The sequence below is a fragment of the Saccopteryx bilineata genome, chromosome 5 (assembly GCF_036850765.1).
Source record: "Saccopteryx bilineata isolate mSacBil1 chromosome 5, mSacBil1_pri_phased_curated, whole genome shotgun sequence".
Lineage (NCBI taxonomy): Eukaryota > Metazoa > Chordata > Mammalia > Chiroptera > Emballonuridae > Saccopteryx > Saccopteryx bilineata.
Window position 1 is genome coordinate 61,570,786 of NC_089494.1, and position 258,261 is coordinate 61,829,046.

The 258,261-nt window shown below is 42.9% G+C and overlaps 2 protein-coding genes, 1 non-coding gene and 1 pseudogene across 7 annotated transcripts; all 4 read left to right on the plus strand.

Annotated features, from left to right (window-relative positions):
• The first annotated feature begins 3,637 nt into the window (after positions 1–3,637).
• On the plus strand, positions 3,638–23,266 carry CHRNA1 (cholinergic receptor nicotinic alpha 1 subunit). The gene is made up of 9 exons (XM_066232783.1): positions 3,638–3,741; positions 10,767–10,912; positions 11,034–11,078; positions 12,507–12,616; positions 15,218–15,413; positions 15,878–16,115; positions 19,442–19,665; positions 20,732–20,971; positions 21,303–23,266. Exons 1-9 carry the CDS (start codon positions 3,699–3,701, stop codon positions 21,432–21,434), a joined length of 1,374 nt encoding a protein of 457 aa, XP_066088880.1. The 5' UTR covers positions 3,638–3,698; the 3' UTR covers positions 21,435–23,266.
• Positions 23,267–54,254: 30,988 nt separating this feature from the next.
• On the plus strand, positions 54,255–187,046 carry WIPF1 (WAS/WASL interacting protein family member 1). 5 transcript variants are annotated; one of them, XM_066279667.1, is made up of 9 exons: positions 54,256–54,394; positions 79,784–79,894; positions 154,479–154,567; positions 158,654–158,783; positions 163,699–163,890; positions 169,178–169,948; positions 175,929–176,141; positions 179,014–179,127; positions 184,006–187,046. In XM_066279667.1, the coding sequence occupies exons 3-9, from the start codon at positions 154,517–154,519 to the stop codon at positions 184,059–184,061; spliced, it is 1,527 nt and encodes a 508-aa protein (XP_066135764.1). In that variant the 5' UTR covers positions 54,256–54,394; positions 79,784–79,894; positions 154,479–154,516; the 3' UTR covers positions 184,062–187,046. The 5 variants fall into 5 exon arrangements, with proteins under 5 accessions (XP_066135763.1, XP_066135764.1, XP_066135762.1 ...); XM_066279664.1 differs by lacking the exons at positions 54,256–54,394; positions 79,784–79,894 and adding exons at positions 99,668–99,763; positions 141,046–141,300; XM_066279666.1 differs by lacking the exon at positions 79,784–79,894 and having other exon boundaries at positions 54,255–54,394.
• On the plus strand, positions 121,143–121,672 carry LOC136338189 (eukaryotic translation initiation factor 1 pseudogene; annotated as a pseudogene).
• On the plus strand, positions 138,220–138,295 carry TRNAP-AGG (transfer RNA proline (anticodon AGG)). The gene has a single exon. It is a non-coding gene; the product is annotated as a tRNA-Pro (tRNA).
• Positions 187,047–258,261: the final 71,215 nt, after the last annotated feature.

The window sequence follows — 258,261 nt, forward strand, 5'->3', positions numbered from 1 at the left end:
TCCTCCTACAATGGCTGAGGGCTATTTCTGGGGGCATGAACTCTCTTGCACTTCCTGCTTGTCCCAAGTGCTCCTGTAGCAGAATGAAAATAAATCCCTCGGGCAGAGTTGCAGATGGGGACAGCAGGCAGAGCTGTCCAAGCAGGGGTGAGAGCCCTTGGGACTAGGGAACCCTGAGGGTCAGCCCCGATTCCTGGATTAGGGCCTGAGTTTGCCCTTTGGGATGCTGTCCCTTGTGGCTATGTCCTCTGGGAAGTTCTTATCCACTCGCCTCCAAGGCCACGCCTCAAGTGACAATAAGGAGAGTACCCTCTTGGGAGTCTGTGCCGGTGCTGTGGCCCGATTTTCTGCCGATGCATGTTCGGGGCCATCTAAGAACTGTTTTAAGGTGTGGACAACCGAAGTTTCTGTAGTCTGGGTTCATGAAATCTTTGGCAATACAATTCCTTCAAATACTTAGTAAGTTTCTAAAACATTTGTTTTCACTCATTTCCATTTGTCAGTAATGCACACATAGGGTTCTTTCCTGGTTATAATTCTCAAGCTGGATTAACTTCTTGTTGTAACCTTACACCTGTCCTTCAATTTAGTGGCAACCATCTTGAAACACCATCTGGAAAAAAGACAGGCTTGAGTGTGAAGAAATAACCTTAAACTGATTTTGGGGGCAATGGTGAAACTATCTGTTTAATGAGAATTCTTTTTTTTTAATTCATTTTTATTGGAGAGAGAGAGAGGAAAGAGAGAGAGAACAGGGGGAGATGCAAAAAGCATGAACTCCCATATGTACCTTCCAGGGTTTCAAACCAGCAACCTCAGCATTCCAGGTTGACACTTAATCCACTGCGCCACCACAAGTCAGGCTTAATGAGAATTGTTAGGAGCTTTTGCTCAAAGCCGTTTTGTGTGTTATAACTTATCCTTTGGGGTTCAAAACAGAAGGCTTCAGATTTCAAGACTCATACTCTTTCATTTCTGCTCCTGAATCAGTCAGTTCTTTCCCGAGTTCCACTCTTCCTTGTACTGACTCACTAAGCAAAGCCAATAAGAATCGACATGCCCTCTCTCTGGCCAGGTAGCTCAGTTGGTTAGAGCAGTGGTCTCCAACCCCCGGGCCGTGGACCAGTACCGGTCCGTGGGCCATTTGGTACGGGTCCACAGAGAAAAAATAAATATCTTACATTATTTCCATTTTTATTTTATTTAAGTCTGAACGATGTTTTATTTTTTTTAAATGACCTGACCGGATTCCCTCTGTTACATCCATCTAAAACTCACTCTTGACGCTTGTCTTGTAAGTTCAACAATTATATTTAAAAATACCACAGTTTTTACGCTGGTCGCATAATTTTATTTTGTGCATTTATCCATCCCACCCTAAAGGCTGGTCTGTGGAAATATTTTCTGACATTAAACCGGTCCGTGGCCCAAAAAAGGTTGGGGACCACTGGGTTAGAGCATTGTCCCTATACTCCAAGGTGGTGGGTTTAATCCCCAGTCAGGGAAGATACGAAAAATCAATCAATGAATGCATAAATAAGTGGAACAACAAATCGATGTTTCTCTCTCTTTCCTCCCTTCCTCTTTCTCTAAAATCAATTAAAAATTTTTTTGTACAAAGAATTGACATGCACTAACGTTGGATTTCCAACCTCTTCCCTGGATCCAGAGGCTCAGTAACACTTTGCTCACAAAGCAATTGAGGAGCAATTTTATTCAGTAATTTACTATTATATAACATGGGTCTTCATCTTTTCAGCCTCCAATACCAATTTTCTTGCTTTCTTCTGCAGTGCTACATATTTTGGGGTTTATTCTTACCCACAGGACCCCAATGCAAGGGAGTACGTTTTGTATTAATAAGGATATAACATTAGCTGCCAAACAAATAAACCCAAGAATGTCCATGGCTTAACATGATAAAAGTTTTGTTCCCATTCATGAAAGAGAGCTGGGTGGTGGCCAGGAAGGACAATGGGGTGCCCTCCTCCATGAAGTCATTCAAGATTCAGGATGTCAAAAGTGAAATCCCCTTCAACACAGGGTTTCCAAGGTGGCCCTGGGGGTCCCGTCCATTCCTGGAGGTCAGGAGATGAGAAGGGCATGAACAGCTCTGGTGGAGGTTTGTGAGTCTCATAAAATGTCTTCTGCCATTTCATTTTCTAGAGTTCAGTTACATGAGTCCACCGGGAGGCATGGGGCAAGGTGCGCTGGGTGGGGGCGGCACAGCTCCTGGTTAGGCAACCACAACGCTATGCCATGTTGAAGGAAGAGAACCTATTTCCTTAGGGGACAGTTAGCTGATCTCCCACAATTTTATTTTATTTCATTTTTTATTGTTAGATTTTAGAGAGAGGAAGGGAGTGGGAGAAAAAGAGAGGAAAGCATTCATTTGTTGTTCCACTTAGCTGTGTATTCACTGGTTACTTCCCGTATGTGCCATGATCAGGGATCAAACCCGCAACCTCATCGTTTTGGGATGACACTCTAACCAACTGAGCTAACTGGCCAGGGCCAATCTCCCACGATTTTAAACAGAAAAAAATATAAATGTCAACTTTCAGCTCTTTCCTCTGCCCTCTAAAGACCTTTCTCTAATTATCCGGTCTCACTGAGATGGGGGATTTGTCAGAATACTGTCCTTGGGCTTGCGGTGAGGGGTCTTCTCACCTGACTCAGTCTGGGAAGGAAGGAAAGAAGGAACACGCAGAGTATCTTTACAGAACAGCTTCCTCCCTGTTTTGATAAAAATACCTTTCAGGCTGAGCAATTACTATCTGCTGACTTAGTTTTTCTTTTCTTTTTTTTAAACAAAGGAATGGAAAGACGGAACCACTGTGCTCTTTGCTCCCCTGAGCGGCCGTGGCAGAGCACTGGGTGGAAGGGAGCAGGAAACTGGAACAACTGCTTCAGCAGCGGGACACTTTGCCATTAATTACTGTTCACTTGAATAACATGATGTGGGAGGTGGGCCGTTTGCTCCCGCTAATGGCCCACTGTGGGATAGTGATTGCCTGATACAGAGAGAGGGGCTGTAACAGCCACTCCGGAAGCCAGTAAATCCAATTTTATGGAAGAAGTCTTCTTTGTGAAAAACCAAATCCAATCAAACCTGAAACTCTCCACAGCAGATTCAGTACCAACTATGTACTCTTCTCAAATTCATTTTGTCACCAAGCCCCAGGCACTTTGAGCCTAGAGTGAACCAGAGCAAATGAATTTTCCTGTGTGCAGAAGTGGACGTCTGTGATTTAGGATGATTAGTGTCTCACACAGACAGCCGACTATCTACTCAAACCAAATAACCCGAATCAAATGAATCCACAGAGATGAGGTTCTGGTTTTCACAAAAAGGAAAGGGTTTCTCACTGTTCAAAATAAGTGTTTGTCTATTGTAAGGTTTATATCCATATATATATCTGTGATCCAACACAATGCAGTTCACACTCAACTTGTCAAGGGTATAGCAATTGTGTAAAGTGAGGCACTCTAATAGTGTAAGGCCCTCAGCGACTCTCTGGGCTCCAGGGCTCGGGGCAGCCCAGCTGTCACTGCCACAAACAGGTGGTGTAAAACAATAGCTCCGCTGAGCCGACTCACTGTCCAAACCCTCCAGCAGCCAAGTGTCCAGCCAGAGCGCCGGCAAGCAGCACAGGTCACCAGTCTCTGCCACCAGCCCACGCCAGGGCCCACAGCCCATGGAGTCCCGGCCGCTCCTCCTGCTCCTGGGCCTCTGCTCAAGTAAGTGCTGGTGCTGGGGGGCTTTCCTTGGAGGCTGAGATGATAGAAGCCCCCACATCAGAGGCTTGCTTCTTGGATGGGAATGCAGAATGGCAGGCTTCTGCAGCACAAGCCTCCTGTTAGTTTCTCGCCAGTGTTGGCTTGATTGGGTTTGGGGACAAAAATTCTAGTTTGTATAATCCAATTAAAATAGGAGAGGCTTGGTCAAAGGCTACCAAGTAGACATGCAGGTCTCTCCCTCCATCAGTGCCTGGTGTCCGACTGGTCCACAGGATCAGATGCAGCGCCACACCTGCCTTCCCAGACCTGTTTTCAGTTTTTTGGGTTTTTTTTAATTTTTTTTAAAAATTTTATTTATTCATTTTAGAGAGGAGAGAGAGAGGGAGAGAGAGAGACAGAGAGGAGAGAGAGAAGGGGGGAGGAGCTGGAAGCATCAACTCCCATATGTGCCTTGACCAGGCAAGCCCAGGGTTTCGAATCGGCGACCTCAGCATTTCCAGGTCGACGTTTTATCCACTGCGCCACCACAGGTCAGGCCTGTTTTCAGTTTTGAACAACTACAGGGACTTAGAGCGATGACTTACATTTGCAAACAATACAGTTAACAAGTCCTCTTACTGCTCCTGAGAATTCTGATAATAAAGAGGATTGATTGACAGCTCCATATGCTAGAGAGAGAAACCTATTCTTAATTATAATTAAATTCTCTCCATGAGATGAAATATTTTGTAACTTTTAAATTCTGAAGTTAAAAAAAAAAAGGTTCATATGTAGGCACTCTTGCCCACTCTTTAAAAAAAAATACATTCCTACATGTAAGTTTGGGTTTGAATTGAAACCATAAAACCTTGCACAGTCCTTAACCCGTATTCAGCTCTGGAATGTGTCACAACACAGCAGCTGAAATGCAATCCCCAATCCCAAACTTCCGGTAGAGGAAAACAGGAGATGCTTGCTGATTGCTTCATATAAAAGTTTACTGGTGATGTCATCCCAACAGAGAAACAAGGCAGCTGACATTCTGTGATTTCTCTTCTCTGATATTTCCCTGACAGACACAGGCCTTCTGGGCAGAAGGGTAAAGAGCTTTATTATTAATGTTTTTCAATACCAGAGTTGAGGGAAATAGCCTAAACTCTAATAAATTAAGATAAATTATATCCTGTGGGATTTGGACTTGCTCCAACCCAAGCTGGCCTTGTAATGGTGATGGTGGTGGTGGTGGTGGTGGTGGTGGTGGTGTGTGTGTGCGCGCGCGCGTGCCCGCGCATGCACAAACTACACTCAGTGAAAATTCTTAAGTGATATGCTTATGTGTAAAAATCCTTAGGAGATCTCTTAGGACACTAAAACTCTCAAAATCGCATGTTTAGCTACTTTAAAAAGTATGTGACATGTATTTAGATCAATCCTAGAATTTGTGGTTATCAATTCACATGGGTGAATTCACAGCTGGATGAGGCATTCCAACATCTCCAATTTTGAATTATAGAGAAACTATAGTTTGAATTATAGGTTGAAAGACATGAGCTGACCTTCCCAAGGTCACTTAAATTATAAATCTTGGAATGTGATCATTTGGAGGCTCTGCTTGTTATGTGCACAGTCAGAAAACAGACTGAAATTACCAAAGGTGGCAAATTAACATAACCAAATTGAGATAAGCATTACCCAAGGTGACTAGTATCAGTATAGAATTTCTTCTGCTCAACTCTGTGGGCACAAAATACAAATTGGATCAGTATGATACAAAAAAGAAAACCACTTTGGAATTGTGGTTGGGCTCCCCTACTTAAAATCAGTCCTTTATGGGCAAAATTCTCATTTGTATCAGGGATACATTTTCCTGTGTTAGCTTAGCACACAACAATCTCTGTTCTATTTATATAGTATTTTTTTTATTACAATCTTTCCTTTCTTCTGCCTCAGGAATCCTAAGTACTTTATGCCACCTCTCTTATACCATATCACTTTCCAACTTGTTCACAGTTATTTATGTAAGTGACAAATGTCAATCTCCAGGAGGGAAGGAAGTCAGGATTATGTCAGATTCACTTCTGAATGTCTCACATCTCTTAAAACAATGCTTTGCACACAATAAATATTTGATGAACAAATTAAGGTGATCACCATCTGAATAAGGATGCTTTTGCTGAAAAAGGAGACTTCAACATTATGCATTTGTTTGTCTGTATGATTGTTAAGTTACACCCTGCCTTTTAAGGAAAGGATTTACTGTGATTCATTGACTCCATGAGGAATTGGTCCAATTCTCTGGACCATGCTGGAGTTAGGAACAGAATCATAGAATTCTGACCTCAAATCTGTAAGTTTTTTATCACTCTACCCTGTTTTGAGGAGGCAAAAAAGGACAGAATACTAATGAACCCAATTAAAAAATGCAGACCTCCTTGGAAATTCCTGAGAAATTCATTAAGGAAGGAGCGAGGCGCCTTGTCACCGGCCTGGGTGGGGGAGGCGCCTTGTCACCGGCCTGGGTGGGGGAGGCTCCTTGACACCGGCCTGGGTGGGGGAGGCGCCTTGTCACCGACCTGGGTGGGGGAGGCTCCTTGACACCGGCCTGGGTGGGGGAGGCGCCTTGTCACCGGCCTGGGTGCGGGAGGCGCCTTGTCACCGGCCTGGGTGGGGGAGGCGCCTTGTCACCCGCCTGGGTGGGGGAGGCGCCTTGTCACCGGCCTCACTGGCCTGGGTGGGGGAGGCGCCTTGTCACCGACCTGGGTGGGGGAGGCTCCTTGACACCAGCCTGGGTGCGGGAGGCGCCTTGTCACCGGCCTGGGTGCAGGAGGCGCCTTGTCACCGGCCTGGGTGGGGGAGGCGGGAACGAGCGTCACGGCTGTGCTGACCGTTCCGGCCTCCCCGCCTGCCCCTGTCCTGGTGGATCACAGGGTTGGCCTGCATAGTTTTCCTGCTACATAATGTGAACCATCTGCTCAATCTGTTGCTTTCTAGCATGATCTTCCTGTCAAACTAGAATAAAGCATCAATGGAAAATAAGCAGCCCAGGGCAATAGCTTCAAATTCAGTGGCCAAGGCACTCAGTGACCCATGCCAGTCCCTACCCGCTTGGGCTGAGTAGGGCCGGGGACAGACGGGCATGGAGGACAGAGGATGGCTCTGTCCCAGGGGCTCAAAGGGGTGACTGCACACACTGGGTCTTTGGACAACATGCTCCCTTAAAGAGTCCTCGAATGCAGGCAGGTGGGTTTGGGGAGATGCCATGTGAAAGCTCTGCATGAACCCTTTTGGGTTCGGAAAACTTGAAAAGCCAGGCAGGGCCAAGGGTTCCCCACATAGAGTTCAGGGAGGTCATAATGAAGAGTTAGGCTATACTGAAAGTTTCAACAATTCAAATGGAAACGACTCGTGTACCTTTAGGGAGGTGGTGAAGAGGCGGTCCGAGTGGCAGACTGCCTCATTCACGATCCACCTCGGACTAGCTGGGAGCCATGACTACTTGGCTCAACTGTCTGAACCTCAATTTTCTCATTTGTAAAACAGTGGTAAAGACTTCTCTTGTAGGGTGTTTCAAAGATGAAATAAATTAATACAAATACAGGGCCTTTACTAATGCTATAAGGCTAATTAAAGCATAGTTTTGGGGGAGTGTAAAAATGTTTCAACATATTGTACAACATTTGTTATTTTAACCTGATCTAAAGTTTTTTTTTTTTAATTTATTTTATTATTTTTTTTACAAGAGAGAGAGAGACATAGAGAGGGACAGACAGAGGGACAGACAGACAGGAAGGGAGAGAGATGAGAAGCATCAATTATTTGTTGTGGCACCTTAGCTGTTCATTGACTGCTTTCTCATATATGCCTTGACGGGTGGGGGGGGGGCTACAGCAGAGCAAGTGACCCCTTGCTCAAGCCAACGACCTTGAGCTCAAGCCAGCGACCATGGGTCATGTCTATGATCCCATGCTCAAGGCAGCGACCCCATACTCAAGCTGGATGAGCCCACGCTCAAGTCAGCAACCTCGGGTTTCAAACCTGGGTCCTCTGCGTCCCAGGCCAATGCTCCATCCATTGCACCATCGCCTGGTCAGGCCAAGCTGATCTGAACGAGAAATAGTGGCTAAGAGAAGGGGCTATGGGTTTGAATCCCTATTCTACCACTTATGAAATCTAAAGTCACTTAACCTCACTATGCCTCAATTTCCTCATCTGTAACGTGAGGACAAAAATATACCTACCACTCCCTATTGTGAGGATAGAAAAGGTTAGTATATATAAAGCATGTAAAAGAGTGGCACATAATTTGGGTATGTCAATTATTTTTACTAATAAAAATAGAAAAAAAGTAATTATTTTTTATTTTATAAATATTTTGTGGACAAACTCTTCCAAACTTAAGATCCATGGAGAAAAATAATAAGCCCAATGGTGGTGGTGCAGTGTATAGAGCATTGACCTGGGATACTGAGGACCCAGGTTTGAAACCCGGAGGTTGCTGGCTTGAGTGTGGGGTCACTGGCTTGAGCATGGTTTCTGGCTTGAGCCCAAAGGTTGCTGGCTTGAAGCCCAAGATCACTGACTTGAAGTTCAAGGTCACTGGCCTGAGCAAGGTGTCACTGGCTTGGCTGGAGCCCCCTGGTCAAGGCACATATGAGAAGCAATCAATGAACAACTAAAAGTGCTGCAACTATGAGTTGATGCTTCTCATCTCTTTTCCTCTCTCTCTCTCTCTCTCAGAAAAAAAGAAAGAGAGAGGGGAGAGAGAGAGAAAAAAGAAAGAAGGGAAGGAAGGAAAGGGGAGAAAGAAAGAAAAGAAAGAAAGAAAAAAGAAAGAAAGAAAGAAAGCTCTGCTGCTACCAGAGCCACTCTAGCGCCTGGGGCAGAGGCCAAGGAGCCATCCCCAGCACCCGGGTCATCTTTGCTCCAATGGAGCCTTTGCTGCAGGAGGGGAAGAGAGAGACAGAGAGGAAGGAGGGGGGTGGGGGTGGAGAAGCAAATGGGCGCTTCTCCTGTGTGCCCTGGACGGGAATCGAACCTGGGTCCCCCGCACGCCAGGCCGACGCTCCTCCGCTGAGCCAACTGGCCAGGGCCAAGACCCTATCTCTTAATAAGGTCATATTTTGAGGTAATAGGGGTTAGGACTTCAATGTATGGATTTTGGGGAGACAGAAAGAAAAAAGAAAGAAAAGAAAGAAAGAAAGGGAAAGGAAAGGAAAGAAAAGGAAAGGAAAGAAAAGAAAAGAAAAAAAAGAAAAGAAAAGAAAGAAAATAACCTGTCTGAGAGGTAGTAGGTTAATATTACTGGAAAAAAGAGAGAGCAATTTCTTCATTCAAATTTTCACATCATCTTGGCCCAGGGAGAAGGTATGCAGTTTCAGTAATAACCCATGGAAAGGGGAGATTTGGTTACATGAATCAGGGCAAATAGATCGTGTGTCTGCTTCCTCTCCCAGCCCTGAACAGGCAATCCTCAATCCACACAAGGCTCAAGTTATAAAGATCCTTCAGAGGCGCTTGCTGGAATCAGGAACACTTTTTCTCACAGGAATAATGTTATGCGGTTTCCAAGACAGCCCACTACATGCTCATGACACTAAATTGGTGCAGGAGCACAGGGTAGAGTTGCGGGGCTCTAATCCCAGCCTGCCCTAGCTGCATGACCTTGCCCAAGGTGTCCACACTCTCAGGATCTCAGGAGAAAATGCCAGCCTGCCTGTCTGCCCCACTGGAGGCTGGTGAGGACCACATAACACTGGTCATAGAAGGGCTGTGAGCCCCAAGAGTATTGACATTGCTCTTCATCCTGAAAGAAAACTCACTGAAGATTCCTTTGAGTCACTCATGCTCCAAATAGGAGCCCCAAACCTAGGATAGCAAAGCACATAGTTATTACTTTGTTTGAACAACTTGCTGGCGACATGTATCCACCAGCAGTGATTTTTTTTTTTAAGTATGATAAAATGTACATTGCATAAAAGTATCATTTTAAAGTGAACTATTTAGTGGTATTAAGTACACTTAAAATGTTATGCAACCATTACCACTCTCTAGTTTCAGAACTCTTTTATCACTCCCAAAGGAACCTTCACACCCATTAGCAGTCACTCCCCACCCCCTCTCCCTGCAGTCTCTGGTAACCACTAATCTGTTCTCTATCTCTATGGGTTAACCTACTCTGGACATTTCATATAAATGGAATCATATAGTATGTGCCCTTTTGTGTCTGGTTTCTTTCATGTAACACAATGTTTTCAAGGTTAATTCATGTTGTAGCATGTATCAGCACTCCATTCCTTTTTCTGGCTGAATAATATTCCACTGCATGGTTGTACCACAATTTGTTCATCCATTCACCTGTTGATGGGCATTTGGGTTGTTTCCGTCTTTTAGCTATTGTATATAGCGCTGCTGTGAACATTCAGGCACATGCTTTTGTGTAAACAATTTTCTTGGGATACCCAGATGTGGAATTGGTAGGTCGTACAGTAACTCTGTGTGCAACTTGCATGAGGAACCACCAAAAATATTTTCCATGGTGACTGCACCCTTTTACCATCAGCAACATATAAAGAGTTCTTTTTCTCCACAGCGTCGTCCATATTTGTCACTTTCAATTTTGTTACTTATGGACATCCTAATGGGTGTGAAGCAGAATTAATTTTGGGCTGTTCTTAGCATTTGAGGCCAACCAATCTGAGATTTCTTACACCATGACCAGACTCTGAGATACTGCAACTGGATTTTGTGGGGATGTTTATTCTTGTGTATACATATTCCTAGCGAGCTTGACTCAGCCAGAAGCCATATTAAAGAGTCATCTGTCTGAAGTACAAGTGTCACGGTCATCTAGCATGCCCCACTGAGAAGGGACCACACCAGCAGCTGTGGCTGGGAAGGACTTCAGGCAACACTAGCTGCATATGGGAGCCCTTCAACAAGGGGTCCTGCATGCCTTCCGTTAGCTGTTCATGCCTCAGTTACTCGCGTTAGTGTCCGTGGAGGTGGGGATCAGAATCTGACCGCGTGCATGTCCTTTGCTGTCTCAGCTGGCCTCGTCCTGGCCTCTGAACATGAGACCCGTCTGGTGGCAAAGCTGTTTGAACACTACAACAGCGTGGTGAGGCCAGTGGAGGACCACCGCCAGGCCGTGGAGGTCACCGTGGGCCTGCAGCTGATACAGCTCATCAACGTGGTGAGGCCAGAGCGCCCCGGTTCCCCACAGCCCCCACAGCCCCCACAGCCCCCACCCTGCAGCACCCGCCCCTCCGCTCCCCTCTCCGCCCCCTAAAGGTGGGGTCTGATCTTTTTTTCAGGATGAAGTAAATCAGATCGTCACAACCAACGTTAGATTAAAACAGGTAATTTAGCTAGATAATTGCATTTATGTTGTTTGCATTCACCCTGAAATTTAACCTGGGCCTGGAGTAAATCAATTTGGGAAAAAGGGATATATGCCAAAATGTTAAAGTAAATAGTTTGGGGTAATGGGATTATGGGTCATATTTATTGGCGTGTGTTTGTCTTTTACTTTGTGCTTTTTCTGTGTGTATCAGTTTGCTTGGGCTGCCATAACAAAGCCACAACCTGGGGGGCTCAAACAACAGAGATGTATTGTCTCACCATTTCTGAGGCCTCAGGCCTCTCTCCCTTGCTTCTATTTGGCCATGTTCATGTCCACATGGCATCTTCCTGGACATGCATCTGTCTTTAAATGTCCCCTCCTTAAAAAGACGCCTCTCATTTGGGGTTAGGGACTACTTTAATGACCTCATTTCTACTTCCTTACCTTTGTAAAGACCCTATCTCTCTTTTTTTTTTTTTTGTATTTTTTTCTGAAGCTGGAAACGGGGAGAGACAGTCAGACAGACTCCCGCATGCGCCCGACCGGGATCCACCCGGCACGCCCACCAGGGGCGACGCTCTGCCCACCAGGGGGCGATGCTCTGCCCCTCCGGGGCATCGCTCTGCCGCGACCAGAGCCACTCTAGCGCCTGGGGCAGAGGCCAAGGAGCCATCCCCAGCACCCGGGTCATCTTTGCTCCAATGGAGCCTTTGCTGCAGGAGGGGAAGAGAGAGACAGAGAGGAAGGAGGGGGGTGGGGGTGGAGAAGCAAATGGGCGCTTCTCCTGTGTGCCCTGGACGGGAATCGAACCTGGGTCCCCCGCACGCCAGGCCGACGCTCTACCGCTGAGCCAACCGGCCAGGGCCAAGACCCTATCTCTTAATAAGGTCATATTTTGAGGTAATAGGGGTTAGGACTTCAATGTATGGATTTTGGGGAGACAGCATTCAATCCATAACATTGTATTATCCAAATTTGCTGCATTGGGCATACATTCCTTTCATAATGCAGGAAAAGAACATAATACTTTTTAAAAATGGTGCTGCCTACTTGAGGAAAATGTTCCCAATAGGGCTATTCTCCTTTCCTGGGTGGGCAGTGTGGCGTGAGAGATTTGCCACCACCCAGTGGCATGGCTTGGAGGTACCTTTGTTTTCCCATCTGAAAAATGGGGTCAATGATCACTCTTACTTTACAGGACTATTGTGAGAACTAAATGATCAGTATCAGTAAAATGCTTAGCACAGTGCCTGCATGAAACCAATCAATTGTTTGCTGGTATTGTTAACTAAAGTGAAAGCTGAATTCGGAATCAAACCTTTCTTACTACCACACAATTTCTGTCGCCCTCTGAATTATCATACCCATCAGAGTTCTAGATAACCCTCGCTTGTTTAAAAAACTGTCTTTAGCTTTCTAATCAGCTAAATGTCTTCATTTCTAGCAATGGGTGGATTACAATCTAAAATGGAATCCAGAAGACTATGGCGGTGTGAAAAAAATTCACATTCCCTCTGAAAAGATCTGGCGCCCGGACTTAGTTCTCTATAACAAGTAAGCAAACAGGCTGGAGAGCAGACGTTCCTGGGGAGGGGGAGCCCCAGTGCCCTCACACGAGGGCCACCCCGCTCAGGATGCTTCAGAAACCAAGAGCTAAGTCGACGTGCTAGGGTGCCAGATGGTGTCTCATGTTATGAAGAGAAACAATGATCAGAGCCAAATTAAATCAAGGCTGTGGGTGGGGGACATTTAATCCCTGAGAGCTCCTGAAGGGAGTATGGCAACTATCCAAAGAACCCAACCCTCCTGTAGTTGAGTTCCTTAGAATTAAATGCCCTTCATACCAATAGGTCTGAATCTCCCTGGGCTGTTACTTGTCACACCCTCGTGGCACCCCAAGATGCTACGCTGACAACAGCCCAGGACGCCTGTGTAGCCCACCCATGGGCTCCATGACAGACTGCATGTCATGAAATTATAATGTGATTCAAGACGCTCTGCTTTAATGACATGTTCATTATCACACATCCTTCACTTGTCAGGGAATGTGCATTTCAAAGCACATCCTTGCCAGGCAGGAGCGTTCAGAATTGGCCTGGAGGAGTCGGGCCTGATACTACAGGGCACAGGTCTGCAGCCAGAGGGCGCTGCATGCTAGTGGGTTACCAGGGGGGGTAGCCACGGCCAGTGAGTGGAAATGACACCCTTAGGGCTGACCATCCCTGCTTTGAAAACCTACTCACATATTGTCCAATATACCTGGAATTCCAGCTTGAGCCAAATTAGCCAATCATTTGTGAAAAACCTTTCAGACAGTTACACTAGTAGGACAAAGTGTCTTGTGTTAGTTAAGTTTCTCTGTCAGTAAGAATGTGAGGGAAAAGAAAACTAGATAGAAGGAGACGGAAGACAATCTGACTTTGGGTGATGGGTATGCAACAGAATTGAATGACAAGATAACCTGGACATGTTTTCTTTGAATATATGTACCCTGATTTATTCATGTCACCCTATTAAAATTAATAAAAATTTATTTATAAAAAAAAAGAGAGGAAAAAAAAAGAATGTGAGGGAAGCAATGAACTCCCCCGGCCCTTCTGACAGCTTGTTCAGGAACAGGCTGTGGGGACAGAGCCCCATGTGGCCTGTGTATAGGGAGAGACGGGACAGAGCCCCATGTGGCCCGTGTGTAGGGAGAGACGGGACAGAGCCCCATGCGGCCCGTGTGTAGGGAGAGACGGGACAGAGCCCCATGCGGCCCGTGTGTAGGGAGAGACCCGGATGATCCTGAAGCCCTCTGTTCTTTGGAAAGTCCCAATAAACACAGTTTTCTGGATAGAGCCCACCTCCATCCAAGGAAAATGCAATGAGAAGAAAATCTCTTGGCACCAATATATGCTGTATGTCCCTGAAAGCCAACCGAGGCAGACCCACCCAGCTGTTCGACACCTCTGGCGAGGGCCTGGGGCATGGGCTGCTTGCAGGGCGAGTGGACTGCTCACTGAATTAACCCTGCAAACATGGCCTCTTATTAATTTTAATATCTACCATGTTGAATATTTTTTAACAAGAAATTTTCAAACCACATTTGAAAATTTGGAAATATCACATGAAAATCTGGGTTTTTAGCCTCTCTAGAAAACTCTATCCAACATTCAAATATATAGAAACTTTGGATTTAAAAATGTAGATCTTTAGCTTCTAAGGAAAAATTCAAATATCTGCCAACATTGAGCCTTTGCTCGCACCAGGACACCCTGAGCAGAGCTAAGTGGCACCTTCTTCAGAGAACAGAGGGGCTGTCTCTTCACCACAGCCAGTCTCTTACCTCCTCCCTGCCTTCCAGCCGTGGGGGCATCTGAGTGTTTAATTCCACCCACTGAGTTCTAAATAGATTTTTCTGTCTTTTCTTTTTTTTAAATCAGGGAGAGGAGGGAAGGCAGAGAGACAGACTCTGCATGCACCCCAAACAGGATCCACACAGCAAGCCCACTAGGGGGTGATGCTCTGCCTATCTGGGGCATTGATCCGTTGCTTAGCAACTGAGCTGTTATTAGCATCTGAGGATGCATGGAGCCATCCTCAGCGCCTGGGGCCAACTCACTCCAATCGAGCCATGGCTGCAGAAGAGAAAAAGAGAGAGAAGCAAGAGGAGGAGGGGTGGAGAAGCAGATGGGCGCTTCTCTTATGTGCCCTGACCAGCAATTAAACCTGGGATATCCACATGACAGGCTGATGCTTTACCAGTGAGCAAACCAGCCAGGGCCCTAAATAGTTCTTAAAATATAATGGACACCTTCCTTAGCCTGCTTGTCATAGTAATGAGCCACTGGACATGTTTCTGTTTAAAATCCCAGTTAACTTTCAAAGTACACATAGAGGAGATAGAAATTATTACAAATACTACTAAGTCCTGGGAAGAAAAAAAATCTGGGACGCAGTGAATCAGTGTTACCCGTGATTTCCTCCCCAGGTAATCTGATTCAGTGCTTAGCTGGTGCTCAGGAATCCGTCTTTTAATATGCACTCCAGTGGTTCTTATTATCAGACAAGCCTAGGAAACACTGATGTAGATAAGCCACACTGCCTGAAAAAAAGCTTTTATAATTAGCACCTAAATAATTACTGGCTATCTTCTCTTTTGTCCCATTGTAGCGCAGATGGTGACTTTGCCATCGTCAAGTTCACCAAAGTGCTCCTGGACCACACTGGCCACATCACATGGACGCCTCCGGCCATCTTTAAAAGCTACTGTGAGATCATCGTCACCCACTTTCCCTTTGATGAACAGAACTGCAGTATGAAGCTGGGCACCTGGACCTACGATGGCACCGTGGTGGCCATTTACCCGGTAGGTGGTGACCACTTGTAATGAGGTTGGAGTCAGAAAGGCAGGATTCGGGTCTTCAACTCTGCCCCTTCATAGTCACAGGCTCTCTGCACCACTTAGAACTTTGGAGATTATCTGGTTTGATGATTCTCAATTTGTTTGTAAGGTTTGTGATGTACTCACATGAGAATAACCTGGGAGCTTAAAAATCCAGGCTGGGGCAGGGCAAGGGCACCGCTTTGTTTTAAAGCCCCGAGGTGGCTTGTATATATATATATATATATATATGCAGCATGAAGACTCCCCATAGTTCAAATCCCCTTATTTTATAGGAAAGGCACCTGAGACAAAAAAGTTGAAGTGACCCAGGGTGCCCCCTGGGTATGTAATAGCACTAGCATCTATTTGTCACAGATGATTCTGGAACCCTGCCCCTCCTCAGGGTGGCGTGGCTGGGTTTTCAAAGTTTCCTTTCATCTTCGCAGGAAAGCGACCAGCCGGACCTGAGCAACTTCATGGAGAGCGGGGAGTGGGTGATCAAGGAGGCCCGGGGCTGGAAGCACTGGGTGTTCTACGCCTGCTGCCCCTCCACCCCCTACCTGGACATCACCTACCACTTCGTCATGCAGCGCCTGCCCCTCTACTTCATCGTCAATGTCATCATTCCCTGCCTGCTCTTCTCCTTCTTAACTGGCCTGGTGTTCTACCTGCCCACGGACTCAGGTGGGTGCCGCTGCCACGGCTGCGACTGCTGACACTGACAGATCTCGTGTTGCTATTTTGGGAAAAGCCAGAAATAATTATAGGCTAATAAACAGACAGAGCCGAATCATCATCACTGGGAGGACACACTTACTGAGGAGCCACGTACAGTGGTGAAAGGCACTGCGGATGGAGCTCACAGCTGGAGCAGACCACGGGGCCGGGAGAGTTAGATGTGGCCCCGAAGAGGCACAGACATAGCTCAGTCTAGTTAAAGTGAAACGCCCACCGACCGTTTGTTGAGCACCCGCCGTGTGCCCCAAGGTGCGCTGGGTAAGGCGTGGAGCACAGACACTCCTCACGCCACTTCCACTGTGCAGTCACTTGCTCTGCTGACCGATCCAGGTCTTGCCTCTTCTGCTCACTGCTGGCCACTTGAGAGCAGCTTTTGCGTGTCTGTGTTCCAGATGGCAGCGTTCTTGTGCACAAGTCCATACTTCCCAAGGGGCAATGCTTTCTCACATATCAGCCCAAACAACTTACCTCCCACTGAGTCTTCACATCTGTGACATAATTTCACAGAACAATAATCTACAGAAATCAGGAAAGGGCATACACATGCCTGCCAGCGAGCGGGTCATGACTCAGAAACGATCGATGGCTGACAAGCAGGGGAAAAGGAACGATGGCACAGGCAGTCCTCAAACTTATGACAGGTCACAATTTTATCAAAATAACAATATCAATAAATAAAAACTCACAAAAGCTTATATCCATTTTCTGACAAGGAAAAAAATTATGCATTCACTCATTCCACATAGAGGACTTGTTGCACAACTGTTATGCGGCAGGGATACAGTGTAAAATAAGGCAGAATTCGCCCTGCAGAATGTATGTTCCAGTAATTGTACTTGTTCTTAAAAAAATGATCACAAATGTTTTTTCAACTTTCTAATCAAATGAAGCTTCTTGCCTGACCAGGTGGTGGCGCAATGGATAGAGCGTCGGACTGGGATGCAGAAGGACCTAGGTTCGAGACCCCGAGGTCGCCAGCTTGAGCGTGGGCTCATCTGGCTTGAGCAAAGAGCTCACCAGCTTAGACCCAAGGTCGCTGGCTCCAGCAGGGGGTTACTCGGTCTGCTGAAGGCCCGCGGTCAAGGCGCATGTGAGAAAGCAATCAATGAACAACTAAGAAGTCACAACGCTCAACGAGAAACTGATGATTGATGCTTCTCATCTCTCTCCGTTCCTGTCTGCCTGTCCCTGTCTATCTCTGCTTCTGTTAAAAAAAAAAAATGAAGCTTCTTAAAGCAGAGAGAGAAAACAGCAGTCAGGCCAATATAGAGACTAAGCACAGTTTCTATACACATTAAGTGATTTATGCTTGGAAAGTATTTAGAACAGTGACACTGCTTGATGAATGTTAGCTATTATTATTATCACCGTTATGCATCAAGAAATGTGATGTAACTTGATCAATATTTCATATTTATAATTCTGTCTTCTTTTTCATTTTTAAAGGCTTTTCTCCTCACTGAGTAGAATTCAACCTACAAGGTAGAATTGGTCATTTCTTTCTTTCTTTATTTTTGTGACAGAGACAAAGAGTAAGTCAGAGAGAGGGACAGATAGGAACAGACAGACAGACAGGAAAGGAGAGAGATGAGAAGCATCAATTCTTTGTTGCGGCACCTTAGCTGTTCATTGATTGCTTTTTGATGTGTGCCTTGATTAGGGAGCTACAGCAATGCGAGTGACCCCTTGCTCAAGCCAGCGACCTTGGGCTTCAAGCCAGGGACCATGGGGTCAAACCAGCGACCATGGGGTCATGTCTATGATCCCATGCTCAAGCTGGCAATCCTGGGCTCAAGCTGGTGAGCCCCCACTCAAGCTGGATGAGCCCGCACTCAAGCTGGTGACCTCGGGGGTTTCGAACCTGGGCCCTCCACATCCCAGTTCGATGCTCTATCCTCTGCCACTGCCACCACCTCATCAGGCAGAACTGATCATTTCTTGTCTGCACCTGCTCTGTATCCTGTATATACTCGTGGCATCTGGAAGCATGCAGTACAGGGAGAAGTTCCATACTGGAAAGCAGGATAATACAAGGGTTTCCCAGGACACAAGCAGCAAGACCAGCCCAAGGGAGGTCCCTCCCAGTGGCTCTCTACTGCATCTAAGGTGGTCAGTCCCCACAAAAACATCCCGATGCCACTCAGCCCCTGCCCCTCGTTTGCCACACTTGTCTAACCAAAACTCTTAACATGGCCCCTTAATATGAAAAACAGCCTGACCTGTGGTGGCGCAGTGGATAAAGCATCGACCTGGAAATGCTGAGGTCGCTGGTTTGAAACCCTGGGCTTGCCTGGTCAAGGCACATATGGGAGTTGATGCTTCCAGCTCCTCCTCCCCTTCTCTCTCTCTCTCTCTCTCTCTGTCTCTCCCTCTCCTCTCTAAAAATGAATAAATAAATAAATAAAAATTAAAAAAAAAAAAAAAAAAGAAAAACAAACAAAAATCACCCTCTTTAGATGAAAGGAAGTGGTGTGAAATCATTGATTTTGTTTTCTCAGTTTGGGTCTTACTGCTTACTCCCATGATGAGAAAGTTATACATGCACTTCTGAACTGCCTGCCCATCTGCAGGGTAACAAGTGGGCCAGACTGCAGCTCAGTTCTGGGAGGTTTATTATATCATTCTGCTGCAGACGGAGAAACTTAGTTCCCTGAGCTCCACCAAGAAATGGAGTTCTGGGGCATGAGATGAAGTGGTTATTTCCTACTTGGCAGCATCTCATGAAAATACCTGCTCCCTGTCATCGTGAGCAGAGTTAAAGTGGAAGGGGCTCATAAGAAAGTCTGCCCCCAAACTTCTCCCAGAACGACGCTTTGAGAAATGCCTGTCACACTCGTCACAGTCTGGGGTTTTGGTGGTGCCTGAGTCTGCAAGAGCAGCCATCACCAAGGACATAGTCTGGGTAGCTTCAAAAACAGGAATTTATTATCTCCCAGTTCTGGAGGCTGGAAGTCCAAGATCAAGGTATCCGCAGGGCTGTTTTTCTCTGGGGCCTCTCTCCTTGGCTTACAGATGGTAGTGTTCTCCTTGTGTCCCCTCTGTGTGTCTCTGTGTTCTAATCTCCTCTTCCTACAAGGACACCAGTCATACTGGATGAGGGCCCACACTGAGACCTCATTTTACTTTAATTACCTCTTTACAGGCTCTCTCTCCAAATAGTCACTGAGGTACTGGGGCTTGGGACTACAACATATATATAAATGTGAGAGCCGTGGAGCAACAGTTCAGGCCGTAACAGGAAGGTGGTTGTGTTTCCTCCTCACTCTGTCCAGGAGAGAAGATGACTCTGAGCATCTCTGTCTTACTGTCTCTAACTGTGTTCCTCCTGGTCATTGTGGAGCTGATCCCGTCCACCTCCAGCGCGGTGCCTCTGATCGGCAAGTACATGCTCTTCACCATGGTGTTTGTCATCGCATCCATCATTATCACTGTCATCGTGATCAACACCCACCACCGCTCGCCCAGCACCCACGTTATGCCAGAGTGGGTTCGGAAGGTGAGTGAGCGAGGCCCCTGCAGACCCTGCGCAGGGGGGCCGTCCCTCGGGGACATCTGCAGGGCGCCTCCTCCTTGCAGCGGAATTCCAGCGGACCCTTGTGGGTGCTCAGAATGGAAAGTCCTTTCAGCCGTAAGGGATTGTTTTTGGGGAGGAACTTTCTTGGGCCTCTTTTTAGAGAAAAATAATTCGTGTAGCTTCCTCAGAGAGAGAAGAAAAAAGCCCACCCCTAATTCAAGCTTTAAAACAAAATCTCTTTGATTAGAGAAGATAAATCAGTCTCTTTTACTCAAACACTCTGGAATTCTTGGGATTTTTGTTTGTACGTCTCCCAGTTTGTGAACAGGTTGCTTATTCTTTGCTGGTAGAATCATCTATGGAGGACAAGGGCAGAAATGGGGGGAGGCTTGATGAGAGATTGTCAAAAAGTAAGTTTTAACGAGGAACCTGGATTCAAGCATTTACAGTTTTGAAATTGAAAATGTATTAACATTTCAAATGTCACTTAAATAAAATAAAATAAAACTTCACAAAGACATGAACAGCCAGGGTCTTTTTTGTAAAATTCAAAAGATGTTCATGAATTAACAGAGAATTGCTGCTCACATGTATTTTGGGAGGAGAAACAGTCCCTGTTTCAATCAAGACTGTTCAGTGACTCCTGGCAATACCATGTTACACACAAATACCAGCTGTTTTGTGTGGCCAGAACCTTATATAACTTGTAGCCCAAGGGACCCTTTCTTTAGCCATATGATCATGAGAACACATGGCCTTGAATAGAAGCAAGTACCACCTGAAGTTCGAAAGCTGCGCACAGGCTCCCTCCAGTGGCGAAACAGTCATATGACAATCATCACTGTTAACCATTGTATTATAATTTGACAGGCTACGGGACATGTGTGAGAGTCTGAGAAAATCTGGTCCTTTTGTTTGAAGGACCAAGACGCTGAGGCCCAGAGAAGCTGAATGACTTACCTAAAGTTACACTGCTAGTTCATAGTTGGAGTCTGAGGCTTGCTCTGCTGTCAATTATTCTCATATATGGATTTCTTTTCTATGTTAGATTTTCATCGACACCATCCCAAATGTCATGTTCTTCTCCACAATGAAAAGACCATCCAGAGAAAAACAAGAAAAAAAGATTTTTACAGAAGACATGGATATTTCTGACATTTCTGGGAAGCCAGGGCCCCCACCCATGGGCTTCCACTCTCCCCTGATCAAACACCCCGAGGTGAAGAGCGCCATTGAGGGCGTCAAATACATCGCAGAGACCATGAAGTCAGACCAGGAGTCCAATAACGTAAGCTTCGTGACTTGAAACCCACACATCTGGTGTTAATAATCAGATGCTCGAGTGCAGATGGCTGGGTTTGGCTTGATGGGCTGTTTGGGGCTTCAGGGGCAGCTACTGACCTAAGGTTAGCCTTGGTGACCGCCTCCAGGCCACCTCAGTAAGTCATCATTGTGAATAATCTGTTCAAAAACTAAAGATCAGAGGGCCAGCCAGAGGCTGTTGAGGGATCCGAGATCTACAAATTCAATAAGCTGTTGTTGAACCAAAGAGGCATAGTGTGAACACTGTGAGCCTAACGACCACCGTAAGGAAGTCCTAACACTTTCCTCTCTCCCAGGCGGCCGAGGAATGGAAGTATGTTGCAATGGTGATGGACCACATTCTCCTTGGAGTCTTCATGCTCGTCTGTATCATCGGAACCCTGGCCGTGTTTGCAGGTCGGCTCATTGAATTAAACCAGCAAGGATGAGCAGAAAGCTGAGCCTCGCCTCGCTCCGCCCCAGCACCAGGCAGAGCAGAGGAAGGTGGGGCAAACGGGAAGACCTGTCCACTCGGATATAAGCTCACTAATCGAACATTTATTATTAAAGATAATGATTTACATTTACGTAAGGTTATGGCCTCAAAGTGTTTTCACACTGCTTCTCCCTTCAATCTCAGTAGGCCTGGAGAGGGGACTCTTTTCAGTAAATAAGACAGGATTGCTACAAGAAGTATTCATTTCCAATGGCGCCTGGAGGAGTTTTGCCCAGAATAGCTGAGGTTTTCTGTTGGTTTCTTCTTCTTCTTTTTCCTCCTTCTTCCTTCTTTCTTCTTCCTCTCTTCTCCTCCTCCTCCCCCTTCTTCTTTTCTTTGAGCAAAGAATGTATCCTTCGTTTAAAAGCCAGTTTTGTGCCTACTGGGAAAGCCCCCTCTCTCAGTCCCCAAAAGCTAAAGCATTTAATTTGGGAGAAAGGAAGCAGTAGAAAGGCAATAGGTGACTTCTAGAAGGCCACTAAGATGCAGCTTGCATCAAACCCTGTGTCTTACAGTGGAGATCTAGAACGGAGGTGAGGGAAGTGTTTCCCAGGCTAACGCCCCACCTGGGTGTGATGCTCAGGGTTTGAGGCAAAACAGGTCCTAACCTGCATGGAGGGGAAGGGCCAGGCACCGAGGGAATCTTCTCACATACGTGATTTACTTCATCCTCCTCACTCTTATACAAATGAGAAAACTGAACTTGAGGGAGGTTAAGTTCATGGCCTGAACAATTAAAGACAAAAACTGTGATTCGAACCCAGAACAAATCTGAGTTCCAAGCAGCTCCAGGCTGGGTCAGTATATCTATCTGCTCCCTGCTCTCCTGCTCTCCTGGCCACGCTGGGCTCAGTCAAGGCCACTCTGTACTTCAGGTCAGCACCGTAGGGGCTTCAGTATTAGCGCCAACCACCTTCCCCTTTGAACCTTTGAACCCTTCTCAGTGAAACTTCCTGACTTTTGTTCCTAGTCCTTATCCCACGAAGGATAGATATTCTTTTTCTCCAGAGCGACCTTCTAGCCACAGTGTAATTCACCCAGAACTAGAAAATGGGCTGCCTTGGGCTCAGACAGCCAGAACACACGTGCCCCACAGCAGTACCGGGAGACCGGGAGCTGCACTGCCAGGGGCGGGCCTGACCGAACCAGGAGGTCTCAGTCTACTTCTCCGTGGGGTCCCTAACATACCCGTGACAGGACTCCATGCCTTCATTTTAGGGTAAAGAGAAAACAGGCGCCTTAAAAAACTAAACCTAAAATTATCATATGATCCCCAATTCTACTCCCCGAAGAACTAGAGCAGGGACTTGAACAGATACTGGAACATCAGAGCTCGCGGCAGCATTATTCACAACAGCCAGAAGGTGAGAGCCACCCCAGTGTCCATCAGTGGACAAGCAAAATATAGTATACGCAAACAATGGGCTACGTTACAGCCTTGGAGAAAAATGAAGTTCTGATATATGTTATAATATGGGTCAGCCTTGAAAATATACTAAATGAAATAAGCCAGACACAAAAGGACAAATACTGTCTGATTCCACTTTCGTGAGGTACCTATAATAGGCACATTTATTGAGATAGAGAGTAGAATAGTGACTCCCAGGGTTCAAAGGGGTGAGTTGCTGCATACTGGGTACAGTCCGTTTGGGGTGATGAAAAAGTTCTGGAAATGGATGGTGGTGAGGATTGCTTAACCTCGTGAATGTACTCAGTGCCACTGAATTATATACGGAAAGATGTTTAAAGAAGTAACCTTTGTGTTATGACTATTTTACTGCAATAAAAAAGTGCCGTTTTTTGTTTGTTTGTTTTTAAATCACAAACTGCTCCTTGCTGATCCTCAACAATCATCCCCGGTGACGACTGGTTGGAAATGGGGCACTGACAGAGAAAGTAGTTACTTCTTGGAGGAACGGTCCTCTCTCCCCCTCTACAAACATCTGTAAGGGGTCTAGCTGCTCCTAAACCAAGCCCTAACATATTTTCCCGTGGCAAGTCAGCTTGGAAGACTCGAGCACAGAAATTGTCCTACTTCAAATATAAACCACGTTTGGGCACGTGGCTCACCCACCACGCAGGGAGCCCACCACGAAGAGAGAGCGGTGAGCAGGGTGAGGGGCCGCTGTCTCTTCCCAGCCTTGGGGCATCTCTACCCCAAATCTTTCTTCTCTATCAGCCAGTGGAGCCCCTGCTAAAGTGCTCTTCATAGAAGTTCTTTTTTTTTTAACCAGAAAAATAAACCTCTTTAACAATCTTTTTTTTTTTTAACGTCAACTTAATACAGTGTTTTAAGCCTCTGTTTCCATTCTCCTGTCTACAGCCTTCTGCTATACACCACTAACCAATTTTTAGTATTTTCTTATGTACCTGTCTGATTACAACTCCCAGCTTAGAATCTTCCCAAAGGACAGAGATTGTATTTTATGTTTATAGTCTCAGGTATTAGGTAGATGCTTGAAGATGTGTTGAATAAATGAAGAGAAAAGTGAATGAATTTAAGCAGTGTAAATTGCCTTGAGAGTCCCCTCATTCTCTCATTAACATCCTACCTTGGTATAATTGGTCAAAGCAAATGTCTATGGCTTCAGTGTGTCAATATGAATTTTTGTTTTGTTTTTTAAGTAAGAAGAAGGTGGCCCTGGCCGGTTGGCTCAGTGGTAGAGCGTCGGCCTGGCGTGCAGAAGTCCCGGGTTTGATTCCCGGCCAGGGCACACAGGAGAAGCGCCCATCTGCTTCTCCACCCCTCCCCCTCTCCTTCCTCTCTGTCTCTCTCTTCCCCTGCCGCAGCCGAGGCTCCATTGGAGCAAAGATGGCCCGGGCGCTGGGGATGGCTCCTTGGCCTCTGCCCCAGGCGCTAGAGTGGCTCTGGTCGCGACAGAGTGACGCCCCGGTGGGGCAGAGCATCGCCCCCTGGTGGGCAGAGCATCGCCCCCTGGTGGGCGTGCCAGGTGGATCCCGGTCGGGCGCATGCGGGAGTCTGACTGTCTCTCCCCGTTTCCAGCTTCGGGAAAAATACAAAAAAAAAAAAAAAAAGAAGAAGAAGAAGGGAGAGAGAGAGAGAGACAGATTCCTGCATGCGCCCCGACCAGGATCTACCCAGCAACCATCACCTGGTGTTGATGCTCTGCCCATTAGGGCTGCTTGCAACCAAGCTATTTTTAGCCCCTGAGGTGGAGGCTTGCTGGAGCCATCCTTAGCACTTGGGGCCAACATACCCGAATCATTTGAGCCATGGCTGCGGGAAGGGAAGAGGGGGGGGGGGAGGGGAAGAGAAACAGATGGTTGCCTCTCATGAGTGCCCTGAACAGGAATTGAACCCAGGACTTCCACAAGCTGGGTTGATGCTCTACCGCTGAGCCAAAGGGCCAAGGCAATATGAGTTTCTTATACATTTGTGCTCTTCATGTGATCAACATAGGCTTTACAACTCGAGACTATGCATAATTCTAGGAAAAGCAAGTCTGTGAGCACTTCTTACATATCTCTAAAGACAGCTCTTCCTGCTGCAACTGACCTGCATTGCTAACCCTTCTCCATCTGTAAAGGACCCTCTGAAAGGGCTTTGCCTCCAGGAAACACTCCCCAGCACTGGCTGCCCACGGCCTGCTCTTTTTTATTGTCCTTACTGCATGCATTGGACCTGAGGAGCTCCTACGACGCCTGCTTCACTACTTACTTTATGGATGTCAACCTACTGTCTTCAATGAGATCGTCCCTACTGGAAAGAGGAAGTTGGGGTCTTGCTACTTGGACTTCTTGTGGGACCTTGGGCGAGTTACTTCACCCTTCGGAGTCCCAGAACAGAAACGTGCAGACAATGATGTCTTCTCCAGGGCCCTGGGGAAGTGGCCGACACCCTGCAGATGTTGCCGAAATAAAACCCTCAAGGGCAGAGATTATATCCCGAACCCAGGAGAGGGCTGAGTGCCTACTGTGTCCACAAATAATTTGTTGAAGTTTTCTTCGTATTTTTTTCTTGAGATAGTCACATACCATAAAATTCATCCCTTGGAACTGTACGATTCAGTGGTTGTTACCGTAGTCATGAGGCAGTGTAACCATCAGCACTGTATAACTCCAGTACATTTCTATCAACCCATCTCAGTTATATTTCCTTAAAGGTTTATTTAGTTTTTAATGAATCAAAGTACATTATGACTGTATCACACAATATAACTGTTCTACTTTAGAATCACTAATAGTATTGACTATGTGTCTGACACCATTTTGAGTACTTTATAAATAATTAATCCAGTATGGTAAGTTTCATCAGCATCATCGCCCTGTTACTGAGGAAGAAAGTGAGATGTGAAAAGGACAGGAATCTTGCGCAAGACCACACAGCTACAAGTGGCAGAGATGGGATTTGAATCCAAGACTCCCTCAGTCTGTGTTCCTCACCACTCCTCCTTCTTGACCAGAGCGTTAGGGTTTCATCACCAACCAACCCCAAACAAGCAAACATATAACCCTTAAGCATTAAGAGCATGTTTTCTCCCCTCACCCCCTGTTTATTGGTCACCTGTGGCTATTATTTTTTCTAAACATGAAAGAATTGTCCACTGCTGGCCCTAGGTTAGGCTCTGTAGGTGACTGGTCTTCGTCCTCCAAAGGTGAGTTGTACAAAACAACAATAGAGGCAAAAAGTGATGCCCAAACACGGGCATTCAGACTGGGAGAGTCTGGCCGCTGGTGATGGCAGAGAGCTGGGACTTAGTGTTACAAAGTAGAACCATGTATAATGAAATAGTTCTGGGAAGACCAAAGGGACTGTTTTCTCTCTTTAAGGTAAAATTCAGATTAACATAGGTTGAATATGGTCATGAACTGGGCAAATGTTCTTTCGCTTTAAGCTCTTATTCTCAGAGAGCTGAAAGCGCATTGAGCACTGCTTACTTATTAATAACATCACCTCCAAGTGGTGGGATTCAAATAATCTAACAACTGTTCTCTGCCCTAACAACTGCTATATGTATAAATAAATGATATACCGAAAGATAGTTTATTATTTCATGTATTTAATACTTAAGTAAGAACAATAAAAGAGGTACACAAAACTAGATTATAAGAGTTTTAAAATGTTAATGAAAAAATATTAAATAACACCTGGCAAAAACCAATACAAGTTGTCACCACCTGGTTGTTTGGCACTTTTTCTCTTTATGTTATATGTTTGTTTACTGAAGTAACAAACATGAGGGAATTGAAATATAGTATTTCATCAAAGGTATAAGGAATTTTATGAAATGAATAAGTAAATATTACAAGCATAGTTCTGTCATTTTTTTTCCACCTGTGGATGGAATGAACATTACTATGGACGCTTAGATACACTGTTGCTTATATGAACATTAAAAAAGAGTAAGGAATGTAAATTTGTGATTTCCACACTGGGCAGCTGCCCAGGCGCCCACCTTAGAGAGAACCCTGATTACAAGTGCCATTTTAACAACCGGTTCACCAAATTCAGCAAAAAAATTAGGTATCGGTTCTGCCGAACTGGTGCAAACTGTCTGAATCCCACCACTGCCACCTCCCACATTTAACTTATCTGTCATGTATCGGGGGCTGCTTTTAGACAATAACAGTACACACTTTATTTAATGGAAGTGGTGTGGGGATTTGATTTTGGTAACTCCGGGTTTTATTTTTAAGTACAGTTGCTGGTGAGCTGGCTATGGGAAAAATCTGAGGCGAATCCTTCAGTAAAGCAGGATATCCCTTAAAATCGTACAATTACTGCTTAACTTTTCCCCTAAAACTTAAAGAAATACTATTTCAGTTAAATAAACTGGGCAGCAGCTCCTTCTTGTGCTGAAAAGTAAGTATTGCAGCTACTTAGTTAAAAGGTGGAAAAGCATCCCTAAACTTGCTTTAACTAAGAGATTTCGCCAAATGCGTTCAGTTTAAGAGAAGCACTGCGCTTAGTAATTTTAACTGGCACCTACACTATCATTAATATTTATTTAATTAATTCCTCAGACAATTATTGAGCACTGACTGGGTGACATATTTGTCCCCTAATTGCTTACATGGTCTGGTCCATCTAAAGGCCAACTTTCTCAGAATGTTTTTCCTGATGCCCTGTCAGCTGCGACCTCTGCCTCCCTGAACTGTCTCCTTTTTCCCTCCCCCAACCCTAGACACTGAGTCATCTCCACCTTCCTGATCATCCGTCACTGTCTTGTCTTATCGCCCCGACTGGATTGTAACTTCTGCGAGGGCCACAGCCACAGCTGAGCCACATTTAGTGTTCCCACAGCTCATTTGTCCAGTTGATATCCAAATGAACATTTGTTCAACTTAATTTATTTAAGCCAAAACAGAAAGCAACAGAACTAAAGACAGGTTCTTTTTTTTTTTTAATAAATTTTTATTAATGTCCATTAACATTAATAAATCAGGGTATATATATTCAAAGAAAACATGTCCAGGTTATCTTGTCATTCAATTATGTTGCATACTCATCGCCAAGTCAGATTGCCCTCCGTCACCTTCTATCTAGTTTTCTTTGTACCCCTCCCCCTCTCCCTTTCCCTCCTTCCCTCCTGCGTCCTCCCTACCCCCACCCCTGGTAACCACCACACTCTTGTCCATGTCTCTTAGTCTCGTTTTTATGTCCCACCAATGTATGGAATCATGTAGTTCTTGGTTTTTTCTGATTTACTTATTTCACTCTGTATAATATTATCAAGATCCCACCATTTTGTTGTAAATGATCCGATGTCATCATTTCTTATGGCTGAGTAGTATTCCATAGTGTATATGTGCCACATCTTCTTTATCCAGTCTTCTATTGAAGGGCTTTTTGGTTGTTTCCATGTCTTGGCCACTGTGAACAATGCTGCAATGAACATGGGGCTACATGTGTCTTTACGTATCAATGTTTCTGAGTTTTTGAGGTATATATATTCCAGCTGCTTTGTACGCACATCTCTCAAAAACGGAGTGTGCAGCCGTAGTTGTGCTGCTGCCAAAATGCATGTTGAAATTTTCTCACCAATTTCTGTGGTGTAATAAAGCCACCAGTGGAAGATATGGTTTCTGCCCCCCTAGATTCCACCGTGTCAGGTCGCCGACGCTCCGTCGCCTTCCGCGGGATGTGAGATGCCGCTGGCCCGCATGGGTGCTCCCCGTGGCTCCCTGTCCGGGGTCTGAACGTGACCCCTCTCTGGCTGAGCTGCCTCTGGCGGCCAAGGTTCTAAACCAGTACTTCTCAGATCTTGGGATTTCATGATAAATATTTTTAAAGACATTTTTCAGAGGTTTGCCAATATCTTATTTTGCTAACTGTGCACAGGTTTTTAAAAAATTATTATTTATTATGACCTTTATGAAAAAACATGACATTTTTACACCAACAAGTAGAAAGAAAGGTCATAATCTCAGAATAAAGGTTTTTCTTTCTCTTTAAAAAAATTATTTTTTGAATTTAAAAAATTTATTTTTAATTTATTGTTTAACCATGTTACTATGACAAGTGATAAGGCCCTGGCTGGTTGGCTCAGTGGTAGAGCATCGGCCTGGCGTGCAAGAATCCCGGGTTCGATTCCCGGCCAGGGCACACAGGAGAAGCACCCATCTGCTTCTCCACCCCTCCCCCTCTCCTTCCTCTCTGTCTCTCTCTTCCCCTCCCACAGCCAAGGCTCCATTGGAGCAAAGTTGGCCCGGGCGGTGAGGATGGCTCCATGACCTCTGCCTCAGGCGCTAGAATGGCTCTGGTTGCAGCAGAGCGACGCCCCAGATGGGCAGAGCATTGCCCCCTAGTGGGCATGCCGGGTGGATCCCAGTCGGGCGCATGTGGGAGTCTGTCTGACTGCCTCCCTGTTTCCAACTTCAGAAAAATACAAAAAAAAAAAAGGACAAGTGATAAGAATTTGTTGAATAAGGACATTGAGAATTCAGATTTCTGCCCACAGCATGGGCTTCACCATTGTAGCCTGTCCCCACTAATACAGATGAGAATGAGCTCTATCTATTTCTCAGTGATTTCATAAAAGGCTCTGCTGTTCTGTATGTAAACTTGTCTGCCCTTTGAGCTCCGCATTGCTTTATATTGATCATCAATAGATTACATCTGTTCTGGAGGCCAGAGGTTTGATATCAAGGTGTCAGCAGGGCCATGCGCTCTCTGCAAACTCTGGGGAGGAATCCTTCCTTGGTTTTGCTAATTTCTGGTGTTTGCTGACAATCTTTTCAAGAATGTTTTTCTATTGAATACATTTAACTCAAGTTTTAGAACACACTCTTGGATCAAGAAATTGGAGACAGAAAGTGGAGAATGGACACAAAGGCTCACACCTGACAGCTGGCCCTGCCCACGGATTTCCTCTGTTGGAGTCAAGAGATTCTTTTCATCTGATAATTCCCTCCCTCGGGTTTGCCTTGTAGTCTGTGATCATGACAAAGAAACCCCATCCCCAGGGAACAGAAGCTAGCGTGGAAACCAGCTGATGCCCAAACCCAAGGGAGGGTGGGGGACGGGTGTCGGGTATGTGCCCTCATATCTCCCCTCCCCTTCCTCAGTTCCCTGGATGAAGTTGTTCGGGCAGTAAGGGGGTCTGTGAGGTGGCCTTGCGGGGGCTGGGGCGGCAGGGGAGAAAGGGAAAGAGAGACAAAGGAGTGGGCCTCATTTGCTGGGAGAGGGTTTCTCTTCTCTCCTAACCACAGGTAAAAAGCACAGAGTAAGAGTGGGTGGTGGTCTCCTGCCTTGCTTTTACAAAAGCCTTTCAAGTAGCCTGTTCTACCTGACCATCTCCACACGAGGAAGCCGTCTGATTCCAGAAGGGGCTGAGGCTGGCTCTCTGTCCCTCCCTCTCTGGCTTCATTAAAGAGGGGAAAGGCTCTCAGTTTTTCCTTCGGGCACTGAAAAAAGCTGGACTTTTAGCCTTCCAATCTCCTCTTCCTCTTTCCCTCTAGGGGGACCTTGCTTATCCTTAATCTCTTCGGTAAATCTTCAGGCCCTGAAAGAGTCTAAGGGCTGTCCATTTGTTCCTCCGCAGATCTCTTAGTCACCTTCCCTCTGGTTTCCGGGCTCGCCATTCCCTTCCACCGTCCTCCCTCACCCTGTTGCTCCTCTTCCTCACCCTCTCCTAAGGCCAACTTCAAAATAACCCTGATGACTAATGGGGGAAAAAAAAATCCCAATGCAACTGTTTGTTTATAGGTGGCAATCCTTTTTCTCTTTTTTGGTAGTTTTCTGAAATGAGAGGTGGGGAGGCAGACAGATAGACTCCCGCATGCACCTGACCGGGATCCACCTGGCATGCCCACCAGGGGGGCGATGCTCTGCCCATCTGGGGCATTGCCCCATTACAACCGGAACCATTCTAGCACCTGAAGCAGAGGCCATAGAGCCATCCTCAGCGCCTGGGCCAACTTTGCTCCAATGGAACCTTGGCTGTGGGAGGGGAAGAGAGAGACAGAGAGGAAGGAGAGGGGGAGGGGTGGAGAAGCAGATGGGCGCTTCTCCTGTGTGCCCTGCCAGGAAATCAAGCCTGGGACTTCTAAATGCCAGACCGACACTCTACCGTTGAGCCAACGGGACAGGGCTGGTGGCAATTTCTTTTGAGGCACTAGTTGTAACAGAGTTTCCCCTTCATAATTTAACTTCCTGTGACCCAGTGTTCTTAAACAAGAGTTGCCAGATAAAGTATATCTAGTTAAATCTGAATCTCAGATAAACAAGTAACTTTATTTATTTATTTATTTATTTATTTTTCTTGAAGCTGGAAACCGGGAGAGACAGACAGACTCCCGCATGCACCCGACCGGGATCCACCCGGCACGCCCACCAGGGGCGACGCTCTGCCCACCAGGGGGCGATGCTCTGCCCCTCCGGAGCGTCACTCTGCCGCAACCAGAGCCACTCTAGCGCCTGGGGCAGAGGCCAAGGAGCCATCCCCAGCGCCCGGGTCATCTTTGCTCCAATGGAGCCTTTGCTGCGGGAGGAGAAGAGAGAGAGAGGAAGGAGGGGGGTGGGGGTGGAGAAGCAAATGGGCGCTTCTCCTATGTGCCCTGGCCGGGAATCAAACCCGGGTCCCCCACACGCCAGGCCGACGCTCTACCGCTGAGCCAACCGGCCAGGGCACAACAAGTAACTTTTTTAGTATGAGTACATTCCATGCACTATTTCAGGCAACCTTCCTTGCTAAAACTGGCAATCTTGTGTTAAGCAGATGTAACAATAAAAATGATGCTATCACTCATAGAGCACCTAGCACATGCCCTTTAATTAGGGAGACTATATGTGTGGCTTTGTCTGGGCTGCGTGGTCGTGCTGGAGGTCCTGATGGGATGACGGACAGCACCCCGTTCACGCTCCCCAGAGTCTCACTCTGTGTGGCTCTGTCTGGGCTGCGTGGTCGTGCTGGAGGTCCTGATGGGATGACGGACAGCACCCCGTTCACGCTCCCCAGAGTCTCACTCTGTGTGGCTCTGTCTGGGCTGCGTGGTCGTGCTGGAGGTCCTGATGGAGTGAGGGACAGCACCCCGTTCACGCTCCCCAGAGTCTCACTGTGTGTGGCTTTGTCTGGGCTGCGTGGTCATGCTGGAGGTCCTGATGGAGTGAGGGACAGCACCCCGTTCACGCTCCCCAGAGTCTCACTGTGTGTGGCTTTGTCTGGGCTGCGTGGTCGTGCTGGAGGTCCTGATGGGGTGAGGGACAGCACCCCGTTCACGCTCCCCAGAGTCTCACTCTGTGTGGCTTTGTCTGGGCTGCGTGGTCATGCTGGAGGTCCTGATGGGATGACGGACAGCACCCCGTTCACGCTCTCCAGAGTCTCACTCTGTGTGGCTTTGTCTGGGCTGCGTGGTCGTGCTGGAGGTCCTGATGGGATGACGGACAGCACCCCGTTCACGCTCTCCAGAGTCTCACTCTGTGTGGCTTTGTCTGGGCTGCGTGGTCATGCTGGAGGTCCTGATGGGATGACGGACAGCACCCCGTTCACGCTCTCCAGAGTCTCACTCTGTGTGGCTTTGTCTGGGCTGCGTGGTCGTGCTGGAGGTCCTGATGGAGTGACGGACAGCACCCTGTTCACGCTCTCCAGAGTCTCACTCTGTGTGGCTTTGTCTGGGCTGCGTGGTCATGCTGGAGGTCCTGATGGGATGACGGACAGCACCCCGTTCACGCTCTCCAGAGTCTCACTCTGGGCACTTACACATCTTCCATTTTAACTTTAATCCCCATGATAATCCTATGCAGGAGGCTTTATTATCTTCATTTTGCAGACAAGGGAATCGATTTTCAGGAGAAATAAATTATTAGCGTCAAGTCATACAGGAAGCCAGGAAGCAGCAGTGTCAGGAGCTGGGCGCAGGGCTGGTGGCTCCCAGCTCTCCCCGGCCTGGCCGCTGCCCCTCTGAGGGAGGCTGTGGACATGGTACAAACAGAAGTCTCCGACCTCCACAGGGAGTGACCCCCTTGAGTAGTCATGCTCCCTTCCTTCTGGACTTGGAATCAACACTGTGGACAGAGTCTTCTCTGAGCAGTGGGATCCCCTACCCCAATTTAATTGAAGTGAAATGTTCTCTGCCAACCTCACAGAAAGAACTGAACTGGGCTTTGCAGAGACGGTTCACACCTTGAAAGAACGTGCTTCTTGTAGTGCCACCAGCCACCAAGAGGAGCTGTGAGAACAGGGTGTGGGAGGCAACAACAAGATGAGAATACCAGAGTTGTCTTTCCTGCGATGCTAGCAGCAGGTTAGCAGGCCCAGCACAGACAGGACAGGCCAGGGCTTCCCTCTAGTCATCATGTTTGTAACTACAGTATTTGTCCTTTCTTTAGCCACACAGTTTACCAGGAATAGGTGCTCATGTGGCAGGCAAAATACTAGGCACTCCACAGATTTGCTGTGAGCACCACGGGGCTTAGGGTAACCGGGCTTGGGTCACCGGGGGAGGGGTCAAGCTGGCTTATTCACCTGGCCCAGCCAGCCCTCTCACCCCTCTTTGTGGGTTCTAGCCCAGGGAGTTCCTGCACCTGTTGGTTGGGCAGTAAGAGGCATTGAGCTCCTCCTGTATGGCAGGGACAAATTTGAACCCACTAACAAGTGCCCACAAGATGCCAAAGCTGCTAGTCCATGGGTCACATTTTGGGTAGTGAAGCGTTATGCCTCTGGATAGTTTGTTTGACTGCTTTTTTTTTAATCCTCTGTTATTCCAAATGGCCAAGGGTGTCGGCAGTCATCACTTCAGCTCATTTTTATTAAGTGCTTATCTTAGATCAGGCCCTGTATCAAGCGCCTTTCCTGGATTATCTCATTAAGTGAAGTAGGAGACAATTAATGTTCTCAGTTTTCACATAAGGAAACTGAGGCCTGGAGAGTTTAAAGAACTTGTTCAAGGGCACAAAGCCAGCAAGTGGCACCGTGCCTGTGGAGGGGGAAGGAAGAGTGTTGTAACTCATTTTGAATGTGGAGAACACCAAGGTGGAGTGTGTTCAATGCTTTAAAGCAAAGCCTGGAGACCATCTGGTTCTCATAATACAAAATCCCGTGCCTCTTCCATCTCCCCCTCCCTAACCATGAGAAAACAATTCCAGTAAGAGAGTTCTTCCTTCAGATAAATCTGAAGGCATCCTTAACCAATCCAGCATTGTCCCCCAGGGACTTGAACTAACTTTTCTAGCTCAGCTGTCTCCCCTCGAAAAGTCCATTGCACTGGTTAGAGTCCCCAGAGGCCTGCAGTGTCTCAGGCAAGCAATCACAAGCCTCCAGAGCTCCTGAAAGGCCCTCTACTGCAGACCAAAGTGCATCTTCCCAGAGTTGCTTATCACGAACTCGATCAGCCACGTTGATGCCAGGTGCGTCAAGCCCAAGACCTTCTGTGAACTTTCAGTGACGCTAAGCGAAAACCCTTGGGTGCAGTCGTTTTCCTGTCCTGCTCTCCCCTCCTCCCTCAGATCCTCTCTCCCGTCCTCTCAGGTATGGTGCTGCTCCCTTCTTTACTGTGCAGTCCTCTCTGCTTTTCTCAAACCTGCTTTCCAGAAGAGATTCTTGGCATTCTAGACCAGTGTTTTTCAACTGCTGGTCCATGGACAGGTCTGCCAGAAACCTCATGCCAATCTGCGAAATTAACCACCCTTTATGTTGCACGAAAATTAAAGACCCAATGACCTCAGTCAAATTTGCTTATGTTCAAGGTGATTTCTGCCTTAGCTGTCCCCCAATAATTCTCCTACTTTCACTGGTCCCCAAGTGTAAAAAGGTTGAAAACTACTGTTCTAAACTGATGACTGATGTTTGAACAATTGCATCAATTGAGCCAGACGATAGAAATGGGAATAAAGAACTCCATGGAGAGTCAAAGGATCCCCTCCCTCGGGGAATTTACAGCTTAGTGAGATACAGAAGAATTTCATCAGAGATGACTTCAGAGGTAAGCGCCACAAGGGTTTACACTATAGGGTCCAGAGAACTTATCAGATAGATGCTATCAAGGGTGAATACTGAAGATGAATCAGAGGCATTAGATGAAAAGGCATTCCAAGCAGAAGGAACAGCATGAGCAAACTAAGTCTCAGACATTTTTCATAGCAATATTTTTCTGCTCTATCTCCTTGGGCAAGGGAGACAAAAGAAAAAATAAACAAATGGGATCACATTAAACTGAAAGTTTTTGCACAGCAAAGGAAACCAGGAACAAAATAAAAAAACAACCCACTGAATGGGAGAAAATATTTGCCAATACATCTAGTAAGAAATTACTATTCAAAATCTATAAAGAACTTATAAAACTCAACACCAAAACAAACACACACACAACAAAACAATCCAATTAATAAACGGGCAAAGGAGCTGAATACATACTTCTCCAAAGAGGACATACAGATGTCCAACAGACATGAAAAGATGCTCAACACCACTAGTTATCAGAGAAATGCAAATTAAAACCACAATGAGATATCACCTCACACCAGTCACAATGACCATGGTCAAAAAATCAACAAACAATAACTGTTGGTGAGAGTGTGGAGAACAGGGACTCCTTGTATTCTCTTGGTGGGAAGGCAGATTGGTAGAGCCACTGTGGAAAGCAGTATGGAGTTACCTCAAAAAATTAAAAATTGAACTGCCTTATGACCCAGTGATTTCACTTCTGTGTATTTACCTGAAGAAACTCAGGACACTAATTTGAAAGAACATATGCACCCCTACATTCATTGCAGCATTATTTATAATAGCCAAGATTTGAAAGCAGCCCGAGCGCCCATCAGTAGATGAGTGGGTAAAAAACTGTGGGACATATTTACACAATGGAATACTATGTGGCCACAAAAAAGAAGGAAATCCTGCCTTTTGTTAGAGCATGGCTGGACCTGGAGAGCAATATGCTAAGTGAGATAAGCCAGTCAGAGAAAGACAAGTGCATATGATTTTATTCATATGGAGAATCTAATGAACACAATGAACTAACAAGCAAAATAGAGCCAGACTCATAGAGAGCAGGCTGACAGCTGTCCGGGGGCGGGGGTGGGGGCGCTGATTCTGAATGAGGAAGGTACAGGAATTGAGCAAAAAGGAACTAAAAAAAGTCCATTGAGTCCGTTCCTTCAGTGTCAACCCATGGGGGTTTGTTACTTCCTATGACTCTTGATGCGAAGCTGGAGATTACGAGTGTTGACAGGCCCCATAACACCACCAGAACGGACTTTTCTGACGAAATCTATCCATTTTAGAGCTTTGCTGGCCTCCCCATGCCCACCATTACTTACCTCGTTCATGTAACAGCCTGTTTACGCTGGCCTCATCTTCCCTCCTGCCAGAGAACCTGGCCCTTCCAGTGCTCCATGCCTGCCCCCCAGGCTTACGTGTCACTTGGTCAGCTCAGGAGTAGGCCCTTCTGTTATGCTCTCCACATACACCAAGTCCCTCCACTCCTAATCATGCCTGCTGCTATCTTCCTCGGCTTCCGCCCCCAGGAAGGCAACTTGGTAACCCATCCCCAGCACTGCCCTCTAAAGTCCACTTCTTCACGGGAAAGTGTTAGTCCAGAAAGTTCCAAACACACCGCTCACAAAAATTAGGGGATATTTTATCGTTCATATTCATTTTGAAATGTCCCCTAATTTTTTTTTCTTTCTTTTTTCCTTTTTTTGTATTTTTCTGAAGCTGGAAACGGGTAGAGACAGTCAGACTCCCGAATGCGCCGGACCGGGATCCACCAGGCACGCCCACCAGGGGTGAAGCTCTGCCCACCAGGGGGCGATGCTCTGTCCCTCCAGGGCGTCGCCCTGCCGCGACCAGAGCCACTCTAGCGCCTGGGGCAGAGGCCAAGGAGCCATCCCCAGAGCCCGGGCCATCTTTGCTCCAATGGAGCCTTGGCTGCGGGAGGGGAAGAGAGAGACAGAGAGGAAGGAGGGGGGGGGGTGGAGCAGCAAATGGGCGCTTCTCCTATGTGCCCTGGCCGGGAATCGAACCCGGGTCCCCCGCACGCCAGGCCGACGCTCTACCGCTGAGCCAACCGGCCAGGGCTGTCCCCTAATTTTTATGAGCAGTATATTTCGAATGTGCATAGTATCAATAAAAATGTTTGAGGATACACCCCCCAATAGATTGATAATTGATTTACTGCAATAATCCATATGAACACTAAACGTACACAAATATAAATTAAAGCAAATGTAAAGAGTTTTATTTATTAATGGTACAAAAAAACTTTACTCTCACTTTAAAAATGCAATAAAAGTACTCTTTCTAAGAACATTATAGTGGATATGCTCAATTAAATTTTTTAATTAGGACACTGCTCAGCACAGTTATCACAGAAAAGAGCAAATTTAGAACAGTTGCCTTTTTAAAAAAAGAATTATATACATTTAAAGTTGTTTAAAAACTTTATTAACATCTTTATGTACTTTAACACAGATAATCTTCACAAATTATAGATTTTCATAGCCACTCCCACCTAATAGTCTACTGTTTATTTTATTATTTCAACTTTGCTGTTTCATATTTTAATGTATCGTTTACTTTTGTAATTTTTAAAACTTGATTGCAGAAGGTTGAATTTGTCACTTTTCTGGAACCCAGACACATTATCATTCTTCAAAATAGTAGGGATATTTTAGCAAGTGCCCTCATCACCTTTTATGAGCTGTCTTTCAGATCAATTATATTTAACAGCATCTTCATAAAGTATTTAAAAAAATAAAGATACATTGGCCATAGTAACTGCACTATGTAAATCCAGCCTTCCCTGCCCCCTCCAGTCTACACTTCAGCAGGCAAAGCCTGGAAACAACTGTTCAAACAGCCCCGGACTTCCACAGGGACTTCCTGTGGCTGCAGAGCCTGGGAAGGGAAAGGCCCACCCTGAGTCCTCGGCTCACCCCGCTTCCTGGTTATGGTGCTAAGGCTTCTCTCTTCCAGCTGCACGACCTTGTCTCACTGAAGTGAGGCTCCTAGACCTTGAAATGGGAGGAGAATGACATTTGGAAAACTGTGTGCCTTTGGAAGCCCCTAAGGTCTAACTAAGCAGGTTCCCTGCGCTGGCACCTGAGCAACAAGGCCAAGGTGAACCACCAGTCAGAGTCGTCAGACTGAGCAAGCAGCACAAGCGCCTTCTGTGTCATGAAGCCCATTCTCCAGAGAAGTCCAACCTGCAGCCCACGTTGGCTTCCTGAGGATTCCTCTGGACCCACCTGCCAGCTGCGATCTAAATACTGTGCCTCCGTCACGTCACGGGCCCAACAGGAAGCCCCTCCAGAGGCACCATAAACTACTCAAATTGTGCTCGCGACACCAATCCCCCCAACCCCTATGCTGGAAATTCAGAATTAAATGCCTTTCAGTTCCTTTCATGTGAAGACCATGGTGCCATGTCCCCAGGAAATGTCCCATGAGTGACTAGCTGTGCCTGCCCACGACAGATATTTCTCATTCACTGCTTCAGTCCCGGGGGCTGCCCATACCACAGGCAGCACGTGGGTTTCCTTGCTCTTTGGCTCCCGACTGGGCTCCCACGATGAGTGGCACTGCAGGAGAGGAGAGTCAGGGTGTTGGTTCCGCTAGGCTTCCCCGCTGGGCACTGTTCTGTTGGCAGCAGCGAAAATGGCACCAGGTGTTAGACTTTCATACTGAAGTTCTGAATAAGAAAGAATTCAGAGCCAAGACTCACTCAGACTATAAGAAAATGGGGCAAAAGAAGGGCTCCTGGAGCTAAGGAGATAGGCAAAGGTAGCACACCCGGAGGGAAGAGATGGGGGGGGGGGAGGGTAAGGCCGGGGAGGGAAGAGGCACAGGTCCCTGGGCCCTGGGCCTAAGGGCTTTTAGGGGCAGGGACTTGAGGAGAGGTCGCAGGGGAGGATCTCAAAGACTACTCATCAGCTTTCCAGGTTGTCCTTTCAAGGTCTTGGTTTCCACCCACTGGTCACTGGTCAGTGCCTCTGGTCCTGTCAGCCATGGGTGGCCTTGCTCGTCTGGTTTTACTGCTTTTCTGCCCCTGGAGCTGAAACAGCTGAGGCCTGGATGTTACCCCTAGGGGTTAGTGCTTAAGGAAGTGGTCATGCAAGGACCCACATGGGAGTCCATAAGGCCACTCTCTGGCCCCTTGTTCCTCCTCTAAAGGGGTCTACCACATGACCAGTGACACGCCAGGGGCGAGGTCAGGGGAGGGTCCGAGCTGCATTGTGGCCAGCGATATGAAAGGCCAGGGGGTCTAAACCACATGGCCAGAGGTATGTTAGGGGAGGAAAGGTCAACCTGGGGACAAGGTCCTCTTTTCCCAGTTTTGCCCGTTGCTGGGCACCCGGGGCTTTCTGCCCTTGCTGACCCTCTCTCTGTACCTGGCCTGTCATCCTTGCTCTACTCGGGTCTAACTTCTGAAGCTAACTGCTGCCAGCAACTCCTCCCCTAGAAGTGAAGCTTCCCTCTCCCAGTTCCGGGTGCCGTTCCCGCCCGTTCAGACCCAGTCGTGCCATGTCCAGAGTTCCCACCCACAGAACCGTGAAATAACGATGCTGATGAGTTTGATGATAAACTGAGGGTGCTCTGTTTCTCCCATCGTTCAGTTGTGTCCTAGCAGGGGTAGTGGTGGCTCTCTGCTGGGCCAGTCCTAGCAGGGGCAGTGGTGGCTCTCTGCTGTGCCAGCCCCAGAGCAGGGTCCTAGCAGGGGCAGTGGTGGCTCTCTGCTGTGCCAGCCCCAGAGCAGGGTCCTAGCAGGGGCAGTGGTGGAGTCTCTGCTGTGCCAGCCCCAGAGCAGGTCACCGTCCCTGTTCCTTTTTCGAAATATCTTTGCAACCTACTCCTTTATTAAACTGTCCTGTATTACATCCTTTGAGGTTTTTTTTTAATTTAGAAATTAAATTTAATGGGGTGACATTGATCAATAAAAGTATTCAGGTTTCTGGTGAACATCTCTATAGCATTTGAACTATTGATTGTATTGTGTGCCCATCACCCAAAGTCAAATCATTTTTCATCACCATATATTTGTCCCTCTTTACTTCCCCCCTTTCCTTTTAAAATTTTATTTATTGATTTTAGAGAGAGACTAGAGGGAGAGAAAGGCAGGGGGAAAGAGTGGGAAGCATCAGCTCTTAGTAGATGCTTGACAGCTGGAGACATCAGTTTATTGCCACGTGGTATTTCCATAGGACAGCCCACAACATGACAATTGTTTCCCTTTCAAGTGAGCAAGATGCAAGCCACAGTGTTTTTGTAACCTAACCTTGAAATGACTTCCCATCTCTTTGCTGTATTCTAGTCATTAGAAGCAAGTGTTTTCTCATATGTGTCTTGACCAGGCAAACTGGGGAGTTCAAACCGGCAACCTCAGTGTTCCAGGTCAACACTTGATTCACTGTGCCACCACAGGCCAGGCAATACTTGTTTCCTGATCAGAACTGCCTGCCATATTGTCCAAATATATAGTAGCTCTGGTGTAAAACCCATTCTTTGGTTCTTGATGTGATACTGAGTCAAACAGGAAAATGGGTGTGATGATAACAACAACAGTAATAAAAACTTTTCATGAGCGCTTACTAAAAATCAAACACTATGTATATATCTTTTCAATTAAAAACATTCTGTTGATTTGAGAGAGAGAGAAAGAGAAAGAGAGGAAGGGAGAGAAGCATCAACTTGTCGTTCCACTTAGTTGCTCCATTTAGTTGTGCACTCATTGACTGCTTCTCATATGTGCCCCACCAGAAATTGAACTCATGACCTCGGTGCACTGGGATGATACTGTATCCACTGGGCCATCTGGCCAGGGCCCACATAGAGTATTTTACATGCATTAACTCACTTTAACCCCTCAACACCTTCATCAGGAGTGTGGCAGGCAGCCTTTAAGATGATCGTTGCTTCCTGCTATTCACACCCTATGTAACACCCTCACCCGAAGTGTGGGCTGAATTTAGAGACTTGCTTCTAATGACTAGAAGACAGCAAAGAGATGGGAAGTCATTTCAAGGTTAGGTTACAAAAACACTGTGGCTTCCATCTTGCTCACTTGAAAGGGAAACAATTGTCATGTTGTGGGCTGTCCTATGGAAATACCACGTGGCAATAAACTGATGTCTCCAGCTGTCAGGCAAAGCAGACCCAAGGACTGCGAACAGCCATGTGAGTTAACTCAAAAGCAAATCCTCCTCCAGCCAACCGATGACTGCAGCCCTGGCTCGCACTGTGACTGCAGCCTTGAGAGACACTGAGCCAAAAACACCCACCTAAGCTATACCCAGATTCCTAACCCATAGAAATGATGGCATAATAAGTGTATGCTTTAAGTTACTAAGTTTTGGAGTAATTTGTTACACAGCAACTGATAACCAATACAAAGAAATGTCCTTATTATCCTCCTCATTTTATTTTTACTTTTTTGTTGAATTTATTGGGGTGACATTGGTTAATAAAATTACATAGGCTTCAGGTGTACAATTCTATGATACGTCATCCGTGGACTGTATTGTGTGTTCCCCACCCCAAGTCAAGTCTCCTTCCATCACCATTTATTCCCCTAGGGCCCCTTCTGTCACCCCCCCATTCTCCCTCGTGATCACCGCACTGTTGTCTGTGTCTATGAGGCTTTGTTTGTTTGTTTGTTTTTATTTTGTTTTTGTTTAATCCTTTCACCTTTCCACCCAGCTCTGCATCTGCATTCTAGAGATACAGACACTAAGGCTTAGCCACCTTCCCTAAATTATGTAGTTGGGAAATCAAAGAGCCAAGACTGGTAGCCAGACAACCAGACTGAGAGTCCGTTACATTTACAGTCTCCTGGTGAAACAGTCTATAATGGGAATTTAATTGCAAAAATTAGCAATTTTCTTTCTAATATATTGTCATCAGGTATGTAAATTGGTATTCCCATTTTGAAGAGCAATTTGGCAATATCTATCAAAGGGTGTGACCCTTCTACCCTACAATTCTACTAGGATGCTAACTTACTAACACACATACATTGGTGCACGAGCATTTACAAACATAAATGTTTACTGTGCATTTTTAAAAGGCAAATAGCTGGAAATAATAAAAATGTCCACGAACAGGAGATTTGTTTGAATTATAACACATCACACAATGAAAGACTATGTAGTTATTAGGTAGAATGACATAGTTTTATATTTAGAGAAATGAAAAGATATACCTTAATATCTAAGGTAGGATTATAAGATGGGCCCCACATTCCTGCTCCCCCAAGGTACACATACTTTCTCCCAATTGTTCAGTTCTGTCCTAATAGATGCCACTGTGAAGGAATTTTGCAGATGTAATTAAGGTGCCAAATCAGCTGAGTTTAAGGTAGAGAGATTATCTTCAATGGCCCGAACAGAATCAGCTGAGTCCTTAGAGGGGACTGACAGAAGACACTGGGAGTGTGAGTGGGGCTCGCGGTGAGGGGATTCTCCACGAATTACTCTGAAGATGGAGGAGGCCAGGAGGCAAGGAATACGGTGGCCTCTGGGAGCTGAGAGCAGCCCCCAGCTGACAGCCAGCAAGGAAATACCCCAGTCCTATTACCATAAGGCACTTAATTCTGCAATGACCTGAAAGAACTAGGAGGTGGATTTTTCCCCAGAGCCTCCAGAGAATTCAGCTTGGTGGAAACTCAGATTTTCAGGCTTTGAACAGAGAACTCAATCATGCCATGTCCAGACTTCTCACCTATAGAACCATGGAATAATAAATGATGTTGATGAATTAAACTGATAAATTTATGGTACTTTGTTTCAAGGCACCCCCCACCCACCCCAGAAAAAAAAATTAATGCAACAGATCATTTAGTAAGGAAAAAGGGTAAATTACAGATGTATAGAAGTATGATCTCATTCACTTGGCTTTCTGTAAATATTTGTTGAATTTTTAAAAAAACGAGGATACATAGCCTGGCCAGTGGTGGTACAGTAGATAGAAGGTCAACTTGGGACACTAGGGCCCAGGTTTGAAACCTGCCTGCATAAGTGCAGGTTCACCAGGTTGAGAGCAGGGTTGCCGGCTTGAGCATGGGATCATAGACATAATCCCATGGTCGCTGACTTGAGCCCAAAGGTCGTGGGCTTGAAGCCCAAGGACACTGGCATGAGCAAGGGGCCAGTGACTTGGCTTGAACCCCGTGGTCAAGGAATGTATGAGAAGCAATCAATGAACAACTAAAGTGAAGCAACTACGAGTTGATGCTTTTCATCTCTCTCACTTCCTGTCTCGATAAACAAACAAACAAACAAATAAAAATAAAAATGAGGATACATAGAAAACACATGGAGAATAATATATACCTTTCTATAACAGTAGTTATCTCTGGTGATGGGATTCTGGAGACCTTAGCTTTATACATAATATTTATACTTATGAATACTTGAGTTGTTTAGAATAAGAACATTTTTAATAAGTAAAGTAGATAATGAAGATTGAAACTATTTAATAAATTTGCTATCTCAAACTAAGGTTTAGATTTCATCATATGCAACTCTTACTGTCTTAAGTTCTTCTTTCTTTCCTTTTTTTAATAAGGTGTTATACAAATTAGTAAAACATTCAGTTGTCAAGAACTTAGTCCTTTAGTTCTAAAGACTGGTAAATCTATCAAATATGTGGACCACCCATTGGGTACAAAGCAGCTGGCCAGACCCCCTCGTCCCCACCCATACCCTGATTCTCTGAGTCATGCTCTGGCCAAGCATGGTGCCCTTTCCCTCACATATCATTCCATTTCCTCCCTCACTGATTTGGAAGAGAGGACCCAACTAACTCAAGCCTTTAGCCAGATCTACCTAACCCCTAATAGTTCTCTACCTAGATAAATACATTTTCTTCTTTTGCTATTTGGCATCAAGGAATCTGGATGCTAGTCAATTCAGGTCATTCAACCAGCAGAAGCTCAGTGGTGGAATAAACAGGAAGTGAAGTTAAGAGACAGTATGCATAGTATATAGTTAGAGCAAGGGTATTAGAGTCAAAATAACCTGGATTCTGAAGTTCACAAACTGAGTGAACTTGGGAAGATTACCTAAGTGCTTCAAGTCACAGTTTCCTCATCTGTAAAATGGACACAAATATCTATTTCACAAAGTTGCTGTAAGAATTAAATGAGATGCTATATGCAAAAGGGCCTAGCTTAGCGCTTAGCATCCATTCACTAAGTGGTAATGAGTGCTAAGAATGTGCCAGGTGCTGGGACGCTGTGGTGGACCAGTCAGGCAGTTATGTTTGCATGCCCTTCCCCACAAATTGGAGCTACTGTCTATGGGGCAAGACAGGCATTTAACGAGTAATTGCAAAAAAAACAAGCAGTTACTAAAAGAGGGCTAGTTTAGAGGTCAAGGCAAGCCCCAAAATGGTAGCTATGAAATAAGCAAATATATATTTAATAATATTGTACTATGATAAGTTTGATTTAATTTGTGATATCCTTCTATCTCCCTCCCTACTCTGGCATTCCCAAGATAACATTTCTAGCCTATCTTTGTCTTCAGTTTGCATTCAAGAAGCCATTTGTCTCAATTCATCCATATCACAGTGTACAGGACTGCAAAGCTTTAGCATAATACCTTTGCCTGCTACTCAGTTCATTCAGGATCTTCATTTTAAGGTTTAATTTGGTATAATAATTAAGGTATAACAGATACCTAACCCAAAGAAAGTAGGTATATGTTTTGGAATTTTTGGCTTTGATCTTTTTTTTTTTTTTTTTTTTTTTGACAGAGCGAGAAACAGAGGGACAGATAGGGACAGACAGGAAGGAGACAGATGAGAAGCATCAATTCTTTGTTGCAACATCTTAGTTGTTCATTAATTGCTTTCTCATATGCGCCTTGACCAGGGGGCTATAGCAGAGCGAGTGACCTCTTGCTTAAGCCAGCGACCTTAGGCTCAAGCCAGTGACCCCCTGCTCAAGCTAGTGAGCCCAGACTCAAGCTGGATGAGCCTGCACTCAAGCCAGCAACCTTGGGGTTTTGAACCTGGGTCCTCCACATCCTAGTCTGACGCCCTATCCACTGTGCCACTGCCTGGTCAGGCTTGATCTTTTTTTTAATAAAAGAAATTTAAACCTTTTCAGCTTAATATTATTTCAAAATTACAATTAAGTTGTAAAAAAATTCTGATGTACCCTTTAATCAACTTTCCCAAATGTTAATATCATAGATTACCAGAGCCCACTACTGACACTAGAAAACTACCACTGATAAAATCCATTCAGGGTTTGACCTTACTGGACAGAAGTGTTGGGTCTGAAAGGAGAGAGCAAGGGGCAGTCTGGACAACCGATGACCGGCCTTATGGGTGATTTAAAACAGTGGGCTATATAGAATATCATTTTTTAAAAAGAATAATCTGCACAGTAGTATGAGAACGGAGTAAAAAGGTAAATACATATAGAACCTTCCAAAGATGGTACACCTTCCTGGCCAGAGTCCCTGGAGCCAGGGCCAGCACCCGCAGAGCCTCTTCTGCAATCACTGCTTCTGTGAACTGCAGCCTTCCCAACCATCAGGCCCTCTTGAGGCCAGTCCTCCCTCCCTTTGGACTGAGGTTAAAAAATTGAGGTCAGTGCCTTTATTTGGGATTGGAAGGGATTTCCCCTCAAGGAGGGTGACTGCCCCAGGGATGATGTCCCAGTGCTGGGAGGTGGCTGCTGCGACAGGAGTTTGCCACTGCTAAACCTCCTTCCCTGGTGAAGGTTTCTTGGGAGGTGAGCGACTCAGAGCTTGCTACTGCATGAGAATCTTTTTTTTCTCAAGAGGGACTTTTCATGGCTTTCTTGCTTGTAAGAAGCACTCTGGAGGGTGAACAGCTCAGAGAAAAATTTTCCCTTTAAGGTAATTACTCATTTTGTTGGGTGCATTTTTTCCTTTTGTTTCCTTGCCTCATCCCTGTCTGTTGTACTGTTGTTATAAGAAAGAGATTTCATAGGAGAGGACACAGGCATAAGTCCATAGTATAAACCTGTTATTCTGGCCAGCCCCTGCAAACTGACATGCTGTGGATCTCATCAGATGGGCTCCACGTAAACAAACTTCACTGTGAATTACAGACACATGAGGTCAAAGCCAACGCTAAGGGAAGCTTGGAAGCCAATGCCACAAATTGATGGGCATAAATCCAATATTTAAGAGTCATTAGGACACTTGTCACCTCAAGCAAAGGCTCCCATGACACAATAAGTTGATCTTGGAACAGGTTAGACTGACATCAGAAACCACAAGAAAAATGACAATCTCAAGATAAATTCCATTTATCTTGGATAATTTCTATGCAATGAAAATTTCAAAAAGTGCACACACTCCGCAACTCCACGGTACATCCCTCTTAGGTCTTAGGATGGCTCCCCAAAAACTAAGGCTTAGTTCACTAAAGCTGTTAATGTGCATATAACAACCCCCCCCAAAACATGGAATTTTACTTTTATCCTAAAAATTCCCTTTTGACCCCTGCCATCCAGAAAGTGTATGTACCAGTGTGCATTTTGCAATTAAGCTACTGTGGCTTTAGATTAATATCCTTTTTGACTTTTTGTCCAGCCATGAAAGTTTTCAGAAAATTTGTCTTTAACAGGGGATCTTCACCCTCAGTTCCCTCAAAATGCCTTCCTTTGAAACTTAGCAAGTTATATATACAAACATTTTGGTTTGGCCCTGGCCAGCTGGCTCAGTGGTAGAGCATCAGCCCAGTGTGTGAATGTCCCGGGTTTGATTCCCAGTCAGAGCACCCAGGAGAAGCGCCTATCTGCTTCTCCACCCCTCCCCTTCTTGCTTCTCTCTCTCTCTCTCTCTCTCTCTCTCTCTCTCTCTCTCTCTCTCTCTCTTTCTCTCCTGCAGCCACGGCTGGACTGGAGTGAGTTAGCCTCTGGCACTGAGGATGGCTCCAAGGCTTCCACCTTTGGTGCTAAGAAGAGCTCTGTAGCTGAGCAACTGAGCAACGCTCCCGATGGGCATAGCTCTGCCCCCTAGTGGGCTTGAGAAGTGGATCTTGGTCTGATTGCATGTGGGAGTTGGTCTCTGCCTCCCCTCCTCTCATTGAATTAAAAAAATTTTTTTTGGTCTCCTTTTGTGCCTTTTTAATAAAATGGACCAACTTAGGAAAAATAATTTAGGAAATCCTTTGTTTAAAGTCTACCTCAATGGCCTTCCCCAAGAAATAGTTTCAAATAACTAGGGGGGAAAATGGAATACACTCTTTGACTGATGTGTAGAAGCTTCTAAAATACAAAATCACTTCAAAACCAGTTCTGAAAGGATCCTAAAAGAAACTTTGGCCAATGAAGCTGGTAACTTTAACTTAGGCACTTAAAAGCAAGAATCTGCTATAGAAGACTAATGAAAAATTGAAGATACAAGAGGAACCTAAAACAAAAGACTGTAAGACCAATTGGTTTTTTATACTTTCTCTGCCAGGAACAGCTATTGCCCTTGCTTGTGTTCTAACGGCTTGAGGTAGCTTTCTGCTTGCTTTGGGACGTGCAGGCTGTCAGTTCTTTCTTTTAGCTATAAAAGGGATGACGCTGGAAGGTTGTAACCTTTGCACATTCTCAGGTCCACGGAATTGTATCCTACTGTCAAAACATGTACTGTTTGTCCCACTTGAGAACTGATAAGACCATTCAAAGAATTTAATAATTCCATGATCAGAAATTTGGTAGAATTAAAAGTCTGATAGAAAATATTTTTAAGATTTCCTCAGCAACTCTCCAGAATGTCCTGTGGAATATCAGGAATGTAAACATAGTTTACAACTGCTTGTGACCGAGCAAACCAAAGGGAAACAGCATTCGGAGACAACAGTTAGAGGCACAAGCAGCTGTAAAGGTTCCCTTTGCCTAAACAGCCCCCTTCCCTACCACCCTCTCTCTTCCCCGACTGCCCCTCCTAAAATGTTCTTTGTCAAAGACAAATACAAACTTTAAACCTTCTCTAAAAATAGTAAAAGCCTTAGCCATCTAAACGATTAAATTTAACTTATAATGATTATTATAAATGAGTGGGTTTTACATTATTGTATCTGTCTCATGGCTAAAATTTTAAAAAGGAACCATCAGGCCTCTGGTTATGTCTGTCTATATATGTGTATGTATCTCTACCTCCAGAGGATATTACTAAAATTGGTTTGTAAAGGGCTCTATTTAATTGGCTATTAGAAATTAAGCACTTGTATTAATTAAGAAATATAACAGAAACTAACCCAAATGTTTTCATTCTGAGAAAATATTTGATATTAAAGCTTATTTAAACATAAGTATGCTACTTTTAAGCCCTGGCCGGTTGGCTCAGTGGTAGAATATAGACCCAGTGTGTGGATGTTCCAGGTTTAATTCCCAGCCAGGGCACACAAGAGAAGCGACTATCTGCTTCTCCATCCCTCCCCCTTCTCTCTCTTTCTCTCTCTCATTTCCTGTCCTGGTGCCATGGCTCAACTGGTCCAAGTGCATCAGCCCTGGGTGCTGAGGATGGCTCCATGGAGCCTCTGCCTCAGGCACTAAAACTAGTTCAGCTGGGAGAATGGTCCCAGATGGACTGAGCTTCGGCACCAGATGGGGGTTGCTGGGTGCATCCGGTAGGGGCACATGCAGGAGTTTGTCTCTCTATCTCCCCTCCTCTTACTTGGAAAAGAAGAAAAAAAAAGAGAGAGAGAGAGAGAGCATATGAAGTATGTTTCTAGTAAAAGAGCCTCTATTTCTCTCTTTCTAGAGGTTGTGAAATGTATTCATGGCTTTGCCAATCTATAGAATGCTGATATAACTACTCATAATCACTTTGTTTTTAGTTTTCATTATAAATTAAGGTTTTTAAGTGTTAATAGTTCTAAATAAGATAAAAGAAAAAATGTTTTATGTAATAGAAAGAATAAGGTATAGTGATACTTTTTTTTGAGGGAATTTAAAAGAAACTTGTTTTCCTAAAATAAGTTGATTTTCAAATGTGTAAGGGAATAAGACAAACTAAATTGAACAAGGAAAGTTGCAGAAGGCTGGTGGAAAGGGATCTTGAAAAAGAAAATTTTATGTGTAATCAAGTTGAATAAGAATAAATGAACTTAGTATAAACTTTAATATCACTACTTTTGTGAAACTAAACTTTTTTAATCTGCTAAAAAGTCAAAGTTTTCCATGCCTGACCTGTGGTGGCGCAGTGGATAAAGGGTCAACCTGGAACGCTGAGGTTGCCAGCTAGAAGCCTCATGCTTGCCTGTTCAAGGCACATATGGGAGTTGATGCTTCCTGCTCCTCCCCCCTTCTCTCTCTCTCTCTCCTCTCTCTAAACTTAATAAATTTTTAAAAATCTAAAAATTAATTAAGTAAAAGTCAAAGTTTTCCTGTACTATTGATATGCTCTTAATAAGGAATTATAAAGAAAGCAAAGATTTTGTCTTTTGTTGAAATGATTTTCTAAGCTCTTAATCATCAGGGTTTTGATTACTTAGGTAAACTGAGTCTTCTGAATATTAAAGAAGCTAAATTTTGCTTACAACTGCTTAACTTTCTGTATTTGCCTGCCGAGTCTCTGTCACCATGGTATAATGCAGTGGTAGTCAACCTGGTCCCTACCGCCCACTAGTGGGCGTTCCAGCTTTCATGGTGGGCAGTAGCAGAGCAACCAAAGTATAAATAAAAAGATAGATTTAACTATAGTAAGTTGTTTTATAAAGATTTATTCTGCCAGACTTAGCGAAAATTCGACATAAAGTACTTGGTAAGTAATTATTATTATATGCTTTAACTTGCTGTAACTCTGCTTTATAAATTTTATAAAGTAAAGTTACTTCCCTACTTTATAAATCACCACTACTGTGGAACTGGTGGGCAGTTAGAAAATTTTACTACTAACAGAGATACAAAAGTGGGCGGTAGGTATAAAAAGGTTGACTACCCTGGTATAATGGATAACTAAATTTTGTTTCACAGTGACCTATGATCCTATTTGACCAAGTGTTTTAAAATCTTTCATATATATTTTTTACAAACTTCCCAAAATTGAAAAATTAAATAGGGTTTTTTCCTTAACCTGAAAATAACTTTGGGATGTTAAAGGATTCCTGAAAGAGTTCATATGATCTCTCTCTCTCTCTCTTTAATAAAAGGAGAAATTAAACAAATAAGTCCTATTTGATATGCTAAAATTACACATAAGCATTGTCAAATCAGAAATAATAATATGTTGTATTTACATGCATATATATTAAAATAAATGTTCTAAAAATTATATAAAATTTCTAAGAATTGAAAATGTCCTGATACGATGTTTTCATTTGTAATTCTAGTTGTTACCTTAAAATATTGTGTGTTGCAGAGAAAAACAAATTTCTTTGTCAACTGTATATAATCAGACCTTCAACCAAGTCATTTTAAGTCTTTGTCATTTACAGAGAGTAATGGTCTTATTCAGATATTTCTACCAATATCTTTCATCTTCAGATGAATTTATAGAGAGGACTCTGACAGTTACTCTACAATATAGGTTTCTGATAAACTTTCAGACCCTACCATTAAACTGGGTAAGGATTTCCAGAACTCTAAGGAAAAACTAGATTCATACAACTGCTAACAAAAAGATCAGGATCAATAAGAATTAACATAGAACTAGATGAACTGATAAAAATGATTATAATTTTTATGACTTATGGCCCTGGCCAGTAGCTCAGTTGGTTAAGAGCATTGTCCCAAAACAGCAAGGTTGCGGGTTTGATCCCTGGTCAGGGCACACATGGGAAGCAACCAAAAATTGCACAAGTGAGTAGAACAACAAACACTTCCCCCTCCTCTCTCTCTGTCTTTCTAACAATCAATGAAAATTAAGCCCTGTCTGGATGCTCACTTGGAGCGTCATCTCCGAACACCGAACATGGAGGTCACTGGCTAGATTCCCTGGTCAGGGCACATACAGGAGCTGCTCGATGTTCCTGTCTTTCTCTCCCTGCCTCTTTCTCTCTCTCTCTCTTTCTCTTTCTCTCTCTCTCTCTCTCAAAAAAAAGACTTTTTATTTGAAATATCACTGATTTTTTTTTTTGTATTTTTCTGAAGCTGGAAACAGGGAGAGACAGTCAGACAGACTCCCCCATGCGCCAGACCGAGATCCACCCAGCATGCCCACCAGGGGCGAAGCTCTGCCCACCAGGGGGCGATGCTCTGCCCCTCCGGGGCGTCGCTCTGCCGCAACCAGAGCCACTCTAGCGCCTGGGGCAGAGGCCAAGGAGCCATCCCCAGCACCCGGGCCATCTTTTGCTCCAATGGAGCCTCGGCTGCCGGAGGGGAAGAGAGAGACAGAGAGGAAGGAGAGGGGGAGGGGTGGAGAAGCAGATGGGTGCCTCTCCTGTGTGCCCTGGCCGGGAATCGAACCCGGGTCCCCCGCATGCCAGGCCGACGCTCTACCGCTGAGCCAACTGGCCAGGGCCTCACTGATTATTTTTATCTTCGGTTTCCAGATATAAGAAGATGTTTTTTGTTCTAAGCTACCTATGAACTATAGCAATTTGGTAAATTACATTTTGTAAGCAGAGTGAAACATTTACTTTTTCTCCCTACCTGATCCCTCCAAAATTTGGGAACTCTTAGTGAGTTATTGCTATTTTTTTTGGCTGTGTAATTATTTACTCAGGTTTAATAAGAATCTGTTCTCCTTGTAGCAGAACATAATCGGAAACATTGGTGATATTACCAAGGCTTTGGCGGGACTGCCCTGTTTGATCAAGACATGTATAGACTCTGATATGATCAGACAGCTTGGAGGAACAATGATTGACTTATGGAAGCCTCCTAGGGAAACTGGACTGAAACCTTGCTTACAGGGTTCCCAGCAGCTTTACCAGCTGCCCTTTCCCCTGAAATCCTATGAAATGAATGTAATGATCTGATATAAACTTCAGAGAAATCATCACAATAGCTTATGCTTAGATAGTCTTTGTGTCTGACACTGTATAAGCCATTTGGAAAGTTGACCTGAACAACTGATGACATCATGAGAGACATATCAAACTTCAACCCTGACATCTATAATTCTTAAGATCTGCCCCCTTTCACTTTCTGAAATAATTACAGGTTAACCTATGCATTTAGTTTTACCTACTTTTATTATCCACTTAAATAAAGGAGATGAAGAAATTAAACACCACAATTATAACCAGATGAATACATATACTAGAAAAGGTATCTTCAGAAGTATTCTTTAACCTAACCAAGATGGAAAGGACTATATCAGGTACTCTTAACTAATCCATGGGCTGCCATATTTAAAGATGTTAACTTTTGGATTCATGTTTCCCATTTAAAGAAAGTTCCTGCACCCAACCTGGACTGCTCAACCAACAGAGGATTTGAAATTAAAAACTACTAGGAAGTGAATCAGATAACATCTATTGTGGACAGCTAACCCAAAATTCTGGACCAGGCTTCTATAATCCAAACCGTTCTTTTCCTTTTTTTCTTTTTATTATTTTAGTTTCTTTTTATCTCTCATATGAGAGCCTAAGCACTCACTATAATAGTTATTGCTTCCTTTTCCCCGTAAATTTTTATCTGGAAAGATAACTCACCAATGGGCACCATTTTTAAACCTACTTCATAGGTCAAAACATGCAACTCGTTGCACATATACAGTAGTTAAGGGTGTTCCTGGTGATGTCAACCCCAGTAAAGGTCAGAGTTGAAAGCATACTTTTTCCTTGGACAGAGGTTGCAGTGAATGAATACATGTTATGGAATTTACCAAAACCTTAAAAGAAACTGTTCGATCTGTCACCAAAGCAATCGCCACCCAAGAAAAAAATCTTTAGCTTCCCTGGGCAAATTATATTAGACAACAGAATAAATAACTCAGCCATATCCGAGCTGAAGAAGGTGGGCTTTGCTCTATTGTTACTATCTCTTGTTGTGCTTGGATAAAACACCTCTGGTGAAGTACAGATGGAACTAGATAAACTCTGGCACAAAACAGATGATTAAATACAGTACCCACTGACACCCTTAGTTCTTTGATATTTTCAGTTGGCTACCCTCAGGTATTGCCTCCTGGTTCAGATCTATCTTCCAAATTGGACTTACTATTTTGTTTGTAATTATAGAAATTTTTTGCTGTTATAAAACTTTGTTTTGCATAGCTTGATGTAATAAAGACACCACTCAGCGGTTGTTCAACTTACTAAGTCCTATGGGACCTCATATGAGAAACTTCAAAAAACTAGAGATGTCTGCCCTTAAAGGAGCATGATGGTAAAACCTTCTTCTGTTCTGGCATTCTAGTTGCTCAAATGTGACCTAAGGCTCCTAAGGAAAGATCTTTCCCTTTTATGCAAGTAATGACATAACAGGAATAAGCTCTCCCAGCAATGGAGGACCAGCCATGCTTTCCATAACTGACCAGTGTTGCTTTCCAATGGTTGTTCAGAGATGTTTTCAAGGAAAGCTCTTGGTCAAATGGGAGAAATGTGGAAAATAATATAAATGGATCCACTCAAAGTGCAGTTGGAGCTGCTACCCTGGGGGGAACTGCCTTACACGTACATGTGTTATGCTTCAAACCTTTGGAATGTTTAAATTGGGCAAAATAACCCTTAGGTCAAACCAACATTGTGTTCCAAACAACTGTTTGCAAAGCTAACAGGAAAGCAGACTGAAAATTAAAGACACTCTTTAGAATTAGCACCACCATGTATAACTAAAGAATAACTCAGCCTATTTCATCTATTGAAATTCTTTCATTGACTAATATATTAACACCAATAGAAGTTCCTTCCTTCTATTCTTATTTCTACCTGAATCAGTACTTCCCAAATAGCCATTCTTTTGGATTTCAACTAATGTTGCCTCTTACTTTGGTCTTTTATTTTTAAGCTAATGGTGGGTTCCACTCTATTTTAAAATTCACTTTTTAAAGTCAATTTTAGTTTAAGGTATCTCATATTTGGGCCCTCTCTTTTGAGAAAAGGAGATGGGGGAAAAAACTTTCCCTGCGGGTGAGGGGAAGGGCGCCCCAGCATCGAGAAGCTGGAGAGGATACAATTTTTTGGGGGAAAGGGCCCTTGGTTGGACACCCCTTCTATATAGTTTCCACTCCCCTACAAAACGCCGCCGTGTCCCCTCACTGCGCAGTGGAGAAGGATGTAATGACACGGAAGCCCCCCGCCTCTTACTCACCTCGCGCCCGCCACGCTCCTCTGGGGGGACCCGAAGCTGTGGGACGCTGAGCTTCCAAACCGCGCTGGGCTGGCGCTGCGCCCTGAGGAGAGGGCCGAGGGCCAGCGGCGGCCTCGCGGCGCGTCCACATGTGGCGGGGCCGCAGGGCGGGGGTGGGTGGGGGGACCCGGAGCCGAGGGGGCAGGGTTTCCATCTCCGTGAAGTTCCCGGATGGTCGCAGCCTCCCGGCGCTGAGCGCTTTTCCTGCCGGGCGGCTCAGCCCTACAGACCTGGGAGAAGTTTCCCAGGGAAAAAATGCCTGGCGCATCGCGGGGCCCTGGAGCCGCCCGGAGTCGCTGCGCGGTAAGGGACGTGCCGCCGCCGCTTAAGGCGCTACCAGGTGCCGGGGGCTCGAGGCGGCGACCCTGGAGACCCCCGCGGCTGCCCGGGACGCCAGGAAGGAACCGGGCTCGGAACGCGGCTTGGCACTGAGGGGGCGCGGGGCGGCGGCGGCAGCCGGGACGTCTGGGCTGCCCGGGCTGCGTCCGTGCGGGCGGTGGGCGCAGGCGCGCGGCCTCGGGAGGGGCACGTCTCCGGGCCCCGCGGCCCGCGCGTCCTGCCCGTCCCGCGGATGGGGAGGGAAGGAAGGGACGGTGGAGAGCGGGGCTCCGGACGCGGGCGCCTCCCGGGATGGGCGCGCTCCCGGACCTCGTCGACCCTGGGGCGGCCCGGGGGGCTCGGGACGCGTTCGCGCCGTGCTTAACTGTGGCAGGGAGTTCGAGGGAATACGCTAGGGCCGCATCTACACCCCCAGCTCGGGCCGATGGGGACTTTCGGGCATCCAGTTCATGCCATGGAATCGCCTTGCCTTTTTCGCTGGAAAATCTTGTCCATCCCGCAACGCGGTTTCCCCAGCTAGCCTCCCGCGGTGTCCCCAAACTGATGCTCACTGCGGGCGGTGTAGACCCGCACTTTAGGGTCGTGTTGACCCCAGAGGCACTTCCAGTCCCGGTCAGCCCTTTTCACCCAGGCCTCTCCCGAACTTTCCGGACAGCTTTACTTCACTCGCATTCTTAATACTTTATTCTGCCCCCCCCCCCCATTTTTTTAAAGAACAGTTGAAAGTTGCAAGTGTAAGAGAAACCAGCTCCCCCGTTCGGGGGGTTGGTGCAGATCTTCAGCTGGTGGTTAGTCTGTGAACTGTTTGAGATTAACAAAGGGCGTGTCTGTGTCAGGAACCCAACCTGGCTGGATCTTCTGGTCCCGCGTAATCCCGGAGGAATAGTCCCTCTTGGGCCGGGCCCCTGGATTGATCTCAGTTCTCTGGAAAGCCTCTCAAGTTGTCAGAAGTGATTTGGGTGGACTCGATTCCTTTTTCTGAAAATTGTGTGACACTATTGTCCCCTGGACAGTCACTGGATCCCACCCCAAATCGCTGACCGCGTGTAACCCCAGACTCCAGGCAATGCAGCTGGAGCCCCTGGACAGAGGCCCGCTCTGGGTAGGTTTTCTTTTGACAGTTTCCAAACGCAATTTCAAACAACAGGATGGCTTCGTTTTGAGTCATTAGCATATTTTTTTCTTTTCAAAAATGCCTTTTTCTACAACTGGTAAATTTCAAGAAATTTTCTATTTCAGTTTTTATAAATCATATTTTTACTTCATGAGGTGAAAGAACCCCACATAAGTATTTTTCATCTTAAATCCTCTTTTCAGTGCTCAGAACATGGCCTTCTACCCTGGCTGTCTATCTTTACCTGCCTCTCATCCCCACAAGGTTGAGTTTCTCAGGGTCCAAATCCCCTGCCGCCTTTAGGAGCCCATTCATTACCTGTTGAATGGAAGTGTGCAGGCTAGACTCTGCAGATGTTATTAAAACATTTTAATGACATCATCTTTTTCCACGGGACCTACCCAACCTCTGCCATCATTTTGGCTCCCAGAGAATCACATAAACTCTTTTAGTTTTGTGTGTGTGTGTGTGTGTGTGTGTGTGTGTGTGTGTGATGGAGAGCAGAGAGATTTGTCAGCAAGGTATGATCGAATTATTGGACATTTAGAGACAGTGAGATACATCTAAATGAAGAGATGCCTGCCTTCTTTCATTTGCTTGTTCATTTCACAAAGTGTCTACTGTGTGTCCAACCACTTTCTAGTTCCCTTGGTGATCTCATGCACCTGAAACTTCATTTATTCAAGAAATGGCAATTCAGAAAAATACAAAAAAAAAAAAAAGAAATGGCATTGATGATCTTTGCTTTTTCTCCATCATAAGATATAGAATCAAGTGGGGGGGGAAATGGGAGGTGAAACCCTCATAAGCAGCACAGCGCAAGGCATTCGGGGGCTACTGGACACCATGCAGTGTGTAGCACCGAGACACAGAGGGATAAAGAGCTGAAGTGGCGGCATGAAGGGCTGCGAAGAGAAGGCTGTCCGCCCTTACCTTTACATTTACTGTTTCAGGCACTCGAGCCAGGGATGAGCCCCCTTTTGTGGGGAAGTATTCATTACTAGGCCTGAGTCACTGCCTTTGATTTTTTGGGTTGTAATTTTAAGAACATATATGGTTTCTACAACGCACATCAGGAGGACAAAACCAAACAAAGTGACTTTTATCTGCTGTTATAATGCATTTACTTTTAAGCACCTGATGTTTGGTTTCTCTCAGAGCCATAGTTTGAAGCCTGCCCTCCAATGAGATCTACCAAATTCCTAATAATTTCTATGCACAGGTCCTTCTGCCACCATGTCCAACAATTTACAATGAAGCCGTGGTGCTGAAAGGTTTGGAAGGCTTATTCCTTGTGAATAGCCAGTACACACTATGTGAATCAGGTCTCAGTTAGAATCAAGCCAGATAGATACTCGGCCAGCATTAAGAGTCCCTGCTAGGGGTCACTGCTGTGTCCCGTGGTAGGGGTAGAGAGGGAGACCTAGCTCAGAAAGAGATAGTGTTTGCCCCTGAATTCAACCAGAATACCTTCTGGTTGAAATGAGACATGGTTTTAAACAGCAGGAATACAAGGCAGAATGTAGTAAATAAGGCTGAGAAAACAAACGGTACAGCTCAAATACAGGGAATTTAGAGGATAGTGAAATTACTTCCATCTGGAGGGTGTCAGTTCTTCACTCATTTGTTGGTCCATTTAACAAGTATTTATTAAGTGTCTACTATGTGCCAGGCGGAGGGAGATTAATAGGCACGTGCACACCATGTTTCACCTTCACTGCTCCAATTGAGGGACAGTTCAGGTCCTGCCTCCCTGTGACTAGTGGACACTTCTTCGCTCAGCCTCATTATATTGCCCAGCCCAACATTTGTCAAAATAATTAACTCTGTCTCTTGTATATTTGGGATAATAAAAACTCTAGGCTCACCAAAGCCCCCAGAATAGACTCAGTTGAGTAATGTTATCCTGCTCAACACGTTTTAAATAGTATTGAAGTATGCTGGTCCTTAGCCCTGGGTGTGACTAGCAGTTTGTGAAGGTTTGATTCTGTTAGTCTGGGGTGAGGCCCAGGAATGGAGGTTTTGAAAGTCTGCCGGTGGTGCTGATGTGCAGCCATGGGCAGAGCTCCCTAAGCATGGGCCAGGAATTCAGACTGATCTTGCTTCTAGTCCCAACTCTGTCATTCACAACTTCTGTGACCTCTGTTTCTTTACCTTTAAAATCTACCTTGTTATGAGCGTGGGATGAAGTCGTGGATGTGGGTCACTCAGCAGATTATCCAGGACAGTGCTGCTGTTCAGTATTTGTGGGTTGTTGTTATTATCATCCGGGTTACTTGGTGCAGAACACTGCTGATATTCCTTTTCCTTATGGAGATACAAAAAGAGCCTAAATACAGGAACTGCTTTTTATACGAATTAACACTTTTAACAATCCCTTAGCTATCTGTAGCCTATTGAAAGTTTCAAACCAATCACCTCATGTATTCTCTTAACATCTAAGAAGCAGGAATCTCACAGAACAATCTCAGTTTTGGAGGCTCCCACCCTGTGGTATCTGCTTTCCCAGTGGAGCCTACTCTGCTGAGATTATAAGGACAGATAAAGAGCTGGAAACCAAAGACGTGCTACTTTCCTGGCCCTTAGACACCAGGAAGTGCCGGGCTAACACGTTGTGACAGTCACGCGCTGGCTCCATCATCAGTACGGAGTGACCAGTGGGATTGCCTACCCCAGACCAAACTGCTTGGTCACAGATATAGCCCCTGAGCCCATGGGTGGATGTACCACGGATTTTGTGTTCCGTTGTGGCCAGGGGTCAGGAAACGTTGATTCCTAGGAAGCGTGCCCATTATTAATCTCCATATCAGTTGTAAAGTGACTTTTCTAATACTCAATAAAAAGAACATAGCAAAAATAAATAGGACACTCAATTGCCTACACTTTCATTAGTTTAGAAGCTTCAGGAAACATGGTTCATATTGCAAGAACATATTGCTATGATGTTATACAAATATAACATTTTAGCATTGCTTACTATGGATGTATTTTTTTTCCCATCTAATACACCATCTTTCCAGTGTAACTCAATTTCTTCTTTTTAATTTCCTTTTATCTTTTAGTTATATTAATTTAAGTGAATTGTATTTTCAAAGATTTCTATAATTTGACTAAAACTTTAAAAAATCTTCCTTTCGTTTCTTTCCATCCACTCTCTTTTCCATCTGTTTTTCCTTGAACATTACTACTTACCATTTGTCATTTGATTGAGTCATTTATAGTCACACAGCCCTGTGAGGTCAGTTCTGCTGATATATGTAGAACCTGAGGCTGAGAGAAGTTAGGTCACTCATCCAAGGTCACACAGCTAGTGACAGAGCTGGCATTCAACCCTGGGGCCACTGCCCGATTCCGCACGTTGCACTAACACTTTCTTTCACGTTCAGTGGCATTGTGTGATATTCTTCATGCAGCGGGCTCTTTTCTTCCCATCTGTATGCCTTTGCGTGGCCATTTCTTCTCCCCGTGCTGCCACTTCTTTTCATTTATGTTGAATCCTATAGATTCTTCAAATTGGCCACAAATACTTGTTGAGAAGAAAAATAGGAGACTTTGCAAATACTTTCTAAAAGGAGGATATAGCTAAAATAAACAAGAGACACAATCACCTACAAATTTCACTAGTTTAGCGGCTCTGATCAACATGGTTCACACTGTAAGAGCATGCTTCCTAAAAAGAGCCAACCTGACCTGTGCTGGCACAGTGGATAAAGCATCTACCCTGGAACACTGAGGTCACTGTTTGAAACCTGGAAACCCCGAGCTCATTGGCTCTGAGCATGGACCATTATCGGCATGGGGTCACTGACTTGAGTGGGGGAATCATTCACATGATCCCAAAGCTTACGAGCTTGAGCCCAAAGGTTGCTGATATGAAATACCCAAGGTCGCTGGTTTAAGCAAGGGGTCACTGGCTCAGCACATATGAAAAGCAATCAATATACAACTAAAGTGATGCAACTACAAGTTGATGCTTCTCATCTTCTCTCTCCCTTTCTCTCTCTCTCTCTCTCTCTCTCTCTCTCAGAAAAGGAAAGAAAGAAGGGAGAAAAGAAGAGAGCCAAATGCTCTTTTCTCTATGAGCGTATTTCTCTTCTAGTAAATTCCCATAGCTCTTTGTTTGGAATTTACTTTATCCTATATAATTGAAATCACTTATATGTATCTCTTCTCCCTCATTAGTTTATAAACGATCTCAAAAAATCATTTTTATATTCCCTCAAAAACAGTAGATTTTTGTATAGTGGGGTCTCAGTTAATGTTTGTTGAGGGGCAGTTTACTTCTGCCACTCCGAGGCAAGATCTGAGGTGAGTGAATTTCCCCTGAAGGCAAAGTAGATCTTGATGCGTCACATCTGGTTTCTGAAGATTCTAGAAAACAACTTTCATCCTAAGAATAGTAGTCCTTCACCATGACTTATATGTAATATTTGACATTACCTTTTATTCATATGTATAATTAGCTTTAAATGCTGTTTACTTTTGGCCTGATCTTTGATAAAGTGTTGACCCAGAATGCTGAGATTACCGGTTCAAAACCCCCAGGCTTGCCTGGTCAAGGCACATATGGGACTTAATGTTCCCTGCTCCTTCGCCTGCCTTTCTCTCTCTCCTCCTCTCTAAAGTGAATAAAAAAAATTTTTTTAAATGCTCTTTACTTTTATATCTTCCAAATTGAACAATAATATTAATCTTAATTAAAATCAGATTTTGAGTTTTGGAAGAGTAGGAATTATTGTAAGACCTAGGAAGTGGCATTTCTTGTCTAATACCTGTATCTAGATCATTTCCACATAAATGATGGTTGCCCATCCATGGAGTTTCCATCTTTTTTTTGACTAAGAGGCAATACACAACCAGAGAAAGAAGTTTAAGCCAAATCGAAAATCGAAGGACATTAGCTTCTGCCCAGACTGCCACAGACTCTTTTGTATTGGGGGTGGGGGACTAATTAGTTCTCTCAGTTAAGAGGTATCTGCAAGAAAAAGGAAATGGTGAATAAAATGGAAAATTCAGAGCCAAATAGTTTCCTGGGACAGTGGAGTCCTTTACAACTTAAAATAAGAGTTTATTTTAATATACTTCCTATTTTTCTTACATAGGCAATATGAACTCCATTTAAATATATATCTATATATGTTTAAATTATTTAAATACATATTATAATATTTAAATATATATTCTTTTTTTCTTATAAACAATACTTGATTACTTTAAATATATATAATGCATACACCTTACCTCATTATAACATACTGCTATTGATTCTTAACAGCTATATAGCAATCTGCTGTAGGGATGGATATATGTGATTGGTGTATTCTTGGTTGTCCACAGTCACCCGTGAGAATTTGCACGCCAGTTCAGAGTGACTGTCAGCTCACCTGTTAGCTCTTGCCGATGATGCCCACACAATCAGTCCACTGAGACAACTCAAACAACCAACCAATTCAGTGACAGAATAAATGTCGTCATTTATTGGCAACCACAGACGAAATGGGCAACTGGTTGAATTTCATGCTTTTCAACCACATGTGTCTCCTCAGCCCATTCCTGAAACCTCTCAAGCATTTTTCTATAGATGCATGCAGGAGATTTTATCTACTAACTGAAGAATTTAGCCCTGGGAGGAGCCAAGAGAGAAATCTGGCCACATTGCACAGTGATGTGAAGTATTCAACATGTTATCAAATAATATTTCAGGAAACCCCGAGGCTCCCCCTACCCACACCCCCAGCAGAATAGATTTTGAAAGTAGAGAACCTTCAGACCTTGGAGAAGATCTTGAGGAAGCATGTACCATAGCTGTTTGTTTTTTTTCCTGAAAATGTAAACAGTGAGATCAGTGTCTTAACCACAATAGTCTTGTGTTATGAGGATGGATATTTAAATAATGGAGACAGTCAGATCTGCCTGAGATATAAGAGGAAAAAATGGGCTGTTAACAGGCCCATGTCCAGTAAGCAGCACATGTGAGTGCGGGGGCGGGACTTCCAGGAAGGACCACGGTGTTTGAGAAAGGGGGGTGGGGAAGAAGACTAGAAGGAGGCCAATCCAGTTTTATCTTTCTCAGATCTCAGAGAGCCGGCTGAGGGACAAGTTTTCATAGGGTATTCAAGTTTCTAATTTGTTTTTTGAGGGTCTAGAAAAAGGTGGAATAATTGAAAGCCTTTTAAAACCTTTTAAAAAGTAGTAAAGCAATGTATTTTAGCAGTGCCTGTTTTTACCTATCAGAGTCAGAATTTGATTGCCATGCATGGTTTAAGGAATAACCCAAAGTGTCAATTTAAATAATCTTAGGTTTTGTGGGCGAAATTCCACACTTTTCTTTTCCCTAATGTTTTAGCATTGTTGAAAAAAAAAACCGCACACATTTTGTTTGAGACAAATTCAAAAACTAGATTGTTGTTACACTTATTTGAATGCTGTTGGAAATAGGTTGGATAGAAAAAAAAAGAAAAAAAAATGGGGCTTACGGTATTTGATATTTTACAAGATGTTAGAGCTAGACCTTATGTATTCTCCCTGCCCTTTTATTGTCCCTTTTTGACAAGAAAATGGGAGAAGTAAAAATTTTCTCAATTGGTTAAAGGAGTTTGCGGGGAGGGGGTTAGGGTATTATTTTCACCAGAAAATCCCTTTCTGTACAGACTTTTTGTATGCATCATCTCTACTCTGCTGTGATGAAACCACGTCTCTCGGAGATAGGAAGAGGTTTTCGTTGACCAACAGGCCAGGTGCTCAGTCTTTGTAATTCAGTCTTTCCTTCCTTGTTTTTGATGAAAATATGACCCTTTTAAAAAATTAAATTCTAGTTTTATTTTGTTCAGATCACAGAAGTATTACATGCTTATATAAATGAGACAAAAAAGAAAGTATATAAAGAAAAAGTTAATATTTTCTCTCCTATCTTTCTCAAATTCTAACCCCCTTGAGGTAATCAATATTATCAGGATACTTTCTTTTTGCTTATATAACTCTGTACAAATATATATGCACATATATAGTTTTTCTATTAAAAGTAGAAACATATACACATTAGGTGAAAAGATTTTTTATTGAGATATAATTGTAACATTGTGTAAATTTAAGGTGTATAATGTGTTGATTTGATATGCTTCCTTATTGCAGTATGATTACTACCATAGCATAAGCTAGCAGTCTTTATGTCATATAATTACACTTCTTTGTTGTGGTGAGAACATTTAAGATACAGTCTCTTAGCAACTTTCAAGTATCTAACATAATATAGTATTATTAACTGTAATCACAATGCTGTGCATTAGATCCTTAGAACTTACTTACATTTTAAATGCAGTTCTGTTCACTTCAACCAACATCTCCCCAGTTCCCCCACCCCCTAGCCCCTGGAAATCACCATTCTACCCTCTTTTTCTATGAGTTGAGCTTTTTTAGATTCCATGTATAAGAAAGATCATACAGTATTTGTCTTTTTCTGTCACATTTATTTCAATCAGCTTAATGCCCTCAAGATCCATCTATGTTGTCACAAATGACAGGCTTTTCTTTTTTTCTCTTGGCTGAATACTATTTGATTGCGTATATATACACCATGTTTTCTTTATCCACTCATTGTTGATAGACACTTGCGTTGCTTTCACGTCTTCGCTATTGTGAGTGATGCTACAGTAAACATTGGGGTGCAGATACCTTTTTGATATCCACAGATTTTTTTTTTTTTTTTTCATTTTTCTGAAGCTGGAAACGGGGAGAGACAGTCAGACAGACTCCCGCATGCGCCCGACCGGGATCCACCCGGCACGCCCACCAGGGGCGATGCTCTGCCCAGCAGGGGGCGATGCTCTGCCCATCCTGGGCGTCGCCATGTTGCGACCAGAGCCACTCTAGCGCCTGAGGCAGAGGCCACAGAGCCATCCCCAGCGCCCGGGCCATCTTTGCTCCAATGGAGCCTTGGCTGCGGGAGGGGAAGAGAGAGACAGAGAGGAAAGCGCGGCGGAGGGGTGGAGAAGCAAATGGGTGCTTCTCCTGTGTGCCCTGGCCGGGAATCGAACCCGGGTCCTCCGCACGCTAGGCCGACGCTCTACCGCTGAGCCAACCGGCCAGGGCATCACAGATTTTTTTTAACACGACAAAACCTTATAAACATCCTCTCCAAATTAAAAAACAACAACTTGTTTATATCATGGGTGCTTAATAACCAGATTGTTTCAAATTTTGTGCTACTACAACCGTTCTTTTCTGAATATCCTTGTGTATGAATTTGACTATGCTAAACATGACAGACGTTTTCATTTCTGTCAGAGTTCCCAAAGTGATATGACTTTCCAAAAGCTGTAGTAAGTCTTAGTTCAACTAACACGATTTGAAAATATGTTTCCTCACATTCTTGCCAGCATAATTCATTTTAGAAGTATAAACTTTCTAATCTCTTTTTCCTGTTTTGTTTCAAATTATTTCTTTAGGGAGCACTTGCACTATCTTTACCATTTTTTTAAAAAATCCATTCATTTGAATTATTCATGCCCTGTCTTTTCCTTAATTTTCTAATGTGCACATGATTTGTGTCATAGAGCTGGAGAAGAAAATTTGAGCCTAAGCTTGCTGAGCTTAATCTTCTGTATTGAAATGAAACAAAACACTTGATTTCTATTTATGATGAAGTAAATACAGACCTTTCAATCTTAATTTTTTTCCTTCTAAAAGTATATTATTTAAGAAATGGTCTCAGGAAATATAAATGTTTTAATGGGAAAAACAGAAACTTACAACATACAAGGATGGGACATTTTAAAGGAGTTTTTAAGCTTGCAAAGCTAGCTGGGTGTCCCTCTTGAATCCAAAAGTCTGAAGACAAAGGTTCTTTGAGAGCATTAGTTCTAAGTTATGCTGAGTTACATCAAGAGGAAAAAGTGAATCACAGCAGATAGGAATTTAAACCTGGAGCATGTTGAAAGCCCCTACCCTTGCTGCTTCTGCTTGTTTTTCTGGGAGGTGAGACTAGATTCCATTTCTCCTGTCCTTGTAGTGGCTGAGTTCATTACAGAATTATTTGTATATAACTCCAGCGGTACACTGGCTAATCAGAAACAGCTGTATGACTGGATTCATTTATATGAACAGAATAACTAAATCAATCAGCAAAATTTTTGTGTTTGGGTAGGTCGGGCCAACATTGTGTAGCCCAGAATAATAACAGTGCTTTGTAACTAACCTGACACAGATGGCAAAAGATGTGCCTGGGCAGCAGAGGTTGGAATTGAAAATTAAGAAACCCTGTGAGTCCTTGATGGCTGCCACAATAAAGTGCAACTCGATTTTTAATGTTAGTGTTTGAAAGGCTGGGAAGCTTCAATAAAGGGCCATCCTGTTAAAAAAAAAAAACACACACAAGAGAGTTTTACCATCTACTCTGAGTGAGGCTGAATTGTCCAGATCAGCATCCCCTGGAAAATACATATGAACATTCTGCCAGACTCCACAGGCTGAAACAAGCAAGAGCCCCGTGCTGGGAAAATGTCACAGACAAGACAGGAGGACTGACATGTGTGACTAGGAGGAGCCACACTAAATTAGGGAGAAGACACAAGTTCCCAAGTGAAATTGAGGCTGACATCCTGACATTAATGTACCAAGAGGAATTCCTCAGAATGTATGTTCTCGTGCAAAATCCAGAAGCCCACGAGCGTGAGGTGAGTTCACAGAATGCAGCCCTGTTCTTATAGTCAGTTAGATATGAGGTTAGATGAGAACAGGAAAGTCTTCAGACCCCAAGACTCCATGTATGGCACAGTCTTGAACTCTCTACCACTTAAAAATACAGGTCATTCTCAAGGCCAGAAACCCACTGGCCCCAATTAGCCAGAGTCCTAAGATTGGATTGGGCTCCGGGTTGCTGGTTGGCTTGATGTGGAGCTAACCTTGGTGGGTTTTATCCCGTGAGTGGTAGTGAGGGAACATGGTGCCAGGGGAACTGGCACCTTTCCTCTGGCTACATACCAGAGTTTTGGCATTGGAATTTGCAAGCACATCGTCTTGGGACCCCCATGTGCTGATGCCTGAGTGCATATGACCCCTCTGCCCTACCTTCGCTTGTACTTTGGCCCTGGTTTGGGATGTCCATCAATCTTCAGAGATAGTGTAGACTTAAAAATTCAGTCACTTCCAGGTTAAGACCTGATATCAACTAGCTCATTTACTTAATTGCTTTTGCACTGACTCTGCTAAAGGTAAAGGGGTAAAGCAGAAAGGGCGGTACACCAGGAGTTCCACATTTGTATTCTAATCCCAGCTTTGTTGCCTATGGTCACATGACCTTGACAACAATAAAAAGTGGGCAAAAATAGAGCAATCTGTAAGGATGGGCAGAAGATTGAAGCCATCGATGCCTATAATGGACAGATGTAATAAGGCCCTGTCTAGATAATCTAACGTTAACGTTTTAACTTATCAATCAGAAAATTGACAAATCTGACCAAGTATTTTTGCCCCTTTTTGAGTATTTGTTAAATAAGGGAGAGAAGTATATGTCTATCACGTTTCTCATTTAGCTAAAACAGTGTATGCGTGTTAGGTGTACTATATAAATATGACATTACATTTCAGCAAACTCATCAATGTTTCATTTATATTTGAATCTCACTGTATACTTGCTGAAGAAAGAACATTAACTATACATCACCCTGAGGTTTTCTTTGTGATGTTATTGGTGGAAGTAGGATGTAAGCCAGATGAATCCAGGTCTGTCTGTAGACTTTGTTTTATTTATATGCAGTGAAAATCACACTGCTTCACTATATGCACACACACTCCCATTATATTCACCCTTATTGTGTATTAGTGCACACATTGTCACAACCTGAAATCATGTCCTCACCATTTGCCACCCACAGGAGCATGTGTACACACACGTGCACACGTACATCATTGGCTAACCCCTTTAAAGAGAGCGCTTTAACCAGATATAACCAGGAAGTACCGGCTCCAAACTCTGTCCCTGTATTGGAAAAACTCATGTATTGCTGTAGTTTTCTATTCATCAGCCCTGGCGGTTTCTTAGAAGGCGGAGGTCGTTGCTCACTACAGTGCTCTGTGTATAGACTTAGACACAACGCCACATGCAGGTGGCTGTAGGCGCATGCTTCGGAGGGTGTTTACAGTGGTGATGGTGATTCCTGGGAGTGGATAAAAATACCAGTGGGGCTTTCCCTTGGGAGCTCTACCATGAGTGTTGGTTGGTGGTTGGGACCGGTGCTGGCTGAGGCTCTTGTTTGTATGTCTGGCTCCTGGTCTGAGGGACAATACGTTGCTGTTTTGGCTCAGAGGCAGACCGTTTTGGATGGCCTCCAAGAAACCGTGCATTGCTCTTGCTTCTCAAGATTGGTGTTAACATGTGCCCTCATGGACTTACTACTTTACAGAAAAGTTAAACACACTTGTCTGCCTGGTGCCCAAGAGAGCCCAACCACCGTTTGTAGATAAGGAGAAAATGCTTCCTGAGTTCCAACCCAGATGCCCAAGAGAGGATGGAGCCCTAGTAGAGACTTCCCTGGTACTGCCCTTCAGCTCTGGCCCCAGCAACATGGAGGGGGAGAGGAAAGGGAGGAGGTTCCTGGTGGTGGAGAGAGAGCGGGGTCAGCAGTGACAGCAGGGAAATGAACCGTGGTCCTGAGCTATAGGGAGAAGTCCTGCAATGGGATGGGAGGCCGGGGGTGAAGGGACCGGGGTAGGAGCTGCCTGACCTAAGGGAGTTGCTGGGTGGGGCCCCTGGCAGTGCCCTTAGAAAGAACTCATTAGGAAACAGAAAGAAGACACTGTCTCTTCCCATGCTTCCACACAGGAGTCAGGAATGAAGTAGTCTTCTTCATTTCCGGTAATCATTTTTGGACAAGTAATAATATTATCATCTAACATAGATATTGCTTACTATGTCCCAGGCGGTGTTCTAAATGCTCTAAATTAAATCACTGGATCCGTATACCAACTCTATGAAGCAAGCTTTATTATCTTCATTTTAGAGATGTGGAGTTTATTTTAGTCACGTTGCCGAAGTTCACACAGCGAACTTGACAGAGTTGAGACTGAGTCCCAGCCAGGTGGCTTCAGAGCCCACTCTGAACTGTGACAACCCCCTTTCTTCTTCTCCAGTACAGGACATCCAATTATAAAGAACCTAGGTTGGCCTGACCTGTGGTGGTGCAGTGGATCAAGCATCGACCTGGAACGCTGAGGTTGCTGGTTCAAAACTCTGGGCTTGCCCGGTCAAGGCACATATGGGAGGGAGTTGATGCTTTCTAATCCTCCCCCCTTCTCTCTCTCTCTCTCCTCTAAAGTGAATAAAAAATAAAAATAATTAAAAAAAAAAAAAGAACCTAGGTTGCCCAGCCTTCTTCAACAGACAGCTGACCACTGATACAGTGCTCTGGGGAGTAACCCAGGCTTTTTGTTCCTCTGTTCGTGTGTGAGTCTGGGTTAAGGTCACCAACCCACTGCAAAAGGACAGCCAGAAACAATCAAGACCAACTGCTGGTCCATCAGCGAAAGGGCCTGCTCTTAGTATCTGAATAACCCACTTTAACACCTGACATCTATCACCGACACACGTTCTACATGAGCCCCTCAGACTTCAGCGGTCTCTAATAAGGAAGACAATTTTCCTACCTAAGATTGGTGCCAGTGACTAGTATCACATTATGTTCTCAAGAATAAAATGAATAACATAAGTTACGTTCAGTGGAGAAAGACTGTACTACTCAACTATAAAATGTAGAACCTTGCATAAACTCCCAGAATGTTAGAGTTGGGGAGCAAAGTGAAATGGGGATAATATTGCCTGACCTCCATCTCACAGGTGAAGAAACAGAATCTCAGAGAAGTTAGGTGACTTTCCCAAGGTCACTGGCTACTTGTTAACACAGTTGAGAGCCCAGGTCTGCTGAATTCCAGTCCAGTTCTCTTTTTCCCTGCTTGAGATTGCATAAAATATTCTATAAATGCTTTTCTTATTAAATTACAGGTGAAACATAGAATGGTCCGTTTCTGTACTGGGCAGGACCAGGTGTACATTGCCTTCGAGATGTCGAGGTGCAGCTGGACACTTTCTTTTAGCACAGCATGCAGTGAGCACAGGTGAGCCCAGGAGAGGAGCAGGCTGGGCAGTGCTCTGCCCCCGTGGGGTTCACAGTGCTGAGCCTCTGCTTTCTTGACAGTCCTGAGTAGGATAGCAGGTGTCTGTGCCCAGTGCCCTCTGCTTAAGTCACTTGTTTTGGAGGTGAAAGAATCAAACTAACTCAGTATCTAGAAGAGTTTAGTGAGGGGATGAGGAAGAAGAGGGAAACAGTCACTTTCTTTACATAAAGAAAAATGTTTCTCAAAACCCTGCTGCTGAGAGTGATTGTCAGGCAGCCAGACCTCAGCCGAGCTCTGACCATATTGGCGCCCAGGAGGCCTGCCAGCAAGGCCTCTTGCTGGACTGCAGGATGGAGAAGGGGCAGCTCTTCCCGGACGGGACCCAGGCAGCCTACGGAGGCCTCCCAGGGAGATTTTCCTCCCCAGCCACCGGGAACTGTGGCTGCCATGATGGGGTCAGCACAGGACTTGTGGGGTCAAACACAGCCCCGTCCACTGACAAGGCAACTATAGATAACCTTGTGCCTGCAGAACAATGATCTGGGGAGCTCCACAAGCAAGAATGGAGGAGAATTCAGCTTTTTATCAGGTGAAGACAGAAAGTGAGGGCTGGAAGGGCATCCACGGCCGTTTCCCCACCCGTGGGCGATCCTGCCTCGCAGTGGGCTCACGGGGCACTGGGGCTGGTTCAGCCCTGGTCTTGTGTGAGCCCACCCACAGCAAGAGCATTCTGGGGGGAACTGAAACTGTAAGGGGAAGAGGGAACTTGAGGGCCGCTAACCACAATGGCTGCAGAGACCTTGACCACTAGTCCCAGAGAGCACCCTCCTTTTTGGGTCATCAAGGGTTGGGTGCTTTACTCCTTCCTGCCCTTCAGACCTCCGGTACTGGTGTTTTCTCCTCTGGCAGTTTATCTGGCCATCTTTTCAAGCCCGGGGACGGACAGAATAAAAAAGCTGCTGGGAGAGCAGAAGAGAACAAAACCTACTCCGTTTTTAAGGCCCACCTGATCTGGGAAGGTTTTCAGCGGGAGTGCACAGTTCACAAACCCCACAGGACTTTCCAACCTCAAATCATTGTTCTTGGTGAGAGGGCAGCAGAATTTCTTTTTCTGATGTGACCTGGAATCCTTCTGACTTAAAGCAAAAAACCGGAGGCAGAGCTAACATTTAAATTTAGAAGTTTCTGATTCCCACGTCCGTGGTCTCCCTGCTCTGTGCTAGATGAGAATGACAGTTTTGGTGGAAATTTTGAACATGTTGTTCCAGGGTCAGCCAGCCTCCTGCGATGCCTGCTTGGCATGTGTAGGCTTCTGATTCGTGGCTATTCCTCCCCGTCCTTAAACCTGGATGGTACAGAAAGTAGCTTTGGCTCTCCCTCTGAGTGGTCAAGGAGCACAGAGGCTCCTGCTGTGGGTGACGGGCTGGTGCAGATGGGCCCGCCTTCTCCTAAACTTACTGTCTCAACTGCAGTGTACACTTAGGAGCCCTCATGAAACCAGCATGGAGGAACTAGAGGCAGGGTGTGCTGTAACTAACCCTGTTGCATAAGTCAACACCGTGAGTTCCTCCTTTTCTTCCCCTGTGAGGTACATTAGGAGGACCCAAGGCTGAAGAACTATATAGAGGAACCTTGCACTCAGATTCTGGGGTCTGGGAAAACAGAGGATGGTGGGTCACTTCAATTCCTTCCAGAGTCAAAATATTTTTAAGAGAGAAAATTTAAATTTAAGAGGCTACAAGTGGTTTTGAGTTTTAAAACAAAACAATGCTCAGAGTAGAGCCCCTTTCCTACGCTTGAATGACAGATGTGGTGGGGGGATGGCATCTGGGCAGTATTTGAAAATGAATCTCTGTGAAAAGTGAGTACACCTTACAGAGAAGCATTTTCTAAACCAGTGTTTTGAAACCTTTTGAGCATGACCCACAGAAATACATTTCTCCTTGAGATCCAGTACAGATAAATAGGTACATAACCAGAAATGAAAGTTTTATAAAATAATTTCCAATTGTTTTATAATTGCAATTTATTTTTTATTATATCAATATATTTATTTAGTGAGAGACAGACAGACAGACGGGAAGGGAGAGAGATGAGAGGCATCAACTGATAGTTGTAGCACTTTAATTGTTTTGATTGCTTTCTCATTAGTGCCTTGATGGGGGGGGGGTGTTCTAGCCAAGCCAGTGACCCCTCTTGCTTAAGCCAGCGACCAAGGGATCATGTCAGTGATTCCACACCCAAGCTGGCAACCTCAGGCCAAAAAACCAGAGGCAACCTCGGGGTTTTGAACCTGGGACCTCAGCATCCCAGGTTGATGCTCTGTCCATTGCTCCACCATTGGTCAGGCATTTTTATTATATATTTTTTAAAGGAGCTAGTTGCAACCTACTAAATTGATTTGACTGTCAGAGAATAGGCAGCAACTTGCAGTTTGAAAACTACTGACTAACATAGAAAGGTGTCAGGCATGTAGAAACTAGTTTCATTGTAGTTCTGTCCGATTTTGGCCAAAGGAGATCCAGTAACATGAACCCCTAGAAGAGATTTTCTTCACTCATCCATTCACTAAAAGTTGGTGGGGCAGTGATGGTGATGGAGGACTCAGGAGAGGGGAAGTGGTCATGGCTGGTGGAGGAAGTAGGAGGCTGCGTTTTAATTCTGCTCCTATAGAAAACATTTGAGTGTCCATGATGCATTGTCCAGGCACCAATAAGACGCAGACCCTGCTCTTAGTGCAAGGGCGCTCATAGTCAAATGAATGTGCAATAATTACATCAAATATGGTTTATAGTGAAATGGAAATAGAAGCATAAACAGAATGATACAGAGAACCTGAGGTCATCTGAGTTCCTGAAAAGGAGACACCGTGTTTCAGCGTTATGTTCAGTGTTACATCCCTAGTTTTCTGACTCATATAATAAGTGTTCAATATGTATTTATTGAAAGACCATGTTAATTGATTAATACTTAAACTACACTAGTAAGAATCCTAATTACCTATGGTAATATTAATAAAACATTTTTTTTGTATTTTTCTGAAGCTGGAAACGGGGAGAGACAGTCAGACAGACTCCCGCATGCGCCCAACCGGGATCCACCCGGCACGCCCACCAGGGGTGATGCTCTGCCCACCAGGGGGTGATGCTCTGCCCCTCCGGGGCGTCGCTCTGCCTCGACCAGAGCCACTCTAGCTCCTGGGGCAGAGGCCAAGGAGCCATCCCCAGCGCCCAGGCCATCTTTGCTCCAATGGAGCCTTGGCTGCGGGAGGGGAAGAGAGACAGAGAGGAAGGAGGGGGGAGGTGGAGAAGCAAATGGGCGCTTCTCCTGTGTGCCCTGGCTGAGAATCGAACCCGGGCCCCCCGCACGCCAGGCCAATGCTCTACCGCTGAGCCAACCGGCCAGGGCAATAAAACATTTTTTGAAGGATACTTTAACATACTTGATATAGATATAGCATAAGAAATAACAATACAGATAAGAAAGACCAAAAAAAAGCTTTGGGTTATATAGTGGAACTGCTAGCCCCCATCTGCGTTTCAGGTCCCCTGCAAAGCAACCTCTGAAAGGTTGAGGTTTGTCAGGTTTGACCTGTAAGTGAGCCTTGGGACAATTTGCTCTGGCTCTTTGCTTGGAGATGAGAAATCCAATTGGTGTGGGGTGAGCAGGCCCTGGCTGAGCAGGGAACATTAGCGTGTGTTCTGACTTTCCACCCCCGCGCGTCTGAAACTACACTCAGTTTATTCACTGGGTCAGGCAGTTCAACATGATGTGATTCAGGCCTAAATCACCTGAGTTTTGGGGTCGGGTGATTTCTCTAGTGAGGAGGATGCTTGCCGATCACTCTGCTGAATTCTAAATGGAGCCTTTGTTTCAAGTTCTGGGCCAACCATGCAATAACGGGGCCTTAAGGCTAAGAAGTGAAGCGATCTGGAGACCTGGCGTGGGTCCCCGTGTAGAGTGAAAGGAGCCCCCTGCACTCCTGAGCTGTGTTCCTGTCAGCGTCTTGTCCTGTGCTGGCCTTCCGTCCTAGGCCTGTTGGTCCGGAGCCCAACTTGCCACGCGGCTGCTAAACGACATTAGTCGCAAGTCCCTCTTTCAAGCAGTGGGTGGAGGCGGGAGCGGGAGTGGGGGAAGCAGGCATTTGTAAAGAGGAGAGGGGAAGACAGTCTGTAACTTGAGAAAAAATGGGATGGCCTCCTTCCAAATGAGAAAGTCACATTACTTGAAGAATTTGCACTAAGGATACACCCCTAAAAGTGGTGTGCTGTGTGTTTTAGACATTCATTCAGGTTGTACATGACCTGACCCCCAGAGAAAATAGCTAGGGACAACTGAGAACTGAGGATAATCTACGTTTTTCAAAAGATCCCCTGGGATCCAGTCACAACGAACAGGTAGCCCTTGGGCTCTGAGGCCTGAGCATGGGCGTTGGGATCTGGGCTGTGTGAGGGGCTTTGCTGGATGGTAGGCCCAGCTAGCAGACTCTGTGTGGTTTTCACCTATTTCGGATCAAGAACACTCTGGGATAAGGCCACACCTAAATGTCAAAGAGCATTCAAAATAAGAAAGGGAGGCAGGGAGCCCCAGGTTCTCGCTTCAGCTTTGTCACTGTGGGACCCTGGGTCTCCATTCCTCGTCTATAAATGGGGGGGGGGGTGCCCTGTCTGATCTCCCTCCGCTCAAACACCCTCTGGCTGCCTTCAGCCTGTGAAACATTTTCTGGCAGGAAAGAGGCTGCCCAGAGCTTCTTTCTCAGGCAGCCAATGAGCACATTCTTTCCCGTGCCCACATATGGAAGCAATTTCTATATTATCCAAGGCACTTGTGCTGCTGAGCGCCACCAAACAGAGGAGCTCAGTGGCGGAAAGTGGAGAAAGACGGAAAGCGGCATGTGTTTTCTTACCCCCGTGCACTTTCATACCCAGAGTGCCCCAGGTGGTTCGCCTTTCCAGGCTGTCTCCGGGGCGTGCGAGCGGGTTAGGGTATATTCCACAGGTGAAGTCCCGATAAAAACAAAATGAAGGCTAAGGCTCACTGCCTCTCCTCTGAGGCCAGAGGCAACCTTGCTTTTCCCTGGAAGTGTTAAGGCTGGGGGCTGGGGAGGAACATGAATTCCTGAGTTTTGTTCCCACATTTATTGTAATCTTTCTCTCTGTTCTGTTAAAATGAGGCCCCTTAGTAGCTGCTGTCAGTTCAAAGTTGAGTTGGGAAACATTAGCCAAGTGCTTTGAAGAGGAAAATATTTTATTAGTTCCTTCTCTGCCAAGGTAGTCCTTTACTTGCGTGCCTCTTCAGAACTCCTGGGAGTTTTGGTAGCGGCTGAGCCATGAATCGTAAACCGTGCACACTGGAGGCGCTCACTCCGAAGTTCAGATCAGGAGAGGGGCTTTCTCTAGAGCACAGCCTTATTCACAAAGCCTCACCTGTGGCCTTGGTTGTGGTCAGTGGTCCTACGGACCTAATTTCCTTCATCCTCCTCTTCACTTCTGACCTTAATTCTTGGGAAAGCAGGTTCCTGGAAAGGGCCTGTTTATAGAGAAATGCTTTAAGTTCCCCTTTTAGCCCGTCTCTGACTTCTCTACTGCCTAATTCTCCACTGACATTAACATTTAAAAATTAATTTGTAAAGCAGAAATGAAATCTGCTTTTCAGTGTTCTCATAGATCTGGGGTATTCCTTCCAAATACTTTCTGGAAAAAAAAAACCCTCTCAAAATCAAGACAGTAATGATAAATGCCCAAAGACGTTTAGCAGGAACCACATTCTTTCTCTGTTTTGTTGCTGGGTTTCCAGTGCAGAGCCTTCTGGTCAAGGAGGCCCTCTTATTCTCTTCAGAGCGAACATGCTTACAGCTTTGGCTTGCTTCATCTGGGTTGCTGCCATCGAGGGCTAGAAATCAAATGACATAAAGATAGAAACACTTATCGGAGCCTCACGTATCTGGCCGCCCTATTTCAGAACACTCAGCTTAGCTCCGTTTGGCTGTGAATGTGGTTGTAATTCCATGCATAGATTTTCCTCCTCTGGTTTCTGGCCTATTTTAAAGCAGATCAATGTTGACACTCTATAGAACCATAATCAGGAATGTTTATTTTAAGTCCCATCTCTGTAGTGCTCTGTTAGATTCTCTTCAACGCCCGTCAAAGAAAGTTCTACTGACCCACGTCCTGTCTGTCTGCTGGATGCTAACAGTCTGCCACTCCAGTCCCAGAGAAGAGAATGCAGGCCTGCTCCTGCCGCGAGTGTACGCAGTAGTCATGTGGGGCCCGGTTAGGTGCTAGGGAGGGTGATGCTCTGCTGAGATGAAGGCCATTCCCTGCATTGGTACCTTCCCTCCAGGGCAGGCAGCATACTTTGCCTCTGGTTGCTAATGCAGTTTCAGCCACACTCACCCAGACCCCGGCTCCCGCTGACCACTCAGGCTGCACCCACCTCTCCAGCACGGTCACCACCAACCCTCCTCACTCCTCTGCAGCCTGCTCTGGCTTCATCTATTTGCTCAGCAAGCATTTAAGTGCTCACTATTGAGAGATGCATGTGTTCTAGAAGGGAGAAGCAGCTAGTAAACAAGCAAACAAATAAGTTAGATGAGTTAATTCATTATTGATAAATACTTAAATTGATTACCTAGATGATTCATTAGTTAGTAGTGATGAGAGCTAAGAAAAGGGATGAGGGGATGAGGGGATGAGAGTGATGGGGAAGCTACATGAGCTACAGCTGTCAAAGAAAGCGTGCATCAGGCAGGCAAAGGGAACATCCATTGCAAAGGCCCTGAGGTGAGAGCAACCTGGACAAGTCCAGGAAAAGAAAGACGGAGATGTGGCTGTGGTGGAGGGACGATGTCAGAGATCTGGGCCAGGGCCCCGTGCTCTATAAGAACTTTAATGGGGTTATCATATGATGTGTGCTATAATAAAATCACTCTTGCTTCCATCCACCTCTGCCCAGCTCTGAGCGCATGGCCTTCCTCCCTAACTCACATCTGCTGGGCCCATCATGTTGCCCCAGCTCTGCCTGCCGCACCCTGGCCTTCCCATTCCAGCTGCCCAAGTTGAGGTCCGTCACTCCCTCAGCCCCAAAACCAATTGATCAGCCAGGCCCAGGGGTTCGAAGGATGGGTGAGTCAGAATGAGTCTGTCCCAAGCTGCCTGCAGCACTGGACAAAGAAGACAGTGAGGTGCCTCCTAGGCTAGAGGAGTCCAGGCCGGCCCCTCGCACTCCTGGCTGCAGGCCTCACCTCTGTTCGGTGCTCTCAGGTCCTGAGCTTCAGAGATCGGCAACATCATCACGGGAGCAGTGCTCACCAGGCACTTGCTCTATGCATTTATTCCTCTATGAGATTGGCACTGTTGTTATTTCTGTCTTACAGTGTAGGAAACTGAGGCACAGAGAGGTTAAGTAACTTGTCCGGAGCCCCCAGCGAGAATGTGGTTGAACCAGGATTCAAAGCAGGCAGTTATAGCCCCGTGCTCTCACTCACTATGTTCCACTGTGACATCTTCCCCACCTCTTAGCAGTCCCGAACAAGGCTTTTTCCAGATTGTCCAGCCCAGAGCACAGCCCTCATCAGGGTCCGGATGCTCCCCGGACACACCCTGCCTCAAGCAGTGAGCAGACCCAGTACGTTCACCAAGTTGGGGTGGTATCTCCCACATCAGCTAAGCAAGGGCTGGCTGTCCTCTTCAGGACAGTCCCCACCATCCTTTTCTAGACCGTATGAGGAAAGCTCTACTCTGGGAACACCCACTGCCTGCCAAATAACAGTAATAATAGTAGGAGCAGATGCTCCTTGAGCACTTCCTACGTACCTGGATCTCTGTTTATCCCTTTTATTTTCCCAGCGAAGGAACAGAAGCACAAACAGGTTAGGTAGGCAGCCTGCTTAAGGCCACAGAGCTTATAACTGGGGAACCAGGATTTGAACCGAGGCAGGCTGGCTCCAGAAACCATTAGAGTGCACGTCTTTATGCTGAGGAAGAATTCCACCCCTGTGCTTTCCACGTGGTGGTTCATGATCTAATCCTTGTAGCCACAAGATGATCTGATTTTATTAACACAGGACAAACCTGTAAATATTTGGAGACAGTTATCACATCTCTGTTGGTTCCAAACCATGACACAAGCTCTCGGGAGCAGCTTTATCCCAGGTCTCCCAGTTCCTCCCAGAAAAGCACAGAGGGCTTTAAAATTTTCCATCCAAATCCAGACGCTTGTGAGAGGCAAAGGCACTATTAATAATTATGCTGGGACAACAGGCATGAACAGGGACTGTCCTGGGCAAACTGGGAGGTGGTTCGCCCTACCCCGAGGCCATGGTAGAAATGCCACTGCTCAGAATGCCTTCTGAAGACTGCGCTCAGGTGGATTCTGGGGAAGTGGAGATAACTCTACACAAATTCTTGATTGGATGGGGATTTGGTTGCTGGAGTCCGCAGTGGAAATATGCTGGATGTGTAGCGAAGTCCCACAATTGCTAATGTGATTTTGCATGAGGCACCTCCCCTCTCGGTTCTCAGTTTTCTCATTGTGAATTAGAGGTTGATCATCTGGAAGTCCCTTCCCCTTCTAGAAAGTCTGATCCTGTGTTCCCCTTTCTGACACATGGCTACCCCCTCACTCCCAAGCCATGAACATGGATTGGAGTTTTTAACCCATTTTCTGTGTTTAGCAGTTCTGCCAGCATTATATCCCAAACCCTGGGGGTCAATCTTCAGAGAGCCAACGAGGTCCCCTCATCTAGCCTGCTTTTGGGGCGCCTGTGACCTTGTGCTGAGCACAAAGTATGGTCTTTAAATAATGCATTTCCTCTGAGACAGCCACGGATTTTGCCGATATAAACACAGGAAACAGAAAACAGCCTCCTTTGAAAATATCTGTTGACTTATTGAAAAATTTCTTTTAAAAAACTTACCTTTTAGGGTTCTTAAAACCCGCATCTGTGAATCCGTATCTGTGAAAGTGTTTTTACACAGTTTATCTCATTAAATCATCAACGTGACCGTGTAAGGTAGGTATTTCTTTGGTTTCCAGATACTGAAACAGACTCAAGGAGACAAAATGACCTGTGAGAAGACACACAGCTAGTTCATGCGGGATTGTAGCTCAGATTCAGTCTGCAGGGTCCTTATCCAGTAGCCTTCGTGCTGTACCAGTAGCTTTCGGTTTGTCTGTGTTTGTTTGTTTAAGCAGAGAACTCATTTTCTCAAGCAGAAGTAAAGCTTTTCTGGGTGAAGTAGGATGTATCTGCCTTATCTAGGGTTCTGTAAAAACTTGTGGCTTTTAATGAACTTCACTGTGCTTCTAAGTCACTTGGTCAGACCACCATGGGGCTCGTGTCAGCTGCATGAATGTGGTCTTTTCTAGGAGCATTGTCCCCTAACTGCTGAGGCTCAGTGATGGCCCCCTGTACCCTGTTTTCCCACCTTGCCCAATTCCACCTGCACAGTAGGTCTCCTTTCTGGATGTTACTTTCCTGCCTTCATCTCTCACCCACCCACTCAATAAACTCTTATTAAATACTTACCAAATAACCTGATGTGAAAAGACCCAGCCTCCTGCCTGGCACATGAGGAGCACGAATCCCCATCCCTTTACAAACCACAGGTCCCTTTCTTTCCTCGTGTCTGAGATGATTGGCTTCACAAGAAAATCCCACAGGTTGCTTCTATGGCAAAAACCTCTTGCTATATAAAAGGGTTTCTCCCTTTTCTCTTCCCTGGAAGGTAAAAATGGGGCGCTTGGCTCATTTTCACTGCCTGTGTGTTCTGACCTCTCCCCATAGTCAAAACAAAGTCTGTGCCCCCACTCTATAGAAGAAGAAAGTTAGAGAACAAGTTCCCATTCTCTCTGTGGTTGCTGTGTCCCAGGGAGCAGCTGAGTGACATCCATTCAAAGAGCACCCTTATCTAGGGAAGGAACAAATGAATGGGCAATATTTCCCATTTTTTTAGGTTTAAAGTTTGCTCTTTCTCAGCAGTTTAAAAAGAGTTCATGCTCAGTTTCACCAACCAACAGAACATTGACATTTATGCTTAAGATTCTGTTTCTTTTGCTTAGTGTCTGGAGCTCTGCAAACACTGGGAACTGATTCTTCTCTTTCTAAACATGTAACATTCACACTGCCAGTTTTTTCCTAAATCCACTCTGTGCTTTCATTTCCATCACATAAGATTTAGTCATTGAAGGTAGTTTTAGAAGACATTATATATTTCCAAAATACATTGATTGATAATTTTACCTATAAGAGATCATTCAGAAAATTTAAAGTGGTTCTGGTCAGTTGGCCCAGTGGTAGAGCGTTGGCCCAGTGTGTAGATGTCCCAGTTTGATTCCCAGTCAGGGCACACAGAGAAGCGACCATTTGCTTCTCCACTCCACCCTCTCTCTCTTTTCTCTCTGTGTTCCCCTCCCACAGCCATGGCTCGATTGGTTCGAGCACATTGGCCCTGGCACAGAGGATGGCTCTGTGGAGCCTCCACCTCAGTTGCTAAAAATAGCTTGATTGCGAGCATGACCCCAGATCGGCAGCGCATCAATCCCAGATGGGGGTTGCTGGGTGGATCCTGGTAGGGATGCATGAGGGAATCTGTCTATCTCCTCTCCTCTCACTTGGAAAAAAAAAAGATTAAAAAAAAAAAGAAAGAAAGAAAATCCAAAGCATTAGTTCAATATAAACTGTTAGGAAATATTCTTGGCATTCTGGGGTTTCTGTTATTTTTTATTTTTACAAAAGACAGATACTTTGCTTAGACCATAGTTCTTACAGAATGATTCTTTTCCGTTCTGAATGAGCAGCAATTATTGAATGTAGCAACCCAAAGTTCCACCAAGCCACTTTAAATTTAGCAGCCTTTCTCCTCATTCTACAAATGTGGATGGGTTTCTAAAATAGTCTAGCCATATCCTGGATCATGTAAACGTGTGTATCAGCTGTCTCTATAGAACATTGATATTGTGTGTGTGTGTGTGTGTGTGTGTGTGTGTGACAGAGAGAGAGAGAGAGAGAGAGAGAGAGAGAGATTGGATGATGCCTGGGCTAAAGCATGGGTAGCTGTTCATTTCTACTAGTCATATTTGTCTACTAGTCAAACTTGGCCATTCTGTTCCTAAAATGATTTTTCACGCAGAACTGAACATTCGATCCCCAGTCCGACTAAGCCAGAAGCCCCCGCAGTGTTCCTCTCCCTGAGCACAGCAGCCCCCGTGCCCTCATCTGCAGCTGTGGATCTACACTGCTGGTGAGTAAGAGGAAACGGAACATCAGGATGGCTTGGCCAGGGACTAGTTTCCATTCATGTGGTAATGTTCACATAGCAGCCTTGGTTAGACTTTTTAACTTTAATGTCAGACCAGGAATCCTTTAAAAAAAAATAGGAAAATCTTTTCACTGGAAAATGTCTTAGAACCAAAGGAAATGGCAGAGGAATGTTGTGCTGTGTTGTAAATAGAAGCTGGTGGGATGAGTTCCTCTATATCCCTTTAATTCTGTTGCAGTTTTCTTGAATCTGCCTGTTAGAAACATGGACTTTTCTTTGCATGAAACTTATCTTGTGAAATCATTTCTTATTCCCTTTTATTCATATATTTAGTTTATTAGTTGTGAGGCAAAGGGCCGCCATCGTTGTGGCCATGCACATGCAGGTTCTCGTTGAATTCGGGCAGACAGTAAAGAAACAGCGGAGCCAAAAATGGTGGGCCATTCCTTATTAAAGTCTGCACCCGCTGACGAGCAAACACACAGGGAAAACACTTCCCTTTTCACTCACTCAGAGCTCCCAAAGCCCTGACACATTCTCCGGTTCCACAACCAGGAGAATCTTCTCTGGATCCTCCTAGAATCAAAGGCCCGCACAAGCCTCAGTTGGGCTCCCGAAGCCCCTCAGCTCTGGTTCCCCATCTGCACACCTTCTCTCTCTCTGCAAAAACTGGCTTCTTCTTCAGCACTCTGCATTCTCTCTGCTCTCTCTGAAAACATGGCTTCTTTCTGCCTCTTCTTTTTCTCTCTCTTTTCAAAACTTTCTGGCATGAAAACCTCTCCTCCAGCAAACGTTAGCAAAACAATGGCCCTTCCTGAGCAGGAAGGTAATTTGCAATTTCACAGACCATATATACCTTTTCTAACAATAAAAGTGAGCAAACTAAAAAAATAAAAATTGTACAAACTCACTTGCCCAACATTAGTTAAATGTTGCTATGTAAGAAATGAACCCAAAATTTAGTGGCTTAAGACAACAACCATTTAATTGCTTGTGAGTCTGCAGTCTGGACTGGGCTCAGCTGTGCTGCTCATCTTGCTTTAACCAGACTAGGGTTGCATTCAGATGGAAGGTTAGCTGGAACAGGACAGAGGTGGGAATCAGGGATGGCTGGCCTTCTCCTTTTCTCCGTGTAATGTCAGGACCTCTCATTCTCCTAGTGGCCTCTCCATGTGGTCTTTCCATAAGGTGTCTTCAGCATGGTCACTGGGCTTTCTACATGGTGGTTAGGATCACATAAGCAGAAGCTGCCAGGCCTTCTGAAGGCTCAGGCACAGAACTAGCAGGTGTTACTTCTGCAGCTTTCTTTTCATTAGAACAAGTCATAGGTATATCCCAATTCAAGGGAAGGGTATGACTACCAAGAGGCATGCTTCATCAGAGGCCACCAATGAAACAAACTTCCACACAGTCATTTTCTAATCAAAAGATATTAGTGAGTGCATGTGATGCACCAGGCACTGAGCATGCAATGGTGAACATGCGACGTATGGTCCCTGACCTTATGGAGTTTATAGTCTGAGGGAGCACAGGAAGTCAGGAATCAGAAAGTTACTATGCAGGGTGATGAGTGTGAGGTGAGAGGAATGCTAGTGCCCCGAGAGCACGCCTGGAGTTAATGAAAGGACACATGAACTCCTGTGGGAACGGACGAAAAGGGCAGCTAGCAAAAGAACAGCATGCTTTCAGGCCAAGAGCCAGGAAAAAGCATGGCCCTTCTATGGAACGGGAAGAAGTTCTGTATGGCTAGAGTGTAGAGAGTAGAGCTGTGTGAGTATGTTTGGTGTGGGAGAGGAGGGGTCACACCTAAGGTTTGCAATATAGAGGGCTGGGGAGTTAGGCAGGAGCCTCATCACATTCTGAGGGCCTGGTAAGCCACATTGAGAAGAGTAGACTTGCTCTCACTCATAATGGGAAGAGATTTTAAGCAGATCTGCCCTTCAGAGAGAGCACAGCTACAGCAGACTGGGACTGGAGGGGCCTGTGCCTGGCGATCCCCGGGAAACTGTTTAGGGGCCAGGCAAGGAGGAGTGGTGGATGGCCAAGGGTTAGGACGCATGGGATGGATTCCAAAGGTACTGTGAGGTGGATGCTACAAGTCTTGGTGATTGATTGATTGATTAGTTGGTTATGTGTGTGAGAGAGAGGGAAGAGGCAAGGTTGACACTTAGGTTCTTGGCTTGGGCAGCTGGCGATGGTCTCATACACTGCAGTAGAAACCCTGGTAGAGGGGCAGGCTTCAGTCCCATCAGAGTGGGCTGGGAGTACCAAGCAGAGCCAACTGGAGTGCACCGAGTTTGAGTCCTTTGTGTTTCAGTCCTCTGCAAACGTTTTTCTGACTATTATGTTGTGAGATCCTTAGATGCTTTTTAGCTTCTGCTTAACTTGCATACATTTCTCATACTCTTTGTTCCTTTCTGCTCTCCCCTGTCCTTCCATGGAGAAGAGTAGAGTGACTGGGTATGAAGCAGGAGTGTCCAGGGATGTCATCTTCTTGGGCCTTTCACTTTGAGGGCAGTGGGTTGGAGACACTGGTTATGGAGAATTACAGGATTTGGGTTGATGGCTTGCAGAGAGCACCTCAGGTAACAGGCTTGAGAAGTGCAAAGGCAGGGGGATTTGGAAAAAAATTGGACAAAGAAGGAAAAAATACTAAGTTAGTTAGAATAAAGTTAAGAAGTAACTAAAGAATAAAGGCAAGGAAAAAACAATTCATCCATCTGCAGAGGAAAAAAGAACAGAATAGAAAAAGGAAAGAGAGCCTGACCAGGCAGTGGTGCAGTGTGTAAAGTGTCAGACTGGGACGCAGAGGACCCAGGTTCAAAACCCCGAGGTCACCAGCTTGAGCGAGGGCTCACCAACTTGAGTGCGGGATTGCTGGCTTGAGCATGGGATCATAGACATGACCCCATGGTCGCTGGCTTGAGCCCAAGATTGCTGGCTTGAGCAAGGGGTCACTTGCTCTGCTGTAGCCCCTCAGTAAATGCACATATGAGAAAGCAATCAATGAACAACTAAGGTGCTGCAATAAAGAATTGATGCTTCTCGCCTGACCAGGTGGTGGCACAGTGGATAGAGTGTCAGACTGGGATGTGGAGGACCCAGGTTTGAGACCCCGAGGTTGCCAGCTTGAGTGTGGGCTCATCTGGTTTGAGCAAAGCTCACCAGTTTGGACCCAAGGTCGCTGGCTCGAGCAAGGGGTTACTCGGTCTGCTGTAGCCCCAAGTCAAGGCACATATGAGAAAGCAATCAATGAACAACTAAGGTGTCACAACAAAAAACTAACAATTGATGCTTCTCATCTCTCTCCCTTCCTATCTGTTTGTCCCTATCTGTCCTTCTCTCTGTCTCTCTCTCTGTCTCTGTCACAAAAAAATAAATAAATAAAGCAATGACTCCACAGGCTATGACCTTAATCATGGAAGATTCTAGAATCTTGTTATTCCATGCCTCCTTTTGTGTGTTTGCATTCATAAAATAAACCTTCCCTCTACCCCCAAAAGCCTCAGTGGGCCTTTAGATAAGCTTTCTTGTTATATAATAAAGGAAATGAGCAGTTTATACATTAAGGTAACCTCTAGTCTTTTTGTCAAAGAAAAGTAACCCTAAGAAAAGAAAGGGACATACAAACCATTAAAGTGAATTAAAAAAAAATTGTCTATTTCCAAGTGATCTAACAGAGACTATCCATGACCTAAGAGAATGGAGAGAGAGAGCAAGTCCCTGTGATCAATTTTTAATAAACATAAATGGTATAATAAATTATACATGGAGGAATAGTATAGAACATTAAACAACAAAGGATGAATAATTTAAATGATTAAAAATTGCTTTTGTCGTATGTTTGATGCATGAGAACGCCATTTGAATTTTCTCTTCAAGGCAATAGAGGAGGATTTTTAAAGAGGATTTTTCAAGACAGGTTTTTAAAGGGAAAATCATAATGTGGTCTGCCAAGAGAAGTTGTTGAGCACAGAAATTCTGACTTCCATAATGCCATAGCTTACACCTCTCTGATAACTGCATGCAGAGTGCCTTGCTGGTGGATGTCACTGTATTCTAACAGGAGATCAATGCTGGAAGCACTGCCCATCTTCTAGAAAGCTGAGACTCGAGATTCCTTTTCAAGTGTCCAGAGAAACTTTGTCAGGTCACAGGGCTACAGTGGCCACTGTTTCTTATCTAGCCTTAAACTTCTGGGATTCCTGGGTAAAAGATACTGTCCATACATATTCCCTGCCTTGGGTAAACTCCCATTTCTATCCCCAAACTAGAGCAGCTGGATAGATTATAACCAAAGAAATGTAGACACTACCACTTCTTGGGTGCCACTCACCCGTGGTTTAGGGGAGCTACATTCATCAGAAACACCGTATTATTACATGCAGTGGCTAAGACCACAAGTATTGAGGTCAGACCTATCTAGGTGAGAACCCACTCTACCACTCACTAGTTTTGTCACCATTGTTATTAATTGGCCTCCCTGAAGCTCAATTTCCTTATTTGTAAAATGGGTTCAGTAATACCTCAAAGGAGTACTGAGCATTAAATAAGATACACACGTCAATAGCTTAGCTCAGTGTCTGAACATAGTAAATGCTCAATAAATGTTTATTAATAACTATGGAATTATATATTGAGTATTTATTTCTCTGTCTCAGAGCAGTACAAAATGGACCTATAGAACCAGGCAAAAAACCCATAAACCTAGGAAATACCTGCCACTGATCTAAATGAAAGATCATTAACTGTGGTTTAAGAGCCAATTCTGGAAAATGCAGTCTTTTTCAAATAATTGAGTTCAAATACCTAAGGCAAAGGTTTAAGGTGCTCCAGTTAAACATGGTCTCCAATATTTTCATTGGCTTACCCTGGCCTGCTTTTACTTCTCTATCTGCCCAGTTCTGATGGGAGTCTGAGCCTGCCATCTCAAGCTGAATAGTTAGTTCTATAGCATTCAAATATTTCCCTCTAAGTCTCCTAGCTCCTGAACTGTTTTCACTTAACTTGGGGCACCTGATAGGCTTAAAGGAGATGGGGGAAAATTATTTTTTTTCCCCCAACTGAATAATTTTGATAAAATTAAAGGCCAAACCTAGATCTTCTGTCAGTTGTTTATTTTTGTCCTTGTTTCAAATTAATTATCTAACGCCCGTGTTGACATTATATCAGAACTATAAACTCTCACAATTCAGAATCCGATTATCTAGAAATATAATTGCAGCCAGTTATGATTGTTATTCTGTAAACACACATACATATCAATAAGAGAGCAAATTCAACTTGGTGTCCCAGACCACAGGAAACCGAAGACTTGCTGTGAGTGCTGGAAAAACATGGCTGCAAATCTGTTGACACTTCTGCTAATAAGAGGTGGGACTGTGTCCCTTTTCTCTGAATCTGGTGGTGAGGAGGGGATTGCCACTACTTTGACTAGGAGAGTATGACAGAAGCGGCCCCATGTGACTGCCAAGGCTGGGTCACAAAAGGCTATGCTTCTGCCCTGTTCATTAGGAGCACTTGCTTTCGGAGACGTGAGGCACCAGGAAGCCCAGCTTGGGGCTGCAGAGGCCACGCTAAGTGCTCTGTGGGCGGTCTTGGCTACTGTCCTAGCCCTCCCAGCCTTGCCTGAGACAGGACTGAAGAAAGCATCTTGGAAGTGGGTCCTCCAGCCCTAGTGTGCTAGCTCCCAGGTTAGCAATGATCTCAGCTAAGACCGCAGACACAGTGAAACAGAGAAGAGATGTCTCCACTGTAACATTTTAAAACTCCTGACCCACATAATCCATGAGGAAAGTGAAATCGTTGCTTTACACAGCTCAATTTTGGGGTTCTTGTTTATGTAAGCAATAGACAACTGGAGCACTCGCCCAGCAAGGTTGCCTGGCTTTTTATCTTGGGTAGGGACTGTATAACCCATGTTTATAAGATCTTGACTATAAGAATCACCTGGTCGCATCAACATATGTCACATTACTGCTAGGTTTTTTTTCCATATAAGACAAACATGGGAGATTAGAGAACCAGTTAACAGATATTTATTGAACTGAGACCCATGGTGAAAGGCAGCAAACCAAATTCTTCTGCAATCTTAGAGTTTGCTTGGAAGTGTGTGTTACTGTTATTTTTCATATTGCAGTAACTGTGTCACCACCTCTAAAGTAGGAATAATAGTTTTCTCAATTATTATGAATTAATGCATTAAAAAGCACATAGGTGTTTTTTTAAATACTTCTGATACATGTAACACTTAATGTAATAATTGTTTTAGATTACTAGATAATGCTAATAGTTCATGCTATTAAGAGCATTAACAAAACAATATGAACATATACAAGAACATTAGGCTGTTAGCGCCTGAAATAGTACTTTCCATTTGGAAAATGAAAGTCTTTTTATGAACAGATAATTCAGTCTGAATTTTGAAAATCAGGGTGTGGCAGACCACAGGGCAGATCTCTTCTGGGAGGCTGTGTGGAAAAATCGTTATTCTTTTCAATGCTGCCTTTATCCATCCAGCAACGCTGAATGCCAGCACCCTGTCAGTCAAAAGTCATGTTCCTGGGTCAGGGGAGCGAATCCACAGCACATGTGACACCGATCAATTAGGCCATCTCTGTACCCAGAAGTTTGCCATGGTGTTGGTTTCATCCAAGTTGTATGGTAATGACACCTGAGTTCTGGTGGCATTTCTCACTGCCCACCCTTCAGAAGAGAGCCCAGGGGCATGTTGACCAGAACAAAGATCCCTTGCACAGATAGGTATGACTGACTGAGGATAGATTGGGTGCTTTCTATCTTGTTAAAAATATTGTCAGGAAGTGTGCTATTTATGTTTACTCCTAAACGGAAAACTGAAAAGCTAAAGAGAGTTTATACTTTTTGAGAACAGTTGGGATGGCATTGTGTTTCAGTGAGAGTAGGAAGTCCAGGAAACACCTCAGTGTACAAAGATTATAAGAGGAGAGACAAAGGGAGTTTTATATTCAGTTTTGACCTTACAATCTATAAATTACTAGACAGGTTAATTTAGAATCCAAATCAGCATTTTTTTTTATTTTGAAGCTCTTATATTTTATGCTTACACAGAGCAGACCATTTATAAAACTGGTGAACTGGGCTGTGGATTTGAGAATGAGGGATTCTTCTGGTCTTTGTTGTTGGGAGGCAGTAAACTTTCATTCATTCAGCAGACACCTGCAAGGTGCCAAGGCCCTTTCACCCTCCCAGAAGGAGATAGGCCTGTGGAGGCCGGGTGGAGTAGACCACTGGTGCAATGGAGTGAGGGGGCGTGGCTCTACCTGGCAGGGTCCGGAAGGAAAAGACTGACCCTTGAAACAAGGCCCAGATGGCACTGCAGGAGACAAACCACTTCTCTCAGAGGTGCTGATTGTCTAAAGTGTCAATTTTTTACTTTAGAGATGTACTGAGATGGAAAGAAATTTGTTTTCTATGCATTTTTAAAGGGATGATAAAGCAGCTATGGTGTGGGCGGGGTTGTTCTAGTAGCATATTCTCATGTGTGAAGATACTCATCTCTGGGTGTGCCTACCCACTCTACTTTTCCTTTAAAAGGGCCAATAATTCTCCAAACTTCCTGTTTCCTTTAGAGAGACACAAAGCTGTCATGGGTGCTGGACGATAATAGGGTTCTGTTCCCCCCCCCAAATCTGCCTCAAATCTTTACTTCATCAACTTAGTAGAAGGAGAACACAGGGAAGGGACTGCCCAGAGGGGAATGGTGGTTTATAGCTGAGCCTTAAAGTCACTGCAACAGCACAATTTCTGAGCTGCTGTTCTCAGGACAGGAGGAACCAAGTCGAGATAAAGACTGATCTGGCCCAGTGCAGTTGTAAAGTTAGGGCCCATAGTGTGGCCAAGGTAGAAATTGCATCCATTCAGAATTACTCTTGATCGCTATTTTCTTGATTGATCTCCAGATGAAGTGCTGGCTGCCATTTATGGGCCCTGGCATTTGAAAAAATATGTGATTTTAAAGACTGAAATCACAGCTGGTGTGGTATGCTGGTGAGATTTCTCTGTCATCTCAGGATACTCTGAGGGCACACTCATTGTGCAGAATGGTGGGTGAAATTGCTGTCACTTTAAATTATTTTCTATCCCTCTTTCTTCTTCAAGCATAAAGAGTTGGATTTCTATAAGTAAAATAAGCCTGTTACGCAACTGAATAGATGGGAAATGGAATCTCAGAGTGTGTCAGTCCACAGTGTACACAGTTTGGTTGGGGGCTCCTGGATTTTTTTTTAACAATTTGGATAGTACAAGGCAGTTCATTGTTAACAACAAACCAGGATGGTTGTAGTGTTGCTTTGCTTTGTTTGATTTTGGTTTTATAACTTTATACTGTTTTCTTTAATCAAGCTATATGAATTTTTAAGCTGAATTTATTCATTTAGTTATACATTTAGTATCTTACTACTTGTCACAACTTACCTTCCCCTGTATATTCCTTATTGCTTAGGAAAGCTTCACACCTATAAAATCTAGTTACTAAAAAATTCATCATGCTTTGATGAATATTGTAGTTCATGATGGTAATTTTCTAAAAGGGGGGAATATAATTCATTAAAAACAAAAACTACAGCCCTGGCCAGTTGGCTCAGCGGTAGAGCGTCGGCCTGGCGTGCGGGGGACCCGGGTTCGATTCCCAGCCAGGGCACGTAGGAGAGGTGCCCATTTGCTTCTCCACCCCCCCCTCCTTCCTCTCTGTCTCTCTCTTCCCCTCCTGCAGCCGAGGCTCCATTGGAGCAAAGATGGCCCGGGCGCTGGGGATGGCTCCTTGGCCTCTGCCCCAGGCGCTAGAGTGGCTCTGGTTGCGGCAGAGTGACGCCCCGGAGGGGCAGAGCATCGCCCCCTGGTGGGCAGAGCATCGCCCCTGGTGGGCGTGCCGGGTGGATCCAGGTCCGGCGCATGCGGGAGTCTGTCTGACTGTCTCTCCCCGTTTCCAGCTTCAGAAAAAATACAAAAAAAAACCAAAACAAAACAAACAAACAAAAAAAAACACAAAAAACAAACCACTACAATCAGCTCATTATAATATTTCATTAACTCTTATTCTACCTCTACTTTTATCACAACCATTAATGAGCCACAGTGCCTCAAGGTTAAAATGAAGTTGATATAAAATTTTCAGGAAGCATTATTTCAATAAACACACTTATGTTACTAGGTACAGGCATGTTTGATTATTTTTGTACATAAATTTGTCCTTGAAAGTTAATTAGTGGAGATTATGTTGCTTTCAATGCTGTAAGTATGTCACTGAAAGATATGCAACAGTAATTTAGTAAATAGCTCCTAGTCTTATTCTAGGTAGCTCCCAGAGCACCAAATTTATTTCTAGACGTTGCTTGAAGGCAAAGAAAATAATGGATGCTAATATACAAAATGTAGTGTTCCCATTCAGAAGGACTGTGTGTAATTAATACAGTCGAGAAATATTTATCTTTTGAAAGTTTACCTCATTTACAGAATTATATAATTCAACCTGACTATAGTAACTTCAAAATCCAAATTATCATCCAGAAGATATGTGATAAACACATCTGGTTCAGTTCGATATTGCTTAGCTAGACACGATCCACACTCTAATTGTAACCTGAATTAATCCTGAGCCCCCCACATGGTCCAGATTCTGCTTGAAGTCTCATTCAAAGAAAACATTAGAAAGTCAAAAAGCCTTGAAGAACAACGTATCTCTTTAATCCAACTTTTTCTAAAAGCATTCATACCATATAAACAGCTTCTCCAAAATTCTATATAGACATCTATTCCTCTACCTACACTCATGGCCACTGCTAAACTCCTCTTTGTCTTTCTCATTCACAGAGTTTTTCACTGGCCATGAAGCATTCCTCATTCAAAAAAAATAATGAAGGTATAATTCACATTCCATTTTCCTCTTTATTTTTGATCAGTCACAAATACATCCAACTCTTCCAAATTTAGAAGCATAAATTCTATCTCACCTCCAGGTTCAAAGTACCCATTTGGATTTCCTGTTCTACTTCCGGGATTGACTGTGCCTCTCTAGGATGACTGGAAGACTTGCAGCTCCACTTACTCTGATTCTTGAATATCCTTTATTTCCTGCTGGCACAACACCCACAGAAATAAAGCTTGTTGCTTGACTGTGACTTCTTGCAAGAAATTCTAATAATAGAACTCCTCATAATAGTATTTCCACCTACCGGTAGTAGCAATAGCCACCATTTATGCACTGCCTTGGCGAAGCTCTTTGAATGCACCATCACAAAGTTAGGCCCATGTTACAAATGAGAAAACTGGGACACAAAAGAATAAAGCAATTTACTGCAAATAGTAAGTAATGGATTTAAGATTTGAACCCAAATTGTTTGATGTCAGAAACCTTCCTTTTAGGAGTGACATGGCTTGTTTACCAATTCTACCCTATTCTGTGTGTTCTTAACTATGGAAGGTAGGGATGCATCTGAGTAGAAAGGCTGTGCAAATATAGGCAGTTAACTAGGTGTTTTCTTGGTTTCATGTTATATATGTGTATATATATGTGTGTGAGGAAAACATAAACCCTGAATCAGAGCCACAGATCTGCATGTTCTCTCTTGGCACCCTTGGTACACTTTTGAATTATTTACATTGACTTATGTTCTTCTGTTCTCTATCCAACCTAACAGAAAGGAGCAATAAATGTGTGAGAGCATCTTGGTTCCTAGTACTGACTACCACCTCTGGAGTTCTGTATTCATGAGGCATCTTAAAACTCAAATTGGGTGAATGGCAAAGCTTTCTTTGTGTCCCTAGCCAGTCTTTTTTTGTGAACAAGGAAATTTTCCATATCCTTTCAGTGTTTTGATCAACAACAAAGATGAGTGAGGGACCTAATTATTTGGAATTCAACTGCATAATATTGAGAAGGGCCAGTTTGGTTGGCATCAGGCCCTGTAGTATGTCAAAGAAGAATGACTCTGCTAGGACTCTGGCTTTGAAGATGGCTGGCCAGAAGGCTTGATAATTCTGGCTTAGATGACATTACAGTGGCCTAAACAAATGTATCAGAATGCAGTGCATCAGCGAGGGAACTTTCTTGACCTTTCATCCTCCCTTTAGCTGCTTCAAGGGCTCAAAAAGTGGTGCATGATGTCTTTTTGCATGATTGCTAATGAGGAGATGCTTTGACATGACATAATGCTCCAGAAATCCCCCAGGATCAGTATAGAAACAATCACTCTGGGGTCTGACTGCACTGTTTGACCTACATTGTGAAGCATTGACTGCCAAGGGTGGGCCTCACTAGAGTTTCTCTCTGTACAACGTGCATATGATGTGCATGGGTTTAAGTTTCTTTGGGAGACAGAACAACAAGGAGACAGTTTTGCTGTACACTGGAAATGACACCAGACTTTTAGTCAGAAGCTTGAGGTTTAAATCCCCATTCTATTACTTTTTTACTTTAAACAATCTCTTCAACTCTTGGAACCTAGGTAATTCTTCCCTTTTATATTTGGAGAATAATTAAAAATAATATTTAACTCATGCTTGACCAGGCAGTGGTGCAGTGGATAGAGCATCGGACTGGGACACAGAGGACCCAGGTTCAAAACCCTAAGGTCTCAGGTTTACGTGCGGGCTCATCCAGCTTGAGCCATGGGCTCATCTGGCTTGAGTGCAAGGTCACTGGCTTGAGCATGGGATCAAAGACATGACCCCATGGTCGCTAGCTTGAGCCCAAAGGTTGCTGGCTTGAAGCTCAAGGTCGCTGGCTTGAGCCCAAGATTGCTGGCTCGAGCCCAAGATTGCTGGCTTGAGCAAGGGGTCACTCGCTCTGCTGCAGCCCCCCCTCCCCAGTCAAGGCACAAATGAGAAAGCAACCAGTGGACAACTAAGGTGCTGCAACGAAGAATTGATGCTTCTCATCTCTCTCCCTTCCTGTCTGTCTGTCCCTATTTGTCCCTGTCTCTGTCTCTGTCACTCACATACAATAATAATAATATTTAACTGATAAAATGTTTATGTGACTACATTAATTTTTTTAAATGTTATGTTAGAACAGAAAGAATCCTGTAAGATAGTGTATCAATTCTCTTTTTGTGATCCAAACCAGGATCTTAGTCCAGTAAATTGAAAGTAACTGGCAGATTTTCAAACAGTTGCTATACTTTTATCCTTATTATCTCCTTTCCACTATCCTGGGATGCTCTGTGAAAAATTAAATATGGAATTTTAATGTAAATCTTCATTCAAGTACATACACAAATGCAAACACACACCAATAATACCTGCATATGTATTTTATGGCCAGAATTTCTCCCATCGCTATGCACTTATATCAAAGCTTTAGAGAACTGGACGTTATCTCATTTTTCAGGCAAAAAAAAAAATGTGGATTCTTGTTGATTCCTGTGCTTTCAACTAGACATTAGGAAGCTCAGCATTCTAGCCTCTGAGCAAGTCTAGCAACATTATTTTCTCATTTGAATTCCTCAACTTTTAGAGTATATGTTTATATTCTAATGATGTTACAGTTAAGCTCTTACCTAATTCTAGAATAGACTCCTCACAGCTGATGAGGATTTCTAGTGACTGGAAGTCAGATAGCAGGAAACCCACCTGCCAGCCTCCCTTCTGCAGATACTTCTAAAGATCTCCCGAGTACCTTCATGTCTCAGAGTCCAACATCTGCAAAAGCATCCCCAGGATGTTCCTAGCTATCGCCCAGCCACTGGGTTCTTGGCTGTCCCTTACCTATACCTACCCACATGATTTGTGAGAGCTTTAGTCCTCCTCATAGGAAAGGGGGGGGGGGTGAATAGAGACTTGGCAGCATATTCTTTTAGAAGGGTTTCTGATGCCTGTGTAATGTCATCCCCTCACACACAATTTATTATTGATTTATTATTGTTATTAACATGAATCTACCATTAAATTTCCCAAAACAATGGACTGATCTTACCAATTATCAGGGTTTTACTATGTAGTTCTCTGATATTAATCAAGAAAGGTCATGTGTATGTGGTATTATAAAAAAAAGTATAGGTAGTATTTCTAAACCATTAAATATTAAGACATGCACATAGCTGGGGTAGAGGGTACTACAATAATAAAAGCGTGGTCAATCAGTAAAAGTCAAGAAAAGGGGAAAAACAAGAAGCAAACAATATAATGGAATATTATTCCTATTATAAATTAGCAGGAATAAGATAAACATATAACAATGAATGTGACTAGGTTAAATTCCTCTAATAAAATCATTGACTCTCAGATTGATTAAAAAGATAAGCTATCTTCAGGAGTCATATGTGTACCAAAATTACACGAGAAGAAAAGGGATAGCTTGGTAAGTGCAAACTATCAAAACAAAAATAGGGATAATAATATTAATATTAAAAAGCATAGGATTAATTGTAAAAAGAAATATTAAATAAGACATAAGAGAAAAAGGTCAGACAAGAAGATTCAATAATCATGAACTTTCATGCACTGAACATCTTAGCTAGATTAGATAAAGCAAAATTTGTTAAAAACACAAGTAAAATAATACAAATAAAACATAAATAAGTAATTTAAAAACAAAGTTTTCTATAATCATAGTGGAAGATTTCAACAAAATGTTTTCAGAATTTGATCAAGTAGACAAAAATAAGTAGGAAGAGAAGATTTGAGTAACATCATTTTTGTTATTAACCTAACCTAAGAAATAGGAAGTACACCCAATTTTTTAAAAGGCCATGGAGCATTTACCAAATTGGTGAACACTAGACCACAAAGAAACTTTACAATTAACTAAAAAGTAGACATACTGGATACATATGATAATAACATGGCATTGATAATTAAGAGAAGATGGCCCCTACCCAAGCACTTAGAAACTAAATATGATCATTTTAAGTAATTCTTGGGTCAAACAGGAAATCACTATGGAAACTTTAGACTATTTAAAAATTAACAATGAGAATACACTGCATTGGAATGTGTGGGGTAGGACTAAAAATGTACTTAGATAAAAAGTTTAAGGCTTTTATTTAAAAGGACTGAAAATAAAATCAGTCTGTAATTTAAGAAGCTAATAAATGAAAACCAAAATAAAACAAGACAAAGTAGAGGTAGGGACATAATAAAGGTAAATTATTTACTTTTATTAGGTAAATTACAATGTTTTTCTAATAAATGAGGAAAAACAGATAGGCATAAGACAAAAGTGCCGGGTTTATGAGAGAACTGCTGGGAAGAGTTAATGGGATAAAACAAACTATCCCTGCCTTTAATTGCCGCTTAGGTTTGGGTGAGGTGAAAAGCATGTGTAGAAAATAATTAGAAAGCAGGACTATGTTCATTAAAGTGGCTGTTTATGAGTTATAAATGGTAAACCTATCGACCACAAAAAAAGTAGCATTAGCCTGACCAGACAGTGGCGCAGTGGATACAGCGTCGGACTGGGATGTTGAGGACCCAGGTTCGAGACCCTGAGGTCACCAGTTGAGCACGGGCTCATCTGGTTTGAGCAAAAGCTCACCAGCTTGGGCCCAAGGTTGCTGGCTCGAGCAAGGGGTTACTCGGTCTGCTGAAGGCCCACGGTCAAGGCACATATGAGAAAGCAATCAATGAACAGCTAAGGCAGGGGTCCCCAAACTACGGCCCATGGGCCGCATGCGGCCCCCTGAGGCCATTTATCCAGCCCCTGCCGCACTTCTGGAAGGGGCACCTCTTTCACTGGTGGTCAGCGAATGCATCCTGTGCTCCTGGAGTACTGTAGATGGCGGCGTTGCTCACGTACAGTACTACTTCCGTTGACGCGGGAAGCATGCCTCTTGGCTCCGGAAGCACGTCATATCACTTGTTACGGCTAGCAGTGACAAATATGAAACCAGACACTGACAATCTCATTAGCCAAAAACAGGCCCATAGTTCCTATTGAAATACTGGTCAGTTTGTTGATTTAAATTTATTTGTTCTTTATTTTAAATATTGTATTTGTTCCTGTTTTGTTTTTTTACTTTAAAATAAGATATGTGCAGTGTGCATAGGGATTTGTTCATAGTTTTTTTAATAGTCCGGCCCTCCAACGGTCTGAGGGACAGTGAACTGGCCCCCTGTGTAAAAAGTTTGGGGAACCCTGAACTAAGGTGTTGCAATGAGCAACGAAAAACTAATGATTGATGCTTCTCATCTCTCCATTCCTGTCTGTCTGTCCCTGTCTATCCCTCTCTCTGACTCTCTCTGTCTCTGTAAAAAAAAAAAAAAAAGTAGCATTAGTTTCTGCTCCTCTGGTGTGGGGCAGAGCTGTGCTTCGTGTTGGCTTCAAACTTGTCAAGGGGCCCTGGAGAGGCTATTTAGCCTCTCTAATTTGGTTACCTTTTCTGTGCAGTGGTGATCACAGTACCTACCTCGCGGGATTACAGTGAGAATTAAAAGTATGTATGTAAAGCATTTAGCTCACTGCTTGACATGTAGTAAGGGCCTGGTCAAAGTCAGTGCAGTGTCTCCTTCCAATCTCTTCTGATGTTGGTGAGATGCTTAGGCTGCTATCAGTAGCTTAGCACATTTTACACAGAAGTGAGACAGAAAATATTGTTGAGAGATTCCAAGTTCTGCCTACCTGGATGAAAAGTTTGGGCATTATGTCTGTGACTGTGGAATATACCTGTGGTGACTGGCTGAACAAGACTGTATTGAAAGAAAATTTCAATAAAACATGATGCCGCCCAAGCAGCAGTGGTTCATGAGCTGGAGAGAAGACCCTGGCCACAGAGAAAGGCGTGGCTGGTTCTGCCAATCTGCAGGCAGTTGATGTCCCTAAGTAGGAAAGGCAGAATTGAGGAGACCTTCCTGATCTGTAAAAGCTTTTACTCTTCGTTAGCAGGAGTGAAAGATCGTTCTCGCAACTTCTGTGTCAGCGTTAGGCTCCTCGGGCATGATGATGGATTCATGAGATCTTAAAAGGTAAACATAAAAGAAGTCAGATACTGAACACAGAAAAAAATGAAGAGAATTTTAACACCCCATCTTTTATCTATATTTAGGGCTTGAAGATTTGTGGTAAAGATAGAATATGTCTAGGAATAGTTTAAAATTATAGGTTTCAATGTCTGTAGATGCTACCATCAAACCACTTTAGTCAAAATATGTGTTCAGTGAAAGTAGTTGATTTATGTCACTGGTCCAGTCAAGAACTAATTGACTACTTTCTCCATTCCCAAGACACCATCAACTATAAGGTGTGCCATCACATTAATGACATATAGAACGGTGAAAAAAAGACATGATTTTAAATGTACACTTTGAATCCAGGAATGTTAAAATATGAAGGGAAAAAACACAACCAAAAATACTACACATGTTTGAATTAAGGAAATGCAGTAGTTTGGTATTTTCTTTCTGGTAGAAGCTAGCACTAATTTTATGAGAGCAATATTTTTATCTTTAATCAGTACATTGGCAGAACTAATGAAAATTAAAGGCAATGAACAATTTCTCAGGCTCATAGATTTATTTTCTTTCATTCCCTTGTGAAGACAGAAAAATCCTGGGATGTTGGGGTGGTACTATGCACTATGGGCCTGGAGCATCTTGTGGTGTCAGAAAATAAGGAAGTGCCCCAAAACAAAACAAAACAAAAAACCAAAAAACAAAGTTGATAGAAATATGTCAAAGAAGCCCAGGAACCAACTGAGAGAGCTCCCAATGGCCAAAGGTGAAACAATTTGAACAATAAAATAAATATAGTGTTGAATTATTACCCAAAGTATAAAAGAAATATCTAAGAGGCCATACTGATATAAATAAAAGATTGAATAAATTAATAAGTAGGTGAAAAGACAGGTCTTCCAGAAGATTTCCAAATAATTTGCATGGATACTCTGCCCTCCAGGTTTTCCTTCTAAAGTGCACAGTGTAGAAGGGGGTGGAAGACAACTTTCCGAGGAGAAACCTGACATGCACTGACTCAGGTGACCAAGGCCAACACCCACAGTATTCACTCACGTTGGCACTGCGCATGCTTGATATGATGTCATTAAAATGGCGCTTTACCTCCAGAGTCTTACTGCAGATCACCCATAACTCCAGTCTTATCAGAAGACAAATCCTAATGTGGGACATTCTGCAAAATGCCTGACCAGTACTCAAACTGTCAAGGTGATCAAAAAGAAAGTCTCTGGAGTGCAGAGGTTGCCAGTTTGATTCCTTGGTCAGGGCACATACAGGAGCAGCTTGATGTTCCCTGTCTCTCTCTCTCTCTCTCCCTGCCTCTCTCTCTCTCAAAATAAAAAAAGGAAATTCTAAGAAAACTATCACAATCAAAAGAAACCTAAGGAAAAATGATGACTAAATGTAATCTGATGTCCTGGATGGGATCCTAGAATAGAAAAAAGACATTAGGGGAAAATCTAAACCATGAGCTTTTAGTTCATAATAATGTATCAATATTGGTTTATTAATTGTTACCCAAATATCATTCTAAAGAAATAAAGTTTATTAAATTTTTAAGGCTCTGGCTGGTTGGCTCAGTGGTAGAGTTTCGGCCCTGCATGTGGATGTCCCGTTTTGATTCAAGGCACACAGGAGAAATGCCCATCTGCTTCTCCCCCGCTCCCCCCCTCACTTCTCTCTCTCTCTCTCTCTCTCTCTCTCCTGTAGCCATGGCTCAATTGGAGCAAGTTGGTCCCGGGCGCTGAGGATGACTCCATGGCTTCTGCCTCAGGCACTAAAAAGAGCTTGGTTGAGCAACACTTCAGATGGGCAGAGCATCGCCCCCTAGTGGGCTTGCCAGGGGGATCCCAGTCGAGGCACATGTGGGAGTCTGTCTCTGCCTCCCCTCCTCTCACTGAATTAAAAAACTTTTTTTTTTAAATGCCTAATGGGGGAAAAAATTCATGGATGCCAGGTTAGGGATTTCAAAGGAAAATTATAAAGCATTTTTTAAAAAAACCTTTAAAAATTCCACATAAGCCTTGGTTGGATAGCTCGATTGGTTAGAGCATTGTCCTGAAGTGTGGAGGTTGCTGGTTTGATCTCGGTCAGGGCACACACAGGAACAGATTGATGTTCCACTCTCTCTCACTCTCTCCTTCCTCTCTCTCTAAAAATCAATAAAATAAATATTTAAAAAAGAAATTCCACACAGAGCATGGGTAAGTAGAACATATGTAACTGCTTGATTGAAAAATGGAACTGGCAGTTGAACCCAGTACGTGACACTACTAAATGCATTCAAATGGAGTCGTTATTATTTATCATCTATGTAGTATTTTGTTTTTTCAAAATGGTAAAGTTTTACCGCTTAGTATCAAGTGTAATATCAAGTGTAGTATCAAGATGGCAAAGTTTTACAATTACTCCTATTTTAAAGCTAAGGCTGTGCTTATATATGTGTTTTAACTCAACTGGTTAATCTAACTGTACCCTTGAATCAGAAAACCAGCCATCAGTTGTCAGAAAGGTAAAGCAGTAATATATGGTTTCAAAGCCAGAAATGCAAATCATGGGTGTGACTTCAGGGTTCTACTGTTGTCCAAAGTTCTGACTCTCAGGACTCATTTTCTTAGTCTATGTTCTCACATGGAAAACTTCATTGGGGAATTATAGGGCGATATTTTCAAGGCTTGGAACATTGAGCTTATGTATAGTTACCATTCTAAAAACAAACAGAAAAAGCCCTTTAAAAGCATTTTTTTAAAAAAAATTATACCAGGGTGGCCAAATAGAAGCAATTGTGAGGATCCTGCACTGAGTCAAGTTGTACAGATTGCAGGATGTCCCTTTCTGTCCCAAGCACCATTTTACTCCCACACACCAGCTCCGGCACCCACCGTTCCGGTATGTTTGGGCCTCCAGAGAGCTAGAGGAATTTTGCCAGGGAAGAGGAAGGCACTGACCACAAGAACAAGAAAGCTAGAAATGGCGCCCCTGGACCTCTTGCTTGGTCCCCCCTCAGCTTTTCTCCAGTCTCCGCCTTGTTGGAGACACCGACAGGCACAGCCAGGCACTTCCCCCAGGTGCTCCCCACAGGCCAGCATCCGGACCCCCGCGGCCAGGGCTCACACGCCACTAGGAACCACCACCATCCCACAGGAATGAGATGTCCATGTCAGCTCTTTAAGGGGAAACCAAAAGGCTGGCATATTTTGGAGACCAGCAGAAGGGAAATGTCTGCCAGTTGTTTAGCCCCGGGAGACAGAATGTGTTGTGACTTTGCTGAGCCAAGAATTAGGGCACACTGTCTGAGAGCCAGACTGAATAGACTGGATGTGAACTTGAGACTGTCCCTGGAAATTCAGGGTGTTGCTGCAGAATCCAGAAATGTGAGCTGAGCCCTGGGTGTGCTCCTCTGTGGTGACGCTCTCCAGAGAGCGGCCTGGGGACATCCGGGGCGCAGTGCCACGGCCACCCTTCCTCAGCGGTCTGCGGGCGGCAGCACCAGGCCTGGCCTAATGACAGGAGAGCACCCAGCCCTGCTAAGACGGTCCGCCCCTTCCCAGCTGCCTTCCCAGCCTCAAGAAGGGGTACCCTGGAGCTCAAGAATCTCTCTCTTTCCCCCCTCACCCTCCTTGCGGTGTCAGAAGTGCCAGGAGACCAGACATTACCCTCCCTGCCTCTCTCCCAGGCTCAGCTCCTTAGGGATGCCTAACATCACCTCTGGGTGGACAACCATTTCTTTAGACATGGTTTACCCCAGTGTGAAGCAAGCGGTGAGAGGATCTTATCACATGGCTCTGACCACTGGGAGAGGCGAGTCAAAGAAGGTGCAGTGAGGAAGTACACTGTCACATGCACCACTTACAGGAAACAGGCTAGAAGATAGCAGGGGAACTAACTGGAGAACTTGGTCGTTTTCAGCGGATTAGAACAAAGCAGGTTAGTGCTTCTCCCCCCTCCCCTCAAAATCTTTCATAGCCACTCTATAAAATACCTAACTGGTTCTCTTTCCTTAAACTGTCTTTGACTATTTTTGTAATATGAGGTAATTGTTCTGGCTTTGAATGTAAGAGCCAGGGCATAGCTGGTAACCACACGTTGTTAGAGGAACACACATCCAGCCATTTTTGTGAAAATGAAATTAGACTCTCTTGCTTCCCTGTTTAGAACTTCTATGTCTTTAAAACAAGCCTTCCGATGTGCATTAAATAACATTTCGTCGAATTCAACTAAGCCTCTCCTTGTGTTCACCTATTAGCATAAATCTGAAATTGGACAAGTCAGCTTGTGTTTGCAGGTAGACACAGGGTGTTCAAAGAGCAATGGAAAATACAGGAATATTGTGGGTAAAAACGTGCTGCAAGGCTGTCTGCAAAGGTTTGTTGTTTTTAGATACTTTTCATCTGGTTAAAAAAAAATCTTTTGGCTTATTTCCTGTAAAAATAACTTCTCATATTTTTATAAATTTTTAAGTTCCCCTTTTGACTTTTTCTGCCCTCTTTCTTCCTTTTTTTTTTTTCCTTTCCTTCTTTCACTGACATAAAGTGGGGTAGAGAAGAGGTAGGGGCAGCTGGAATGTGAGATGACGAAGTCCCTTGGAGTTTGAGAAGGAGCACAGGCTGTGCGGGCCCTCAGGAGCCCTGGGGTCTGGCCCTCACTAGAGCTGTGTCTTCAGCACGGGCTTCCTATATAAAAGGAGATTAAAGAGTCTGGAGAACCGGAGACACAGTTAAAAGGTTGGAAATTAGAGTCCAGAAACAGCTGAAGGACCCAGAATTATTCTTCCTGTGGCCATGAGGAACCATTTAATACAAGAATGTCAAGTCAATAAAAGGTCCCTGCTGCTTTCAGAGTTCTATGAAGTAGGAAAATGTCAAACCTGAGTTAGAAGAAGGAAGTTACTACATTCTTGAACTGGTATTAAAGACCAGGACAAGTTAGCCAGAGAGTTTGCCGAGTTCTTTTCTGGGCATTTTTGAAACATAGTCAGTTTCTTTCTTCTATGCCTTTGTGAATGTGTTGATCGAGGCGGGAGAGTGATGAAGAGAAGAGACAAGGGCGGGTAGCTTCTTGTTTCATCTCTTCACTCAGTGTCTGTACTTCACGGTGTCTGTGCTGAAAAACAAAACAACTAGGGGTGAGGAGTGAGCGGACGCACATGTTGTTTATACTCTAGTCATGAAAATAACCAGGTCAGTGATGAAAGAAAAATCATTGTTTATTTCGCCCTCAGATTGCCACATTTTTTATTTTTTTACTACCACGTTGTGCAAGAAAATGGTCCGGAAGCTGACAGAATACGGGAGGATTCTAAGCTGGGGAACTCAGCCCCAGTGGCTTCAGAAATCCTGCCCTGGCTGTGACAGAGGCAGCCCATGGTCCCCTGGCGGGTAGAAGGGTGGAGGGGAGGTTGGAATTTGGGGTGTTTGGAGCCCTTTGCACAAAGACCTGCCTGGGGGAAGCACAGGGGAACTGCAGTGGCAGGTCTCTTGCGCAGGGCACCGGAATGCCCCTGAGCGCCCCAAGGGCGCACAACTCCCAGTGGCTGGTCATCCCTGGAAAGACCTCCTCTTTTGGTTTTCTTTCGCTTTCTGCATTGGTCCTAAAGCTTTGTTATTAGGGGACTTGTATTTTGCTCATCTTCTGCCTAGAGTCCAAAAGGACTTTCTATTTTGTTAAAATACTTTCCAGATGGACCTGACTTTTTTGGTAATGCATCCTTCCAAAAACTGTTTGCCTTTCTTCTGGGAGCATCTGTTTTCTCCTGCCATTTCTCACCCCCTTCCCTAGCTCCCCCCTTCTCTATGTTCCTTTGTGTTTGAGATGCAAGAAAAAAGTTTCGTAGAGTGTCATTATTATGCATGCCTCTGATTCCCAAACCTGGAGGTGCTTCTGGAAAAAAAAAAGAAAAGAGAAAAACAGGGAATGGCAGAGGTGGTAGATTATGTTGGATGATGGAGAGGAGCTGGAATATTAATCTGGCCTGTAATTTTTAGACAGGAATTACTTTCAAATTGAACACTGAGTTCAGTTTTAAAGTAGAAAGTAGAAAGAGATAAACAGTCACCTTTTAGCTGGAAACAAATGGTGAATTTTATGGGGAGGGATTGCGTGGGCATGTTACTGAATTCTCTAAGCAGAAAGAAGGGGGCTGACTTCACAAATCCCTCTTCTCCTGGACCTGATATATAGGCAGGCCTCTTCTCCCCAGAGCCCCAGAGTCAGCATCCACCAGTGTTCAGGTGGCCTGGGTTTCTGAGAGCTGGAATGGTGATATATACAAAACATTCATGCTAGGAGGGGAAAAGAAAGTTCAACTCTGATGAGTGCAACCTTTACAATCAAATTCATCTTAGGTCATCTTTTTGAGTTGGCATCAGCAAGTCCGGAGGCCTAGCTCCGTGGGCTTCTCAGAAGTTCATGGGCATGTGGAAGGTATTACTGTTGTCCTCACCATTATACTGGGAAATTCTGGGAGTCAGTTTGATTTTTTTAAGTTGTGATAAAATACACATAACATAAAATTTTATCTTAACCATTAAGTGTGTAGTTCAGTAGGGTTAAATATATTTATATTTACATTGTTGTACAACCAATCTCCAAAACTTCTTTATCTTGCAAAATGGAAACTCTATAGCCATTCAACAACCCTCCCATTCCACCTCCACCAGCCATGCTCTACTTTTTATTTATGAATTTAACTACTCTAAGTACCTCATATTAGTGGAATCATACAGGGTGGGCAAAAGTAGATTTACAGTTGTGGTCACACAAAACACAGAGGTTATTCTTGTGTCATTATTTATTAATTATTGTATTTTTTATACAAAATAACCGTAAATCTACTTTTTCATCTGAATGACTATAAACTTACTTTTACATCCCCAGCAACAGGGTACAAGGGTTCCAGTTTCTCCACATCCTGCCAACACTGGTTAGTTGTTTGTTTTTTCATAGCAGCCATCCTAATGGTTATAAGATGGTATCTCATTTTGGTTTGCATTTCCCTAACAATTGGTGATGTTGGGTACCTTTTTATATGCTTGTTGACCATTTGTATATCTTCTTTGGAGAAATGTCTGTTCAAGTCTCCTGCCTGTTTTTTAATGAAGCTATTTTTTTTTTGTTGTTGTTGAGTTGCAGGAGTTCTTTATTCTAGATATTGGGAAATGGTAAACTTTTTAAAAGTATTGTATGTTCAGGTTCTAATGTTCATTTCACATCATCTGCTATGAGCCAGTCACCTCTGTGATTTACAGCCTTGGCGAAGAATATGAGTTTCAATATGATTTTTTTTTAACAATATATTTTTATCTTGACTTGGAAATGCTACACAAAACCTCAGTCATTTTCAGCTTATAAGCAGTTCAGTTTTCAAGTGCCTACAATGGTGAAGGGAAGGAAAAGAAAGGGAAGAGGCTAGCTCAGGGTAATGCTTTTTATTCCTTCTACAATTTATATTATACTTTTCTGGTTGCGTAAACTTCAGGAAAAAGCCTTACCCTAGACTCTGTTGGTTAAAGCCAGACTCCATGCAAGAATAAACATACTTTCTGAGAATCATCCAGTAATTATGTCTTCTCATACCACCCTCCCTCCAAACCCACAGACTTGAAGAAGGTAACTCAGATCATAAGATCATTATCATTTTCCTTTGTGAATGCCTCAAATAAAATATTATATAAATATTTTGCTTCTGAGTAGTAAGAGGCAGAGAACTCGGGCTGTTGTCCCAGGAAGAGAAGCAAGGACAGTGTGACTGCTCTGGAGGTGTGGGCATGGTCCTTGTTTAGATCAGCCATGGTCGGGGGAAGAAGTGATGGAAGTTTAACACAGTGCAGTGTGGTTCTCCTGTTGCTGGAGGTGCTGTCTTCCGAATAAAACATTGTTAATGCTCATTTATACTCATTAATGCTCTGTTACACTTCCAGGGAAGGTATGGCCTTATGCCTTGTGGTTTCTCACTCTGCTATTTCAATTTCCCTCCATTTCTTCAGAAATTTGTTTGTTTGTTGTTTTCAAAAAAAAAATGTTATTTCTAAAAAATAAAAGCTTCTTTGTGTCCCCCACACACACATACACACACAAAAGGGAGCCTCCGAAAATGACAAGAACAGTTGCATTTATTTGCTCGTTTGTTTTTTTCAGGAAAGGACAGAGAAAAGCTTTCCTTAAAAAGAATAAACTGGGAAAAGACAAGTACTTAAAGTGGAACCCTGTTATGGTGCAACAAACTGAATTTAAGAGGCATTGGCTTATGTGACATCCCATGGTAGTCCCACCAGGAAGTAGTCATACACCATGAACATTGTAATTTCTCAATACTAATTAGAAATTATATATTGAGACTGTCTGACTAACTAGCTACTTACCAGGGTGTCTGTTTTGATACTTTACGATGAATTTGGCTTCTTTTCTACTTTTGTTTGTATCTGGATTTTAATGTCATAATTAAAGTTCACTAGTATTGGTTTATAGTCCTGTGTAGCTTAAAAAACAAGTATTTTTTCCATATTAGGATACATGGCTGCACACACACACATGCATGCATGCACACACACACACACATATATATATACACACACACACATCTTTTAATAGGGGAAAATTCTTTAAAGCATATATCTCCTCAGTTGAAGCTCTGATATCTTAGAACCTACCATTATTTGAAATATGCTGCTAACTTCAGACTAGAAGGTATTATATCTATTATACATATAGATTCATTTGGAGGGTTTGTCTCTGAATTGCTATTCTTTTAGTAAATCATTGATTTATTAAATGATGATTTGGAGTATCTTGTTGGTTTCCAGGACAGCTATGGAAAGATTTGGTCTTTTTTTTTGTTTTTGTTTTTTTGTATTTTTTTTTTCTGAAGCTGGAAACGGGGAGAGACAGTCAGACAGACTCCTGCATGCGCCCGATCGGGATCCACCCGGCACGCCCACCAGGGGCGATGCTCTGCCTACCAGGGGGCGATGCTCTGCCCCTCCAGGGCGTTGCTCTGCCGCGACCAGAGCCACTCAAGAGCCTGGGGCAGAGGCCAAGGAGCCATCCCCAGCGCCCGGGCCATCTTTGCTCCAATGGAGCCTTGGCTGCGGGAGGGGAAGAGAGAGACAGAGAGGAAGGAGGGGGGGTGGAGAAGCAAATGGGCGCTTCTCCTATGTGCCCTGGCCGGGAATCGAACCCGGGTCCTCTGCACACCAGGCCGACGCTCTACCGCTGAGCCAACCGGCCAGGGCCAGATTTGGTCTTTTTTAAAGGCTTTAGAGACCAGTAGAAACATCCTGACTCCTAAAAACTGGGTGTGGGACCAAGAGAGGGGCTCCCAGCATCTCAGCAGCTTGCTACACAGAAGGCTGCATGGAGACAACTGTGAAAGGGTTAACACTCCAACTTCGCCTTCTTGCCGCCCTGCGCCTTAGCAAAGTCCAGTTCCAGAAGTCATTTAACTGTGTGAACATTCTTGATTAACTGCCACCAGGGCTTTGCCTGAAACCTCTTTCAAAGGAAACAACATGTGCCTTCACTTTTTCTCTCCTTCCCTCTGTCTCTTCTTTCTCTTCTTTCTATTTCGTGCCCATCACCTCATGAAAATGTGGACCAGAACTCACCCACATGGACAGCGTGCTTCCTCTGCCAACTTTGTCTCGAAACTTTTTATTCTTCTTCTCCTGAGCATTAAATAACCTTCCTTGCAAAACAGGGACAAATCAAGGCCAATGAGCATAATCGCCAGTATAAAAATGTTTGAGAGGTTTTGTATAGGAAAAATAATTTGAGGGGGGAAGCCGATGTTGTAAGATAGATCCTGATGAGGTAGATATTCTACTTTTTAAAACTTCTTTTATGGATTCATAAGGCGGTAGCAGAAGAAAAAAGGGATTGAAAATGCCAGAGGATAATTTGATGTAAAAGACAAAAATGTTAGGTTATTCAAAAACTATTTTTTTCTCCTACTTTGCTGCCAGGAACATCTGGCTTTGGGAAAAAATTCAGGAAAAAGACTCTCAGATGCTGTTGTCATTATTTAAAACTTAAAGAGGTAGATAAAAAATAGAGTGCTAGATTTTTAGAAATAGAAGGGACCCTTCAAGGGCTCAATCCCCTTGTTTTTAGACTTGGAAACTGAGGCTCAGAAAGGTTAGGGGATTTTTATCTTGATCAAAATAACTAATTAGTGAGAGTAGTGGGTATAGACCAGGGCTTCTAACTCCAGCACAGGTCACCAGCTACAACGTTGAGGGGCCCCAAGGAATTGGATATAGTTTCCCCTCACGTGTCTACAGCAGCTAGATCCATGCCTAATGGGAGTGGACCAAGAGACTAAGGAGTTTATGAACTCTGAAACTTCAGCTAAGTGACCTTCACTCAATTCCCAGAAGACAGCACAGCAATGTGGATATAATACAGGGGTGGCAAAAGTAGGCTTACAGTTGTTATTTGGAAAACAATACAATATTAATAAATGATAAAGAATAAACTCTGTTTGGCATACTCACAACTGTAAACCTACTTTTGCCCCACCCCCGTATTAAAAGTAGACAACCAATCCATCCTGCCTGGAGAAAGTTTATGAGCAGTGAATGGTGACAGCCACATGGAGCAAAGAAGAGGTCAGCTCGGAGAGGAAAACTTCCCAGTGCCTGCCCAAGATTGGCCCGAAAGAGGGACTGTGAATTTTGTGGACATGGATATGGATTGAGAGGGGTTGTCCATTGTAAAGTGTGGAGAAGATCAGGGATTATCATGGTCGAGATTAAATAGTCCTCAAGTGGCCTATCCACCCATAGCTATTATTCCAAGATCCATGAACCACTTTCTGAACACCAAATCATCTTCCTGGTTATCATTATCTCAGAAGAGTATATTCTGGACAATGAACATGTTCACTAGAAAGAAATGACATTGGCCCTGGTCACTGGCTCAATTATAGAGCATTGACCCAGAGTGTAGATGTCCTGGATTTGATTACCAGTCAGGGCACACAGGAGAAGGAACCATATGCTTCTCTACCTCTCTGCCTCCCCTTCTCTCTCACTCTCTCTCTTCCTCTACCACAGCCATGGCTCGATTGGTTTTAGCACATTAGCTGGGGCATTGAAGGTGCTTCTGTGGAGCTTCCGCCTCAGGCACTAAAAATAGCTCAGTTGCAAGCATGGCCCCTGAAGGGCAGAGCATTAGCCATGGATGGTGCTTGCCAGGTGGATCCCAGACCAGGGGTATGTGAGAGTTTGTTTATCTCCCCTCCTCTCACTTGGAAAAATAAAAAAAAAATTTTTAAAGAAAGAAATGACATCATTTGTGAATTTTCATGTGCCCAGCAGCCTCTTGTGAATTTGTAATGTGGTTCCGTCATTCTGAGTCTGATCCCTCTGACTCTCAGATAAAAGGGAGATTTTAGGGGCTCTATGACAAAGTCCCCCTGCTGGAAGTGAGATGATCTATTCCTCCCCGGTAATGCCACTCTTAGGGGGTCTTTTCTGGACAAACAGCGGCCTCTCCTCAATGTCAGTCCTACCTCTTTGTCACTCCTCTTCATAATACCACAGCATTATAAAAAGAAAAAATGACAGAGTATATGGGTCCTACTACTGAACATTATAAAGAAATTTTTGGACAATGGATGTTTTATATAAGGGTTTTTTTTAATTTTCCCTTAATTCAGAAATATTTATTGAGTACCTTCCATGTGGATCTTACATTTTAGTTGGAGGACCTGGACAATAGCTATAAGCTAAATAAAATAGTATGTCATGTAGTATATTACAAGGTGAGAAAGTAGGAACTGTTAAAAGAAGCCCAGCCAGGTAAGGAGGAGCAGGAGTACAGTAGTGGGTGTACAGAATCAAGTTGGGTTGGCCCTGGCCGGTTGGCTCAGCGGTAGAGCGTCGGCCTGGCGTGCGGGGGACCCGGGTTCGATTCCCGGCCAGGGCACATAGGAGAAGCGCCCATTTGCTTCTCCACCCCCCCTCCTTCCTCTCTGTCTCTCTCTTCCCCTCCCGCAGCCAAGGCTCCATTGGAGCAAAGATGGCCCGGGCACTGGGGATGGCTCCTTGGCCTCTGCCCCAGGCGCTAGAGTGGCTCTGGTCGCGACAGAGCGAAGCCCCGGATGGGCAGAGCATCGCCCCCTGGTGGGCAGAGCATCGCCCCTGGTGGGCGTGCTGGGTGGATCCCGGTCGGGCGCATGCGGGAGTCTGTCTGACTGTCTCTCCCCGTTTCTAGCTTCAGAAAAATACAAATAAATAAATAAATAAATAAATAAGTCGGGTTGTCTGGGTGACCCTCATGGAGAGGGTGGCATTTGAGTGAAGGCTTGGAAAAGTTGAGAGAATTCTTCCCGCAGATGCCCGGGGGAAACACAAGAGCCTTGAGCAGGAGCATGCCTGGCACAATCAAGGATTAACAAGGAGCCAGCGTGAGCAGGACAGACAACGGGAGGAGGCAAGATCCTGGGGGCCTCATAGGCCACTGTAGGACTCTGGCTTTCACTCAGAGTGAGAGGGAGCTTTGGGAGAACAGTGAGCAAAGGAGAGAGGATGACCTGGCTTTCCATTTTAAAGGATTCGCCTGACCGGGTGGAGGCGCAGTGAATAGAGCATCGGACTGGGATGCCGAGGACCCAGGTTCGAGACCCCGAGGTCACCAGCTTGAACATGGGCAAAAGCTCACTAACTTGGACCCAAGGTCACTGGCTTGAGCAAGGGGTTACTCGGTCTGCTGAAGGCCCACGGTCAAGGCACATATGAGAAAACAATCAATGAACAACTAAGGCGTCGCAATGTGCAACGAAAAACTAATGATTGATGCTTCTCATCTCTCCGTTCCTGTCTGTCTGTCCCTGTCTATCTCTCTCTTTGACTCTCTCTGTCCCTTAAAAAAAATTTTTTTTTAAAGGATTCATCTGGCTATTGTGTTGAGAATAAACAGTATGAGAGAAAGAGGAGAGACTAGTTAGGAGGCTACTGCAGTCCTCTGATGAGACAGGTGGCAGCACTAGAGGTGGGGAGGGGTAAACAGTCTGGTTATTTTGAAGGTAAATCAACAAAATTAATTGTTGGCTTAAATGATGATAAATGGAAGAGGGGATTCAAGGAAGATTTCAAGGATTTTGGCCTAGGCAAAGGAAAAATGGAAATGCCATCAAACTGAGATGGGGAGGGCTATAAGTAGAGCGAGTAGGCGAGATATGTGGAGTTTAGTTTGGGTGATATTGAGTCTGAGGTGTCTGTGACATCATGTGAAAATATTGAGTAGGCAGTTGCATATACATGTCTAAACATAGGAGTTAGACTCCTAGAAATTAGTCTTTGTTAATGATCCTTTATTATTATTATTATTATTATTATTATTAAGTAAGAGGCGGGAGGCAGGGAGGCAGAGACAGACTCTTGCATGCGCCCCAACCGAGGTCCAACTGGCAAGCCCCCTACAGGGCGATTCTCTGCCCATCTGGGGCCACTGCTCCGTTTAGCAACAGAGCTATTTCAGTGCTTGAGGCAAGGCCATGGAGCCATCTTTAGTGCCCGGGGCCAAGTTGCTGGAACCATTGGAGCCTTGTCTGTAGGAGGGGTGGGAGGAGAAAGAGAGTAAGGGAGGGGAGGGTGAAGGTAAGGGGTGGAGAAGCAGATGGCTGCTTCTCTGTGTATGTACCCTGACCAAGAATCAAACCCAGGACTTCCACACGCCTGGCCGACACTCTACCGCTGAGCCAGCCGGCCAGGGCCTAATGATCTTAATAGTTTAAAATTATTCCTGAATACATCTGTAGCTTGTAAAACTCCTACAAAAAATGTGGAATGGGACTCTGCATAGGGACTTTTTAACTGATTGATTTCTGGGACTGAAATCAGAAAGACAGTGTTCACTTGGGTAAACAAGAGTAGAAGGGTTAGGGCTTCTGTGTCAGGCCTTGCCTTTCTCTGCTTAAGCCCCAGTGACTCCATGATTCTTATTGTAAGAAAGAAAACTATGTTTAGCAAAGTGGGTAAAAGTAAGGTTTATTTTTTTGAAATGCTCAATATCTAACAAATCAAGCTTATTTATGCATACATGTCAGGGCAGTTGAAAAAAATATTATGAAGTTTTCATCTTTTCATGTGTATGTAAATATTATCATAATAATTGAAGTTGGATTTATTGTCATTGAAACAGATTTTAGCTAGTTATAAAAATATTAATGAGCCTGACCGGCTGTCGTGCAGTGGATAGAGCATCGGACTGGGATGCGGAGGACCCAGGTTTGAGACCCCGAGGTCGCCAGCTTGAGCACAGGCTCATCTGGTTTGAGCAAAGCTCACTAGCTTGGACCCAAGGTCGCTGGCTTGAGCAAGGGGTTTCTCAGTCTGCTGTAGCCCCACGGTCAAGGCACATATGAGAAAGCAATCAAGGAACAACTAAAGTGCCACAATGAAAAACTGATGATTGATGCTTCTCATCTCTCTCCATTCCTGTCTGTCTGTCCCTATCTATCCCTCTCTCTCTCTGACTCTCTCTCTGTCTCTGTAAAGGAAAAAAAAATTAATGAATTAATCTATGCTGGCTACTTTCTCAGGGAAAAGAAGGTATGTAATCATTCAAGAGGAAGGACTCTAAGTTCTTATGGATTGGCTCTAAGTCTGTGCAAAACATAACTTTTGATCTCTAAGTTCACTTTTTGTCTACTTTTAAATTAGCATAAGTAAACAAAAGGGATCTATTTTTAGAATACCCAAATTGGGACACTGGAATAACACCGGCAGTTCCTGCTCCAAACAGAGACTAAAAGTTTTCATTCTCAATCTTACGTTCAGTTTATAAGAACAGCATCTAGGCACGTGCCTAGAGAAAGTGAAAGGGTCATTATAAGCTGAACTCCACTAATCCTGATTTATTAGTGCCAAACACTTGCCTTTTGCAGCTGTGGAAACAGTTTTCAAAGTTGATTTCTTTCTGAGTTCACTAGCAGTACTACATGGTGTTGTTTTTTTTTAATAGAATCTTTCACCGTAAATGCCCACACATGATGGATTCTGGGGGTATGTGAGAAGTTCCTGTGCTCATCCACAAAGCATTAAACTGATTTTTAGATAGTGCAAATCAAGATATGCTGAGTCTTTTTTTTTTAATTTAGAAAATTAATTTTTTTTTTTTTTGTATTTCTCTGAAGCTGGAAAGGGGGAGGCAGACAGACTCCTGCATGTGCCCAACCGGGATCCACCTGGCACGCCCACCAGGGGGCAATGCTCTGCCCATCTTGGGGCATCACTCTGCCGCAATCAGAGCCATTCTAGCGCCTGAGGCAGAGGCCACAGAGCCATCCTCAGCGCCCGGGCAAACGCTGCTCCAATGGAGCCTTGGCTGCGAGAGAGGAAGAGAGAGACAGAGAGGAAGGAGAGGGGGCGGGGTGGAGAAGCAGATGAGCGCTTCTTCTGTGTGCCCAGGCTGGGAATCGAACCCAGGACTCCCGCACGCCAGGCCGACGCTCTACCACTGAGCAAACCGGCCAGGGCCTAGAAAATTAAATTTAACAGGGTGACATTAATCAATAAGAGTACATACATTTCAGGTAAACATTTCTATAGCATTTGTACTGTTGATCATCATCCAAAGTCAAATCATTTTCTGTCACCATATATATGCCTCTGTTTACCCCCTCCCTCACTGCCCGTCCCCCTGGTAACCACTTCACTTTTATCTATGCCCATGAGTCTCAGTTCTATATCCCATCTACATGTGAAATCATACAGTTCTTAGCTTTTTCTGATTCACTTATTTCACTCAGTATAATGTCTCAAGGTCCATCCATATTGTCGTAAATGTCAATGTGTCATCATTTCTTATGGCTGAGTAGTATTCCACTGTATATATGTATCACATCTTCTTTATCCAGTCCTCTATTGTAGGACACTTTGGTTGTTTCCATGTCTTAGCCACTATGAATAATGCTGTAATGAACATGGGGGTGCATGTGTCTTTATATACCAATGTTTTTGAGTTTGGGGGGTAGATACCCAGTAGAGGGATTGCTGGGTCATATGGTAGTTCTATTCTTAATTTTTTGAGGAACCACTATACTTTCTTGCATATGGTTGTACTAATGTGCATTCCCACCAGCAGTGAATGAGGGTTCCTTTTTCTCTACAGTTTCTCCAACACTTTTTATTACCTGTCATGTTGGTAATAGCCAATCTAACAGGTGTGAGGTGGTATCTCATTGTAGTTTTGATTTGCATTTCTTGAATAGCTAGTGAAGATGAGCATCTTTTTATATATCTGTTGGCCATTTGCATGTCTTCTTGGGAGAAGTATCTATTCAGGTCCTCTCCCCATTTTTTAATTGAATTGTTTGCTTGTTTATTGCTGAGCTTTGTGAGTTCCTTATATATTTTGGATATTAACCCCTTATTGGAGCTGTTGTTTGCAAATATCATCTCCAATTTATCTGGTTGCCTATTTGTTGTTGTTGTTGTTATATTTTTTTGTCAGTTTCTTTTGCTGTGCAGAAGCTTTTTAGTTTGATATAGTCCCATTCTTTATTTTTGCCTTTACTTCCCTTGCCTTTGGAGTCAAATTCACAAATTATTCTCTACAGCCAAGGTCCATGAGTTTAGTACCTATGTTTTCTTCTATGTAATTTATTGTTTCAGATCTTATCTTAGGTTTTTGATCCATTTTGAATTAATTTTTTTGCAGGGGGACAAACTGTAGTCAAATTTCATTCTTTTGCAGGTGGCTTTCCAATTTTCTCAGCACCATTTATTGAAGAGGCTTTCTTTTCTCCATTGTGTGTTTTTGGCTCCTTTGTTGAAGATTGTATGTCCATATATATGTGGCTTTATTTCTGGGCTCTCGATTCTGTTCCATTGGTCTGTATGTCTGTTTTTCTGCCAATACCATGCTGCTTTGATTATTGTGGCTCTATAGTATAATTTGATGTCAGGTAGTGTGATACCTCTGTTTTTCTTCTTTTTCCTCAGGATTGCTTTGGCTATTTGGGGTTTTTATGGTTCCATACAAAACTGGTGATTTTTTGTTCTATTTCTTTAAAAAATGACATTGGGATTTTGACGGGAATTGCATTAAACCTGTATATTGCTTTGGGTAATATGGCTATTTTAACTATGTTGATTACTCCAATACATGAACATGTAATACTTTTCCATTTCTTTTCTCTTTTTAAATTTCTTTAAATAATGCTTTGTGTAGGTATTTTTGTTGTTGTTGTTGCAATTGTAAAAGAAATTGTTTTTCTTAGTTCATTTTCTAAAGTTTTTTCTTTGGCGTAAAGGACTTTTGCATATTGATTTTGTATCCTGTGGCTTTACTGTATTGGTTTATTGTTTCTAATAGTTTTTTGATGGAGTCTTTGGCATTTTCTATATACAGAATCATGTCATCAGCAAAAAGTGATACCTTTACTTCTTCTTTCCTGATATGGATGCCTTTTATTTCTTTCTCTTGCCTTATCACTCTGGCTAAAACTTCCAGGACTATGTTGAGTAAGAGTGGAAAGAGTGGGCATCTCTCCTTGTTCCTGATTTTTGAGGAAAAGCCTTCATTTTTTTCATCATTTAGTATGATATTAGTTGATAGTTTGTCATAAATAGCCTTCATTATGTTAAGGTACTTTCCTTCTATTCCGATTTTATTGAGTGTTTTAAACATAAAGGGATGATGTACCTTATTGAATGCCTTTTCTGCATCTATTGATAGGATCACATAATTTTTGTTCTTTGTTTCCTTGATGTGGTTTATTACATTGATCGATTTATGAATGTTGAACCATCATTGTGCTCCTGGAATAAATATCACTTGATCAAGGTGTATTATTTTTTTAATGTGTTATTGTAGTCAATTTGCTAGTATTTTGTTTAGGATTTTTGCATCTGTATTCATTAACGATATTGGTCTGTAGTTTTCTTTTTTTGTGTTGTCTTTACTAGGTTTTGGTATGAGGGTTATGTTGGCTTCATAAAATGTGTTAGGCATTATTGCTTCTTCTATATTTTGGAAGACCTTGAGAAGGATGTTTAGTAGAATTCAGTAGTGTAGCCATTTGGTCCTGGACTTTTATTTTGGGGGAGGTTTTTGATAGTTGTTTCTATTTCCTCCTTGCTTATAGGTCTATTTAGGTTTCCATTTCTTTGTGACTCAGTCTAGGAAGATTGTATAGTTCTAGGAATTTACCCATTTCCTATAGGTTGTTGAATTTGTTGACATATAATCTTTCATAGTACTCTACCATGATCCTTTGTATATCTATGATTATCTGTGGTAATTTCTCCTTTTTCATTTTGGATTTTGTTTATATGAGTACTTTCTCTTTTTTCCTTAGTAAGTCTAGCCAGTCAATTTATTAATTTTATTAATCTTTTCAAATCTTTTTTATATTAATTTTTTCAATAGTTTTTTTTTGTTCTCTATTTCATTTAGTTCTACTCTAATTTTTATAGTTTCCTTTCTTCTGTCAACTTTGAATTGCTTTTGTTCTTCTTTTTCTAGTTCCTTAAGATATGATGTCAGGTTGTATACTTGGGATCTCTCTTATTTCTTGATATAATCCTATAATGATATAAATTTCCTTGTTAGTACTGCTTTTGCTGCATCCCAGAAATTTTGATATGTTGTATTGTCATTTTCATTTGTGTGTGTATATCTTCTGAATTCTGCTTTTATTTCTTCTTTGATCCAGTCATTTTATAGAAGTATGTTATGTAATTTCCACATTTTTGTGGGTTTCTTTACTTTTTTTGCAGTTGAATTTTAATTTTAAAGTTGTATAGTCAGAGAATATGCTGGATATAATTTCAATCTTCCTAAATTTGTTGATGTTAGTTTTGTGGCCCCACATATGGTCTGTTCTTGAGAAAGTTTCATGTACACTGGAGAAGAATGTATAATCTGATGTTTTGGGATGAATGTCCTCTAAATTTCTATTACATCAATTTGGTTTAGTGTGTCATTTAAGGCTGATAGTTCTTTATAATTTTTAATTTAGATGATCTACCTAAAGTTATCATTGGTGTGCTGAAATTCCCAAATATGATTGTGTTTTTGTCTGCTTCTATTTTTAGATCAGTTGGTAGATATCTTATATATTTTGCTGCTCTGTTTTTGTTGCATATATATTAAGAAGTGTTATGTCTTCTTGATACAATGTCCCCCTTTGTCATTGTGAAATGTCCATCTTTGTTTCTTGAAGTCAGCATTATCAGATATGTGTATGGCTACATCTGTTTTTCTTTTTCTTTTTCTTTGGATATTATTTGCTTGGAGAATTGTTTTCCAGATTTTCACTTTGAGTCTACTTTTGTTCTTCAGCTTAGATGTGTCTCTTGAAGGCAGCATATGGTTGGGTTTTGCTTTTTGATCCAATCTGCTACTCTGTGCCTCTTTATTGGTGAGTTCAGTTCATTTACATTTAGGGTAATTATTGACAGTTGAGGAGTTTTTATAGTCATTTTACATTTTGTTTTCTGGTAGCTCTGTGTTGGGTTTGGTTCTTCTCTTTTGTGTTTTTGTCAGTTGTTTTATGGTATTCCATACTTCTTTCCCGTTTCTTCTTTTTTTAAGCAATGTATTTCTGTAGTGGCTTTTCTGTGGGTGGTTACCATTAGGTTATTTAAAGAAAAATGTTCATATGTACAAGAGTCCTTTGTCATATGAGTACTTCTGCTCTCCATCCTCCTTTGCTACTGCAGATCTTTATCCTCCCCTCTTTTATGTTAATGTCACAGATTATCCTTGTTTTTATTGTGATCTTGTTGGGGATTTTACCTGTAGTTTAGATTTGTTTTGTTCTTTGTGTCTAGTCAAATAACCCCCTTGAGTATTTCTTGCATTGGGGGTTTTCTGGTGATAAATTTTCTCAGTTTCTTTATGTCTGCAAAAGTTTTCATTTTTCCTTCACATTTAAAGGATAACTTTAATGGATATAGCATTTTTGGCTGGTATTTCCTCTCTTTCAGTACTTTGAATGTTTGGGTCCACACTCTTTGGCTTGTAGAGTTTCTGCTGAGAAATCTGATGATAACCTAATGGGCTTTTCTTTGTATGTTATGTTCTTCTTTTCCCTAGCTGCCTTGAGGATTCTTTCTTTGTCATCAATTTTTGACAATTTTATTACAGTGTGCCTTGGATTAAGTCTGTTTTGGTTGAGATAACTCGGCATTCTGTTTGCTTCTTGGATTTGAGGCTCTAACTCTTTCCATAGGCTTGGAAAAGTCTCATCAATTATTTGTTTGGATAGGCTTTTCATTCCCTTCTCTCTCTCTTCTTCTTCTGATATACTCATTGTTATATTGCTCTTTCTGATGGAGTCAGCCAATTCTTGTAGAGCTCTTGTTTTTTTGTTTGTTTTTTTTAATTCATGAGTCTCTTTCCTCTTATTCCTGTAGTGTCTCTAGTTGCCTGTCTTTGATGTCACTGATTTTTTTCTTTATCTGGCTTGTTCTATTAGCTAAACTTGTTACCTCAGTTTTCAATTCATGTATTGAGTTCTTCATCTGTGTTTTTAAAGTTTTAATCTCCTTAGTGAGCTCATTGGTGTTTTCCCACATCTCATTGAGTATTTTTTATCTGTTTTTATCTGACCCTCTTTCTATCTCTCTCTTTGTCTCTGTCACACATACATAAAAATAAATAAATAAATGCTAAATAATTTTACTCTAAAACAAAATATTCTTGGAAGAAATGAAAGACCTAATTAAACAAAACAATGCCTAATAAGCCTTGATTAATATAAAAATGTGGGAGTCTATCTCTCTTCCTTCTCATGTCTCACTTTAGAAAAAAAAAGTTATTTTAACATCTTGACTCAATTTGAATTTTAAAATCTGCTTGTGAATTTCTGCAAAACTAACCAGTTAGTGTTTCAATGGTGATTACATTGAGTAGCTCATTGGGATATATATATATATATAATATATATATATATATATATATATATATATATATATATAAATTTCCACATCTCATTGAATATTTTCAGAACTTCAATTTTCAGTTATCTATCATTAAACTCCAAGGTTTCCAAGTGATTGAGATTTTTTTCTTGAGATTTTTCATTTTCTTTCTGAACTACATCTTTTTCTTGTGTAGCCATGGTATTTGATTTTTCTTCCTTGATGGCATTTGAGCGTAATGGTATTGTTAATAACTCTAACCAAAAAAAAAGCTGAAAAAAAGAAAAAGTAAAAGTAAAAAATAAGTAAAAAATTTAAAAATAATGACAAAAAATAACCACAGGAAACAAAAATCAAAAACAAAAAAAAAATCAAGAACAAACAAAACACCCAGAAAAGAATAAGAAATAAGATATATAAAAATTAAAGAAAATAAAATTCAAAAGAGAAAAAAGATTTAAAAGTAAAAAAAGAAAAATAAATTTCAGTTTTGAGAAGTTACTGTTTTCTTTAAGTAGATGTCACTATATTACAAGTGTTAGCTCTATAAAATTCCTGGGCTGTTCTCTGGTGAGATATTGCTGTGGCAATGATGTAGGGTGTGCTGCAGCCATGTTGGTGGGTGGGGCTTATTGTGAGGGCTTCCCAGCTTTTGCTTTCCAGCTTTACAGCTCTAACAATAGCAATCTCAGGCCTCCAGGTGCTCCTCCCTACCTCTCAATTGACCAGAGGACCAGACATGAGGCACCTAGGTTCTTCAGGGAAGAGAGTGGCTTTGGAGAGCTAGCTGTGAGATTTGTCTCTACCACTTTTGTACTGGTGAGGGAGGCAGGATCTGGAAGGTTAGGGGGCCACACTTTAGTTTTTTCTCCTCCCAAGTGTGGGCTTTAGTCTATTTGATGTGTGGATCTTTCAGGTATGCCTATGAGCCCAGCTGAGGTTCCTTCGCTGTGTTATAGTTGTTTAATTTGTTGAAATTTCAATGGGAAAGATCAGGAGTATTTTTCACACTGCCATTACTCTGGTGTCATCCTGAAAATCATGCTGAGTCTTTTAACACTGAGTTTTTAACCTGAACCATGTGAACTGGATGGGAAAATAATACATATTGATTTTCACTAATATCTAACTGAAAATTTGCATTTCCTTCAATTATGAATGTAGCCAACAAACTTCAGTAATATTAGCAGCACTCGTGACATCATCACCAACAGAAGTCATAGACAGTTTGATCATCCAAATTTGTATTTCCATTTGCTTTCTGAATACACCTGACACCTTGCCAGATCTCAAGTTCAGTGTGTCCAAATCCCTGTCCACTAAAACTGGACCTCCTCCTTCCTTCCTCATACCATTAATGCAACCCATGTCTAACCAATCTCTATGCTTATATCTTCCTATTAGATATTGCTCAAAGTTATCTTCTTTTTTATATTTCCTCAGACTCTTCCCTAATTTAGACCTTCAAAGCCTGCGGGCTAAACTGATACTGATAAGTCTCTTGCCTTCAAAGTCTTTAGTCATTCTCCATGCTGCCATCAGAGTGAGCTTGATAAAGAACAGATTGGACCATGGCACCACTGCTTGAACATCGTGTGGGGCCCAACATCTCCAGGCAAGAGCCTAAAATCCTGAATGCTGCTGACCTTAGAATATCTTTTTAGCCTTATCTTCCAGCAACTCTCATCTCTCAGCAACACTCCTCTCCCAGCAGTGCTCCTCTCCCTAGATCACCATGTTTCAGCCACATCTGATGGCAGCCTTGCTTTCTCACTGCCTGGGAAGCTCTTCTCCCTCTTCTGCCCAGTAGACTGTTTTCAAGCTCAGGCACAGCTCATATGTCAGCTACTCTGTGATGCCTTCCATCTCCATTGCTCTTCCAGTCCCACAGCACCTTGTGTACCTATCACTACCCAGTTGCAATATGCTTATTTGCTCCCACATCTTCCTGCCCACTGTCCCCAAGAATGAGTGCTGTGTTTTGAAAAATGGTACCATTCCCCTTACTTCCCCAGAGCTTAGCTCAGTGCCTGGTCACGGTATATTCTCAGTAAATGTTGGCAGGATGAGAGGATAATAGATTGATGTTGGATAATTTAACAGTTCCAGGGAAAAAAATCATAGTATTATAGATTTAAGCAGGGATCTTAAGAATAATACTTAAATGTGAGTTTTGCTTTTGTTTATAAAACATTTTATTCTGACTTTGTGTCATGAAGATACAATCAAATTTACAACAGCAATGGTTTCTTTTTCAAATATATTCTTATGTTCTTTTTTTCTTTATACTTTAACTCTGGTGAGAATAGTTTGTTCTTTCCATGAGGTTGTCAGCCTATTCTAAAATGACTCACAGGCCTAACCAGGCGGTGGCACAGTGGATAGAGCATCGAACTGGGATGCAGAGGACCCAGGTTCGAGACCCCGAGGTCGCCAGCTTGAGCGTGGGCTCATCTGGTTTGAGCAAAAGCTCACCAGCTTGAACCCAAGGTTGCTGGCTCGAGCAAGGGGTTACTCGGTCTGCTGAAGGCCCGCGGTCAAGGCACATATGAGAGAGCAATCAATGAACAACTAAAGTGTTGCAACACGCAACCAAAAACTAATGTTTGATGCTTCTCATCTCTCCATTCCTGTCTGTCTGTCCTTGTCTATCCCTCTCTCTCTGACTCTCTCTCTGTCTCTGTAAAAAAAAAAAATTAAAATGACTCATAGGGCAAGACAACTAGATTCTAGTTCTAACTCAAATACATTACCCAGGTCATTTCACCTCTTTGAGCTTTGGTTACTGAAACAGTTTGCTTAGTGGTCTCTAAAGGCAATTTCCATTACCAAAATTCTAAAGCATTTTTAGGTTTCAAGGGCTTGAAGTTAGGGACTGCTGATGATAGTCTTGTTTCACTATTGTTTGTAAGTGGTCCTTGTGAAATTTTACTTAGGACCATGAGCTGAAATATATTCACTGCTCTAACCCACTGAAGAAACCAAACTAAGATAAAGATTTTCTAAAACTGTAATATTCAGTGTTGACAACAATGTGATGAATAGGGCATTCTTTTATGGTGCCGGGAGGAGTATAAAAGCCTTCCCAGTGGGTCATTTACACTATGGATTAATTGTTCAAACTCTCTGATCCAATACTTCTGTTTCTATAATTTATTCTATAGCATAATTCTAACTGAGCGCAAGAATTGATGTATAAAGATATTGATATTAGGATATTTAACAAGAAAGTAAGAGAAAATAAAGGACCAGCAATAAGGGAATGTTACATTAATTTTGGTGTAGAAAATGGTGTTTTCAAGGAATATTTAGTGGCATGAAAGGATAACAAAAACTGGGTTCAAAACTGCATGTATTGTAATACTAATTTTAAAACAGTTTACATATATAAAGACTAGAAAGAAATATTCCACAAAGTTAATGTGTATTTCTACCCATAAAATTATAGTTTATCTTCTTTAAACTTGTGTTCACCATTTTCCACAATAGACTTAGGTTATTGTCATAACTTGGGAAAACCAACCATTTAAAATATACTTATACCTGTCAGAATGGCTGTTATCTAAAAGATAACAAGTATTGGCAAGGATGTAGGAAAAAGAGCACCTTCGTGCACTGTTGGTGGAATTGGAAATTGGTGTAACCACTATGGAAGACACTATGGTGGTTCCTCAAGAATTTTAAAATAGAGGTACTATATGACCCAGCAATTTCACTTCTGGTTATTTACAAAAGGAAGGAAGGGAGGGAGGGAGTGAGGGAGGGAGGGAGGGAAGGAGGAAGGGAGGAAGGGAGGAAAGGTGGAAGGGAGGGGGAAAGGAGAGAGGAAGGGAGAGAGAGAGAGAAAGAGAGAGAGAGGAGAAAGAGAGGAAAGAAAGAAGGGAGGGAGGGAAGGGAGAAAGAAATACTAATTAGAAAAGATACATATGCCCCCTATGTTTACTGCAGAACCATTTACAATAGCCAAGATACAGAAGCAACTGAGGTGTCCATCCACAGATGAACTGACAAAGAATATGTGGTCACAGATATACAATGGAATTATTACTCAGCCATAAAAAGGAATATTAAATCTTGCCAATTGTAACAACACAGATGGATCTAGAGGGTATTTAGCTGAATGAAATAAGTCAGACAGAGATAGAAATACTATAAGATTTTATTTATATGTTGAATCTGAAAAATGAAACAAATGAATAAACAAAACCAAGCAGACTGGTAGACACAGAGAACTACGGTAACTGATGGTTGCCAGCAGAGAAGGGATAGGGGCAGAGTGAAAGAGATGAAGGGGATTAAAAAGTACAAACTTCTCCGCCCCAGTCACTGAGCCGCCGCCGAGGACTCAGCAACCTCCCCCTCTAGCCCCCCTCGCTTCCCGACGCTCCGTCCCCCCTGCCCGCCTTCTCCCGCCGAAGCCTTCCGCAGGCCGTTTCCACCGAGGAAAAGGAATCGTATCGTATGTCCGCTATCCAGAACCTTCACTCTTTCGACCCCTTTGCTGATGCAAGTAAGGGTGATGATCTGCTTCCTGCTGGCACTGAGGATTATATCCATATAAGAATTCAACAGAGAAACAGCAGGAAGACCCTTACTACTGTCCAAGGGATCGCTGATGATTACGATAAAAAGAAACTAGTGAAGGCGTTTAAGAAGAAATTTACCTGCAATGGTACTGTAATTGAGCATCCAGAATATGGAGAAGTAATTCAGCTACAGGGTGACCAGCGCAAGAACATATGCCAGTTCCTGGTAGAGATTGGACTGGCTAAGGACGACCAGCTGAAGGTTCATGGGTTTTAAGTGCTTTTGGCTCACTGAAGCTTAAGTGAGGATTTCCTTGCAATGAGTAGCATTTCCCTTCTGTCCCTTGTCACAAGTTTAAAAACCTCACAGCTTATGAGATGTAACCATTTGGGGTCTGCTTTTAACTTGGACTAGTGTAACTCCTTCATGCAATAAACTGAAAAGAAATAAAAAAAAAAAAGGTACAAACTTCTAGTTATAAAATAAATAAGCCACACAGATGTGTAATTTAAAGCATAGGAAATATAATCACTCATATAATAACATTGTAAGGTAATACAATAGTTACTAGACTTAGAATGGTGATCACTTCGTAAGGTATATAAATGTGAAATCACTGTGTTGTATATCTGAAACTATTATAATATTCTATGTCAGCTATACTTTAATCATAAAAATAGATAAATAAATAAATAAAGTGTATTAAAGGCCTGTCAAATGCAAAGAAGTATGTTGGGTGCTGTAGGGGTGGGTGATAAGAAGATGTGACCCCTGCTGTCCGGGAGCACTCATCTTGCGAGTGCTGCAGACATATATATATATATGTATATAAGTACCTGTTTGGGGGCGAGGGTGATCGTGCCGTGGACAAGTTGCCAGCAGGAAACTACTGTAGAACAGAGGAACAGGCTGTGTTCATACTTCTGAAAGGCCCTGCCAGAACTTAGAACTGCTCTTCCGTGTCTGTGAGGGACCCTGCGGCAGCACCTGACAGCGCCTACTCCTTCAGAGCTGTTCGCAGCCAGCTTGAGCATGACTCGTTGCCATCCCCGTGGCTCTGACCCAGAATCGTAGGAAGGACGATCTTAGAGGAAGCCATCTTCACCCAGTCTGTTTTTGTTATGGTGATTTTTTAAAAATGTGCTTTTTAGACATTTTATCAATGAGCTCTGGATACAATATATTATTATGCAAACATAGGATACAATATAGCCTACAAGATAGGCTATAACATATATCATGCATAAGGTCATGGCAGAGTGACCTAACTAGAAGGTTCCTGAGAGCTAGAACTGGCTAATTCTTCGTTAGCTTTCAAAGCTCATAGCAGTTCCTGGTACAGAGTAAGCATTAAATAGTTCTTGAATTAATAAATATATACTAAGTTACTAAGATTTATAATGAGCAGAACAAAGAAAAATGCTAATTTGTGAGGCCATAGGGGAGCAAGAAATGGACTCTCTGTCAGGCCCCCTTAATAAAGAAGCTTTATTATGAGGATGGATGGTAAAAGAGACAGAAAGCCAGGACTGTCCCCACAGGGAGGCACATACTATTTGGAAGTATAGACTCTGGAGCAAAGCCATGTGACTTCAGATTGTGTCTCTGCCACTTCTGAGCTGTGCAACCTCGGCCAAGCTACTTAACTTCTCTGTGCTTCTTGCTGCCACCACCACCACCATTATCTACCTCAGAGTTATTGTGAAAATGGAATTAATACATACTTTTAAAAGTACCTGGAATGCTTTCTAGCACCTAGTAAGGATGCAATAAATGTAAGCTATTACTTATTATTGTTGTTAATGTTAATATTAATACTATTAGAATTATTCAAAACTAGAATTCAGTTTAGGTATCTGGAAAACCATGATTTGCCCTCAGTCCTAGGAGATGGGCCAGCTCCTCTCTTTGCTCACCAATTAACTGGCTTAGTTGTCCCTGTCTGTCTCTTGTCATTTCTCTGGTACGACTAAGGGGCTGCTCATCTCAATTCCCAGTTCATTCTTCTGAGACAAGGAGGAGCCTGGCCGCCTGTTAGAGCAGAGCTCTTCATACCCGGTCAGCCTGCCGTGTACTCTCTGGCCTGAAACCTGGCCACCCTTAGGTGGGGGACCTACCCTCGTCCAGTTGGCCATGCCAGGGTGCGTCCAGCGGCAGTTGATTTCAGAAGGGAACATAGGCACTGAGGGAGCTCTTGTAATTATGAGATTTTAAATTATTCGGAAAGGAGGACTCATAGGATGAAAAAAGAGTAAAAACAAAAACTTAACACTGTTGGGCCCTGGCCAGTTGGCTCAGTGGTAGAGCGTCAGCCTGGCAGGTGGACGTCCCAGGTTCGATTCCCAGTTAGGGCACACAGGAGAAGTGCCCATCTGCTTTTCCGCCCTCCCCCTTTCTCCTTTCTCTCTATCTTTCTCTTCCCCTCCCACAGCCAAGGCTCCATTGGATAAAAGTTGGCCCGGGCGCTGAGGATGGCTCCATGGCCCCCGCCTCAGCACTAGAATGACTCCGATTGCAGCGGAGCCATGGCCCAGATGGGCAGAGCACCCCCCGCCCCACCCAGTAGTCTTGCCAGGTGAATCCTGGTTGGGCGCATGCAGGAGCCTGTCTCCTTGCCTCCTGGCTTCTCACTTAAGAAAAATACAAAACAAAAAAGCAAAAACTTAACACTATTTAAGAAACGAGATGATTTTTGGCATTTACCACCTAGCAGACTTATTCATTTCCTAAGGCCCATGAGTTGCTGGTAAGGTCCACAAAGGAAATTATGTGACTAAGAACTGTGGCAATGAAACAAAACCTCAAAGGCCTATTTTGAGCCTCTGCCTTTCTAGGCCATGCCCTTTCCACCTCTACATCAGTTCACTTTGCAGATGTTCTGTTTCTGGTATCTTACTCAATTCTTTTATCCCGTGGACCAGCTGAGAAAATGTAATGTAATGTATACGCTACACACAGCAGTGCCAATGGCTTTCTAGCTCTTTTCCATAGCGAAATGACTGATACCGTTGGGAAAGCTCTTTTAAAGCTATTGGCATCACATGGTGCACATACCCCTTTCGCTGTCACTGCCATAGACCCGCATCTTTTCACTGTTCCCTGTGTTTTCACTGTGATCAGAACAATATGTCACTCCCAGGAAGTTGACCATTGCCACTTTAAGACCACCTGAGCCCTGGAGTCAATTGTGAAAGAAATGACTGCGGTTCCTATAGCTTAGCATGAAGCAGACAGCAGGAAATGGGTAGATGACCCTGAGGGGGTCAGTGCTAAGACCATAGTTCTTTCTGGGCCATCGCTTTTTCCCAGATGCCTGGGATTTGGTGTTTCTTCTGGCCAGAGAATAGCACCGGAAACATTGAACAGAAAGCATTCTACCCCCACTCCCCCCCAAAAAAGGCATTCTATTCCTTATTACTCAATGTGTTTTTTGCAGAGCAGCCCAGAAGGTTATGTTGGGTTTTACGGGCTGCAGAGGATTGCTGATTGGTGTAGCATCTAGAAAGACAGACTGCAAAAACTGAGAGCTTGGAGATGCCCTTTGGGTCGGCTACTTAGCTGAAACAAAACTCTCTGCTTCCTGTGCCCAGTGTGAATATCATGCCCAGCACTTGCGGAAAGGAAAGAAGCATTTAAAACATTTTCATTTTCCCCAAATGTGATCTGAGTACTAAATGTTTAGAAGTAAAAGAAATCTCACCACCCAGTAGAAGGTCAGTGTCACACGTTTCTGATATTAAAGACTTGTCACTCTTTCCTGTTTTCCTCTCACAAAAAGAAAGAAAGAAAGAAAGAAAGAAGAAAAGAAAAGAAAAAAGAAAAGAAAAAGGCCTTCAGCTGTGAAGTGAATTTCCCCAAACGATCAAAACCAAAGGGCTTTTTGAGCCTCCTTAACCCTATTCGCAATAAAGACGTCAAAATAGCAATACAAACCTGGACTGAAAAAATAATTCAAAGACTTTAGCTGGCACATCAAATGATCTCAAATAAAAGCTATTTGAAAATAAAAATAAGGACCTTTTAAAGATGTGGGTAGTAATCTCCACCTGTTCTCTCAGAAAAGCAGCTGCATTTTCAGAAAACTCCAAATGGTTTTCAAAGCCAAATATAACATGATCTTTGTTGCTGATGTGTTCATTTAATTTGAAGAATATTTTTAAATGCTCAATGGTTGAAAATTCAATATTGGTAATTTTAAAAACCATAAATGCATGTCAGCCCAAGGTTGACAAATGAAACAACTGTTTTAAATGGCCTGCTCCTCTCTTAATTCTGTAAAGACTGCACTGTAGAAGGGAGGACCCAGGGAAAGGCTTCAGCAATGGAGAGACCATGTGTGAGAGACTCAAGGTTAGCTTCTGATCTAGTAGCGGTGGCTTCAAGGAAGGGCGTCAGGCTGGCCATTTCGGCTGTGGTCCAGGGTTCACCGGTCTCACGGAGAGCTGTGACGTCCGCTTCCATACATGTGCGTCTCTGTCTGAAGCCGTGTGGGGTGGGGTCTTCTCTTCTTCCTGATCCCAGCATGGATAACACTGCCCTTGTATCCCCTTTGGCACAGAATAAAGTCACTGGCTTGTTGCTGTCTTTCGGTTTCCTACATGGGTGTAGCTATGGCCAAGGTAAACTGACATCTTGGGTTTATTTGGAGTTAAATTAGCTGAGCTGTTTGTTTCCTCTGAGCTATATACAGATGCTTTTTGAACTATCTTTGTGTTTGAGGGATTTTTTTTTCGTAGTATCAGCATACCACTTCCTCCAAGTCATTACTTTGAACAGTTTTGCAGAGGGAGATATTCCTGCTGGCCACCAGCCTAGCCAAGCAAAGTGATGATTGAGGGATGGCAGGAAACTTTTACTAGTGTATTTCATGTCTGCTCATGACTTCATAAAATGATTTCTCATCCCCTAATTTTGGCAGATGGGGTGGGATGTCATCTGAGCTTAGCAGTAGAAAACTGCGTTTTGTTAATATCAGACATTGGCTCCCTCATTTGAATGATACTCAAAGTTTAGGCTAAAATACTGTCCTCAGATGACCCTGTGCCTGCTCAGTCTCTCTCTCTCTTTCTCTCTCTGAGAATTCTATGGGACTCTTTTGAATGTGGATTTCTACTTAAATTTTCTGGTCCTGTTAAGTGTTAGAAACTCAAGTTTAAGTAAAGCCATTCTTAACTTTCCTTTTATTATACTTTATTTTTAACAATGAACTTTGAATAGTTTTAAATATTTATATACAAATATATATATAGTGCTTTTACTAACACATTTTATAAATATTATTCTTCTTTCTATAAATTCACAATTTTTGTTATGAAAGTAGTAATATTTTATATTAAATTCTAAACCTTTAAGTACTTTTATATATATATGCTAAAGAAAATAAAAACTAGAGCTTAAAATACATAACCATAATAAGTTTATAGTGATTTTTATACTCCCAGATTTATGCATAAAAAAACAGATTTAGATTTTATCACATTATGATTTTATGTTTTTTAAAAATGTAGTTGCTGTGTTTTGGTGGAGAAAGTGTGAGAGGGTGGGAGTTACACTTAAAGAAATTCACCACTGAGTCAATCTGGCTGTTTCATGAACTTTATTTTTGTAAAAGCCCAAATCTTAGCAAAGCAATAACAGGTACCTGATACTTCCCTGAATAATGTATTTCACCCTCTTTAAAACTTTTCTAAAGCTGCATGTTAAGACTGATGACATGCACATCACAGATAGTAATCTTTAAGGAACTCAGAGTAGAATGGACTGTGTCCCTGTCGTTCTCCAGTAACACTTCTGCGAGTTGCTTCTGCCTGTAAAGATTTTGAGATACCTCATCTTGGTGTTTCTCAGCATTTTTGAGAAACTGTCATCTATATTTTCAAGGTACAAGAGGGGAAAAGCAAGAGAAGAAAACCTTAGCTCACATTTGTGCAGTTAGAGGTCGAAGAGAATTCAGCAGACACCTCTAGTGAAGAATGATTAGAAATGTGCCTGCACAGAGAATTCTGCACCAGGAGCTAATCTGGATAGGAAGAAAGTCCTGTATGCAGAAGGCTGTGTCCACTGAAAAAGAAAATTTCATATTGGTGATCTTCACATTGTTTTCCGTGAATTCCCTGTCAACAAGAATTGGATACTGAACGTGTTTTCTGTGTGGCATTCAGTTTTGCTGAGAAGCTTTGACTCTTGGCACTACTGTCTTTCATGTCAGAGGGCCATCATCTTGTGGTGGCTGAATTTGGGCATAATGATAGGAATGTGGTTTTGTTTTCTCACTTACTTAGGAAAATCAGATCTTGCCTCAAGGCCTGTTTTCTCTCAGTTCCCTATATGCCACCTCTAAAAACATTCACAGACCATTACTGTTCTCTCTCTCTCTTTACTTCTCAATCTCTCTCTCTCTCTCTCTCTCTCTCTCACACACACACACACACACACACACACACACACACACACACAGAGGCAGCCTTGAACACGAGCTCTTCCTTCCATTTCCCAGTTACTGAGACCACCCGAAGAGCTTGTGGGCATTTTTCTAGTGTACTGAAGTCAAGTTCTGTTCTTTGTTGTGGAGAATTTGGGGACAAGGAGCTTCAACCTCCTGATTGGACCCTCTCCGTGAAATGGAAATAAGGCAGTGAGCATAAAATCAATTTACTAATCCCTACTTCTCCTTAACTTTGAGGAGAAACTGTAGTTTTAGAAAGTTCCTGGGGCACTTTTCCTGAATTTGTGGTAATTGAGACTAGTGATATTTGGAATTGCATGAAAATGCAGAGGTGTTCCTGAAGAGACAGGGACCAGCACAGATTGAGTGGATCAATGCCAGCTTTTTGAAATAAACCTCAGCAGATTTGAAAACTTGTAGAACTGATATAAAATGGAGACTCTGAAATTACTAGTACCCAGATTTTCTTAAATATCAAAATAGAATAAATTCTTCCTTCTTACATTGCACTGAATTATTCCTCTGTGAACAGGAGCCGCTTGGCCTGCTGTGTTCCATCCTTTACCGAGTCATATTGACTGAGGAGAAGCTTAGCTCCTTTAATAATAGTAATGGGAGCAGACACTGTGAGTGTTTAGTATGCTCCAAAGCACCTGCCTTTCTCATTGAGGCGTAGCAAACATCTTCTAAGTCCAGGAGAGAACTGGAAAAAGTGAGGGACAGCCCTTGAGTTGGGAAGACACAGGTGGAAAGGAGACCAGAGGATGTCATTCCAGTCCAGGTCCTTGGATGAATCATCAAGCAGATAACTGCAGTTATTTTGAATGACCGGTTGGCTCAGTGGTAGAGCGTCGGCCTGGTGTGCAAGAGTCCTGGGTTCGATTCCCGGCCAGGGCACGTAGGAGAAGCACCCATCTGCTTCTCCACCCCTCCCCCTCTCCTTCCTCTCTGTCTCTCTCTTCTCCTCCCGCAGCCAAGGCTCCATTGAAGCAAAGTTGGCCCGGGCGCTGAGGATGGCTCTATGGCCTCTGCCTCAGGTGCTAGAATGGCTCTGGTTGCAACAGAGCAATACCCCAGATGGGCAGAGCATCACCCCCTAGTGGGCATGCTGGGTGGATCCCAGTCGGGCATATGCGGGAGTCTGTCTGACTGCCTCCCCATTTCTAAGTTCAGAAAAATACAAAAAAAAAAAATTCTAAATTAGATTTTACTTTTTCTGAAATATTTGCATAATGGCTAATAAAGATGACAAAAATAAAGGAAGCTTGGATATGCAGTAGATCCACCTACATTACTCCTTAGTTCCTGGGAACTTTGGCCTTGTGAAAGATGGAATAGGCTGACTCGGAGTCATAATGTTTGCTTTCTGCACTGAAACTTTAGAGATTTGCATGTGTCCGCACACATGTAACATAAATCCAGGCATTTCTACTTCTGCCGTTGAGGTAGGAAGACGTGTTGTAAGATATGCCTGGACATCCTGCTCCCACCTCCCACCACCCAACATAGGATGAAAACATTTCCTAGAATGATGGAAATTCTCACAGGCTGCAGAAAAACAGCTCCAGCGGCAATCTAAGAGAATTCTTTTGTAAGAGTGTATGTGTTGGGGGTAGAGGCAGTCTCTGATTTATGAAATTTGCTGTATAAACATACAGAAATGATCACTGCTATCCACCCAGTCCCATTATGGTTACAATATTTTATCTCATATATTAAACATCATGGAGCTTTTAGGTACTCTTTAGGTTCAAAAGTGAAGAAAATAAGAAAAATACAGAAACTCTGTGATTAAAAAAATAATCCAGGTAACAATTAATAGAGAACGGTATAGTAATAATGGAGAAGACAATAAATATATGACTAATTTCATTTCTTTGATTATTAGGAGAAGCTTAGCTCCCTTAATAGTAATGGGAGCAGACACTGTGAGTGTTTAGTATGCTCCCAAAGCACCTGCCTTTCTCCTTGAGGCGTAGCAAACATCTTCTAAGTCCAGGAGAGAACTGGAGAAAGTGAGGGACAGCCCTTGAGTTGGGAAGACACAGGTGGAAAGGAGACCAGAGGATGTCATTCCAGCCCAGATTATTAGTCTCACTAATAATCAAAGAAATGAAATTTAAAACTGCCCACACATATAATTTTTCATCTATCAAATTGGCATAGATTTTCAAAAGTTATAATACCACATGTTGAAAAGAAATGAAATGAGTGCTAATGGGAGTGTGGATGCTTAAACTTGGAGGAAACAATACATATCAAGATCTTTTAGGGAAAAACTTCACATCTGCTATTCCAGTAATTGTACTCTAGTAGATTCATCCTAAGGCAATAATCTGAAATGACCACAAACATTCAGATATAGGTATATTAGTCATAGTAGGATTCAAAATAATGAAATTGGATGTAATTTAAATGTCTCACAATGAAAAATATTTATATAGCTAATAGAACATTCATAAAATGAAATAAATAACTATTAAAATTATTAGGAGAACAGTTAATAAGATGAGGAATTGTGAAAAAGAAGGATATTAAACTATGAATATACAGGATTCCACTTTAGATACACACATAAAGAAAAAACTAGAAGGAAATTCCAAAATATTAACTGGTTTTCTCTAAGTACTAATAGGTCATTTAAAAAATCACATTACTTATATTTTTCCTGGCTGGATGATATGGTTGGTTACAGCATTCTCCCAAAGCACAGAGGTTGCTGGTTCGATCCCCTGTCAGGGCACATACAAGAACCTCCTTCTCCCTCTCCCCCTTTCTCTCTTGCTAAGATCAATACATAAAAATATTTTTAAATTTATTGATTATATTTTTCAAACTTTTCCAGGTATAATTTTTTTAATAAAAAATATTATTATGTGGCCCTCGCTGGTTGGGTCAGTGATAGAGCGTTGGCCTGGCATGTGGAAGTCCCAGGTTCAATTCCCAGTCAGGGCACATAGAAGTAGCACCCATCTGCTCCTCCACCCCTCCCTCTCCTTCCTCTCTATCTTTCTGTTTCCCTCCCGCAGCCAGGGCTCCGTTGGAGTATAGTTGGCCCCAGCGCTGAGGATGGCTCCATGGCCTCCAACTCAGGTGCTAGAATGGCTCCTGCCGCAATGGAGCAATGCCCCAGATGGACAGAGCAATGCCCCCTGGTGGGCATGCCAGGTGAATCCTGGTTGGGCGCATGCTGGAGTCTGTCTGACTGCCACCCGGCTTCTATCTGTCCCTGTCTATCCCTCTCTCTGACTCTCTCTCTGTCCCTTAAAAAAAAAAAAAAAAAGCAACAACTTGATTTCTTCCTTACCTCTTGATGAGATTATATTATTCTTGGGAAGGGGATTGAGACCTATGGGCAAGAAGTACTTTGGGACAGGAGCCCCCTTAGGGTTTAGTGGGGTCAGGGAAAATGTAGGGCAGGCTTGGGGAAGGGGACAGAGGCTAAGGCTGAAGCCCGTTGAGAGTAATAAACCTCTCTTCCCTCTGCCACCTCTAAGTCCTTTCCTTTGAAGAGTTGGAACTGAAGTTTCAGTTGAGTCACATGATAAGTTAAATAGACTTTCAAGGGTTGGCCTGTCAGCTTACCTTGAGGTCTATTTATATGGACTGGTTCTCAAATCGAAATGCCTACGCCCCAAGGGCTGTGGAGCACTTTACATTCCCATTAGGGTCGGCCTGCATTAGACCTTCCGCTGGCCGTGATGTGTGTGAAACAACTGTATGAGATCAGATAAGCCAGATCCAAATGGACACCTGCACTGTGCAAAACGAGGATAGACTCGTATTCCTTCCATCACATTGTCGAAGTGCAGAAATAACAGAAGTAAAACTAATGAATTGCCAAAGTAGTGATTAGTAAAAGTTTATTGTACACACACACACACACACACACACACACACAGTTTGCAGACTGGGAGCATTCATACCAAAACATGGAATGAAGCTCGGGGTATATTGTTATAAAGCAGCTCATAGAGTGAGAAAGCAGCGATTGTTCATTATTCACAGTGATTGCTTATGATATTAGAGTTTTTTTTAAATGATAGGGAATTTGTCAGTGGGTACCATATATCAACCCTGGGAAACAGTTCAAGTTTTGCTTATGATTTCCAGAGGCTTAAAAGCAAGAAATGACACAGGTCAAGGAAGTTTTGCAAAATAAGCTAAATTAAGCTTTACTTATATGACTAAACTGGTTTTGTCTGCTCAGGGAATTTTCAAGATTGGTCTCTGTTTTTTATTATAACAGAATTAAACACAGATATGAATATTAGCTTTGTGAGGGTGGAGAATTTTGTCTGTTTGATCAGTGCTGTATCCCCAACAGCTAAAATGGTATGTGTTGAGCGACTGCCATGTGTTGGGCCTCTAGCAGGGTCCCTGCTCACTAATTAGTCATATAGTCAGACACATACATAGAGTGAGCAGACAAAAAGATCACAGAAAATATTTCTCTTACTAGAAAGTAACTTTCTTTGTGTGTTTTTCTTTTTGGCTGGAGAAGAGGGCTGAGAGGTCAAGTGTGGGGCCAGGAAAGGCATCAGTGACAGAGCCTGGAGCTGGAGAAGCTAATCTGGAAGGAGGAAGCCGTGGTGATGGAAAGGGGGCGTGGTCAGGGAGGGAGGGACATTGACCACAGTGGAGGTTATGCTCACAGGTTATCCTTGACCTGATCCCCACAGTACCCAGACTGCTACTTACTTGCTTTGCTAAAACACAACTGTCACCCAAAAGCCACAAGGAACATCTGGGTTGGGTTCTGTTTAATTGTTGCTTAGTGTTTTATTTTTGTTTTTTAATGATGGTAAGAGTGAGGCAGAGACCATTTATCTTCCTGAGGATATCCTATAAACATAAGCCAGAAACCCTTGCTGGTTGACTCAGTGATAGAGGGTTGGCCTGGTGTGTGGATGTTCCAGGTTCGACTCCCGGTCAGGGCACACAGGAGAAGTGACCATCCTGCTTCTCCACTCCTCCCCTTTCCCCATCTCTCTCTCTCTCTCCTCTCCTCCTGCAGCCATGGCTCGGTTAGAGTGCATCGTTCCTGCGTGCTGAGGATAGCTCCATGGAGCCTCTGCCTCAGGTGCTAAATGGCTCAGTTGTGAGCATGGCTCCAAATGGGCAGAGCATCAGCTCCAGACAGGGGTCACCAGGTGAATCCCATCAGAGAGCATGTGGGAGTCTGTCTCTCTCTATCCCTTCCTCTTACTTGGAAAAAAAAAAAAAGGAAAACATAAACCATATGTGGTTTTCATACTTCAAATCTTTGTGGTTGGAGACTCTCAAACTGGTCAGTTTTTAAATGTAGTCATGGAGTTGCTTTTACATAAGCCACCACTGGTCATTCTGTTCTAACGGTTCTGAAACAGAACAAAATGGCCCAGACTGAATGGAGCAGCTTCCGTGAAGCAGGAGGAGTCAGCATTAAGTGGGAAAACACAACAAAACCAAAGCGCACACACAAAACGCTGCAGCTGAGCTGCTGCTATGGCACCTTTTCTGACCCTATGGCCTCGACAGCTCTGTGTGGAGCTGAGGGAACAACGTGTGTGCACTTGGTCCAGTAGGAAACCTTTCTGTTGTCCTTCCTGTGGCTGGAAGGTTTGCCGTCCCATTATAGACAACCTGGTAGTGTTTTCCCAACCATTTTCCAGTCCTTTGGGGCATTCAGAGCAGCCAAATGGGAGGCAGAAAGTTCTTGGAGTAGCAAAATCAAATGGGAATCTGAGGTAGAACAAGTTGTTTGGGGCAAGCGACTGAGAAAAGCAGGGCCTGCCAAGAAGCAGGAGGAAGAAGCACCTTGTGCATCTCTGACCATTTGGAAATAAAATGTGAGCAAGTTTCCCTCCGGGGGTTGTAGGTGAGCCGCTGCGGTGGTCCCCACACGCTCCTTTCTCCATTTCCCGGGCTGGATGAGCAGAGCCACACAACTTCGTCCATGACTTTAATGGAGCCCAGAGTCAGGCAAACATCTCCCAAGCTCCGGAAGCAGTGGCTGGCAGCCTTGTCCCCTTCACAAACTTAAGTTGATGAAATAATCTGACCTCACACATAATTTCTTCCAAAGTCTATGTAATTTTCATCTGTAATTAAAAAGACAAATGAAAGGAATGTAATTTATTATAAAATTCTTGCCTTTAAATTATAAAAGAACTTCAATTTGGAAGTGATTAGGTACAGCTCATTAGCATCCACACCTATAATCAACGTCATTGGGAGAGCTATAACTTTGGACTAACCTGGGTAAAAGAGACTCTTACTTCAAGTGGAAAGGTCCTTGGACACACAATTTTCCAGCAGGGGCGAACAACTCTTGGTAAAATCTGAGCAAAATGGGCCCTGGCCGGTTGGCTCAGCGGTAGAGCGTTGGCCTGGCGTGCGGGGGACCCGGGTTCAATTCCCGGCCAGGGCACATAGGAGAAGCACCCATTTGCTTCTCCACCCCTCCCCCCTCCTTCCTCTCTGTCTCTCTCTTCCCCTCCCGCAGCCAAGGCTCCATTGGAGCAAAGATGGCCTGGGTGCTGGGGATGGCTCCTTGGCCTCTGCCCCAGGTGCTAGAGTGGCTCTGGTCTCGGCAGAGCGATGCCCCGGAGGGGCAGAGCGACGCCCCGGAGGGGCAGAGCATCGCCCCCTGGTGGGCAGAGCGTGGCCCCTGGTGGGCATGCCGGGTGGATCCCAGTCAGGCGCATGCGGGAGTCTGTCTGTCTCTCCCCGTTTCCAGCTTCAGAAAAATACAAAAAAAAAAAAAATCTGAGTAAAATGTAGTAGTTGCATGACTGGAAAATTCAGGAACTAATAACAGTGCAATAATCACTTTGAATTTATATGTAAAATGGAGATAAAGTCTATGCTCAGATAACTATCAACAGTTTTCCCACCTATATCAGGGTCCGATAGGACCTTTGAAGGTTAAGTGAGAAAATTCTTTACTAGGTGAGGCAGTCTGGCACATTGCATATCATCTAGCATCCTGGCAGCCAGTTCTGAATCCCAGGAGGGCCCCCGTTTCCTGTCCACATGCAGAGTGTTGGGTTTGTCTCTCCTAGGTCGCAGCTGCACAAGCCAGGCCTGGCTTCTGTGCAGCCAGGGGTCCCCTGGGGCGTCTCGGGTCACTGACTCTTCCTGCTGTGTTCAGATGGGTGATGTGAGGCCCAAAGGGGCCGAGCTATATAGACCCTTGTTTCCTGAGCCCCCCAGGGAACTCCTTTCACATACACGTGGTTCTGCCCTCCAGGGGGAGACACCGTGTAACCGTCTAGCTGAGAGAAGTCTGAAGAAGAAACAAATATGACTACTGCTAATGGTCAAGCAGAGATCATGGTAAAGACCCCATCCTGCTTCATACTTGATGATTGGCAACCAGAAGGGATGCGCAGCTGTGTGTGTGCCAGCAGCTTCTCCGTGTGTGCGTGCACAAGTATATACGTGGCAGGATGTGAAAATGGGGCTTTCCACCAGTTTGCCCCTTGAGTTGTAAGAAACTTCTATTTTTCACATGGGTTTTCCCCTGGGAGCCACTAGTATTGGATGTTGGTGACCAATTGGGAAATTTTTGCCTTTAAATTAAGAGACCCTGTCACATCCCTGATACTGGCAAATAGCCCTATTTGAAAATAAAGTGGTTGAATGTGTTGGCAGGTCCCCAATGTGGCCTTTTTCCATGGCTGCCCTGTGTCACAACACGTCAGGAGAAGCAAGAGCCTCCCAGGTCTCTTTGGAAGAGCAAATCCCGCACACCTCTGCTCTCCCTGGGCATGAAAAGTAGTCAGAGCGTGGTAACGAACCGCCATGCACACCTCACCCGGTTTCAAGGATGGTCTGCTCAGGCCATTTTTTTGCATTTATACCCCTACCCTCTTTCCTCCCTTTTCCACTTCACTCTGGAGCAAACCCAGACATTAGTCATATCTTTCTCTCCATAAATATCTCAGTATGTATCTCTAAATATTTAAGAATTCTTTGTAAACACACACACACACACACAAAAAAAAAACAAAAACCCATTAACCTCAGTAACATTATCACACCTAAAATTTAGCAATAATCTGAATATTAAATATCAATTAGTATTCAAATGTCTGGTTGTCTCATATTTTTTAGTTTGTTTGTATCAGGGTCTAAATACCCCATGGCATCTGATTGCTATATCTCTTAAGACAGGCTCCCCTCACAACTGTTTTACTGCACTGGCTTCTTTCTCAGCCTCTGAATGTTTATAATGTAGCTGTAATGCCACTAGCCCCAGCCTCACACGTCTTACAAAAAGTCTCATTGTGCCTGACCAGGCGGTGGCACAGTGGATAGAACGTCGAACTGGGATGTGGAGGACCCATGTTCAAGACCCCAAGGTCTCCAGCTTGAGTGCAGTCTCAACTGGTTTGAGCAAAGCTCACCAGCTTAGACCCAAGGTCGCTGGCTTGAGCAAGGGGTTACTCGATCTGCTGAAGGCTCGTGGTCAAGGCACATATGAGAAAGCAATCAATGAACAACTAAGGTGTCACAATGCGCAACGAAAAACTATGATTGATGCTTCTCATCTCTCCGTTCCTGTCTCTCTGTCCCTGCCTATCCCTCTCTCTGACTCTCTCTCTGTCTCTGGGGAAAAAAAAGTCTCATTGCATCTTCTAAGTATAGAAGCTCATCTCTGAACCAATCACTGTAGCCAGGGAACCACAGGCCCTAACTGGACAGGGTTGGTCACTTTCTGTTCTTGGAGTCAGGGTAGAGCTAGCCCAGCTGAAGTCAGAAGAGGAAAAGAGTAGGCGATCAGTGGTTCTCTCTCTCCCAAAATCTGAGGTTATTACTATAATTCAAGTGAATGAATGCTAGACAGCCTGCAACCAACAAATGTATACTCTATTTACCTCTCCAACATCACACACACACACACACACACACACCTTCCCATAATACAGTTTCAAAAATGCTGCACTTAATACCTTCCATTCCTGCTCCTCCCAAAGAGAGACAGCTAATTCAGGTTCAAGTCCAGTGCCAAGTCCAGACTCTCCATAGCCTTGTTGTCCACACTGGACGTAGTAGTGTCTCTTGTATCCAAATGGTTAAATTCTTAGTTTAACGCCCAGTATACAGTGGTAGAACAGCAGAAGAATTTTGTGATTAAATTTCCATCTGGGAAAGGAGAGAATGAGACATTGGTCAGGAGACATTGTCACCAGTCTCTAATATGTTTTATAACCCACTGAACAAACTCCACTTGTGCTGTGTATGAGTGAAGGTGTTGAAATTGAGGAAATACAGTATTCTAAAACATCTTTCCACTACCAGGGCAAATACTACACTATAACAGGTAGTCATGGAGCACAACTTGAAAAACTGGAATTATTATTATTTTTTTTAAACTGCTCATATTTTATACATGTCGCTATTGCCCTAATTCAGTCTCTGTTGATTTGAGGGTCACCACAGAGGGTCATTGCCTATGATCAATTCTTTACTGCTTTCCAAAACATGTTTATGTGACACTCTGCTGTTTTATAATATTCTGTTTGCTCTTGATTTTTTATTTCTGTAGATTAATATGGATGATTCTTTGCCTGATTGGTCTGAGATCCTATTAATTATTGCTTCTCTCTATTATTAAGCACAGGATGGTCTATATATTGAGTGGGGGTATGCAAAATTAAATTCTCTTTGAAGTCCAAATCTGTGATTGTCTTTATTGGCCTCAAGTTCTCAATCCATTTATTCTTGGTCTTTGATTATAATAAGAGTCCCACCAGCAAGCAATACAAATTCTACCCTCAACTTCCCCCTTCCACACCACAGCCCTCTCCCTCTGCCTTTTCTTATGCTTATGGAAAAGAATTAATTGAAATCCTCCTTCTGAACCTGAAATGAGGCTTAAGGCGATAATGACACTGGACTATGGAGCGGGCGATTGGGCTCCCGGCCCCAGCTCTTCTGCCTGCTGTGTGACATGAGCCGGTTGCTCAGTCTCTCTGGACCTCCATTTCTGCCTCTGTAAATGATAGTGTGGACTTTGATCTCTGTAGTCTGGTTCAACCTTAAAATTCTTTATATTAAGAAGCAAACGCTATCTGGGAACACCTCATCACGAAGGAAGGGCAGAAAGCGCTTTCACGTGCAACACCTGTGTCATCCATTGCAGAGTGTGGCCTCTAGGCTTGCTCTAGGCCCCTGCAGTCAGTGATGGGGTTGAAACTCTCCCCTGCCCACCACATCATCTTTCCCTTGTCTCCATCTTTTCCTGCCTTCTTTCTTTTATTCTTTTTACTGCCTCTGCCCTTTCTTTCTGATTGAAAGAAATAATTTATTCTCAACTTTCTTGTTCCCTTTTTTCCTCCCCGCTGCCCAATGACATAAGCCACCTGCACTGCATAAGACTCTGCCAAGCCGCCTGGTGGGCCAAGGCCTCGCTATCGATGTGTGGCATCCTTCCTCTGGAAAAGTTCCCTTTAGCCTAAGCCTTCTCAAGAAAATTCAAGTCTACTCTCGGCATTCCTTATTCACTGTGCCAGAGGGAACAATCTGAAGCTTTTAAGAAATGTTATACAGCCCTGGCCGGTTGGCTCAGCGGTAGAGTGTCGGCCCAGGGAGCGGAGGACCCGGGTTCGATTCCCGGCCAGGGCACACAGGAGAAGCGCCCATTTGCTTCTCCACCCCTCCGCCGTGCTTTCCTCTCTGTCTCTCTCTTCCCCTCCCGCAGCCAAGGCTCCATTGGAGCAAAGATGGCCCGGGCGCTGGGGATGGCTCTGTGGCCTCTGCCCCAGGCGCTAGAGTGGCTCTGGTCGCAACATGGTGACGCCCAGGATGAGCAGAGCATCGCCCCCTGGTGGGCAGAGCATCGCCCCCTGGTGGGCAGAGCGTCGCCCCCTGGTGGGCAGAGCGTAGCCCCATGGTGGGTGTGCCGGGTGGATCCCGGTCGGGCGCATGCGGGAGTCTGTCTTGACTGTCTCTCCCTGTTTCCAGCTTCAGAAAAATGAAAAAAAAAAAAAAAGAAAGAAATGTTATACATTGGTAGAATTTTTAGGAGTTATTGATTGTCTTTTATATTCAACAAACACTACTAATTGAGCACCTACCAGGTGTTAGGCACTGGTCTAGATGCTGAGACAATAGCAGAAAAGAAGGTGTCTGCTTTCAGGGAGCTTGAATTCCAGTGAGGAGAGACATACACATAAATAAACCACCAAATCAAAGAAAAAATGTTAAGTAGTGACACATCTTGTGCATAAAAGAAAACAGGAGCAGATGGGGCAGGACTTTTTGCTGACAACTGAAGATTGAGCAGGAGTCAGGTGAGAGGGCGCCAAGTGTGAGGCCCTGGGATGCAAATAAGTTTGGTGCATTTAAGGAACAGAGAGGGCTAGCAGATAAATTAGCTAGAGGGAGTGTTACTTGAGATGAGGTCAGAGGATGAGGGAGGGGCCAGATATTGTGGGTCTGTGAGTCTAGGCAGAGAGTTTGGACTTTTTAAGTGAAAAGAGAAACATCAGAGGGTTTTAAGCAGGGGAGGAACATTATCAGATTTAGGTCCTGTGGTGCATATTAGACACCTCATAAATGTGACCAAAGTTGATTGTATTTATAAATCTTCATTAAAGATGAAATAGACCCAAACTCTAGACAACTACTCCCTTGCATGTCTCAGAGGCTCCACTCTTCTCGCTGACATATTCCCTTCTAACTGAGCTGTCTCTAGTCCATAGAATAGCCGTGGACTGAGGCATACTGAGTGAGTGTGTGTGTGTGTGTGTGTGTGTGTGTGTGGTGCTTTACTTACAGAACTTAAAAATAATTCTGAAATATATAGAGAAATGACCATATTGCCCATGTTCTCTTTTTAGACCCAACTATAGTTAGACTTCCCCATAGGTTCACTCAGGCAGTTACTTGGTAGTTTATCAAGTTTTCTTTCTTCCTAAGGCTAGTGGAGGATAAGAAGATGGTAGCTGCAGGCCTCCACGTCGGTCCAGCCGCACACCTGCATGTATTATTCATATATTGAGCGTCCCTTGGACTCCAGACTCTATGTGAAGCAAGAGGGATACAGTCATGCCTTTAAGAGACTCCAGGCAAAGTAGAGAACTCTCAGCCTTTGATCCTTCAATGCTCTATATGCAGGGATCCTGCCATTGCTTGGCATCATGATGATTCTGCTCATGCAGCTAGACTCGTATCTCAAAAAATGTAGAGTTTGAAAGAACCTTGGACATCACCTCTTCCAGTATTCCTCAGTAAGAGCACTGCCAGTATTTTGGGTGAGACTGTCCTAAGCATCATAAGAAATGTTTGCATTTCTGGCTCTGCCCAGGAGTCCTACAGCCCTCCCCCCACCATTCCAGCCCACTTTCCCCCATCCCCAACCAAAAACGCCACCATACATTTCCAACAGCCTTCAGAATTGAGAACCACTGGTCTACCCAGTCCTATCACTTTAGAGATAAAGGAATATTAGGCAACTTGTCTTTTCATAACATTTTCCTCTGAACCCAGCAAAATCAAACCCAAGTTCAACTTGTACATCGAAGTTAGTTACTGAACAATACCTCTGTTTTTCGTTCTTTTAAATGACATTATATTATTAGAGTTACATGGTATGTATTGCAAACATTAAGTCTGATCTTTTCAGATGGATCTAGAAAAAATTCTGAGCATTTTCAGATTGTTTAAAATACTCAAGATTTCGGTATAATATCTGCATATGTGCCATTGCCCATCCACCTGTCAGAGTCCTTTAAAGAGAAATCCGACTTTCCTTTGCATTCATAGTATCTGTGCTTTTGTCGAGCGTCTCCTGGGAGAGTTATTGTTATCCCATTAAATATGGAGGACAGAAAGGAAACATTCTAGCATAGAAAGCTCTGGGTCTCCATGTGACATGAGCTGTGGATCATTTATTCTAACTTGGGCACCAAAATCACATTTCAAAATGCATTCATTGGCTTTCCTACATCTGAGCCGTCTCTTCACCTGCATATGTGACTTTCTCGCTATACACTTGCATGCCCCGGAGATGAGGGAGAATCATTTCTCCTAAGTATTAGTGTATTTGAGTCCTTTTAGTTCTTAAGCGACTCTTTTCCTTAATTCTAAGTGGTATAGTTAATATTGAGAGTGATACTTTCAAATGAAATTTTCCTGAAGGAATCTCAGGTTCAGTGGAAATTATTTTTGTGAAGGTATCTAGAATAAAGTGAGGCTGTTAAGTGGATAGAGGTTCTGATCTCCTCCTGTCACTGTACCAAATAAGTATGTCACACCTTTTGGAAAGGAGAAACATTTAATTTTTTTTAGTCTAGGTTCTTCTTCTTCTTCTTTTTTTTTTTTTTTTTTTGCTTGCTTCTTAAGTAAAACCAATCTAGTTTCTTTTTCTGCAGCAAAGGAGGAAGGAACAAACAACAAATTAATCATACAGGAAGCGAATAACCACAGAAGAACGTCTGCCTCTGACTCAGTATGTCACAGTTAACAGGAGGCCAGAGCTTGTCCAAAATGGCTGTCCAAAAACGACCCCACATTTGCGTTAGAAGATGATGCCTTTTTCAGGGACAGTTTTTTCTCTGGGCTCACATCTCGCTTGCTCTCTGTCTGCCTGTGTCCCTGATCATGCCTTCCTACAATATCCATTAACGGTAAGAAAAATTATATTTAAACTAAATGTATTTTCTCTATCAGCTAGAGGGAATAACTTTTTACAACGAAGTTAGTTACTGAAAAATACCTCTGTTTTTCGTTCTTTTAAATGATATTTCGTGGGCCATAGTATGCCAAGATAAAGTTTAATTTTTCAGTAGAAGACCATGTGGTTTATTCCTGTTACACAGAATACCAGTTTCATCATTATGGTGATTACAGGTGATTCATAACTTGTGTTTTGAACCCAGATGTAAGCAAGGAGAATTTTTTCTGACCACTGGACAGTTTGGGTCCACAGGAATTATTTTTCCCCATTGAAAATGGGGGCATATGTCAGCGGGGAAGTATACTGCTCCCAACAATTGGGGGATATTTCAAAGTGAATATGAAGCTATAAAATATCCCCTAATTGTTGGGAGCAGTATATATCCTTCCTATGAATGGTGTGATTGTCCACACAGTTGCCTTTGAATTGTTGCTTTGGCCAGCAACAGAAAATGCTCTTTAAGTAAGGGAATCACGGGAAGCTTCAAAGGAAAGCACTGTGGAACCAAACTGTTGTCTTTCTATTGCTGCAGACATGGTACATAAGTTCAAATCCTAAACTAGACCATTGCTAAGAAGTCTTTTAAGAAGACAGTTTCTCTTTAGAATCATTCTGTTCAATACCCCAGTGCAATGGACAACGCCTATTGCTAATCAAATTCTGTAGCATTCAATATAACTATTTACATTTAATATGATTGATATTTTAATATAAAATATTATAGCTTTAAATATTTAAGCCATGTACCCATAGACCTACAGAGCAAGATTAAGAAAATTTTGGGGTATCAAAAAAGTATTTTTTCTCTAGGGCACATATGAAAAAGCAAATTGACATTGATATTCCCCCTCTCACCTCCTCATGAAGAAGTACAGAATAAAGCTTTAAAATATTGAAAGAACACATGCCAATTTAGTCAATAAGCACAAATTCTTTTAAATAATTCAATGGCATAACTAGGGTGCAGAGCAGGAAGTGGAGAAGTGGTAACCTGACCAAGAGCTGCAGGAAGGTTCTAATGAGAAAAGTGGAACAGCTGGATAGAGAGAAAGACGGGGGAGAGGCTGGGGAGAGACTAAGACAGGGTTTTCAGAGAAGGTGATGAGAGGCTTGGGGAAAGTTTTGAGGTCAATTCATGTGGAAAATACCCGTACTATTCACTTGGTTTAGGGCAGGGGTCCCCAAACTTTTTACACAGGGGGCCAGTTCACTGTCCCTCAGACCGTTGTAGGGACGGACTATAAAAAAAAAACTATGAACAAATTCCTATGCACACTGCACATATCTTATTTTAAAGTAAAAAAACAAAACGGGAACAAATACAATATTTAAAATAAAGAACAAGTAAATTTAAATCAACAAACTGACCAATATTTCAATGGGAACTATGCTCCTCTCACTGACCACCAATGAAAGAGGTGGTCCCTTCTAGAAGTGCGGCGGGGGCCGGATAAATGGCCTCAGGGGGCCGCATGTGGCCCGCGGGCCGTAGTTTGGGGACCCCTGGTTTAGGGTCTTAAGTAATAACTTCAGAAACTTATATTGTTCTGAACTGGAACATAGTCTAGTTAAAATTCTGTTATATCTAAAGAGGTTTAAATTATTTACTTACAATCCCAGGCAGGTTTTCTAATGCTCTTTGAAAAGTTCACTTCGTAGCTCTTCAATTATTCTAATATCTAAACTTTTTAAGGGTTACACATGCCGTGAATGAGTTACAATATTTAGAGAAATTCCCATGCTGAACGTCATTCCTCAAGTCCAACAATGATTTCATCCTTATCACTGATGATATCAAATTCTAGTTCTGGCCTAGAGGCTAGAAGTCCCCTACCCTATGCTAAACATAAGAGGAAGTGAGCTACTTGATTCCTGGACCTTTTAAGTTCTGCGCCCTTTTGAAGGCTTGCTTAACATTCCATGAACAAGTCATTTATCTTGGAAGTTTCTGTCTGCTTAAGATTTGACTCATTTTCGTTTGACCATATTTTCAGACATTTACTTCTTGTTGGAAAGAGCATTTCTCCTCTGTCATAAATACTTCTGTCTGTACTTTACAACTCTCACTTTTGAAAATTAAAACTGAAAAAAAACTAGAATAAGGAATGCTTTAATTAGTATGCTTTCCTGAGATCTCTAAAATACACTTTTTACACACCCCTCCCTTCCCCATTCATTTGTAATGCAGATGTTGCAGGGCTGTGGACATGTGGACTAAGATTTCATTCAACTTGTGTTTTCTCTTTCTCGTGGCTAAATAGGAAGACAGTAACGATTATTGAGCACTGACTGTGGCAGGCTCTTTACTTTTGCTTATTTTATTTTTTTTAAATAGCTGAAGTTATTAAGCACTTGCCTCATTTAATAACCCTTATTGAATAGGAACCATTGTCCCCATTTTATTCTGGGAACTGGACTGAGAGAGAGGCTAATTTGCTCAAGGCCACCTAACAACTAAGTATGGAGGAAGTGTCCTGTGATTTCAAGAGCTTTTTCTCCTAAATGCAGTTAAGAGACAAGCAGATGACTTTTTCTAATCCCGGCAGTTTGGGATTATACAAATGCTTTGCTTTAAATGTCACAGCAACAGTAAATAGCTTTAAAGTGAATAAGACATGTTACTTTCTAAGTCTTTTGACCTTTTCAGGAGTAAGTTTAGTAACACTTCTAATTTACATAAGAAGGTTTCATATTTTTTTTAAAAAAAGTTATTTTAAAGAGAAACATCCTCAAGAAAAGAAGGCTCCACTTTCAACTATCAAATGAATAAAATACATCAAGTGTGTTGACATATATGCAGTGTGTATGTGAGTACATACATGTGTGTGAATGTGAGTTTATGAATGCATGAGTGTGTGTATGTGTATGAGTACATGCATGCGTGTATGTCATCAGTGTGTGTGCATGTGTGCCTTTGTGTGTGTATGTGTAGTGGGAAGGAAGCAGGGATAGATCTTAATCCCATGTTAAAACTAAATGTGGTGCTGAAGACTTAGAAAAACTTTAGCTTTGAGATTTGAGTCCCTATAAAGAAAATACTTGACTGAGATGGGAATTAGTGGGAAGAAGTCAATACTTTTTAGTTATGTGGATAAATAGAAAAGGGTTTCTCTTCCCTTCCCCACAGTTAAACAACAATAGGTAGATTGGTCATTCCATTTACCTTCATTTTCTCACTTTTTTTTTTTTTTTCATTTTTCCGAAGCTGGAAACGGGGAGGCAGTCAGACAGACTCCCGCATGCGCCCGACTGGGATCCACCCGGCATGACCACCAGGGGGCGATGCTCCGCCCCTCTGGGGCGTCGCTCTGCTGCATCCAGAGCCATCCTAGCGCCCGAGGCAGAGGCCAGAGAGCCATCCCCAGCGCCTGGGCCATCTTTGCTCCAATGGAGCCTCGGCTGTGGGAGGGGAAGAGAGAGACAGAGAGGAAGGAGAGGGGGAGGGGTGGAGAAGCAGATGGGCGCCTCTCCTGTGTGCCCTGGCCGGGAATCGAACCTGGGACTCCTGCACGCCAGGCCGACGCTCTACCACTGAGCCAACCAGCCAGGGCATTTTCTCACTTTTGAAACAATTTGATATCAAAGAATTTGCATTGGTTTTAAAATTAAACATATATGACAACAAGTTTTTAAAAACTTACTTTATAGCAAGCTTCATTTCCCTAGCAGTTACTCTTACAGTAAAATTGTGAGTTGGTGTCATACTAATTTTTTTAAATTTTATTTAGAAAATTAAATTTAACAAGGTGACATTGATCGATAAAAGTACTGTACATAGTTTCAGACAAACGTTTCTATAGCATTTGAACTGTTGTTTATGTTGTATACCCATCACCCAAAGTCAAATCATTTTCTGTCACCTTATATAAAATATTTGCCCCTCTTTACTCCCTCCCCCACTGCCTCTCTCCCTGGTAACCACTTCACTTTTATCTATGCCTATGAGTGCCAGTTTTATATCCCACCCATGTGTGAAATCATACAGTTCTTAGCTTTTTCTGATTTACTTATTTCACTCAGTAAAATGTTTTTAAAGTCCATCCATGTTGTCATAAATGTCAATGTGTCATCATTTCTTATGGCTGAGTAGTACTCCACTGTATATATGTACCACACCTTCTTTATCCAATCCTCTATTGAGGGACACTTTAGTTGTTTCTATGTTTTGGCCACTGTGAATAATGCTGTGATGAACATGAGGGTACATGTGTCCTTATCTACCAATGTTTTGAGTTTTGGGGGTAGATAACCAGTATAGGGATTGCTGGGTCATGTGGTAGTCAAACTAATTGAAATGACATTGTAGATGTTTCAAAATGTGTTCTCTGGAAAGTACTTTTTCCACCTCCAAAATTAATCTACTCTTTATCTAAATAAATTCTAAAAGAAGTATTTCTAAAATAGCTGAGGACCTGCTACATACAGTGGAGGCACAACCGTTACCATTGAGAAGACATCCTATAAGCAGAATTAACTTAAGCTATCCTCTTAAATGATGTTCAACCAAGAAAAGAGCAGGTACAATTGGAAAAATGAGGGTCTCACATACAGAAAGCTTGTGTTCCACACTCAGCGCAGATTGAGAATAACAGCGATAATTAACTAGGCGAGGCTGTGGCTTTGCTTATTATAAAGGAGCCCTTGCTTCTCTACCTTTTGTTTCCTCTTGGGTTGAGCAGCGTTTGCTGTCTTTCCTCTTGTATTGATTGCCTCATTGCCTATAGTACTCTAAGCTTGGACCCGAGAAGAAGAAGAATAACAATAATAGACACAAATTTCATGCAAAGATGTTATTTTCTAAAATGGCCAAAGGACATGCTGAGGTAGTGGGGGTGAGGTTTAGGCAGAGGTGTTGCACCGTGACTGGTATCATGAAATAGAAACTACAGGCGACTGCAGCTGTGAAAAGATCGTGCTAAAGAAACAGGATGGCTGTGGTTTGCTGTGAGCATCAATTTTCCTGTTGAGCATTTTTACAGGAAGTTGAAGAACAAAGCCAACTACATCTTAATTAGTGCTAATGGTTTTCAGATCTCAAACACATCCCACTGTCTCATGGAGGAGACTCTGAAGAATAGAATCAAGACTGAATGGGAATCCCAAAACCATGGGCTTTTTAAAATTCAGGATTTTAGCAGCGTTTGAGTTGGCCAAATGATTTTTATTTTACAGTGTAACTTGGAGTGGATTCAGTGCCTTTATAATGAATGCCTTTGGAATCTCTTTTATGGTTGTATATAACTCAATATAAATTTAAGAGCCCTTTCCTATTAAAACACGGTTGAGTTATATGTATTTATACTATAAAATTTCTTCCGTTGGAATTTACTGGTCAAACAATTGTGTATATGTATTTATAGATAGCTGTGTCCATCTGTCTGTCTATCTGTCTGTGTATTAACAAGATGTAAGGATCTACAGTACATCAAAATGTTAACAAGAATTATCTGGGTATTATTAACCCCAAACCTTTTCACCTACAGTTTAATTATTGTTGAATGCTTCCTACAGTGCTCTGTTATGTTTTATTTTTATTTTTGTGTGTTGTTCTGATGTCTTTTGTTTTATAAATGAATACATGCTATGTTAGAAGCAAAAAAAAAAAAAAAAATCTTAGAAAAATTCTACCTGAAGAAGCCAGGAGCATATGAGAAATACATACATAAAAATAATTTAAAACACTGTACATAAAGTAAAATATAAATGACTATAAATACAAATAAGTACAGGAAAAAAAGTAATGGGGGCAAGAGAGCATCTGGACCTTTGGATCTGTCCAGTTGTATTATGTCTGTCACAGCTACCGCCCACCTCACATATACCCCCACACACAGTAAATAACATACTTCTCTACTGATTCAACCTTTTTTTAAAAAAGTTTAATTTTCTCCCATTTGTAGGATAGTATTTAAGGGTAACTTTTGGCAAGATTTATATAACAAAATACATTATATAAATATTTTTGAATAGTCCAAAATTGTGATAAAACATAACTGGATAAACCTTCTTATCATCTCTAATAGAATGTGGCTGATAACCCCCCACCACCACCACCACCACCACCACCACACACACTCAGGATGAGAGGACACCTTCTGAGGATTAACAGATGTTTTCACTGGATGGTGTTGGAAATACCTTTCCTCTTCAGGTTGTTCTGTTAAATAATTAGGCAGTTCTCTTGATCCTAAGACAGTGATTTTGATTATTTTACAGTCAGAAATAATTCTGCTTTCTTAGATGAGCACATTGAAGAAGAAACTATACGTTTCCTGAACTGAACTGTAGGCTGTGGTTGAACCTCTAGTTGGCCATGCCATGCCTTTGGGGAGAGTATGTCTGTTATAGAGTGAGTAGTGTGCTGAGCAATTCAGTCTTTCTCACAAGTGTCCCTCTAAATATTACATATTTAAGAAATGGCTCTGGGCCACAAGACGCCCTGGTTGAACCAGGCTCAATGTGTGATGCTGTCTAGTATGAGTGTTAATTCATGATGTTGACCTAATGGCATTATAGTAAAACCAACAGAGCCAACCATTTCTTTTTCAGAATTAAATAATTCAGGATTTCTAAATATTGATGTATATTATATGTGTATATATGCATACATGTGTGTAGCAACAAAAAAGAAACTAATGAATTTTTAAGTCATTTATGCAAAATATTCTGCTCTGTTCTCTCAACCCATAGAGATAGTCCCTTTATAAAAGGTTTATTAATAGATCCCTCCCCTCACCTCAACAGTGTTTCACCTAAAATTTAATGATTTTTGAATAATGTATGCAATTATTAAATAAAACTTTTGCAATCACTCACATACCCTAGCTAGGATTCAGTATGATTTTTTATATCTTTAATGGATCACAATCCAGAAATATTTTGGGTAAGAAATCAACTGATGGATTTTTTTTTTAACTGATAGATATTTTATTCAAAAGCCGTTATTTTATCATTTCCACAATGGACAAGAGACAGACAAGTATTGTCAAAACTGTGTTTATTAGTTTGCTAGGGCTGCCATAATAAAACCTTAGACTGGGTGACTCAAACAGCAGAATTTTATTATCTCACAGTTTTGGAGGCTGGAATTCCAAGATCAAAGTATCAAGAGGTTTGGTATCTCCCAAGAATTATCTTCTCGGCGACCTTCCCTCCGTGTCCTCACATGGCCTTTCCTTTACGTTCACGTATCCCTGGTGACTCTTCTTCTTCTTGCACGGACCTCAGTCATATTGGATTAGGGCCCACCCTAATGGTCTCATCTGAACCTAACCACCTTTCTAGAGTCCTTATCCCCAGATAAAGTCACATTCTGAAGTATATACTAAGGGCTGAAGCTTCAACACATGAATGTGGGAGGGGCCCGATTCAACCCATCACACTGAGTATGGAAACGAAAGAGCCTTTTCCATCCCTGCGGTTTTCTCTGTGCACATAAAATTCAATACACAAGGTGAACATTTTAGAAAAATCGGGCTTTTCTCCCTATAATGAAAGTTGTTTAAAGAGTGAAATGATTCTTTAATATAAATTAATTCTTAAAACCATATATTCTTAGTAATGTAATGCCTGGGGTGGGGTGGGGTGGGGTGGGACGGCAAGGATCAGCAAATGGGTAGGACAGTGACCCTTCCACTTCCTGGAGCCTCACTGCGGTGGCAGGCAGGACACAGCGGTCTCAAAACGCACGCAGCTGATCTGATGCAAGAGGGAGTCCACACTTCAGGGCCTCTGGCCTAGTCTTTCCCCTTGTTTGAGGACCCTCCCGTCCCAGGACGGGGCTGCCCTTTCTGCTGTGTTCGCATCTCCCAAGGGAGGAACCACATATAGCAAGGCCAAGTCTTCCGGCTGCCTCGTTCCCTCCCTGAGCAGCTCTACCGGCACAGGGCTCCGGGCCTCCGGGCAAAGCGCGGGCGGGCCTCAGCCGGGCCTCCGGCTCCGTCCGTCCTCTGCCAGGTGCTCGAGCAGCACTCACACCAGCAGGACTCGCGCTTGCCCTCAAGGAAGACAAGTCTAGACCCGCCTATGGAGTGCTTACCCCACCGGCCACACTGAGAGCTAGCCTGCACCGTTTCATTTCATCCTCCCAGTGACTACCATTTAACAGATGGGGGAGGGAGACTCAGAGAGGTTAGATTTTTACCTCCAGTTATTAGGTAGCAGAGCAAAGATTCAAAATCATATTCTTCAGACCCAGGTCTGATATTCTTTTTACAGGGATTCTAACCCTCTTCATTCCCTAGACCACACTAGGGTCTGGTAAGGCTCAAAGGACTCCTTCTTGGACTGCTCTTAAATGCATAAAGCAAAATACAGAGGATTACTAAGGAAACTAGTTATAGTGAAATGTGTACAAAATCTAACAACAGCTCTAAATAGTGCCGTAATTTTAAAAGGGGTCTGTAACTATTGTAATATGATGTGAAAATATCATGTGAAAATTTTCTTTATTGGGGAAAACGTTTCAGATACTGTGATGTGTGCCTTACATTCATAATTGAGGAAATACTAAGATTTTGTTTGAGTTTAGGAGAAATAAATATGTCCTTTTTCTCTGTCCACCTTCATGAGCCCCTGAATTCGATCCGTAGACCTTGCAGATATAAGGATCAAGGTTAGAAATGGGCCCTGGCCGGTTGGCTCAGTGGTAGAGCATTGGCCCAGCTTGTGGATGTCCTGGATTCAATTCCTGGCCAGGGCACACAGGAGAAGCACCCATCTGCTTCTCCACCCTTCCCCCTCTCCTTCCTCTTTGTCTCTCTCTTCCCTTCTTGTCCATTGGAGCAAATTTGGCCTGGGCACTGAGGATGGCTCCATAACCTCTGCCTCAGATGCTAGAATGGCTCCTGTTGCAACAGAGCAATGCCCCAGATGGGCAGAGGGCATTCCGGGTGGATCCTGGTCGGGCGCATATGGGAGTCTGTCTCTCTGCCTTCCCACTTCTCATTTCAGAAAAATACAAAAAAAAAAAAAAAAAGAAAAAAAGAAAAAAAGGTGAGGAATGTCTGGTCCATTAGGATCAAGGCTGCTTTTGAGGCCCTTTAGCAAGATCCAGTTCTGGTTCTGATATGGGCTGTTAAGTCCATGAGAGGGGGAAGGCAGGGCTCTTCCAAGGCCTTGGTTCTGCTCCATGGGCAGAGTCGGGAACTGCCTGGAAAACAAGTCCTGTATTTAATGCAAGCAAGCCCCTCTGCCACAGGGCTGGTTCTTTGCTCCAACCTCAGAATGCGCAGGGCTGATGCTGGGAGCCGGTCCAATGGCCAGCGCATGGCTCATTTGTGTGACACCTAGCTCTTCCACTGAACACGTGGTTAATGAGAATGCTACTCTGTGCCAGGTAATGGGGAGACCTGGTGGAGCTCACAGTCTGGTGAGAAGATAGCCCAGAATGGGCTGGGTATGGGCCCGGACATGACCCATGTGGTTAGGCGGCAGGATTGAGTCTGGGGTTTCTTATAAACCTGACAAATCTAGACATGCAGCTGTTCAGCTAGGAAGGAGCAGAGAGACCATGGAAGCCTCTGTAATCGCCTGTCAGCATGGGGGGAGGGGGGGCGGGGGGGGGCAGGGCGGAGGGGATGGGAAATTGATGGCAGGGAAAGCAGCGGCAGCAGAGAGAGACTGCAGTGACCCTTGGAAAACCCGGTTTGGACTGTGCAAGTCTACTTATATGCGGGGGTTTTTCAATAAATGCTGTGAATGTATTTTCTCTTCCTTGTTAACATTTTTTAAATAATGTGTTCTTTTCTCTAGCTTACTTTATTGTAAGAATACGGTATATAATACACATAACATATAAAGTATGTGTTAATTGACTGCTATCAGTAAAGCTCTGGTCAACAGTAGGCTATTAGCAATTCGGTTTGGGGGAAGTCAAAAGTTATGTACGAATTCCCAACTATGAGGGGTTAGTACCCCTAGCCCCCCCCCCCCCCCCCCCCCCCCCCCCCGTTGGTCAGGGTACTCAGGTCTGCATCACCCTTGGAAAGGTGAGAGCAGAGCACTCGCCTGTTGTGTATCTGAGGTGGCCAGCAGAGGAAGGCTGAGCTTCTGTCCAGGGGGTTATTTATAAGTCAATTAGTGCACAGTCAGAACCATAATAGCAACAACAGAAAGTAGTAAAATAATTAAAGAGGACTTGCAGGGTCCCTTGAAAGCATCCCTATACCACAGTCTGGCTCCTAAGATGAGCAGGTCAGAAATTCAATTTGATCTTTGCAACCAGAGACTGACTTAGAGGTTCCTGGTGGTTGACCAGAATCCGTCCTTCTCAGTATTAGGATGAGAGGATGGCAGGTTAGTTGCTGAATATGAGATCTGACTCTATGAATTTGAGTGCTGAGGGGCATTTCATCCACCAAGCATCTGGACGCTCTGTTCCAGGAAGCCCTTCTCTCGGGCCCTCTGCGTGGTCCCAGCCACACCGCCTCCTTATTGAGCTGCTTTCTCCAGCTCTGATAATACCATTGCTTTGGATGCAGCATCTCTCACAGTTAGTTGGACCAGAATCCAATTTCAGATCCCTGGCGCCCTGGTGCTAGGACATGTCTACCTCTGCAGCCTCTGAAGATAGCTTCCACAGATGGGGAAAGCCCTTTACGACCTCCTCACAAAGGTGCCAACCTGCTTACGCTGCCCACTTGTCCCCACAGGTGTGTGTTCCAAAGGCAGCCTTGTCTGAGACAGTCTCTTACTGAGAAAGAGATTCTGGCCTAGTTTACAGGTGAGCAGTCACACTAGTTAGCTAGCCCTTTACCTCCCGAAAAAGAGCAGGGGTTGAAAGGACTCGGACGAAGTGCATGGGTCTTTTAGTGAGTTGCTTCATTTCTCCAAATCTCAGTGTCCTTTGTAAAACGAGCAGAATCATGCTAGTTTGCAATGTCTGTAAAAGAGGCAACATAAATAATGTGCCCTGGATCCAATTGACTGTGCATAAATGAGACCTGTTGCTGCTGCTGTGAAGCTTTGAAAATCCCATTTTTTAGATGACCCACTTGGAAGAGGACAATTCCAAACTGTCCTCATGCCTGTCCTTCAGCTGGTTGGACAGGTCTGGCCACGTCCTTTGAGCATTTCCATTTCTTTTCTGTTTACAGAAAGCAAGCTGTCTAGCAACGTTAATACAGTGATTTTTGAGCTTTTTCATCTCATGGCACACAGACTAACTAAAATTCTGTTGCACATCAAAAAAATACACTATATATATATATATTGCTGCTCTGACAAAAAAATAAAAAAGGTGTGAATTTGATCCATTCACACCAGATGGTTATTGTTGTGTTGGCTGTTGCCTTTTTTTTTTTTTTTTTTTTTGACAATCTAAGGAAAAAGAGGTCAGTGCTCCTGACAAAATAGTCAGGTATTGCATGATTTAAAATTTCTTGTAATACACTGGTTGAAAATTGCTGCTTTAATGTATTTGTTTTAAGGTATAAGTCTTCCACAATAATTTTTAGCAGTTGAACTCAATTTAAATTCCCAGAAATTTGTTCTGCAATTAAGAGACTATTGCAAATAAAAGAAAAATGAATTCTGCTGTTTGAAACTGGGGACACATGTTCCACAGAAACTGTTAACTCGGGTGGTCAGGGTCCCAGGCTGCCCACTGGTTTGAGGCTCAAACTCTGCAAATAGGCTTCTCATATGAGATGAATCACCACGGATCTTGTTCAAATGCTAAAGCTAATTCAGTTGTGGGGAGAGGGGCTGAGATTTGATGTTTCTAACAGCCCTGGGGGATGCCCGTGCTGCTGATTGGGACCCCACTTGGAATAGTGGCAAGGACTGGGTGGGGGAAGTTGGGATGACTTCAGGTGAGAAGGCGTGAGGCGCCGCTGGGGCTGGTGCCTGGCGGGCTGAGGCGCAGCGGTGGGACTCGGAGGATCTAGGGCAGTGGGAGTCAACCTGGTCCCTACCGCCCACTAGGGGGCGTTCCAGCTTTCATGGTGGGCGGTAGCAGAGCAACCAAAGTACAATAGATTTAACTATAGTAAGTTGTTTTATAGAGATTTATTCTGCCAAACTTAGCAAAAATCTGACATAAAGTAATTATTATTATATGCTTTAACTTGCTGTAACTCTGCTTTATAAATTTTTTAAAGTAAAGTTACTTCCCTACTTTATAAATCACCACTACTGTGGAACCGGTGGGCGGTTAGAAAATTTTACTACTAATAGAGATACAAAAGTGGGCGGTAGGTATAAAAAGGTTGACTACCCTGCTCTAGGGAGAGAGAAATGGGATTGTGGTTGTTGTAGCTCCTAGGGCTTCCTCACCGCTGTTTCTTCAGTTCCTAATGTTTGCCTGCCGCCCCCTTCCCCACTGCTACCCACGGTTCTGCACCCAGCCTCAGAGTCTGGCCTTTCCTTTGTTCCCAGAGCAATCACACAATGCACAGCGCTCTCCTAATGAAGCCCGTTCCTAGGAAACAGCCCAGGGCGTCATAGGCTTAAGTCCTTGTCTCTCCCCCCCCCCCCCCCTTAAATCCTACAACGAAATGCCAAGGAGCACAAAGATAGGAATTGAGCTCTGTCAACCAGCATCTTACCTGCCTACCTTACCCTTTCCCCATGAGGACTAAGAACTCCAAGGGCAAGAGTAAAAACAGCTTCATCTTTGCATTTCTACAGTGTGTACCCAGACCCGGCGAAAGTCAGGAATCTGCACAGAAAAGAGTGGGGCGTGGGACTAGATAGAGGGAGTGGAAGAGCAAGAAAGGATCTTGTCATGGAAATGAGAGAGGAAGAGGAGCCACTTGAACAGGAGACCTTGCTGGGATACGTTTCCAGCAGAAGCATGATAACCTCCCAGCGAGCCAGGCGCAGGCCCAGGGACCTTGCACGGGTCATTCCCCCGACCTCCTTAGATCGGTCGCAGAACTGAGCAGGGTGAGGTGCTGGGGTTTTGCTTCCGGTCTCTTCAGGCACTTAGGCAGAGAGACCTCCCTGTAGCATCCTTCCAGAACAGCCACAGCTTAGCGATGTCGCAAAGGTCATTCCACTCCTTACAAAAGCTGGCGTGTGTGAACAGCTGTCACTTTGGTGGGAAAGAGGGAAGAGCAGGACAAAGTATTACTAAGAAGTCTAATATGTGACCATGTTTTGTTTCTATTTGTTTTGGTTTTACAGATTTATCATCAAGACTGTTGAAAGCTTAACGGTCCAAGATGCCCGTCCCTCCCCCTCCAGCACCTCCGCCTCCGCCCACGTTTTCTCTGGTGAGTGGCTCCTCACCCTCCGTCATGCACGCAGAAAGCAGCCATATGAAGTCGAGCCTGGCACTCATGTGTTTGTTTTGAATGTCTCTGCATTCTGGCTTAACTATGATATGGTGAACTTTTCAAGTGCTGGAGTAAGCCAGAACCTGAGATGAGTGAATGCATCACAAAGGATTTTGCTGTCTAAGGTCCCGTGCAAGGCACAGTGCACGATGGAACGTGGGGTAGTTAGGTTGCCTCTGATGTGTCCAGCAAGGGAAACGTCCTGTCCATTCCCATGTGCTGGAGCAAGGCAGGTTCTCCAGGGCAGATCGGCACTGTTTCCATATCAATGGGCTCAACTTCTAGCCTTTAACTGCTGAGCCAGACAGTCCAGAAACGCAGGTTTCTGTCTGAAAATGCATCCATTCAAGTGACTTCCAGACTCACTCCTTTCTTTTCTCTGCCTTTGGCCCTCTTTCTTCCCACTTTCTGTTTTTGACAAATAACCCGCATTCCTACCAATTACAAGTCCCCCTCACATTTACAACCCCCTTTAAATCTATCCTTGCATTTAGACATCTACTTTCCAAAGTAGATTTCTTCTCTGGGCTCCTCCTGGTCCCTGATAGACCTGTCCTCACAAGTTAGTGCACCCTCTTCCAGGAAGCTGGCAGCCCTCCACGTGGCCACACAGAAGCTCCCAGACATGCCCCATTACAATGGCCTCCCCAGCATGTGAAGCCTTCATTGCTAAAAACCTCCCAGTGATAGGCCCTTCATTTTTCATTGGGGAAACTGAGGCTCAAAGAGGCAAAGTGTCTTGCCCAGGCTTCCGTGGAATACATTCATATAGCCCATCTAAGGTGAGAACCTAGTTGGAAGAATAGACAATTAATTAGCTCATTGTTATTTAAGGTGTGGTCCTCCAACTGCTGGTTAGAGTACCTAATGAGATAAGTACAGAAATGAAGAGTAAGCATTTAGGAACACTTAGAGCAACTTGATAGTGGGGTTTTGCCTATGTTTTCAAGACTGCATTTTGCATGTCTTTGTCTTTGACTAAATCATTTTTCTAATAACTCATTGTTATTTTACAAAAATATCAGGCTATGATTGATTAAAAATATTTTCTTAAAAATTGGTCTTTCACTTAGGTAAGTGTGAAAAGCTCTGATCTGGCTAACATAGCAGGATCGGTTTCTATTCCCCCCATATAGAGGTTGTACATATGTATTACACTACTAGGTAATACATGCCTTAATTTTTGTTTTATTTTAGTGTTCATGTGTTTATTTTGTTTTCTAAAACATGTGACTAGCACACCCAGAGTTTAACAGGAAGTTGATTTAAAAGAAAATGTTGCCCTGGTCAGTTGGCTCAGAGGTAGAGCATTGGCCAGGTTTAATTCCCGGTCTGGGCACACAGGAGAAGTGACCATTTGCTTCTCCACCCTTCCCCCTCTCCTTTCTCTATATCTTTCTCTTCCCTTCCCACATCCAAGGCTCCAATGGAGCAAGCTGGCCTGGGCACTGAAGATGGCTCCATGGCCTCACCTCAGGCACTAAAATAGCTCTGGCTGCAACAGAGAAATGGCCCCAATGGGCAGAACATCGCCCTCTAATAGGCTTGCTGGGTGGATCACAGTCGGGCGCATGTGGGAGTCTGTCTCTCTGCCTCCTGGCTTCTCAACTTAAGAAAAAAATAAAAAGAAATTATACTTTTCACTGAAAAGTAGCAAAGTAAATTACATAGTGAACAGACTTAATGGAAAATATAAAGTAAATAACAGGTAGCATGAGAAGATGACCAAAATCATGACAGTTATGCCAGAATGCTTGAAGTTTGGGAAACCCTGGTACATCTACTATCACTTGACTAGCAAGATTCAAGAGAAATGGGATATAGAGATGAGAAAAGGGAAAGATGGATTAGGGGTCCTCACAGGACACAGTTTAGTGGAACAGTACAATTAAGAGACCCAGACTGCCATGTGGGAGAAGTCAGCATCCAAAGGGGTCAGATGTTAAAATAAATTCTGAGGCAGAAAGGAAGGTCACTGAGGATTGCTGACCCAAAGCCATTAAGAGATCCAATGTGGACACATCACTTAACCTCTCTGGGCCTCAGGGTCTTTTCATCGTTAAAATGAAGGCAAGAGGTAATTTTAAAAGCTCTTTCCAAGATGTCCAAGGTATGTTGTTAAGTTATAGAAACAAGTTTCAAAGCAATAGAAGACAATCCCATTAGCAAGCACAAACTATACATGCAAAGAGCTTTTCTGGAGCTGACTGCTGAGAGTCTCTTGACAGGCTTGCTCTTGGGGAGTGTTGGGGACAAATGGGGAAGGGATGTTATAGTTATTAATTTTTTTCAATTGAGATATGATTGACATATAAGTGAAAGTTTAATCTGTACAACATGTTGACTTGACACATTTATGTATTATAATTAGCACTGTAGCATTAGTTAACACCTCCATTACATCACATAATTATCATTTCTTCTTTGTGGTGAGAACATTTAAGATCTGGTCTCTTAGCCAGGTTATAATAGAGCATTGCTGACTGTGATTACTATGCCAGGCATTAGATCTCCAGAACGTCTTCATCTTCCAGATGCCAGTTTGTACCCTTTAACAACCTCTCCCCCAGTTCTGTGAAAGGGCATTTTAGATCCCACATTTACCCTTCCAACAGATTACATAGAGGGCCCTTGAGTCGGGCTGCCAGGGTTTGAATCCTAGCTCCTTCCCTTACTAGCTGGGTGACTGGGGCAAATGATCTAACCTTCTTGTGTTTTGGTTTCCTTGTCTCTAAAATGGAAATAATGACTCACAGGATTGATGAGGACTAAATGAATTAATACACATAAAGTGCTAAAACAATGGCGGACCCATAGTAAAAGCTATATAAATGTTAACTATTATTATCATGAGCAAGTACTACTTTATAACTGAACCATTTTGAGACCCTTGCAGCTTAACGCATAGTGATTCTATGTGGCCAACTTGAAGGGTTTTGTGTGCTCCCCTTCTGCCTCTAACTGCCTCTAGCTATAATAAATAGCTGGTGAGGTAGCAAGTTGAACTTCCCCAGGTTTACCTCCTGTGGCCTCACTGGCACTTCCAAAATCAGATCCGTTCTGGGGCCAGCCTACAAGGACCCTCAGGTCTGCCAGAAGGACCTTCCCTGGGACCAGGCCAGACCGAACCAGTTTTCAAGTATGACAGACACAGGCATCTGCCAACTTCCAACTTTGAATGCTGGGCTCTTGGTGTCCTCACTCCCTAAAATAATACTGAATAAACAAGAGCCCAATTTCAGCGTAAGGATAGGAATTCTGAAAATACAGAAAATATTCAAATATTTTAAAGCAGCACTTTTGTTGGCTCTGCCATCTCTGTAAGCTAAGCTTTCAAAGAAACACCTTAGGCCAAAGGGACAGGAGGGAGTTTGGAGGGTAAAGGCAATGTTACATACATTGCTTGTGGGGGCAGCTACATGACTGTATATGTTTGTCAAACACATGGAACTATACCCTTAAAGGGTAATTTCACTACATGCGAATTATACCTCAAATCTCCCCTAAAAGAAAAAAAACACTTAGGCAATGTAAACAGAGGGAATTATTTTTCTCAAATGTTGGTGGATTAAAAAAATAATACATTTTTCTAGAGACGATCTTCTCCTTGCACCAGGTTAGTTCTAAAAGATAAAGAGAAGCTGTTCTTCAGGACACATTCTAGAGAATGCAGCCATACCGTATCCTGCCGAATCTTCTCAGACTTAAAATTCCCTTCTCGTTTCTAGCCGTACAACCCTGGCTTTGTTGGTTATAGCCAGGCAATGACTTGAATTTTCAGAGACTTTTATTGGGAACTGACTCTTCCTGCATTAGAAATAAATGTAATTTATTTCTGCATCTGCTCCAAAATGTCCGGGTCTTAAAAAGAATGACATCAGGTCTAAACCTTGTGGAGAATTTCCAACCTATCACCAACAACCTTAATAACAAGCTTCCAATACTCAAGCTGTCCCCGCTGAGTGTTGTAATACATGATTTTAATTCAAGAGATAAATACAAATTTGCATGGTTTCCTTTCAGGCCAATACAGAAAAGCCTACCTTGAACAAGGCAGAGCAGTCTGGGAGAAATGCTCTTCTCTCTGACATCAACAAAGGGAAGAAGCTAAAGAAGACAGTCACCAATGACAGAAGTGCACCGATATTAGACAGTAAGTGAAAAAAGTTATTTTCCATGGAGATAAATGGTTTATGGTCTAACAATCAACCCTACCCTTCCCACAATAAAAAAAAAAAAAAAATTGTTGCTTAACAACAGCTGCAAAGCTTGCAGAGCAGAATAAGGGACTGTGTCAGTCATTGTAGCCACAGCTTCAGCTTGGTTCCCTCAAATGCTGCAGGAAGCCAGTATAATAATTCTTTGTCTGAGGCACACACAGCAGCGATTCTTTGAATTATTCAAACACTTTTTGGAAATTAACCCTTTGCTCCTTGCACCACAGATCAAAAGGCAGCATGACATAGGGAAAGAACCCTAGCCTTGGAATCAAAGGATGTGAGCTCGAGTCATGGCCCATTTATCACTTACCATCTCCTAGCTTTACTGTCGTCGTTTGTAAAATGGAGATAGTACCTATTCTGCTGTCCTCACAAGTTCATTGTGAGCATCAAATAAGACAATGCTTCTGAAGTGTTTTGTTTTCTGCAATGTGATATTCAAGTGTTAGATATGATTATTAGGAGCTTGGAGAAAGAGGAAATGAGTTCACAACTTTGCTCATCTACCCATTATAAGTATGAGATACTTTTCGGGAACAAGACAGGGTGTATAGAAACAAACAAGAACCCACCACACAGGGCTACTTATTAACATTGGCAACAGAATGAAAAATTATGCATGACTGGAATCTACTAATAATAATTAATCAGGCCTCGAGACTATCTCCTCTTATTTCTAGGTGTTTCTACTGCCAGCCAGATGTCTCCAGAATTCATCCTAGACCACAGATCCCATTTGGACTCAGTAGGAAATAGATAAGTGAATAATGATGCAGGATTTTTAGCCAAGTAGAAGACAAAAAAGGCTTTGGAGGACTTTCTAGGAAAAGTACCTAATAAGAGAAGGAAAAGGACCAGAGTTAGAAGCGACATTGGTGTGGGAGATAAATGGAAAAGAAGACCAAGAAAAAAGCCTTTGAATAATGTCTGTTACCAGGCTAGATGATGTGAATAAGAACACACCATACCTCAAAAAGGAACTATGAGGTCTCTGATTCATACAGTTTTACCTCTAGATCAAAATTGATATGGTTAATGTATAATCAATCCTGTAGTCCTCCTCCTGTAGTCCTCCTGATCCATGTCACAAGACTCTCCCAAGGGGAATTTCCACACAGTCACTTATGTAAAGGAAGCCTTGGTCTAACAACCATCAAGTCATGATGTCTGGTATGGGGCCAGAGGAGCTCCATAAACAGCCAGGCTCTAAGACAGAACCCAGTGGTCTCTTCCCCATGAGTGGGAGGGTAGGTTCCAGAGTGGGGGATGTGAGCTTCCCCGATGCAGAAGGAGACTGGACAGTTGGAGGCCCAGTCCTGAATCCACTAGTGAAAACTCACTATATTCTTCAAGGTCCACTTCTCCTCCCATCAAAAGGAAAAAGATATTAGCTCTTCTCCCTTCTGGCTACTCACTTTGCCTGGTGGACACAAAATGCAAGCCAGTGCATGTCCTTGTTATTCAAGCAATTAATTGGACACCAAGACCAAGCTTGTTGTCACAAGCTGTTTGCAAATGACAAAGTCCATCTGTGGTTCTGTATTTGTTTTGAAACCTCTATATCAAAATGCTGACCATGGTTATGCATGATATAACTCTTACTGTCAGCCTTGTCCTGCCATTCAGTTACAAACAAGGTGACCCAGTTAGTTACCTTCAACTGCTTTAGCTTCTCTGCTGAAAGACACTCTAATGGATGATGTCTGATAGTGCACTGATCTCATTGAATGTTTAATACCATTTACAAGTGTCCTATGTAAATGCAATATTCCAAAATTTATTATTCATTAATGAGTAATGTTTGAATGACAAGGGCATTATTAATATTATTGACAATATTTAGAATCAGTAAAAATTTCAAGTTTCATCTATCAGCAGAGCTTCTATTAGTATCACAAAAGCTCTATACATAGACAAGATACAGAGCTAACAAAGACATGATAAGTCTAACCCAGAAAGAAGAAATTACAAATGAATAAAATTAAAACTCAGGAAGCAGATATATTAAGAGATTCAAAGCAGATATTTTTAAGTTAACGGTGCTACAATGAAGTTATATGCTAAATCATTTTGAAATCTTAAATTAATTTTCTAAGAAAAGCATAAATTTATCAAAATTCACTCATGAAACCTCAATGAGCAAGAAAAAGTGGGCAACTTTATCAAATTACTTTCCCTCTAAAAAACTTTAGAGCCAGATGATTTTATCAATAAATTCTTTCAAATTTTAAGAAACAACTAATTCGAATGCTGTATAAATTATTAATTCCCAAGCACAGGAAGAGTTGGAAAGCTATCTGATATGTGTAATGAGACTGGCATAATCCTAACATCACAATTTGACAAAGGCGGCATATATAAACAAAAAGAAAGCTTATATTATCAACGTCCCAGGAGACCTGTGGCAATTTCTGGAGGCATTTTAGTTGCCACAACTTGGTGAGGGGAGGGGTTTCTACTGACACTAGTAAGTAGAAGTCAGAGAGGCTATAAACATTCTACAGAGAACAAGACAGCCACCTTCAAGTTAAGAATTACTGTATCGCCTGACCTGTGGTGGCGCAGTGGATAAAGCGTCGACCTGGAAATGCTGAGGTCGCAGGCTCGAAACCCTGGGCTTGCCTGGTCAAGGCACATATGGGAGTTGATGCTTCCTGCTCCTCCCCCCTTCTCTCTCTTACTCTCTCTCTAAAATGAATAAATAAATTAAAAAAAAGAAAGTCTATAAATTCCTTATATCAAATAAGAAAGACATATAACATGAAACATTAAAGGCATTCTCATTAAAATAAAAATATTTTCCTTTAGCACCATTAATAATTTACATTGTTATGGAATTTCAGTCATCGAAGTTATTACGTATGTAAAACAGAAATAAGATATACAACTATTAGAAAAGAGTGGATATAACCTTTATAGTTTGCAAACTATGTCTATAAGAAAGTTCAAAATAGTAAATTTTTTTGAAAATTTTAATTTTAAAAACAGCAAAGTGGTTTATTAGATATAAAATGAAGTTTCCTGATGCCAATAATAACCAGTCACAAAATTTAGTAGAAAAACCATCTCTTTTGCAATTTTAACAAACAAAAATGTATTCAAAGTAGCCCTAACAAGAAGTCTGTGTGACCTATATCAAGAAAATTACAAAACTTTTCTGAATAAAGCAGAAGACATGGAAAACAAACAATGTTTCCATAAAATCTAAATATTATAAAGTGTCAATGTTCCCAGATTAAGTTGTATTCATCAAAGACTGAACAAGATTTTCCAGGGATAGAGCTTTAAACAATGCCTAACCTTATAAAACATACATGTAAAAGTTATTAAGAATCAATTTTTTAAGGAGGGCATACTCCCGGCTCTCATACAAAAATAAAATGAATATATAGATATCTCAAAGATTTTACCTTGATTTTTAATTAATTAATTAATTAATTAATTTTGCATTTTTCCAAAGCTGGAAACCAGGAGGCAGTCAGACAGACTCCTGCATGCACCTGACCGAGATCCACCTGGCATGCCCACCAGGGGGCGATGCTCTGCCCATCTGGGGCGTTGCTCTGTTGCATCCAGAGCCATCCTAGCGCCTGAGGCAGAGGCCACAGAGCCATCTTCAGCGCCCGGGCCATCTTTTGCTCCACTGGAGCCTTGGCTGCGGGAAGGGAAGAGAGAGACAGAGAGGAAGGAGAGGGGGAGGGATGGAGAAGCAGATGGGCGCTTCTCCTGTGTGTCCTGACTGGGAATTGAACCCAGGACTCCTGCACGCCAGGCCGATGCTCTACCACTGAGCTAACCAGCCAAGGTCTTGCTTTTTAATTAATGATAATGTTTAAAGGAGAATTCCAAGTACCACACATATACAGGCAGATAAGTGCTGCAATGAATTTACAAATAGGTACAAAATGGCTCAATATCGGTTGTATTCCACTGAACACAGCCAATATGCATTTCTATGGACAAATATCATTTGTACTATTATCATTTTTCTACAATTTACAAAGTTGTACAATAGCTCAATGGGAAATAACACAGAAGGATAGACTTAGTGGTCCTTTTCTTTCTTCTTCCTTTCTTTATTTGCCCATTTCAAAAGCTTTCACAATTTTTTTGGAAACAAATGCAAAATGAAATTTTGCACTGTCTAAAACTGCAAAGAATTTTTAAAATATGAAAGCTTACCATTGGGTTGAATGATAGTAAGAAATTGAAATAGATCTAAAGGGCCATCAAATAAGTAGATGGCTAAATAAATTACAATGCATTCAAGTTCTAAAACACAATGCAGTCCCTTAAGCTCATGTTTTTGAAGAGTATTTTAATGACATGGGAAACACTAACAGTAAAGTGTGAAGTGAAAAAAGCAGGCTAAAATCTTTCCAGTGAATTTTGGTCTTAATATTAAGAAAAAAACAAATAAAAATGAAAAGATATTGGCTGAGAAAAAATATACCAAAACAGCAGGTATTTCCAAGGAGTACAATTATAAGATATTTTATTAATTTTTACTATTCCCTTTCTTTTTACCATTTATTGCATCTCCCTCTCCTTGAGACTTTGTCTGAAGAGCCTTTTATTGGCCAACTCATATGGCAGCTGGCTAAGTGGGGGGCAAGTCACCACCTATCATCAGTTCCCCCACCACTGGGCCTCTGACTGCCCCACAGTGGAAAGAATCCCCTCCTTTTCTGATTAAGGTGGGGCAAATCATTACAGTCCTGCATTTTAATGAAATCGCAGTTGTCTACCATAAGCCCAGGTTTTATCATTACCATTAACTTGGGCTAGGACTGGTGAAGTATGCAGGTAGTGTTTCAAACCTGTAAAGTCTGTTTTCTTCCTTTGCAGAACCTAAAGGAGCCGGTGCTGGTGGCGGTGGTGGCTTTGGTGGAGGCGGTGGATTTGGAGGAGGAGGTGGTGGTGGAGGCGGTGGTGGTGGTGGTGGCAGCGGAAGCTTTGGAGGGGGTGGACCACCTGGTTTGGGAGGACTATTCCAGGCTGGAATGCCGAAGCTGAGATCCACAGGCAACAGGGATAATGGTAAGGAGACTTTCCTTTTCTCTTAGTAACTGAAGACCAGAGTCTGGTGGTTTGGAGACTTGGCAGCCCCTCTAAGGCACTGTGCCCTTTAAAACATTTATATTGCTTGAAATGTTAACACTGTTGTAAGAGAGACTCAACTTAGTATCTTTTCTTCTTTTTTTTAAGTCAATATCTGGCAGGTCCGTTGAGCTATTATGTATTTGTCCAGTGTCTTTGGGGTAACTTGTACTTTTTTATACTTTTCTAAAGGGTGAGCTAGAGTGGGAAGAAAAGAAAGGAGCAAATGGAACATGCCACCCCCTGGAACATACTGCCTGGTGACCTAGCAAATTCAGCTTTCTTTGTGAGGTAGCCTGATCCAGCTGTCTAGCTTAGTAAATACTTGTGAGCCAATTTTTTTTTTTTTTAACAGGGACAGAGAGAGAGTCAGAGAGAGGGATAGATAGGGACAGAGAGACAGGAAAGGAGAGAGATGAGAAGCATCAATCATCAGTTTTTCGTTGTTACACTTTTTTTTAGTTGTTCATTGATTACTTTCTCATATGTGCCTTGACCGTGGGCCTTCAGCAGACCAAGTAACCCCTTGCTGGAGCCAGCGACCTTGGGTCCAAACTGGTGAGCTTTTTGCTCAAGCCAGATGAGCCCGCACTCAAGCTGGCGACCTCGAGGTCTCGAACCTGGGTCCTCCACATCCCAGTCCGACGCTCTATCCACTACGCCACCACCTGGTCAGGCTTGTGAGCCATTTTTCACACACACACACACACATGATGCATATGGAATATAATTATGTATCTCACTAAATCAGTGGTTCTCAAACTTTTTAAGTCTGGTCTCATTAAAAATCCTACAAATAATTGTAGGCACACTGTATACAAATTTCTGAGAAATATGTTATAATAATTAAATCAAATATTAAAGAAAAAATATGAAGTCCAAGCATGCTTTTATGGTAATTAAACAAAATAAATATGACAAAATTAAATTTATTCTGACATTAAAAAACATTTTTATGTTATATTTTTTGAGTTATGCCTTTTAGAATTTGTAAAAAAGAGGGGTTAAAAAAATGACAAAAAAGTTATCTTATTATATATATAGATACAGTCTTAGTAAGATTTAGTAAATTCTGCAGGTCCCGGCACAAATGTGTTAAGTTTTTTCATTCTTGTGTTTATGAGAAACATGAGTCTGGTGTATCCTAGCCATTTCTTCAATGTTTAGGCATATATTTGAAAGGCAAACTCTCATTTCCTCATCAATACATTGAAGAATTCCTCTCTTTTTACTTTTAATGTGTTGAGTGCAGAAACCCCCCACCATACATATCATCTTAACTTTACACCAAATAAAGGATAGAAGAAACTTGCCTCCAGTCTTTCCGGGGAACATGGGGGGTAGTGTAAACAATCCAGCACCACAGCTTAACAGCCTATTGCAACCTAATCAGGCAAGTGAGGTGGGGGGTTGGGCACACTGTCAGCTTACAGTCAATTCCCACACCTCTGTCCCCAAAAATCTAAACTCTGTATCATATTTGTATGGCTTTTTGGTCCTCAACAGGCACATATTTCTCTGGAATACCATAGGGTGCGCCTGGAAATCTTCTACAGTGTACCAGTGTGCCCTGGCACACACTTTGAGAACCACTGCACTAAATCTAAAAAGGTGTTTTGCATGACAGACATTTGTCATTTCAGGGCCAGTGATTCTAAGTCTTCTCTGCAGGGAGCCAGGGAAATGCCCCTCACAGGACTGTCTGTGAGCCTGTTGACAGAGAGAAAAGTTGAACCTGGTTATGGCAAAATGAAAAATGAGGTGCTCTCCTGACTACTTCAGAAGCTCAAGAAATTGTACCATTGTACTTTCCTTTTTCATGTTTATTGCTGGATTTTTATTTCTAATTCTCTGATCTCTTAAAATGTCCACTGGAGAAAGTATGAAGTTCTCATAAGGATATGAAGATAAAGTCACTGAATCCTCAGAGTTAGCTGACTATTTTAGTATTGGATGGTCAAGATCTAGAAAGAGATTGAATAATATAAAAGATTCTTATCTTATCTTCATTTAAATTTTAATTTATTTAAAACCCACCAAAAGGATTCGAAGCTACTGACAAATGCATACATTTAGTACTTTAAGAAAAAGTGAAAAAATTAAGGCAAAAGATAACTGGACATAAAATAAAGATAGAATTTAAATTGGCACATAAAATAGTGTACCAGAAGTGTGTGTTCATAGCATACTATCCACATAATGAATCCTATCCATGTAATGTAGTAACTGCAGCTTTGATCTGAACTTGAGAGATATAACTTATTACAAGTTGGGGTCATAGAAATATACCACACAGTCACAGACAATACATCTTTTATCTTGTACTAAATTTTAAAAAATTCTAGTTTATATTACTCCACTATATAAATCCATCCAAATGTCTGTCACTGTGACTTGGATAAAACCTGAACTCCTTCTGGCCTCCAAGGCTCTTTATGACCAGACCTCTGATGGCTATTCAGGCTCCATTTCCTCAGGTTCTCTTTTTCTCCATGCTCACTGTGCCCTAGGCACACAGGCCTTTGTTTTTGTTTTTTTCATTTGAAGCTTATTCCCACCACAGGGCCTTTGCGCCTGCTGGTTTTTTGCAGGAAAGCAACCTAATGGAGGATAGACACTCAGACAACTGTATAAGAGGAAAAGGAGAATTTATTAAGCCAGTGGAGCACATAGGGCTATATCTCCAAAGACAGGTGCTCCCCAAAATTAGATTTTTTACATCTTATATTCCCTTTCCAGAGCACAAGTTTACATACATAGATCTTGTGATTCCTTTGTCTAGAGCAGGGGTAGTCAACCTTTTTATACCTACCTCCCTCTTTTGTATCTCTGTCAGTAGTAAAATTTTCTAACCACCCACCGGTTCCACAGTAGTGGTGATTTATAAAGTAGGGAAGTAACTTTACTTTATAAAATTTATAAAGCAGAGTTACAGCAAGTTAAAGCATATAATAATAATTACTTACCAAGTACTTTATGTTGGATTTTTGCTAAGTTTGGCAGAATAAATCTTTATAAAACAACTTACTATAGTTAAATCTATCTTTTTATTTATACTTTGGTTGCTTCACTACTGCCCACCATGAAAGCTGGAACACCCACTAGTGGGCAGTAGGGACCAGGTTGAATACCACTGGTCTTGAAGTACATACATCAGTCACACGATTTCAGGATGGGAGGGGGCTAGATGATGTCAGAGGATAAGCGTTTGTAAATCGCCCATTAAGGAGAAAGGAAGGGAAGAGGAAAGGGCTACTCAAATCTCCCTTCCCCCTCCCTCCTTCCTGGCTGTTTACCTTCTTCCTAATGAGTGTGGAGAGGGGAGGGGGTCTGAGTCTCCTTCCTCAAAACCTTCCAGTACAAAAACCTCCCATTTACAATATAACAGCCCTTCCTAAGCAGAAATGCGATCGGCCATCTTGAGCTGGTGTAAATCACACACAAGTATAAAAATCATATTTACAAAATCTCTTTGAACGCTTGGCCTAAATCAGAAAATGTCTTTTAAGCCTCTTAGTAAAAGGAGGTTTCTTATCTCAGGTTCATTGCCTAGTGCTCCTCCTCAGTTTTCCATGGCTGGCTTCAGCTCAAATGTCACGTCCTTAGAAAAGCTACCCCATCTATTCTAACCTCTCTGGGCACTCTTCCTCTCATTAGCCTACTTTAGCTTCTTTTTAGTACTTGTGATTTTCTGAGAATATTTATATGCTTGCTGGTTTGTTGTTTATCTCTCCCAAAAGAATGTAAATGATAAGAGAAAGGATCTTTTCTATTTTGTTTACTTCATTGCCTCTAGCATCTAGAATAATGGCTGACAATTAGCAGGTGCTCAATAAATATATATATTTGATATATTAATTAGCTAATGGTTGAACTGGTAGAAGTTTTCAGGCTAACCATTTCTTGAGAATTACCTTGGGTTCCAAGAGATTCTGGGGTGGTATTTTAAATTTTTCTGTAACCTTGGTTCTCCCTTTAGTTAGTTCTTCTCTTTGTTGAACCGAAGCAGTTTAATATTAATTATGTAATAGGGTTGTCCTGTCCTGCTGATATTGATGTGGAAGTTGACACAGTAAGAAAAATATAGTTGTTCACTTCTTTGTGATTAAGACCATCAACTGGTATTGAATCTTTTTTCTTTTTCTGATACAGAGAGAGAGTCAGAGAGAGGAACAGACAGACAGGAAGGGAGAGAGATGAGAGGCATCGATTCTTCATTGCGGCACCTTGGTTGTTCATTGACTGCTTTCTCACATGAGCCTTGGGGCGGGGGCGCTACAGCAGAGCAAGTGACCGCTTGCTCAAGCCAGTGACCTCTTACTCAAGCCAGTGACCTTGGGCTCAAGCCAGTGACCTTTGGGCTCAAGCCAGCATCCATAGGGTCATGTCTATGATCCATGTTCAAGCCAGAGACCCCTTGTTCAAGCTGGTGAGCCTGTGCTCAAGCTATTGACCTTGGGTTTCAAACCTATTTTTTAAGCCTAAGAGGTACAAGGACAAGGGGACAGGGAGGGTGATGGGGAGAGAAGGAGATCATTAGCAGAAATCCTGTGTGCTACAACTGTCCTGTTCTTATTCTCTGGTATGAATAGGGCAGGGGTCGGGAACCTTTTTGGCTGAGAGAGCCATGAACGCCACATATTTTAAAATGTAATTCCATGAGAGCCATACAACGACCTGTGTACGTTACACATTATCCAATAAAAATTTGGTGTTGTCCTAGAGGACAGCTTTGATTGGCTCCAGCCACCCACAACCGTGAACATGAGCGGTAGGAAATGAATGGATTGTTTTATATTTTTAACGTTATTATTTTTTAATTGAAGATTTGTCTGCGAGCCAGATGCAGCCATCAAAAGAGCCACATCTGGCTCGCAAGCCATAGGTTCCCAACTCCTGGAATAGGGATTTCTCCAGAACTCTTAACCAATTTCATCTTGGTTCTTATCCATACACAATGCCAAGAGATCTCTCAAAAATCCTTTTGAAAGCTGACATGGTTGTAGAACCTCAGACTAGAAGGTAAACAGAGAGCTGTGATCTATCCCTCTTCCTCCAGGAAAGACCACACAAAACCTAATTTAAATAAATAATAGTTACCTATAGTATATTTTATACTATCTAGGAAAGGACTTCCAGTAGCTGGGAATATATGATACTTTAGTTCTTTGGGGTTTTTTTAACGGTTCCTAATTTTCTAACTGAATTTTTCCCCCCTGTTCTTCAGATTCCGGAGGAAGCCGACCCCTGATTTTGCCACCAGGAGGAAGAGCCACATCTGCCAAACCTTTCACACCCCCAAGTGGCCCAGGAAGGTTTCCCGTGCCTTCCCCAGGCCACAGAAGCGGACCCCCAGAGCCGCAGAGGAACCGAATGCCTCCCCCAAGACCTGACGTGGGCTCGAAGCCTGATAGCGTGCCCCCTCCGGTGCCTAATACGCCAAGACCCATTCAATCAAGTCTGCATAACCGGGGGTCCCCACCCGTGCCTGGGGCCCCCAGGCAGTCTGGCCCCGGGCCCACTCCTCCCCCTTTCCCTGGAAACCGAGGCGCTGCTTTCGGAGGAGGCTCCATCCGGCAGAGCCCCGCCAGCGCCCCCTCGCCCTTCTCCAACAGGCCTCCCCTGCCGCCGACCCCGAGCAGGGCCTTGGATGACAAACCCCCTCCGCCGCCTCCTCCGATGGGCAACAGGCCCTCCATCCACAGGGAAGCCGTCCCACCTCCGCCCCCTCAGAACAGCAAGCCCCTGGTGCCTTCCACTCCGAGGCCCGCCTCCTTGTCGCAGGGCCCGCCGCCGCCGCCACCGCCGAGCAGGCCTGGGCCGCCCCCCGCGCCTCCCGGTTCCAGTGGCGGTGACGAAATCCCAAGGCTCCCACAGCGGAATTTGTCCCTCACTTCGTCTGCGCCTCCCTTACCTTCACCTGGACGTTCGGGCCCTCTTCCTCCCCCGCCCAGTGAGAGACCCCCTCCGCCAGTGAGGGACCCACCGGGCAGATCAGGTATGGCAAAACGTGGGGCTGAGTTTTCTCTGTAAAATCCAGCCCAAATGTCACTGATGGTCATATACGTGAATAGAGTCCAACAGAAAGCCCAAGCGAACTCTCAAACTGCTTTCATCTGTTAAGTGACACTTAACACTGTCTGATCTCATCTTGACCTCATGTAAACCTCTGAGGAAAGTGGGACTGATATTTCTGTGTTGTAGAGCTGAGGAGACTGGGCAACCAATGAAGTTAAATGATCACAAACTAGTTAATAAAGAAGGACTTTCATCTTTCATCTCACCATTCTACAATGCTGCCTCCCCAAAGTGATTTCCGATTTCTTCATTGGGGAAGTAAATTCCCATCTCCTGCAGAAGGGCCCCATTATTCCAACAAGAAGAGCAGTTGTTTAAGAGCTAATGAGCTTCTGCACTTCAACTTTGTCCAGCTCTCAGGGCACTTCCTTGCTTATGAAAGACAAATGTTAGCGCCCGTTTGCTGTTTGCTAACATCTCGGGCACATAGGTCACTTGGAGAATCAGATAAAGGTATAGGCTTTCTCTTGACAAAAATTCTCATGAGTGTACTCGAACTATTCATGCTATTTCATGGGTTGAAGGACCTGCTGAAGCACATCTGTGGCCCCCACCCAGGGTTGAGAAACCTGAATCTGAGGGAGGAACTTTCAGAGTGTGAAATGAAATGTGAGGATTCCCCAGGGTTTGTACTCTCTCTACTAATTATAATAGGTGTCTTTTTTATGTTGTTTTTTGTTTGTTTGTTTGTATTTTTCTGAAGTGAGAAGCAGGGAGGCAGAGACACAGACTCCTGCATGCGCCCGACCGAGATACACCCCGCAAGCCCACCAGGGGGTGATACTCTGCCCATCTAGGGTGTCACTCCATTGCAACCAAAGCCATTCTAGTGCCTGAGACAGAGGCCGTGGAGCCATCCTCAGTGCCTGGGGCCAACTTTTGCTCCAAAGGAGCCTTGGCTGCTGGAGGGGAAAGGAAAGACAGAGAGAATGGAAAGAAGAAGGGTGGAGAAGCAGATGGGCACTTCTCCAGTGTGCCCTGGCCAGGAATCGAACCTGGGACTTCCACACACCAGGCCGACACTCTACCGCTGAGCCAACCGGCCAGAGCTGGTTGTTTTTTTTAATTATTGATTTCAGCAAGATAGGAAGGGAGAGAGAGAGACAGGAACATTGAGCTGTTCCTGTATGTGCCCTGACCAGAAAGTGAACAGACAACCTCTGCTCCTTAGGATGATGCTCTAACCAAACCAAGCTATCCTGGCCAAGGCTGTGTTGGTTATTAATGGAGTCAGAGGAACTATCTACTTTTAAAATTTAACCTTATACATACAAGTTGTTTAGAAATGGGACTTTTCTTCTCTCTCCATGTAGTTTGCTGACCTTTGACCTGTGACCTCAGAAACTTAGTAAACACCATTCTTTAAACTAGTAGTCCTCAAACTGGACCACATACTGGGAATCACCTGGGGAGATTAAAAAACCCGCGATGCCTGGGTCCCTTCCCTAGGGTTTCTGGTTTTGTTGTTCTGGGTTGCAGACGGGGCATCAGGATATTAGGATTATAATATCCCAGTCAGTGATTGTAATGTGCAGAAAAGTTTGAGAACCACTCCTTCAAACTGCCCTGCCATGGAGAGTCGGCTACAAGTGAAAAGTTACTAATTCATACAATCCAGCCCCTAGACATTGTAGCATCTCTTTAAGTATTCTTCAGTGAATTAAATTTTATTTATTTATTTTTTACAGAGACAGAGAGTGAGTCAAAGAGAGGGATAGATAGGGACAGACAGACAGGAACAGAGAGAGATGAGAAGCATCAATCATTAGTTTTTCATTGCGTGTTGCAACACCTTAGTTGTTCATTGATTGCTTTCTCATATATGCCTTGACCACAGGCCTTCAGCAGACCGAGTAACCCCTTGCTGGAGCCAGCGACCTTGGGTTCAAGCTGGTGGGCTTTTGCTCAAATCAGATGAGCCTGCGCTCAAGCTGGCGTCCATGGGGTCTCGAACCTGGGTCCTCTGCATCCCAGTCCTACACTCTATCCACTGCGCCACTGCCTGGTCAGGCTCTTCAGTGAATTAATATGAACAAGTAGTCAGATAAATGAAACACAGTGCTGGGGGTTTTTTATTCAGAAGCTATGGATTTTCCCTAAAGTGTTTTTCATGACTCTACTACATGGATGAATCAACAAATTAAATCTTCCCCCAAAATAGGGTAGGCAGTGACAGAAAACATTATTTTTTTACTATTTCTTTCTATTATATATGTCATACCTTTTTATGATAGAAAATACAGAAAAGTATGAATAAAAATCATCTATAATCCTGCCACCCCCACCATCCAGAAATAATCACTGAGAACACTTTTTATATATTTCTGTTTTTTTAAATGCATATTATATATATATGTTTTAAAAATTAGTATCACACTGCATATATTATTTAGTAATTTGCTTTTTATTTAAAGTATCTTGATAACATTTTTTGATATGATACAACCTGATGTAAGTTTTAAAGAAGATTTTATTTATTAATTTTTAGAGAGAAGAGAGAGAGAGAAAGGTGGGGAGAAGGGGAAACATCAACTCTTAGTAGTTGATTCTCATATGTGCCTTGACTGGGCAAGCCCAGGGTTTCGAACATGCGATCTCAGTGTTTCAGGTCAATGCTTTATTCACTGCGCCACCACAGGTCAGGCCTTGACTGCATAATATTAAATTCTACAAAACACCTTGATTTTTTAATCCCTTACTTAGTCATATAGAGTATAGAACATCTCCAGCTTTTTGCTGTTGCAGATAATGCAGGAATACATTCTTGTAACCAAGACTTTGTATACTTCTCTATGTATTTATTACCTTTGGGTGAAATCCTAGAAGTGGAATTTCTAGGGCAATGGGTGTGCACACTAAACTATGGATTTCATAAGTACTGCAAAATTGGCCTCTAGAAAGTTTCTACCAATTTACATTCCCACAAGGAACATATGAGAGGTCATCGAAGGCCACCTGGATTTTGAAAGGTGGATTAAATTCATTGTTAGGAAAATGGACTTTTGAATTTGACAGATTAGTAGTCAAGTCCTGGTTCTTCTCATTAGCCTGCTGACTTGGTCTTTTTAACTTTCCAACAGCTCTGAGGCTTCATCTTCTGTCTCATGAGATAAGTGTGTATAGTGGCTACATTATTTCCCAACATTAATGACCATTTTTATTATTATGCTGCCAAAGGGAAATAGAAATGTTTTCTATTATGCTTGTCTATGTTTGGAACAGGAGCCTGGAAGGTTGGAGAAGTAGAAACATGAACATTCCCTTAGAGAGAGAGATCAAGTCAATCAAGTTATATGGTACCAGGACCAACAATATTGGAAGTCTAGTTGGCATTGAGTGACAACAGTACCGTGGTGGTAGTACCAGTGAAGTTAAGCCCACAGCATGTGAGACACTCTTCTCCACAATTAATCTACTCCACTGACTGGAACTCAGCAATAATAAGCAGATGGGGCAATAAATAAACCCTCAAGTGAGGTACTGAGGACACCTTGAGAGACCAACCAGGACAGGGCATGCCTCCCACAGTTATCAAGTGTCTGAGCCAAGACTCCAGGCAGTGGAGGAGTTGTACTTTTTAAGATCCTCTAGTTGGATTCTGAATCTGAAGTTAACAAGAGATTTTTACATTTATAGCACTATAAGACCTTGTGTTATACCACATGTCAGCATCTGGCAAGTGGAGCACACTGCTGAAGATCAGGAATAATTACTGAGGCCGTTTTGGTTTACATGAGGAAATGCTTAAGTTCCTTCCACTTTCTCTTTTTCTTCTTCTCCCCTCTCCCTCCTCTTCCTCCTCCTCCTCCTCCTCCTCCTCTTCCTCTTCTTCTTCTTCTTCTTTCTTAATTCACTCATGACCCAAATAGTTTCTGTAGTTGGAGGATGGGGAAAGCAAGATAGGTTCCTTTGTATTATCAAAAAGAATTTACAGCCTGACCGGTGGTGGTGCAGTGGATAAAGCATTGACCTGGGATGCTGAGATCCTGGGTGTGAAACTCTGAGGTTGCCAACTTGAATGCAGGCTTACCAGCGTGGGCGTGGGATCGCTGGTTTAAGCATAGGATTAAAGACATGCCTGACCAGGTGGTGGTGCAGTGGATAGAGCATCGGACTGGGATGCAGAGAACCCAGGTTCGAGACCCCGAGGTCACCAGCTTGAGCACGGGCTCATCTGGCTTGAACAAAAAGCTCACCAGCTTGGACCCAAGGTAGCTGGCTCGAGCAAGGGGTTACTCGGTCTGCTAAAGGCCCGCGGTCAAGGCACATATGAGAAAGCAATCAATGAATAACTAAGGTGTTGCAACAAAAAACTGATGATTGATGCTTCTCATCTCTCTCTCCATTCCTGTCTGTCTGTCCCTAACTATCACTCTCTCTGACTCTCTCTCTGTTCCTGTAAAAAAGAAAAAGAAAAACAAACAAACAAACAAACAAACAAAAGACATGATCCCATGGTCACTGGCTTGAGCCCAAAGGTCGCTGGCTTGAAGCCCAAGGTCACTGGCTTGAGCCCAAGGTTGCTGGCTTGAGCAAGGGATCACTGGCTCAACTGGAGCCCCCCACCCCAGTCAAGGCCCATATGACAAAGCAATCAATGAACAACTAAGGTGTCACAACTATGAGTTGATGCTTCTCATCTCTCTCCCTTCCTATCTCTGTCTCTTTCTCTCTCACTCGCTAAAAAATAAAAAATTTACTTTGAATTATTTACTTAAAATTTTCTGATTATACATTACCACTGTATTTTTAAAGAAATCATTTCAAATACCTTTTTCTTTGCTTTTTGACTAAGTATTCCTGGCAATAGTGCCGTGGGAATCAAGCTCCGAGTAAGCAGCCTGCTCAGGGTCAGGATCCTGCTCCTGCATTTATAGCCCTGCACATTGATAAGCTGTTTGTCCCTCCCCATCTTAAGCTGCCTCCTGAAAGAGGAAGAACCAAGAAGGAACTTCTATGATTCTCAGGATGACTAACATTGGGTTTCCTGGTCCCACTTCTGTCTGGAAACAGATTGTCTGCATCACAGAAATATGCCTGTGGAATTAGCAACAATACTGTGCATTTAAAGAATTTAATCCATCTGAAGATCTAAAATAACTTCATAACTATCTTATTTCTCTTTTAAAAATTCATTTTTAAATGGCATTTATTTAGTAAGTATCATGTTGCAGTAATTAGTTCAATAGCTATTTAAAAGAATATTAAAATGTATTTTAAGTATATATGCAGTTGCCTGACCAGGCAGTGGTGCAGTGGATGGAGTGTTGGACTGGGATGCAGAAGGACCCAGGTTCAAGACCCCGAGGCCGCCAGTTTGAGTGTGGGCTCATCTGGCTTGGGCAAAAAGCTCACTAGCTTGGACCCAAGGTTGCTGGCTCGAGCAAGGCCTGCTGAAGGCCCACGGTCAAGGCACATATGAGAAAGCAATCAATGAACAACTAAGGTGTCGCAACAAAAAACTGATGATTGATGCTTCTCATCTCTCTTCATTCCTGTCTGTCTGTCCCTATCTATCCTTCTCTCTGACTCTCTCTCTGTCCCTGTTAAAAAAAAAAAAAAGTATGTATGCAGTTGTCAGTATAAACAGATTATCACCTGTTCTCAATTAAATTGTATCATCTCGAATCTCAATACTAAGTCATAGCCCAAACAGCCACTTAGCTCTCGGTATGCACTCATTTCACATCTGTATATGCATATGTGCATTTCTGTATTTATAGGTGTCTGCTCTTTTCTTGGCTAAATCTCCTAGGAAGTCCCCACCATTTCTCCATGTTTCCTTGTAAAAGGGCTTATATCTTTCAGGTACTCGATGATTGCACGTTGGTGATGGCTATGTTAATAGTAGTAATGTAGGGTGTAAGGTATTGTCCTAAATGTCTTTTCTCTTGCTCCAGGCCCTCTCCCACCACCTCCTCCAATAAACAGAAATGGCAGCACGTCTCGGGCCCTGCCTGCCACCCCACAGATGCCATCCAGAGGAGGGGTAGACAGTCCCAGGAGTGGGCCTCGGCCTCCCCTTCCTCCAGACAGGCCTGGCTCTGGGGCACCTCCCCTGCCTCCACCATCAACATCAATTAGAAATGGCTTCCAAGACTCTTCATGTGAAGGTGAGGTGTGGTCCCAGCTCCTTGGAGACGTGCAGCACACGTTTGCACAAACGTGTTTGTGTGTTTGCATTGACATTTCTCGTTTGCATGGCCCTCATTGTCACCATGCTGCGCTGCTCTACCTGTCTCACCCAGTGGTTTTCGACCCTTTTCATCTCATTGCACACATGAACTAATTACTAAAATACTGTGGCACACCAAAAAATATATTTTTTGCTGATATGTCAAAAAATAGGTTTAATTTTTTTTTCTTTTAATTTTTCCATTGTTTTGACTGACCAGTGGTGGCACAGTATATAAAGCATTGACCTGGAATGCTGAGGTCATGGGTTTGAAACCCCAGCATTGCTGACTGTGAATGCAGACTCGTCAGCACCAGGTCACTGACTTGAGCAAAGGGATTGTCTACATGATCCCAAAAGTTGCCAGCTTGAACCCAAAAAAGTCAAGGTCGCTGACTTGAGCGAAGAGACACTGGCGCGGCCCCAGTCAAGGCACGTATGAGAGGCTCACTACACAACTAAAGAGAAAGTGACTACAGCTGCTTCTCACTCTCTCTCACCTTGTCTCTCCCTTCCTGTTTCTCAAAAAAAAAAAAAAAAAAAAAAAAAAAAAAAAAAAAAAAAATTTCCATTGATTTAAGAGAGAGAGAAAGCATTAACTTATTGTTTCACTTAGTTCCATTTAGTTGTGCATTCATTGGTTGCTTCTCATACACTCCCTGACCCAGGGTCAAACCCACAACTTCTAGTGCTCTGAGTTGACACTTTATCCATTGAGCCACCCTGCCAGGGCCAAAATAGGTTTAATTTTGATTCATTCACACCAGATGGCTATTGTTCTGTTAGCTGTTGTAATTTTTTTATTTGACAATCTAAAGGAAAAGAGGTCAGTGGCCCTGACTAAATAGTCAGGTATTATTGTATGTTTTGAAAATTCTTTCAGCACACTGGTTGAGAATTGCTGATCTATCCATTTTAGGGCCCACCATGATTTTGAATTAAAATAGTAATCCCGGCCCTGGCCGGTTGGCTCAGCGGTAGAGCGTCGGCCTGGCGTGCGGGGGACCTGGTTCGATTCCCAGCCAGGGCACATAGGAGAAGCGCCCATTTGCTTCTCCACCCCCCCCCCCTCCTTCCTCTCTGTCTCTCTCTTCCCCTCCCGCAGCCAAGGCTCCATTGGAGCAAAGATGGCCTGGGCGCTGGGGATGGCTCCTTGGCCTCTGCCCCAGGCGCTAGAGTGGCTCTGGTCGCGGCAGAGCGACACCCTGGAGGGGCAGAGCATCACCCCCTGGTGGGCAGAGCATCGCCCCTGGTGGGCGTGCCGGGTGGATCCCAGTCGGGCGCATGCGGGAGTCTGTCTGTCTCTCCCCATTTAAAATAAAGAAAAAAAAATAGTAATCCTCCTCTTCCACTTTCCAAAAAGACAGATCATATGTCTCTAATCCTTGAGTCTCATTTTGGTTACTCTTTCAGAGATACCCGAGTTCTGAAAAGAACCACTTTTGTAGCTTACCTTTCTAAGTAGTTTGCTGTAGGTAGGAGGCCCAATGGCCCACAGATATTAAGCAACTTACCTCTGCCTCTCTTCTCAGAAGGTCTCAGGTATTCCTTCTACTGGTGAGAGAAATCATGGAGAAAGGTCAGTGGTGGGATTCAAATAATTTAAACAACTGGTTCTCTGCTCTACTGACTGTTTAAGGATAAAAAAACGATATACCGAAAGGTAGTTTATTATTTCAAGCATTTAATACTTAAATAAGAACAATAAAAGGGCTACACAAAACTATATTGTTATAAGAAAGAGTTTTAAAATATTAATGAAAAAATATTAAATAATGCCTGACAAAAAACAATAAAACTATTATTTAAGGTATTTTCATATTGCTTCTTGATTGGCATCCTCACTTGCAATTTTTTTTCATCTATGGTCGGAACGAACATACATACGTTGTTGCACAGATGGACATTAAAAAAGAGTAAGGAATGTAAATTTGTGATTTCCACATTGGTGGCTGCCCAGGCACCCACCTTAGAGAGAACCCTGATTACAGGTGCCATTTTAACAACCGATTCGGTTTGCCAAAGTCAACAAAAATATTAGGTATTGGTCCTGCCGAACCAGTGCGAACCAGCTGAATCCCACCACTGAGAAAGGTGTCCCAAGCCTTAGCCCCCAGCTCCTGCAAGGGTCTGGCTGGGTCCTAGACACTCTAGTTAAAATCACTTAGATGTAGCTTTGGTGTGATTGCCAGACAAGTATATTTATTTATTTATTTATTTTATTTATTTTTTTTTTGCATTTTTCTGAAGCTGGAAACAGGGAGAGACAGTCAGACAGACTCCCGCAAGCGCCCGACCGGGATCCACCCGGCACGCCCACCAGGGGGCGATGCTCTGCCCATCCTGGGTGTCGCCATGTTGCGACCCTCCTGGGTGTCGCCATGTTGCAACCAGAGCCACTCTAGCGCCTGGGGCAGAGGCCACAGAGCCATCCCCAGCGCCCGGGCCATCTTTGCTCCAATGGAGCCTTGGCTGCGGGAGGGGAAGAGAGAGACAGAGAGGAAGGCGCGGCGGAGGGGTGGAGAAGCAAATGGGCGCTTCTCCTATGTGCCCTGGCCGGGAATCGAACCCGGGTCCTCCGCACGCTAGGCCGACGCTCTACCGCTGAGCCAACCGGCCAGGGCCAGACAAGTATATTTATTAATGTGCGATTATCAGTACCATTTCTGGTGCTTCCAGCTTTTCTCTAAATTTCTAGACATAAAACTAGAAGCCATCTCTTCAGTTCTGTTTCCTTCTGTGCCTTTCATTACACGTCTTTATAGCAGATTGTCTTAATACTGAAGATACTGTTTGTTTCTCTCCCTCAGATGAGTGGGAAAGCAGATTCTTCTTCCACCCGATTTCTGATTTGCCACCTCCAGAGCCATATGTACCAACAACCAAAAGTTATCCCAGTAAATTGGCAAGAAACGAAAGCCGGAGTGAGTATTTCTGCAAGGGCTTGCAGCGGCTTCCTACTTGAATAGCCTGGGTTATGTACAACTGAGAGGTGTATGGGAAACCCAGGCCTCTTGCCTAAAGTGGGGAGACTTCAGAGAAGTCACTTCAGGATTTGAAGCCATCTAAACTTTGGTAAATTCCCCCTTCTACACAGTGAGGAAAACAGAGATAATCCAGAATGCATATGAGAAAGGATTCTTTGAGGTACTACTATAAGCCCATAATACTTTGGGTTGCTAGTGGATTAGATTTTATCATTTTGCTTGTTTAGACACTCATCCCCCATTTTGATCTTCCTAAGATGACACAAAAAAGCCATCTTCTTTCTATTACTATTAATTTTGAGACTGGCAGAATATCTTATTAAATTATAACAAAAACTTACTGTGACTGCCTTGATCTTTTAAATATAATTATGGCTTTACAGAGCATTACATGAAAATTTTAGGTGTACCCATAATATCTCCACATAAACATTTTTATGTTATCAAGTTCTCATCTAATTTTTATCCATCTAATTCAGATTAATTTATGTGGTTATAATTATAGAGTATAGTTTTTTTGGTGGGGAGGGTTATATACTTAGTAACCACTTCCCTATTTTATCACATGATTTTTATTATACAGATTTCTATCAAGTCAGCATATAATAACTTAGTTTACCATTATTGGACACTTAGGTTTCGGGGGGGGGGTTGCTAATAAATGTAATGCTACCATAAGAAGTGAGTCACTTTTCTACTATTTGGGAAAAAATGTGAACAAGAAGAGGGAATAGAAAAAATAATATTTTACAGCAGCAAATGTAGAGAACTGAGAAAGAATTAACATGAAATATACATGTATCACTGATGAGGCTCAGTCTTGTTAGAGCCTCAGCTTCAGAACCAAACTCCCAAAGCAGAAATGTGTGGAGGAGAGTGTTTGCGCATGTCAGATAGCATCACAGCATCAGCCTGGACCTCACTGCCCAGCAGAGCTCCTTACACGTACTCAGAGCATACTGACTCTTTGCACATAGGTCTTAATTCTTAGTTGGTTCCCAGCTTCAGAGCAGATTAATATTAGCTGAAGTTAACGTGGGTTAGAAGCAAAATCACTGACTTCAGGGAGAAGTGACAGGTGGCAGAGGAGGAGACAGGAACACAGAGGTGTGCTGTGTATGACAGCACAGGACAACACCAGATGTCTCTGTTGGGTTATTTGGGACAGTCAAATTGCGCTTTGTCCTCTGCTGAAAAATTCAAAGAATTAGAAAATATTTTAGGAAAATTTTCAGTAACAAATGACAGAAGTAAACAGAATATTGCTGCTTAAAAGGAGAAGTCGCTTCCTGGGAAAATTCATTTGTGTGCAATAGTGCATTCTCAGATGATGCCTAATAAAAATGATATGATTATAATGAAAATTATCATACAAGAGTGGTGGTTGAAATTTTTGGTGAAAAATAAGTTTTCACATGGAACAAATACCTTTGAGTTCTGTGTGGTTGTGTGCATGTTCCTAATTTCTGATATATATTCTTAATCTAATTTAAATGTTATATGTGTGTGTGTATGTATGTATACACACACACACACATACATACATACATACAGGGGTGGGTAGAAGTAGGTTTACAGTTGTTCATCTGGAAAAAGACATATAGCCCTGGCTAGAAACTTCGATTGGTTAGAGAGTTGTCCTAAAATGCAAAAGTTATGGGTTTGATCCCTGATCAGAGCACATACAGGAACAGATTGATCTTTCTGTCTCTCTCTCCCCCTTCCTCTCTCTCTAGAATAAATTTTTAAAAAAGGAAAAAAAAAGACATACAGGTAATGATTATTACAACAGTTTTATGAACTCAAAAGAATGGCATGATACACTTACTTTTTGCCCACCCCTGTATGTATGTATATGCATATTTAAGTCAGTAACAGCACCGTCTCCCAGCTCCTCTGGTTTTTCAGTTAATAGCTGAACACAGTTCCTCCCCATCCTCCTGTCTCTGAGACTGTATGAGATTTAAAGACAGGAACTATGTCCTGCTCATTATTGCATCTTCCTCGAGTGGCACGGAGCCTGACACATGGTAGACACTTAAAAATGTTTCTTAAATTGGTGAATTAATTTCCACTGCCCCCTAAACTGTTTTTGTGGATTTACCTTAAATTTCTAGCATTGTGCATTTTAATGTTTTATATTGATAAAGGATCATCTCTCTAAGAACACATAAAGTCCTACCCAATGGTTTTATTCTGCTCCTGCAGTAGCCACCTTGGCCTCCAGGCTCGCAGCCTTGTCAGGCACCCGGCAGCCCTGAATAGTGCCACCTAGGTAAAGCTTTGCACAAGGCCAGCCCTTGTTTTGTAACTAACTGTGGTATGGTAGTTGATAGTCAAGGAGCCATAAAAGATGGCTGGTTTATATCCAGATGAGTCTTTCCTCAGATATCTGCCCAAGGACAGACTTGGTTGGAATGGTAAGATAAACAGGCAAGGTAATGAAATGCTAGTGTTTTCCTCTGACTCCTCTCCTTGCTCAGAGATTTGGTTCTATCTCAGAAATCCCAAAGTGGGCAACTTAGGTTTGCCATTCAGCTGTCTGCTGAGAAATCTATTGGTGCCAGCCCACCTGCATCTCAGAGCAGTGGCCATAGTAGACATGCTAAACTCACACGTGCCCTCTGGTGACATGCCTAAGCATCTGAGTATCTGGCCCTATGCCTAACAATGGTAAGATCCTCAGAAAAATGTGTGTGGGACAAATAAATTCAAAAATTGTGAATGGATTTTAAACCTGGATAGCTCACAAATATGCATAGTTTTAAAAATAACACTATCAACAGAATGAGAAGGCAACCCCTGTAATAGGATAAAATATTTATAAATCATATATCGGATATACAATATCCAGGCCCTGGCCAGTTGGCTCAGCAGTAGAGCATTGGCCTGGCATGTGAAAGTCCCGGGTTCGATTCCCGGCCAGGGCACATCAGGAGAAGCACTCATCTGCTTCTCTACCTCTCCCCCTCTTCTTTCTCTCTATCTCTCTCTTCCCCTCCCACAGCCAAGGCTCCATTGGAGCAAAGTTTGGCCCGGGCGCTGAGGATAGCTCCATGGCCTCTGCCTCAGGCGCTATAATGGCTCCAGTTGCAGCAGAGCAACGCCCAAGATGGGCCAAACATCACCCCCTGGTGGGCATGCCAGGTGGATACCAGTTGGGTGCATACAGGAGTCTGTCTGTCTGCTGCCCCCCACTTCTCACTTCAGAAAAATACAAAAAACAAACAAAAAAAGAATATCCAAAATATATAAAGAATTCCTCAATTTAACAACAAAAAAATCAAACAACCCAATTTTTAAAATGGGTTGAATACTTGATTAGACATTTCTATGAAAAAGATATACAGACGTTAAATAAACACATGAAAAGATGTTCAGCATTCCTAATCATTAGGGAAATACAAATAAAACTACAAGAAAATACCACTTCACACCGATTAGGATAACTACTATCAAAAATGCATTATTTAGAACCCGGGTTCGATTCCCGGCCAGGGCACACAGGAGAAGCGCCCATTTGCTTCTCCACCCCTCCCCCTCTCCTTCCTCTCTGTCTCTCTCTTCCCCTCCTGCAGCCGAGGCTCCATTGGAGCAGAGGTGGCCGGGGCGCTGGGGATGGCTCTGTGGCCTCTGCCTCAGGCGCTAGAGTGGCTCTGGTCGCAATATGGCGACGCCCAGGATGGGCAGAGCATCGCCCCCTGGTGGGCGGAGCGTCACCCCTGGTGGGCGTGCCGGGTGGATCCCGGTCGGGCGCTTGTGGGAGTCTGTCTGACTGTCTCTCCCCGTTTCCAGCTTCAGAAAAATGAAAAAATGAAAAAGAAAAAAAAAAAAAAAGCATTATTTAGAGACTAGAAGATGCCTAAATGCCAACAAAAGGGGATTAGATGAATAAACTCTAGTAAACCTGTAAAATAGAAAGCAGAGGGTCATTAATATTATATGTGTAAAGAGTAATAATGACTTTGAAAGATATTCAAAATGACTATATATGATCCAATTTTTGGAAGACAAAAGGGAACTGTTTATATATAGAAAATAATGTTTTTGATTATCTCTCAGTAGTGCCAGCATGGATGAATTTTTTGTTTTGTTTTTACTCATTTATTTTTTTAAAACTTATAATAAATACACACTATGTATGTAATAAGAAGAAAAGCAATTTTAAAATTTTTTCTTAACTTGGCCCTGGCGGGTTGGCTCAGCGGTAGAGCATCGGCCTGGCGTGCGGGGGACCCGGGTTCGATTCCCGGCCAGGGCACATAGGAGAAGTTCCCATTTGCTTCTCCACACCCCCCGTCCTTCCTCTCTGTCTCTCTCTTCCCCTCCCACAGCCAAGGCGCCATTGGAGCAAAGATGGCCCGGGCACTGGGGATGGCTCCTTGGCCTCTGCCCCAGGCGCTAGAGTGGCTCTGGTCGCAGCAGAGCGACGCCCCAGAGGGGCAGAGCATCGCCCCCTGGTGGGCAGAGCGTCGCCCCTGGTGGGCATGCCGGGTGGATCCCGGTCGGGCGCATGCGGGAGTCTGACTGTCTCTCCCCGTTTCCAGCTTCAGAAAAAAAATACAAAAAAAAAAAAACATTTCATAACTTAATGCAAGGACTCAGTAGCCAGGGGTGGGTCGTCCTCTGGTAATGTTTGTTCAGCTCCTTACTTGCTTCTTCCCTTCTCCTGTCTTATCTGCATGTGGCCAGTTATTTCCAGTCTTGGTCATCAGATGTAAGATTGTGGATACCTTTGCAAACATTTTTGAGTTTCTACAGTGAGAACAGAAGCTTTCTAACCAAAATTTATATTTTGTCCATTTTTTCACCAAGGTGGATCCAACCGAAGAGAAAGGGGTGCCCCGCCCCTGCCTCCCATCCCAAGGTGATCCTTGCCGGCTCTTCTCCACCCGGGCCGAGAGCTACTTCTGTTGTTGCTATCAAGAGTTGCACGCCTCCTCCCCTTGTCTCCCCTGGTCCCTTCATACTGGGAGTGGAGAAGAAGGGAAGGTGATGTGGGAGTATGTGTGTGGAGGGTGGGAATCGTTAAAGAAATACACCTATATTTTTATTCTGCATATATTCTTAAAGCTATTGCTCGCTTCAGCTGCAGCCGAGCGGTGTTGACTGCTTGGAGGTCATTGGCTTTTATGGCAAGTAGGCAGAGATGAATTGTGTCCTAGCTTTCAACCAACCAAATTCAAACATTCACTGCATATTTGCTGCAGATAAGATTAAAGTCCCTGAGAGCTGCTTTTTTCCATGCCTTTTTTAGATGCTTGGCCTCTTGTCTGTTTCCACGAACCACAGACCACCTAAGCAAGTTAGTTGCTGAGCCAGGGCTTACATGAAAATGTTTGCGGTTATAGATTATAATCTTTGGCAGTCTGAGGTAGGTTCTAGCACAGGGCTGTCCAATAGAAATATAGTGTGAGCCACATAGACAGTTTAAATATTTCTAGTAGCCGCATTAAAAAAGAAATAGGTGAAATTAATTTTAATATATATTATCCAAAATATCATGTGGGCCTGCAATTAAAATAACAACTATTAATGAGATAGTTTACTTTTTTTTTTTTTTTTTTGGTACTATATCTTCAAAATCTGGATTTGTGTCTAAAACTTAAAGCGCATCTCTCCTTGGACTAGTCACATTTCAAGGGCTCGATGGCCACACGTGGCTGGCAGCTACCTATTGGACTGAGTGCGGGCCTAGAAGACAGAGGCCAGTGCAAAACCTTTTGTTTAAAAAGCAACAATGCAAGATGAGCTTTAGCAATTCAAGAGGTAACTAAAAATAAAGTTAGAACCCAACACCTTGTCTGGCAGACAGCTTGATCTTAGATTTTGCTCCCTTTTTTTCCCTCTTCCCTTAATATCTGTATACAAGTGTTGCTTCACAGTACCAAGGTCAGAAATTGCTTGGATGGGGTTTAACAGTCACGTGGAATAAAGCCATTGGAAAGAAACTGAAAGCCTGTTGGGGCTTCTGGGCTCAGCACCAGCTGACTGGAGCCCACCTGTCAGCTGGATTTCTGCCTTGCACGTTTGAGGTGGCCTCCCAGCTGTTCCTCAGGGCGGAGAGGCTCAGAGGCTCAGTAGTGGGGGGAAAGTCAGGGAAAGGTAGCAAGTTAGAAATTCAGAAGAAGAGATCAGATTTGGGTTGATGGGCAAAATTCTAAAAATCTAAATCTGTTGTTAATGGGTTTGAGAGAAAGAGATTCTTACTGGTTGTGGGAGGAAATTTGTTTTGAAACTCTGCCTGAGAAGCCTTTACTTGGATCTATGCAAATAAAGCTCCCAAAAGGACCATAGGGAAGAGCCAGCCTTGCCTTTTATTGTATAATTTTGTTTACAGATTTTACTGGGACTTTCAAATCTAGCGGTAGAGTTGGAAAAATTTTTTTTTTCCTTTTAGATATTTTATATGGTTGATTATGTTTGAAATTACCATTACTTATTTTTTAAAATCACACGGTCACATATGTGTATGTATATCTACCTAAACTTAGTATCGTGGTTTCAGTGTATTGTTCATGTATTACTGGGAGACGCTAATAAGAAATCAACCCAAAGAAAATTTTGAAAGAAGCATTCCTATTTATAGAAGAAATGATTGTTTCATTTATATAAAAGCAAAAGAACTTAGAGTTCTAAGAAATGGGATGTCTAATAAATTATGATGTTACCCATTTGAATATATTGTATTTTTATAACTTTTCTTGCTGAAGTCCTGGGCTTAAAACATAAGAGAACTTGCCTCCCCCACCCCCCATTCATTTGTCTTTCAGGCACTTGGGATCTTTTACCCAAAGAATCAAGAAATATAAAAGTATAACAAGGTTGGCAAAGTATTTTACAAAAGAAAAAAAAAATTATTGCTCGCTCATATTTTGGTAATATAGCATGTTTTATTTTGGATTCTTTGATCAGATGTCATTCTTTAACAACAGTTGATTAAAATTCCTATGAGAAACTGTAATGACCCGCTTCAATTCCTAGCAAACATGGCAGAGAAAAGTCTGACACACAGAAAGTGGGTCTGAATTTTGTAAGGGGCAGGAAGAGTGGCCAATTTCCTGATGTAGTCCAGCTCTGCAGCTACCATCCCAAGGCCTGAAACAAGGTTACTCTTCACCCAGGACACAGATGTTTCAGAATGTGTTTTTTAAGTGAATGTTTCATTAATACACTTACATCCTTACTTTGATAGTTAACAACCTAATTGCCTCAAAAACTTTGAATAAGTTCTATGCTAAAATTTTCAACTCCAATAAATCACAAAAATGAATCATTTTCTTCCCTGAAATCAAAGCTTACATGTTTTTTTCCCCTTAAAATTTCCAGGTAAACATATTCAAAATGCAATACAGTATTTTAACATTCACATATCATTTTATATTGAAATGTATTACAGTATTAAAAATTCAATGTTCAGTATTTATTTCACTATGCATTTTATTTAGTAAAAGCTGAGAAAAATGTTTAATCCAATGGTGCCTTACTTTGTGATTTGAAAGAAATCAACATTTTATGTCTGAGTAGCAGATTATTTGCATTTTTGTAAAAACTGTTAGACTTTTATATTTTAACTTGTAATACCAATTTTGTTATCTTAGTAGCAGAAACGGGATGATTGTTAAAGTGCCCAAAATTTCTTGGCATGAAATTAATTTTTCCCTGTTTATATTCAGGGACTGTAAAGAAAGAAAAAAAAATGTTTTTCATACCACTGGACTATGTATACATGCTCATTTTGGCATCTATGTCATCAGGAAAGTTTAAATGGTGGGATAGAGTCAATCCAAGACATCTGCATCTTTGTGAGTTAGCCAGACAAAAAATAAATAAAAGCAGAATGATATGAGTGTCAACTGGTGGTTTTTATTTAACTATTATTGTTTGTGTAAATATAAACAAAAAAACAAGTGTCTGTTTTCTGTTCTATACTCTGGTAAAGAAAGACATTCTAAAAAAAGAAGAAGAAAAAGAAGGTCTATTTAAATAACTATTCATTGCATCCACTTTCTAACACCTTATTTATTTTTCCTGAAAACCTCTTTGTCAAAATCTGTTAACTGTTTATTTGAGGCAGATGCTTCTACTCTAAAGTGAATATGGATGGTGGAAGCAATGAAGATAAAATTACAGAGTAGCAGCCCTGGCCGATTGGCTCAGTGGTACAGCATTGGCCCGGTGTGTGGATGTCCTGGGTTCAATTCCCAGTCAGGGCACACAGAAGCAGCACCCATCTGCTTCTCCATCCCTCCCTTCCCCTCCTGCAGCTATGGCTTGCTTGGAGCAAGTTGGCCCCGAGCACTGAGGATGGCTCCATGGCCTCTGCCTCAGGTGCTATTCCTGAGCGATAGAGCAACACCCCAGATGGGAAGGGCATCATCCTCCCCAAGTGGGCTTGCCAGGTGGATCCTGGTCCGGGGCATGCAGAAGTCTCTCTGCCTCCCCTCCTCTCACTGAATAAAAAAAAAGAAAAGAAAAGAAATTACAGAGTAGCACTGCCACTGATAAAAATAGGAAAGGCCAATGGGAATTTAGGAGGCCTGATACTTTTTAAAATTATCAGCTGTGTATGTGTGTGTAGTATAATGTTTAAAAGATTAGGAAGGCCTGACCAGGCGGTGGCACAGTGGATAGAGCATTGGACTAGGATGCGGAGCACCCAGGTTCGAGACCCCGAGGTCACCAGCTTGAGCGTGGGCTCATCTGGCTTGAGCAAAAAGCTCACCAGCTTTGACCCAGGGCCCCTGGCTCCAGCAGGGGGTTGGTTACTCAGTCTGCTGAAGGCCCGTGGTCAAGGCACATATGAGAAAGCAATCAATGAACAACTAAGGAGTTGCAACATGCAAGGAAAAACTGATGATTGATGCTTCTCATCTTTCCGTTCCTGTCTGTCTATCCCTCTCTCTGACTCTCTCTGTCTCTGTAGAAAAAAAAAAAAAAAAAAAGAGAGAGATTAGGAAGACCTGGCTCCATCTCTTACTTGCAAGTCACTTAACTTTTCTAAGCCTCAGTTTTCTTATGTGGAAAGTGAGCTTATCTTTTAGCAACAACAAGCATATTAAATGAAATAATGCACTCAACCTGACTTCTCTAAGGACTCAACAACTGGTAGCCACTATTAGTATGAACTGGAAGCAAATATTTATATAATGATCTCAAATTAACTGGAACCAAATTGACTAGAAGGGAATTTACTAGTGTAATTTTCAAGGAAAGCAGTACGAGCAGAAAAAATATCCCTATCAGAAATGCAAAGCAACCTCCAGACCAAGTCACCTCAGGTGCTGTCAGTCCCTGATACTGCACAGGCCTGGGAAATGAAAATTCGTGTTGCTTCAGTCATCAAGGAAACTATTAGATTCAACTGGAAATTATAGAAGTTGAGACCTGGAAAGAATTCTATGAACAGGGAGACCTTAGACTTTAGGATCTACAGTGAAACACTTTTAAAAGTGAAAGGGGTGCTAATAACAGTTCCCTTGGCACAGCAGGTGTAAATCGCAGCTGCCCTAGCAAACTGAGCTGCGTGGTCCCCACTCAGAGTTTATTTGGTCCAACTCTGTGGCCTTACAGTTGGGTAACTTAAGGCCCCAAATCACATACTACTGATAGACAAGCAGTATGACTTTCCACCACGCCACACTCAGTTCTTTTAGTCCTTCCTACCTCTAGCTACAATCTGTTTTATGTGTCTTTCACATTTGCTGGAAAGAAAAGGACAAATGACAAGTTACAGAGTCAGAATGAGCCCTAGACACACAAACCTGGCTCTGAATCCTCTCTGCCACTTGTTGTCCATAAGCCACAGAAAATTTACTTAAGCCCCCTGAGCTCTAGTTCCCTCAACAGCAAAATGGTTACGAAGCTTAAATAAATACACAAAATATGTGGCATTTGTCAGGCACTCAATGAATTAGTTCTATTCCATTTCCTAATGCTTTTGCCATCAAAGCTAGGCCATATTCAGGAACATTTTTTTCAATGCAGTCAAAGGAGTCTGACAAATTTTAATTACAGAATTCATAGGGAAACAACCGGGATGTTATTAGGCAATGAGCTGAAATTTGGCTTAAATCTGGACTAGGAAGATGCCTGTCGGAACACCTGGAGTGTCCATACAGACTTAATACAAATGCTTTTTAATAATGAGGAGCTCCCTTTTTTCCTGTTTGCTGTATTTCTTAGTAAGTTAGTAAGTTAAAAGTCACCTGTCATATAGGTCTCTTAAACAAACAGCAGCAGATAATTGGGGAAACCTAATGCTTTATGAAGCTATTGTATTCCCTAAGATTCATTTTCACATTTATTCATTCAGATCGTCAACAAACACTGATGACGATGTAAGTATTGGAAATAAAAGATACATATTATTCAATAGGGAAGTACTAGTCCTAGAACCAAGGGTATATGTTTAAAGTCTAGATCCAACAAGAACTTCAGCCAGTTGGCATAATATGACTCTATATCACTGGTTCTGGAAGGTTTCTCTCTCTCTCTCTCTGGAAGGTTTCTCTCTCTCTCTATCTCAAGGACAGAGATAGAGTCAGAGAGAGGGATAGATAGGGACAGACAGACAGGAACGAAGAGAGATGAGAAGCATCAGTCATCAGTTTTTTGTTTTGACACCTTAGTTGTTCATTGATTGCTTTCTCATATGTGCCTTGACCACAGGCCTTCAGCAGACTGAGTAACCCCTTGCTCGAGCCAGCGACCTTGGGTCCAATCTGGTGAGCTTTTGCTCAAGCCAGATGAGCCCGCACTCAAGCTGGCTACCTCGGGGTCTCAAACCTGGGTCCTCTGCATCCCAGTCCGAGGCTCTATCCACTGCGCCACTGCCTGGTCAGGCTGGAAGGTTTCTAATGACTGACACAGGACTCTTGGGTTGGCTGTATGTATAAAGGGAAATTGCCTTGGTGCTTTCGGTTTATACTTCCTCTTGAAACAAAGTCATGGCTAGGGTCCAAATGAGGCCACCATGGAATAAATGGAAAAACATCAAACACAGTACTGAAAACAATTTTATAACATCGACACTTTAATTTACTTACCTAGATAACACTTGCATATTGTCTTTATTCTTCATCTAACCACCACCAATTATTGATCACCTATTATGTACTACAAATTATGCTAAGGTCTTTGCAAATATTGTTAATTTTTGTGACTTTACACATGGAGAAATAAAAATCTGAATGGATTCGAAATTTGCCTCAAGCCACTTGTCTTGAATGGATCCAGAATTCAGACTCAAGGCTGAATAAATAAATTTGAATAGAGAGTTATAATATTATTGTCAATTTAAAAATATATTGACATTTTTGAAATTAGTGATGCAGTAGATACAGCATTGACCTGGGACACTGAAGTCCCATGTTTGAAACCCTGAGGTTGCTAGCTGAATGCAGGTTTATCTGGTTTGAGCACAGATTCACCAGCTTGAGCGTGGGATTATAGACATGACCCCATGGTCGCTGGCTTGAGCCCAAAGGTCACTGGCTTGAGCCTGAGGTCACTGGCTTGAGTAAGGGGTCATTGACTTGGCTGGAGCCCCCTGGTTGAGGCACATATGAAAAGCAATCAATGAACAACTAACAGTGCCATAACTATGAGTTGATGTTTCTCATCTCGCCCTTCCTGTCTCTCTATCTCTCTCCCCCCCCCTCCCTTTTCCCTCTCTCTAAAGAAAAAAGGCAAGGACATTTTAATAAGCCAAAACAAGGAAAGATCTAATCTTAGATTAAAACACAGTAGGCTCAATTGAACAAATACAGCTCATGGAATTCTCTGTACAATGTCCTTACTCTCCTCACTGAGCTATGGACTGGCTCTAGTCGTACACCAGTGATTACCACCAGGATCACATTGCCTCTGGTAAGTGACCTAATTTCTTTCAGTTCTTTGGTTCCTTACAGCTTGAGAGGTGGTTGTAATTCCTACCTTGAGGTTTTTAAAGGGATATTATGTACCTGTACCTCTCAGCTCATCTTATCAGACACCTGCTGCCTTTTAAGTGATCTCAAGGGAGCCACTAAAATTCAAACATTTCATTAAACACTTGCAGACTTCCAAGTCCTTATCTCCGAGTTAAACTGCAGTGTGAACAGTTAATTTGGTCTCTTGTGTATCTCCCTTCATTATCTGAAAGGTATTTCTTCCATTTATATTATTAATTTTTAGTACTTAATTGATTGTTTCCTCTTCTTGAAGTTGGAAAAGTAAAGTGGTTATTTTAAATTCTGAATAACAGGATTTGCTTTTCCATAATGGCCAGAACCTAGCACTCATTCACAGGAGAAATGGAGTTAGAGCAAGAAGACTGTTATGTTAAAAAAAAATGAAGTAGGTCTGCAATTTTAAAGTGTTTTCACATACATTACCTCATCGTTACCCCACAGCAGCCCTGAGAAAGAGGAAGAAATTTATCTCCCATGCTACAAATGCTAGACTCAGGCACTAAGAGAAGACGAGACTTCAAAGGTCTCACAGCTGGTGGGTGAAAGGGGCCAAAACTGGACTCTCTCTGACTGTTTCAATCATTCTCTTGGAATGGCATTTTTACCCTATTGCCTTCATTCATTTGACAAGTATTACTGAGCACCTTCTCAATAATGAGAAGGACCAGGGTAAGCCCAACTGAATATACAGTCTTTGCGGAGCACTGGGGCACATACACAAATAACCCTAGAACTAGGCAGAATATATGTGCTACTCAAAAGCTTGAAATAATGCATTCCAAAGCAGGTACAACTGTGAAACTGGCTGAGCTTTACCATCTGACACTCATTCACTTTCCTCCTCTTCCTGAGTTAGATTGTCACTGTTTCTCAAAACAAAAGGTAAGGCTCATCTCACCAGAATCACCCGGAGTGCTTGTTAGAAACAGCTTCCTGGGCTCCAGACCTACCAATATAAAAATAATCTCTTGGAATCCAGGGCATTTGTATTTCAACAAGCTTAAAGGTCATTCTGATGCACATTCAGGATTCAGATCCACTGTTCGAAATGTTTGCTCTTGCATTTGGGCCTTTAAAAAGAATATATTCATATATAGAATATATGAAATAACATAAAAAATAAACCACAAGATGTCATACTCATTGACTCATTTAATATTGCCCCATGCATGCTAATTCATTAGAATGTTATTTGTCTCTAAAATATTCCCTATAAAATTCTCTCTCTATTTATCTAATAGTCTATTACCAAACTCTGTGATACAGTTCTCTCATGCTAGGAGCTACCTTACCCTCTCAGCCAATGAAAAATGCTGTAACGACAACACTACCCAGTACTGGCTTCAGCTCTCTGTGTGAAGTGGGTGTTCTACTGTGTTACCTTGAATTAAGTCTGCTTGCAACATGGTCTCTCTCTGTGTTGTCATTACACCATTTACCATTTTATGGTGAGTACTGACATATAATTGTGACCCGTAGAGCTATCAAAATATCATAGTTCTGCCACAAAGAAATACAGAAAAGCATTATGTTGGATGTTAAGAATTTTTTAAGCAGCTCATGACTTCAAGGAAATGGCTGTAACAGAGGGTAAACAGCAGCAGGAATTCTAGCTGGTGTAAATCTCTTGACATTATGAAGGGTATCAGAAACAGCCCTTCCCCCAGGGAGGATGAACTAACAACTTTGACCGGAAAAGGGAAGAAACTATGGCTTGTGAGTTCAGGAGATTTAAAGAGAAAAGAAAATTACTGAAGAGGAATCTTGGGCTCAAGGACTTGACCCAAACAGCCTGTTCACTTAGGCTCCTTTAGAACACACACTCCTGCAGTTCACTGCTTATAGCGTTGCTGCCACTGCAGCCTCCGCACTTGCTAATGTTTCATTGCAGCCCGTGGAAATGTTAAAAAATGCTAGTGCAGTGGTTCACAAACCTCAGAGAATCCCCTGGACAGCTATTAAGAGAGTCCTGTGGCCCTGGCCAGTTGGCTCAGTGGTAGAGCGTTGGCCTGGCATGCAGAGTCCCAGGTTCGATTCCCGGCCAGGGCACACAGGAGAAGCGCCCATCTGCTTCTCCACCCCTCCCCCTCTCCTTCCTCTCTGTCTCTCTCTTCCCCTCCCGCAGCGAGGCTCCATTGGAGCAAAGTTGGCCCGGGAGCTGAGGATGGCTCCATGGCCTCTGCCTCAGGCACTAGAATGGCTCTGGATGCAACAGAGCAACACCCCAGATGGGCAGAGCATCGCCCCCTGGTGGGCGTACCGGGTGGATCCCGGTCCGGTGCATGCGGGAGTCTGTCTGACTGCCTCCCCATTTCCAGCTTCAGAAAAATACAAAAAAAAAAAAAAAAGAGAGAGAGAGAGAGAGTCCTGTGCCCGACTGCTAGAGATTTTTGATTTAGCAAGTCTGGGATGGGGCCTGAGAATTTGCACCTTCTAGGTCAGGGGTCCCCAAACTACGGCCCTCAGGCCACATGTGGCCCCCTGAGGTCATTTATCCGGCCCCCACCGCACTTCTGGAAGGGGCACCTGTTTCATTGGTGGTCAGTGAGAGGAGCATAGTTCCCATTGAAATACTGGTCAGTTTGTTGATTTAAATTTACTTGTTCTTTATTTTAAATATTGTATTTGTTTCCGTTTTGTTTTTTTACTTAAAAATAAGATATGTGCAGTGTGCATAGGGATTTGTTCATAGTTTTTTTTATACTCCGGCCCTCCAACGGTCTGAGGGACAGAGAACTGGCCCCCTATGTAAAAAGTGTGGGGACCCCTGTTCTAGGTGATGCTGGTTCTACGTTGGCATTGATCACTATTTGCAGTAATGAAACAGTTTTCTTTGCATTAAACCAATATATATAGCATCAAACCTAAATACTGTGTTCCTTTTTTGCATCATGGTTGAAGAAACTTAACTGATTAAAATAGAAAAACCAATGGGCATGGCACTGTTGTACCCGAAACATAATTTTGTCTTCTAATTATCAAATATTCTCTCTCTGACCATAAATTATATCTACTAGTCTTTTTTGTTGTTTTTGCCTTGCCCACATATCATGGCGGGGGATCCACATGTTAATAAGTGTTAATTATGAAGTTTTAAAAATCAAATCAAAACAGCCAAACCATGAAAAAATAATTCATGAAAGCTGACAAGCCCTCACCTTTAATCATCATCTCAAGGTTAAATAATGATCAGAATTCTTTTAGTTGAAGTACTTACGTTGCATCTTGATGTTTGACTGTCATATAAATATAACTGTGCTATTAGGCTCTATTTTTCATTGCAGATGAAATTGATGCATCTTTGTGTGGTATAGTCTGACACAGTAAAATTGTTACTCTCTAGGTAGGATATTCATAAAAATGTAATTATCGTAATCAGAACAGTCTTTAAGCTCATGAGAGGGGATTGCCAGATTTGTGATTGGCAGTTTTCAATCACTTCGTGGATAATAAACTTCTTAAATCAGTCTTGGGAACCGTTAATGTCTTACAGGGGAAACTGTGCTGATCAAACAACAAAGCGTGCTGGGAAATGCTGGTGAGAACTCCAGCTGGCCTCCTCTTCCAGGTTTTGTGTAGGATTAGGCGGGACCTTTTAATATATTTCATTCTGTTTACACAGCAACAGATTCAATAGCAGTGCTCTTTGCTAGGAGCGTGCTTGGAGAAGAGATCCCAGGAAGTTCACTGTCACTAACCAGAAGGGATTTATCATTTTCCTTCTTTAGTTCTTAACTTGCTGGAGGAATAGCCCCAGAGCTGCTGTGCACCATGCTACCTGGGATAGCACATCCACCAGTGAGATTCAACCGTTGGTCACTTGGAGTCGCCATTGTTCTTAGTATCCCAAATGCTGGTGTAGGAAGTATATTTAATAAATGCGAAGATACCACAAACAAGCCCATGTTGGTGAGCTACAGAAATCAAAACCAACAAAATAAAGTCATTAGGCTGCTCCATGTGAAGAAAAGAATCTATCCAAGTCAGAAAGCAATCTTGTTTTTTGATGTTCCTTTTAAAGTTGTTCCGTGGGAGAAAATTCTCTCCCCTGCCACTGGATGAAAACCTTCATAATCCTGTGAGTTGGTTTTAAATTCTCTTAAGTAATAACAAGGTCCTCTAGACACTTTGTCTCTACAGTCTCACTTAAAAAGTGAGACTATCCGATCTTGTGTAATAATCAACTCTTGGAATCAGATTTAAAGGTGACACTTCTCCCTTCACCTGCCCAGAGGCTTCTGCAGTCAGGAAACCAGGAGAGGGGACAGGGTCCATCTTTCCCTCTACCTGGTGTTCCCAACTGTCGGCCCCTATTTCACTAACCATGGTTTGTTCCTGAGTCAAAGGAAGAAGTAAAAGAGGAAGAGAGAGAAAAAAAGTTCTTAATTAGCTGGGTACCCCACTAGATGGCTTCTTTCCTTCTGGGCTAAGCTATAGTACAGGCCACCTGTTCTTCGTGTAGAGTGCTCTGATGGGTTCTTAGAGACCCCACCGTTCCCCATTGCTGGGCACTCTCACCTGAAGTTCCCTTTACCTGAAACTCCTCAGCTCCACGTCACAACTCCAGCTCTCCTTGCTGAAGCCTAGGAGCTCCTCTAGGTGGCCCTGTGGGACAGGAGGTAAGCTTCTCTTCTGTCTCTTTCTCAGTGTCTGTCTGTTTCTCTCTGTGTCTGTTTCTCTCTCTGTCTGTCTCCCTCTCTCTCTCCCTCCTAATCCTGCCCCACCCAGTCCAGCCACCTCTCCTTCACTCCTACTATTAGAACTCTCTTTTCTTTTAAAAATTCCAGGGGAGAACCAAACACCTGACTTCAGCATCCTCCACAGGCACCCTCCAAACCTCAGGAGATTAAAGCTCTCTGAATGAAGCTTTCTCAATGAGAAAGCAACCTTGGGGTGGAAAGGGTTTTCAGACTAGTCTCCTCCAGAGAAACCCTCTTCACAAATCTTTCCTCTCAGTCTTCAACCCCTCTCTTGGTTATGGGGAATGGGCTGTCCGTACTCCTGGGGGAGAGTACTAGCTGCACTACTGTAACACTCGGGGCTCTTCCCTGCGCCGCTTACCACGACTATCACTCACTGGGAAAGCTTAGCCTGGCCCCTCTTCTTCCTCTTGGTAGTGGTCCCGCCTTCGACCATGAACTTGTCTGCTCAGAAGGTTGGCCTAGTCCTGGGGTTCCTTGAACAGCTGCACTCAGATGCCACACTAAGCGACTGCCTTCCAGCTCAGCCTTCTTCAGTAATGAGGGTAACATTTTGGCCTTTGTCTGCTACCTTTCTTTTTTCTTTTTTAAAGACTTTATTTATTCATTTTAGAGAGGAGAGAGAGAGCGGGGGGAGCAAGAAGCATCAACTTTTATATGTGCCTTGACCAGGCAAGCCCGGGGTTTCGAACTGGCGGCCTGAGTTCCAGGTCAAGGCTCCATCCACTGCGCCACCACAGGTCAGGCTGCTGCTACCTTTCTTTTTTTCCCCTCATTTTGTTCAGAACCTGGGTGGGGAGGGGGCAAGAATAGGTGTTATTTATTGAGCCCACTCAGAGGCCCAAACTCTTCTTACCTTGAATGTAGGCAAAGAATTTGAGTCATATTATTACTTTTTGGATAAGTCCTTTAAAGATTTCTATATTTTATGGCTCCTCTCCTTGGTTGTCATATATTTCTTGGTGAGAACTTCTTATTTAACTCTTGAAATGTGTCATAATGGGAAATAACTAGCTAAAAGCCTTTAGAGTTTTCTTAAGGAGTAATTGATTATAATAACTATTTGATGACAAATATATATAGCAGTGAAATGAAGATATTTTAGACAAAAATTTTAAATATTTCAAGGAGACTCTTTTTTATGGTTTCTATTACCTTTTTCTGATTCTCATTAAGTACCTTGTAGTTCTAAGTTCCTTGCACATCCTTATAATACTTTTCTAAACTTTTTATTTAGGTTGCTTGCCTCCATTTTGTTTAGCTCTTTTTCTGAAGATTTCTCCTGTTCTTCCATTTGGGGGCATGTTTCTTTGTCTCCCCATTTTGACTGCTCATTTCTGTTTGTTTATATGTATTAGGCAGATCTGCTGTGATTCCAAGTCTTAGTAAGGTGGCTTTATAGTAGGTGTCATGTGGGGTCCAGTAATGTATTCTTCTTACTCACCTGAGCTGGGTGCTCTAAGAATGTCCCTTGTATGGGTTATATGGGCCCTACTGTTGTAATTGAGTCTTGATTGCTATTGGTCCATTCATGCAGGGGATCAATCCTCAGGCTGGCTGGTGTAAGATTCAACCCCAACCATGGTGTATGAGCTGCTGTGCAGGTGCTGATCACAAGATGCAGAATTCACCTCAGTAGGGTTTGTTGCTTTCTGAGATCTCCCTTTGGATATGCAATTTGTGAAGCTTTTTGGATCATGCTTTGCTGTCTGAAGTTTGCCACAGGGTGTGTTAGTTCTGGGCTTCCATGAGACACTCTGGTGCAGGCTAGTATCAGCTGCTGCCTATGACTGGCCCTGGGCAACCTGTTTGGAGCTACAAAGGAATCCACAATTTGTGGCTGCCTCTGATGGGCTTGGGTATGCACAGGAAGGACCAAGCTCTTCACCACAGCTGACTTTTACTTGTACCAGGCCCAAGAGTAGGTCAGGAAAAATTCTCAAGGTACCCCAAGATCCATCTCTGCCTCCCTTCATCTGCCAACCCCCTATTAGGCTCAGCCACTGAAAGAGCCTCTGGTGTTACTCAAGTTGCATGAGGTAGATTCTTAGTGAGTCGTGAGGTAGGGGCGATTGGTGTTCACCAGGCTGATATAAGTTTAAACTCAGTACCAGTGCTGGGTCTGAGGAAACTCAGCAAATGTTCCAGGATATACAAGCTTAGCTGCCACCTGTAGGGTGCCTGTATACCTTTGTGGTAAGATGGGGTCTCAGAGGAGTGGTCAAGGTGAGGCCAGCAGAGTTTATCAGGCCCAAACAGACCAAGATTTGGCCATGTAAAGGAAAAACTCTGCACTACTCAGGTGTGTGAGGGGGAAATGGCCCTAACTCTAGAGCCACCCAACTTGGTCTCTGACATTCTGCCAGTATGAACCTGAGCTAAGCAGGGTGGAGCCTCCAGAAGTCAAAAGAATGAGGCTATTGGATCTCCTGTGAGTGGGAGGTGCAGGTCAGGCTTCAGGAAAAGTGCGTGGGGTGAGGGATGCCCTCCATCCCAGAGCCACATAACTCAGTCTCTCCTAGATTTGCCCAGCCATCAGCAGGGTGGAGCCACCAGCAGTCAGGCGGGTGGGGCTACAGAGAACTCAGGGGATGGGTCTAGTGGACCTCCCATGACAGAGAAGCACCAGTCAGGTACACAGGAAAGGGGGGGCACACAACTCAGTCACTGACACCCCATGAGTCTGCCCAAACCCCTATCTATACCCTGACAAGGCCTCAGCAGGCTGTGAGGTCTGCAGGATGGGTAATAGAGAGTCTAGAGGATAGGACTATTGCTTTCCCTCAAGCTGATGACAAATGAAGGAGAGTGCTCCACCCAAGAAAGATGGTATCTGTGGTATGAGCAAGTAACTCAGCACAGAGATCCTTCCCAGATCCACAAACCCTAGACTCAGCTCACACAACTCTAGTCTGGTCTGCCCTACCTCAGCTGGAGCACAGGATAAGTGACTGCAAATAAAATTTTGTGCATTGGCCCTTTAAGAGAAGGACTATGTCTCTCGCAGACTCCTGTCTCTCCCTGATGGACAGAATCCCTGCTAATTTTTACAACCAGATGTTATGTGGGTGCCTCTTCCCAGCACTAGTGCTCTGGGCTGGGGAGCTCGGATTGGGGTGAGACCACGCGTCTCAGGGGGAACTCACCCCTGCAGCTGAGATATCCCTTCTGAACCTCAGCTGCCACCTGTGGGAATGGAGCCAGCCCTTTTCCTGTCTCTATCCTTTCTACCAGTCTTGATGTGGCTTCTTCTGTAAATCTGTTGTTATAAAACTTCTCTTCAGCTAGTCTTCAGTTGGTTATTCAGGATGATTGTTCTATAATTTAGTTATAACTCCAGTCTGATCCTGGGAGGAAGTGAGTGTAGTTTCCACCTATTCTGCTGCAATCCTGGATCTCTCTCCAACATACTTATGATAAAGTTTAATTTATAAATTAGGCACAGTAACAGATTAACAACAATAACCATAATAAAATAGAACAATTCTAACAATATACTGTATGGTCACTCTCTCTTTCTTTCCCTCTCAAAATTTCTTACTGTATTATATGTAGAGCATGGAGTCACTGGACAAGGAGAAGATTCACATCCCGGGGAAGAATGAAGCAGGACAGCATGAGATTTCATTATACTACTTAGAATGTCCCACAGTTTAAAACTTATGAATTGGTCATTTCTGGAATTTTCCCTTTAAGATTTTTGGATTACAGTTGACTGCAGGTAACTGAAACCTTGGAAAGCAAAACTGGGGACCAAGGGAAACTACTGTACTAAATACTGTGGAATTGTGCTTGGGGTGCCGTGGGTAGAGACACTTCTGTCAGAGCACCATGGTTACCTATGTGAATAGACCATCACAGACCCCGTATTCAGGAGGGGCTGAAACAGAGCAAAAGCCATGTTACAGTTTACAGCCTCAAGATCTGCCCTCACACCCCTGGTCTTGTTCTTCCTAGGACAGAGTCCAAAGACATTTCCATTAGGAAAATGATGATGGTACTTTCTTCTCTCTCTCTTTTTCTTTCTCTTTTAAGGCATTACAATCAGTCAGGATTTACTGTTTACAGTTTGACTACTTCATAGAAAAATGTGTTTATAAAACACCCGGTAGTTGTAAAAAGGCTTGGGTAAGGCCCAGGATGTCAGATAAATATGTGTTATTTATTCAGCTGTCCTAAGCCATTACCAATCTGTTTACACACAAGGATTGTCTTTCCTCTCCTGATTTTATTCATAATATTCTTTCTTCATGGTCAGGGTAAAAAAAAAAATCTGGGAAATCAGAGCTCTACCTCCCTGAAAAACTATTCTCAAGTACAAACATTTTTTTGTGGCATTTAATGCATTCTTTGATCCTCTGAACCAGAAAAAATGGTGGCAATGCATTTATCTGGTGTAGTAAACACAATAAATGCAATAAAAGTTACCTGTCATTGTAGGTCAGCAAGTATCTCCTAAGCACCTTCGGTGTACCTGGCTCACTGCATTAAGGACCTAAGATAACAGAGATTCTAGTATGTTCTCCAAGCCACAGTGTCAGAGTAAATGGTGAGCTCACTGCCTGACTTACATCCTGTTGACAGCAATTCTGCCCCCAGTGGGCTTAATGTTTGTTCTTCACTCTTATCTGATCTCCAAAGCCAAATCCTAACCCTGCCTTCTTCTCTTCAGGGACTTTTACAAGATAAGTTATGTTCACCGACTCAAATGCATTACCTTAGGCATTTTTAAAGGCTTTTAAGCTTTATTGTAATAATGGACATTTAACTCACTCAGAATTTGATCAGGTAACTTTTCATAGGGAGATAGGCTTCCTTATTTTGTCTAATTTTAGTATTGACTATGCTGAAATCCCCTCTAGAAAGGATACCTGAAAAGGGTATTTCCACTGAGGACACATGGGGAATTTTGCTTATTGGGCAAAGGAGAAGGAATACTACCTAAAGAAGTACCTAAAACAATGTGGGGAAACCCTCCCCAGGGCAGAGACGTTGCACGGGTTTGTGCCACACTTAAGGTGATCATATTTTCCTTATTAGACACCAGGGCAGATGGCCTGACACATGGTCTGAAACAGGACAAGGTATTGTTTTATTTGTTTGTTTGTTTAATCTGGGATGTAGGATCACCATCTTTATAGTAAATGAAGCCAGTGAGAACCAACAGCTATTTGTTAAAAGTCATTAACAATGAATCTTTGTACACTGAGATATCTAGGGGAGTGGGTGGGAAGCCTGCTGATGTCATCCATTTATAAGCCAGAGCTTCCTCACACAACACAAAGAGGGTTTACTAATGAGGGTTTCCTGGAAACATTGTTTTTGTCATCACCTTGCCTGCAAGGACAAAGGTGTAATCTACTGACGAAAAAAACAATGAAACTTTGCTTCCAAACAAGAGAGTCTGGGAATGAATGCAAAATATAAGAAGCAGGAGTATAATGTCAATTATCTCAATAGAATAAAAAGGCAGGAGCAAGTATAGGACAGAGCATCAGCTCTCCTTTACTTTTCCAGTTTTATAGCTACTTCTTAAACAGGTTTCAAGTATCATACTACTTTTAAATTAAATCCTCATCACTTTGCCTGTTAATCTTGTGCATTCAATTTAAAACTTAGGAGTTTGTTTTCTTGAAAAGGAAGAGATTCAGAAATTTCAATTCCCCTAATTTTTGTGTGTGTGTGTGACAGAGACAGAGAGAGGGACAGACAGAGATAGACAAGAAGAGAGATTAGAAGCATCAATTCTTCGTTGAGGCACCTTCGTTGTTCATTGATTGCTTTCTCATATGTGCCTTGACTGGGCGGCTACAGCAGAGCAAGTGACCCCTTGCTCAAGCCAGCGACCTTTGGGCTCTGTTGGTCAAATAAGTTTGTAAATATGATGTAAATGTTTGCTTGCTTATAGTTTGCATTGGGTGTGGGGGACAGGCTGTAAACTGGCAAAGTCCTTATAGCCTAAGGCTTAGTTTTAAGACTAAGCCTTTCCCACCCTTTTAATACTAAGATCTTTTCAACATCCTTCTAATACTAAGATCTTCTGAAAAACAAGCTTTTCCCCACACCCTTGACTGTTGCATAATGTGGGGTGGTGCACTCTTATGAGGAATCCCATTTATGCCTCAGATCAGTGGCTTTGCATCAGAGACTTCCTTATTTGTATATTGGCTCAAAGCAGGGGTCCCTGTTGGGCAGATAAAATGTATTATGCTCACTTTGTTAAAGATAACACGAGGAGGCCGTTGCCCAGGTGATATTAATGTGTGTTGGGGTGGGCTAAAGGCAGGCAGAATCCTTGTAGCCTGGGGCTTGGTTTTGGGATTAAGCCTTCCCTACCCTTTTCGATGTGGGGTGGTACAATCCAATCATGCCTCAGAGAAGTGACTCTACTAGAGACTTCCCTATTTTGTATATTGGATTAGAGCTTGTGAAGCTACAATATAAAATGGGGGCAGAACAGAGTTTGTGCGGTTGGTTCCTGAGATTAGCATGAGAGAGCAGAGGAGAGTAGAGAAAGGCCACGTGGAAGAGGCCAGGAGGAGCAGCCAAGATGGCGGAGTGCTGAGTGAGATGCCAGTTTGTGTAGAGTTTGTATCTGGGATAAGGAAGGAGATGGGGAACTGAGGAGAATAAGGCTGGTGAGCTAGAAACCTTTGATTCTAGGAAACTCGGATAAATCAGTAGCTTTGTGAGCACTGAATGTGATTGGGTTTTGGAGCCCAGTGTGTGTTTTTTACTTGCCTGCCGGGTGCAAGCTAGAATTAAAGATGACAGCCCATCTGCTTTTGGCTCCTTTGTTTCTTTACCGACTGTCCGAATCCAATGCGAACCTGCATGGGCCAGGCTGCTCTGATGGTGGCCCTGGCCATGCCTCCTGGCTTTACAGTCCCCAAACTTTTTACACAGAGGGTCAGTTCACTGTCCCTCAGACCATTGGAGGGCCGGACTATAAAAAAAACTACGAACAAATCCCTATGCACACTGCACATATCTTATTTTAAAGTAAAAAAAACAAAACAGGAACAAATACAATATTTAAAATAAAGAACAAGTAAATTTAAATCAACAAACTGACCAGTATTTCAATGGGAACTATGCTCCTCTCACTGACCACCAATGAAAGAGGTGCCCCTTCCGGAAGTGCGGCAGGGCCGGATAAATGGCTTCAGGGGGCCGCATGCGGCCCGCGGGCCGTAGTTTGGGGAACCCTGGCTTAAAGGCTTTAATTTCTACACTATAAAATAAGGCAGACCGGGGGCTCTATCGTGTGGTTGTTACCTGAATGGAAAGGGAAGTATATTCCCACTATGTGTATTTTCTCGCCTGCCAAGTGTGAGTTAAGATTAATGGTAATTGTAATGCCAGTATCCGCAGCCACCATCACAGCCGCCTGGCCCATGCAGGTTTGCATTAGATTCGGACTGACGGTAATGAAACAATGGAGCAAAAACTGGTGGGCCATCATCTTTAATCCTAGCTTGCACCCGGTGGGCAAGTAAAAACACACACTGGGCTCCAAAACCCACTCATTCAGTGCTCACAAAGCTACTGACTTATCCAAGTTTCAACAAAGTGAGCATAATATATTTTATCTGCCCAACACTACCTCACCAGCCTTATTCACCTCTGTTCCTCATCTCCTCTCTGCACAAACTGGCTTCTCCTTCAACACTCCACCATCTTGGCTGCTTCTCGGGCCTCCTCCACGTGGCCTTTCTCTGCTCTCCTCTCTGCTCTCTCCTCTAATGCTAATCTCAGGAACCAAGAGAGCAAGCTCCCAGTCTGCCCCACTTTATAGTGCAGAAATCAAAACCTTTAATCCAATATACAAAATAGGGAAGTCTCTAATACAAAGTTGCTTATCTGAGGCATGATGGGATTGTACCACCCCACATCAAAAAGGGTGGGTGTTGGGCAGATAAAATGTATTATGCTCACTTTGTTAAAGATTACGCTGCCCACGAGGAGGCTGTTGCCCAGATGATATTCATGTGTGTTGGGGTGGGCTAAAGGCAGGCAGAATCCTTGTAGCCTGGGGCTTGGTTTTGGGATTAAGCCTTTCCTACCCTTTTTGATGTGGGGTGGTACAATCCAATCATGCCTCAGAGAAGTGACTTTGTATTAGAGACTTCCCTATTTTGTATATTGGATTAAGGGTTTGGATTTCTACACTATAAAATGGGGACGGAGCGGGAGCTTGGGCTCTTGGTTCCTGGGATGATTAGAGGAGAGAGCAGAGCAGAGAGCAGAAGGAGGCCACGTGGAGGAGGCCAGGAGAAGCAGCCAAGATGGTGGAGTACTGAGTGAGATGCCAGTTTGTGTAGAATTTGTATCTGGGATAAGGAAGGAGATGGGGAACTGAGGAGAATAAGGCTGGTGAGCTAGAAACCTTTGATTCTAGGAAACTCAGATAATTCAGTGGCTTTGTGAGCACTGAATGTGATTGGGTTTTAGAGCCCAGTGTGTGTTTTTACTTGCCCGTCGGGTGCAAGCTAGAATTAAAGACTATGGCCCACCAGAATTAAAGACTATGGATTCTTTACCGACTGTCCAAATCCAATGCGAACCTGCATGGGCCGGGCTGCTCTGATGGTGGCCCTGGCCTTGCCTACTGGCTTTACAGTGGGAAATTCTTAGTCCTAAACTAAGCCCCAGGATACAAGGATCCTGCCTGCCCACAGCCCATCCCCAACACACATTAATATCACCTGCATGACAGGGTTCCATGTGGGCAGCACCATCTTTAACAAAGTGAGCATAATATATCTTATCTGCCCAACAGTAATGATGGCTCACCAGTTCTTGGCTCTGTTGTTTCATTACCATCTGTCTGAATCAAATGTGAACCTGCACGGGCCAGGCACCTGTGATGGTGGCCGTGACTACTGGCTTTACAGGCTCAAACCAGCGACCATGGGGTCATGTCTATGATCCCACACTCATACCAGCAATCTTGTGCTCAAGCTGGTGAGCCCACACTCAAGCCAGATAAGCCAGCGTTCAAGCCGGCAACCTGGAGTTTCAAACCTGGGTCCTCTGCATCCCAGGCTGATGTTCTATCCACTGTGCCACCACTGGTCAGGCCCAATCCCCCTACTTAATAAGAATGTTATGTCTAGCATAATATAATAGGAGAAAAATTTCCCTTTGTTGCCAACACTCAAAGTCCAACTCTTAGCTACGTACTTTAAGAATGATCTTGGGAAAATATTTTAACTCCAATTCTTATCCCCAATATAGAAGTCTGTAGGCCTCCATTTTCACTTTTAAGTTACTGTGTGCTTTTTCAACTTAGATCTTTTCAAAAGCTGATATTGTTAAAAATACGCCATCATAATAAGTTAATTTTGATGATTCAATATTTTATGCTATTTGTATTATCATTTTAGCTCATTAGAGTGGATAAGAAAGACTGCCTTTTACAGGAAACTCAAGGTCAAGGTCTTTAAGGGTTGTTTTTCCTCTACGTCAGCTTTAAATAGTAAGCAGAACCATACAAGAAGTTTACCTGAATATACCTCGCATGTTGTTTAGATTGTTTATATCTTCAGGTGATCAACTAAAAGTAGATTAAATTTATAACCTTACATAATAAACCCAGAGGTATGGCATTAGCAGGATTGGCTATTTCAGTAGCTCAGTGACTTATTGAGGACCTAGACTCTCCTCACATTTTCAACCCATCACCCTGGGCACATTGGTATTAATCTTAAAGCTCACTCCCATCAGAAGATGGCCACTGCAGTCCAAATAATAACCTCATACATCATCTAACCCCCAAAAGCTGAGAATATCCTCACTAAGAAGGAAAGAGTTTTCCAGACACCAGTCAAGCTTTGAAAAGTAAAGAGCTGGTCAGCCTCATAAGTGGGAGGTGGACTATGCCAGTGTATTGAAAGGGTGGGAGGGATGGCATTTGACTAGATAGCCAACAATATTGCAATAGATGTGATTGAGAAAAATTCTATTTATATATGCTGAAGGTTAATGGAGCCTTCTGACTGTTTTCCAAGGAAATTGTCTTTGAAACAAGCTTACAAACAAGTAGCCGTTTTTTGATAAGTTAAAACAGTACAAGGGAGAGGATGTGAATGAGGTGCGTCTGGGAGGGGGGTTGTAGCTTGATGGCTGGGTTGAGGCAGAGGCGGATTTCACGGTGGGTACACCGGGCGCGCGCCCAGGCCCTGACTTCTGAAGGACCCCACAAACCCCATCTTTACCCAACTTTACACTTTTTTTCTAATGACATCAAGTTTGGTTTCATATGTGCAATTTTAACATTAATAGTGCATAATATTTTTTATTTATTTAAAAATATGGTTAATATGTATTTTTATTTTCCTTGTCTTGCTTTTTTTTTTTTAAGGGGCCCAATATTTTCTTTTGCACCTGGGGCCTCCACTGACCTTAATCCACCTCTAGGTTGAGGGGAAGTCAAAATGAAGAAAATCTTTCAGGCCCTGGCTGGTTTGCTCAGTGGTAGAGCGTCGGCCCGGTGTGCAGGAGTCCTGGGTTCGATTCCCAGCCAGGGCACACAGGAGAAGTGCCCATCTGCTTCTCCACCCCTCCCCCTCTCCTTCCTCTCTGTCTCTCTCTTCCCCTCCCGCAGCTGAGGCTCCATTGGAGCAAAGTTGGCCCGAGCACTGAGGATGGCTATATGGCCTCTGCCTCAGGCACTGGAATGGCTCTGGTTGCAACAGAGTGACGCCCCAGATGGGCAGAGCATTGCCTCCTGGTGGGCATGTCAGGTGGATCCCGGTCGGGCGCATGCGGGAGTCTGTCTGACTGCCTCCCATTTCCAACTTCAGAAAAATACAAAAAAAAAAAAAAAAAAAAAGAAAGAAAGAAAATCTTTCAGCAATGATAATTAGTACCTGCTAACATCAGTTGCCTTCCTATGGAACTACACAATGCCATCTATAAAGTGTACATGCCAAAAAACCCAAACCAAATCAGATTAAACATCTAGACCTAACATAGCTTACAGGAAGTTCAGGGAACAGAGGAACTTGTTAAACAACACCACAGGGAAGGAATCAGCAAACATCAGAAATGATGGAGGAAATTTGACCTCACTGGATATTTGTGGTATGTTTTATTTTGCTTTTGAGAGTACACCTCTTCATTTTGCTAGAATTGCTGAATCCAAATATGTGTTTATGTTTTTTAAAAGAGTTGATACCTTTTAGCGATACATGCTGAAACATAGCAGAAATGATATACCATTTGAGATTTACTTCAAATGCCTCAAAATAATCTAGTGGAAGAAGGGGGCACCAGGGGTCTGAGGGGATGACTGGATGTGAAGACTATGAGTCACTTATTCACTTTCAGTGAATCCTCTGTTCATTTTAAGAAGGTAAAAACCTGGTGTATTCAGAACCAAGAAACTTAATTGTTAGACTTTGTTTGCTTGCTATAACTGGAAAAAAAATGTAAGCCTCTTAACAGCAATAAGCCAGTTTTCCTCCACTATGACTTTATTATTTCAACCCTCAAAAAAAAAAAAAAAGTGACACAGACAAAACAGCACAAACAGTATCCAACTTTTCTCAAAAGTATGAGTGATGAAGATAACCTCCAAGCTCCAGGTTTTTGCAAACAATCAATGAGGATGGCCCCTGATAAGGCATCTAAACAACACATCTGATACATCGAGTATTTTCTTGAACATACTGCAACATCTCCTAGACTTCTACTTGAGTAATTTTTAAAGTAGCTCAAGAAACCAGTTTGGTTATCACTTTTATCAGAATGAAATAGTGACAAGAGGTGGAAAAAAACTGGGATGGGGATGACCTAGCAAAGACAATACAGACCTGAAGGAAATTATACAATTGTCCCGCTTTGCTAAAGTTCACAGGACAACACTTTCCTTTTACAAAAGACCTGCATTAGTACCCATTTTTTTTTCTTTTTTTTTTTCTTTTGCTAACAGGGAGAAATCTGAGGAGGATTTTCACTTTTATGAAAAAAGACATTAAGCCAAAATAGTAACCAGCATTTGTTTTGCAGCGAGCTGTTCCAGAGGCAGCACTCACCCTGAGCAGCGAGAATGGTTCCACCAAGCTCCTTCCCGGGAAACCACATTCAGCATGTCAGCATGGCTTTGAACTGTGTCTGTGAGCATCTGTGCTTTAGTCTCTCAACCTATTGGTCAGCAGAATCGCCTAAAGATTTAAACTAAATATTTTCATCTCCATCTCCACTGAATCAGTCTTAGCCAGGGAAGGAGAAAGTAAGGAGCTAAGGTAGAACTGTTTTTAAACTCTGCATGTAATAGTCAGGTTTGGGCACTGCTGTGGAGAGCACGGAGTTACCTCTCAGTACTTCTAAGTCATACCACTCACCTGTTCAGAACCGTAAAGAGAAGGGAAGAAAAGTCTCAGGGGCCCCAGCCTGCTTCCCACTTACCTGGAAAAATGTATCACTTCTCAGTTCTCAGAGCCCTGTAATCTGGGCCAACCAGTTAAGAAATTCAGACTTCCACACAAGCTGGTGATTCCTCCAGTATGTAAAAAAGAAAAGAAAATTAAAAAAAAAAATACACTGATTAGAACCCTAAGTATCAAGTTTTACAAATAGCTAATTTCATTTACTACTAATAATGTCCTTAGAAGATTGGCATTGGGAGCATTTTGTAGTTGAAGAAACTGCGGCTGATAAAGCGGTAGTGTGGTTTTCCAGGCCTCCTCCGTGGTTAGTCGCAGAGTTGGGACACAGAACCTAGTGGGACAGAATGGGTTTTTTCTTTTTTTTTTTTTTTTTTTTTTTCTTAAGCTGGAAAGGGGAGAGACAGTCAGACAGACTCCCGCATGCGCCCGACCGGGATCCACCCGGCACGCCCACCAGGGGCGACGCTCTGCCCACCAGGGGGCGATGCTCTGCCCCTCCGGGGAGTCGCTCTGCTGCAACCAGAGCCACTCTAGCGCCTGGGGTAGAGGCCAAGGAGCCATCCCCAGCACCCGGGCCATCTTTGCTCCAATGGAGCCTTGGCTGCAGGAGGGGAAGAGAGAGACAGAGAGGAAGGAGGGGGTGATGGAGAAGCAAATGGGCGCTTCTCCTATGTGCCCTGGCCGGGAATCGAACCCGGGTCCCCCGCACGCCAGGCCGACCCTCTACCGCTGAGCCAACCAGCCAGGGCCAGAATGGATTATTGACGTAATCATTTGTGCCCTGTTCTTATTTATATTGGAGGTTTATTTGACAGAAGGAAATGGTGATTTTCTCCTTTTTTCCCACTCTCAAAGGGAACCTGGCTTTTTGTTCTAAGGCTCAGGTTTCTTTTATGCTAAGGTGAAAGAGGCTTAAGAGCTTCTATGTGTTTCAAAAGCTATTCTGGAAAAAGCGCCAACCAGGACTTTGAGAGTTCCTGGATCTTCCAGAAAAGAAGCTGGAATTAACTCTAAAAAGGGAGGAGATGAAAGGCAATATTTCACAGAAAAGACAGATATGCCTCTATCCTGGGAAAATAGGTTCCCCAGAGGCTGGAGGGAGGCGTGGACATTTCCTACGCCCAAGTGTATAGAGTTTCCCACTGCACTACAGCTGTAAAAGAGCAAAGAAGCGCCAGCCTCAAGCAAAGTTAGGCAGTTGTCCCATCTTAAAGCCTGACTCACAGGGAACCGCAGGAATAGCAGGAACTATCATTCACCTTGAAGCTATAGTGTACCAGGAATGTTTACCCCTGAGCCCTGAGAGCCTTCACGGGGTGTCAAGCAGGTGGCAGCCCTGCCCGTGCAGGGTTTTCCTCCCTTTTCCATCCCCCACAGCTGGACTGATATCACAAAAAGTTGTACTTGTATACAGAGCCCTTGGGGATCACACTCAGAGACTTAGCTCTCTGCTCACAGAGTGTGGTTACCTGCTCACAGACTCATGGCATGTAAAGCATCTGGTTTTTATCAAAATAAAAAACAAAGTAAAAGAAAACAGACATGAAAGTACAAACTGTATGTTCTGCTTATATGAATGAAGTTCAAAACAGACTAAACCTATGATGACAGAGGCTAGTACAACAGCTACTAAAAAGACTCCGAGAAGGGAGCCTTCTAGGAATCTAGGAACTTTCTATATCTTGATCTAGATAGTAATTACACAGGTGTAAACATATGTGAAAATTCATTGAGCTGTATATAAGATATGTATACTTTACTGTTATATAAATTCTGCCTCCATAAAATAAATAAATAATAAAAGCAAATAAGCCAACACAGATACTAAACAATACCTACAATGATCTGCCAGCTCCAGCTTGCCTGTTACTGAAGTCACTTAGCCCCTTTTGCTGACTCAATCTCTTCCCAGTTCTTAAAATTAATCTAGCTTCCTACCCCAAAACTGCACAGAACAATTTAAAAGCCAGAGAAGAGCAGCCAGCCCATAGCCCTTACCCATGGGTTAATCTGTAGCATTGTGTGCGTGCAGAGATGATGGAGCCGGACAGCCTAGGTACAAATTCCTCTTCTGCCACTTAATGACCACAGCCCTAAGCAGCTTATTTAAATTCTCTCTCCCTCAGTTTCCTGATCTGTGTAATAGACTTGATAATCAGGATTAAATAAGACTAATCCATGTAAATGCACTCAATTAATGTCCAATATTATGTTATGCCAAGCCGACAGTAAGCACTTTACCAGTATCATCTCATTTAGTTCCTACAGTAACCCTGTCTGATAGGTGGTGTTATCCCCATTTTACAAGTGAAGAAATGGAAGCTCACGGGGGCTAACCTTGCCTAAAGTTACATAGTTGGCAAGGGGCAAGATCAGGTTTGGACCCATTTATGTTTTTTAATTTTTTTAAGATTTTATTTATTCATTTTAGAGAGAAGAGAAAAGAGAGAGAGGACGAGGAGGGAGGAGCATGAAGCGCATATGTGCCTTGACTTGGGCAAGCCTGGGGTTTCAAACTGGTGACTTCAGGGTTCCAGGTGGGTGCTTTATTCACTGCACCACCACAGGTCAGGGGACCCAGTTCTGTTTTTTTTTTTTCTTTTTCTGTTAAGGGGCTTTCCTGATGTCCACTGGACCCTCCCACCATTGGCCTGCATTTCTCCCATTGCCAGCTCTGAGACAGTGGCCCACATGGCCCTCTCTTGAGGGAACTCTGGAGTCTGTCTGAGTTCCAGGTACAGAACATATCGTCTAAATAATAGGACCATGTCTCCTTCCACACAGATTTTCTTAGGCTGACAGGAGGAAAGTGCTATCCTTAAAGAAGAATCCCACACAGTACTGGTAAACAAGAAAGGGCACTATTGTCAGAAAAACTTAAAATATCTGGAAGATAGAGTTAAATGAAATCAACATTGATAAGAGTAAAGAAAAATTACATTCCAAAACCGGCTGCAGAAAATGAACCAAATAAATGATGAAAATAATGAGACAAGAGCAAATCCAGAGAGATTCCAAACTCAGATGAACATTTACAATAAAACAGAAGGCGGCTCTGAATCAACCATCAGAAATTTTTATTAAAGAACTGTATCCAGAACAAGGGGCCCCCTGAGCTTCCCCTGCCCCTAAACTGGCAGAAAGAAGCATCAGGCGTGTTTGGCCTGGGGAGAGGAGGGAAGAATGGAGGTGGGGGTGGGAGGGCACAGGAGGAATTGTTAGGAGACAACAAGGTAGCCCTGTAAAGAAGAAAATGTGCAGTCTGCCACCAGAGTGACACCTCTCTTACTTTAAGCACTATGGCAGGGAACTACTGTAAATGTGTGGTATGTTGGTTTTCTGTTGCTGCCATAACAAATTTCCACTATCTTAGTGTCTTGAATCAACATAAATTTGTATTCTATGGTTCTGTACGTCATAAGTGTGGAGTTAAAATCAAGGTGTCAGCATTCCTTTCTGGAGACTACAGAAGAATTTGTCCTTTGCTTTTCCCAGTAGTTCTGGCCGCCGTATTCCTTAGCTAATGGCCCCCTTCCTCCATCCTCAGTGACAGCAACACTGCAGCTCTCCGGCCCTTCTTGCATAGTCACATCTGCCTCTCATCACAGCTTTCCCTTTCTTTTCCCTATTTTTTTTTTTTTAAGAAGTTCTGTAACAGGGCTCACTTGGATAATCCAGAATAACTGCCCTTTCTCAGACTGTTTGACTTACTCACTTTTCAAGTCCCTTTGCCGCATGAGGGAACATGTTGATGCGTTCCAGAGGTTAGACCACGAGCATCTTTGGAGCCTTGTTTTTCTCCTACCACATGCGGTTGCCTGGCAGACAACCCTGCTTCCTGGTTTGGCAACTGGATGCTGGCTGTTCCACCCAGGACCTGAATCTGGAGTGACACCCACAGAGGCTAGCAGCAATGAACTAACCAAACTATACTGCTCACAAAAAGTAGGGGATATTTTAGAACTTCATATTCATTTTGAAATATCCCCTACTTTTTATGAGCGGTATATTTCTACACAGTATCCTTCGCAGTGGCCCCCTTGGTGCCTGCTGGTTTTCTAAGCCTGGTTTTCAGCTTTCTGGTCAATTCTGTGAGCCACCCAATAGCCTGCTGATAAATTCTTTTTCTGCATAAGTTAGCCAGACCCAGTTTGCTACTTATAACAAAGAATTCTGACTGATATAAAATGTCTTCTCTCCCTGCCTGCTCCACACCCATTCATCTTTAAGTAAATGCTTCCTGGAGACATTCCCCACCCACCTATAGAGAACTCAGATCTTGCATTCAGAAGCGGGTCTATCAGATAGCACACCCACACAAAAGCAGATAAAATCCATGCCACTGACCTACAATAATCAACCTATTTCTTCACTTGTAAAAGTAAAGGATAATCCAGCATCACCAGACATCAAAAACATTCAAACATACAGACAAACAAACAATAAACAAAAAACCCTAGAGAGTAAGAGTCAAGTAGACAGGAAGAAACAACTAGACCTGACCTGGAAGAAAAAAAAAATCAGAATTAAATGTTCATCTTGGAGCAAAAAATAATAATAATAAAGTTCATTTAACATGTTTTGCCTACATAGAACAAGAATATTCAGGGAGCAAGAGCCCTCTCATTAGCAACTCTGGGAGCCAAAGACACCAGGGCCATATCTTCAAAACCTGAAGGGAAATAATTTTGAACCAAGAAATCTCTACCGAGGCAAACTTACAATCGAGTTTGAGAGAAATTGGAAACATTTTTTTTTTTTTACCAGAATAACAGGCTTTTATTGAAAGGAAGAAATGATTTGGGCCTTCTCCAGGGAGAAGGGCACTGGTTACAGATTAGGAGTGAATTTTATAGCGTTTGGGAGAGCCTGAGGGGATACTGAGTCAAAAGTTCTGGTATGTTCCCTTTTACAGTTTTAGGATTTCAGCTTTCTGGAACTTTTGTGCCTCCGGGGTGATTATCCAGTAAGTAAGGATGAGGTCAGGCAGCCAGGTAGGACAACAAAAAGGCAGTTGGAATTTCATATATCTATCATTTCTCAACTCTGTGATATGATAGGAAAGGAAAAGGGGTGGGGGGAAGGAGCGGATATGGGGTTCAGGAAGGAGGTTTGTCTCAGACCAGCCATCTTCTGGAGCTACTTCCTGCTGTTATCCCTATTGGGGGGCTCCTTCGTGGACTTCCCCCTTAGGGTAGTTGGAGTAGGGGTTGTAAAAGCATTTGATTGTAGGTAATCCTGGAGACTTCTCTCATTTGAACCTGCAGGAACATTGTTCAGAGTAGGGGTGTTTTTATAGGGTTCCAGATCTTTCTGTTTCGTGAGGGCAGGTTTCAGGGTTGGTGTGTAGGGTTAGGTAGATTTTTCCAATTTTCTGATTGGCAAAGGTCTGCATGCAGTTCTTTCTGGTCCAGCAGGGGTTCAGGACAGGGACAGATCGCCGGCCAATCAACCTACAATTCACGTCCAAACAGAATCAGGGAGTAAGTCCAGGACGAGCTGCCGCTGCCCATTGCTTTCCTGGTTGTAAGTTTGGACGGCAAAGAGGGATCGTCCAGGCAGTTAGTACCCTGTCCCGGGTTTCAGCACCAAATGTTGGAATCCATGGGAGTCTGAAAAGACCAGAGTAACAGGCTTTTATTGAAAGGAAGGAAGAAAGAACCCTGCCGGGCACTTCTGCGGGGAGAAGGGCCTGGAAACATTTTTAAACACACCATGACTCAGTGTTTTGCCACAAACACACCATCTTTAAAAATAATTACAGTATTCAGAAATGTTCTTGAACAAAATAACAATGACAAAAAAAATCTAAATAAAATGATAATATTAGCCTGACCAGTCGATGGCACAGTGGATAGAGCGTTGAACTGGGATGCGGAGGACCCAGGTTCGAGACCCTGAGGTTGCCAGCTTGAGCGTGGGTTCATCTGGTTTGAGCAAAAGCTCACCAGCTTGGACCCAAGGTCGCTGGCTCGAGCAAGGGGTTACTCCGTCTGCTGAAGGCCCGCCGTCAAGGCACATATAAGAAAGCAATCAATGAACAACTAAGGTGTCACAATGTGCAACAAAAAACTAATGATTGGCCCTGGCCGGTTGGCTCAGCGGTAGAGCGTCGGCCTAGCGTGCGGAGGACCCGGGTTCGATTCCCGGCCAGGGCACACAGGAGAAGCGCCCATTTGCTTCTCCACCCCTCCGCCGCGCTTTCCTCTCTGTCTCTCTCTTCCCCTCCCGCAGCCAAGGCTCCATTAGAGCAAAGATGGCCCGGGCGCTGGGGATGGCTCTGTGGCCTCTGCCTCAGGCGCTAGAATGGCTCTAGTCGCGACATGGCGACGCCCAGGATGGGCAGAGCATCGCCCCCTGGTGGGCAGAGCATTGCCCCTGGTGGGCATGCCGGGTGAATCCCAGTCGGGCGCATACGGGAGTCTGTCTGACTGTCTCTCCCTGTTTCCAGCTTCAGAAAAATGAAAGAAAAAAAAAAGTAAAAACAAAACAAAACAAAACAAAAAACTAATAATTGATGTTTCTCATCTCTCTGCTCCTATCTGTCCTTATCTATCCCTCTCTCTGACTCTCTCTCTGTCTCTGAAAAATAAAATAAGATAAAAATCATTAAAAAAAGATAATGTTGGATAAAAAAGAAAAGGTGAGTTAGAAAAAAACAAGTACTATTACTTCACAAGAATAAAACTAATTTGGTAAAATCACTTACATTCGTGGAAGTAGTATGAAGGAAGTAGTTAGAGAATATAAATTTCTTGCATAATGGGAATAAATAAAGATGAATTAACTCTAGATGCTGATAAAAATATGTACAACCATGAGAGTTCAAATTTTAAGTTAACCATCTGAATGAAACTGAATACATAATTTTGCCAACCTTAAGGGAAAACAAATGGAAAAAAGTCAGTCAATCTAACAAAAAGCAAGAAAGAGAAAGAACAGCAAAAAGAGCAACCTCAAAACATAAACCAACATAACACTAATATATTTAAAGATTATAACAATAAAAATATGAATGAGTTAAGATGCCATTTTAAAAACCTGAGTTTTGATTTGTAGTAAAAAAAAAACCCAAAACAAAAAACACCCAGCTATATACCATTTACAAAAGAGACACCTAAAAATTAAATGAAAAGAAAGCTATTTCCAAATGAAAAAAAAATTACAATTCACTAATAAGACATGAGGATCAAGAACTTTAATTAATTTAATATAGCCTGACCAGTGGTGGCACAGTGGATAAAGCGTTGACCTGGAATGCTGAGGTCGCCGGTTCAAAACCCTGGGCTTGCCTGGTCAAGGCACATATGGGAGTTGATGCTTCCAGCTCCTCCCCCTGTTCTCTTTCTCCCTCTCTCCCTCATTCTCTCTCTCTCTCTCTCCTCTTTCTCCTCTCTCTCTAATAAAAATGAAAAAAAAGAGAACCTTTATTCACTTAATATAGAACTTAACTATTTAAAAAGCAAAAGATATTTGAAATACAAAAAGAAATTTAAATTGTTCAATCTATAATCTATGATGGTGGAAATTTTTTTTTTATAATTTTTTTCACAATTTTACCATTTTTTCTCAGGACACTTTTTAAAAAAATTTTTTATTTATTTATTTTTAGAGAGAGAAGAGTGAGAGAGAGAGAGAGAGAAAGGGGGAAGAGCAGGAAGCATCAACTCCCATATGTGCTTTGACCAGGCAAGCGCAAGGTCGCAACCTCAGTGTTCCAGGTTGACGCTTTATCCCACTGCGCCACCGCAGGTCAGGCGATGGTGGAAAATTTTAATACACCTGTTTCAGATCAAAAAAATTTTTAAGGCAAGTATATTTGAGTACAGTAATGCATTTAACCTCAGGAACAGCTTCATAAAGATCACAGGAAACTCCATCGCACAAAATAGGACTGTCTTCGTCTTACTCCATCTTCAGCAGCAACTGACACGTTTGCCAACCCTTCTCCCCAAAACACTTTCCTGCTGGACTCCAGAGATGCTGCACCCTCCTGACTTTCCTACTGCTCTGTGGCTCCTCCTATTCCTGACCTCACAGTATCATGGTGGTCCAGGGCTCAGTCTTCCCTCTCTTCTCTCTCTGCACTGCCCTCTGTAGGTGGTCTCACCCAATCCTACTCAGTCTTTAAATGCCACACCTATTGTGATGACTCCCAGATTTATTTCTCCAGTCCTGAATTTTCCCCTGAGGTTCAGATTCCTCTATCCAACTCTACTTGAATGTCTAATAGACATCTCAAATTGCACAGATGAAACCAAACTTGGTGTCCTTAGAAAAATGTGTAAAGTTGAGGTTTTGCGGAGCCCTTCAGAAGTCGGGGCCCAGGGTGCACGCTAGTGCGCCCACTGTTAAATCCACTTCTGGATTGTTAGGATCTGACTGGATAGTAGTGAAATAGGAACAGTTTATCTTCCACATTACAAACGAACAAGAGTCACACTGAAATCAGACTTCTCATGAGCAAACACGGGTACTAAAACATGAGGAAATAAATACCAAGTTCCTCGGCAACATGATTATAAACTCACTGTGCCCAGACAGACACAATTAAGTGTGACGGTGGAAAGAAGACCTGTCAGACATTCACGGACCTCCCACCTGCTCATTTCGGTGAGGTCGCCTGCAAATATTCTGCAGTAAAAACAAAGAGAAATGAAAGGGGAAGACCAGTGACTCAGGAAACAGTGAAAGAAATCCCCAGAGCAAGAAAGAGAAGTATACAACTTGCTGTGGAGCAAGAAGAAAGATCAACCCAGAGAGACTGGAGACCAGTGTGATGTCCAGGAGGGAGGGTGCCAGGAAAAAAGGGTGTGGAGGAGGAGAATGGGAATACATCATAGAATAAATAATGAAGTAACCGGAAAAAAAGCCGAAACTATTATAATTATAAAGGCAAATGGCACAACAGACAAAAAAAAAAAAAGAAAGAAAAAGCAAGTGGAAATACCAGAAAACACCACACAATTTTAAAAAGGAAATGAAAGCAGTATGTGTGCCCCTTGGTTCAAAGTATAAAGAGATCTGCCCTTCAAGGATGACAATTTGGTGTTGAAGTGTGGCGGTTCTTCAAATTGAAGGGATAAATTCTGTGTAAATTACTGAAAGACTTCAAATCTAGGCTCAGAGATTGGTGCTCATGGTCTGATAAACACAAGAGAGCCATAATTAGTTCTTGAGGAAGAAAATGAAAAGTTGAAGGCAGCATTTCAGTAATGTTAGCCTGGCAGGCAAGAAGCTGAAGTTTTTCAGGCATGAGGTAAAGGAATAAACAGACAATAAAGAAGGAAAAAAGAGCACATCAGAAAGGCATTTCAAAGGTGTAAAGCCAGAAGCCAGGGCCAGGGCCACCATCAGAGCAGCCTGGCCCATGCAGGTTCGCATTGGATTCGGACAGTCGGTAAAGAAACCATGGAGCCAAAAACTGGTGGGCCATAGTCTTTAATCTAGCTTGCACTTGGCGGGCAAGTAAAAATACACACTGGGCTCCAAAACCCCGTCACATTCAGTGCTCACAAAGCTACTGATTTATCCGAGTTTCCTAGAATCAAAGGTTTCTAGCTCAACAGCCTTATTCTCCTCAGTTCCCCATTTCCTTCCTTATCCCAGATACAAACTCTGTACAAACTGGCATCTCACTCAGTACTCCGCCATCTTGGCTGCTTTTCCTGGCCTTCTCCACGTGGCCTCCTCCCGCTGCTGGCTCTATTCTCTCTGCTCTCTCATGCTAACCTCAGGAAGCAAGAGCGCAAACTCCCGCTCCGTTCCCATTTTATAGTGTAGAAATCCAAACCCTTAATCCAATATACATAATGGGGAAGTCTCTAATACAAAATCACTTCTATGAGGCATGATAGGATTGTACCACCTCACACCAAAAAAGGGTGGGACAGGCTTAATCCCAAAACCAAGCCTCAGGCTACAACAATTCTCAACACACATTAATATCACCTGGGCAACGGCCTCTTTAACAAAGTGAGCATAATACATTTTATCTGCCCAACAAAAGGACAAGAGGACACAGGTACCAGGACCAGACAAAGGAATGGGGATGGCTCTAATGTCTTCTGGTCTGTGAACTGGAAAAATGGTGATGGTTTTTTATCTAGTATTGCTGTTTTATTATGATACACATACTCTCCCTCCTTCTCCTACCCCTTTCTCTCTGCCTCCTCCTCTTTCTTCTTTTTATCTCTCCAAGTTGATACTGATCTCCTTTGATGGTAGATACTAAAGCTTTTTTGTTTGTTTCCTTGACACCAGCACTAGGTCCTACAACTGCCACTCAGTTCTGCTGTGATTGTGACCGTGGGTGGTGGAGGTAGTGGTGATGATTAAGGTAATAACAACAATGTGTCGATGCCTTAGAGATAAGAAAATTAAAGAACAGTGAGTGACTTGTGGCATAAACAATTGATAATGTTATTAGAGGTTTAGTAAGATGTCAGCTCCTATTGGGAGTTAGAAGAAAATACTTTCTGAAAATATTGTTGTTACATTTTTAGTGGAATACCTGGATTTTTTCTTCCTTTAATATCCTTTATTTAATTCCATCTATATCTATGTAAAATTAAATTGGAAATCTGCCCAAAGCCAAGTAAACTTATTGCCAAATTCTTATTCTGAAGCTTTTTTTGACTAAAAACAAATAGACCATTTTAGGAAGCAGAGCTACTTAAGTTCTGCCCTAGGACTATGGGCCTTGCATATGTTGTTTTGTTCTTGTTTCTGAACATAAAAAAAAAATGTTATTTTCAAAGAAAGCTCTAGGTGGCACTTGTGATGTATTCAATAGTTGCCTCAAATCCTTTTTGGAAAAGGGTTTAGTAGGGGAAAAATGCAATAAATATTAAAATGCAAAATCCTCATTATAATAATGAAGATCAGTATCTTATAATTTTGTTTACCATCTTACTGTGTATGAGCAATATCTTATGCAGGGCTTGCCTTTAAAATCTGGGCTTTACTTCCTTTATAAAAACTGTAAGAGGAGAACCAACATTTCAATAATATGTGAAAACTCCACATCACAAAAATAATAAACAAGAAAGTAATGTTTGACTTGCAAAACGACTGAGTATAGGTGTTCTTTTAAACAGTCAGTTCCGCCTGACCTGTGGTGGCGCAGTGGATAAAGCGTTGGCATAGACCTGGAATGCTGAGATCGCCAGTTCGAAACCCTGGGCTTGCCTGGTCAAGGCACATATGGGAGTTGAAGCTTCCTGCTCATCCCTTCTCTCTCTCTCTCTCTCCCCTCTCTAAAATGAATAAATAAAGTCTTTAAACAGTCAATTCCTCTATTCTACTTAAAATATTTCAATTTATAAAAATAGATTACAGCACTGGCCAGATAGCTTGGCTGGTTGGAGCATTGTCCGGAAGAGCAGAGGTTGCCGATTTGATCCCTGGTCAGGGCACGTACAAGAACAGGTCCATGTTTCTCCCAATCTCTCTCTCTCTCTCTCTCTCTCTCTCTCTCTCTCTCTTCCCTTCCTCTCTCTTTAAAATCAATAAATAGCCTGACCAGGCGGTGGCGCAGTGGATAGAGCATCGGACTGGGATGCAGAGGACCCGGGTTTGAGACCCTGAGGTCGCCAGCTTGAGCGTGGGCTCATCTGGTTTGAGCAAAAAGCCCACCAGCTTGAACCCAAGATCACTGGCTCCAGCAAGAGGTTACTCGGTCTACTGAAGGCCCGCAGTCAAGGCACATATGAGAAAGCAATCAATGAACAACTAAGGTGTTGCAACACGCAATGAAAAACTAATGATTGATGCTTCTCATCTCTCTCCGTTCCTGTCTGTCTGTCCCTCTCTCTGACTCACTGTCTGTCTCTGTAAAAAAAAAAATAAAAAAAAATAAATAAATAAAATTTTTTAAAAAGATTATAAAATTAGTTTTCCAAAAGACATCTATTGTGTAAAGGAAAATAAGTTATCATTAAAGTGGGGATTTTTTTTTAGTAATATAAACAAAAAGAAAGAAAGAAAAGAAATTTAAAGCAGATGTCTTAGGATTTTTTTTTTTACCTAAGTGATAACATAATGACTTAAACAAGTATACATCTTTTCTGTTATTTGGTTAGGCAGTTCCTCCTATGTAGCAAGTTGTATAATTATCCAATAGTCCCACTTTACTGTAGAGAGGCTGTAAACTCTTTTAACAGAAATGCAGGTTCAGAAGGTTTCACCTCAAGTAAAAAATATCGTTGTCAAATACGATGACAATAACTGTAGCCTGTGAACCCTCTCACATTATTGCATCTTTCCTCTGCCTATTGTCTAGGCCTGCATAGTTACTATTCTATGGATTAGGTTCATTTGTGGTCCCATCTTACGTTTCTATTCTTATTCTCCCTTTGTCTCATTTTTATTTCTTATTTTAAATGTTTTTTTTTTCTTGCTGTACCTTTGTAGGATAATTTAACACAATGAAATCCTTTTGGAACAAGATGGGTTATAAATAAATTAATACTAATGCTAACATGCTGTCTTGTAATTTGTACTAATTTATAGGTTTTGGATGGAATTGACATTTTGAAGGTAGTATCTCATGTAGCAGTAAACTCAGCATGTCAGAACTCAGAGCTAAATGTGCAAAACCACCACTATTGAAAGAACCTTGGATCCCGGAATAACAGTTGAGTTTCTTTTGCTGAGAATGCTAGTAATGGATTCTGGCTAACCTAGGCAAAAAGAGGCTTTAGCGGAATGCTAGCCAGGAACTCACAGGATAGACAGGAGTCTAGACACCAGGCTTGGACACAGACAGGAATGAAGACCACTCCAGGAGTCCAGGCCACATGAAGAATTTACAGCCCTTGTTGAAGTGCACTTTCTTTATTTCCCATCCTGTGTGCCTCTGCTCAAGATTAAAAGTTCCACAAGTCCAGATTGTTTAATGTGTTCTGTGCTTTCACAGATATCCAGTGCTAAAATGATGGGAAATCCAGTATGGAGTAAAAGCTATATCTTGAAAGGTCACCAAAATATAAAGAAATATAAATTTGGAAAAATTAACCATCCCAGGATCCAATTTTCTTCCTGTGGGTCACATATGGCTCCTTGGTTACAGTGGAATGAGGAGTATTGCTTTACATCTCTACTAAGACTGCCTACAATTGGGGAGATAATTCCCCAACAGGAAATTGGGGTGTTCCTAGGGAGGGAGAATGGTTGTTGGCCAACAAAAAATAATCCATTTCACTACACTACAGCAAGGATAGTTAGTTTCTATGTTGTGTGGTAAACTCCTGTAATGAATTGAATAGCATCCCCCAAAATTTATATCCATGCAGAATCTAGAATGTGACCTTATTTGGAAGTAGGGTCACTGCAGATGTAATTAGTTAAGGATCAAGATGAGATCTTACTAGATTAGGGCGGGCTCTCAATCCAGGGACAAGGTCCTTATAAGAGACAGAAGAGGACACAACGGGATACACAAAGACGATGGTGCAAAGATGGAAACAGAGGCCCTGGCTGTTTGGTTCAGTGGATAGAGCGTCAGCCTGGCATGCAGATGTCCTGGGTTCAATCCCCAGTCAGGGCACATAGGAAAAGCTACCATCTGCTTCTCTTCTGCTCCCTCTCCCCCTTCTCTCTCTCTTCACCCCTTGCAGCCAGCAGCTTGATTTGTTTGAGTGTTGGCCCCAGGAGTGGGGGTTGTTGGGATGCATGCAGGAGTCTGTTTCTTTATGACCCTTCCTCTTACTTTAAAAATATATATATGGAGGGAGAGACTGGAGTGATATATCCACAAGTCACAGAGTTCCAAGGAGTACCAGAATAGCTAGGAAAGAGACATGAGATGGTTTATTTCTCAGAGTCTTCAGAAGCAAGCAACCCTGCCAACACTTCATTTTGGATGTCTGGCTTCCTGCATGGTGAGATAATAAATTTCTGTTGTTTTTAGCCATTTATGTTATGATTACTTGTTATGTCAGCCCTAGGAAACTAGTATAACCACTAAAAATGGTTTCTTTGTGCAAAACCCTAAGTGGTAATACCAAGAAAGTAGATGCTTAGTAAATGCATTTTTATGAGAGTAAATAAAAATCCTCTTTTTCAATTTCAAACAAAAGTAAATCTAGCCTGACCAGGCGGTGGCACAGTGGATAGAGTGTCGGACTGGGATGCAGAAGGACCCAGGTTTGAGTCCCTGGGGTTGCCAGCTTGAGCGCGGGCTCATCTGATTTGAGCAAAGCTCACTAGCATGGACCCAAGGTCACTGGCTTGAGCAAGGGGTTACTCAGTCTGCTGAAGACCTGCGGTCAAGGCACATATGAGAAAGCAATCAATGAACAACTATGGTGTCGCAACAAAAAACTAATGATTGATGCTTCTCATCTCTCTCCGTTCCTGTCTGTCTGTCCCTATCTATCCCTCTATCTGACTCTCTGTCCCTATTAAAAAAAATGTAGCCTGACCAGGTGGTGGCGCAGTGGATAGAGCGTCGGACTGGGATGCGGAAGGACCCAGGTTCGAGACCCCGAGGTCGCCAGCTTGAGCGTGGGCTCATCTGGCTTGAGCAAAGAGCTCACCAGCTTAGACCCAAGGTCGCTGGCTCCAGCAGGGGGTTACTCGGTCTGCTGAAGGCCCGCGGTCAAGGCACATGTGAGAAAGCAATCAATGAACAACTAAAAAGTCGCAACGCGCAACGAGAAACTAATGATTGATGCTTCTCATCTCTCTCCGTTCCGTTCCTGTCTGTCTGTCCCTGTCTATCTCTGCCTGTGTAAAAAAAAAAAAAAAATGGAAATCTATAAATTTGTTATTTGTTCCACAAAGAGCTAATAAATAACTCTTATACTCTAGGAATTGTTCTAAGGGGTGAGAAAACTGCAGTGAACAAATTAGGTAAACTCACAGAGTTTGCATTTAGGGGAAAACAGTTGAACACGTGAACAACATGTATTCTGTTGAGAAGTGAAACTGGATGATGTGATCAGAATGGCATACAGGAAGTGGGAACCACTGTTGATTGGGTGGGAGAGCAAGAAAGAAAGAACTGAGACCTGAATGATGAGGAGCCAGACATTCGTGACCTGGGGGAAGAACATTCCAGGCAGAGGAAACTGAGAGAACCCAGACTTGAGTGACCACTGACAAGTGAGTGGGGATGACTGGGGAGATTTAGGCAGAGACAGATCACAATTTCTAAGATATGTCACGGAAGTGGAGGATTTTAAGCAGGAAAGTAACATCATCTGATTTAAACATTTAAGCATTGGTATGTGGGGAAAAGATTGCAGGGGCCTAGAAGGAGCAGGAGGCACATGAGAGACTGAGCACTAAGCTAGATTAGGGTGGAATAGTGGGGGTGTAGAGAAGTGGACTGATCCTGGACATGTGTGAGGGAAAGTTTGACAGGACTACTAAGTATTAAGGTTCTGTGTAAAGCCAGTAGCCATGGCCACCATCACAGCCACCTGGCCCATGCAGGTTCGCATTTGATTCGGACAGTCGGTAATGAAACAACAGAGCCAAGAACTGGTGGGCCATCATTTTTAATCCTAGTTTGCACCCGGCAGGCAAGAAATATACACAGTGGGAAAACATTTCCCTTTCCATTCAGGGATCCCAAACTGACTTATCCAAGTTTCCTAGAATCAAAGGTTTCTAGCTCACCAGCTTTATTCACTTCTATTCCCCATCTCCTTCTCTCTGCACAAACTCTGCACAAACTGGCTTCTCACTCAACACTCCGCTATCTTGGCTGCTTCTCCTGGCCTCCTCCACGTGGCCTTTCTCTGCTCTCCTACAGTATGGGATCCTTCTGGAACAAGGGTCAGGAACCTATGGCTGATGAGCCAGATGTGGCTCTTTTGATGCCTGCATCTGGCTCGCAGACAAATCTCTAATAAAAAAAATAATGTTAAAAATATTAAACAGCCCTGGCTGGTTGGCTCAGCGGTAGAGCGTCGGCCTGGCGTGCGGGGGACCCGGGTTCGATTCCCGGCCAGGGCACATAGGAGAAGCGCCCATTTGCTTCTCCACCCCCCCTCCTTCCTCTATGTCTCTCTCTTCCCCTCCTGCAGCCAAGGCTCTATTGGAGCAGAGATGGCCCGGGCGCTGGGGATGGCTCCTTAGCTTCTGCCCCAGGCACTAGAGTGGCTCTGGTCGCGGCAGAGCGGCGCCCCGGAGGGGCAGAGCATTGCCCCCTGGTGGGCAGAGCGTCGCCCCTGGTGGGCGTGCCGGGTGGATCCCAGTCGGGCGCATGCGGGAGTCTGTCTGACTGTCTCTCTCCGTTTCCAGCTTCAGAAAAATACAAAAAAAATAAAATTAAACATTCTCATGTATTACAATCCATTCATTTCCTACCGCTCATGTTCATGGTTGTGGGTGGCTGGAGCCAATCACAGCTGTCCTCCAGGACAACACCAAATTTTTATTGGATAATACGTAACATACACGGGTCGTTGTGAGGTCAGGAAGTCTTAAACTTCCCTCCTTTTAATCAAGTAGTCAGCTAGCTAATTGCAGAAACTTTTGACGAAGATGGCTAAAAGAAAAAAAGATGAGGAATATTGTACTTTTCAGCAGGAATAGACAAAGGAATTTGCCTTTGTGGAGAGAGCAGGTTCTGCAGTGTGTCTAATATGCAATGATAAAATTGCATCGATGAAATGGTCAAATGTAAAGCAGCACTTCGACACACAGCATACTACATTTGCATCAAAATATCTAGCGGGGAGCCCTGGCCGGTTGGCTCAGCGGTAGAGCGTCGGCCTAGCGTGCGGAGGACCCGGGTTCGATTCCCGGCCAGGGCACACAGGAGAAGCGCACATTTGCTTCTCCACCCCTCCGCCGCACTTTCCTCTCTGTCTCTCTCTTCCCCTCCCGCAGCCAAGGCTCCATTGGAGCAAAGATGGCCCGGGCGCTGGGGATGGCTCTGTGGCCTCTGCCCCAGGCACTACAGTGGCTCTGGTCACAACATGGCGACGCCCAGGATGGGCAGAGCATCGCCCCCTGGTGGGCAGAGCGTAGCCCCTGGTGGGCGTGCCGGGTGGATCCCGGTCGGGCGCATGCGGGAGTCTGTCTGACTGTCTCTCCCCGTTTCCAGCTTCAGAAAAATGAAAAAAAAAAAAAAAGAAATATCTAGCGGGGGACAGCAGAAAGAAAGCATGTCAAGAGCTACTGTGCAGAGTGCAAGCTAGTCAGCAGCAACTCTGTGTTTGGACCCAACAAGGTGACTGGAATTTGGCTAGCTTGCTAGTGCTTTAGCAATTGTGAGAAATGGAAAGCCATTCACAGATGGGGAGTATGCCAAAACATTCATTCTTGATGTTGCCAATGAACTTTTTGATGACTTCGGATAAAGACAAGATAATTAAACAAATAAAAGACATGCTTCTGTCGGCAAGAACTGTTCATGATTGTACCATCATGATGGCAAATCAAATTGAGGAAACACAAGTGAAGGACATAAATGCAGCACCATTCTTTTCTCTCACTTTGGATGAGTCAACAGACATAAGCCATTTATCCCAAGTACAGCGTGATTGCAAGGTATGCTGTCGGTGATACACTATGTGAGGAAAAGTCTTGCTGTTTTGCCTATAAAAGAGACAACAAGAGGGGAGGATTTATTCAAGTCTTTCACTGAGTTCACTAAAGAAAAAAAAATCTACCGATGGATAAACTTATTTCGGTGTGTACTGATGGTGCTCCGTGCATGGTGGGGAAAAACAGGATTCGTAGCGCTTCTTCATGAACATGAAAAGAGATCCATTCTAAGTTTTCACTGCATCCTACATCAGGAGGCGCTTTGTGCTCAGATGTGTGACGAGCAGCTTGGTGAGGTGATGTCGCTGGTCATTCGGGTGGTCAACTTTATTGTTGCCCGCACTTTAAATGATCGCCAGTTTAAAACACTGCTGGATGAAGTTGGGAATAATTATCCTGGTCTGCTTCTGCACAGCAATGTACATTGGTTGTCAAGAGGGAAGGTGCTCAGCCATTTCATGGCTTGTCTGAGTGAAATCTGGACTTTTCTTGAAATGAAAAATGTCAAGCATCCTGAGTTAGCAAACACTGAGTGGCTCCTGAAGTTCTACTATCTCGTGGACATGACTGAACATCTGAACCAGCTCAATGTGAAAATGCAAGGTGTTGGAAATACAGTCTTATCCCTTCAACAAGCAGTGTTTGCATTTGAAAACAAGCTGGAACTCTTCATTGCCGACATTGAAACAGGTCTTTTACTACGCTTTGAAAAACTGGGAGTTTAAAGATGCATGCACAGCAAGTGACCTTGCTCAACATCTTGAGCTCCAGCAGCTAGCGGGCTTCACATCTAATCTCCTGCAGTCATTCAAAGCTCGCTTAGGAGAATTTCGTGAGTGCCCTCATCTTTTTAAGTTCATCACCCATCCACACGAGTGTGCAGTGGACAGCGCTGACCTCAGTTACAACCCCGGTGTCTCCGTCAGAGATTTTGAGCTACAAGCTGTGACCTGAAGGCCTCAGACATATGGGTGAATAAGTTCAAGTCACTGAATAAAGATTTGGAAAGACTTGCAGGACAGCAAGCAGAGTTGGCGAGCAAACACAAGTGGGGAGAAACGAAAAAACTTCAACCTGTGGACCAGCTGATTGTCAAAACATGAAGCGCGCTTCCCGTCACATACCACACACTGCCGCGTGTGAGTATTGCTGTACTGACAATGTTTGGCTCTATGTATGCATGTGAACAGTCTTTCTCACAATTAAAGAATATTAAGACCAACCTATGATCACGTTTACGGATGGAAGTCTCAACGCCTGCATGAAGCTTAACCTCACCATGTATCAACCAGACTACAAAGCCATCAGCAAAACCATGCAGGACCAGAAGTCGCATTAATGGTAAAAAGTACTTTATTCATCATTGGTTAGCAACAGCATAACAACGTTATTAAAAAGAATTCAGAGACTTACTGTATTTTAAAAGTGTTGGTCTTACATAAAATGCACACATTTACTTGTATTTAGTGTTAAACATATTGTATGACTCTCATGAAATTACATTTTAAAATATGTGGTGTTCAGCCTGACCAGGCATTGGCGCAGTGGATGGAGCATCGGACTGGGATGTGGAGGACCTAGGTTCGAGACCCCGAGGTCGCCAGCTTGAGCGTGGGCTCATCTGGCTTGAGCTAAAAAAAATGCTCACCAGCCCTGGCCGGTTGGCTCAGCGGTAGAGCGTCGGCCTGGCATGCAGGGGACCTGGGTTCGATTCCCAGCCAGGGCACATAGGAGAAGCGCCCATTTGCTTCTCCACCCCCCCCCCTCCTTCCTCTCTGTCTCTCTCTTCCCCTCCCGCAGCCAAGGCTCCATTGGAGCAAAGATGGCCCGGGATCTAGGGATGGCTCTGGTCGCGGCAGAGCAACGCCCCGGAGGGGCAGAGCATCGCCCCTGGTGGGCATGCCGAGTGGATCCCGGTTGGGCACATGCGGGAGTCTGTCTGGCTGTCTCTCCCCGTTTCCAGCTTCAGAAAAAAAAAAATGTTCACCAGCTTGGAACCAAGGTCACTGACTCGAGCAAGGGGTTACTCGGTCTGCTGAAGGCCCGCAGTTAAGGCACATATGAGAAAACAATCATGATTGATGCTTCTCATCTCTCTTTGTTCCTGCCTGTCTGTCCCTATCTATCCCTCTCTCTGACTCTCTCTCTGTCCCTGTAAAAAAAAAAAAAAATCATAAAAAAATAAATACACACATTCACACACACAAAAAAATGTAGTGTTCATGGCTCTCTCAGCCAAAAAGGTTCCCGACCCCTGTCTTAGAATATAATCACTCTTCCCACGGAACAACATGATCTCTCTTCCTTTTAAAACCTTTTGGCGCAAAAGCCCTCCCCCAACACATATATATATATATTTTTTTGTATTTTTCTGAAGTTGGAAATGGGAAGGCAGTCAGATCCCGACTGGGATCCACCCAGCATGCCCACCAGGGGGCGATGCTCTGCCCATCTGAGGCGCCGCTCTGTTGCAACCAGAGCCATTCTAGCACCTGAGGCAAGGCCATGAAGCCATCCTCAGTGCCCGGGCCAACTTTTTTTGCTCCAATGGAGCCTCAGCTGTGGGAGCGGAAGAGAGAGTCAGAAAGGAAGGAGAAGGGGAGGGGTGGAGAAGCAGATAGGCACTTCTCCTGTGTACCCTGGCCGGGAATTGAACCCAGGACTCCTGCACACCAGGCCAACGCTCTACCACTGAGCCAACCGGCCAGGGCCCCCCAACACATATTAACATAATCACGCCCATCCCAAGCAATCACTTGGGCGACGGGTTTTCACGTGGGCCACACAATCTTTAACAAAGTGAGCATAATATATATTTTTAACTTTTTTGTTGTTTTTTCTTTATTTTGACTTTTTAAATTTTATTTTATTTTTTTTACAGAGACAGAGAGAGAGTCAGAGAGAGGGATAGACAGGGACAGACAGACAGGAACAGAGAGATAAGAAGCATCAATCATCAGTTTTTTGTTGCACATTGTGACACCTTAGTTCAGTGGTTCTCAACCTTTCTAATGCCGTGACCCCACTATACAGTTCCTCATGTTGCGGTGACCCCAAACCAAAACATAATTTTGGTGGCTACTTCATAACTGTAATTTTGCTACAGTTATGACTTGGAATGTAAATACCTGATATGCATTATGTATTTTCCGATGGCTTTAGGCGATCCCGCCGGGGTCGTGACCCACAGGTTGAAAACTGCTGCCTTAGTTGTTCATTGATTGCTCTCTCATATGTGCTTTGACTGCGAGCCTTCAGCAGACTGAGCAATCCCTTGCTGGAGCCAGTGACCTTGGGTCCAAGCTGGTGAGCATTTTTTTTTTAGCTCAAGCCAGATGAGCCCGTGCTCAAACTGGCAACCTCAGGGTCTCAAACCTGGGTCCTCAGCATCCCAGTCTGACGCTCTATGCACTGCGCCACCACCTGGTCAGGCTGCATAATATATTTTATCTGTCCAACAGTCTGTAAAGCCAGTTGCCGCGGCCACCATCACAGCCGTCTGGCCCATGCAGGTTCGCATTTGATTAGGACAGATAGTAATGAAACAATGGAGCCAAGACCTGGTGGGCCATTACATTTAATCTTAGCTTGCACCTGGTGGGCGAGAAATACACACAGTGAGAAAATACTTCCCTTTCCATTCAGGGCTCCCAAAGCTACTGACTCATCCGAGTTTCCTAAAATCAAAGGTTTCTAGCTCACCAGCCTTATTCACCTCTGGTCCCCATTTCCTTCTCTCTGCACAAACTCTGCACAAATTGGCTTCTCCTTCAGCACTCTGCCATCTTGGCTGCCTCTCCTTGCAATGCTAATTTCAGGAATGGAGAGAGAGTGCGAGCCTCCGGTCTGCCCCATTTTATAGTGTAGAAATCAAACCCTTTAATCCAATATACAAATAAAGAAGTTTCTGATACAAAGTCACTTATCTGAAGAATAAATGGGATCCCTCGTAAAAGTGCACCACCCCACATCATGCGACAGTCAAGGGTGTGGGGAAAAGCTTAGTGTTGAGAAGATCTTAGGATTAAAAGGGTGGGAAAGGCTTAGTCTTAAAACTAAGGGATAGTCAACCTTTTTATACCTACCGCCCACTTTTGTATCTCTGTTAGTAGTAAAATTTTCTAACTGCCCACTGGTTCCACAGTAATGGTGATTTATAAAGCAGGGAAATAACTTTACTTTACAAAATTTATAAAGCAGAGTTACAGCAAGTTAAAGCATATAATAATAATTACCAGGTACTTTATGTTGGATTTTTGCTAAATTTGGCAGAATAAATCTTTATAAAACAACTTACTATAGTTAAATCTATCTTTTTATTTATACTTTGGTTGCTCTGCTACCGCCCACCATGAAAGCTGGAATGCCTACTAGTGGGCGGTAGGGACCAGGTTGACTACCACTGCTTTAGGCTATAAGGACCCTGCCTGCTTACAGTCTGCTCCCACACCCAATGCAAACTATAAGTGAGCAAACATATATATCATATTTACAAACTTATTTGACCAACAGGGTCTTCTCTCGGTCCAGCATTGCTTAAAAAACTCTATAAAAGAAACAAAATATTATACAGTGTGTCCGTAAAGTCATGGTGCACTTTTGACCAGTCACAGGAAGGCAACAAAAGATGATAGAAATGTGAAATCTGCATCAAATAAAAGGAAAACCCTCCCAGTTTCTGTAGGATGATGTGGCAGCATGTGCGCATGTGCAGATAATGACGTAACACCGTGTATACAGCGGAGCAGCCCACGGCCATGCCAGTCGAGATGTGGACGGTACAGAGGAAAGTTCGGTGTGTTCTGTGGCTCACTAAATTCGAATCCGTGACCAAAGTGCAACGTGAATATCGGCGCATTTATAACGAAGCGCCACCACATAGGAATAACATTACTCGGTGGGATAAGCAGTTGAAGAAAACCGGCAGGTTGGTGGAGAAACACCGTTCTGGTAGGCCATTAGTCAGTGACGAGTCTGTAGAGGCTATACGGGATAGCTACCTAAGGAGCACTAAAAAATCTGTGCGTAAGCCCACATCGAACTGCACTGAATAGGTATGAAACTGGGAGAGTTTTCCTTTTATTTGGTGCAGATTTCACATTTCTATCATCTTTTGTTGCTTTCCTGTGACCGATCAAAAGTGCATCATGACTTTATGGACACACTGTATTTCCAAGACAATAGTATCCAGAAATTTTGCATTTAATTGGCAAAACTTTGCCTGTTTGCCTCTCTTGGCAGGCCTCCCCCTCTTCCTCTTGACATCAGTTTGTGTCTTGAGTAGGTTTTTTCCACATGATACTGATAGTTTTCAGTGGGCTGGAGTACTACAGCAATTCAGACCTATTATCACTGATGCTAAATTTAACAACACCTTAGAGCATGTAAATATAATATTAATTTACAAATATTTATGTTTGACTGGGTAGCAGCAGCTTGAAGATTAAGATAATGCCTAATATATTATACCCTAAAACATCTCTATGGAAAACAGCAGGGGATACTACTAATATAATAATAAGATTAGGAACATTGACTATGACCTATGATGGGGACAGATACCCTAACCACTACATGCAGAAGCAACAGGACAAACTTAAAGAGCCATCTTAAAAGATGCGCCCCAGCAAGACAGAGCAGCATTATTTACAGTGTTTGCAGGCACCAGGAACACGGGAGAGCTCACAGACTTGATAAGAACAGCCGAGGAACAAGGTTAAGATAAAAGCTTTAGCTTTAACATTAATGTGTACAGACAAAACAGGCTATATACCTAATGTAAATAAATCCAGTCAATGTAGACCATATAGAACTAAATTTATAAGGCCCTCCGGCCACCTAAGCAATTTAGACCACCACCCTCTAATCCAAATTACAAAAATGAACCCAAACAGAAACCGCAGAAACTGTTTACAGTCACAGAGACAGGGAAACAATCTATCTTTCAGATGAAATACACCTACAGAAAATAGACTTAATAACCATTTATTGTAAATAAAATCGCCTTTATAAAACCTAACCCCCTTAATAGACAAGCCACTTATAGGCATAGGAGAGAAAATTCAAAGAGTGCCCTACAGGGAGTTGGCAGCCTCCTGGCCCAGGCCAGAGACAATTGTCCACATGTTGCAGTGACCATTTCAATAGAAACCCCTTTCATAAATAAAAACACAATGTAGCCTGACCAGGCGGTGGCGCAGTGAATAGAGCGTCAGACTGGGATGCAAAAAGACCCAGGTTCGAGACCTCGAGATTGCCAGCTTGAGCGCAGGCTCATCTGGTTTGAGCAAGGCTGACCAGCTTGGACCCAAGGTCGCTGGCTCAAGCAAGGGGTTACTCAGTCTGCTGAAGGCCCATGGTCAAGGCACATAAGAGAAAGCAATCAATGAACAACTAAGGTGTCTCAAGGGAAAACTGATGATTGATGCTTCTCATCTCTCTCCATTCCTGTCTTTCTATCCCTCTCTCTGACTCTCTCTGTCCCTGTAAAAAACAAAACAAAACAAAAAAAACCCACAATGTATACTACTATGTTATTAGATACAGGGTCTCAAGTAACAATGATACAAGGATATGCTACTGATTAAGAAAACATTAAAAATAAAATAGGGCTAATCAAAGGAATAGGAAGAAAATTAACCCCAAGCACACACACAGTACATAGATTCCTAACAATTGATACAGACCACCCATTAATGCTAAATGCTTTATAAGTTCTAATATAGAAAACATTCTTGGAATGGCTGAATAAGACATTATATAACAAAGAAAATGGAACAGTTCCTAAAACTAATTTGGCTATGGCAAAATGGACTGCAATTAAATTGTCTGTCCTACCTAAAACAATAAATATGTATACCCCAATACAATTTTTTTTTTTGTATTTTTCTGAAGTTGGAAACGGGAAGGCAGTCAGACAGACTCCCCGCATGAGCCCGACCAGGATCCACCCAGCATGCCCACCAGGGGGTGATGCTCTGCCCATCTGGGGCATTGCTCTGTTGTGACCAGAGCCATTCTAGTGCCTGAGGCAGAGGCCATGAAGCCATCCTCAGCGCCCGGGCTAACTTTGCTCCAATGGAGCCTCGGCTGTGGGAGGGGAAGAGAGAGACAGAGAGGAAGGAAAGGGGGAGGGGTGGAGAAGCAGATGGGCACTTCTCCTGTGTGCCCTGGCCAGGAATCAAACCCGGGACTCCTGCACACCAGGCCAATGCTCTACCACTGCCAATACAATTTTAATGGAGGACATACTCAAATTAAGAAAAAAATTCTGGAACTCCTAAAGAAACAAATTATTATACCTACTATTTTACCATATAATCATTTATTCTAGCCTGTCAAAAAGCCAGATGAGCCTGACCAGGCAATGGCGCAGTGGATAGAGCGTCAAACTGGGATGCAGAGGACCCAGTTTGAGACCTCGAGGTCGCCAGCTTGAGTGCGGGCTCATCTGGTTTGAGCAAAGCTTACCAGCTTGGACCCAAGGTTGCTGGCTCGAGCAAGGGGTTACTCGGTCTGCTGAAGGCCCACGGTCAAGGCACTTATGAGAAAGCAATCAATGAACAACTAAGGTGTCGCAACGAAAAACTAATGATTGATGCTTCTCATCTCTCTCTGTTCCTGTCTGTCTGTCCCTATCTATCCCTCTCTCTGACTCCCTCTCTGTCTCTGCAAAAAAAAAAAAAAAATACATTATAGAAATCTATAATTCCTACAATTAATTATATATAAAATTCTTATATATATATATATACACACACACACATATATAATTCTTACAATTAATTAAACAAACACTCTCCCAAAATTGAAAGATCACTCCCAGATACAGACACTAACATAAATAATATTAAGTAATATTACTGCTGGATCCAGAACTTATAATACAGGGATGGATTTATAATATCATATAGCTAATATATCTTATAGATAAGATAGACTTATCTGACATGTTCTTTCCTATATCTAGTAATGAAAAGAGCCAACTATGCATTCACATAGGCAGGCAGATAATATCAGTTTACTGGGTTACCACAGGCTATCTTAACAGCCCAGTGATAGCCCACAACCTTCTAAAGCAGACATCCAGCCTTTTCAGCAATACACAACACGCACCATGCACATAAGCCGTTATTTCTTATACTGATTACATCCTTATTTATGGTGATTGTGAAGCCAGTAGCCGCGGCCACCATCACAGCCGCCTGGCCCATACAGGTTTGCATTTGATTCGGACAGTCGGTAATGAAGCAACAGAGCCAAGAACTGGTGGGCCATTACCTTTAATCCTAGCTTGCACTCGGTGGGCAAGTAAAAACACACACTGGGCTCCAAAACCTACTCATTCAGTATTCACAAAGCTACTGACTTATCTGAGTTTCCTAGAATCAAAGGTTTCTAGCTCACTAGCCTTATTCACTTCTGTTCCCCATCTCCTTCTCTCTGCACAAACTCTGCATAAACTGGCTTCTCCTTTAGCACTCCACCATCTTGGCTGCTTTTCCTGGCCTCCTCCACATGGCCTTTCTCTGCTCTCCTCTCTAATATTAATCTCAGGAACCGAGAGAGCAAGCTCCCGGTCTGCCCCCATTTTATAGTGTAGAAATCCAAACCTTTAATGCAATATACAAATAAGGAAGTCTTTGATACAAAGCCACTTATCTGAGGCATAATGGGATTCTTCATGAGAGTGCACCACCCCACATCATGCAATCAGTCAAGGGTGTGGGGAAAAGCTTAGTCTTAAAACTAAACCTTAAGCTATAACCACCCTGCCTGCTTACAGCCTGTCTCCCACACCCAATGCAAACTATAAGTGAGCAAACTTATATATCATATTTACAAACTTATTTGACCAACAGTGATAACTTAGAATAACAAACTAGAGTCAAGATAGACTTAATTAAATTCCTTATATTCAGAGAGTGGACAACCCAGGTAAAGTCCAAGGGCTTCAAACTACAGTAAAATTTCTAAGCATAATTTGGTCCTCTGAAAGTGGGAAAATACCAAAGCCACTCATAAACAAAAGAGATTGCATACCAACTCCTACCTCTAAAGAAGTAGCTCAGAAACTGATATGATTGTTTATGTATTGGAAACAGCACATACTACATATGGAGATGATACTAAAACCAATCTATGAAATGACTGGAAAGAGTGGGAAATTTAGAGGGACAGAGACCCAAGAAGCAGCCTTTATTTATTTAAAAAATGCTATCTCAGCTTTTAAAATACTGACACTGGGTAATGTAGATTCTAAATATAAACTACACTGAATATTCAGCTCTATATTCAGCCTTGGCTGGTTGGTTCAGTGATAGAGTGTTGGCCAGGTGTGTGGAGGTCCTGGCTTTGATTCCCAGTCAGGGCACACAGGAGAAGTGACCATCTGCTTCTCCATCCCTTCCCTTCTTCTTCCTCTCTCCTTCTCTCTCTCTCCCCTCCCTGCAGCCATGGCTTGATTCAAGCAAGTTGGCCCTGACGCTGAGGATGGTTCCATGGCCTCACCTCAGGTGCTGAAATAGCTTAGTTGCTGAGCAACAGAGCAGCAGCCCCAGATGGGCAGAGCATTGCCTTGTAGGGGGCTTTTGAGTGGATCCTGGTTAGGGCTTATATGGGAGTCTGTCTTTCTAAGTAAAAGAGGAAGGAAGGGAGGGAGGGAGGGGGAGAGGGAAGGAGGGAAGGAAGGAGAGAGAAAGAGAGGGAGAGAAAGAGAGAAAGAAAGAAAAAGAAAGAAAGAAAGAAAGAAAGAAAGAAAGAAAGAAAGAAAGAAAGAAAGAAAGAAAATCCTATATTCACAAGGGTTTGCAACATGGTCGCTGTGAACTAAAACTATAGGACCCCAAATTTTACCCAACTGGTTTCAGACTAAGAAGTTCCCAAAAGCAACCAATGAGTGCACGAGTCAGTGAAACAGTGAGTGAATACTTCCCTTCCCCCTACCCCTCTCTCCCTTCCTCTCTTTGTCTTTCTAAGAATCAGTCAATAAATAGAAATATTAAGCCCTGGCCAGATAGCTTGGTTGGTTGGAGCATTGTCCCAGAGTGCGGAGGTTGCTGGTTTGATTTCCCCATCAGAGCACATACAGGACCAGTTTGATGTTCCTGTCTCTCTTTCTCTCCCTCCCTCTCTCTCAAAAACAACAACAAAAAGAAGTTCTTAAGCTCGGAGAACATACCAACCAATTGAAAGGCTGACCTGGGCAGTCTATAAGGGCCTACAAAATATAGAGCCACCAACAGAAAATAAATCAATTATACTTTAACTCCAATAGCCTGTTCTGGAGAGGCTCTATAACCATACATAAACAGCAAGGACAATGGAACATAGAGCTGTTTAGGTGTTCACACAGATATGCCAAATGATAGACTCATCGCATGGGCACCTCACCAAACAGGTCATGCCAGTACACATGGCACCAGACGTGGTTAGAAAAAAGAAACGTGTATACCTACCAAATACCTCCACTTTCAGATGAAGAGATGTGAGAATTGCTGAAAGTTTAAAGTTGGGAAGTCATTAATGAACACTTCAGATAAAATCAAAGCAGACAGACCCTCCCAAGTTATACAAATTGATTATACAGGACCATTGTTTATATCAGAGAATAAACTATATGCATGCATTATTGTAATACATGCTCAGGAATAGGATTACCCTATCCATGCAGGAAAAGTGATCAAAAATCCACATTTTAGAGCATTGGAAATCTGAACTGTTTGCTACAGTTATCCTAACAATTAAAGAATCTGATCAGGGAACCCTTTTTTTTTTTTTTTTTTTTGTATTTTTCTGAAGCTGGAAACGGGGAGAGACAGTCAGACAGACTCCCACACGCACCCGACGGGGATCCACCCGGCACGCCCACCAGGGGGCGATGCTCTGCCCCTCCAGGGCGTCGCTCTGCTGCGACCAGAGCCACTCTAGTGCCTGGGACAGAGGCCAAGGAGCCATCCCCAGCACCCGGGCCATCTTTGCTCCAATGGAGCCTTGGCTGCAGGAGGGGAAGAGAGAGACAGAGAGGAAGGAGGGGGGGGGGTGGAGAAGCAAATGGGCGCTTCTCCTATGTGCCCTGGCCGGTAATCAAACCCCGGTCCCCCGCACGCCAGGCCGACGCTCTACCGCTGAGCCAACCGGCCAGGGCCCAGGGAACCCATTTTATAGGAAAGTGAATACAAGATTGAGCCAAAGAACAGAACAGAATGTAAAACTTCCACTTAACTTACAACACAACTGCCTCTGGATCAAATGATAGATATAATGGTTTGCTTATGCCAAAGCTCAGGCTGCTTACTAACGATCTAGATATAAAAGCTTTGACTAAAACAGTCTGGGAGGCAGCAAGATCTCTAAGTCATAGAGATAGGGATGGAAAAACTCCTACTGAATTAATATTGCAAGAACTCACACAGAAAAGAATTAGCACTAACAACACCCAGAATCTAAGTTAAAAGAGAGTAAGAGATGGGAGAAAGAGGAGAAAGGGTCTAAGAAGTACAAAATGCCAGTTATAAAATTAGTCATACGGATGTCATGTACAATACCATCAATTGTAATAACTGTGTGTAGTGTCAGATGGTTACTAGACTTACAGTGATCATTTCATAAGGTATATAATGTCTAATCACTATTTCATACACCTGAAACTAATATACTATTGTATGTCAACTATAAATCAAAAATAAATTTTAAGAATAAATTTTTTAAAGTATTAATCTAAAAATATGGTATATACAGTACTGGGGAAATTATAGCACCTACCACTAATAAAACTTACTGGGTAACTAAAGAAAAAGGCATATTACATCAAATTGAATAAAATAATATGATGCCTCTATAAAGTTTTAATAGTGGACACATTTTTTGTATGGCATGATTATTAGATGCCTAGTATTTACCCTAACATGATGCAAGGCAATTAAATTTGGAGCAACATTCGCAATAATGACCATAGCAACTATACATTTCCTTGAGTGGCAAGAACAACAACTAGGTATAATTAGAAATTTATAGGGCACTACTTTTATTTTGCAGGCATAATAAATCCACTCTGCATCTTCTAACTTATAAATACAGTTGATCCTTTAACTACACAGGTTTGTACTGTGCATGTCCACTTATACGCAGATTTTTCTCAGTACATGCTGTAAATGTATTTTCTCTTCCTTAGGATTATTTAAATAAATTTTTCTCTCTCTACCTTACTCTATCTTAAGTATACAGTATATAATACACATATCATACAAAATATATGCTAATCAGCCTGACCTGTGGTGGTGCAGTGGATAAAGCATCGACCTGGAATTCTGAGGTCGCCGGTTCAAAACCCTGGTTTCCCTGGTCAAGGCACATATGGGAGTTGATGCTTCCTGCTCCTCCCCACTTTCTCTCTCTCTCTCTCTCTCCTCTCTAAAATGAATAAATAAAATCTAAAAAAAAAAAATGTGCTAATCAACTATTTATGATATTGGCAAGACTTCCTGATTAAAAGTAGGCTGGCTACTAGTAGTTAAGTTTGTAGGAAGTCAGAAGTTATATGCAGATTTTTAAATGAATAGGGGTTCAGTGGCTCTACCCCAGTGTTATTCAAGGGTCAACTGTATTGTGGGTCAGCGCCACATGTTGCCTGCTGGCCATACTATTTGCTTATTGCTCACTCTTGCATTCCATACTCATTGCAGCTATGAATATTTCTCTCACAGCTGCAGTAATAGCAGTTGTGTCATCATGCTAAGTTGGAATGCCACTTCCTCATCCAGAAACAATGCCACTGTCTACTGTGACATCCTCTACTGCCTCCATGGATCACCATCCCAGTCACCTATTCTAACTGAGGACTCACCCAGCCCAACACTTCCACCCCACCCTTACCTTCAGCACCATCACTTACTAGGAAACCTTCAATCAATGGAAAATGAGTATTGAGGGAAGCTGACGAAACCATGGAAACCTCCACTTCAATTTCCACAAGAATCAACAAGGATCCTGAAAAAATAATCAGTGAGGATCCCTATTAGACACCGACTCAGAGAATGGAGATGGGCTTAAACGACTAACCGACTCAGTTTTGTAGCCCAGCACATACACCAAGACAACCAGGCACTGACTTTTATACTCTTTCCTTGTCTTATCTCACTGAATTAGGAACTTTATCATATAGTGTTAAAACTTTTTTTTGCCCTGGCCGGTTGGCTCAGTGGTTAAGCGTCGGCCTGGCATGCGGGAGTCCCGGGTTTGATTCCTGGTGGGGATACACAGGAGAAGCGCCCATCTGCTTCTCCACCCCTCTCCCTCTCCTTCCTCTCTGTCCCTCTCTTCCCCTCCCGCAGCCAAGGCTCCATTGGAGCAAAGATGGCCCGGGCGCTGAGGATGGCTCTGTGGCCTCTGCCTCAGGCGCTAGAATGGCTCTGGTTGTAACAGAGCGATGCCCCAGATGGGTTGAACATCGCCCCCTAGTGGGCATGCCGGGTGGATCCCAGTCGGGCGCATGCGGGAGTCTGTCTGACTGCCTCCCTGTTTCCAACTTCAGAAAAATACAAAAAAAAAACCACAAACTTTTTTTTTTTTTTTACAGAGTCAAAGAGAGGGATAGACAGGGACAGGCAGACAGGAACGGAGAGATGCAGAGATGAGAAGCATCAATCGTTAGTTTTTCGTTGCCCATTGTGTGCAACACCTTAGTTGTTCATTGATTGCTTTCTCATATGTGCCTTGACCGTGGGCCTTCAGCAGACCGAGTAACCCCTTGCTCGAGCCAGTGACCTTGGGTCCAAGCTGGTGAGCTTTGCTCAAACCAGATGAGCCCGCGCTCAAGCTGGCAACCTCGGGGTCTCGAACCTGATGTCCTCAGCATCCCAGTCCGACGCTCTATCCACTGCGCCACCACCTGGTCAGGCTCAGTGTTAAAACTTTTATTAGACTAATATGATCTCAAAAATGCCAACTAGAGCAGAATCTTATTCTACATCTGGAAGAGAACACATGAAGAATCAATAAATGGTGCAAACCAAGAGTGAGAAGTAAACTTTAAATTCAAAATTAGGGATAACCTATAAAATACTATTCTCCTAACTTACATTGCTTAATCCATATTCACCTATGAGAAAATTAACAATAGATCCATGGACACTATGTCCAGACTTCAAGACAACAGGAAAACTAGATAAGGTGTATAGAGGACACGTAGGAATTTAGCATATAATACTTATCACTATCCTTGGTGAAATGTATTCCGCTTCTAGCTCACACCACAGATTCCAACCCTAAGAATATGGGAACCTATGCTAAGAAAAATCAATCACAGTCATACTGGAAGCCACAATAGTAGTTTATACCATGATATTTAATGTATATAAGACTTTCAAGCCAAGTATAGATCTTCAAATTTAGCTCAGTTTTATCCACCTTTTTTAATGCCCAATTTATAACCTATGCCAAAGACAGAGTTACTGAACAGAGGGACATCCTTATAGTTCCTTTTTGAACTGGTAGGAGATTGAATTAGAGGAGCAATGGAAGCTGTTTTTTCCCAACTCCAAATTGACCAAATCACATTATATTCTAAAAACTTAAAATCAAACAATCTCAATTTAATATACAGGCAATGGCAGCTTTATCATTGCTGGGTATACAGACAGATTAATTTAATAATACATTACCAAACATAAATGAATTACATATGGAAGTAAATAGAACAAGGGAAATTCTATAATAAAGCAGTTGAAGAAAATGCTAAAAAATAATGAAACACTAAAAAAATGACATAAAAGATGTTCCTTTAGCCTGACCTGTGGTGGCGCAGTGGATAAAGCGTCGACCTGGAAACGCTGAGGTTGCCGGTTCAAAACCCTGGGCTTGCCTGGTCAAGGCACATATGGGAGTTGATGCTTCCTGCTCCTCCCCCCTTCTCTCACTCTCTCTCCCCTCTCTATAATGAATAATAATAATAAAAATAAAAAAAGATGTTCCTTTAAGTGTAGATGGTCAATTATTGCAGTTAAGGTTAGTTGATATGTGGAATACTCTTAGAATAGCTGTAATCTTGTGGTAGTACTGGTCACCTGAGATAACAGACAACCCAACTGGAGATAGATAACACACATCCTAACAGCTGTGAGCCCTTGGGTAACTGTGAAATGAGAATATTGGCACTTAAAAGAGAAAACAAGACATTGGGTTATCACCCTTTTGTGGTTCCCCAATATCAAAAGGGAGAGTGGAGCCTACAAACTGCAGAAATATCCCCTTATAATAAAAGGAAAACATGTTCCTAAGGATATGTTAGTGGAATGAACAAAAACTTTGATTACTTCTAGATCTTTGAATATACCTACGATACTAGTACTCGTGACTATGGCCTGATGCCTGCTCAATCAGAATATATAAGGTCTACCGGAAAGTTCTGTTCGTTTTTGGAATAAAACAAAATACAAATTTTTCTTACCGTCAATAAACTTTATTAAATAATATATTTCCACACTAATCCTATCTTCCAAATATGGTCTGAAATGGTTTGCTGAGCTGAATTAAGCCTTTCTGCGATCTCCAATGTTGTCAGAAAAGGATCTTGCTCCAACATGGTCTTAACAACATCGTCATCGATCGAAGATGGTCGCCCAGAACGTGACTTATCAGAAAGGTCAAAATCACCTGTTTTGAATTTTTCAAACCATCTTCTGCATGTCTTATCAGAAACTGTACCTTCACCAAACACTTTCAATAAATTTCTACATGCTTCTGTAGCATTTCTTCCTTGTTGAAATTAGTATACAATACAGTGGCGTAAATGAACTTTATCAGTAGCCATGGGTACACTATCACTTCACACATAAGACTAACATGAATCAACTTTGTTTTAGTTAATTTGCTACATCAGTATGTATACATTAAATGATAAAAATAGAGAGGCACACGTGCACCAAATAAACATGTGCTTACGTGTCGAAACTTGTTGTGATAGAAATGGACAGAACTTTCTGGTAGATCTTATATAATATGGAAAATTGAATTATCATAGTATACTCTATTAAACCAAACTGTATCCTAACCTACTGGAGCCAAGGGAAAAATTAGGAACTTAACATGATGGGCTGTGTAAAAATAGAAAAGGTAATGAATATAAAAATAGAAAGAAAAAGATATTATTCAAGTTCAATAGAAGGTAAAGGAACTATTAAAATAACCATAGAGGCCTGACCTGTGGTGGTGCAGTGGATAAAGCATCGACCTGGAAATGCTGAGGTTGCCGGTTCAAAGCCCTGGGCTTGCCTGGTCAAGGCACATATGGGAGTTGATGCTTCCTGCTCCTCCCCCTTCTCTCTCTCTGACTCTCTCTCTCTCTTCTCTCTCTCCCTCTCTCTCTCCTTTCTAAAATGAATAAATAAAATTAAAAAAAAAATAACCATAGAATGCCTGACCAGGTGGTGGCGCAGTGGATAGAGTGTTGGACTGGGATGCCGAGGACCCAGGTTCGAGACCCCGAGGTTGCCAGTTTGAGCATGGGCTCATCTGGTTTGAGCAAAGCTCACCAGCTTGGACCCAAGGTCGCTGGCTTGAGCAAGGGGTTACTCGGTCTGCTGAAGGCCCACGGTCAAGGCACTTATGAGAAAGCAATCAATGAACAACTAAGGTGTTGCAACAAAAAACTGATGATTGATGCTTCTCATCTCTCTCCATTCCTGTCTGTCTGTCTGTCCTTATCTATCTCTCTCTCTGTCTCGTAAAAAATTAAATTAAATTAAAAGACAATAACCAGAGAAATATTCCACATTGAACTTGCTAAAATTAATCTAATAAATGTAAGTTATACATCAGAGCACTTTAGATGAGTAGAAGAACATCTGGAAGATGAGACTAATAAAGTCAAAATAACTACAGGAAGTGAAAAGACACCAGAAACATGCATTCCCCACAAGTAATGGCAGCCTTAAGTTCCGATGTATGGCGACCAAACACGTGCCTGATAGTGCTGTGCAAGTTGTCTTCCCTGCAGTTTTATAAAACTGGCTTTTACATGGAAACGCGCCTGTCAGGGAAGCTTAACCGAGTGGTTTAAGGAACTTAGTTTTTGGTCTTTTCATGATTGACATCCTTTTAAAGAGTTCTTTGCTATGCCTATATTGATAATATTAGCAATCTGGTTACTTTAATGGTCATTAAACTATAGTGTAAAAGAAAAAATATGCACAAAACATGATTGTGATTACATCATAAGTGATATAGACTCACAGGGTAGATTGATATTTTTGTGAACTTAGATTTGCACAGGACATTAGACCCTTAAGATTAATTGATGTGTGAGTGATTTAAAATCACAGGATAGACTGTTGTGTATTGATTTAATATGATTTGAAATCCACTTGTTTATGACTTAAGTAAAGTTGTTTTAATTCACTTATTTATGACAAAGACCCTCCCCCCCCAAAAAAAAGTTGTTTTTAGAAGTTGTTTTGATAGAAGAATAAAGTAGATTTCATCAGATGTCGATAATTTCATCTATTGTCATTGACAAAGCTCAGCTGCTAAGGGGCCCTGTTGGGAGCTTATTGATAAAAGCGTGTGGTAAAGAAGTTATGGCAAGGGGATATTTAGAGTAAAATACTGAGAGTTTCTGAGGTTTATTTGAGAGTTACAGTTTGGGCAAGGTGACTCTGCTAAATGAGAAAATGCCTCCAGAGGACACCTGAGGCATTTGCTCCCATTGAGTAAGGACTCCTTTCTTATAAGAAATGGTGAAAGCTTCTCAGGGGTCCCATGAAAGAAATCAGCCTGCCTGCCAATACCAGCATCTTTGGTCCCTAGCAACGTGCTCTAGCAACAGGGGACTTTTACCTTTGCACTAGCAGCCGGATGCCAGCTCTCAGTTGGTAAAGCTGTGTCTCCTGAGAAACCAAACTCATACAAAAAGGTACACCTCTATGAAAATTTGGACTTTATTCTTTTTATCTCCTTTTTCCTGGAACAATAGTGTAAGTAATCTGTCACCTGTTTGAAGTCTGTCATTTCTCTTTCATCTTTTAATTTTTTTTTTAAGTGAGAGGAAGGGAGACAGACAGACTCCCACATGAGCCCTAACTGGGATCCACCTGGCAACCCCATCTGGAGCTGATGCTTGAATCAACCAAGCTATCCTCAGAAACTAGGGCTGATGCTTGGACCAACCAAGCCACTGTCTGCAAGAGGGGAAGAGAGAGAGAAGGGGAAGAGGGAGGAGAAGAGAAGCAGATGGTTGCTTCTCATGTGTGCCCTGTGCAGATATCGAACCTGGGATATCCATCCACATGCGGGCTGATGTTCTATCTACTGAGCAAATTGGCCAAGGCCTTGTCATTTCTTTATTTGGCTTATTAAGAGATATTATCCTGTATGGTATTGGTTTATGAAATTATTATAATTCCCACAGCAAACCTATGCTATATAATTTGTTGGCAAAAACAGAGTCAGTCTCTGAGTATAACTTCTCCACCTCCTCACAAAACAAAACAAAACAGATGGTCCTTCAAAGACCCATAAGACTGACGAAGAGCATTCAGGTTGGATAAAGCATGAACAAAAGAGAAAGGTGGAGAATGAACATACATTATTTGGGTAGGTGAATAAACCAGTCTTATTGGATTAGAGAGCTTGTATGCTGTGAATAATGCCAACTAAATTAGATCAGTGAAGTGAGGATAGATGATAGAGGGCTTTGAAATCCAAGATGAGTTCAGAGTTAATATTCTAGGCTAGGGATCAGCAAACTTTTTCTGAAAGGGCTAAATAATAAATACTTTAGGTTTTGCAAGCAATATGGTCTCAGCTACAACTATTCAGCTCTTCCACTGAGGTGTAAAAGCAGCTAGAGATAATACTTGTAAAGTAAGTGTAGCTGTGTTTCAATAAAGTTTTATTTATAAAAACAGGTCATAGTCATATTTGGTTCTTTAACTAAAGCAGCAGAGCAATAGAAATTAAAATGTTACTTCATTAAATTTTGAAGTAGCCACATACAAAGCTAGGGGGCATTTCTTAGTTACTCAGCATCCATCTCCCCTATTCTCCTTCCTTATAGTTTCCAGACTCTTCATCAGGTATCAACTTTTCTTACATGTTCAGGGAGAAGCTAATTGAACTCACTAATTTAGTCTCAGATTGGTCTAAATGATCAGGTCATCCCATTTCTCTTTTCACAATGATAGCTTCACATCACCCACACATAAGGAACATAGTGCATGCCACTTCTTGGGCACAGATGTTGGCTCAGTAAGGGCCTCTGGACTAATTTTGGCCAGTTATATACAATGTACCCTTTGAAGTACTGGGGCTCCTAGAAAAAAAGCTTTCTCACTTTTCCAGAAGAGCCACCAAAAGGGATACTCTCTCCCTTTCTGGGCAGGGTGGCATATAGACATGAAACTTGTATTTCTGAATTTGTTTTATCACTCTGAGAGAAAGCAAGTTTGGAATGATGCTGACAAGACTGAAGGCAGGGCAGAGAAAGGCAAAGAAGCCAGGTCTTTGATGACATGGTTGAACTATTATAGCAAACCAGACCTGAAGCCTGTCCTACCTTGGACTTTTTAGTTCTATTAGCCAACAAATCACTCTCACTGCTTAACTCTGTTTGAGCTGAGTTTCTCTGTTATTTGAGATTAAAAGTATTCCACAATCACAGAAAAATGATATGAAATGGAGACACTGAAAGGAATTAGACCAGATGAAAGACTAGGCATGAAGTGATAAGGCACAAGACAGCAGTGACAAGATGAGTTATTAAAAAGAGAAAATTAATATATGAAGCTAATGTATATTGATATGCCTGGAATTACCACACTGAATAAAAGACTAAGGGAAAAAAAGTTTAAAGAATATAGAAGTAAAGAGTTTGAGTCCACTCACAAGGAAATACATGTAGAACATAAAAAAACTGGAATGTTAAAAGATGAAAGAGACCTATAAGAAATAATGACATCGGATCATTCACAATAACATGGATGGACCTTGATAACATTATACGGAGTGAAATAAGTAAATCAGAAAAAACTAAGAACTATATGATTCCATACATAAATGGGACATAAAAATGAGACTCAGAGACATGGACAAGAATGTGATGGTAATGGGAGGGAGGGGAGGAAGGGAGGGGGGGGCGAGGGAAAGGGCACAAAGAAAACCAAATAGAAGATGACGGAAGACAATTTGACTTTGGGTGAGGGATATGCAACATAATCAAATGTCAAAATAATCTGGAGATGTTTTCTCTGAACATATGCACCCTGATTTATCAATGTCACCCCATTAAAATTAATAATAAAAAAAGATGAAAGAGACCTTTTAAATGTTTATTTTATTGATTTTAGAAGGAGAGGAAGGGAGAGAGAAAAAGAGACAGGAACATTGATCTGTTCCTGTATGTGCCCTGACCAGGGATCAAACCAGCAACCTCTGTGCTTTGGGAGGATGCTTTAACCAGCCAAGCTATCTGGGCCAGGGCAAGATGAAAGAGACTTCTACATGAAGCTTCAGCCCAAGTATAGTCCAACAGATGATACCATAAGATATCATAAATTGTAAAGCAACAAGTATTTAAAACATATAAAGTATCCATCACAAAAGCCAGGGTCTATAAAACAGTGTGCCAAACCATAAGTATCAATAGGATGAAAGGGAAAAAAAATAAACATTTATGAAAAAAGGATAAATTAGTGAGAATGTTTGGGTCATATTTTTTAATGGAAGAGGGGTCATATTAAGAAATCAAAGGGAGAGAAACAAGGTGACTGGATGACAGATTGGAAAACTCTTATTAGAAAGGGTAGGGCTGATCAAGCCATTCCTGTCATTTATATTTTTGTATTTTGGGCTAAGGAGCATTCTCCCAACAGAATATGTAGTCCATTGACATATATAGCTTCTGGGAGCCTCAATGAAATAACAGGGTAAGCCAGGGAAAGAGATGAGAACTGTTGGAAGAAAGAGACCTAGCAATGATACTCACAAAATTACTGAGTCTTCCATATTTCAGTGATGAAAAGGTGAACAGGAGACTTCTGGTTTCTGGTAGGGCACATAGTAAGCTTGGAAGTTGCTACTCCATCTGACAACAGGTAAAAAGCTGACCAAACTGAAAAGTCAACAACTCTTCTTAGGTCCGAAAAAGAAGTGAGGTCACAGGGCAAAACGCTGCTCCCAGAGTTGAAGATACCAATATAGACAATACAGAGACCACAACTTACTGGATGAGCGACCTCTGTGGGAACCAGCAGCAGGCAAGGAAAAACTGAACTGTAATTGATGAGTTGCTGGTGGCTCAGTATGGACAACTCTGAGAGTTAAAACTGCCAGGAGGACCCAGTCATTGCAGGCCTCATGTATGTATTTTACCTCCTGGATACCTACAAGATTCTCACAGTAAATATTGAAAATATTCGCATACCCCTCCCCACAATGCTTCTGGCAGGGGTAAGGGAAAAGGAACTGTATTGAAATACACTAGAGCATTCTGTTCTTAGTAAGAGGTGCCTTGAAGAGAAACTAATTAACTAGAGCCTAATTGGCCTGAGCAAGAGAAATCCCTATCCTCAGACCCCTCCAGCCATCCTGTCCCACCTCAGGGTTTGGGGAACGGGGGACTGAGAAGCACTTGTAAAGTTCACTGTCCACAGGCACAGGTATATTAAAGATTGAGCCCTAGTCACAGGGCTATCAAACACTCCCCTTTCCTTTAACCTTAACACCACATTACCAAAGGTCTATTTACAGCGATTTCTTTTACCCAGCACATCATGCCTGGCTACCAAGAAAAAAAATTACAAGATATACTAAAAAACAAAAATCAGAGGTGGAAGAGACAAAGGAAGCGTGAGAACCGGACTCAGATGTGACTGGGATGTTGGAATCATCAGACCAGGAATTAAAAACAACTATCATTTGTATGCAAAGGGCTTTACTGGATAAAGTAGATAGCATTCAAGAACAGATGGACAATGGAAGCAGAGAGATGGAAATTTTAAGAAATAACCAAAAACAAATGTTAGTGATAAGACTGTAACAAAAATGAAGAATGCCTTTGATGAACTTATTAGTAGACTAAACACAGCTGAAAAAAAAATCTCTGAGCTTGAGAATATCTCAATAGAAACCTCCAAAAAGGTTTCTATTGAAAAGCCAAGAGAAAAAAAGGCTGATAAAAACAGAACAGAATATCGAAGAATGGTGGAACTACAAAAGTACAACAATCAAAAAAAGAAAGAAAGAAAGAAAGAAAGAAAGAAAGAAAGAAAGAAAGAAAGAAAGAAAGAAAGAAAGAGAAAGAAACAGAAGAAATATTTGAAACAATAATAACTAGGAATTTTTCCAAATTAATGTCAGACACCAAACTGAAGATCCAGGAAGCTCAGAAAACTCCAAGCAGAGTCTGATGCAGGCACTCTGGCTTTGTAGTGTGTGCACATACATATCTGCCACTTCCAAGGCCAAGATTGGGAGGAGTAAGATTCAGAAAAGACTAATGAGCATTGAAATTAGTGGACTCTAGGTTGGCTTTGGTGGCACAGTTGTTCTCTCTAGGCACTTTGGCCACGAAATCTTTAGCTTTCCCTCTTACTCCATCATGTTGCTGACTTCAGCATATTGGTTATTGTGTCCTACCAGACATCATGCCCAATGAGACCATTTTGTTCAATGATAGCTCTGACAACTGACCTCATCCTATATTAACATGTCTGCTACCATGAAACTTCCTCTCCCCAAGATGCACAAAGACAGATCTTGTGCTCCTCCCCCTAGACTGAGCATCTTTATTTTATAAATAAAGCCTTATTGAGCACTGACTGTGTACAGGGCACTAAGCTAAATGCTAGGGACCAAAAATAAGGGTTTATAATCTATGTGGGAAAATATACATGAAGGGCATTTATGCTTTTCCAGGATGGCATTAATTCAGTTTGTGAATAATCAGGTTTATTGGTGTTCCTATGAAAATATGTGTGGTAGGATGAATAGTGACTCTCCAAAATCCATGTCCTAAAGCACAGAACCTGTTAACATGTATCTTACAGGACAAAAGGGGCTGGGCGAAAAGTACACAAAGCAAATAGGATTAAGTGTAGACCCAATCTAATCATTTAGTCTTTAAATGTGGAGAACCTTTCCAAATTGTGGTCAGAGGGAGATGTGACTATAGAAAAGAAGGTGAAAGCCTGACCAGGCGGTGGCGCAGTGGATAGAGCGTCGGACTGGGATGCCGAGGACCCAGGTTCGAGACCCTGAGGTCGCCAGTTTGAGCATGGGCTCATCTGGTTTGAGCAAAAGCCCACCAGCTTGAACCCAAGGTAGCTGGCTCCAGCAAGGGGTTTCTCGGTCTGCTGAAGGCCCGCGGTCAAGGCACATATGAGAAAGCAATCAATAAACAACTAAGGTGTTGCAACGAAAAACTGATAATTGATGCTTCTCATCTCTCTCCGTTCCTGTCTGTCCCTGTCTATCCCTCTCTCTCTGACTCATTCTCTGTCTCAAAAAAAAAAAAGAAAAAAAAAAAGGAGGGTGAGAAAGATGTAACATTGTTGGTTCTGAGCATGGTACAAATGAGTCACAAGCCAGGAAAGTGGATAGTGTCTAGAACCTGGAAAAGGCAAGGACACAAGTTCTTCCCTAGAGTCTCCAGAAGAAACCAGCCCTACTGATGTCTTGACTTTAACCCAGTAAGATTTTGGACTTCTCATCTACAGAACTGTAAGACGATAAGTCTGTGTTGTTTTAAGCCAGTCACTAAGTGTGTGATAATGTGTTATACTAATAATAGGAAACTAATACAACATGCATATTATAACATAGGACCCAGATAGTACAGGACCCAAAAGGTCTACCAAAGACTTAGCAGTTTTAAGTGTACATGAAAGGTTATACTAATGCCAGGTTCCTCTCAGGAGAAACATCACCTAGGGAGTCTCAACGCACACCTGTCTACTAGAGTTGGGAAATTGCTGGGATGGTAGCAGGTCCACACATGTTAAGTCTTACCATGGTCATAGGCACATGCTGATTTCTGGCACAGGATGGGGAGAGCTACTGAAGGTATCCCCCTGATATGATTGTGCCATTCCTAAGTGATCTAGTTTGCATGCCCGGGACAAAGCTGTAAATTCTAAGTGACCAGAATACCTTGTGAAGCCTGAGAAACTAACTCAGCAGTTGGTGGAGTTGAGGTACCAACAGAGAGAGGACAGTGAGAGTGGTAATAGCTCACCTGGGACTGAAATAAAAATGAAAGAAAACTCCAGATCTACAATTCTTTTTTTTCTTTCTTCTTTTCCCAGTGAGAGGAGGGGAGATAGAGAGACAGATTTCCGCATGTACCCTGACCAGGATCCACCCAAAATCTGTCTGGGGCCAATGCTCTGCCTATCTGGGGCCATGCTTACAACTGAGTTATTTTTAGCACATGAGGTAGAGGCTCTACAGAGCCATCCTAGGGTCTGGGGCCAATGTGCTCAAATCAACCGAGCCATTGCTGCAGGAGGAGAAGAGAGAGAGAGAGAGAGAGAGAGAAGGGGGAGGGGAAGGGGTGGAGATGCAGATGGTTGCTTCTCCTGTGTGCCCTGACCAGGAATCGAACCCAGGACATCCACACACCAGGCCAACGCTCTACCACTGAGCCAACCGGCCAGGGCTGAGCTACAATTCTTGAAGCTGGCTGCTGCAGGGACTTTGGTGACAGATAAGATATAAATGTGGCCTGAGAGCTCCCCAGTAAGAAACCCTGCTTCTGTTTAGAATGCTGACAATGGGGGTGTTATGTGGCACAGACAAGAGTCCACAGCAGTGATTATAGGAGAGAAGATTTGTAGGGCATCTAAGATGGCAAGGCCTCAGATTTGGGGGCTATCCATGGTGGAGAGATTTTGGAAGTGGCAGAAATGAAAGAATGTCAGGCTGTGTCTTTTTACTGAGAAGGCAGACTTGCGAAAAATAACAGAAGGTAGTGAGGAATGAAAGGGCCAGCCAAGGCAGCTAAACCAACCCTACTGGTTCTGCCTCACATCCAGAGGCCCATCCTATCCACGACAAATATACAGGGACATCAGTAGTCTTCTTACAGAAAACAACAGGGAAAGCTGTTATTGGTGATGACCAGAATTACACCTTAAGCCCACCCAACTCTCAGATTTACTTCGTGAGAGGAAAACAGGTCTTTCCACAAAGGTCAGTGCTATTCATGAATCCCAGGGAAGCAGGAAGCTTAACAGAAGTCACGCCTTTGAAACAGATTATTTTATATAGAAATATCTCGTTTGCTGGGATGATTATCAATTAAACCATTTGAGTATATGGAGAGAATCCTTAAGGGTTAGCATTGCAAGTGCAAGTAGCTGTCTCTACCAACTAACAGTTGGAAAGTTATAGCTGTAAATTTATTCTGATCAGCTTGAGATGATATTAAGGATCCTACACGGAGGCTCTATGATTCTGTTTATACAGTGTACAAGTGAGCCACGTCAATCACATGCTGGCAAAGGTGAGTGTCTAACACAATCCTCAAGGCAGACAGAAAATAGGAGATATAGACATTCAAAAAGCAGGGCAGCCCTGGCCAGTTGGCTCAGTGGTAGAGCGTCGGCCTGGCATGCAGGAGTCCTGGGTTCGATTCCCGGCCAGGACACACAGGAGAAGCGCCCATCTGTTTCCCCACCCCTTCCCCTCTCCTTCCTCTCTGTCTCTCTCTTCCTCTCCTGCAGCCAAGGCTCCATTGAAGCAAAAAGTTGGCCCGGGCGCTGAGGATGGCTCCATGGCCTCTGCCTCAAGCACTAGAATGGCTCTGGATGCAACAGAGCAATGCCCCAGATGGGCAGAGCATCGCCCCCTGCTGGGCATGCCGGGTGGATCCCGGTCGGGCGCATGCAGGAGTCTGTCTGACTGCCTATCCGTTTCCAACTTTAGAAAAATACAAATAAGAAAAAAAAAAAAAGCAGGGCAGCTGGAGCCCTGTTCTATAGTTGAGCCAAGAATCTACAGAAGTGGGTGGTATGGGAAGCCAGAACAGGGGTTCAGAGATGAGACACCTAAGAATTTTATCTCTTTGAAGTGGTTGGTTTTTTTTTATTAGACTTGACATGAAATTGTAAAGTGAATTTTACTCAAGGGCATCTTAAAGGTCCTGCTAGACATTTGCCAAACTTATGATAAGTATATCCCTCCTAGACATTTGACAAACATGAGATAAGTATGCCCACAGCATGATTACCAGCCCTTCATCCACACCTCCTGCACTTGCTCACTCTTTTCAAGGTTTAAGGTCTTATTGATTCAGTATCTCTAGGAGAAATACACATTGACTTTAAGATAATTTATGTTTCTATTAGCTGATACTGCTCTACTAATCTCTTTGACCACATTTCATAGATTTCTTAACTCTTTGTACAGTCTCATTTTATTCTGCCTTGAGGATTTCTTCCTATCTAGACTTGGTAGCAGGAGCTATGGAAATATTCTTCTCTATGTTGGACAGGAACTTTCTACACTTTGAGTCTAGAGTGGAGCTCTAATAACACACAAAAATTTGAAGTATAGCACAAAGAATAACAATTTTAAAGCCTGGCTGGATAGCTTGGTGGATTTGAGCATCATTGTGAAGCTTGGAGGTTGCTGGTTTGATTCCCCAGTCAGGGCACATACAGAACTACCTTGATGTTCCTGTCTCTTTCTCTCCCTGCCTCTATCTATCTATCATCTATCTATCTATCTATCTATCTATCTATCTATCTATAAATAAATAAAAGACATTTAACTTTTAGAGAAAAATATAGGTGAATATCATTATGACCTTCATGCAGGAGAGGATTTTTTTTAAAGACACCAAATGCACAGATTATAAATGAAAAGGTCAATAAAAAGTCATTTCTTAGGAAATAATATCTCCAAGGAAAGAGGAATTATGATAGCTGAAACTTTAAAAAATGGCAAAATGACTGCACTGGTTTTGTTTGTTTGTTTGTTTGTTTGTTTGAAGTGAGAGGAGGGGAGGCAGAAAGACAGACTCCTGCATGCACCCGGATCAGGATGCACCCAGCAAGCCCACTAAGGGGTGATGCTCTGCCCATATGGAGCATTGCTCCATTGCTCAGCAACCGAGCTTTTTCTTAGCACCCACCTGAGGTGGAGGCCACAGAGCTATCCTCAGCACTCAGGGTCAACTCACTCGAACCAGTTGAGCCATGGCTGTGGGAGGAAAAGAGAGTCAGAGAGAAGGGGGAGGGGTGGAGAAGCAGATGATCGCTTCTCCTGTGTACCCTGACCAGGAATCAAACCCAGGACATCCACAAACCATGCTGATTATCTACCACTGACCCAACCAGCCAGGGCCAAGGGGTTTTGCTACATAATCCACAATACAGTAAATGTATTGGCTCAGTTGTTGAATGTGTCAGAACATTATTTCATCCAGTCTCACCCATAATATGAACTTTCTGACTGGGATTTGATAATGGCACTATAGTGAACACAGTGTATACATACAAGAAATGAACATAGTGATCAGTTTTGTTTTGTTTTGCTTTTCTCCATAAAGAGTGAACCAACAAGAAATGGATTTCACATTAGGAAGAGTGTCCTGATAGGAAAATCACTATTGAGGTGGATTTCTGAAGGAAGTTGCCAGACTCAGTGTGCCCTTTTCCTATAATGTGAATACATTTCTCTCCATAGAACACTGAGACTCTAGATAAATGAAAAATGTTTTTCCCCCTCTAAGGAAAATATTCCTGCCCATCCTTGAAAGAGATATATAATTTCTTATGTATTCCCTAGAATAGCTCTTACCTGTGAATGTTCATTAAAATTATCTGCAGAATCTAGGAAAAAAAATACAGAACTTGTGCTCAATCCCAGTGATATTGATTTAGTAAATATGACTGGGATCCTGGTATTTATATTTTTAAAAATTATATTCTCCAAGAATGACCAGGTCAAAACTTACTGTCCAGGCCTCTTTCTGACTTGGTCTGACATATGTTCTTGTAGTTCAGAAGTCTTCAGTTCTTTCCTGTTTCAACTTTCTGGAACACTTCAGGGAAAGCTTGTGGAAGTTAGTAACAGGGAAATCTAAATAACTTCTAGAATTTTAGAATATTTAATATTTGTAAAATTAATTTAATTTAAATATTTTTAAAATTAATTATTGGAACACTATCATATTTGGTCTATGTCACAACCAATGATGATTCCCCATGATTTTTTTTTCCAGCCATTGTCAGTCACAAAAAAAAATCTCGTTCTTCTGCTGCCACAGAAAGATAAGTGTTATGATACTTTTTGTCTAGTTACTTTTGGTGACAGTTGAAGAAGCAGAATAAGAAAGAGCAGGTGTTTCCATCTTAAGTGACTCTCTAAATATAGAAACTTAATGAACTTGTTTGCTGGCATTCTGAGAGTTATTAGGTCTGCAAATATTTACTAAATGCCTACTATGTGCCAACTACTGTTCCAGGCACTGAAGATACTATGGCAATCAATATAGAGTACCTGTCCCTTCAAGAAGGGAAGGAGACTGGAACTCCTGAAATACATACTCCACTAGAAGAATGTGTCTGAGGTCTATGATTAATTGTTGTGCTGAGGATGTGATGATTTCTTCGAGGTAGCTATTTACTTAAAAGTTCCACCCATGTTTTAACTTTTTTTTTTTTTTTTTTTTTTTTTTTACAGAGACAGAGAGAGAGTCAGAGAGAGGAACAGACAGACAGGAACGGAGAGAGATGAGAAGCATCAATCATCAGTTTTTTGTTGTGACACCTAGTTGTTCATTGATTGCTTTCTCATATGTGCCTTGATCATGGGCCTTCAGCGGACTGAGTAACTCCTTGCTCAAGCCAGCAACCTTGGGTCCAAGCTGGTGAGCTTTGCTCAAACCAGATGAGCTCACGCTCAAGCTGGAGACCTCGGGGTCTCGAACCTGGGTCCTTCCGCATCCCAGTCTGACACTCTATCCACTGCGCCACTGCCTGGTCAGGCTCTACCCATGTTTTAAACTAGAATCAACTAAAGATCATAAACCAAAGTCAAAATGAAATGTGAGGTTTGCTCCACTTTTTTTTGTGTGTGTGGCAGAGACAGAGAGAGGGACAGACAGACAGGAAAGGAGTGAAATGAGAAACATCAATTCTTTGTTGCAGTTCCTTAGTTGTTCATTGATTGATTTCTCATATGTGCCTTGACTGGGGGCTACAGCAGACTGAGTGACCCCTCACTCCAGCCAGCGATCTTGTGCTCAAGCTGGTGAGCCTTGCTCAAACCAGATGAGCCTGCACTAAAGCTGGCGACCTCGGGGTCTCGAACCTGGGTCCTCCGCATCCCAGTCCTACGCTTTATCCACTGTGCCACTACCTGGTCAGGCTCTCCACTTCTTTTTTATATCCTATAAAGCTGGCTAATTTTATACTTTTTCATCTTAGAGATTATGCAAAGTACAAAATGCTCCACACATTTAGAAAATTCTTTGTTTAAAGATTGCCTATAACATAAAATTGTCTCTGAGCACATTTTAAAGTGAACAAACTAGTAGTAAAAACAAGAATATTTTGTTTGTTTTTAATGTTCATGTTCCTGATGTCTAACCCCTTTAAAATAAAAAAAAAAGTGTGGTCAAAATAAAACCTTAACTATCAAGAAGTTATATCCATCCTGAAACAAACTGGATGGGCCACCAACGTCATCATGCTTCTATTGTGTGGTTTCTGCACTCTATCATAATAAAGTCGCTGATTTAACTTTCAGTTTCATATTCTAATTCTGGCTTCATTGTTTTTCTTCTTAACTTCTTCTTTTTACTTTAGCTTTTTATTTTTCATTACAGTTTGACATATAATATTATATTATATTAGTTTCAGGTGTATAACCCAGTGATTAGACATTATATACTTTACTAAGTGATCACCCCAATAAATCTAGTACCCATCTGACACAAACATAGTTAGTACAATATTATTGACTTTATTCCCTATGCTGTCTTTCACATCCCTGTGACTATTCTACAACTACCAATTTTTTTTTTCTGAAGTGAGAAGCAGGGAGGCAGAGAGACAGACTCTTGCATGAACCCAACTGGGATTCACCCAGCATGCTCACTAGGGGGTGATGCTCTGCTCACCTGGGGCATTGCTCCATTGCAACCGGAGCCATTCTAGCACCTGAGGTGGAGGCCATGGAGCCATCCTCAGTGCCTGGGCCAACTTTGCTCCAATGGAGCTTTGACTGTGGGAGGGGAAGAGAGAGATAGAAAGGAGAGGGGGGAAGGGTGGGGAAGCAGATGGGAGCTTCTCCTGTGTGCCCTGGCCAGGAATTGAACTGGGAACTTCCACACGCCAGGCCGATACCTACTGCTGAGCCAACCAGCCAGGGCCTCTACAACTACTAATTTGTACTTCTTAATCCCTTCACCTTTTCACTCCGTTTCCCAACACCCCTCCTGTCTGGCAACCAACAAAATGTTCTCTGTATTTATGAGTCTATTTCTGTTCTGCCTGTTTGTTATTTTGTTTCTTAGACCCCAAATATAAGTGAAATCATATGACATTTGTCTTCCTCTGTCTGACTTGTATCAGTCAGCACAATACCTTCTAGGTCTACCCATGTTGTTGCCAATGACAAGATTTCATTCTTTTTATGGCTGAGTAATATTCCATTTGTATATATGCACCACTTCTTTACTGTTCATGTATTGATGGTCACTTAGTTTGCTTCCACATCTTGGCTATTGTAAATGATGCTGCAATGAACATATGGAGATATATATCTTTTAGATTTAGTGTTTTGGGTTTCTTTGGATAAATACCCAGAAGTTGAATTGTCTTTTGTTACATAGCCTTTGTTATAAAGTCAATTTTGTCTGGCTAAGTATAGCTACCCCAGCTTCTTTATGTTTGTCTCCATTTTTATAAAATATCACTTTCCATCCCTTTACTTTCAGTCTCTGTGTGTCTTCTACTATGAAGTGAGTCTCTTGTAGACAGCATATACAAAGGTCTTGTTTTGTTATCCATTCAGACATTTTATCCACATATCTTTTGATCAGAGCATTTACTTCATTTGCATTTAAAGTAATTGATAGATATGTATTTATTGACATTTGTTTTTCATATTTTTAATCTTTTTTTCCTTCCTCTTCTTCACAGATACACTTTAACATTTCTTATAATACTAGTTTGATGGTGATGAGCTTATTTAGCTTTCACTTGTCTGGGAATCTCTCTGTTCTTTGATTCTAAATAATAGCTTTTCTGGGTAGACTAATCTTGGTTATAGATCCTTGCTTTAAATTATTGTGAATATTTCTTGCCAATCTCTTCTGGCCTGCAAAGTTTCTGTTGAGAAATCAGCTGATGGTCTTATGGGAACCCCCTTGTAGGACACCACCAGATTTTCTCTTGGTGCTTTTAAAATTGTCTCTTTGTCTTTAACCTTTGTCATTTTAATTATAATTCCACTCAACTTCTTATGCGCTGGTCCAGACAAAAGCCTCTACTACCTATTTAACCACATTTGAGTCTTACCTGAGGTTATTAAGATCAGAAACAAGGTGATATGTTTAGATTCTATTTTACCTCATTACTTTTGTAAGAAAAAAAAATATATGTATATATATTTACATTTACCAGTTTATGATAAAAATATATGATAAAAGACACAGGTAAACATCGAGATGGAAGATATGTGTAGGTCAATGTATGTGGGAAGGAGAGCAGCGCTTCCATGCTCTCTCTGAAAGCACCACTCTCCCAACACCTCTACATAGTCACTAAACTGGAAACTTCCTAAGAATACTTTAATAGCAAATTCAAAGGGGTTGAGGGAAAACTAGTATATATTTACAAAAACACAAACAGATCTACATATCATATATTGTTTATATTAAATTAAAAGATAATTTTCAGGGTTTTATCTTGATAGATCAGAAATTAAATTATTTAATTATAGCATTTAAAATAAGAAAAAGAAGCCATGATTTGGGAGAATAATTTAAATAAGACTATACACCTGGGCCAAGTGAAAAGCTGAAAAAAAATAAGAAATCAGGTACTATAAAAGAGCTATACAATAGTTGCTTGTATAAAATAGTTCACATTGAATAGACATGCACATTAATATCCTGCAAAGCTGGTAAACAATTATGCTTTATTCAATTATTCACAAACCATTTATGAAACACCTAATGTATATGTCAGGGAACACACTACTATAAGTGCTAGGGATACAAAGATTAACAAAACCAAGGCCTTAGCCTTGTAAAAGTTCATATATTGTACTATTGCAGTGTTCTTAAATTGTTTTATTTTATGACCACATTTTATATACCTACCTGGTATACATAATAGTGGCTTTTAATTTTGTTTTGGAAAAATATTTACTATTAGGTATTGTTCAGCATGTCTATATAGCTAAAACATACACTTTAAAACTTGTTTCAGACTTTTTCTGATAAAATTAATACACATTTTTGATAGAAATTTTAAGAACTTTTCTACACAGAAAAAAAAATATCGTGTA

What these genes read in the sequence shown, in the direction of transcription:
- CHRNA1 (XM_066232783.1), top strand. Translation starts at nt 3,699, where the DNA reads ATGGAGTCCCGGCCGCTCCTCCTGCTCCTGGGCCTCTGCTCAA. An exon ending in CCAACGTTAGATTAAAACAG is followed by an intron (nt 11,079 to 12,506) that starts GTAATTTAGCTA and finishes CTTCATTTCTAG; the next exon opens with CAATGGGTGGATTACAATCT. An exon ending in CTACCTGCCCACGGACTCAG is followed by an intron (nt 16,116 to 19,441) that starts GTGGGTGCCGCT and finishes CACTCTGTCCAG; the next exon opens with GAGAGAAGATGACTCTGAGC.
- WIPF1 (XM_066279666.1), top strand. Translation starts at nt 154,517, where the DNA reads ATGCCCGTCCCTCCCCCTCCAGCACCTCCGCCTCCGCCCACGTTTTCT. An exon ending in CTCCGCCCACGTTTTCTCTG is followed by an intron (nt 154,568 to 158,653) that starts GTGAGTGGCTCC and finishes GTTTCCTTTCAG; the next exon opens with GCCAATACAGAAAAGCCTAC. An exon ending in CACAGGCAACAGGGATAATG is followed by an intron (nt 163,891 to 169,177) that starts GTAAGGAGACTT and finishes CCTGTTCTTCAG; the next exon opens with ATTCCGGAGGAAGCCGACCC.